This window comes from Mauremys reevesii, linkage group 1 (assembly GCF_016161935.1).
Source record: "Mauremys reevesii isolate NIE-2019 linkage group 1, ASM1616193v1, whole genome shotgun sequence".
NCBI classification, from domain to species: Eukaryota; Metazoa; Chordata; order Testudines; family Geoemydidae; genus Mauremys; species Mauremys reevesii.
The window spans coordinates 267,536,662-267,786,172 of NC_052623.1; the positions used below are offsets into that span (position 1 = coordinate 267,536,662).

Genomic DNA, 249,511 nt, shown 5'->3' on the forward strand with positions numbered 1-249,511 from the left:
GGAGTTAGCATGGAGAGATGGGTTCTAGTCACAGCTGCTTGCTGTCCATGGACCAGCAGGACCTGCATGCACTGCAGAGGGCAGGCCTGGTGTTATGGGGGTAGTGCTGTCCTATGAAGGAGACCCAGATTCAGTGGCCACTCCTGGTCTTTCACTCTCTAGAGCTAGTGGGGACTGGGAATAGTCCAGGGGTTACCTGGGGATGGTGTGTACTGGATACATTGCAGGGGTTGGGGGATTTATACTTTGTGGCCATGCAGAAAACATGAGCTTGATTCCATCTCCTGGGCTCTCATGCCCCCAAGGTGGGACTGACACATGCATGCCAGTGAGGTGTCAGGAGTGTTTTGTGTCTCACCCATGCTGCTGATAACCCAATAATGTATCCATTCAGGATTCCCTCTGCAAAGTTGTCAAAACCAGGAACCAGCTTTCCCATATCCTCCAATGGTACCAACTAGACCAGTACAGAACTCTTGGCGTGGAGTCCGAAGTAGAATGTCAGCTTGGACATGTTTCTGTGCCAGGCGAGGAATCACAGAGTGAAGAAAGGATGAGTTGTGGTGAGACTCGGGGAAATAATTCCATCAAAGGAGTTCTAAGGACATTATGAACCCCTGGAGCAGAGCTTGACTCACTAGAAGGCCCAGTGATGGAATGACAGAGTAAATAATGGCTGGGCCCACCCAGAGAGACAGGGAAATAATGCCACGGACAGGTGGTGAGCATTTGAGCTACAGTTCCCAGAATGAACCTGGAACTGACAACTAGGATTGTGTTATCTGATTGACAGAGTATGACCATTTTCCCTCCATAATTCTCAATGGTTTCTTTCACCTCATGCATCTCAGTGTGGTGAGGGCTGGAGCCACAACATGGCACCAAGGACAGCTGCATTAGAGCCCAAAGGAGAAGTCTATGTTGGAAGCTTAATGAAGCCAGGTTAGGGGATGACAGGGATGGGGCTCCCTGGTGCTGATGGCAAGCACAGGATCACTGGCACCAAATACTTAGCACGCATGTAGTATTCAATGCGCCAAAGGGCAGCTTTCTGGGGAGGGCTTGGCACCAAATAACCCCCTACAAGGGGACTGACTTTAACTCTCCCTCCTTCCTCCAGCACCGTCTGTCTGTCCATGTGACAAAAGGCCAAGGCAAGGGTCTGATGGTTCTCTCCTGCCCAAGAAACACAAGGACTCATGGCACCTATCCTAGTACTGTCCCATCTTCCCTGGGAAGGTGAGGTGTGTAAGCTCCACCCTCTCTCTTTCTCACACACACTTCCCAATGGAAATCTCAGGGGAGAAATCTCAGGCTCTGATTCCTAGATTAAAATGGTGTAAGTGCTGGTGAGGTGAGTCCTCCCAGGTGTTATCACACAAGTGTGTTCCCCTATTGGGAAGAAATCCTATGTCTGTATTCCCAGCAGAGATTCTGGTGGCTCCCACTGGTCTTGCAAGGGTTGTTTGGCATTTTTAGCCTCTCTCCATTGGGATTTTCGTGACCTGCTAAAACTGCCCCCGTAAAGGGAAAAGAACTGGGGCAGGTAACCCCTTCCCAAGAGCCATACTAATAGGCACATGCAAGATGCAGTGTCACTGTATCACACAGATTTTGCTGAACTGAGCATGTCTTCTTTAGTCTGTGAGGTTCATCATTAGGCTGACAAGAGCTTGTGTGAGGGATACAGGAATCTCCATGGAGAAGAGGAACAGCCTGAGGGAGGGGGAAGGGGTCGTCTCCTGGTCCCACTGGGAGGTAGCCACGGCTGAGAAACACTGGCCTGATTGTTCCCCTGTCTGCGGCTAATACCAACCTGGGATGGGGGAAGGGCAAAGCAGGATACAATAAGATGGGGCATTCGTTTTCCATCCCTCCAGGTGCAGGTTCCTGCTGACCTCGGGAGACAGAGAGAATGGGGAAGGGATGTTTTTTCCCAGGAGTGGGATTACAGGGTCCTGGTGGCCAAGTGGTAGGGAATAGGGCATCCGAGGATTGAAGCGCCTGCTCTAAGAGAAGCCCACTTCAATCTGGGGGGAAAGTGGGACTGGCGAACCCACCTCTTCAATGCATATGTGTCCCCAGGGATTTGAGGGTGGAGAGCGTACGCTGACCTTTCCTAGTGTTGGGACAAAGAGACAAAATCAGAATGAAGCAGTTCTTTTAAAGCATGAGGTTGTGGACCATCACTTGTTTGTTTGTTTATGTTGCAGTAGCACATAGGGGCCCCTGTCACAGACCAGGACTCCAATATGCCAGGTGCTGTACAAACACATGAGAAAAAGCCAGTTCCTGCCCCCTTATGTTGTGGTAGTGCCTAGGGGCCTCAGTCAAGGATCAGGGCACAATTACGCTAGTCACTGTACAAACACATCCCCAAAAGCTGGTCCCTGCCCAGGAGAGTTTACCATCTAGGTAGTTTCTGCTGAAATGACATGTCAGTGGCACCTCCTATTAAACTGGGAAAGGAATTTTTCTTCTTTCTTCCTCTCTCCATTCCTCTCCTTTTTCTCTTTCTTTGCCCCATCTCTCTTGGTCCCGTCTTCTTTTTCTTTACCTCTCTGTCTTGATTTCCCCTCTCTTCTTTTTCCTTCTGCTCTTGGGATTGGTTTCCAGTTCCCGCCGTGTTCCTCAAATACTGGAGGGCAGCACAGGTTTTGCAGCCTAATTTCCTGTCCTGGTAACTTTTCCTGTTGCACAAAGGCAGCATGGTGGGAAGTAGCCAAGGGAATTTTCTCTCGGTCATTGTGGCTGACGGTGGGGCACCATTTCTCCAGTTGAGATGAGAGGACGCAGAGTGAGAGAAGAACAGTGACAGTCTCTCTGCAAGGAGTTGTGGGTGGCACTTTTCTATCTACAGATGAAAGTTGTTGCCTCCGTGATGTAAGGGTATGTCTAGACTGCAGCTGCAAGGTGTAATTTCCAGCGGGAGCAGAGATACTCACTTTAACTCTGATTGAACAGAAGTGTAGCTGCTACAGTGCGAGCAGCGGGATGGGCTGTCAGCCCTGACTATGATCCCATCCAAGACCATATGTAACGACTAACCCCTCCGACCATTTACATTGCCATGGTGACACTTCTATTTTTAGCACTCTAGCTTGATCAGGTTTCTATTCAAACTGGAAATGACACCTTTGAGCTCCTGTGGAGACCTACTGTGTGGCTGAGAAGCCTCCTACCATATCCAATGTATTTCAGCACTGATCGTCTTTCTAAGGATAAGAGTCCCTTGGGTCCTGCACTGGGTACTATGGTACTCCGGAAACAATCTCTTTAAGGCTTCCATCTTTTTTCCCCAGTTAAATTATATTTTTTTCATTATCTCTGTAAAGCTATGATCTCCGGGTCCCAACCTCTGGTTTTAGACTAGAAAGTATAGTCCAATGGTTAGGACACTAGCCTGGGACTCAGGGAACCTGCTGTGCCACACACTTCCCATGTAACCTTGGGTAAGTCACTTAGTCTCTCTGTGCCTCAGTTTCCCATCTGCAAAATGAGGATAATAGCACTTCCCTGCCTCACAGAGGTGCTGTGAGGATGAATACATTAAGACTGTGAGGGACTCAAGTACTACAGTACTAGGGGCCATATAAGTACTTTAGATAGATCCCAACTGAGAGGGTTTTCAAATCCTCCCATATAAAGACATATAAAGCCAGTGGTTCCTCTGCCATAATCTTTTAAGTGTGAGGTCCCCCAGAGCCAGTACTGGGCACCCATCCAGTTATACCTCTTTAATAATATCTCAACACACACATCCCATTGTGGGCTGTTTGTTCGGGGCACCTCTTGATAACCTCCAGTAGGGTGCAGCTCTGACAGCTTGACAACTCTAGGACCTAAACCTGTGACAGTCAATGACACCCTCACTCTGTGACCTGGGCTGATTGTGTGTTTCATGCTCCTTACTATTACATACAATTCTCTAAATAATGTTGGACTCGTCTGTCTAGGGGACCTTCAACCACTATATGTCCCATTGCTGCATTTAGGATTGTCAAGGTAGGAATTACTGGCTGACCTGCAGTACAATCTCAAAGAGGGAGACAGGCAGGCAGGCAAATGTCTCTCAAGGGCCCATGGCTTTGGATTGCTCTCCCATGGGCTATGATTCTGTCTATTATTTTAAAGTGCTCCTTCGCTCCTCTTCTTTTCATCCTGCCAAGCTCTCTGTGCAGGAGGAGGCTCCATGGGTGAATTGCCTAGCACTCCAAGCTCCTATTACGTTCCATTCCCACTGCAAGGGGATAAGGTTAGGCACCAACATGGGATCCTGCTTTTAGCCAACCATTAAGGGTCAAGACAGGAAGAATGAGTGAGCCACCAGCAAGCCGGCAGGAAGGATGAACCTTCCTAGGAGCAGTCTGCAGGTAGGATCCAAGCTCAGCGTGACTCTGAAGAGTTACTGTGCAGTAGTACTTCAGTGGGATACCAAGAGGCCAATTCATCTCTGGGACAACTCCATGGAAGTCACTAGGGATTAATTTGGCCCAAAGGAGGAAGAGTCTGTCTGAAGGAGGGGATGGGAAGGAAGAGTCTCCTTGCAGAAAGGAGGTGAGGAGAAGAAGCACAAGAAGTCTGGGGATGCCTCTGTTTTGAAGAAAGCTTTGGGTGCCCCAGGGCCGCACTTATTCTTAACCAACCTCTCATTTGAGCTCCATAGCGAACTTGTGCGTGTGATACGTACCACAAATACCTGAGCTGCTTCACCCCAGCAGCAATCTGGGTAAGACAGACAGCGGCTGCTTTTGTGCCATGTCCCTTCTCGGGGGCACAGGACTGGTATTGTCCTGGGACCGCATGGGAAAATGGGAGGGGCTCACAATGAAATCTTTCCATACAGTAAAACAGCGTCAGAGTGGGGAGAACAGACACTGGAAAAAACAGACACACAACAGTCAAACAATAACGCCAGTGTGCCGAGGGAAAGGGAGACCCATGAATTGGAAGTTTGATAAGGGTTCTCTCTCTCTCTCTCAACAACCCCTTCAGTTTCCCTCTACACCCCCCTCCCTCCCTTGCCTGCTTTCTTGTTTGGGCCTTTAACAGTGCGCTGTCTTTGTTTGAGATACAGGTGAATGACAATCATGTGATTAACACACACACACACACATAAAAAGCTTTTTAAAGGCGTCCAGCTTGCCTCAGACCCGAACAGGAGAGAGGAGACAGGGCTAGCCGGAGCAGAGAGAGCAACAGCTGGACTGCAGGGCAGGGCAGGGCTCTCTTGCTGGGAACCAACTCCTCTTTGAAATGGCAAGACCCGGTCCTGCAGCCAGCCATCGTTGGTGCATTCCCTCAGGGATTAAGGATACATGCTGCTTTTATGCGAAAGAGGTGGGGAAGCAGGAAGAAGAGTTGGAGAATGTAGGGTGGGCTGGGTTTTTATTTTGGACGGGGTATCTTGCTGGGTCCCTCTCCTGTTATTTTTGTTCTCCTTCCCCCATGCTACCCTCCCTCACGTCCCATTGGCAGGGGCGGTGGATTGGCATGGATTTCGGCTGGCTGCCTCTCTCTCCAGTGATATCAGGAAGCCGCGATGGAACTAAAATGAGGGACCTTCCCAGTGCCGTATTGGGGGGGATAGCAGAGACAGCTGAAGGTTTGTCCTTTCCTTATGTTGCTAATTTGGTTGAGGGGGACCTGGGGAAATGGAGATGGTAAGGGCTCCCCACCTTGCCTCTCAGGGGGCAGCAGCGCCTCCCTCCTGTTTCACGCTTTGCCAATCCAAGCTCCAGTAATGCTCATGACCTGCCCCAGGTGCCACCGCACACATCAGCTCTGCCCTCACAGGTGTGCGATGTGCCACCTTCTGACATGACAGAAGCGGGTGTAGAGAATTCCACCTCTTCCAAGGTGCCAGGTATATGAGGAGGAGGGGGGGAATCATTTTCACTAGAAAGAGGGGAGCGTGGAGGGGATGTGAGCCCAGTGATCATGGGTGGGAGGAGGACTGAGAGGTAGATTCCTTCTGTCTTGTGCCCCACTGGGGAGAGAGCAAGGGCTGGATGGCTGGAGGGAAGATCCTAGACAGAGGGGACGTCAGACATACCCTGGATATCCCATTGCCTCAGGCAGAAACAGGGTATCCAATATACACAGTGAGAAGTGAGAACTGTGTCTCCCTTCCGATGTGAAGATGTCACAGGGCAGTGCCGTGACATCACCCCGCATCATTGTGGAAATGGCTGTGAAGTCAACTACACTGCTCTGTGACATCACTGGAGGAAAAGGAGGCCAGGGAGAGGAGTGTAGAAAGAGAGCCAGAAAGGTTTCAGTGACACACAAATATCTGCATAATCATGAAGGCAGTCAAAGGGGAATGCCAGGAAGGAACCCAACGGATTAGCAGGGTCTCAGCAAAATATGCTCTTTGTTTAAAGCTGGTCTGAGTGTGACAGTCAGAGAGAGGGAGGGAGAGAGGAGGAAAAGAGTCTCTTCTTTATTATTCTTGTAAAACGACACTGTAAAATCTATGGATCTGATTCTGCTCTCACACCAGTTTGACACCAGTGTAACTCTATTGACTTCAGTGAAGTTACTCTCGATTTACACCCGTGTGAGATCAGAATCAGGCCCTATCCATTTATAGAGCCCATCACCACAGTATCTAAAAACAGCCTCTTGCTACTGCCCCACCACCATCTTCTTCCTAGATCCCTCCCTGAGCAAAGGCCACAACCCCTCATAACATTCACACACTGGTTCTGATTTTCAAAAGTCTTTTCCAATCACAGCAGAATTTATAGCGTCCCCATGTTTATGTTGGGCTCCAGGATGATGCAAACATTGCCGTGTTGTGAGGTGACTCTTCTGTTCCAATGGACAGTTCCAGAGTGGTAGCCAGCCTGGAGTCTGATCAACCTCAGTTTGTGACAGAATCAAAGATATTTTTCACCTGACATTGGGGTCCCTGCAGATGCAAGGCAGCTGTAAAAGTGACAGACAAATTCTGGTTTGTTTCATTCCACATAATTTTTGGCAGAACCCACTGGTGCCAGTCCCAGAGCTTCTCAAAGGCACCATTCAGTTCTCCCTCAGCCACTGGCCAAGCATCAGTAGTCTCAGAGGATTCACCACAGGAGAGTCACCCAAGCAGGCAACAGTGGAGGGGAAAAAACAAAATCCTTGACCTGGCCACAACCACTCACTCTATAACAATTTCTGGTTGTTGGCTCTATGTGGCTGAACTGTAGCTGTCTGTGGCGTTCCCTCAAGGGAATTGCTGTAACTGTTGTCATGGGGAATCAGGGGCAAATTAAAGGCATCTTAGGCATGGAGGTTGTTTACCATGTAATGAGTTAGTTATTTCCTTCTATTAGAAAGAGTCCCCTTCGAGCGGCAGGCCCAGTGGCTGAGGGAGAACCAGATTGCATTCCCCATTTGAGTCTCTCACTTTCTGAAGCACCACAGGGTCTGGGAGGTCAGTGGTTCCTGGGCCCAGTTAGCAGTTTGTACTGCCCCACTGATCAATCAGGTTCAGGCCCCAGTCCCATTCTCTCACTAACCTGAGGCAGGCTGGTACTGGGAATGCTATGGAGTCTTTTCCCCATGGACTCATGAGGATTGAACCTTTTACCTTTAGGTTACTGATTCCAGTCTAGCCCCGGGTTATTAGAAACTGAGAAATGTTTATCATTTCGGATTGTTCACTCAACTGTGTGGAATGAATAGGGGAGGAAAGCGGCAGGGGTGTTTAGCTCAGTTACTACCAGGACAGGTGTCCCCATCACCAAAGCATCGTGTCCAGTGACACTAGTTGTTCTCTTTGTTACAAGTCCCACCAGACCAGCCAAAGATGGAATGGGCCACAAAGACAAACCGCCCTCCTAAGCAGGGCTGAGGGACATTGGGGGGGCAGGATGTGCAGGAAGCTGGCACGACTGCTGCCAGTGCTGTACCTGCTGCTTTGGGATAAACAGAGGACTTGATTCTCCAGTGCTTGCAAACTGAAGGGGTGGGTTGCTGAGCAAAATACTTCAGAGAGGAGCTGTAGGGGACCCCGCTAGAATGGGAAACAAAAATCGATGTGGGGATCACCATAAAGACCCCAGGTTCTATATCCATCACCTTGGTTATTCTAACATTGTTTTGTGGGTTGGTGGAGGTTTTACAATTGCTAAATAGGACAATTTTCCTGCATTACTAGGGTCTGGGAAGATCAAAGAGGGAGCCAGGCAGAGCATGTCTGTCTGCTACCTGCTTTGACAGGTGGCTCCTCCGCCTTTCATTCCCTTGCTATTAACCCCCTCATGTCCTAAAACAGAGATATGGTTTCCAGGTATTTGTCAAAATGAAGCATTACAAGGGTGGGGACTGGGGGGAGAATCCCCGATTTTGCTGTTGCACTAGCTGCAGTTGGGTTTTCTGTATTCAATCTGTTGTACCAGAGAGAACTTTGGGGTTCTTGGAGGTGATATTTCTGTGAAACACAGGAATTCTTGGAAGGTGGAAGAAAGGGGTTATCTGGTAATGGATATAACATAGACAGTGGTACCCTCCTGTCTGAGCCTCTTGTTGCAGTATCTTTTGGTGAGCACAGGGGGTTCTATTGAAGGAGGATGATGGGGTGCTGGGGTGATCTCCCTCCCACTCTCTGATTTCTCTGCTGGCCCTCTGGCTGTAGGGAGACTCCTAGGAAGTCAGGGGAAGGGTTAAGTCGAGAACTCTTCAATCTGCTGCCTTGGCCCCTGTAATTCCTCAAGGAGAGTAGGAATGGAAGAACAAGGAGCCCATTCTGTACACAGGAATTAATAGCGAAGAGTCATCTGGGGTGTCATTCAAGCACTGATCAGCTCCCGGAGGAATGTGAGGGAGAGAGCGAGGGAGAGAGCAAGGCCTGAGGCTGAGACGTCAAAGCAAGGGCAGAAACGGTTCTATTGGTAACCAGAGCTACCAACTGGCATTCAGACAGTGCGACATTCCTCCCTTTAACCCCCAACCTTCAGAGTCCCCTCTGCCCACAGGGCTATTTCCAGTCCTTTTGCCCAAAGCATCACCACACCAGAAGGGGGCTGTTTACATACTGTAAGTCCCCAGTTTTCTGTCTGTTTCATGCGAGGAGGGGGATGTCTCCATACCATGAATCCAGACTCTCCTTTGCCTTAGGCTGGGAGGGGCTGTGTGTCTCAGTGCGATACCAAAGGGGATCTTAATACACACCAGAATCTCTTCTGTCCCTTCTCTTTACTTGAACCACAGTACGGTGCCAAAGGGGATCTCATATACAAGTCATCTCCTATAACCCCAAACTCAAGCATCCAGTTGGAAGGTTGGGCTTGTTTCTTTCACCCCAGACTCACATGAGAGACTGAAGAAGGATTTAAATTCAAGTTTGTTAATGGAGAAGGTCCTCTAGAATTCAATCCTCAATTATATTCATCAGAAGTATATCCAGCCTGGGAAATGGGATAGCTATGGGAACTGAGAATGCAATACAGAGTCTTTCACCTCTTGGGCATTGGTTCCAAACTGACATCGGGCAAAGGCCAGGCTTGCTACCCAGCTGATTTTTTCGGGATAATCTCAGTTTTGAGGCAACTGTTCCACATCCTACAGGATCCTCTTAAAAGATGATTAAAAGGTCAAGAACAAAAATTCAGGCCAGCAAATCAATGTATCAGGTCTTCACAATACTGCACCAGAACCTCACGAGATGGCCTTGTGATGTTGCATTGGGATACAACAAGCTTTGGCTGAAGTGGTACACATAACCGATGAAAGAGCGAAAGAGATACTGAATCAGAGAATCATAGCACTGTAAGGCTGGAAGGGATTTTGAGAGGTCATCAAGACCAGCCCTTTGTGCTGTGGCAGGACCAAATAAACCTGACAGCTCTTTGTCCAACATGTTCTTAAAAACATCCAGAGATGGAGAGTCCACAATGTCCCTTGGAAGCCTGTTTCAGAGCTCAACTATCCTTATAGTTAGAAAGTTTTTCTAATATCTAACCTCAATCTCCCTTGCTGCAGATGAAGCTGATTACTCCTTGTCCTACCTTCAGTGGACATGGAATACATTGATCACCATCCTTATAACAGCCCTTAGCATATTTGTAGATCGTTATCAGGTCTCCCCTCAGTCATCTTTTCTCAAGACTAAACATGCCCAGTGTTTTTTAACCCTTCTTCACATAGATCAGGTTTTCTAAACCTTTTAATGATTTTGTTGTTCTCCTCTGGACTCTCTCCAGTTTGTCCACATCTTTGCTAAAGTGTGGTGACCAGAAATGGACATGATACTCCAGCTGAGGCCTCAGCAGTGCTAAGTAGAGTGGGACAATTACCTCAGGTGTCTTACATGCAACATTCCTATTAATACACACCAGAATGATTTTAGCCTTTTTGCAACTGCATCATGTTGTTGATTCATATTCAATTTTGATTCACTATAACCCCTAGATCCTTTTCAGCATATTACCACCTAGCCAGTTATTACCCATTTTGGAGTTGTGCATTTGATTTTTCCTTTATAAATGTAGTACTTTGTATTTGTCTTTATTGAATTTCATGTTGTTGATTTCAGACCAATTTTCCAATTTGTCAAAGTTGGTTTGGATTTGAATCCTATCCTCCAAAGTGCTTGCAACCCCTCTCAGCTTGGTGTCATCTGCAGATTTTATAAGTGTACTCTCCACTCCATTATCCAAAACATTAATGAAAATATTGAATAGTACTGAACCCAGGACAGACCCATGCAGGACCTCATTAGATATGTCCTCCCAGTTTAGCAGCAAACTGTTGACTACTACTATTTGAGTATGGCCTTTCAACCAGTTTTCCCCCCACCTTATAGTAATTTCATTTAGACCACATTTTCTTTGTTTGCTTATAAAAATGTTGTATTGGACTGTGTCAAAAGCCTTATTGAAATCAACATATATCATTGCAGTAACTTACTGATAGGCCTAACTTCCATTAATATCTGAGTTGTGCTCCAAGGTAACATTTTAGCTTTTGTAGTTTTGGATGGCCTGCTTTGCTTTGGAAGTTTCTAGTAGTTTCTAGAAGAGAAACAGACTGGTATATTTGCATTTGTATAGGTTTTGAAAGATAGTTAAGTGGAATTATATTTCTTGTGTTGGAATTAGGTATGATGTGTTATACTGGCTGTATAAATAATCTACCATTTGTATCTCTATTACAAAATGTCAGTTGAGTAGAGGTGAGGTCCAAATTAGAAGATCATTTTGGAATGTGTATCTATGTCCGCTCTACTTCATAAAACGGAGGTATTGCGATATTCAGTTATTCCTTTAACCTCACAAGGTTCTTTAGTAATATCTGTGGAACCATTAAAATGTTCTAATAGTAGCAGATAAATATTCTGAAGACTGCTGTGCATTACATATCAACCACACTTCAAAACTGCTATTAATTTTTTTATTTTTATATGAAAAGCCTGCAGGTGTACTATGTGTGTTCAAGTCCCCTCTCCTCCTTAGTCCTGTTGATATGCAGCTGCAATCTTGTTGCAGAAGTAAAACTAACTTGAATGATGGAATTATTGTAACTGTTTCAACGGAATGTGTAGTCAAAAGGTTTACCCATATAATTTATCAATGAAAACTGTCATTTATTTTGGAGCTGGATCTTGGTCTATAAAGCTAGCAACTAACTTTTCTTGCAGTTGAATAAATTCAGTTCATGGTTCCTTGGTATTGTTGTAGGAATCCTATAAGTAATTTTGTATACCCTGTACATTTTACACTTTACAACATGAATTTTTTAGTTGTACAGATGAGTCCTAGCACAGAATGAAAGTCATTGATCTTTCTCAGTAGTGCCGCATAGGGAGCTGGTCTGACCTGGGGATTTGCCCAGAGAATCCTCCCAATTTTCATCTCTTTTTCAAGTACAAATAGAGCAGGTGGGTGACATTGAAGGACCACTTCTTGTATATTGGGAGGTTGGGAGACAATGAAATCTAAAATTCAAAAAGCTGTCAAGGTTATTGTTCCTAAAAGACAAAGTATGGTGTTGATAGAAAAACACAGAACAGAACAATGTGCATCAAGATTGAGAGATAGCTCAGTGGTTTGAGCATTGGCCTGCTAAACCCAGGGTTGTGAGTTCAATCCTTGAGGGGGCTATTTAGAGGTCTGGGGCAAAAATCTGTCTGGGGATTGGTCCTGCTTTGAGTAGGGGGTTGGACTAGATGACCTTCTGAGGTCCCTTCCAACCTTGATATTCTATGTCCACGTCTTCCCCCCTCTCAACTAGGTTAGTAACCCTGTCAAAGAAGGAAATTGGGTTCGTTTGGCATGATTTGTTCTTGACAAATCCCGGTTGGCTATTACTAATAACCCTATTATCTCCTAGGTGCTTACAAATTGATTATTTAATAATTTGTTCCAATTTCTTTCCAGGTATCAAAGTTAAGATGACTGGTCTATAATTCCCTGGGTTCTCTTTATTCCCCTTTTTAAATATAGGTACTATATTCTCCTTTCACCTCTAGCTCACTGGTTCCACTCTATCCCAGGCTGATAGTAAACAAAAGTTCCATCTAATAGTTGGTGGATCTAATCTTCAGTGGCCTGTGTGAAGTGAGATTATTTAATCTATCTACTATCTAGGTATTCCTAATTCATAGATTTCAAGGCCAGAAGGGACCATTGTGATAATCTAATCTGATCTGCTGCATAACACAGGCCAAAGAATTTTACCCAGTAATTCCTGCATCAAGTCCATACCTTGTGGCGAGGCTCAGCACTGCAGTATATAATGCAATCATCATAACTTAGTATCTGGGCACCAATAACCAGTCTGATACCCAACACAGTTCCTAGCGGATGTCCACATCACAAAAATACCATCAAAAATGGCTACTAATTGGCCTCCTTATTGGCAGTCTCAGCAGAAAGGGCAAGAATTGATTGAGGAATGAAGACCAAATTTCACTCTCACCATTAGAGGAGCTCCATTAAAGTTCCCCTGAAAGCACATTGGCAGGACAGTGTTAGAGAAAGCTCACTCATTGCCTTTGCTAGTGCTGCACTGGTTCTATGACCAAACTGTAGTCTCCAGGGCTATTTATCTGGCACCTTCACCAGCACCAAATTCACTTAAAACTACAGCTTATCATCAGTTAATATTGACTATCAACACGTGTTCGAGTGAAGAGAGAAGTCTACAATGTAATGTGTATATTCCATCTCTCAAAGCAAATACTGTGTAAACCCAACACTGCCACCATGATAAGGGTCCATTGTCAAGGAAGGGTTAATAAATGATGCAAGGAAGGAGCCCTTTAAGAGAGGATGAACTTTGACCTTTCATAAATCACACTGGCTGGGTTGTGAGTGTGTGGGGGGCTATATGCAGCTGCGCGCGACGTTGACATTGTTCCCACCATCTCTAAGTGCAACAAATCTCTCTATTGTGTTCCTGGTTTATCTGGTTCCTCTTGTTTATTAGCAGAGGTTGTTTGGCACTGGTTCCAGCCCTGGGCGGGTGGAAAGAGTGCTGGCACGCACCAAAGGAGGGCGGGGGGACGGGGGACGAGAGGAGTGCATCAATGGCTTTATTGTCCCCTCTTTTTTGTTTCTCCTGTAATGATATGTTCAAAAAAGGGTATTAAAAAAGAGAGTGAGAGAGAAAGAAAACTGCGCAGCGGACTTGGTAAGAATTGTTGTCTGGGCCCGAAGCGGATGCTGCTGCAGCTGGGAGGATGGGCTAGGACAGAGCCGCGACGGGGCTGCAATGCGCCTTTATGCTGCTCATTCAGGTTCTGATCTGTTAGCCCAGTTACAGAGGCTGGAATCCACAGGTGCCAGAGCTATTCATGGGTGGGTGGGTAGGTTTGCACATATGCAAGGGGGGGAGGGAGCAGTGGTTTTCTATCCTGACCTTCATCTAGTCTGAACCTGAGATTGTGAGAGGAACGGCTTCTCCTCAAAGCACTAGGGGCTCTTTAATTCATTGTGAACCCCCTCATGAGCAGTATTGGGGGTTCCCTCTCAAATTAGTGAGGCCTTTTACACCTAAGCCATGTCTACGCTAGGATTTTTGCCCCTAAATTTCCCACCATTTCTTACACTGGTGCAGCTCCACTGGTGTTACCAATGGTGGGAGTGGTAATGTAAGCAAAGTGCTGGTAGCCACTGGCATTTTTACCACCATCTTGGCTAGCCCTGTTGTGTGCAGTGTTAGACAACAATGTGGTAGAAACTCCAGTGGCCACAGGAGCCTTGTCTACATTAGTGCTCCCACCATTACTACCACTGGAGCAGCTGAACCAGTGGGAGCAATGGTAAGAAATATTCAGCCAAAAACCTAGTATAGACACAGCCATAGCAAAGTACTGAGGAGTTCCTTCTCAGACTACCAGGGCACTTCTACCTAATCGGAAACCCTCCTCAATTACCCCTGTGAATCATGAGAGGTACCAGTGTAATATAAAGAGTGGAACTGGAGAAAGAGGGTCAGGTTTCAGGAGGCACCTCGTTCAGCCTGACACCTGGGGACTCAGGAATGCAAGATGAGTCCAAACTTCTAACTCTCAAACTCTAGAGCCCCTGCATATAACACTGGCCACTCAGTCTCATCTTACTTAATAAAGATTTCTTTCCTGCAACTCTGCCTGAGGCCTCTCTGCCACATCATTTATTGCTAGTGACGATTTCCAGATATTCTAGCACCCAGGCTAAAACCATCTCTCATTGCTTGCTCTCCTGCACCTTAGTAGGATATACACAAAATACTGGAGTCTCATATGTGAAGTCTGATTCCACCTTAATCCCACCTTGCCATGAGTAGTATCAGGGGTTCGTTCTCAAACTACTGGAGGCTCTTTCATCAGTGTATCCCACCCAGACCCCAAAACTATTGGGAGTGGAGCTTAGCTCTGACATCATACCAGCCCTGGTACAGTAGAATTTCGAGTAAAGATAATGTAACTCTGCCTCATGCATTCATGGGGCTGTTTCTTGGGGAGCATGTGAAGAGTTTTGGTACTGGGGCTTGTACCATTGTGATGCTATAGGGGATTCAGGGTTATAGGGGACCCCTTCACACACACACGTTATTATAAAGCTCTGGAATATGAAATAAGTAATATCTAATAGATGTTTCTGATTCCCTGATTCTGGGATTGGAACATTCAGGTCAGCCCCATGACCCACCTCTCCCACCCTACACTGGCTGCTTTTGTCACAATACTTGTCTGTTCTGCTTCTCCCCATTAGGAGACTCCACCTGAATATGACACTGGCTTCCTCCTGCAGTGAGTTCTGTGTGTTCAGCTGGCCCTCTCTCATCAGCTTGACCTCACAGACATGAGGGAGGTTTGGATGGGCAGGGAGTGAACAACTCATGTCTCCTACCCCTATGCTGCCTTCTCATATAGACATCCAAGGGAAATTGCCCTTGGCTTACCGATCTCCAACTCAGTGACAGAAGGTTAATGGGGGATTTCAGAGTTCTGATTCTGGGGAGTTATGGTGTTTTCCAAGGAAGTATCTGGTTTTGTAGGGAATTTAACAGCAACCTTGAGATGGAGTGGGATTTGAATGGGTGGAGCAGCAAAGGGAGGTGTTGGTTGGATAAGCTGGAACCAATGAAAATCCCTTATTACAAATCAATCAATAACCAAAGAGGAAAATTAACACTCAATATGCACATGAAGGCGAAACACCTTTCTCTGCCCAGATAAAATGTGAAAGACCCTCTCTCAGTCCCCTGGCTCGCAAGATTATTTGGGATGGGTTCAACTCTAACCTTTCCTACTATAATCTTTTGGCGCAGAAGCAGGGTTGAAGATGACTCCAGGAACTTCCTGATGGAGAGATATTTAACCTCTCTGTTTGGCCGAGTTTTCTGTCTCTGTGGTGATGTTTCCTCTGCTTTTCAAAGTGTTTGTCCCGCGCCACAAGTTCCTGTTACTCACAAAAGAGAAAATCAACAGAAGGTTCCTTCTAGTGCTCAGGAATTCACCAATGAACCACCATTTGAGCACCAAACTCAACAGGTTCTAGCACCTACGGTGAGTAATCATTGGTAGGTGCTCCCTGGGGAATGCTTTGTCGAACCATGCTGTTTATGAATTTTTCCAGAGCCTATGGCACTGACACAACTTCGACAGCTTTCAAGTGTCCCACTCCTATCACTATGTTTTGCTCTCTGAATCTAAGGGAAGTTCACTTGGTTGCCAGCACTGATCTGGCAGTCCTTAAATCACTATTGGCACCAGGCTGTAAATTCTTAACCAGAGACTGCCTGAGCATTCCTAGTCACTGATCACACCATCCTGGACATTTTAAATCAAAGAAAGCACTGGCCTTGAAGCTCTTTCCTGGGGACAGTGCAGACTTCAGAGTTCTTAACCAGAGACCACATCGGCATCAAGAGAACGCATGACTAATGGTGATTAACCCCTAAAGCTGTTTAACTAGAGGAAGTTTTCAGGGGAGTCAGCCATTGTCACTCAAAAAGATACTTGGTCCTCATGCTTGTTACACACAGGGACTAGAAGACCAAAGAGAATTTCAAGGATTTCACTGGTGGTGGGTAGCTCCCACTTGAGAAACTCAGCTTGAATGGTACAACTGGACTGACCCATTTCAGGTGCAGGACTCCAAGCAGAGGAGGCAACGGGCTGCTATTGAACTACATTCCTTCGAGGTCTATAGGAAGAATATCTCAGTATTAAGTTTGTTTTGTGCTCCCCATCATCTGTCCCCACAGGGGCCACCCGGCATTCATGATTGTATGGTCACCCTACAGGCCCAAAGACAGGGGTCCTATCACCCAATCCCCCTTTTCATCATCTGTTCACTTTCATTTTGAATGGACACATGAACATTTCCTTCTTTCACACAATCCACTCTCTCCCCCCACCCTCAGCAAAATCTCCCTCCCTCCCCCTCTTCTCTCTCTGGAACTTCCCTGCAGCTGCAGAGCTGGCCAGACAATCGGGTGTTTTAGAGAAATACATTTTTGGGCTAATTTGCCATGCATAAGTGTTTCTCTTACCCTTTAAAGGCAGGGAACAAAGAGCACATTCTCCAGGCGCTCTGCCCTGTTGTGAGCAGCCCTGCAGCTGTACAGCGCTGTGCTACCCTCCGCTCTCCTGCTCCATTCTCTGCCAGCTTTGTAAGGAGACGGGGCACTGCTTTTACCAGTCCCACCAAAGACCATGCCATCTCCTACCCGCCGTTATGTATTTATTTTTGTTTGGAAAGCCAAACAGAGCAGGTGGGGAAGGAAGGAGTGTGGTAGCATCATCTGCCCGCATAGGGTGACCACATAAGCCTTTATTTTAAAGCGAAATCCCTTATTTTAAGAGACATCCTTTATTTGAAGGCATATCCCTTACTGGTGTCTAATGTCCCACATCCTGTACCAGGTTAATATTAAATACATTTTGCCTCATATATGTCAACAACAATCATGCAAAGGATCATATATAGTCATACAAATGGACGATATTATGCTGCGTATGATTTTGTATCATCAGTCAGTCATAGTGAGGTACTGACCATTAAAAATAACCTTTGTCTTATATTTATCAGTATTGCCCTTTATTTCCTTAAAATGCAGGTAGGCGGTCACCCTACCCCCACCTTGTTAGTCTGCAGGGGAGGGGAATTTTCTTCTTCATGTTAGGATGCTGAGTGGTGATAGGAATTGATCCAGCAGATTGGCATATGCAGAGGAAGAACAAGTTCTGGTTTGAGTGCCTCACGATTGGCTTAGCCCACAGGTGGGGAAAGGGAGAAAGTTTGGATTAGTTGGGATCTGCAGGACCAAATTCTAGATCCAAACCTATTGTCAATATTTTGGGGGTTCATTTCAGAACTTCATATCCTTAGAGAGCGGCTTCTGACAAATGCACTCTGACCCAACTGGGCTGGTTTGATATGAGCCAAAGAGCCCCACTTTCCCCCACATACAGCCAATCCAGCGCAATCCAGTTCAACCTCACTGTCCCCAATCCAACTGTGATCCATTCCAGCCCATTCCAGTCCAACCTACATGCACTCAATCCAACCCAAGCCAGTGCCAATTTCAATTCAATCCAAGCTGACCCAGTCCAACCCAGTTTAACCCACCCTGACCAAACTATGCCCAATGCAAGCTGCTCTGATTCCTTCTAAAGGCCTCATCCAAAGCCCATTGAAGTTAAATTATACCCAAGTCAACTAGATCAAACCCAGGTCTAATCCAGTCCAAAGCAACTGTGCCTAAAGAATTCCAACACAGCTCATTGATCCTACCTAGTGTAATGCATTCCAACCCCATCCTGTCCAACCAAGTCCAACTCAGAAGTCCAATCCAATAAAAGTATGAACTGTGGTGATTGCCCTGGTTGAAGGACTAAAGCCAAGACTGGTTCAAACTCAGAGATGTTTTAATGTATGTTTATTTATTAAAGTAAACACTTCCATCAGAACCAGGATCTGTCTGCAGGACTGGATCAGCACGACCGTTACAACACCAGAGCTCTAGAGGCGTTCCTCTCTCCCTGTTATGTTCAAACACAGCAATATGGATCCTCCAACCCCTGCTGGTTACTGCGCTGATACAGCACCCACCACTCCATCTGCAATCCTCTCTGATACATTGGCACTATTATTTTTTTATGGTTTGCAGAAGAGCTCATTGACTCAAATCAGGAGCAGGGCCACATTGTGCTGGGCATCATACAAACATATAGGAAAATGTGGCCCTTGCTCCAGAAAGTTTACAAACTAATTTAAGAGACGAGGCAAGCAGTGAGTGACAGAAACAAACAGAATGAATGGGGGAGGGATGACAAAGGTAACAGCAATAAAACCAGGGATCTACATAGGCTGGCAATCTGCACAACTTGGTCTTTTGTAATTATTTAAAAGGATCAGGGATTTGAGGAGTTGGAGGAAGGAGGGGAGTTGAGTGGTTTTATTTTGCCCCAGTCAAGCCATGGTTAATTGAGAGGTTTCAGGTTGGCATTACAGCAGAAGTGGGTCTTGAGATATCTGGCATTGGAAAGGGTAGTGGGTTTATGGAGTAGATCAGAGAGGGTGTGCCATGCATAAGGGGCAGCATGGAAAACAGCACAGAGACAGCTGGACAAATGGACAGTCAAGACTGGCATCAGTAGCAGAGCAGTAAGTGTGCAGGACAATACAATAAGAGACACAAGCGCAATAGGTTGTCAATTCCTCTGTGATAGTCTTGGGCAGAGTACCTTGGAGCCTGCCAAGCTCTCCCCAACCGGCTGTGTCACAATTCCACAGATAGGGTGACCAGATGTCCCAATTTTATAGGGACAGTCCCAATATTCAAGGCTTTGTCTTATATAGGCTCCTATTAACCCCCACCCGCTGTCCCAGTTTTTCACACTTGCTGTCTAGTCACCCTAGCCCCAGAGCTCGCTGATCCTTCTCATATCATGTCTCACATAGTCTCACAGAGCCCTTCTGGCCACTGCCATCAACAATGGCCAAGGGCCCACCAATCACTCTGGATCTGAACTATGGCATTGGCCAATTTCTCTGTGATCATCTCTGATATAATGCTACGGACCTTGCTAATCCTTCTGATCAGCTCCAGCATGGCGACAGGGAGCCTGAGGCACTTTCCCTGACTGGTATAATGGAGCTTACCAATCCCTCCCCCATCACTTCTGGCACAGCAATGTGAGGCCTGACCATCCTCCCTGATTATTTCTTGTATAATACCATGGTTTCCACCATGTTCTCCTTGATTGGTTCTGGCGCAGCATCACAGAGCTTTCCCGTTTCCTTCCTATTAGTCTTGGTACATCACAAAGGATCTGTCAATCCCTCTCTGATAGCCTTTAGCACAGAGCCCATCTACCTCTCCCCGATCAGTTGTGGTACACAGCCACAAAGCCCACCAATCCTCCCCAGTTGGTACTGTTACAGTGTAAGGCATCTCATCAATTCCTTCCCTAATGACTCTAGCCTACCCTCATGTCTCGTGCTGTAGACATTAACCCTTTACATTATATTTGTATTTGGAAGAGAGCTTTTTTTTAACATAGTTAATAAATGGGAGGTAATCACTTAGCTGCCTCCAGTTTTATAGTGCATATGGCCTAACTGAGAGTCTGAGGGGGGAGTATCTGAATCAGAGGGATCTTTCAGGGGATCTGTCACTGGATTGCAGCCCAGAAGGTTCATCTGGGTTCAGTTCCCACTCTTCCTCCTCACCCACTGGATGGCTGTATCTGGGCAGCCAGCACTGAATTAAGTCTGTGTGAGACTTTGATCCACCCGAATCTCAGAGTCATGACTTATTCCAATTCCCACCCCATCAGACTCCCTTCTAGGCCCCCTGCTCCAGAGGGATCCCTCCGCACTGTTCTGTCTGTTAGAAAGTGGTGGATGAATACTGCTCTCCTCTTTCTGGCTGCAGGAGAGGTGAATGGGATAATAACCTGGTCCCCTGTCATGCAACCTGTGTAACCGTGACTCAAGTCATGTGACTGGGACCAGGAAATAAAGTTCAGCAGCTCCCGTGTGTGTGTCAGACCTTTCCCTCATCTCCAGAGTTCCTTCTGTTCTTCATCTTCTCTTACCCACCTGGTCTCAGTGGCTCCTTATTCTCCCCTCTCCCATCTGACTGTGCCTAATTTCTAGCAGAGGAAGCCAAGTATTGACATACTCTGTCACTGACACAGACAGACCCATGCGTGAGTTGTTGAGGCTGGTAGTGGATCTCGAGAGTTCAATGCTGTGTGTGTAGTTCCCAATTCTGACACCTCTGAACTCAGTGGGGTTGCCTGGCCCCATTTCCTAGTGGTATCTCAGTGGAGACAGGGCTTAAAGTCAGGTGGAATTTTCTCAGTCTTCTGAGTGACCCCTGTACATGAAGGGAGCACCATTGTGGGCTTGTCCTGGAACACAGGATCTGGATTTTAGTGATCTGAGGATCCTGCCTTAATCTGCCACTGTGAATGGATTTGATGAGGGGTCTTTGGGCTGCTGGAGATGCACTGGGCCATGACATTTCTTCGTTTCCTAGCCTGGATCCCAGAAGACTGGTGGCACAAAGAGTGGAATTTAGTGGCCTTGTAAGTGAGTCAACTAAATGCCAGTCAGGTGTAAACAGGCAGTGCAAAGAGAAGGCTGATTTCTGCAAGGGTCATAGAGGCAATCCCCATCAAACAAAGATTTATCAAATTCAGCATCCAAGATGGGGTACAGTGGACAGGAGCACCTTACATCACTCTCTGACTCACCAGAGCATCATGGATTTCAAAGAGTCATTGAACAGTGTCCTCTTTGTGGTTGTGTTGACAAGTTGACAAGTTCTGAAAGGGAAATTCTGCCTCATTCTCCTAGGGACAGCAGCCAGGAGGCATAACGTAAAATTGTAGGATGGGAGATTTTCAGGGCTTCAACGAGGTTTCCAAGGTGGGAGTGGGGAAGGAAACAATGCAGCCCAGGTGATCAGAGTGGCACAGGTAGGGCTGATGCCAGCTGAGATGTGCCAACAAAAACACCCCAAGGCCCAGTACTAAGTTAATAAGAGCAGAATGCCATTTCAGCCTTTGTGGTTAGAGTCACAGAAAAAAAAGAGAGCGACAAAGCAGATCAAGGGTAGGGCAGGGAGAGGGAGCCTGCATATTTATGTTTCCACATGATTTCCTTGGCTGTTTTCAAAGTGTTACTGTAACACGCGCATACAAACACACCAGTCCCATGTGATCTCTCATTTACGAAAGCAAAGTCGTAATGTAGTGCGCAGTCTGCATCCTCTCATCATCCCACCTGACCAACATGTTTCAGGGACACAGACTGCAATGCTACAGTCGACTCTGCTGAGGTTCCCTGCCTGGCCTGTTGCTCTTCTAGGACTGGCAGGGCATAGAGGTTCTGGTAGACAGGAAGCTATAGCTCTGCACTGTCATGTGGGAAATGAGGTTTTCTTTCTTATCTGGTTGTCTCACTTCCTGTAAGGCACAGACAGCCGGCAGTCAGGCTTACCCAGGCTTTCTGAGGGTGCAGTGCTCAGCAGTGTCACATGACCCAGGTTCCTTTCCCTCTCACTCTCCGGGGCTGGGAGTGCTCTTTCTGGCCCTGTGCTCATGGTCCCAAACACGTCACCCAGTGTCCACATGTGGGCTATCAATACGACTTCAGCTTACTCTGATTTGTTCTTTGGATTGTAGGTCTCTTCTCTAGAACAGCATGTGATCAATAACACCTAATGAAAGAGGAAGCTTTGTTGGAAAGGGGTATTGTGGGGTTAATCCACTAGCCTCTCACTTCTGAAGATCTGGGCCTACCAGGGAGTCACTGGTGAAATAAGTGGTTTTGGTTTTCAGTTTTGTTCCAATTTATGCATATCACAAACCCACAACACTTGTGAAATTGGTCATCTCAGCTAACTAGAGGCCCAGGACATGCATAGCAGAAGGTGCTCTGTGTCAGAACTGAGGTGTGTTAGCAGAACTGTCTGGGAGCCTAGGACTGGAATAATGGAGATTGGAATGGGACAGATTATCATAGAAATGTAGGATTAGAAGGGACCTTGATAAGTCATCTAGAACTAGCACAATCCCCTGCACTGAGGCAGGACTAAATATTATATAGACCAGTGGTTCTCAAACTTGGGCCGCCACTTGTTCAGGGAAAGCCCCTGGTGGGCTGGGCCGATTTGTTTACTTGCCACGTCCGCAGGTTCGGCTGATCACAGCTCCCACTGGCCACGGTTTGCCGCTTCAGGCCAATGGGGGCTGCAGGAAGTGGCGCGGGCTGAGGGATGTGCTTCCGTTAGGAAGTTTTTCCTTATGTCTAACCTAAATCTCCCTTGCTGCAGTTTAAGCCCATTGCTTCTTGTCCTGTCCTCAGTGGTTAAGGAGCACAATTTATCACCCTACTCTTTATAACAACCTTTTACGTACTTGAAGATTGTTATCATGTCCCCTCTCACTCTTCTCTTCTCCAGACTAAACAAATCCAATCTTTTCCATGTTTCTTCACAGGTCATGTTTTCTAGACCTTTAATCATTTTTGTTGCTCTTCTTCGGACTTCCTCCAATTTGTCCACATCTTTTGTTTCATTGGCAGAACTGTTTTTCTCTGAGAAGGCCAGGACTCCATCATCCCCAGAAAGAATATCCCAAGGAGGGAAAGCTGAGACACTACCCACACTGCCAAGATGTCTCCAGTCACCTTGCCAAGATTTCAGATGGAAACTTTCCTAAAGAGAATGGCTAGCTCACATTTTTAATCTTCTTGTGGTCAAACGACCCAACCTCCTCCCCACCTCCCTTTCTGAGATAACGAATCCTGTCTTTAAAGTGCTGAAAAAATAGCACTGCTGCCATCCTTAAAATTCTCCTCCCTCTTCAATGCCTGTCCTGCACCCTCAGTGAGCCACCTTCATGAAGGGTTAATTCAGCCAGGGCCTTTCGCTCCAAGTTGTTTTCCAAGAGGCTGAGATAATAGTTCTCTTGTTACAAACATGGCTTCTGGGCATTTGGTGATGCTTTCCCTTTTTTCTCTCTAAACCACAAAGGAATCTTTTGTTCCTTTCTGAGTCTCTCTTACTCCCCCAACCCTGCTCCCGCCTTTTCCCCCATTGGCTGCCAAGTGACTAAGGAATGGCAAAAAATGACCATAGCGTGGTCATGGAGAATATTTTTCCAGCTCTGATTTGATTGGGACATTAAAGGGCTCCGTGAAGGGCCCTACACCTTCCATTAGGCTTCTTCTAGTGATGAGAGTAGGGCAAAAACCTCAGACACACCAAGGTAAGCGATAGATTGAGTCAGTCCAACATGCTTTCAGGAATTTCAGATATAGAGTCATGATGCCTGTCTCAGAAGAATCAAACAACAGGGACTAAGAACTGGCAGGAGTCCAGTAGTGGCCACATAGAGTCCAGATTTCTACAGGAACTTTGCATTTATTAAAACACACTGAATGCACAGAAAAGTCACTTTCTTTGCTCCATACTTATTGTTCAGCTGCTTGGAAACAGGAGCTGCCACTCTTTGTTAAATGGATTTAAATGTCATCTAGTTCTCTCAGAACTCCCATTGGCATCTTTGAATCCCTGGTTGCAAAGCTATTGTGTACAAGAAGTCCCTACAGTGAAACCCTCAGTGACTCCCCACAGATATATCTTCCTCCTGCCTCAGGGTTAGCCCTTCCATGGCTTCTTATAGATATAGCACCACCCCCAAGTTGATAATCCCTCAGTGACTTCCCAAAGTTATCCTTCCGCCTCCCACATCAATAATACCTCAGTAACTCATCATGGAGATCTCTTCGCCTCCCACAGTGATAATGCCTCAGTGACTCCCAAGATATATCCCTTCACATCCGATGGCAATCTCAGTGATTCCGCACAGATATTCCTCCATCTTCCACAGTGATAACACCTCAGTCATTCCTTAGTTATATTCTTCCCCTTCCCTTGGAGACAGTGACTCTCCATATATATTGTTCCACCTCACATCTTCGTTACTCCCCACAGACATCCATCTGCCTCCCACAAAGATAACACCGAAGGGTATGTCCACACTACGGAGTCTATGCTGGCAAAGCTGCCTAGTGTAAACACAGCTACATTGACAGAAGTCGTTTTTCTGTTGGTGTAGAAACCCCACCTCTCTGTGCAGACAGAAGCACTCTCCTGTTGACACAGGGCTTGGCTACACTTAAAAGGCTGCACTGATGAAGCTGTGTCACTGTAGAGCGTCAGTGAAGATGCTACAGGTAGGTAAACCATCACCCCAAGAGGCGGTAGCTATGTCGGTGAGAGAAGGACTGTCAACATAACATTGTCTATCCCGGGAGTCAGGTCGGTGTCACTGCATAGCGCAGAGGTGTGGATTTTCAACACCCCTGAGTGATGTACTTATAGCAACATAAGTTGCTAGTGTAGACCAAGCCATAGCGGTTGCATTTTGTTGGCATAGTTATGTTGGTCAGGGAATGTTTTTTTCCCTTCACTGTTATTGTCTCCCATATGAAACCCAAATTCCTCATTCTTACCCTAAACTACTTTGCTCCTTTCTACCACACTGCTCTTGTTGCCTTTCCCTCCCCCAGTCGCCCTCTTCACTCAACTGACTCCCTTTTCTCTCATGCCTTCCTCTGTGCCTTCTGTCAGGTAGTTAAATCAGTACCAAAATCTGCATGTCACATCCCTTATTGTAAAGCACCATGCCCCTCTCTATAAGTAATTAATAATGAATAAATAATCATCCTCATCCTTGATCTGCCTTGATACTGTCTGAGTGAATGGCTTCCCAGATAGAGCTAGAACTCTTTGCATTACGGGGATGCCTCAAGGACCCAGCCCAGCGTGCTGGATGCTGGACGAACACAAACCAAGAGGCAGTCCTTGCCAAGAGCATATCAGCTAAACAGATAAAGGCGTATTCGCTCCGTTTTATGGATGGGGAAGAGAGGCACACAAAGATGAAGTCATTTGCCTGAGGTCACACAGGGACCCTGGGGCAAACCCAGCTCTCCTGAGTACCAGTCTAGTGCCGTAACCGTAAGACCATCCGTCCTCTCTAAACTATGCCCTTCATCTCCACTGCTTGATTCCTCATTGAATCTTCTGAGCTCTCCCTCTGTCTAGGGATGGTGAAGCAAGGAGAGTATTTTCTCCCTGGTCTAATTCTCCTCTCACTTACACTGGTGTAAACCAGGGGTGACTCAGTGAGAGGCTAATTAGGCCGTCTGTTCAGTGGCAGAAGCATGCTGGAGCGCCAGGGCTGTGCTCTGTAAGGCTGCTCTCTGCTCCTCATGGAGACCGATAGGTAGGACTGTTCAAGTCACTTTCAGAAGATAATCTGCCATCATTTCATTTCCAGAGGAGGTGGATTATTGATTCCTATTTAGATAATTTTAGATGAATCAAGAAAGGTGGGGGACTGAGGGGGCTAAATAAAGCCAATGAGATCACATGTTCCGTCTTTTTATTTGCTGTTCTTATTCCGCTTTCGGATAACAAGGCCTCCTTTCATACAGAACGGGAAGGGGGTGGGGCGGGCGGGGAGAGGGGGTGTCACAGTCACCCCAATGGCCCCCGGTCACTTCTCCATGCTCCTTAATGTGATGTTCCCACTGTTGGAGAGAGAGAAAGAGAGAGAGAAAAAAAACAGTGATCTCATGATTCCAAAACTGACTCATGCAAACAACACCAGGGGGATGGGATGAGGGATACAGGAAAGGAGCATCATGGGGGTTGAGGGGATGAGTATGCAGGGAAAGGGGCAAAGGGGATAGACGTATAGAGGTGAGAGGGTTGGGGGAGGGAAAGGGCAGAGGTGATGGGGGACAGAGGCAAAGAGACTGGAAGGAGCTAGGATGGGGCAGGAGAGACAGGAGGAAGGGGCTGGGAGGACTGGAGTGGATGTGGTTTGAGAAAGGGGATCAGAAGATGAGGGAGAAGGTATGGAAGGACGGTGGGGACAGGGTAAGGCAGAAGAAACTGGGGGCTGGAGGCAGGGCAGATGAGGCAGACTTACTGTGGGACAGGGTTAGAAATGTCATGTAGAGAAGTGGAGGGCAGGGACAAAGATAAGGAATTGAGTGGTTAGGGATGGAGGGAAGAAGGTGTGGGGATGTGGGAGGCACAGAAACAAAGGGTAGGAGGAGATAGGGTACTGGGATGAGGCATGGCTGAGGTGAGGTGAAGTAGATGTGGGACAGGAGCAGAGGGGTAGATGAATGCAGGCGGTTATTTCTTTCTCTCCATTAGCACTACAGCATGTAATTAAAATCCGCAAGAAAACAAATTTGCCTCATTCCCTCAGGGCTGGTGAAGCCTGGGAACATTATGAAGACCAGGACTTATTATTACCTTAGGGGACTTCACATTGTCCTGTGGGGGGCAGGGGTTCTGGATTCCATTCCCACTTACACATCTTGGTCTGGCTGGAGGGAATGGTTTGAGCCTTCATTAGGCACAGACAAGAACTGTGGTGTGTAGGGCCCCCCAACCCTCCCACAACTGTCTTCCTTGCTTTTGCAGAGAGAAAATGGTGAAATGGAGCTGGCTAGAGTCAGCAAGAGATGCCCTGGCTCCAGTACTTACTGTTGCCTTTGCCAGTTCCCATCTGGGAATCTGCCACCCAGCAGAGCTCATCCTGCGCACTGAGCGATCACAGCAGGGCCTGTGCGTTTCATCCCATATTGCGGGGTCAGTGCCTAATGATGCCACATCACAAGGCCCATTTGGGGGACTGTTTTTTTGTCCCCAGAGCTGAGACTGGCTGCACACAGGAATCCAGCCATGAAAACCTGAGAACATCCTACGGATCGTGGGACAGAGGTGAGCTCAGCTCAGCAGGGAACAATGGCTGAAAGAAAACAAGGTCCTCCTGAGCCTTTGGATCCTGGCATGTCCAGGAAGAGCATCCCCACCTGAGTCTGAACTGGTGGGGAGCACATACACAGGCACCCCACCCGTCGAAGTCGTAGCTGGCCAGGCCTTGGACAGCTTCATCTCTGTCAAGGACAGAGGTGAAGGGGTGAGGAATTACTCCTCAAAAATGAAACTCCCATCAGGGAGGAAGTCCCTGAGCCTTCCCAGTCGTGCCTTATTAAGGGAATTCATTACACTGCAGCCCTCCACCCCCGCAAGGCAGCTAATAGGTGACCCACTGACAGTCTCTGTCCATCACTCATTTCTGTGCACAATGGGGGTAATTAAACCCTGACCCTTTGCTCTTTTTATCCGCTTCCTCTGTATGGAGGGGGCTCTGCTAAACCCTCCATCTGTAATGAGGATGTAAAGCTCAGGAAGGAATTGCTTTAAAACAAGAAAGCAAGGAGGAGAGACTCAGAGCATTGACTGGAATGAGGCAGAGAACAGGCTTCCCAAGCACACAGCTCTGCCGGGGCACCCCAAGCCCAGCCCTTAACACTCCCTGCTACCCCAGCCCTGGGCTGCCCACCTGCACCTCTGCCGACGCGTCTCAATCCTGGGCCACCAGCACCACTGGTTAGTCTAGTCTTAGTTCCTCCCACCCCCATGCAGTTCTGCCAATGTAGATGATTCTTGGCTAGGCACATTGCACAGCTCTGGCAATGAACCTGGATCCGGACCTCAAGGACCCCTTTTTCTGCCTCATGAAACCTGGAAAGAGACAGAGAAGGAGGGAGCGATGAGAGTTCCCTGCTGGGACCTGTGCGGCCATTTTGACTTGTCTCCACTGGGAAGCTTTGGGTGGTTGGGGTGGCGGGAGGAAGAGGTTCACATTCTGAAGCCCGGTTGGGTGAGGATGTCATCTCGGCCATAAGTGATGCATGAGATGACAGGAAGTGAGGATTTGGGCCACCCCCTGAAATCACTAGAAATGTACTAGAAACCTCCACAGCTCGACAAATGGGCTGAAATGACATGGAAATAAAAGAGACTGGTTTCCTTCCTATCCTGAGTGGAGAAGCCACCTCCCTCCCACGCACGAGCCAGAGGGGCTGGGGCCACCAAGAGAAGGGCATGATGGGTAGAGCAATGCCCCTGAACAATTGAGCACTGTCCCCAAGCACTGCACACTCCAGCCCTCTGAACAAAAGGCTCACACACAAGAGACCTGACTGTGAAGCTTCCATCCGCTTTCATCACTGACCCCCGGGGCAGCCAGGTCATGGGGTCAACCCACTTAAACGCCAAACTCAGCCAGAAATAGAGGCGGGAAGTGGGCAGGGGTGGCCAAGTGCAGGGGTCCCAGGCATTTGTGGGGTTCTTTGACTAAGCCATTTAATTTGCTTTTTGTCAAAGACACATTTCCTCTGTAATAAAAATGGAGGGGAGGTCGCGGTGAATTACGACCCACACTCAACAAGAGTCTTTTACAGTCTGGAGGTGAAAAGGGTTGGAGTAATCAGACAAGTTAGAACCAGACATAAGGAGGGCAAGCACTCTGCCTGCTTCCCACCACCCCCAGCTCTGCCAGGGTATGAGTCATCACCTGGAATACCCCTCACTATTCCAGTTCTGGGATTGACAGACAACTCTGCCAGTGCAGTTCATCCCTGTCCCACAGCACTCCCTGCTATCCCAGTCCTGGACTCCCACACAGCTTTGCCAATGCACCTCCATCTTGATCAGCAAATATTCCAGTCCTGAGCCTTCTCCTGAGCCATGCCATACAGTGCAGTGGTTTTGTGAGCTACACACATGGACTGGCTATGTTGACAATCACCAAATTACTTTTGTGACTCAAGCCAGGGCCTGGATTTTCCACCTGCAGGATTTGAGTAACTCCAATTGCATTTGGGCCCCTGGTTTCTCAAGGCGATGGGTCAATGTACTAACTTGCTTCATCACGCCTATCCCTACTATACCACGTTTTCCTTCTCCCCTGTGCCAAAAAATCCCCCAAATACCACCAGAACAATTTGTAATACATAAATCCTTGCCATTCAGGAGAGAGACAAGTGCTCTAGATGTGAAGGAAAAGACCAGTGGTTTGGTATGATCATTTAGGTAGCTTCCTCGTTGGTAGATGAGTGTATAAATCAGGGGTCGGCAACCTTTCAGAAGTGGTGTGCCGAGTCTTTATTCATTCACGCTAATTTAAGGTTTTGCATGCCAGTAATACATTTTAAGGTTCTTAGACGGTATCTTTCTATAAGTCTATAATATATAACTAAACTGTTCTTGTATGTAAAGTAAATAAGGTTTTTTAAATGTTTAAGAAGCTTCATTTAAAATTAAATAAAATGCAGAGTCCCCTGGACCAGTGGCCAGGACCCAGGCAGTGTGAGTGCCACTGAAAATCAGCTCGCGTGCCGCCTTCGCCACCCGTGCCATAGGTTGCCTACCCTGGTATAGATATCTGTATCTATCTACAGTACTTATGTAGATTTGCTATCCATGTGATAAACTGCAGACATGTAGATAAAATACATCTATCATGCATCCACTTCACCTCCACTCTGCCCATTAAACCATCTCCTCTGGAAAAGCTTCTGACATTCAAAACCCCAGACAGCTTCAGCGAGATGAAACTTAAAACAACAAAAGATCATACTTCCACCAAAATACACACTTCTCCCTGACAAATGTGAAGTTTGTTTCCCCTCCCCCCACCCCAAAAATTACACTGGTCTGAAGCCCAGGACAGCAATATTAAGTTCTGATTGATCTTGTGACTACAGAGGGCTAGAAATGGGAGCATCACATGGTTGGAAAGGAGGAATTCCTAGCTTGCAAATGGGACACACAGAACTTGCTTCTAACCTTGGGAGGTCTTGAGATAGTCTTTGAAGTCATAAGATGTATATGTTTAGGGAAGATTGTTTAGATTATTTTTAGAGGCGGTTTAAATGTATTTATTTTATTTGTTTTTCTGCTTTCTGAGGTGGACTCGTAAGCCTACATTATACACCCATGAGGGCTCCCCTCCATGTGCCACATTCTGCACTGAACAGGTCAATGTCACCTTGTCACTGGCTGATTCTTTTCTACACCCTATTGAGGCTTCTCCATGCATCTGGGGCACACTGGTGGGGCGATGCAGATACTGGGCTGGAGGAATGGGTGGGTTAGGGCCAGAGAGGATGCTCATCGTCCCCTCTCCAGCCCCAGAGAAAATCCCCCAAGAGGATAATACAGCCTCAGAGTTGAGAATTTAGGTGCATAAGTGAGCTCACATTTGGCCAGGCTGACTTTGAGCTAACAGACTCAAAGACTGAGATATTAGAAAGGCAAAAAGAAATGTGAGACCCAACAGAGAGGGATGGGTTCACTGCAGAGAGAGAGATTTGGGGGGCATCAGGCTAACTAGTCTAAGGACGTGATTTGCTTGCAGAACCTTTATTACTGGTGATTAAGTGCAAGCAGAAAAGAAGCCAGCTTGCCTCTCAGAACCCAGTGTGAGTTTGCAGAGCTGACAGCATGGGAGTGTGTGGAAACTGCTTTACTTGTAACCTAACGTGAGCCCGTTTGGTCTGGAAGCTATTGAGAGACAATAAAAATGGAGCAGAGCTGCATTTTAAGTCTCTGTCCCTACAGTTAATAATCAGGCCCAGCCTTAAGCACAAACAAAGCAAATGGTCACTTGTTGGGACTCATTATCCCATGCAAATTCTGCAACTTGTCTTCTCTCTTAGTAGCAAGACAGTGGAGGAGGGAACCCCACACTGCTACCTTTCTGACCCCCTAGTCTAGCAGTGAAACCAGGGTGGGAGGGAATTTGTGTTCTGATCTCCCCTTCTGTCAGTTTAGTGCCCTGCCAGTCATAAGGCCTGCTGTGCTAAATATCCAGAAATGCCTCACAAAATGATTTTCACCAATGCATTGTGCAAGAGATATTATTCCTCTTGCAATATAATAACAGTCACATACCCACAATCAGCAAACCGTATTTCTTTGATATTGCACGCTCATTTGTCTTCATGGCACTGGGAGTTCTCAGCAGTGTCCACAAGATGGAACTGTTCCCATAGAAATGAAACACCAACCCCGTCAGTCACCTTTTTCTCTCTGTTATTTGGCTACGTTTCATGGAGCAAGAAGCAACAGGGATCTTTGTATGTAATATAACTTCCCAGTTCACTTCTCTGTAAACCAGGAAGTGTCAAGAAAAGTTCTGAACCATCTCTCTGAATGCATACTTTTTTTCTTTTTGCAAAGGGTGCAATTCAGATCCCCTCCAGCCTTCCTTGTAGCCCTAAATTTACCTCTAGCCTTCAGATGCCAAAAATGTTCCCCGCAGTGGGCTTATTGACTAAAGAAAATGGCCTTTAGAAAATGGGTTTGCATTACTAAGAACATAAGAACATAAGAAAAGCCGTACCGGGTCAGACCAAAGGTCCATCTAGCCCAGTATCTGTCTACCGACAGTGGCCAATGCCAGGTGCCCCTGAGGGAGTGAACCTAACAGGCAATGATCAAGTGATCTCTCTCCTGCCATCCATCTCCATCCTCTGACGAACAGAGGCTAGGGACACCATTCTTACCCATCCTGGCTAATAGCCATTTATGGACTTAGCCACCATGAAATTATCCAGTCCCCTTTTAAACATTGTTATAGTCCTAGCCTTCACAACCTCCTCAGGCAAGGAGTTCCACAAGTTGACTGTGCGCTGCGTGAAGAAGAACTTCCTTTTATTTGTTTTAAACCTGCTGCCTATTAATTTCATTTGGTGACCCCTAGTTCTTGTATTATGGGAATAAGTAAATAACTTTTCCTTATCCACTTTCTCAACATCACTCATGATTTTATATACCTCTATCATGTCCCCCCTTAGTCTCCTCTTTTCCAAACTGAAGAGTCCTAGCCTCTTTAATCTTTCCTCATATGGGACCCTCTCTAAACCCCTAATCATTTTAGTTGCTCTTTTCTGAACCTTTTCTAGTGCTAGAATATCTTTTTTGAGGTGAGGAGACCACATCTGTACACAGCATTCGAGATGTGGGCGTACCATGGATTTATATAAGGGCAATAATATATTCTCAGTCTTATTCTCTATCCCCTTTTTAATGATTCCTAACATCCTGTTTGCTTTTTTGACCGCCTCTGCACACTGCGTGGACATCTTCAGAGAACTATCCACGATAACTCCAAGATCTTTTTCCTGACTTGTTGTAGCTAAATTAGCCCCCATCATGTTGTATGTATAGTTGGGGTTATTTTTTCCAATGTGCATTACTTTACATTTATCCACATTAAATTTCATTTGCCATTTTGTTGCCCAATCACTTAGTTTTGTGAGATCGTTTTGAAGTTCTTCACAATCTGCTTTGGTCTTAACTATCTTGAGTAGTTTAGTATCATCTGCAAACTTTGCCACTTCACTGTTTACCCCTTTCTCCAGATCATTTATGAATAAATTGAATAGGATTGGTCCTAGGACTGACCCTTGGGGAACACCACTAGTTCCCCCTCTCCATTCTGAGAATTTACCATTAATTCCTACCCTTTGTTCCCTGTCCTTTAACCAGTTCTCAATCCATGAAAGGACCTTTCCTTTTATCCCATGACAGCTTAATTTACGTAAGAGCCTTTGGTGAGGACCTTGTCAAAGGCTTTCTGGAAATCTAAGTACACTATGTCCACTGGATCCCCCTTGTCCACATGTTTTTTGACTCCTTCAAAGAACTCTTATAGATTATTAAGACACGATTTCCCTTTACAGAAACCATGTTGACTATTGCTCAAGAGTTTATGTTTTTCTATGTGTCTGACAATTTTATTCTTTACTATTGTTTCAACTAATTTGCCCGGTACTGACGTTAGACTTACCGGTCTGTAATTGCCAGGATCACCCCTAGAGCCCTGCAGAGAGACCAACCAGAGGAGGCAGCCAGTGGGCGGCAGCCCACCCAGCCGGGGCGGAGCCACCGCCGCAGGAGCCGGGCCGGGACAGGAGGCGGGATAAAGCCCTCAGTCGGCCGAGAGCCCAGCTCACCCAGAGCAGCGCCGCGGCGGGTTCAGACGGGGCGCGCTCCTGAGCGAAACCTGGGACTGGCGAGCGCGCCCAGGCAAGAGCCGCAACGAGCGGACGAAGCCTCCTGGCCGCGGCTCGAGCCGAGCCCTCTCCCGGTGAGCTCCCCGCCTGCCCTGCCCCCGCAATTGGCCCCCGGCCGCCCCGCTCGAGCACCCCGAGGCTGCCGAGGAGCAGCCCGATGGACAGCAGAGCGGCCAGACAGAGAGCGAGCCAGCGCCCGAGGTAGGCCGAGCGGCGAGCCCGCGCCGGTGCGCAGGCAGGAGGAGGGATGCAGATGGAGGGGCAGATGGGGGTAGCTCGGGGGCCCTGACTGGCACTGCGGTGTGCAGTGTGCAGTGTGGTGGCCCCGGCTGGGACACAGAGGAGTGGGTGGGCTCAGGGCCTCCCGGGCTCTGGCAGGGGGGGCTGGGACACACAGTCCTGTGGGCCCCTGTCCCCCCCTGGCACCCACCCCTAGCAGCCCCTCCTCACCTCGTTTCCTGCAGAGAACTGGGCTGGGCTTCCCTGCCTGCTGCCCTGCTGCCCTGCCTGTTCCCTGGCCCGCCTGGGCTGAGAGGCTGTTTGTTGCCCTGCCTGGCTGCCTGCCTGAGGGCCCTCCTGAGACTGATGCCGCTGCCTTGCTCCTGCCTGAACTACCTGAGCCTTGAACTATACCTGCTATTGCCCCACCTACTCCTTGCACTCCTGCTGCTGCTACAAGGACCTGACAAGGACCTGAGCCTTGAACTATAGTTTATTGCCACCTACTGACTTGCCTTGCTTGCTGCTCTGCTGACCTCACCCCAGCCTGCCCCACCCTGACCCCCTTGGACTGGGCACCTTAGCTGGGGCTTTGCTGCTCTGTTGCTCTGTGAGGAGCTTGAGAGAGCTGTGTTGCTGCCCCGCCCTGTGCTGGGCTTGGGGACTGAGGGCTTGGGCTGTTGCTAGTGACTTTGTGTGCTCAGCTGAGGCTTCTGAGCTGAACTGCTGCCTGTGTGTGCTGCCCCGCCCTGGCTTAGGGCTTGGGCCTGCACTCAGCCTGCTGCCTGGCTTCCCTGTCCCCTGGGCCCTGCTGGATTCTGGTGTGCCCTGACCACCTGGGGCTTGGCTTGGGACTTGACTCACTGCTCTGCAGCTGCTGCAGGACCGAGCCTAGACCTAGTGTCTGCTGTCCCGCCCTGACTGAGGGCTGGGACTCAGGCAGGAACTGTGTGCCTTTCTGTGTTCTGCCTGGGGCAGAACCCCAAAAAAACTTCAAAACCTTCAGGAGAGAGGATAGGGTAGTGAGTGGGGGGTGCTGGCCCGACGGCCCCCCTGGACGGCGGGCCCCTACTCGACTATATTACGCCCTTTTAAATATTGGCGTTACATTAGCTAACTTCCAGTCATTGGGTTCGAAGCCGATTTAAAGGACAGGTTACAAACCTTGGTTAATAGTTCCGCACTTCACATTTGAGTTCTTTCAGAACTCTTGGGTGAATGCCATCTGGTCCCGTGACTTGTTAATGTTGAGTTTATCAATTAATTCCAAAACCTCCTCTAGTGACACTTCAATCTGTGACAGTTCCTCAGATTTGTCACCTACAAAAGCCAGCTCAGGTTTGGGAATCTCCCTAACATCCTCAGCCGTGAAGACAGAAGCAAAGAATCCATTTAGTTTCTCATAATGACTTTATCATCTTTAAGCGCTCCTTTGTATTTTCATCGTCAAGGGGCCCCACTGGTTGTTTAGCAGGCTTCCTGCTTCTGATGTACTTAAAAAACATTTTGTTATTACCTTTGCAGTTTTTGGCTAGCCGTTCTTCAAACTCCTCTTTGGCTTTTCTTATTACACTCTTGCACTTAAGTTGGCAGTGTTTGTGCTCCTTTCTATTTGCCTCACTGGGATTTGACTTCCACTTTTAAAGGAAGTCTTTTATCTCTCACTGCTTCTTTTACATGGTTGTTAAGCCATGGTGGCTCTTTTTTAGTTCTTTTACTGTTTTTCTTAATTTGGGGTATACATTGAAGTTGGGCCTCTATTATGGTGTCTTTAAAAAGGGCCCACGCAACTTGCAGGGATTTCACTTTAGTCACTGTACCTTTTAACTTTTGTCTAACTAACCCCCTCATTTTTGTATAGTTCCCCCTTTTGAAATTAAAGGCCACAGTGTTGGGCAGTTGAGATGTTCTTCCCACCACAGGGATGTTGAATGCTATTGTATTATGGTCACTGTTTCCAAGCGGTCCTGCTATAGTTATCTCTTGGACCAGCTCCTGCGCTCCACTCAGGATTAAATCTAGAGTCGCCTCTCCCCTTGTGGGTTCCCGTACCAGCTGCTCCATGAAGCAGTCATTTAAAGTATCGAGAAATTTTATCTCTGCATTTCGTCCTGAAGTGAAATGTTCCCAGTCAATATGGGGATAATTGAAATCCCCCACTATTATTGGGTTCTTAATTTTGATAGCCTCTCTAATTTCCCTTAGCATTTCATCATCACTATTACTGTCCTGGTCAGGTGGTCGATAATAGATCCCTACTGTTATATTTTTACTAGAGCATGAAATTTCTATCCATAGAGACTCTATGGAACCTGTGGATTCGCTTAAGATTTTTACTTCATTTGAATCTACACTTTCTTTAACATATAGTGCCACTCCTCCCCCTGCACGGCCTGTTCTGTCCTTCCGATATATTACTAGAAGCTTACCCCACACCCTTGCAAGCTGAGTTCTCTATTATTTTATTATTAAGAAAAATTCAACTTTGCATTTCTATAGCTCGTTCTATCTCAAAGCACTTTACAAACATGATTGAATTAACCCTGCCAATGCCCCCATGAGGTAAGGAAGTACTGTTTGCCCCATTGTACAGAAGTGAAAAGAAACAGACAAGGAGGTGAAGTGACTTGCTTGGTCATTGATCTAAGATTGAACAGCAATTCGGTGACAGAGCTGCTAATAGTATCCGGCTCTCTTGACTGTTGTAACAGGTGTGATCATACCTACTACTAGGCAGTCACTGCCCTGGGAAGAGAATGATTCAGTGCTTCCGAGGGGGACTGGAAACTACGTGATTCTAATGGTATTGTTGCCAGCACAGAATGCTCGAGGACAGCAACAGTGGGGGTTCATTGCCCGGTGTGCGTCGCACTAATTAACACACCAGGGTGGAGAAGCAAACCAAGTTTATTTGAGCTCAAAAAGGTGCCAGGGAGAAAAAGCATTCTCAAATCCTGCACACAGATACAAGCGGTTTTTCTCTCTTTATACATAACTTCAGCTAAGCATTCCCATTACCCCCACACTCCTCCCCCTTACCCCCTCTCCCCCTTATGTTCCCATGTAGCAGGCACACTATACAGCTAGTAATCACATTAAGCAGTTAAGTCATACTTGGCAACAACCACTTTAGCTCGTCAGTAACTCTTCTGTGAACAGTTATCTTGTTTTATTTCTTTGATCTGTTATTTTGCCCCTTAACCAGGAGCAAGCAGGCCTCATTATAGCAGGCTTCATTATTACCTTCTGGTGCAGGTGTTGTAACTGATAACCATTTTCTGTTGCCGGCCTGTTAGGTCGATTAAAGTTCAAACATAAACATGGAAGCACTTTGGTCAGACATGGAGTGACTTTAGTTCATTCAGGCCTACTACAGGAAGGCTTTATTGACACTTATGGTTTTCCACCCTCCTGAGTTACCTAGAGTCATGCCTAGTGACACCAACAGTATCATGAAATAAAGCAGGGGCCAATGGATTGGGCACTGGATTGGGACTCAGGAGATCTGGATTCTATTCCTGTCTCTGCCAATGGCTTGCTATGTGACCTTGCACCTGTCATTTTGCCCCTCTTTTTCCCATTCTCCTGTCTATTTGACTGTAAACTCTTTGGGGTCATTAGGTGGTGTCCCTTCTCATTTATTGCTGCAGTGCCCAGCCAGTGAAACTCGCAAATGGGATCTCTCTTTGTTATATAAATAACTACAATAACACAATTAGCTCCACTGGTTTTTACTGGGTAGGGTGACCAGATGTCCTGGTTTTATAGGGACAGTCCTGATTTTGGGGGCTTTTTCTTATATAGGCACCTATTACCCCCACCCCAATTTTTTACACTTGCTTTCTGGTCACTCTATTACTGGGGTTACTTTCAAGTTAAAAAAAAATCAAGTACATTGTTAAACTTCATTAAACGTGATCAGTTATTTTAACCTAAGAACTGAAAGGAATTTGAGTGGTGAGATTTTAATAAGAAAATGCTTTCCTAAGTAGAATAGATTCCTCTCATAGGGCCATAGTTTCAGCTGGAGAGCATTGAAATCCATGGAGCTATGCAGCTTATTATCAGTTGAGCATTTCACCTTTAGACTCTAGGGGTGAAATCTTGGACTCATTTAAGTCAATGGTAAAATACCCATTGATTTCAGTAGGATCAGGATTTCACTCTAGTTATTTCTGAGAGGAGAGGATGTTCTGGTCAGAAGTGTTGAGCATCTGCTCATTCTGGTTAACTTGGAAACCAAATCACTTCTCTTACACCCAGGACAGCAAACTCATTCTTAACCTCCAGCTATTGTCACAAATTTACTGCAGCAGTGTGAATGGCTTCACCTTCAGGTGTTTTGATCAGTATGGTTACCAGGCTCAAGTAACTGCAAGAAAGACATTATACACTCAGGGAGAGAGAGGTAATTGTTATCAAGTCCTTGTTCCTGGTCAGAGAGGAATTTTCAGATCAAAGACTGTTTCTTCTTTGCTGTGTGTCACAAAGTCAGGCTTGGTGTCAGAGTCATTTAGTTCTTCAGAAGTTGATCAATGGCTGGAAGAAATGACATATGATGCAACAAGCCATTGTATTCTACAAAATCAAAGAATTCTTTCAATTACTGAATCCTCTCTGCAGAGATAGATAACTCATTGAAACATTTGACGGTTAACTCCTTTTGCATCCTAGAGAAGAACCTTGTATGAAAGTTTGACAATTGCCATTCTACACATGACAGTTGTAATAATTTTGCATACAGCTGTGCTGACTGGCTTTCAAAACGTTTCTCTCCATAGGTCACTGCTGCACTGTCAGCAGCAGACACCATTGTATTAACCAGTTTCAAAGACGTCTCTCCCAGTTTTGACTGACTCTGTAGGGAGATGGCATCTGCACTTTCATCTGCAGCATCAATCCAGATTTTTTTCACAATCACGATCATCATCTGAAAAGTACCTCCCTGTTAAAGCTTTATCTGACATGCCTTGCAAGTGAAAATGGCTTGTTCTCTAGCTATTAAAGACCACATCAGAAGTATGGGAAATCCTTTGCCACAATGTTCTCACACACTGCGTAGCCCCAATGAATTTCCTTATTGATTTTGGATTCCACAGACACTTTGGTGAAAGTGCAGTCCATTGATAAATAACTGTGTTGAGCAGAAAGAGGCCAGTCCCAGTTCTGCCATAGTCACTCCTTAGTGGAAGGAGAAGGGCAAGGGTGGAACCAGTTTAAGGATGGGCTTAATCACCACCTCTTCCCTTCTTCCAATGGGGAGCAGCAAGGAGGTTAGAGGTGGTAGCTAGCTTCCTTGAGCTCTCAGCAGCCATGCTTGCAGGCTCTGCAGTTGCATTGAGGTTAAGCCCTTGAGTGTTACCTGTGCTGTGTGAGAAAAGATGGCAGAATAGGGCCGACTGGCCAAATCCACCCAGATCAATCTGTCACTGACATACTTGGAAGTATATTTTACTGCATGCAGAAACATAACATACTTGATGTTAATTTTGTTAGATTTTAAAGGAGCAGGAAGTGACAGAAGTAACTTCTCATGCACAAGGGATATTTTGACATCCCACCAAGATCAGTCAGGGACAAGGGACATTGCCCTAGAATTTGAGACAATGACAATCCTGCAAAATGTGCAATGGTTGGTAACTCTAGTCTGTATAAAATACAAGGACGTCGTTCCTTCAACTAACTGGCATAGCTAAGACAGTCATAGGGAGGACTTGTGTTGTGTAGCTGAACTTGTTTCACTTATTAGACCAGTACTTCCCAAACTTCTGAAAGTTGTCCCTCCTTCAGGAAAGAGAAAACCCCACTCCACTCTGCAATCCTGACCTCTATTGTTAAAAAGCCCACATATCTTAATTTATACATTTTCTGTCCCACTGCAGCTAATCTTTTGTTCTCCCACTCCATACACATGCTTTGGAAAATGCTAATGTAGAGCTTTATGATATTACTTCGTCTTTCATACATGCTTTGCTGAGCAGTGGAACAGGGTGGAATGTGATTTAAATCACAAAGTGAAAAATCTTGATTTAAATCATGGATTTCAATCAACTTTTCCATTTGTACTTCAATTATTTTCTAAAGAAAGGTGCATTCTCATTGGTTGATATAACCATCAAAACATGTTGATTTACAACTAAATAGACTCTTTACACTAGAGTTGGTACATCTTTTTGCTATTTAGGAGGGTGCACTATAACTATATACATTTATTTAAGCAATTTTATGGCCTAATATTTTCAGATTCTTAATAATTGTACATTTTTAGTATGCTAGAAAATGGTGAATGATACATTGCTTATTTACTAGATACTTAACTTTTTGCTCATGATTTGGGTCAAGCTGCATTATGAGTGTAACTGGAATGTAATTAAACACACAACAGCATATAAAATGTATTTTTATTAAATAAAACACCCTTATATGTTTTAGATACATAAACTTCTCTGATCAAAGCAGATTCACATTTACAGCTAAATGATTTATTAAAGCAACAGAGGTATTAGCTGTAGACTGTGAATTAAACTGATCATTTCAGGTCAGCCTGGGAAAAATTTCAAAAATCCCTAAGTGAAAGTGACTGGAGCTTACGTTCCTACTCGCCTGAGGCAATGGCTGCACTAGAGTTTACAACAGCGCAGCTGCATCGATGCAGCTGTGTCGCTGTAAGCTCTCTAAAGTAGCCACTCTAAGACGATGAGAGGGTTCTCCCGTCGGCTTAACTACTCCAGCTCTCACAAGCGGCAGTAGCTATGTCAGCAGGAGAAGATATCCTGCTGACACAGTGCTGTCCACACCAGCACTTATGTAAATGTAATTTATGTCACTTGGGGGCGGCTTATTCACACCCGAGTGACATAAGTTATGCCGATATAAACTGCAGTGTAGACATAACCTTAGTCTCTTGCAAACGAGACAAGAGTCTCTCCTAAGATACTGAGGCTGTCCTTCAGACTCTAACAACTAATAGATCCCATCCCTTCCGTCCTCATTTTTATACATACGAGAAAGACAAGTTTTCCTGCTTTTTCAACTCTCAATTGACTTCTCAAATTTGAATGATTTATTACAAATGTAAAAAATATTCTCTTTGTGCTGGCAGAAGAGGCTACTGATGTCAAAAGCTGGTTTAGCACTTCAACACCCTCTGGTTCCAGGTGCTTAGCTAGTGCCTTCCACCAATTCAGTGGTGGGACTTTCTTTAAGATATCATCAGCAAACAAGTACTGATTGAATGGTTCACTTCCAGCCCTGACATTTATTATGTTTGTCTTGACTGATGCGTGATTATTAGTCATAGCAGCATCTTCTTCAGCAGTTGGACATCTACCTTGGTACTTTGGGTTGAGAACACTGACAAGAAAATGAGGTAAATAACATAAGAACATAAGAACATAAGAAAGGCTGTACCGGGTCAGACCAAAGGTCCATCTAGCCCAGTATCTGTCTACCGACAGTGGCCAATGCCAGGTGCCCCTGAGGGAGTGAACCTAACAGGCAATGATCAAGTGATCTCTCTCCTGCCATCCATCTCCATCCTCTGACGAACAGAGGCTAGGGACACCATTCTTACCCATCCTGGCTAATAGCCATTTATGGACTTAGCCACCATGAATTTATCCAGTCCCCTTTTAAACATTGTTATAGTCCTAGCCTTCACAACCTCCTCAGGTAAGGAGTTCCACAAGTTGACTGTGCGCTGCGTGAAGAAGAACTTCCTTTTATTTGTTTTAAACCTGCTGCCTATTAATTTCATTTGGTGACCCCTAGTTCTTGTATTATGGGAATAAGTAAATAACTTTTCCTTATCCACTTTCTCAACATCACTCATGATTTTATATACCTCTATCATGTCCCCCCTTAGTCTTCTCTTTTCCAAGCTGAAGAGTCCTAGCCTCTTTAATCTTTCCTCGTATGGGACCCTCTCTAAACCCCTAATCATTTTAGTTGCTCTTTTCTGAACCTTTTCTAGTGCTAGAATATCTTTTTTGAGGTGAGGAGACCACATTTGTACACAGTATTCGAGATGTGGGCCTACCATGGATTTATATAAGGGCAATAATATATTCTCAGTCTTATTCTCTATCCCCTTTTTAATGATTCCTATGCTTGAATCCATCTGATTATTCACTGCCTGCAGTTTAACTTTGTTGCTGGGTATTTCTTTCTTCGATGTCTTGACATTCTTTCCAAATTTCAACAGCGCTAACAAAATAGCAGCAATTTTTCTGCAGTTTGTCCAAGGCTATGGAGCTAGGTTTCAGTATATCCAGCATATCTTCTACAGTTCTCTTTAGTCCAGTGTTGACTACTTTATCATTTATTAGCACAGTAAAATATGGCAGGCAGTCTATAAGAATAGTGCAAAAATAAATGTACTAACCAGCTGATCCAGATTGTTCAGACATGTCCACATCATCATCTTCAAAGTCATTTACCTTCTGAGGAGTATTTTTCATAATGTTGTTTCATTTCAACAGCCAGCCCTTGTAAACCATGCAACAAAGAGATACAGGATTTGGCACAAGTTTCTTTTTTACCCAGAGGTACAGGAATTTATTGAAAATATTCCCAGGTAGGGTCTTTTTTATGACCTGCAGCCATGGCAGGTTTTTTTTCCAGAGCCCAGGTGTTGAAATCAACATGAGAGGCTTCACTTTGAAGAATACTGATCCCTTCTTCACACAGTGTCCTGTGTTGATTCCAGCATTGCTTTCTGGTTGCACATGCCGCTCCTTCTCCCTTGTTCCATAACTCCCCACCCCTACACCTAGAAAAACAAGAGCCATTTGCACTGCACTGTGTTATTTGTTTAGAGAGAGAGAGGGAAGGAGGCAGTTGAGAAATTAATGGATTTCTCTTTTTGTATCTTGTCTGTGTACACATGCAAGGAAACAGAGTGAGGCCATTTACTTGAAGTGCTCACAACCATTGAGAAGCAAGGACTGGTAGATACTGGGTAGATCAGTGTTTTTTCCATGAACTACAGAGTAAATTTCCATGGTGGTGGGGTCATAAATATTCATAATTGGAGAACTGAGCCAAAGAGAGCTCAGGCACAGAGAAGCTATAAAACAGGAGTATGAGACCACCCAGGAGGCTCAGTGGATGATCCTGATGAGATATATCAGTTGTTCCCAAACTTTTTTCCACCAAGGACCCCATTGCCACCTAAGTGTCCCAGAGCACTTTCATTTTCTGTACATAAATTTCCTGTTGTTGTTGTTGTTATAGGGCCTATACACTTTACTTTATCTGTAGTTCTTTCCCCCCTAAATGAAGGTACTACTTTCCTACCTTGTAGAAGTGTTGTAAGTCTTGACATATGTGGCAGAAAAAGTACTTCTAAACCTTCACAGGGAGGGTGTAGTCCTGAATGGGCAAGCACTGGTACTAAGAGAACACTCCCACCAGTGTGGGAACCATGACCTCTCATTGGTGCATGACCTCTCATTGGTGCATGAGGTCATGCTGTATAGAGGACGTCATTTTGAGAACAGCAACAAAGAGCCCTGTGGCACCTTATAGACTAAGGCCTGGTCTACACTAGGACTTTAATTCGAATTTATCAGTGTTAATTCGAACTAACCGCTCAACCGTCCACACCAGGAACGACATGGCTGCTCGAATTGGGCTTGGTGTGGATGCTAAACACTGCACCACTCTGTTGGCGCCTGGACAGCAGTCGAGCTTGGATTCTCTGGCCAGCCACACGAGGAAATGCCGCACCTGCGATGCAGGAGCTCTCAGCAGAGAGTCCGGGCAATCCCAGAATAGAAAGAGGTCCCCAGCATGGACTGACAGGAAGTCATGGATCTGATCGCTGTGGGGGCGAGGAGTCTGTGCTCTCGAGCTGCGCTCCAGCAAGGCACTGCATGCCATTCTAGGTGGTCTGCCACCACTGCCCCACCAGTGACGGTGGACTCCGAGGACGGAATATGACAGCCAGGATCTCTTCATCACCCTCACAGAGATCCGTAAGTGCTACAAACAGGGAAACATTTATTTTTAAGAAACAGGTATATAAAAATAGAAATACTATATAAAAATTTTTAAATATCAAACTATACAAAAAGTAGGTCTACACATATAGGAATCGAGCAATAATCCTCTGGGGACAGTTCAAAAAGCTGGAAAAGCCTCAGCAGGAGGTTCTTTGGGAGAGGTGCAACAGAGTTTTACTTTGCATAAGAATGACAACAGCCACGTGTTGGAGGCCACAGAGGAAAAGCATACAGTGATCTTTCCGTGCACTGGCGGGAGGGGCTGCAAAGGCTCATCCTTTCTGCTTTGCACATTGCCTTTAGCAGGAGAGCACAGCTAACCACTAACTGATAAGCAGTATGTACTGTAAGGCTTACCAGGACTTTGTGCAAGAGGATGCAGCTGTCTCTCCTCTCGCATGCGCTATCAGTGCAATGGCGCGCCAATTTAGAGCGTATTCGAAATCTCAGACTAGTTCTGAGATCTCCTGACTAGACTGTGTTTACTGTTGGCAAACATCTTCCCGGACTGCCCCAGCATCCCCTGCAGAGCTGGCTGAGATTTAGGCGCGAAAGAAAAAGACTAGGGACGACATGTTCCAGGAACTGATGGCCAGCTCGCAGAGACAGTGGAGGAGACCCTGTGTCAGCAGCATCGCACACACACATGGGGGGGAGGATAGGTGGGCAGGGCAAGACAGCAGGGCGACTCAAGCGCTGCTTGGTCTAATGAGGCAAGCGGACACGCTCCGGCGCCTTGTAGATGTTCTGCAAGACCGCAGGCAGGAGGAGAGCCCCCTGCAGTGCATCTGCAACCCCCTCCCACGCCAAGAAGTCTGTCCCCCTCACCCAAAGTTACAAGAAGGAGGCGGGGGGCCGTGAACTGTCCCCCTGCGCCAGCAGACCCGATAATGTTCGCGGCGTGGAGAACTGTCCCTGCACCGCAGCAGACCCGATAATGTTCGAGACAACTCTCGCTGTAAATTTGTACAAGCTCTTTCCTTACAGCATCAACCAGTCGTGTCAGAAGACTTTCTGTGGGTGTGTGTGTGGGGAATTGTAATTGCAGTGCATAGCCCACAGTGCCATGGTACAGACTTGGGTGCAGGGTCAACTGCAGGGCACACACAGACTGCAGTCACTAGGCACCAGGGACAGTCTGTGTGGTGTAATGCTTGTCCAGGGTCCTGGTGCCCATCCCCCGATGTAAAGGCAGGCTTCCCTTCACATGCACTTGGACCGTAGCCACGATCCTCCCGGTGCCCTGAGCCCCAAAGAGCCCTCATCCAGGTTCCTGCAAACCCACCCATTCCTGCAACCTCCCCTACATGCACAACCACCGTAAACCGCCCCCACCCCACAGACCTATGTAGGAGCAGGAGGCTGTCCGTCCTCTTTTGGACAAGCGGTCTGTACATCAGTGCACACCTTACCCAGCACAGAATGCTTCCATGTTTCAACCAAGAAACAGAAATGCAAAGTCAACGAAAGATTTATTATTAATTACTGAAACATGTCCTTAGTTTTAAAACGTCCTTGGAAGTGGGGAAACTTGGTTTGTGATCAGGCTCTCTTAAAATCAAGTGGACAGTCACATGATGCTGGCGCTTCCCGCTGGGATATTCTTGTCTGGCTGATCGTAAACAGCAGCCAGGCGATTTGCCTCAACCTCCCTTGCTCTCACAGATTGTGGAGCACACAGCAAGCAGCATAACTACGGGGGATATTTTTTCGCTGATGTCTGCTCCACCACCATTCTGCACTTGCTCAGCCGGTAGTTGAAGAGTTCCTTCTCACTGTCCAAGGCGCCTGGAGGATCACTGTAGGCATCTGCACATCCCCAACCGTTATTTTGTGGTCCGGGAAGAAAGTACCTGCCTGGGCGTCTAAACAGACCAGAGTTCCTGAACACCGTTGATGTTGGTAAAAAACCCCCCTATGGTCCCACCAGCTTGCAGCACCATTGAAAAAGTAGCCTTCGGTTAATGTACTCGCTGGCCTGGTGGGCTGGTGCCAGGATAGGGATGAGTCCCATCTATAGCCCCACCGCAGTTTGGGAATCCCATGCCATCTATGATGACCTGGACATTTCCGAGTCACTACCTTTGAGAGCAGTTGCTCAACGATTGCGTGGGCTACTTGAATGACAGCAATCCCAAGTTTCAGAGAGGGCTGGCCACTCGCTTCTGCACACTCAGGGCTGCTCGCATCCTTGTGTCCTGGCGCTTCAGGGCAGGGGACAGCAAGTCACAGAGTTCAGAAAAGTGTGCCTACGCGCGTCCTGAAGTTTCGCAGCCACTCTGTGTCATCCCAGACCTGCAGCACTATGCGGTCCCACCAGTCTGTGCTTGTTACCATGATCTCCACTGCCGCCTGGTTTCTCAGCAGCTGACTGTGGAAGAGTGGTGAATAGTAAGGTGCGAGGAGTTGACAACCGCCAAGCAGCGATGATCGCAGCGTGGGCTCATGCTGCGCAGTGCTGTGGCGTCCGCGCGCTGTAACCGACCAGACAGGGCGCGAACAGATTTCGGAAGAGAGGAGGCGTGATTGGGTTTCAAATGCGACACTAACCAAAAAAACCACACGACATTTTTTCCCCCCATGCATTTGGGGAAATCGTGAATGTGGACTCAGAAGTTCGAATTTGTGTATTTAGTATGGATACACAAATTCGACTTCATAAGGTCGAATCCACAAATTCGACTTAAGTAGATTCGAAATAGTCCTGTAGTGTAGACAAGGCCTAACAGATGTATTGAGGCATAAGCTTTTGTGAGTGAATATCCACAAATGGGTGTCCATCATACAGCAAAAGTGCAGGAAAGCTGTTCCAGCATGTTCCGGTCCTGCCTTAAGGGATGGACCCCGGCACAAATATCCCACATTGGAAACCACTGAGATACATGGTGGTGTCTGCTGGAGTCCGAGGCTGGGTCCCAATGCTTGTGATCACTTTGCCAGTTTCTTGCACTCAGTAGCACAGGCTCTGGGTAACCCACAGAATCAAGCCCTTAATATAGTACATGTGCCATATTTATAAAGCTTGACCTCAAAAGTTGGTATCAGGGGGAGAACATCTTTCTTTACATAGAAAAGCAGCCTTTAACTCAACTTTTTTTAGTAGAGGCTCATGGATTCAGCATATTTTTTATTGAAAAGTTTTGAGATAGGTTTTGTATAAATTTGGATTTCATTTTAAACAGGTTTATTTTTCAAAAGAAAAAATATAATTTAAACAAAAAAATAAAAAAACTGATTAAAAACATTTTTTTTAAATCATCAGTTTTTATCCACCCTGCAGTGAAATAATCAACAATGTTGAAATTAACAGTATAATCACTGGCATCTGAGTTAGCAACATTGAAATGGTTCACACTTCAAAGCTATTGTTTCATGATCTCTGAAAACTGCATCCCACTTTGAAGGTTTTCTTTGCAAATATAACAGCTAGAGCAGAAGTTCTCAAACTGTGGTCCATGGACACCCTGTGGTCCGCGAGCTCTATTCAGGTGGTCCGCAGACAGTTCCCTCTATGGTGCGTGCCTGGGTAGCTGCACACGAGACAATGAAGGGCCACCCACCTAATCAGTAGAGTTGCGCAGGTGTGGCTCCACTAATTAGGTGCCTGGACCCTGGAGAAGGTGCACATTTAAGGTGAGGTGGTGGCTTTGGGGGAATAGGTGGGAGGGGGCAGTGGGATGAGAAGAGGGGGTGGGGGGAATTTGGGACATGCAGGGCTGTGGCAGCCAGAGAAAGAGGCGACTTCCGACAGCTCCAGGGCTGCAGCTGCTGGGGAGAGATGGTCCTCCTTCCCAGCCCAAGCTTGGGGACTGCTGAAGCAGGGGAGAGACCCCCCTCCTTCCCAGCCCCAGCTCGGGGGCTGCCATGGTGGGGGAGAGAGGGCATATCCATCACATTAGAAAGGTAAAACTACTAACATTAAAATGAGTTGTGTGCTTTTATTTGTAGAACAAAAAAAGATTATTATTATTAAGGTTTTTTTTAATATAGCGCTTTTATCCAAAGTGCTTTACAATAGTTAGCTAACAGTACAAACCACATTTGGAAAAAACAAGGAGTCCAGTGGCATCTTAAAGACTAACAGATTTATTTGGGCATAAGCTTTCGTAGGTAAAAAAACCACTTCTTCAGATGAATGGAGTGAAAGTTACAGCTGCAGGCATTATATAATGACACATGAAGAGAAGGGAGTTATCTCACAAGTGGAGAACCAGTGTTGACAGGGCCAATTCGATCAGGGTGGATGTGGTCCACTCCCAATAATAGATGAGGAGGTGTCAATTCCAGGGGAGGCAAAGCTGCTTTTGTAAATAAATCTGTTAGTCTTTAAGGTGCCACCGGACTCCTTGTTGTTTTTGTGGATACAGACTAACACAGCTATCCCCCGATACTTGACACATTTGGAATGATCATTAAGTGGTCTGCTGAGACCCTCAGCAAATTTCAAGTGGTCCACAAAAAAAGTTTGAAAACCATTGAGCTAGAGACTTACTTTTTTTTAAAAAAACTGAAAGCTGAGATTCTAGAAACCTGTCTGTACCCTCTGCCATAGCAGATAGTCCTTTGCACACTGCACATTTTGGGAAAACACTGCATTAGACTAAAAGCACAAAATGTTCCTAGAACAAGACAGTAAGGCCCAGACTGCCAATGGTATTTAGGTGACCAACTTCCATTGATTTCAATGGCAGTTAGGATCCTAAATACCTTTGAGGATTTAGGCCTAAATGTCCATCTAACTTTCAACATAACCTCAAGCGAATGTTCTGGGTCTCATTAGCCTGAGCAGGTCCACTTTGGCAATTGATCAAAACTCATATAGCACCATAAAATGCATCCAATTGGGGAATGCTGTAGTCTACCTTCAGTGTAGAATGGGGTTCACCAAAGTATAGAAAGAGGAGGTTTTGCCTTCTGCCAGAGGGGACAGTTTTGGAAATAGCTCCTCTTTTCCTGAGTTTTGTTGAAGAGTCGTTTATGTCATCAACATGAGTAAAGCACTCCACCTGAAAGTTTACCAAGGACCAGCAAACCCACATGGCCATGAAGTCTTTGGCAATCCAATAGGAAACTATGTCAACAAGAAAATACCAATGATTTCAGCAAAAGCAGTAGACTGGGAGGAAAATCAAACCAAACCATGAACAGCAACACAGTCTACTGTGCACGGCCCCCCACCCCATAGTCCAGGACTGAGATTCAGGCCAAAGGTTCTTTATTTTACATAAGCCAAGCTACCACATTAGGGAGATTGTCTATTTTAGACACTTCTGATGAGGCTGAGTGTGGATCCTGCTTCAGGAAAGGGCTATGTTTTCTGTTGTCACCACTACCAATCCCATGCTTAATTTAAGATGCTGTTGGCTGGCTCGGCCAACCTCAATCTTTGCTATTTAATTGTAGCACTTCTATGGTTGTCATCAGTGTGGGAGCCGAGAGCCTTGCAACCTAGCTTCACAACCAGGCATGGAGAGGTGGGGAACCCCCCGCCCCGTCACAGCTGGAGAACCGGGGCACAGGGCAGACGGAATGACTTGCCCATGACAGCGCAGGCCGCCCAGGGTTGAGTGACTTGCCCCTGGTTGCACGGCCGGTGGCAGAGCTGGGAAACGAGCCCAGGCCTCCCAAGGCGCCGCCATCCCGCCCTTCCTCTCACCACTGCAGAGGAGAGAGGGGCGCGCTGCGGCCCCGGCCGCTCTAGACGGGCTGGGAGCCGAACCCCCGAGGCTGCTGCCCCGGCCGCGCACCCCCGTCCCGCTGCAGGGCGCAGGCAGAGTACGTGACGCGGGCGGGCGGGCGCCCCTGGGCGCTTCTCGCTGCCAGGGGATGCGGGGTTTCGGCAGAGGCTCCCAAGCGGCCCCGCTGCGGGGCGGGACAAGGCGCCGCAGCCGTGGCCCTCCTGTCCCTTCCCCCGACCAGAGACCGCGGCTCCCCCGAACAGGGCGCGGCAGGGGGCGAGCCAGAGCTAGGCCCCGCCCCTTCCTCCATCGGTTGGCTCGAGAGCCGCCGAGCGCTCTCCGTCTCCATGGCAACCCGCTCTCCTTTTCCCCCTCTGTCTCCGGGATCCGGCCCGTCTTATCGCGAGAGGAGAGCGTGGGGGTAGAGGGCGGGTCTCTAGACACCTGGTTCCCCCGGCAGGCGAAGCGGGGGTGGGGGGAGGTTAGGTAGGAGGCTTCCGGCCCGGAAGTGACGTGAAGGAGCGGTGTTCTGACAGGTAGAGGCGGCAGGTGGATGCAGGTACCCAGCTCGAGCCAGCCGTTTCCGGTGAGTGATTAACCCCTCCCCCATATCAGCTTTGCCAGCCCCCGGGGGGGGGGCGCCTGAGGGGTCCCCATTAGCCCCTGCCCCCCCCCCCGATTCCCGGGCATAGCTTGGGTCCGCTCTCCCCCCTCCCCCGGAGCTGTTCCCTCCAGAGCCCCCCCCCCCCCGTGCCCGCCTGGCCCCTGCGCCTCGCCTGCTGTGTCACCTCACCCCGAGCAGCAGAGAGGGATCCCCCAGTGGTTGGCAGCCATCCCACCCCCATGTCGAGCCGCCACCGACCCCGCTGGGCCCCTCGGCAGCGCAGAACCTGGCCGGTCGCCGCACAGCACGGGCACCTTCTCACAGACCCACCCCGGCGCGCAGGCAGGCTCCCCGTATCCAGTGCCAGCCACCCCAACGGCGGGACGGAAACGGGGAGACTCCGAACATGGTGCGAACCCAGAGAAGAACCGCTGCGCGGTTACTGTGACAGAGGAGAGGGCGAAGCAGAGAGACGTTTGCTACACTCCTGTCTGAAATCTGAGGGAGCTGGAGAAAGATACTTCCCCAAACTGTCAGTAATTAGAAGAATTCCTGTGAAAAAGCAGTGAGGGGAAACTGTGTGTAGCCCCCGCAGGAAGGAGGCAGAGAAGAGTGTGATACGTATTGACTTGCCTCAGAATCCAGAAGAAACTGAAATAGTAAGTGGATGAAGGGGATAAGACTCCAGATACCACTTAAAAGTATTGTGCAAGCAGATACAACACACAAAGAATCATCTTCCAAAATGGACTGTGTTCTGTCCTAAGCATTGCCAGTACTTGTATAGCTTGTGAAACAATAAAAATCAGCACTATTATCCCCATCCCCAACCGAGAGTGAAGAATCAGAAATATCTTTCTTCCCCAAGGCAGGAGAGGGACAGACAGCTCCATCCCCCACTGGAAGAGAGAGAGAAAGGGGCTGACAGAGGGCACAGTTTGAGTCTTCTGTTTTAGCTGCTGAGCGCAGATGAATTCAGATAACTATGTTTACTGGGTTTTGTTCTTTTTTTCTCTTCCCAGGCACTTTGGTGTAAACGGAATCTCAGGTCAAAAGACTCCAGCCAGCCAGAGCAATGTTTGGAGACTTGGACTATGACATTGAGGAGGATAAACTGTGAGTGCTTCACTTCCCTTTCCCAACAACTGACTATCACTAAGAATATGTCTACACTATAATGGGACAGCTGCAGTGCTGCTGCTATGCTGTGGTAGTGTAGACACATATTACAGCTATGGCAGGGTTTTTTCATCACTGTAGTAAATCATCTCCTTTAAGAGGCAGTAGATAAGGTTGATGGAAGAATTCTTCAGTCAACCTAACTCTGTCTACAGTGGGGATTAGGTTGACCTGACTGTATTGCATGGGACTTGAAATTTTTCATAGCCCTGAGCAATAAAGCTAGGTCAACCTAAGTTTTAAGTGTAGATGATGCCTAAAGAGCTGCAACCAGGACCTGCTCAAAGCAGGCAGAGTTGTTCACTCCTGGTGATGTGTGTTGGAGATTTAGGTTAATTGTTCAGTCTTGATCTCTTACTCCCCATGGCTAGGGGAAATGGAGCCTTGCAGTGGTGGTGAGCAGAGGGAAAAGCTTTCTATTGCTCTACAATAACTCTTCCTAATTTGCTGATTGCACAGCAGTGTTAATACGTTCTAAAGGGGCGCACTCTGCTGGAATGGTAGGGAAGGAAGTATGAAGTAGGAAGAAATGGCAGGAGAATGTATTATCCTTAAGGCTTCGAGTTTGTTACGGAGATCAGGGAAGTCACAGATTCCATGACTTTTGCAGCATCCGGTGTGCGTGGGTGCCCCTGTGCCAGGCGCATCGGTTGCTGCTGGGATAATCACAGGCCCCCGTGCACCCCCGGCAGCAGAGTTTGGGTATGGGAGGGGTAGGGGGTTGGGGCACTGGACAGGGTGAGGTGGGCTCTGGGCAGTGCTTACCTGGGGGGCTCCTTGGAAGCGGGGACATCCCCCTTGCTCAGTTGATAAGCAGAGGTGTGGCCAGGTAGCTCTGTGGGCTGCCTCCGCCCAGAGCGCTGGCTTCGCAGCTCCCATTGGCCAAGAGCTGCGGGGGTGGTGCCTGCAAGCAGAAGTAGCAAGCAGAGCTGCCTGGCCATGCCTCCGCGTAGCAGCTGAGTGAGGGGGATGTCCCCGCTTCTGGGGAGCCTCCCAGCTAAGAGCCGCCCAAAGCCCACCTCACCCTGTCCAGTGCCCCAACCTCCCTACCCCTCCCACACCCAAGTTTGATTCACTGGTATTTTTAGTAAAAGTCATGGACAGGTCATGGGCCATGAATTTTTGTTTACTGCTCGTGACCTGTCCGCGACTTTTACTAAATATACCTGTGACTAAAATGTAATAATATAATAATCCATAGATCTATGACAGTCATGTGGACCTCCCACAGCATGACATCACTAGAATTTTATTTGGAAATAAAGGGGTTTTTGCGGAGTAAATAGAGGGACTCTGTTTTGAGAGTAGTCCTCACTGTCAGTCCTATTTCATCCCCACATATTTGTGTTGTGCATTTATTCACCTAAGTCTTGCACAGAGATTTGAAAAAAATAGCCACCAAAATATTTGAGGGTCTTAAGTATGCTTCACAGTGTGTCATGGAGTGTGTTTTCTATCTCTATTCCTCACATACACTCTGAAAAAGATATATTGGGAGTTCTCCCTCTCCATTCCCAGTGACAGAAGACAGGGGCCTGGTTTTGACTGCAGCACTGGATTTGCTCACTAGACTGCTTCCATTATCACATATGTAATTATTAGCCTCTTGTTCAACTTAGTGATTTCAAATAAACATATGTAAGTCATGTTTTGGGCAAGGTCCTTCCAATCTGGGCTGTAAGGCTAAACAGCAGCAGTAAGATGATTAGTTCAGATGAGAAGCATCTGGTATATTTTCAGATTACACATTTTAGCTCTTGCACGCAGATACTGCTATACCAATCTGTGTCAGTGATTATTTCTCTCTCTATATATTGTTCTAGTGGGATCCCCACCGTTCCTGGGACAGTAACCTTGAAGAAGGATGCTCAGAATCTGATTGGCATCAGCATTGGGGGAGGAGCACAGTACTGTCCCTGTCTCTATATTGTTCAGGTGGGCACTCATGGAAGAGGAGAGTATTATGATTGTCCTTGTGAAGCAATGTTAAACTTGACAGATGGAAGCTGAGGGGGGACATGGAGAACCTTATATTTTCTGCTTTTGTCAGAGTGCGAAGCGTCCTCTTTCTTTGCCAGCAAACGGAAGTTTCTCACCATAGCTGGGAATAGTTCTGGAAGGATAGGGTTAAGACTCCTGAATTCACACATCCACCTGAGAATCAGCAGAGTGCAGGAAGCATATTAAAATTCAAAGGGATCTGAGCAGGGAATGCCATATGTGATGTACTAGATCAGTGGTTCTCAACCAGGGGTACATGTACCTCTGGGGGTACTTAGAGGCCTTCCAGGGGGTACATCAACTCATCTAGCTATTTGCCTACTTTTACAACAGGCTACATACAAAGCACTAGTGAAGTCAATACAAACTAAAATTTCACACAGACAATGACTTGTTTATATTGCTTTATATGCTATACACTGAAATGTAAGTACAACATTTATATTCCAATTGATTTATTTTATAATTATATGGTGAAAATGAGAACGTAAGCAATTTTTCAGTAATAGTGGCTGTGACACTTTTGTATTATGTCTGATTTTTGTAAGCAAGTAGTTTTTAAATGAGGTGAAACTTGGGGGTACACTAGGCAAATCAGACTCTTGAAAGGGGCACAGTAGTCTGGAAAGTTGAGAACCACTGTATTAGACTTCAAGAAATCCTGCTGTAGATGATGCACAAAGTAGAGATAACAAGCCCCAGAAGGAACTGTGTGCTGAACTCTCCTCGGAGAGTTGGGGGTGTCTAAATGTTATGGGTTGGGAAGGGAAGCGAAATAGAGGCTGGCCCATAAGTAAGACTAATTGCACTCCTTTTTGGCTCCATATTTCCTCTACTGTTCCTCTTGTCTCCTAGGTATTTGATAACACTCCGGCAGCCCTAGATGGAACTGTGGCAGCTGGCGATGAAATCACAGGAGTGAATGGGAAGTCAGTAAAAGGGAAAACCAAAGTCGAGGTAGCCAAAATGATACAGGTGGTAAAGGTAAGGAGTAGGAACAGTCCAATGGAACAGGCTGGGTCACAGTTTATAAACTCTTGTCCTTCAGTAGAGGAGGCCCCTGCTGCTCAGTTCCAGAACAACAGCTCTGGCTTTGCTATTCCATCCAGGGAGAAGTGACGATTCACTACAACAAACTCCAAGCCGACCCAAAGCAGGGCAAGTCCTTAGATATCGGTAAGACGTGCTGGTTTCTCTCTCTCCCTTTATATGCCGGGTAGGAGGAGGGTGGTGAGGAGATCCCAGGCAAAATCAAAATCAGATTTTGTTTCAGTATTTGCTGTTATTTTATCTCCTTTAAATGGACACAAGTAAAACTTGAGTTGTTGGTTTTTTTAAAGTCCTTCTCTGTGTTACTAATAATACCTGACTATTTAAAATTAATTTAATTTTATCAGTTTTGCTGTTATTGCTTTCTGCATTGTGTTCAGTTTGGACAGTGAAACTCGAGAAGTCAGTTTCACATGCTGTCTTTCATTCAGTCTGCCCTTGCTGGTGTTTTTGGATTTCTGACAGTGCATGGAAAGATTCCAGTCCAAAACTCCTGTCTTCAGTTAATCTTATTTTAGATAATCATTAGGACATTTCTCTCCATATTGGGTTTTGTAAACATTTTTTTAAACAAAAGCTACATTTTGAGTTTAACCTACCTGAGTGTCCTCTTTAAACGTGACCACGTTCCCGGCACTCTGGAAAAGCTGAACAGGGCATATAGTAAAGGGCAGCCCCTCTTATTTATTTCTTTGGATTTTCTTTTGTTTTCATTCTCCCCTGTCAGTGAAGATGCTGACAAACTAAAGGAAACTCAGACAAGAGCAGCCAAAAATGCACAGGGGCTGGGAAATGGATTTCTGAGAAAAAATAAGAGCAAAGGGCCTGATTTATCAGAGGTGCCAAGTATCCACAACTTCAGCTGGCATCACTGGGAGCTGCAGGCACTCAGCACTTCTGAAAAATCATGCCCTAAATACATTTATAGTAGTCATAGGATTACAAAAAGGGCATAAATATCTTCAGGAATCTGAAAGGAATGATCACCAAACAAGGGGAGGAAATGTTAAGGATGGTACAAAGACTTTTAACTAAGGGTACGTCTACAGTATGAAATTAATTCGAACTTATTCTATTCGAATTTTTGGAAGCGATTTTATACATTCGGTGTTGTGTATCCCTGCTAAAGCGCGTGAATTTGGCGGAGTGTGTCCATAGTACCGAGGCAGTCCCCGCCACCCATTGCAATTGTGGGTTAAGCTCCCAGTGCATGATGGGGCAAAAACATTCTCGCAGGTGTTTCTGGGTGTGTGCCGTCACTTGATCCTCCCTCCGTGAAAGCTATGGCAGACGCCATACTGCCAGCAGGTGGTGCAGTACGGTGCACCGCCTCTCTCCTGGTACTATGAAATCCACCTCTCATATCCTTTTGTCTTTCTATCTACTCTTTTATCTAACCATTTCCCGCCTTTTTTCGGCTACCGTGAACTGAGCAGCACAGCTTCTGCCACAAGCTCTGCTCTTCCACTCTTGCATCGCTAGCTAATTTTTCCATGTTGTCTATCCTGGGCTCGCGTGCAAACTACAGAAGGCAACAATTCCCTGCTGTTTTTCAGCCATTGTGAACCGAGCCGCACAGCTTCCGCCGCACACTCTGCTCACGCTTTCACCACAAACTCTGCTCTCCCGCACTTGCAGCTCTAGTGAGCTTCCCGACTCCATGCACCTCACAGTAGAAGTGGAACGTATGCGGCTGTGACTCAGACCGCTCATTCGCCTCCCTGGCTTTTTGGTACGCTTGCCTGAGCTCCTTGATTTTTTGTACGACGCTGCTCTGTGTCCTTGGAGTAGCCTCTTTCCGTTATGGCCCTGGAGACTTTAGCATACGTATTTGCGTTCCTTTTTTTTGGAACATAGTTCTGCCATAACAGACTCGTCTTCTCAACATGCAATGAGATCCAGTACCTCCCATTCGGACCATGCTGGAGCTCGTCTGCGAATCTGGGACTGCGTGATCTGTGATGGTAGACTCTGCATGGTCGCCTGGGATGGTGGACTGTGCGGATGGTCACCTGTGCTGATGGTGACTAAACAGGAAATGAAATTCAAAAGTTCCCAGGGCTTTTCCTGCTCACCTGGTTAGTGCATTGGAGTTGAGAGTGTTGTCCAGAGCAGTCACGGGAGAATTCTGGGATAGCTCCCGGAGGCCAATAACGTCAAATTGTGTCAACAATGCCTTTAACCCGGGATTGCGATCTCGATTTAAGCGCTTCTCCACTTGCTGAGGTGGAGTACAGAAATCGGATTAAAGAGCCCTTTAAATTGAAAAAAACAGGTTTGGTCATGTGGACGGAATTTTTTTTTTTTTTTAATTAACTCGGCTAATTCCAAAATAACAGACCAGTGTAGACCAGGCCTAAGAGTCATGAGATAAAATTAAGCAAAGGGAAAATTTTGGCTGAGTACTAAATCCTACTTGCCTTACTGTCACACTGTTCTGTTAACTTAATTGGAATTAATCAGCTGAGTAAAGTAAGCAAGATGTGGTCTTGAATGTCAAGACATATTTCCTATGGTGAGATCTATTAGGCTGTGTCTTCCAAAGGAAGTTGTGGAAGCCCCATTGCCTGGGGTATATAGGACTTGAATAGAGAACATATTGTAGGGAACATGCCTGCATTGGCCCAGGTTCAGATCTTCCCTGCATCTAATTTCTGTGGCAGTCTCTTTCTGTTCAGTTTCCTCTGAGCTCTGCTAAGGTAGGCTCAATCTAGCCAGTTTGGTACCTGAAACCTGAGTTTTGTTAACTGTGTTCTTTGTCACTCTGGAAATTACCCTGATCCTGAGTTTTGACACTTTTTTGCTGGGTGTAGTGTTGAAGAAAGTGAAGCACCGATTGGTGGAGAACATGAGCTCGGGTACAGCAGATGCCTTGGGACTAAGCCGAGCCATCCTCTGCAACGGTAAGCATACAGAAAGGCACCTTCCTGTTTGGCTACTGGCAATGTCAGTTAAGCTGGTATCCAATAATGCCATGGTGGGTAGTGTTTGTTAAGCTGGTGCCCAGTAGTACTATGGGGCAAGGGGTCTGACTAAGGCAGGCACCTCTCCTGATACTTGCATGAGACACAGTCTCATGTACTTAGATTACAGGACAGTGAGAGATTCCTGCATGTTTTTTGTTGTGCAGCATTGCAGTGTTATGACTGCATGGTAATGCAACCTCGCAGCGTTTTGATTCTGTGGCACAACAGTCATTTTGCAAGATCAAAATAATTATACCAACAAGCAACAGCCCTCATATCTGCTAGTGTCTTGTCTATCATTTCTTTAACTGTATTCCAACTACAGGCATTTGTTTCAGTTTTGTTGTGTCACGTCACACCTTATAGTAACCCTGTGTGAAATATGCTGCCTGCAAGTGTCCCATGTGCATAATAAACCTGGGTTCAAAAAAGTCTCCCTGGCCGAATGGATATGTCCCTCATAATGGTGTCAGTCACACCTAAGAAATGCAAACCTGAAATTCCCTCTGCAGTCCCAAATGGATATGGAAGTTCTGTACTTCTGTGCTGTTATACAGCTGCCACCTTCCAGTCTGGATGTAGCTGCATTTCAGTGGTGAATGAAGTGATTCTCCATTAACCTTTTCAAGTGTGTTAAGAATGCCTAAATTATTGTGAGATTGGGGCTATAGGTCAAATTTTAAACCTGGTTCCAAGTGTAGGGAAAACAACTTTGCCAATTACTTGTGGTCCAGACTTCAACTTCTAATAGTCAAGGAGTTCATGACTGTCCATATGTTCAAGCCCCAAATAATAAATGAATATGTCAGGCACTGTGGGATGTCTGGATAAAAGATGTTGTATTAATGGTTGTCAGGCATTTCTTCATGTGCAACCTCTTCTGTCTTAGTATAGCGGTAGGTTATGCATGAACCTGGGCATTTCTTGTGATATTCATTCAGCTTTCTCCTCTGAGGGGTGCAGTAATTATCTAGCAGTTACCCCGTCCCTCCTTCTAATTTGTCTTATTTAAACACAAGCTCTGCTTTCTTCCCTCAGGATTGTGCCTTCTTGTCATTTATTACTGTTGTAAATAGGGCTGCCCACCTTTTGTGGGAAATACGCTGTGTCACTGTATATCATGATTGCATCTACAGCCCTTGACATAATGTTGCTGGGGCTCCTTAACTGGTAGCTGGATTGACAGGACACAACAGAACAGTGAAAATCAGGGACCTGTCCAGTGAATTTCAAATAGGTGGTGAGCCGAATTATACAACTCTGAATCCTGTTTGGATTAATTTTTTAAGTTTTACCTGTTGGGTAAGGAGCCATACTTTTGAGGAGGTGGAAATGTTTTCAACCATTCATATAAAATAAATGCCTTCTCCTTTCAGCCACTCACATCCCTATGTTCCCCTGGACTTCAGCATCATAACCACCTGTTCTCTGGTTCTTTGCTCCCCTCTAGATGGATTGGTGAAGAGGCTGGAGGAGCTGGAGAAAACTGCAGAGCTGTATAAAGGTAAATTGCCCTCTTCTGTCAGACATCTCGATTGGATTGGAGGAGGGAGGATACTGTGTCAGTGGGATGATTTGTATGTTCTCTCTCTCTTCTCCCACCACAGGCATGACAGAGCACACCAAGAGTCTCCTTAGAGCTTTCTTTGAACTCTCCCAGACACACAGAGGTAAATACACTGGAAGGAATTCAGTCCTCAAACTTGTAGCAGGCTGACCACCCTAGGATGGGGGAGTGGATGTCTATGATATTATCAGATCTCAGAAGCATCAGGCCTAATCAGTACTTGAACCATGACCCCAAATGAAAACTAGATACTGTAGAAATGAGTGAGGAAGTGGTGTACTTCCTTCTGAGTCAGTTCAGAAACAATTCCCTAGCATGGTGTTAATGGGCACTGTGCTGCCATAGGTACCATCTTTCGCATGAGACATAAAAGTGAGTTGCTGACTATTTGTGGTCTTTAAGGAACCTCTGGCATTCTGCGAGAATAGGATTGTTACACTGCTCCTGGCCAAATTCTAGCTTGTGGGAATGGTTTTTAATATCAGACATGGAGGCTTCTCTCCAGATAAGCCCCTTCTTCTTTTGTATGTATTTTTTTAATTTGCTCAGCATTTGGAGATGTTTTCTCGGTCATTGGTGTACGGGAACCACAGCCAGCTGCCAGTGAAGCCTTTGTGAAATTTGCAGATGCCCATCGCAGCATCGAGAAATTTGGGATCCGCCTACTGAAAACTATCAAACCGGTAAAGAATCAAAGCACAGGAGAGGGGATTGGCATCAGCCTACAGGAGAAAGGGGGGGAATGGTGAGAGAGGAGACCAGAAATGGAGGAGTCTGTCTTTGAGGGTATGGTCTTAAAAATTGTGATGGGAAGAATTAGAAATAACACTTCAGAAACTTTCTTTAAAGGAACTGTGTAGACAGTTAAGACAGAGTAGACGTTGTAAATGTATCTGTGGTTTGCAGAGTTATTTGAACATGGTTGTTCAAACTTCCCCCTTTGGCCATCCGCCAACTAGACCGTCACACTTGCACGCTCACTCTCCAGTATGCCTGTCCTCCTCTTGGAGGCTCCACATCTGTTGATAATGTACTTACATCTACATAGTCCCTTTCGTCCTTGAGCTCTCTGCTAAGACTGTCAACAAAAGGGAACAATTAGTACCAATCATGCTGTGACATGGACACCTGCCCCGCTGTGAACGAGACTGAGGGTGCCCTAGCTCATTGCAGCAGGCCATCAAGTCCTTTTAGCTCCCTTGTAATGCTCCTTTTCCTCCTTAGCGCTGTAACTTTACTAACATGATTTCTCTGCAGATGCTGACTGACCTGAACACGTACCTCAACAAAGCCATTCCTGACACAAGACTGACCATCAAAAAATACCTGGATGTCAAGTTTGAGTACTTGGTGAGCTGTTCTCTCTCTTTTAACATCTGGGAGAGATTCGGTTTCATAGAATCATAGCACATGAGCACAGAGAAGACCTATTCATTCACATGTACTCCATTTCCCGGTCAAGAGTATTCCATACCTTATCTTCTCTAGCACTTTCTCCAGTCTCCAGGACCCAAGAAACATGCTTCAGCTACTTCCCTTGAGAGACTATTCTGCAGCCTAATAGACCTCACAATTAAGATATATTTCCTGATATCTACATGACATATTGCTTAGTTAAATTTAATATCCTTATTTGTAAGGGAGCTCCTACACGATTTACCGTCTTGGAATCTCCTAAACACTTCCTCTCTCTCCCCGGCATTAATACCCTTTAGATACTTATAGTTGGCCATTATTTAGCCAAGCTAGACAATTGAAAATCTTTCCTCTTAAATCAATCCTTTCAGCCCTTTAATCGTTTCATTGCTTTCGTCTTTATTCCTGGTGACTTTTTGCTATGGTAGTGCCCCAAACCATACACAGCACAGAGCTTTTTAGTAGCTTGTAAGTTCTTTAGGGAGGGACAGAATCTTCCTGTATGTCTATCCAGGGTCCAGGACGTTTTGGGTGCTACTGTAGTATAAATAACAAGCCCCTTCCTCTTCCTAGGAGGGGCATGCTTACCCTCCCCCTTTCTCGAAACGGGATTCATTCTCCTTCTGAGATATTGCATCTGGTTCAGCCCCCTACATGTCTGATTGCCTGGAAACTCGGTTACACCGTACTTTGTGTGCAGGTGATGGGGTTTTTTTTAACCCTTGGTGTTTTCTGTTCTTTAATCCTTCCTTTGTAGTCTTACTGCCTGAAAGTGAAGGAGATGGATGATGAGGAATACAGCTGCATTGTGAGTACAGATTGCAGGTTGTATTTCTATAGCATTTTGTCCTCCCTCACATGCAACCCACAGAAACACACATGTGCCTGCATACAGCGATACATTAGCCCTGCTAATAATACATTAAAATTGTTAGTGTTCAAACATAAAGGTCTTTGAGTGCTACGCAGAAAATATAACTGATACCGTTTATGAAACACATCCCATGATCACAAACCATTGGGACCAGTCATCGTCTCTATTGCATGCTCACTGAATTGTCTCTCCTACTCTTCTAGTAATACTAGTATGTGTTAAGGATTACTATACAGTGTTATCCTAATGGATTTCACTTGAGTATAATGTGCAGTTTATCTAAAGTCCTGTATTAGATACTCTGCATCCCACACTAATGCAAATTTGTTTGTAAATTGCATTTGTAGTTGTTTAAGGAAAATTGATTTCAGGAGAATCTCTCCTAGTGACAATGTACTTAAACAAATATTCATAATTATAATTGGAAGACTTCCAAAAATCCAGTAAAATCCTCAAATTGGCATGGAAAATAATTCCTAGCATTGAATATAGCCTTATGAATCTTCAAAGTGCTGTACAAATCTTAATCCTTACCAACAACTTGTAAGGTAAATAAAGATGCCCTGTGGATGCCCCGTTTCCCCAACTATAAAAGGGGGATGTGGACTTGTCCAAGGTCAGAGATGGACTCAGTATCAGAGCTGAGATTAGAACTCTGCATTCCTTGGTGCCCAGTTCTTTGCTCAAGAGGACCAGACAGTGGTGCCTTCTTAGCAACTAGTAAAACTTGAGTAACCCAACGCCTGATGATGATATACATCCTGCTAAATGGGAGAAGAAAATCTCTCCCTCTGGCCCAGCAGGGTGCCATTGTTGGGCTTTGGCACACATGAATTACGGGTACATTCCAGACCCACAGGCAGAAGCAAATATGTGTGTAGGGAAGAAGCACTATCTACTGTGCCCTGTGCTGACAGACCCCATCGCTTTTCTCTCAAATATGTGCTGTTGGACAATCGGTAGTTCCACCCTTACTGACTTCCAGTGCCATGACTAGAGGTAGGCAACACACGGATGCCTGGATAGACTTGCCCTATATATTCAACAGGGCTTTGGAGCTGTGCTCCGGCTCTGCTCAACTCCAGGCAAAAACTTGCAGCTCCACTGCTCTGGGAGGGATAGCTCAGTGGTTTGAGCATTGGCTTGCTAAACCCAGGGTTGTGAGTTCGATCCTTGAGGGGGCTATTTACGGATCTGAGCATTGGTCCTGCTTTGAGCAGGGGATTGGACTAGATGACCTCCTGAGGTCCCTTCCAACCCTGATATTCTATGTACAATAGTTAGGCCTCTGGCACCAGTCTTGTTGGGTGCTGGTGCCTCTCTCAATAACTCAGCTAAGAACTCCAGTACCGGCTGGCCATCTGTTCTCACCTTTCCAGGTTGAAAGGGATATAAGTCCCATTCCCTTGTGTCACGGTAATGCTCATTTCTTCATCCCTGCTATTATGTGTTTGGCCTTTGAAGTGGCCGTTTTAACAGTAGATTTGGATGCCCAGAGCTCTGGGCTCCAGCTCGTAGCTTGCCTAGGACTAGCTCCATGTTCCTAGTCATCAGTGGTTCCTGTGCTGTGTTTCAATGGTCCCAAGAGGGCTGCAGCAGGATCCCATGGTGTCCTGAGGTTCATGAGTTCACATCAGTAAGCCTCTGGCACTGTGAACTTTTTGGGAGTCTCTAAAATGGTGTGGTGTTCTTGGCAGGCACTGGGTGAGCCCCTCTACAGGGTCAGCACTGGGAACTATGAGTATCGCTTAGTCCTACGCTGCCGCCAGGAGGCACGCACGCGCTTTGCCAGGATGAGGAAGGATGTGCTGGAGAAGATTGAACTGCTGGACCAGAAACATGGTGAGTGTCACTGCCCTCCTTCATGGCCCCTATGGGCTTCATCCAGACAGGGGTTCTTTGCCCTTGTGGTCCCTCCTCATCTTAGCCCAGAAACACTTGCTGCCAGCATCTCACTGACCTCATCCAGTCTGGGTCTCTGGTCCTCATGGACCCTTCTGTTACAGTGCTTGGGAGACAGCTGTGCACAGAGCATGGATGTGACTGCTGCATAGGAATATTTGGCTAATCTCAGGGAGGGAGACTTGGACACAGGCTTGAGGGTGAGGGGAGAGATACTCCTGTGGGTTCTGAAAACCCTGGGGAACAGATTAGTTGCAATTAGCTTAATCACATTCTGGGGTACACACACCCCTCAAATCCAGGATAACGGGGTGTGGACATGGTGGTTGGTCACTGAAAAAGCAAGAGTGCATGTGAGAGGGAGAACACTATCTGCAATATTCCCCACTGACACACTTCCAACCCATCCCCTCTGCAGTGCAGGACATCGTGTTCCAGCTCCAGCGCTTTGTCTCCACCATGTCCAAGTACAATGACGACTGCTACGCCGTGCTCCGGGACGCAGATGTGTTTCCCATCGAAGTGGATCTAGCACGCACCACCCTGAGCTATGGTCAGAAGGACGTCTTCTCAGATGGGGCAGAGGAGGAAGAGGAAGCAGGAGAGCGAGAGGCCAGGAGGAAGGAGGAAGCAAATGGTGAAAAGCTTATTGATGATGCCTGAATATGCTGACACAGTGGGCAGGAAAGACATTAGAGACTGATAAAATCTGTTTCACATGGTGATTCGTCCTCAGTGATTTTCTGTATAAGCTCAGCAAGGGATTCCTCTTCTGCTTCAGATGGGAGCAGTTGGGATGACTTGGGCGCAAAGTCTACACTCTTTCCAGCCTCCACTTTTTCCTTCCCTCTCTCTTTGCCTGGATGATTTTCCCCAGCGTTCCATTGCCCAACTCAGAGGCTGAGGTAGGGGGTTACTGTGGGAAACCCTTTGAGGAATTCCCTCCCTGCACCATATGATTCCACCTGCGGAGGAGACCCTTCTGAGTGTGAAGGGTACATCCCTCCTCTTCTGCTGCCTGTGTCTGCTAAAAATAGCAACTGAAGAGGGATGACTATGGACAGCAAGAACAGCTCCTCCTGATCTGCCCTCACTAGATGGAAGTCAGCAGGATCACTCGCTCCACTGCTGACTACCCTGGGACCAGAGGGTTTTGCCTCTCTACTCTCCCACTTCAGATGTTGTTTACAATTCGACTGCCCCTGCTGGCTCTAGGTAGGTGTGAGGATGCTAGAGGAATCTGCCCCCTCTCCACCTGCTTTGGCTGCTGTTTCCTATGGAAGAGAAAGAGAACCCAGGCAAGCTGAGGCATAGAACTAGTGGTAGATGTAAACAGGTCATCAACCAACAAGGGACTGATGAAATCCTGCAAGGAAAGGGCTGCCTGGAGCCCTTCCCATGTGTAGCATCACCCTCCCCAAAGAAAGAGAAGGGAACTGGCCTTTATCAGAGAGAAACCATCTTCAGCAGTACATGGGCAAAAGTGAACCTTCTACTAGTCAAAAGGAGGAGGTTTGTGAAATTCACACTGGCTCAGGGGACTCTGGTCCATGTGTTTCTTTGGTCATTTCCCCTCTCACATTTTGCTCCTGGTTGGCCTTAACCAGATTTGCTCCTTGAGGATGCACAGCTTATCACGTGCACCCCTCCCTGTGCATAGGTGCCAAGATGTGTGATCATTATAAAACTTGGGAGGAGGTTCTACAGCCTTCTATCAGAGAACGTGTTGAACAGCACACAGTCTTATGGGGAGGGGAAAACAGTGCCTGCAGATGGAGATTATTTTAGACATGTGATGTAAGGAGCATGGAGTATTAAATCACCCACCCCCACCCTACAGTTCGCCCTGTTGCTACATGACCATTCAGTTCCCCATTTTGTGCTGCCTTCGGGCTGGAAAGCCCAGCTGGAACTCATAGCTAAGGCTCCTCACCCCCAACACAAGGCAAGGGGAAAAAGAAAAATCAGGGGAAGAAAGGATTCCTCCCAACCCCCCTTCCCTTTCTCTCTCCTTTTTGGAGTCCCAGTTCCACAGAGTGGCTTTCTGTTTGTGGCAGTGATCTGTTGGGGGTGAAGGTTTTGACTTCTCCCCACTCCCTAAGGATGACATGTACCAGCTGGCAGCGAGCAAGGGTATTAAGCGCATTAATTTATGATTTATATGTTTTTTACTTGTTTTGTTTCTGGACTCTGTAGTCATCTTCTCTGTGGGTGGCTCAAGAAGGTCAGCTAGGGGTAGGCTCCTCCGGAAGACTTGAATGGGCTTTAATATGCTGATGGATGCCTCCTAATAAAGAAAAACATAACATTTCTATTTTCCTTCCCCTTTTCACTGGCTTTTTCGTGATCTGTTTGCTTCTCCTCATCCCTCTGGGACCTGAGGTGGGACATGAAGGTTGTGCATAAGGCTATGTCCCTTTTGTCTTAAGGGGGATATTAACTCCTTGAACAGAATTATGGTGGACATCACTGCACCTTGCTTTGTGATGTACATGCTACATAAGGCTATATACACAGGGTGTCCTATGTTTCTAGGTGTGCTATGGCTTGGCTTAGAGGGCGAACACATCCTTGCAGAACACAGTAGTCCACCTCAATCGTGTCCTGCAGCATCCCTTGCTATTCCAGTGGTAGGTTCTAACCACAGACTCAGCTGCCACACCTCAAGCCTGAGCTGGCAGTAAGTCCTGACCTTGTGAGCAGAGGCTGCCAGCTGTGTCAGAGGTAGCTTATAGGAATGGAAAATGTCACTGATGGAGCTCCAGCAAACCACATTTCACCAGCTCTGGCCACACACACTCTCCCTAAGCTCTGAATTCTGACTGGCAGAGATCACAGGGCAGGCTTCTTAGCATCCCATTTGGAGTGTTACAGTGCAATATGATGGCACCAACTTTTCTTTTAAAAAGCACTCCTCATGCTTTGTCCTCTGAGGGGTTCTAGCGGCCAGAGTGACACTGTTTGAATGGGAGTTGGACAAGAGCAACCACAGTAATCAAGGATCTTGAGGGACCAAATGTATATAGGAAAACGCTGTTGGAGAAGGAGTATTGAGTGCATCCAGGTCCTGAGCTATGATAAGCCATATTCAGTGCATCTTGGAAGGGAATGTGGCAGAGGTAGCTTTATACCATCTTCATGGCCCCTGCGGGGTCGGGGAAACTGCTCTGCTCCTGGGACTTAGAGTAGCCTGAAGGCTGTTGTAAGTTACAACAAGCTGCCCATATCCCCCTGGAGATGCTCTAGTGGCAACCTTTTTCTCTGGCCAGGCCCCTATGCTGAGGCCAGTGTGGAGTAGCTCTCCCTCCTGCTGAGTTCCCGTTACAAAAGAGGCCTGCCCAGCTACAGCTTTGTGCTGCCTATGTTGGGAGACAGACTCTGAGCACAGCCTTGTATAACTAGACTTCATGAGATGAAACTGAATAAAGGAAAATGTTGCCTGGATAGTTGGAATCCTTTGCTACCAGTGAGGTCCATGTAGACTGGATTAGTTTCCCAGAAGATGTGGTGGAGGCTCCTTCTCTTGAGTTACTTAAAAGTACAAGATTGAACAAAGCCACAGAGACTATACTCTAAGGAACTAACTAATCTTGATGCTCCAAAAATGGTCAGATTTATTTGGGAGTTCAGATAAATTTTAATGTGAATACAGTGCTGGTTGCAAGTTACAAGCAGAGCCTCCTACACAGACAGAGGGGGGTAGCTACAGTGCTCTTTGCTCCCCCACCTCCACCCCCTCTGTCTCAGCTGAGTCCTGGATGGAGGGGCCACATCTTGGTTGCAAGCCCCCTGGCTCATTGAGGTCTTGTCTCACTTTGAAAACTATCCTTATTGCAGCAAATCAATACCACTTGTGTAGTAGCAACTGGAGTGTGACCCTCTCTCTCTCTCCCCCCACCAAATTCAGTTTAGCTGGGCTATCAGTAATGTCTCTTATGACTACTCCCTAGTTCATATTCAAGCCAGTGACCTGAAGTGAAATGCCTGTTCTGCAGCCCTTGCGATCCCTGCCGTACAGCCCTCTGGCTTCTGATCCCTTGGTGTTGTAATAGGTCCCTTGAGGTGTTGGCACGGGGTGTTCGAGGTGAAGTAATTCAGGAAACTGGAAGGAAGGGCTTTGGCTAGGAGTGTCATAGTAGACCAGTTCTAAAGCAGATTAAGTGTGGTTTAAGCATGCGAGGGAAGGTTGTTCTCTTAGAATCCAGAAATCCATCTCTTAAGCCTGATTTACTACGTGCTCAAACCCCCTCATTCATTGCATCCTCTGGCTGCTGCTTGTTCTTCTGCCTGAACATTGATTCCTTTACATAAGGGGTTTTCTTTTAGTGCGCACGCGCGCGCGCGCACACCCCCCCACCCCCAACCCCCATTGCTTGTACCATTGCTGCCACATGGATAATCCCTCGGGACATGGCATGTCTTTTACCTGGGCCCTAAAGAGAAACTCTTCCTGCTCAGCGTTGTTCCCCTCACATGTCATCTATTCTCGCCTTGCAGATTCAGCCTGCGGGGAAGGGGCCTTGCTAGTATTCCTATCTGTAAGACTTAGTGTCAGGGCAGTTGTTAGCTAATGGCAGTTAGTTGGACTGTTTCCTTGCTTTGTGCCCTTAACTAGAGCTTTCCCCCCAATTCCTCCTTCTTGCCCATGAAGCATCACAACCACCTTGCTTTTGGCCTGCCACCCCCTCAGATAATCTCAAGCTGGGGTCAGACTGAAGTCCCTTCCCCTCATTTTTAGTATTGCCTAGGAAGGGGAAGGCCCTACCTTTCTCTAAGGCATTGGTTGTGGTTGGAGGCCAGGTCAGAGAGATTGACATGAAATATGGCAATTCCTGTAGCTGCCCTCTAGCTGTTTTTTCCCTACAACATCAGCTGCTTCCATGACAGCCTAAACCAACCTCCCTCCAGCCAGGTTCATAGTGTGGCCTCTTCTGCAGTCTATGAAGTGGGGTCTGTCCTGACAGCCGTGGCAGATTAGGAAAGGCATTGAAGACTGAGTAAATAGTAGCAGATATGATCATAGAGAGCCCCTAACTCTCTCTTAGGGTGATAGTGCAGAGGTAAAAGTAAAGTTCTCTGGCTGCCTCTGCTGCTGTTTAAAAATATTTCCCAGGGACAGTTTGTAGGGGAGGCTGGTTTTCAGTGTCTTTGGGCCTGTGTTGAATACATCAGTGTACTTGCAGTATACCGTTACACAGACATTATATATAGAAAAATTCCTTGCAGCTCCCCCCGCACCCACCCACCCAACAGCTTCTTCCCCAGCACACTCTCCCCCTTCAACCCATATTCCCTCCCCTATATACTTGTCTCCAAACCAGGCCAGTCACACACTTTAGCACTGGCTCTTAGTCCTGGCTTTTCACTTGCTAAAATCTCTCTCTCTCCACTGTCTGGCCAGAGTTGCATTCACCTGGGACTGGCACTGCCCCCTCATCCGCAGGCTGCTCAACCCCATCTGCACTATGGTCCTCTGCTACGTGGTTCACCACATCACTGGTCATGACGACAGCAGTGTTGGTGCTGTGGGACAGGTGGTGGTTGTCAGCAGCGTGATCCTCCACTTCCTGCACATCTGACTCTGCCTCTTCGGTATCACTGCCACCCCCTACCGAAGGGGTCTTCTCTGGCTGGGGTGTCTTCTTCTTCTGATTCAGGCAGCAGTAGGTGGCCATGGCCAGGAAGAGAGAGGAGAGTACAACCTCTGAGCCAGCTAGGTAGAAGATGATTGCATAGTTCTTGAATGCATCCACCAAGCGTCCTGATAGTCAAATGAGAAATAATTAGTGTTAGACTATCAGCAAGTCTTTTCCAATGACATGGAAGTTGCTGAGATCAGCACCTCAATGAGCTCTCTGTGGCTAGGGAATAATTTCCTAAGGAAAGAGACTGAACCAGCCTTATTGGGATATTCAAAATTACACTTGACAAAACCCTGGACAATATACAACAGAAAGCCATTCTGTGTTGGCTGAGAAAAACAAATGGGATGTGATCCAAGAGGTGAGTCTGTGACACTGCTTGTAGCTACTAATTTGCCTTTGTTCTGTAAGTGTTAAGTAATCGTGACAGCATGCTGATGTGGTCTGACACAGCTCCAGTCCATTTTCCCAACATCACAGTATGACAACTCAGAAGAGGCAATGGAATCACATGCAATGCTGTGGCATAATGCTTGAAACCAATATTGGGGGGGTCTTTGAATTGTCCCACCAGTTAGGGCTCATGGGATAACTCTGCAAAAGTCAGGATTGTCCTTTGTGCGTGGTTGGACCCTATATGTGACTGCAGGCTGGGTAAAGAGTAGGGAATAGTAGGGAGCAAATCTTAACACACAGCAAGCCCTCTCATCCTCTCGAACCTGCAGACCAAGCAGCGGCTAAGTAGGGTTATGCCAAGCAAAGTGACGCTGTTACTTTCTTCCCACTCAGCTTCTGCTCCTTTGAGTCAGATCAATTACGTTTACCAACAGACTCAAGCTTCCCCCACCATCAGGCCCCTACAGCTGCCAGGCACCATGGGCTAGATTCTGTTCTGCTTGGCATAGGCTGAACACATAAGCTTAGCCACAGTTCCATTCTGCCAAGGTTACGGTGACAGCTATTCCCTGGTTATCCTATTTTACAAACAAACTGCTCTCAACGTATAAAGATGGTCCCAGCTTCATTACTGCAGTATCCCAGGTCCCTCTCTCATGCCTCTATTGTCCTTGTCCCTCTCCATCGTTCTGTATTGACTTACCCAAATAACCGTAACCCTCTTCGAATCACAACTGGATGCCTTTCTGGAAGATGTGTTTGACTAAAGCATATGTTATTGGTCGCAGTGCAGGGGTAACTGGGTGAGGATCTCAGGCCAGTGTTATACAGGTCAGATTAGACCTGTCCCTTCTGGCCTTAAACTCTGTGCATAAATGGAGAGGAGACAAAGCATCTCTACCTCTCCAGGCTGTTCAGATCCCCTCATGGTCTCCTCCTTCCCTTTTCTTTCTGTTGCCATTTCTCCCATGTTCCTGCCTTGAAAGGAGCTGCTCCGGTGCTGCACACAATATTCAATAAAGGCCTATTTCTCCCCCCTTTGCGTTTTTGGCTGTCATGGCACCAAGCTCTGGATGCTGACAGACCCACCAGCAATGCTGAGCTAATGTCCCCTTCCCCTGCCACCACAGCTGCTTCATTAAGCCCCATGAATCATTACCTCTGTCACACAATCTATTTCAGAACTGTCCCTGAAGTGGGCCAGTGTCCGCCTGCTTGGGCCTGCTACTCCCCCTGGGAAGGGAACTAAGCATGTTCCTGTTTGGATCAGAGAAGAGGAGCCAGGTACTGTTGTTGTTAGTGAGGGTTCTCACAGTGACCCAACTTAAGCCATAGGTCTGGTCCTCTCCTCCCCACAATCATAGTGTAGGACTGGAGGGAACCGCAAGAGGTTATCTAGTCCAGTCCCCTGCTCTGAGGCAGGACTAAGTATTATCTAGACCATCCCTGACAGGTGTTTGTCCAACCTGCTCTTAAAAACCTCCAGTGACAGATTCCACAGCCGCCCTAGGTAATTTGATCCAGTGCTTAACCTTCCTGACAGAAAGATTTTCCTAATGTCTAACCTAAATCTCCCTTGCTTTTGCCTTCAGAGGCTGTAGTGCAGTGGTTCCCAAACGACCGCTTTGGCATCTTACTAAGTGTCCCTGACCCCAATCAGTCTGGTGTGACTGGAACAGCCCGGCCAGTTTGAGCTCTCATGCATGGTGGGTGAGAGGTCACGCTGTGCGGAGGATGCCATCTGGAGAACAAAATGATGTCCTCCATGCAGCAAAAATGCGGGAATGCTGTTCTGGCATATTCTGACCCTGGCTCAAGGGATGGATTCCCCAAGGGCTGGGGACCCCATTTTGGGAGCCTATGTGCTAGTGGAGGGTTTACTATGGACAAGAAGCTGGATATGAGTCAGCAGTGTGCCCTTGTTGCCAAGAAAGCCAATGGCATATATTAGTAGGATCATTGCCAGCAGATTGAGGGAAGTTACTATTCCCCTCTATTCGTTACTGGTGAGGCCACACCGCGAGTATTGCATCCAGTTTTGGTTCCCCCACTACAGACGGGATGTGGACAAATTGGAGAGAGTCCAGCGGGGGCCAGTGGAAATGATTAGGGGGCTGGGGCACATGACTTGTGAGGAGAGGCTGAGGGAACTGGGCTTATTTAGTCCGCAGAAGAGAAGAGAAGAGTGAGGAGGGAAAAGCAGCCTTCAACTACCTGAACGGGGATTCTAAAGAGGCTGGAGCTTGGCTGTTTTCAGTGGTGGCAGATGACAGAACAAGGAGCAATGGTCTCAAGTTGCAGTGTGGGAGGTCTAGGTTGGATATAAGGAAACACTATTTTATGAGAAGGGCGGTGAAGCACCGGAATGGGTTACCTAGGGAGGTGGTGGAATCTCCATCCTTACAGGTTTTTAAGGCCCGGCTTGACAAAGCCCTGTGGCTGGGATGCTTTAGTTGGTGTTGGTCCTGCTTTGAGCAGGGGATTGGACTAGATGACCTCCTGAGGTCTCCTCCAAACCTAATCTTCTATGATTCAGCATGGAAATGGGATGGTTGGCACAGCATGGAGAGGAGCTCATTCACGCTGTGTTTCATGCACTGCCATGTCATGGCTGGAGATATGGGTTCAAATTTTGGCTTAAGGAAAGGAGCAAAGGGGGTGTCAGTCTGAGCCCTGGTAGGCATTTACCTACAATACACCAGAGACACTTCAGCAAATAAATTATTTAGTAAATTTGCCCTTGTTTTCCTGTTTGCATGTTATCCACTAATTGACAAGAACTGGTCATGTTCTTCAGACACTTTATGCAAGCTACTCCCTCCCAAGGGAACAAACTATTCACTATTAGTTACATATTATTGCCACTTCATAGATGCTGGAACTAGGGGTGCTGCCCTACCTGCTGGCTTGAAGTGGTTTCTACCATAACCAGGGTTTACTGTTTGGTTCAATGGCTCTCCGCACCCCCACTGTACAAATTGTTCCAACACCCCTTCTCCACTCCCTTATTGAATGAAAGACTTTGAATCTGCTCTCTAAAAAAGATTTGGAGATAGCCCTGTGCACAGTTCTGGCAGGGATGTATTGCTCCAAACGTTCATGAGACTTGTGCTTTCTGCAAGCAAAAATAGTCACGCTCATGAATATGCACAGCAACACAGCAGACGGGCTGTGAATACTAATGAGAAGCTGCTGGTTTTAGTCACATTAATGTTCACAAATGCTTTTTGCAGTTTTTGCCAGGCTTTAACAACAACATAACCTTCTCTTCTTACCCATGCAAAGCAATAGCAGGGGGTGCTGTTGGTCAGGATAAAGGGTCGCTGGGGGCAGATCCCACTATAGGTAGCACTAACTAAATGCTCATAGCTGCTAATTTTTTATGAGCAAAACTACTAGAATTCACAAAAAGAATCTCTCAGCACACCGGTTATATCAGTTTTGTTGTGTATTGGGTTGGACTCAGATTTTTTTACAGGGACAATTGAAATGAAAAACCAGCTCAGTGTTTTGTATATTTTGTGAAAAACTGATTTAAAAAAAAGAGAGAGAGAGCGAAGTGTATATACCCGCACACACATAATAAAGCAGGGGTACCTTTTCCCCCCCACTTGTGCAAACAGAAGCAAGGAAATAGTCCCTCATTCATTCCTCTCTAAAAATAGGAGTTGAACTGTTCAACTCCCTTCAGTTCTTCAGTAATCTGCTTAGATGTCCTCTCCCTCAAGGAATTAAAGAGGTGCAGCCTCATGAACCCTTCAGATGCCAGGTACTGATGCCACCTCGCCCCGCCCTGATATCTAGGATGCCATTAGATGACTATGGATACCATTCCACCAATCAAAGGTTAGAGCTAGAAATATGCAGTTAAAATGTCTGGATGCCTCCAAATTCTTGAGAGGACTTAACCATTAGTGTTACCCTGTTGGTCAAGAGTCCCAATGTCAGGCCGGAAGGGCAGCTGGGTGACCGACAGCTCTCTCAAGCACAAACATACCTGCTGAGGGTGGCCCAATGAGCACAGCAATGGCTTCAATGAGCAGGACCAGCCCAATGGCACTGGAGAACTTCTGGGATCCAACAATGGCCATGAGCACCTCAAACTGCAGTGCACCCACCATGCCATAGGAGACGCCAAAGAAGACACAGAAGATGACCAGTGCCGTGTAGGTGTTAGCCCTGGCACTGCAGATGTCTGTCAGGCCATTGAAGAGCATAGCAAAGCTTAATAAGTAGGCAACATGGGGACGCATCCACTTCAGCCCGGCTAGCATCCCACAGGAAGGGCGGGCAAAGATGTCTATGAAGCCAATGATGGACAGCAGGAAGGCAGCTTCTGTGTCTGGCACTCCTATGTCTTTGGCATAGTTGACCAGCAATATGGGGGGCACAAAGAGACCCAAGACCATGATGAACTTAGCAATGGAGTAAATGACAAATCCCCGGTTGGAGAAGATAGAAAAATCCAATAGCTTCTTCCCTTTCCTGGGCTGCTGCTGCTTCTTGGTTTTCTTTGACTTTTTGGCTCCATCAGTGGTGCTTATGGCCTCCTCTGCCCCTTCCCCAATGGGCAGCATCTCCTTGGCTTCATATTTGTCCTGAACTCTCTCCATCTTCCGCTTCATGCCTGCCTCGAGAGGTCTCATGACTGCTCCACAGGTGCAGCAATTGAGCAGCAAACCCCCCATGATGAGGAATCCCCCTCGCCAGCCAAACTTCTCGAGCAAGACCTGACCCAGCGGAGAGAGGGTAGAGAGGAAAACAGGGCTCCCAGCTGCAGCAAGCCCATTGGCCAGAGGTCTACGTTTGTCAAAGTAGGTGCCCAGCATGATCAGGGAGGGCTGGAAGTTCAGAGCCATACCTAGACCTGTGGGCAGGGGTAGGGGAAGGAGGAGATGGAGACAGTAATGGGTGTGAGACAACAGAGACAAGAGGACCACAACAAATGCAAACCTCTCAGATATTCTGCACGCACACACCTAGCCCACAGACCCCATCATGTAGTTCAATTCTCTTCCTGAGTCTTAGACTCTCCCACACGAGTTACTGTATGAAACTCATAGGCAGAGGCAGGGACAAGTCCCAAAGAGCTTACATTGCACTGGGACCCGCCCACTTTCACCTGCCTTTGGCTACCCCATTCTAACTGGCAGGCCTCTCCTGAGAGTCTGTATCAGGACTGCTCCACTATCACCTTCCTTGTGCTATTACCCTTTAAACTCTTGATCAGTCCCACTGTGACCCCCACCTCAGGCTGTTCCATTGTCAGATTGCATCCCAAAGAGAAAATATTAACTGGACCAGGGTTTTTTTTCTGTTACTATGGGTTCTTCTTTCTCCTAGTGCATGTGTCTCTTCCCACGTGCCCCCTCAGAGCTCAGTGGTTCCCCCCCACCTCATGCCCCACTGACTCTGCCTCTGTATGAAGACGGCTGGGTGGAGTTCCCTCTCTAGCCCATCCAATCTTGCTAAATCAATTGATGAGCCAGACCTTAAGCTGTTTCTCCTGCCAGCCACTGAGTTCTGAGCAGATCGTCCTCACAGTGCTCTCAGCCTTTGCCAGCCAGAGAACAAGGGTCCTGGACACTGAGGTCCCTGGGCCAGCTCTGATTCCATCTATGCAGCTCCAGATGGAGGCAGGCAGAAGTCTCAGTCACCGCCCAGACCCCTCCTCTTTCCTCCTCCGGCCTCAAGAGCCAGTGCCATAAAGCTGCTGCCATGGCAGGCTGTCCTCCCAACAGCCACGTCAGCTCCCTGAGCACATCCACAGTAAAGAGAAAATCCTCTTCCCTTAGCATCCAAACTCTGTTTCTCCAGAGCAAAGGAGGGTGTTGGGGGGGAAACCATGTCATGAAGTTGTGTGTTTCTCACTCAGTCTCCACTTCTCTCCCCTATGGCCATGTAATCCTTCCATGGACTTAGACCCCTTTATTTCTCCATCATCCCTACCAGTGTGCCTCACAACTCCTGGCTCTGCCTTGTTTCCCTCAGGTAGCAGCTTGCAAGCCTGAACTGCATTTAAGCATGTGTCTTGCTCACACAGATCCAGTGGAAGCACAGACAAGGCCTCTCTATACCCCACCACCACTCTCTCCCTCCCCTATCTGTCTTCATATATAGTAGTTAGACATCATCTATGTCCCTTCTGTCTCTATCTCTGCCTATGTCATCCACCCCCGGCCTCAAGCTGCTGGGATCCGACAGGCGCACTCCCACAGCTGCAGCGCTTTCCTCTCCGTAGGGCTCTCACCTGTCAGCACGCCAGCCGTCAGGTACAGCTCAATAATGTTGGTGGTGAAGGAGGCTAGGATCATACCGGAAGATGCCAGGAGCCCACCGACAAGCATCACAGGCCGGCACCCAAACTGGTTCACCATGATGCTGCTCACAGGCCCTGAATGGAAGCCGAGCAGCCAGAGTGAGAACCAGAGAAAAGAAGGCGTTAGGGCAGCTACAACCGAGAGACTTCTCCACACGCCTGCAGCACGTGAATGCAGAATGCTGAGGCCAAAGGAAAGCTCCCTCCCTCACCATCGGCTCTGCGCTGGAGGTCGAGCGTCAGCTCTAGGGTCCAGCAGAGTAGCTCTGTCTCCACACTGCCACAAGGGAGACCTGGTTTTGATTTCTTCTTTCCATGGGGCAAGAAGAGACTCGGTGTAACATGGCGACAGCTACACTCCGTTTCAGTGAGGGCAGCAAAAGGGCAGAGTGGGACCCCCCCCCCTCTGGCTGACCAAGGAATGGAGCTGATGAGCAGGCAAAGAGCTCTTCAGGGTGCCAGCGGAGACATAGGGGGTGTCCGAGGCATGGCGGACATGGGGGCATAAATCAGCAACATTACATGCGCATCCCCCTTCTGGGAGGGGTGCTGGGGACAGAGGTCACTCTGCCCCAACTTCCCATTTGGTTTTAGTGCAGAGGAGGATTGGGAAGCATAAAGAGACAGTTAAAGACCAAAGGAAGCGTCCACTCTGTGCTGGGTATGTGTTTGAGCGGGGGAGGGCTAAGGTGGGGGATTGTTGGAAGGGGGCCAGGCTCACACTAGCATTCTCACCCATGCCATACAGCATGGCCAGCATGATGGACGAGATCCAAGCTGTGTCGCTGTAGCCCACGTGGAAGTCGTGCATGAGCTCCTTGAAGTAGACGCTCACTGCCTTCGGAAAGGCGTAGGAGAAGCCAGTGATCACAAAGCAGCCCAGCAGCACTATCCAGCCCCAGCCACCATCTGGGGGCTTCACCGAAGCCGGCGACTGGCCCTCCTCTGGCTCAGACCTCCCCATTTCCTAATTTGGGGGAGGGGACCCAATGCCAAGCGGGAGTTGGGGGCGGGGGAGAGCGTGCAGTAGACACAGATCTCCAAGAGCTGCAGGAGGAGAAGAGCATACAGGACACATGGTTACAATGGCAGCTCCAGCCTTCCGCCCGGCGCTCCACTATTGCCTGTTGAAGTTCACTTGTGCCAGTATTTACTCCCACCGTCTCTGACCTCTGCCCCCTCGTCACACGGAGCTGCAGCATGGGCTAGTAGCTAAGGCACTGGAGTGGGAGGCAGGAGACCTGGAGCTATTCCAAGCTCTTTGCCACTGACCTGCTGGGTGACCTTGGGCCTGTCCCTTCACCTCTCCTCTGTGCCTGGTTCCCCTCCCATTCATTGGCTGCCTTGTCTAGTTAGGCTGAAGCTCTTCAGGGTCTGTCTCTCAAGCTGTGTTTCCACAGTGCCTAGCACAACAGGGCTCTGGTTTGGGTTGGAGCCTAGACATGCTATATAACACCATGCATGCTCTCTGCAAGCACACTGCAGACACGCACCACCACCCCCCGCCACGCACCCTCTTTTTGAGCTGGCGAGGAGACAGATTTTTTGAAGGGGTGTGTGCAAGCTAGAGCTGTAGGGTATTTGCATGCCAGAGAGATTAGGGCTCTGTACCTATATGGTGTGGCCAGAACAAAGGCAGGGGGAGTTAGGGAGGGGGCAGGGGCTGTCTTGTGAGTTTCTCTCAAAAGCCTTAAGCTGGCCAAGAATTTTGCTCCCACTGGCCCGTCTGGCTTTGTTTTTCTCACTTCTGCAGTCTGTGCCAGGGCGCCCATCGGGCCCTTCTCAATGCTGAGCATGGTGGACCCCGGGAGCACGTAACATCAGCACAGGGAGGCCACAGCCTCTCTCTTGGTCACCCCATGTCTCTGCAGGAACACACTCTATGCTTTGGCTATAACTGCTAACAGCACTCTCTCACTCCTGGCCAGGGCGTGGACAGCACATGGTATGACAGGTTCCAGGGAACAGGTGGATTTCCCCAGGCTTAGCTCACAGCTTGCCATGCTGCTTTCCTCTCCTGGCAATGCAGGTTTCCCCTCCCAAAATGCCTCTCCCCACTCCAGTGCCACTGGCTGCAGTACATTGGATGGACAGTTCACTCTGTGATGATGTCTCCATTCCCTGCCTCAGCCAGTCCTGGGAAGTCCCAGCCTTCATTGTGATCTGGGAGTGCCATATGAGCCAAGGAGGTTCTCACTGACAAGGCACAGGACGGGGAAGTAGGAGATCTAAGCTCTATCCCCAGCTCTGGTGCAGACTGTATGTGGGTGACCTTGAGCTAGTCATCTCCCCTCTCCGTGCATAACAGAGAGTCTCTTTCAGCCCCTTTATCACAAGGGTGTTATGAGCGATCATATTTGTAAGGTGCTTCAAGAGCCTCCGGTGGAAGTACAGAATGACATTATTCAGGGTAAACCACCTTCACTGGATAAGAGTCCAATTTGGAGAGCAGCCCCGTCTTCCCCTGCTCCAGCTCCAACCAGCCTCAGTAGTTTTGTGAGGTTACTAATTCCCCACAGGGGGTGAGGAGCTGGTGTTACACAACTAAATAGGTTATGGTGTAGGCTGTCAGCAGGTCAATATGGCACAACTAAAAATAAAAATAGGGCTGGGTGTCTGCAATCACCACTTGAGTAAGGACTATGTAGCATCGCACCAGCCGAAATGGCGAGATTGCCTGTGGGCCTATAGTAAGGGACACTGCTATACCCACAATGCACTGTAAGCCAGATTTGCATGAGAAGGCACCACTGGCTTTGGGCCAATAGTCACTAATCAAGTTTCTGAGCCAGGCTCAGCACATACAGGGCTGGTGACCCCAGATGCCCTCAGCAGAGTTTCCCTTCCCCCACCAGGAGGACCCTTGTTCTGGGAAAGCGTGGTCAGTTGTCCTACCACAACACACTGCTGTTGGCAAGTGCCTTGAGCCAAGCTCTGTTGAAGCAAAGCTGGAAAGGCTATTTCTGGCACCTCTCCCACAAGGTCTAGCCCAGTGCTCCCTAGTCAACAGTTGTTGGGAACCTGTCGCACAGGAAATTAATGGACAGTGGGATCTTGCTGTGAGGGTGGTTTTAAGCAGCATCTTCTTTGGACGGTTCTAGCCAAATGCTCCTCGTGCGCAGAATCAGCGTGTGCTGTGAGCTTCCGAAAACGGGCAGGCAAGGGGCCAGCGAGCTCTGCCTGGTGTTGTAACCCATTTATAGAAGGCTCCAGCTCCCCCACACCGGCTCTAGCATTCTCTACCTGCAGCCAAGCAGCACTGAGAAACTCATTCCAGACATAAGACTTGGAGCTCATACAGCACCTTAAGCGTTCAAAGTGCTGCATGTACGTTAGCCCATTAATATTCATCCCCATACACACACACACGTGTGTTACAGATGGGAAAACTCAGGCACAGAGATGATAAATTACTCGCCCAAGGCCACCCAGTGAGCCAGCGGCAGAGTCAGGATTAGAACTCAGGAGCTGTGACTCCCCCAGTGCTGTGTTTATTTATCTAGACCATACTGCCAAAAAGAATCTGAGCCTTACAACCAAGTCTCCCTGACTCAGTGCAAATGAGTGACAGACAGCAGTAGGAACGGGCAGTTGGAAAGGCATTTCCACGCTAAGTATTCACCGCCCGGGGTGAGGGTTCTACTGTCAACCACCAACAGTTCTAACCTTTTACTGCTCCAAATGATCACTTCAAACAGTGGCACCACGGCAGGTTGATTTAGTGACACTCCAGTCTCCGCTCCGCCCACAACCTGTCTCCAACTTACTAGCAAGCAAGTTACTATTGTATTACAGGGCATGTGCTCTAATGGAACTAAGATTCCCAGATCAGTCTTGGACCTGGACCACTGGCATCATCTGATGCATGCAGCTGTGTTGGAAGAGTGTCTGCTGCCAAACGCACGCACCCGCATGGACATCTGCCCCAGATTGCTGCTGTTAATTTCCTCAGCTCACCCTTACGTTTCTCAATCTTGTTGAAACCTCTGTGCTCTAGCACCATGATCTGGGGTTTATTGGGAAGCAGACAGGCAGTGTTCATAAACAACACGTCTCCTCGCTCTAAATGTTCAATAGCTTCTAGGCAAGGGCATCGATTTGGCCCTCTGGCACACAACAGCTCATTTGCAAAACATGGTCTGATGTGCCATTTACTCCAGGGTCTGAGACCGGTGTGGGGGCGTGTAGGTTTCCCGCTCGGAAGTTCACAACGAATACACTGGCTGTTCTGATCATTGCTACGGGGGTTGTATGCACTGATGTACACTGTGTCTGGGCCTTGCACACCACTGCTCACTACTATTTTCTCCAGTGCCGGGGAGGTTTGTTTGGATATTTTAAATACTCAATTCCCAGTTCAAACACACACTACAGTAGATGGATCATTGGCAGGCAGAGACTCCGCCCCAAACGCTAATGCCCAACGCATCACACCTGCATTCTCAGGTGTCCCCAGAGCACCCGTCACCTTTGTAGCTCAGTGCTGATGTCTCAGTTATGCCAGGGTGAGATTCACCACCAGTGCTAGAAAAACCACGTGCAAGGACAGTGCACTAATGGTGAGAGTCACACCCTCAGTCTTTGTGTGCGGGGTGGGCTCCCCCCGGGGCTAGCACTGAGAATTGCCCTCCACGCACAGCAGGATCCCACCACTAGGGAGCTGTCCCAGACCCAACCTCTGAACAAAGTGGGATCCACAACTCGAGCACGCTGGCACTGGGAGTCAATGGGATCCACACACTAGTGCCAGCATTCTCCTCTAGTGTCCCAGCTCAGTGGGGTCCCTGCTCCAGGTGGTGGTGCCAGGGTTCACCCTTCCAGCCTCCAAGAGCGGCAGATCCACGTCACAGAGGGAGAGAGGGTGCATGGGGAGAGCATCCAGAAGAGAATTAGATAAGCTTTCCCTGGCACAGGCTGACCTATTAATAGGCTATACCCCGAGACCAGCATTAGCCTGAGCATCAACCAGGAGAACATCCTGCACATACCACTAACCTACCAAATGAATCAACGCTCGTCAAAGTGCATCTGGATACAAACCTTGCAGGATGGCGGCTGCCTGTTCACCCTCCGAGTTCCAGGGGGCTGATCTGTGTGGTGCTGTTTGGCTCCTGGAGGGGCACGCTAGCTTAGATGGTGTTTTTCGGGGTTAGCTCCATGACAGATGCCTGGCAGCAGCCTGCTTTCTTTTCCTGGACAGCAAAGTCTCCCCTCCAATCTGGATTGCAGAAAATCCTGCACAGCTTCCTGTCCTCTCCTGAACCACCTGATGCTGGTGGGGTCATGCAGTGATCCCCAGCTGCTGCAGAGACCCCCCCTGCTCAAGTCCTCTCCGCTGGGAGTCCCTGGGTGCAGCGCAGTTTGCAGCTTGAGCCCCAAGGTGTTTACACTGTGGATGTGGGTCAGCAGCTGCTTATGTTTTAAAGTCGGCAAAGCATCAGAGGTGCTGATCTAGCAGAAACCACCTCTCCATTTTTAAGAAGCTTTCCCAGCCAATGGGAAGGAGCAGCCTGCATGCCTGGGCCAGAATGCCCTGGTAATCCCACGGCTCAGCATAGAGAGACGGCTGGGAGCCTGCCCAAAGATTCCTTATGGCTTCCCCTCTGCACTCACTTTCCTTTGCAGGGAGTCTCTTAACATTTGTCTCTTGGCTCATCAGGATGGAGCAGCCTAGGCAACAACGTCAAGGAGCTTTACAAAGTCAGAGCGTGAAGGCGCAGTGCAATCAGTGGGATGCACTGAAGTGGCGGGGCAGGGAAGGTGCAGTCCTGGAGCAGGGGGAGCAGAAGGATGGGGCAGGGGGTGCAGTGGTTAAGGAGGGGGATTGGGTGTGGTGACGAAGCAGGGGATGCAGTGATAGGATGCAGGAGGAGTGGGTGTTTGCAGTGAACAGTGCAGAGGATGCAGGGACAGAGCAGGGCATTGTGCGGGGGTGGGGGTGGGGTGCAGTGACAGGACAAGGGTGCCATGCTGGAGTGTGGAGGTGCTGCGGTGGAGACAGGGTGCAACGATGGAGCAAAGGAAGCAGAGCAGAGAGTGGGCCATGCAGGGAATGCTCTGAAGTAGCAAGCAGGTGCTTGGATTCAATGCTGATGAGAGCCACATATACTGGTAGATAGACAGGGGAGGAACATGGAGGCCTTCCTGAACAGCCTCCTTACCACCTGCCTGGGGTAAATTCTCCCTTTAAGGAGTGTGGAAAATCTCATGAGTTATTCCCGTCTCCTCGTGGCATACAGCTGGAGGGCTGGTTTGGCCAGGGCTCCCTTCTGTTGCAGACTCCAGAAAAAAGCCAAGTGAATGCAGGGCAGGGCTGGCCGTCTAGCACACTCCAAACAGCATTCACCCAGAGCAGGCAGAGCCATTGGCATTAGGATGCTGGGGCCACGCTGGGGAGATCGGTGCGCGTAGCGCGCCAGGAGGAATGCTACAGTCACCAACCATTAAAAAAAGCAAAGCCCCCAGGAGGGCAGAATTCAGGCAGCCTTTGCAGCTGATTGGAGGGGGCGTGGGGCTGCTGGGGTGGGAGTGAGGGAGGGTTAAGCCACCATAATAAAATCAGATGTCTGCTTTCTACCTGAAATCACTGCTGAGACTGGCAAGACTCATTCCAGGTGTGGCCAAGGGATTGAAGACACGCACACCCTGGTCCCCAGAAGTGAAAGGCCTACGGTTTAATCCACTAAGCTTCTTAGCTTCCTTCCCCTTCCTCCATCTCTAAATTCCTGCAGGGGGGGCTGGGGTAACAGAGTAGGAGGGAGGAGAGCAGGAGGGGCTTTGGGGAGCTGGGGGGGTGGTTTAATGTCTAATAATAAGGCTAATTGGCTAAAGCAGCCACAGCAGGTCTCTCCACCACCCCGGGAGAGCTCAAAACAACAATGCTGTGTTTGTGTGCAGGCCTCGTGAAGCACTGAGCGCGGGGAAGGACCCCCCCCCCCTACACACTACAGTGACCCAGCCGGAGACAGGGAGGCCAGGCATATTTTCATTAAAGCAGGTTTAAAAGGTGACTCTCAAACTCAACACCTGAGCAAGGGGCTGGCGCCACTGATTCTCCCAGGGGAACCAAACTCTGTGCAGGGGTAACGGGGGGAAGCGAGGGGGGTGCCACATTCCAGTGCAGAGAGGTGGATGGGGAGAGGGTTAGTGGGACCCCCATTCCTTCAGATCTAGATACCCCCCGGTGCCAATGGTCTGTACTGGGAGAGCTCACCCCCCTCCCCCTCCCTGCCATTCTCTGGGCACCACTCACTCCACTCTCCAGCCACATCACCCTCCTCAGTAGTACTGTGACTGGCTTCCCTAGGAACCCCCACCACCCTGCCTCCCAGAGACCCCCAGGCCTTCTCTCAGCAGGGCGGCGCCCTGTGCTCAGCTAGGGGAAGGGAGCACAGAACTTTGCTGCCCCCTAGTGGCAGGAAATTACAGGTGCTCAGTGTGAGGTTAGGAGCTCACCCACCTCTTACTCTGCTCTTGAGGGCCTGCGTGCACAGGAGGAGCAGAATAGCCAAGGTGAATGGGCAAGGAGGATGTACAAGTTAAAAACACAGCTCTAGCAGCTGCAGGCCTGTCTCTCTCTCTCTCTCTCACACACACACACACACACACACACACACACACACACACACACACACACACACACACACACACACACACACACACACACACACACACACACACACACACACGCTTTCCTCCGGGCAGTGGCTTTCACAAGAACTCCGGCTCAAAACATGCCACAGCGTTCGGTGCTGCTGTGAAGCTGAATTCAAACGAAGGAAAGGAGACTTGAGTGAGGTTGCAGCACGGGAGAAGAGAGATTTTAAATGAGATGGAGAGTTGGTGAGGCCAAGCGAAACAGGCAAGTGGCTCCAGGTAGCAAGAGCTTTGGAGACCTTTTCCACCATTTTACCCAGCACCAAGGGCCAGAGCAAGGCTGAGGAGCAAACTCCCGGTCCCTTAGGTGGGTGGAGGCAGCAGACTCGGAGATTTGTCTAGGTGGTTCAGCCACTAGAGCCACACGTATTAGCCAGGCTCAGGCACCATAAGGTAGGTCTACACAGCCTGCAGCAGCGAGTCTCAGAGCCCAGGTCAACAGCCTTGGGCTCTTGCCACGGCGCTAAAAGTAGCTGGGTTGCTATTGCGCCTCGGGCTCTGAAGCCGACAGCTATTTCTAGAGCCGTACTGCAAGCCCCACAAGCCCAAGTCTGTAGATGCAGGTTCTGAGACTGCCGCAGGCTGCCACTTACTGTGTAGACCTACCCTAGGCTAAGCTTTCCCAGGTCTTAGTTTCCTTGGTGGACACCTGCCCCTGGCATCCCCCCGGGGAGGCAGACAGGAAGGACGGTCAGAGGAACCAGGACACACAAGGAAATTGTGTTTTCCATTTTATTTTAAATATATATTATTGTTATGTACAGAACCAAACACAAGGCTGCACAGCTGGGTTTCCCATCCCATCTTAATCCAACCCTGGGGCTACCAAACAAGGGGGTGGAGGAGAGGGCACTGCGAACGGGCAGGCATCCTCCCCACAAAGCGCTTTGAAACTCAGTGGCCAGTTGCCAAAGGCTCTGGGGCGAGGAGCTGAAAGGAGAAGACCCCTGCTGTGCAGTTACCTGCTGACCCATCATGCAGGGACTTAACCCCAAACGTAGGTCAGGAATCTGCTCAGTGGCCAAATAACCCTCAGTACTTTACAACAGAGAGTAGGGGCTGGGTAGGGTTCTCCTTTTCCCCTGCCAATATCACCCCATGCGGCGCAGGTGCACAGACCAATGAGGGACGTGCCTTCCTCCAGCTCCCAGTGCTTAGGCATAAGCAACCCCCTGCCCATGCTACCAGCACCAGTATCCTGGAGACGCCTTCCGCTCAGCGTGACCAGCATCACACACGCCAAAGAAAACCAGGGAATCTATTTACTGCTGGAGTGTGCCAGACACAGGGAGTAAGACTGAGGCGCGCCCTGAGAAACTGCACTAGGTTAGTGCCAACCGAGGTCACAGTGGCCCAGGAATGGGAAGGGACTGTGCGTTTCTACCACCTCTGCTGCTGTCAACCCCCGCAGAATCCGCTGCTCTCCACGGCCCCCTTTCACCGGATGATGGGTGCTGACCGGTCGTTGGTGACGGTGGGGCGCAGCTTTACCGTGGCAAACGGGTTGGTGCCGCTGGAAGGAGAAAGGCAAGAGGAGAAAGAAAGGCTCAGGAAAGGCTGTTTCAGTACCGCCTGGCCGTAGGGCCCTGGCAGAGGCCCCGTCACAGTGAATGTTGAGGGGACGCGCCAAAGGGACAGTAGAAAGCTTCCCTGCTGACAGCGGGAAACGTTCTCATTCGGATGGGGGCCACCAGATGCAAGTTATCAATGCAGTTAATTATAATACATCCCCGTACTCTCTCCTGGTAACCCTCCTCCTGCCCCCTGACAGGGCCACTCCCCTTTCCTCCCTGCATGGGATCCCCCCCCCCCCCCGGGAGGGACCCTCCTCTTCATCCCATCCTGGTAGAGCCACTCCCCACCCTCTCCCTGGACAGGAGCCCCTCCTCCACTCTAGCATGGCCATTCCCCCCTAGCCTTGGCACAGTTCACAAGATGAGCAATTAGCCAGTGATGGAGGAGGAGTTGTGGGAGGGAGGGCGGTGGCAAGGGTTCGAATAAGAGAGAACAGGGAGGTGGCTTGGGCATGCGGCTCCTCCTCTCCCCCTGCCCTTTGGCTTGGGCTGCAAGAGCCCCCCTCACCCCCCGCTCTTTCAATCCGCCTTGACCATTGGGCAGTGTTTCCAAGAGTCGCCTCCTGCCCTACCAGTCGCCCATCCCATCCCCCACTAGAGAGCTCGCCCCACTTTGTATTCTCTGAAAGGTTCAGAGACGGAGAGGAGCTGGCGAAAGCCTGTCGGATCCGCCTTGTCATCTCCCTGGGGCTGGTGCAGCTTGCTCGCTAGGATACATTTGCTAGAACCTGTCCAGAATAGTTTGTGTCCCCCTCATGATGAGGCTTCCTTGGGAAACTAATTGACAGTCCAGCAGCTCTCACTGGCCTGACTTTCCTGTCCTAATTTGCTCTTAGTTACACCCTCCCTTTGGACCCTTCCAAATGGGCAGTTCTGAGGGACCCAATTCATCATCTCCTCAACCTGGGAGCTCTTACTCCAGTTCCTCCAGGAGAGGCCAGAGAGGGGCCTGGGGGCCTTGCTAGAGACTGAGTGTTTTTTCCCTCCTCTCATTCATTGTTCTGTTCCCCAGTTCTCCAGGACTTTCCAAACAATAAGATAAAACCACCAGTGATCCCAGACTTCACTTACCGGGGGAAGAGTTCTGGGGGCTGCTCCTGCACAGCTGACTTCTGCAACGAAACAAGACAAAGGGTCAAAAGCTGAGAGCAGGCACATTGTGCAGGTTAGAGAGAGGCACAAAGAGAGGAGGAGGGAAAGACACACACACACACACACACAGATTTTCAAAAGCACCTAAACAATTAAAGAGCCCAAGTCCCACTAGCGGGATGATAGACTCCATATCCCATTCTCCAATCCCCATTAATTGGACTTGGGCTCCTAAATAACTTAGGTGCTTTTGCAAAATCCCACTAAAGCAGAATTGCAGAGAACAAATATCCCCCTTTCTGTGCAGGGGGAAGAGGGGATTTTGTCCCTCCCCCCACAGGCTCCCAGGCCCCCCTCTCTTTCTCAGGGAGGAGGGTGCATTTCTGATCATGGGAGTTTAGGATCTGCAGAGCACAGCAAAGAGCAAACAAACAAAACTGGCATTAGAATTCACAGGCTAGCATGGCCAGAGATGCCCCCTCTGATCACAGGAGGGCCTGGGATACCATCTCCCGCCCCCTGCATGCTTCCTACACCCTCATATATAGGGGCCTACTAAATTCACAGCCGTGAAAAACGCGTCACAGACTGTGAAATCTGGTCCCCCCCACCTGTGAAATCTGGTCTTCTGTGTGCTTTTACCCTGTACTGTACAGATTTCACAAGGGAGACCAGCGTCTCTCAAATTGGGGGTCCCAACCCAAAAAAAGAGTTGCAGGGGGGTCATGATATTGCCACCCTCACTTCTGCGCTGCCTTCCGAGCCGGGCGGCCAGAGAGCAGTGGCTGTTGGCTGGGTGCCCAGCTCTGAAGGCAGCGCCCTGCCAACAGTAGCACAGAAGTAAGGGTGGCAACACCATACCATGCCACCCCTACTTCTGTGCTGCTGCCTTCAGAGAATGGCGGCTGCTGACTGAGGGCCCAGCTCTGCAGGCAGCAGGGCAGAAGTAAGGGTGTCAATACCATACCAGGCCATTCTTACTTCTGCGCTGCTGCTGGTGGCGGCTCTGCCTTCAGAGCTGGGTTCCTGGCCAGCAGCCACCACTCTCCAGATGCGCAGCTCAGAAGGCAGCACCACCATCAGCAGCAGCACAGAAGTAGGAGTAGCAGCATTGCAACCCACCCCCACCCAATAACCTTGTGACCCCCCACAACTCCTTTTTGGATCAGGACCCCTACAATTACAACACCTGAAATGTCAGATTTAAATAGCTGAAATCATGAAAAATGAGAATTTTAAAATCCTATGACTGTGAAATTGACCAAAATGGACCATGAATTTGGTAGGCCCCTACTCATATAATATACAGATACAACTTTACAGCAAGATCCCAACATACGCTGCCCCAGATTGTGCTTCTGGGCTGCCCTGGAGGGACCAACCCTGGGAGGAGAGAAGAGTTCAGTTGCTACAGCCCATTTCATCCTGGTATCTGCCGAGCCTCCAATGGGAGTGATAACTGGTGATGGTGGGGCTTGTGATGCAAATATCTGCCCCACTAGGTACTGGATTAAGACCCCAACTCATTTCACACAGCTCGCTCCACAGCCATCAGCTGGGAATGACTTTCATTGACTGCTGACCTATGGTTGGGTCAGAGCCACTCCCACTCCTCGATCCCCTGAGGTGTCCAGTTTCCCAGCCTGGGGCTGGATTGGAACTAGTGACTTTTAGGGGATAGGTTACATGTCCGCATCCCAGTCCCCTGAGCCAGGCAGACTGGGGCTTCACCAGAACCGCCGACCCAGAGGTGAAAAGCTACATATTCCATTTCTCAATCCCTTGAACCATCCAGAGCCCTCCAGCCTGGGACTGGAACCAATCACCTAGAGAGGACAGACTCCGTATCCCATCCCCCAATCCCATTTGGTATCCAAACACACTTCTGCCCTTCACCCTGCCTTCCTACCCCATTCTGGGTCCAAACTGGAACCTAAGATCTCAAGTGAAAGCCTCTATTCCCCACCTTGCTGAGACCCGAGTGCAGGCCCTCTGCTCCCAGGCTTTTATTCACCCTTCCCCATCCTCAGCTGCCTTTAGCAGAGGCACCCAAAAGAGCATCTCTAGCCCTTCCAGGGAGAGAAGGATGGCATCTCTGTCAGCTGGTCCCCAGCCCAGCTCCATCACTCGTGGTCCTACTTTTAGCAGAAAGAGCTGCTGCCCCGGAGCCACCAGAAATCAGGCTGGGATGTCATGGAGAAGAGGAGTAAACTGAAGGGCCCCTGCTGGGTAATAAAGGGAAGAAGTGAGAGGAGCACGGGGGCCAGGACTCTCCCACGGGATAGGGCACAGAGTGCTAGGGACGGGTGGACAGGAGCTGTGCTGAAAATAACTTCATCCTGCAGGGAGGTTCAAAGGGAAGGAGGGGAGCAGCTGTAAAGTAGCCCATGCCCAGCAGAGTAGCTGAGATCAGCTAGGGTGGATTCATAGATGGCCAGGAGCAGCACTAAAGAGGCCCAGCAGCATGGGCGAGATGGATGAAATCTGTGATGCAGTGAGGTCAGAATGACCCTTCCCTTCCCACTAAGCCTGGCTGGAGTGGGTGTGTATCATGGCATCACAGAAATGTAGGGCTGGAAGGGACCTCGAGAGGTCGCCAAGTCCAGCTCCCTGCGCTGAGGCACCGACTAAACCTAGACCATCCCTGACAGGTGTTTGTCCAGCCTGTTCTTAAAAACCTCCAGTGACGGAGATTCCACAACCTCCCTTGGCAACCTGTTAACTATCCTCAATTAGAAAGGATGTGAAAGCGAAGGTCAGTGTTGGTTGAGGGACACACCCTAGCCCACAGATCCCCTCTCACTGCCTTAGCTCAGGTTAGAATAGCGCTGTGCCCACTCACCTTGGAATCTGAAGGAGCGGCAGTGCTAGCCAAGCTGCTCCGGCGGCTGCCAGCACCAAGTGAGGCTGGAGAAGGGCTTGGTGAAGGGAGCGAGGCAGCGTTGTGTCGGTAATTTCCTGCTGATGGGACACTGGGGCAATCCAGGCCATCCATGCTGTGACTGCTACGCAGCGGGAAGGACCTGAGCAAGAGGGGAAAGAAGAGATTCCAAGAAGAAAAGACCCGAATCCAGCTCTGGGGAAGAGTGCTCTGGGATCTCTCCATATAGCACATGTGGTCTGGAACCTCTCCCTCCCAGGCTCTCTCCAGAGGGAATGTGTCCCCTGGGAATCCCTTCCAAGAGGTTGCCATAGGGCAGGGGTTCTCAAACGGGGGGTCGGGAGGGACCCCCTCAGGAGGTCGCTAGGTTATTACATGGGGGGGGGGGGTTGCGAGCTGTCAGCCTCCGCCCCAAACCCCGCTTTGCCTCCAGCATTTATAATGGTGTTAAATATATAAAATTGTGGTTTTAATTTATAAGGGTGGGGGGTCACACTCAGAAGCTTGCTGTGTGAAAGGGGTCACCAGTACAAAAGTTTGAGAACCACTGGCCACAGGGAATATGTACCCCTAGGATTTACCTAACTAGAGATTTAAAGGCCCCTGGAAATATTGTGCCATAATGGGAGCAACATGTCACAGTTTCATTAAGAAAAGCCATGTCCAAGGGTGCCAATGGCCCTCAGACAAGTTCTTGAGCATGCCCAAGAGCCATAACCTTGATGGGCAGCTCCACACAGGACAGTGCATCACACAGGCACACGCTTGCGTGAATGACATACAAACATGCACTTCAGCAGGTCCCATTACCTGGTGGGTGGTTCCTTCGGGTCTCTTGCTCCCCCCAGGGGCTTTATGAAAGCTTCGGGGAACCAGCCACTCCTAAGGCCCCAGAGACAGAGAGGACAATGAGCCTTTGCAGCAACACGTTTCTTACCATTCCGTTACCCATCGTGGAATCTGGCCAGGGCACTGGGGCGAACACGCTCATTGCATGGAGGGCCGTGATGAGATCTTAAAATGGCCACCAGGCACCGAGCCCTTTGCCTTGTGTCTGAGCTGAAAGAACAGCACTTCCAGCAGCACGTGGACTCCCCCTAGCACCAGGCCAGGGCCTTCGTTCAGGGACGACTTGGAGGAAAGAGCACCATTTATTAAGCCACCGGCACCTGGGTTTTCCTGGGAGAGCTCCCCCCGCACCATTGGGAGTGGGCTCATATTGGACACTTTTTTGGACAGAGACAAGGCCGACCCCAGAAAGCGAAGACAGTTTTGGAGAATCCCCTGTGACTCTCTCCTGGAAACTCCCCTGCTGCAAAGGTAGACACAGCTGGGACTAATGAACCTCAAATAGAAAGGCAGCATCTGAGTAAGAACTATATGGCAAGCAGGCACCCCACAAATTCCAACCCACACCCTGCCCCACATTGCCAGTAACCCATGCCCCACTTTGGATACCAGGCCAGGGATGGCACCAGTTGTGCCATTCGGTAACGGTTCCCTGTGGTGCCAAGCACTGTGCCATAGCAGTAGCTGCTGCCCGTGTAAGTGAGAAACCCCTCGGCTAGACTGAGACTGGCACTGCTCTTTTAAGCAGGAAGGCTTGAGGGCAGGGCATTAACCCTCGGAACCCAACTCTTCACAGCTGGCTTGCTGCCTTCACCAAGATCCCCCCTCCAGCCCAGCACCACAGAGACAGGCTGAGCGCACTTACGTGGATGATCCCTCTAGCTTGCCGTACAGCCAGCCGTTCTGCGCCTCTGGGATCAGCACCGTGATGATGTCCCCAAAGTTGAACCCTAGCAAGGTGCGGTTGGTGCCAGCAGAGTGGGGCACGATTGCCTGGACTCTCAACACGCTGCTGCCTCCTCCCACGTCTCCTCCTGCCCGCTCCCCGAAGGAGCTGGAGCGTGAGAGCTGGCCGGCGGAGGGCGAGCCTGCCAGGAGCAGCCAAGGCGTGAGAGGATTCAGAGGGCTTCTTTCAACCGTAGACTCCCCTAGGGACCCACCACTGGTGGAGTGAGAAACCTCCATTGTCCATTCAGACCTGGGCTTCCCTATCCCACTCACACAGTTTCCCTAATGGGGCCCTGACCCTGCCTGTTTGGCTCCCTGTTCATTCACTCGTGGGCTTCACCTCCACCCTCCATGTACCCTGCCCTCTCGCCCTTGCATAGAACAGGTGCCCAAGTGCACCCTGGGACAAATGCATTATGGGCAGCTTTGTCCCTCCCAAATCCAGCCTGTACCTGCTCACATGAAGTACAACCAGTCCCACACCACTGCCCCTATCTACCCAAACTTACCAGCAGATGAAGTCTTCGGCAAGCCTCTCCTGGTTGGCTCTGGCTGAGGAGAGGGTCTAAGAAGTTCTGCAGGCTCCTGGGGGAAGTGGCTTGAATTACGTCCAGTCATGGCTGAGCCAAAATCTCCCAGAGGCCTCTGAGGCTGTTGGAAGGAAACGAAGGTGAGCATGAGCACCACACAGAGGAGATCCCTCTTCAAGAGAAGCCTGGTCCCTAAAGAAATGTATCCCTCCCCACCCCCAGCACTCCTACACACACACAACCTCTCCCCTCCTGCCTCCCACACCTTGTCTTGGATAGCTAATGCCACCAAGGGAGGACAATCAGGTGAGGCCCTGGAGGTACAGACTAATGGGGTACACATGGGATTGCCTCCCACCCCCAAAAAATAACAGACCCTGGGAAAAAGCTGGGCTGACCCTCTGTTCTGGGATCTCTGCCCTGGGAGGGGGCATCCCAGGCACCCCCCTGTTACTGGAGAGATCATTTGTTGGCATTTTTCTCACCATGTCAAGGTGGCTGGGGGTCAGGCGGCCTGACGGATACCCCTGGCCATGGGAGGCATTGAGCAGGCTTGGGGAGTGTCTGCTGCTTGGATTGCGGATGGCCTCCAATTGCTCCTTCCACTTTGGCACCTTGCTCTGGATGATGCCCCAGGCCTGGGGAGAGATAGAGAGGAGAGATCAGGGGGAGAATGGGAGCAGATCAGCTGTGAGGGGGAAAGCTACAACCTGTATCCAAGTGCACTGTCCTCATTGCCACCAGCAGGGTAAGGCAGGTGAGACACCCTCGCCACTCTACGAGCCCCTCAATGCTGATTGGCAGAGGACCAACTGTTCTGTAACTCCCAGCAGGCCTGACACACTCACTACCCCTAACACACTGCCATCACAGCATTTATCGGTGACGAATGTTGTGTGAAGTATCAGTGGAAAGCTGGCGACACACCAGTCATGAATATCATTGAGTGATGGACGGTGTGTAAAGAGCTATGTACGTGCGCCAGAAATATGTTTTGGGGGCAGACCTCATAAACAAGTTTGTCCTAGACAAAGGAATGCTGATTTGCCTCTTTGCCTGGGTCTATGGTGTCAATTGAGCATAATGATGCCAGAGACAGTTTGCCTCTGAGGTAAACACCAGTTATCAGGAGGATGAGGAAATAGCTTGGCGTCGGCACACCGCAGGATACCACAGTCTGAACCCCGGCGGGTCGTCCTAACTCTTAAGAAAAAGACAATGAACTTTGAAGGGTATAAAGAGAAGCAAAAGGGTCCCTTATGAACCATCACTTAGTGGACAAAGAGGCAGTGCTCTCTGTATCTTCGAATGGTGAATCCCGGAAAAGCTGCTTTAGGTAAGAAATTTTTCTGAGACAAGGATTGTAAGGTACACATCCCCACATAGAATCATTGAATCGTAGGACTGGAAGGGACCTTGAGAGGTCTTCTAGTCCAGTCCCCTGCACTCGTGGCAGGACTAAGTGACTATGGCTATGTCCCTCCTGCCAACCTCAGGCCACACCCCCTCCTTACCCTGCTATAGACCTGAAGGAAAGTGCTGGAGAGCAGCTGGTGCTTTTCAGCCAGGAAGCGGTAGCGGCGCTTCTCCTCCAGCTCAGCAGCCCTCTGGCTCTCAGAGACAAATGCCTGCATCTCCGTGTGCAAGCGCCTCACCTTCTCCTGGGTGGACAAGAGGAGGAGGGATTGATATAAATGCAGCACCCCGAGTCTGCCCAGAGCAGTATTTGGGGGAATAAACCCAGGGTTCCTCTCAGCTGGCTGCATCATCAGCCTTTATAACCCTGTTGCTATGCTGAAGCAGCACACAACATTTATAGGGATCTGGCCCCAAATCTTATTTTAGTCTTTCCACGCAGTTTGCCTCAGAAACATCCTGCAGGAGGGAGTTCCACAGATTAACGGTACCCTGTGTGGAAAAGTATGTCTCCTATCTGTGTGTCAACTTGCTGCCTTTTGCAATCCAAGGAACAACCCCTTGTGTTCTAAGTAAGGGAGAGACAAGCTATAAACTATCTTGGGCTCTGGAGGCATCATCAGCATCAGCTTGTGATGACCATTCTCCTCATTCCAGACTCTCCCGCGTCTCAGGGCCATCCTTGCCTCCACTTCATTTCCCACCTTCATTTCCCAGACGTTTTTGTCTCGAGTCCTCTCCATCCTCCACAGCTCCGACATGCACTTCTCCAGGTTGGCAGCCCTGTGCCGGTACTCCAGTTCGTAGCGCTGATGGCTGTCCTGCCGGGAGCACAGAAGGAGACCAGAGACTATGAGGAACGTTTTCTAAAGCACGGAGGGAACTTAGGAGCCTAAATCTCATTGAAAGTTAATGGGCCTAAATCCTTTTTGAAAATGGGACTTAGGAGCCCAGTGAATCCTAGCTACCACAAAGGAGAGCTGGCCAAGTCAGCCCATGAGGACATGGCAGCTAGGCAGAAGGAGTCTCTTTCTCCAGTTGGCGAGAGACACTTCCCAACCCCTGCCCCAGGGAAAGCCTGGAATATCCTTGGAAACGCCTCAGGGATGAAACAATGATTTTAACCATCGAGAGGGTGAAAGTCTGAGTTGCGCTAAGAGACTCAAAGGAGGGAGGGGCACAGCAAGGGTGTGGGGAGAGAGGTCCAGCACCCTGCTTAGGGGTTGGGGAGAGGGAAGCCTGCAAAGAGCTCAGGAGGGACAGGGAAGGGCTGGGGCTCACGCTGATGAACTGCATGTCCAGCTTGGTGTTTTTCTCCATGTGCTGCAGCAGGTCTCCGTGGAATGTCTGAGCCTAGATGAGGCAGAGAAGTCGTTAGAAACCGCCCCGAGCAGCTGGTATTACTGGGCACTGCTGACAGCTGGGAGATGAGGGGACCCGAAAAGGGAGAATTAGGGAGTGCCCAGGAGAAACCCCCCAGTCCTGACTCCTGATGGACGTGCTTGGCCAGGCATCTGCAGACAGAGCCGATACTGCTTTTCCTCCCACCCTTTGTCTTGTCTAATCAGACGGAAAGCTCTCTGGGGCGAAGGCTGTCTCTCCATGTTGGGGGCGAAGGCTGTCTCTCCATGTCGGGGGCGAAGGCTGTTTCTCCTCTAGACACTGCTGTCATATCAATAACAACCGCACAGCCAGGAAAGGGTTAACATCCTTGTTTTTCACTAGTCCTCCCCTTCTCTACCCCACTCCCAACAGCACTACGTGGGGGTGGGGAATGGAAATATTGGCACGTCATAACTGGATGCTGCTTATATCACACACCCCTCCTAGGGTTGCCAGGTGTCCAGTTTTCGACCGGCACGCCCGGTCGAAAAGGGACCCTGGCAGCTCCGGTCAGCACTGCTGACCAGGCCGTTAAAAGTCTGGTCAGCAGCGCAGGGGAGCTAAGGCAGGCTCCCTACCTGCTGTGGCTCCACGTGGCTCCTGGAAGCAGTGGCATGTCTCCCCTCCAGCTCCTATGCGCCGGCTCTGCAGCGCCCATTGTCTGCGAACCACAGCCAATGGGAGCAGCACTTGCAGACTGGGCTGCCCCTCCACGTAGGAGCTGGAGAGGGGACATGATGCTGCTTCTGGGAGCTGCTTGAGGTAAGTGCCACCCAGAGCCTGCACCCCTGAGCCTCTCCCGTGTCCCAACCCCCTGCCCCAGCCCTGATCCTCCTCCTGCCCCCCAAACCTCTCATCCACAGCCCCACCCCAGAGCCCACACTCCCAGCCGCAGCCTGCACCCCCTCTCACACCCCAACCCCCTGGAGCTCCCTCCCGTCCTCCAAACCCCTCAATCCCAATCTGGAGCACCCCGCTGCACCCCAAATCCCTCAACCCCAGCCCCACACCAGAGCTCGCACCCTCAGCCGGAGCCCTCACACCCCCGCCCCGCACCCAACCCCCTGCCCCAGCCCGGTGAAAATAAGCAAGTGAGGGTGGGGAGAGTGAGTGATGGGGGGGAGGGGGCGGAAAAGGGGCAGGGCCTCAAAGGAGGGGCAAGGCAAGAGTGTTCAGTTTTGTGCAAGTAGAAAGTTGGCAACCCTAACCCCTCCCCCAGTTCTGCTCACCACAAACTAGGAGCCACCCACCCCAAACTCTTGGTATGGAGACAACAGATGGCATCTAGCCACTGCAGCTCCATTAGGTCCAGCATACAGCTACGGGCTGCTCCCAGTAGAGATGGGCCACGGCAAGATACTCACCACTACTTCCAGGTCAGAGTTCATATGCCTGTGCGTGTCAGACATCTGCATCAAAATTTGACCTTCAAGAAAAGAGATCAAAGTATCATAGTCCTCCTTGCGTTTATCATTCTCCCGCAGCGAGTTAAAACAAAGGGGCCATGAGCACTAATCGCCACTGTTACATGACCGGCACAGCGTTATCTTGGTGCAAAAGTCCAACTACTATCGCTATGCATTAGCAGTCTGCTGGGGCTGGGTCCAAGGTGTGAGGAGAAGGTTTCAGCCAATCTGCTTCGTTCTATAACAGCTGCTCAATCCCTTTCTATAGTTTCACTGATTATCATCTGAATATGCATGTTATAAACCACACCTGAGGGGTAGTGGCTTAGAACACCATGGGAAACTGTGGTACCAGCTCCCAGTCTCTTGCATAGTGCAGTTAGCAAGGGGTTGGAAGGCTGGGATGTATGCCCCAGGGCAAGACATTGTGTACATTGACTGTCTGCCCCAAGGACCCTGGATTCTGCATGACACTGCGGCAGCAGGCCGAAAATTTGGTGACAGCTTTATCTACATTAAATATCCTGTTTTTAAAGAATGCAGAATTAAATCATCCTGCGCACTTAGAGGTGCCCGCCCTATGTGGCTTTTTGTGATACTACATTCCATTTAGTTTACACTGTCCCCATGTTCCCGTTTGAGATGTGCCACAGATTTTTGTATGAATACGTTGTGATGGATGGGGGTAGTTAGAGTGACGGGCTGCTGAGTAGGAAGCAACTGGGGATCTGAGGAAGGCCTGGGAGGCAGTTGGGGAGATAAGCACGTTAGCTGGATCTTTTTGCTAACATGATCAGCAGTGAAATAGTTAAATTGCCATCTTTAGGTTTCAGAGCTAACCTATGTAGGTGAATGGGGGCTGCCTCCCGTCTCTCTGAGTTCTCAATTTAGGCTGGCTGCAGACTCACGAAGGCAGCACAGCATCCGTTACGGTTGGTTCAGATGTTCAGAGTTTCCCTCACTGCTGTGACGACACGGAACATCGTTTGTGTGAAATGAAAGCCGGGACGCTTGGATCAGAATTCTGCAGCCAGGGCTGGATTCCATGGCAAAGCCCCTAGCTATGCGATCCCCTAGGCTCCGTGCTCTGCTCTACCACGTACAGCAAGAGGCCTGGGCGTCTGTCTCTGAGGCGGGTGGGACACGGGGAGGCTGAGCCTAGTGCTCTGTGGGGGTTAGTGGTCTGCAAAGCCAAGTACGAAGCCTGGCTTTCAGGCCTTGGGATCAGTGGGGGCTGGGCCTAGCGCATCTGGGGGTTAGCGACAGGCGTTGTCATGCAGGAGACTCAGGCTCCTTTCCCAGTGCAGTCCTTTGTTCCTCATGCCTCTTGGTGCGATGTGAGCACTGGGGCAGGGAAGGGCTGGGCTGGGCTGGGCTGGAGAGGAGGTCAACATTTCAAATTGACCCACCTCCCAGAGACAGTCAGTAGGAGAAACTTACCCAGCATTTGTGAGGTGGAGCTCTGCAGTGCTTGCTCCCCAATCTTCTGTATTGCCTTAAAATAGACTTCAGCTGCCTCAGACAGTGCTGCAGAAATACAAGGAGAGAGGGCAGCTGGATTAAAGCTTCCCTAAATGACCCTGCTCCATCCTTGTCCTCTGCCCCCTTTTTCTTCAACTCCTCCCTTCTTTGCCACCTCCCATCCTCATCACCTATTCTTCTGCCTACCCACAAGCTCAGAACAGCCCCAGGAGCACAGACTGACGCCCTCCACCTGCCAATCAAGGGCGATGCCCACGGACACAATCCAAGCTGTCCCCCCATTAAGCACAGGCGGAGTCGAGACAGCACTCACCATGGAAAGCGCGTACGTAGTTATTGCCCAGGTAGACCAGGTTCTCCAGGGCAGGGTTAAACTGCTCCAAGATGCTCTGTCATCCATCCAAGTCGGGGAGAGGGGTGAAAGAACACAACAGGTTAATGCGATCCTCCTCCATGCCCCGGGGCCTGGGATGAGACCTGTGCCCTACTTATGTGATTCATCTGACAGAGCTGCGGCCTACCCATCCCACCAGTCTCTGGTTTCAGGCTCAGGCACCCTTCTCATTGGGGAAGTCCAGTTCTTGCATCTTCTCTTCCAGCAGAGAGCAAACATTGGGGTGAAGTGATCAGGAGATCACCCTTCCCTCTGAACTTCCCCAAGTAGCTACTACCCTCACCCAGAACCTAGTAGGTTTCTTTCCACCCTCAGGGGTGGGCATCACTTCCTGGCAACCATGTCATGAGCATCAGGGCCCCATAGGTTGATAGAGTCAAGTTATGGCACAGTCTTAACTCAGCCTCATATGTCTATTTACTGTATTAACCGAAGGTGGGCAGTGTGCACAGCACCCCTTATTACACGCCACCCAGGGGCAGCAGTCTGGAAATTCAGACGTGGGAGCTAAGCACTGCACCAAAGTAAGGAGATGGGCCCAGCACAGAAAGGAAGTGCCCTCACTTGCACACTCCAGCCCAGCTGGGCATGGTTGTGCGCAGGATTCTTTTAGAAAGAGCTCCAATCCGGGCAGCGTCTTTACCAAAAAGGTGCATTGTATAATGTGATCTGTACATCAGAGACCAGAGAGATCGGTCTGGTCACTTGGACAAGGAGCTGCACAGCCATTAATCTACCCTCAACTTGCGAGAGAAACTAGTGTCTGGGCATGTTTGATTCGCCTGAGAGTTTTAACACTTGTCTACATTCACTGGAACTGTCTGCTGTTGAAAGGGTTTTTTTTTCTTCCCCCAAAATTCACTATAAGATGCCAATTATAAGCAGGTCTCATGCTGTGTGTGCACGGGCAGATGTACACCTGTAACTAGAAAAACACCTGTAACAACTTGCATTCATGGAGAGACACGGTAATTGGCCTGGACACATAGCAGCACTCACTAATCCTTGGTGTCTCTTCAGACATACACAGATTTTCACACCAGTCATGCAGAGCACACACAGGGGAGCTCTCACATGCCTCCCCTGGACACCTTCAATACAGGTTCCCCCTCCACCCCCAAAATATAGGTGTTAAGAGATGGGCTTTTCCTATTAGGTAACACGTACTTCACCCCTCCATTACCAAGGCAGAATTACTCCCCCACAGTGTATTCTCCAGGGCTTTGATCAGTCTAGTTTTACAGGTTCCAAGCAATGGGGCTTCCACCATTTCCCTGGGAGAATATTCCACAGGCCAGTAGATCCTCACTGTCTGAAAGGATTCCTAAGATCTGTCAAAATGCTGCTCAGTTTCAGCCTGTTTCTTTCCTGCTTTACCCTCTTGGCTCACTCCCTCCGTCATTTCTGGGACAGCCCCCCAGATGAGCCTCTCTAGCTCTCCCATAGCAGGGATTCACTGGGAAAGTTGCTCTGCCTTAATGCACCAGAATGCCCAGAGGTTAGCCCCAGCACTGCCGGGTTCTGCGTTGAATTACACCACGTACCCCTTCGGCCATCAGTCTGTTCTCACACCAGACCAGGATTCATACAGCCTTGGAACTACACCACTTTACACCAGCTGAGGATATGGCCCACAGATTTTCAAAGCAAATTAAATCAATTAATTCATCTTAATTTAATCTCCCCCCTAGAACACTCCATTTCTCTTGTGCTTTTAAATCCTTTATGAAGGATCCCCCAACCCCATGCGTCTCCCCAAGTGGGAACAGCCCTTTCACTCCACAGTCAGCAGGGAGGTAACAGCTCACCTTATAGATGGAGATTGTGGATCTGTAGGACTGCTCCATCTCACCAGCCTTTTGCAGGGAGGTGAGGGGTTCCCAGAGATCGAGAAGTTGGCAGGGAGAGGACGAGTTGTCCTCAAAACTCTCCTGAGAATCCAATTGCGAGGACCTAGATGGGTTGAGACACTCTCTACCTGGCACAGCAGGACACCAGGAAGAAACATGTCCAGTGTGAAGGGATGAGAACGCCACAAGGAGGTTTAATAATTCACCAGTCAGTATGCTAGAACTTGATCCTTGAACGTAACCAGACACCAAGGAGAGAGGAACCCTGTGACAGCCATGAGGGTCATGTGACCTTCTCCTTTATTTATTTATTGCAGGTTTCGGTATACAGCTCACCCCCCCACCCCCGTACTATCATGTGCTGGTCCAGCCATCTTCACCGTGCCTCATCACAGTGACGCAGATGCCAATTGGCGCCAATGAGGAAAGAGTTCACTGTTCTTTACAACCACCTCCTGTCTCAGACCTTACAAACTCACTACACCCAAAACACCGCTTTCATGGTCATTATCCACAAAGGGTAGCGTGTGAGGTCTCCACTGAAAGCTTGTAACTTATCAATACTCATAATCATTGAGAGATGTGTGTACTAGGGACATTTAAGGAATAATGTAGCTATATTGAAAATCACGCCCTTTTGGCCTTGGAGTGAAAGTGAATCACCAGGAAATAATGTGTCTCAGTGATGGCCCATTCAAGTGGGAGGAAGTTGTCACCCTGTATTGCTCAGTTGTCTCCCTTTGCACCAACCCAGAAAAGTCAATGAAAAACCAGCAACGTATAAACACTGAAACCACTTGGCATTGGCAGTGGAAAGGATGGCAGGACAGCCAAGGAATCGCTCTGTCTGTGAATAAGGACAAAAGACTGATTGAGGATATCACAGGGTGGAGAGACACACTCTGCACCCATTCACTGAGGAGGTACCTTGATGAGCGGGGGTGCTTCGTGAAAGACAGGATCCTAGCTCTTTGGGGGCAGCAAATGCCTGAAGGATTTTGTTTTGTATGGAGCCACTTGTTTCCATCACAAACTTGTTTCTATTTAATCTCTATTTGTTCTTAAATAAATGTCCTTGTTTTACTATAATTGAACACAAGTGCTGTGTGATAGGGGAGCAATGAGCTAAGGTAAAACTGCTAAACTGGGGTACACTCTTCCCTTGGGAACGGAGAGCCTGGGATTTCTGGGGGTATCCAGTGATAAGGGGCTGGACACCACCACAGGAGGACACTCTGAAGGCTAGAGGCTGGGTTGCCTTTATAGTCAACCTGCAGGGCAAAGGCAGGGCCCATACAGCCCAGAGGAGAGCGCCTGAGTGGCTGCCCGGCTGGTTGTGTTAGGGAACTAACACCTAGCTGGCACAGGCAAAGACTCCCCACATAGGAAGCTACTGGCAACAGCCCTGCGTGCCCCAAGAAGAGTCACAACCACATCCCTTCCCAACTCTTAGGGAAACAGAATTTGCTCAACCTGCATCACCAAGCCCCACTAGTGGGCTTCTTTTAACTCCCTCATGCATGCAACCTGGTCTGGTTGGCATCCCTACTCCAGGACACCACACCTCTGCCCACAACATATCAAACAGGCCCCAGGCCAGCACAGTTCTCCAAGGTGGGGGAAGCCCCTCTCTTTACAGGTGCTAATCTTTTGGATGAGATGCAACAGAATAAACACCCTGATGCCTCATGATCATTAGATTCCAATGCACTTTGGTGTATCCTCTGTTCTCCTGACCCAGTTCCAACTGGGTTGTTACAGACTGCTTGCCCAAAACACCCGCACAGCTGTCTGATGTTGCTGTGCATTGTTAAACAGCCATTACATTCCACCCGAGAAGAGGCTGCACTTCACTTGTGACTGATCCCTTCATGCAGATAGAGGGCAGGATTCTGCTCATACACACATTGGTGTAAATCAAGAATGACTTCACTGCAATCGGTGGAATTACACTGGTGTACGTGGGATTAGAATCAGACCCAAAGCCCTTTGGGATCTTGCAGGATAGAAGACACTACAGAAATACAAAGATTATGATGATCAAATGGACTTCAAACCTCCCTTTATTTCACACCTTGTAAGTTTCACACTGAACCCTCTCTTTGCAACACCACCACACTTGGTTAGTTTGTTTTGAGGCAAAAATGTTGTGAGATTTAAAAAACAGAGCGCAGGAAAGTGGGAAATGACTTGACGAACCGTGAACTCCAAACAGTTCCCACAGGCAAATAAATTCGCCTCTATCGAAAACTAAACAAAATGCAGAACCAGTGAGTGCCTTTTAAGAGTGCACTGGAATTCCCACCACAGGAGGAAGAGCTGGGGAGGGGGAGAATGAAATAGCGGAAATCCATCTAATCCCAGGGGTCGGATTCCTCAGTGGGAAATGATCACAGAGAATACAGCATTTAAATCATAGTTATCTTTTTATTCTGTGTTATCAGCCAATAAATGGCCCCCAATAAATTTGGTTTAATCTTTGTTCCATGGCTGAAGCAAGAATTTTGCTCCTCATCACGTGACCCCAGGGGAGGGAGGGGGAGGGGCTTCCACTTCTCAGCCCATGAGTGAGGACTATCAGCACAGGCCAGGCAGCAGGAAACATTCATGGGAAACCCGGAAGCCTCATCCCCTTCCCCCCAGGTCTGCTTACACCACCCTAGTGGCCAGAAGCTGTTGGGAACTGGGAGGGACACTGGAAGGAGAGATGGGAAGAGCCACTGAGTGGGGAAAAAAGGGCACTGAAGCAATAGAAAGGGGAGCAGTCACAGGCTATAACAGATCAAGGGAAGATCTTCCCGCATCCCTCACTCCAAGGCTGATAATGGATCACAAAAGAACAATCACAATACTTTGGATCCAAAACTACTGCAGGGACTTTACCCTCTTCCTGGCCCCTTCTCCGCCCAGACCACATGGGGTATCAACTCCAGTTCCCCGCACACACGCTAGCAAGAGTGGATAAACTAGTCCTCAAAAGTTTCTCTTTGCCTCACTTTCAATGTGCTATCCAGGGTGGGAAGGGCCAGCACCACAGATATTCTAGGGGAAGGGAGATCTGTTCCCAAGGTTACCTTACAGAAGGTCTGGCTCAGGCGGTGGGAAGCAGTGTGAGGTCTGCCCTTGCTCTGTCAGAGAGATTCAGGGCAGGGTGATTTAGGGAACACGCCCATAACTGGGGGAGTACCAGAGACTGCTCTCTGAGTACAGGGGACTCAGGCCTCCATACCAGTTGTAAATTCCCAGCTGCCACCACATGTGTGTGTGGGGGAGGGGGGGGGAAATACTGCTTCATATTAAGTATCTCTGATCCCTGAATTCTTCTCCCCAACGTCTCGGTCTGACGGCAAGGACAACCCCTAGTCCAGCCCTTCTACAAAGGCTGTTGCTCGTTGCCCACTTCCTAAGTCACTACTGTCGGGATTGGGCACTGGTGCCTTCGAGTCTTCCAGAGAGTCATCGGGTGAGGAGCTCCTGCACCAGCTGCTTGAACTGCTCCTGCTGTTGGCAGATGTAGAGCTGAGTATCCCAGAGTGCGTTCACTAGGATCGCATCATTCACCTCATCCAGCATCACGTCAGAGTGCAGCTGTGGGCTGAACCTGTGGATATCGAGATGTCACCAGATGGGACTGGGGAAGACGGGGGCAGCAACACAAGAAGGGACAGGCAGGGATGGAGACAAGCATCAAATGCAGCACCACATGATGCCTGGGGATGGGGACACATGCCACACTCCGGTCTTGAGAGAGGGGGAGAACACTGGGAAGAGAGAAGACCAAACAGATGGCCCAACCCCGAGAGAGGGGAAGGGCACCAGCCAAGAAAAGCTCATACCGGAAATAGTGGGTGTCTGTCATCTCACACCAAGCCCTGGCACGGTCCACGGCCGGGCCATCCGCATCAGTGCACTGCAGGGGGAAACATGCCCACTCTTAGGTCACAAAATCAACCTAAACGCTTGTAACCCTCTGCTTGTAAAGTCAGGCTCCCTTGGCACTGAGTCCCACTGAACAGGCCTCCAAGGGAGAGAAAACTACATTTTGGAAACTTACCCACCAAATGATGTAGGGGAGCTTTTCTACTGGCCCTGCTGCAGCTCCCCATGGGGCTGAGCTCACTCTTTTAATCCTTTTGGTGTCCCAGGCCTCCACAGTTTTGTGTGCAGACAAAAGTGCAAAAAAGGGGCCTTGGCGGTGATTCTAGTTTGGGGCTCTGGGTTCTGAGCCGTGAAATCTCTCGGATTCTGTTTATAACCTGGCTTCTGCTCCAGGAACACGATGCCAGCAGGGGATGCATTCACTACGAGCCCTGTGAGTTATGCTGGGGCAGCTTTCAAATGAGACCTGAATGCAGAGCTCATGGCAAATACAAACTCCATGGAGGTTTTCTGGTCTGTAGGTATAAGGCTGAGAAGAGCCAAGGACGGGTCAAAGTTAAGGTTATTTGGGGAACCTTAACTCCAAATTTTCCTTTCAAGAATTGTTTTTGTGAACAAAAATATTCCGAGCTTCTTTTTGTTTAAAGTGTGTGTGTGTGTGTGTGTGTGTGTGTGAGTGAGAGAGTGAGTGAGAGACATATCCAATCTTCTCTCTACTATAATAGTTTTTATTCAGGAATTTCCTTAATTTGTTTATGTTGATGAATGATCATGATGGAAATACAGAAGATTTTTCTAAAAGCAAAATACCCCGTTTTTCAGGGCTTAGTTTTTAAACCAGGCCTCCAATTCTCCACCTGGAATTTTGCACCCATAAGTAAATTGTACCCATTTTTGCATGCGCAAAATTGTGGAGCCCAATTTGAAAATTAGGTCCTCTGTGTCCCATCACTTGGAGAGGCTAACCTGGTGAACCACAAACTTTCTAACACAAGATCACCTCTGCCAAGAGACAGTACATATAAAATTTCTGGCAGAAAGCAGCTTGTTTGACAAGGTTATGGTGGCTGGTGTCAAAAAAATCAGGTTTATAAAGGAGTGTTTTATACTCTCTCAGCTATAGTGTCATTAACACAGCTCCATAACCCATCACACAAACGCACCTCAGGATTAATTGAGACTGTGTTTGATACTTACACTATTCTGCCCCCTGCTGGTTATCCTGCCTTCTCATTCGCTCCCAGAGATAATCCACCTAATCCCTTTGCAAATCTACATGTATTTGAAGGATACAAGTGCCAAATAGGAAGAAGAATTCTTTAGGCTGGGCCACCTCAGACCATCTCACCCCTAACATTCCGGCTTTCCTGTGACCCCCCTCAATGCCAACTGACAGGGGAGCACCCATACTGTAACTCCCATAAGGCCTGACATACTCATTGCCCCAGCACACTGTGATAATATGTATGTAAAAGGTGTCATGAAAGGTATCATATGTAAACTGGTGACAAGCAGGTCCCGAAAGTCACCACATGATGTATGTATGGGGTGTAAAAGAGTTTAGACACGTGCTGGAAATATTAGCTTGAAATGTGTTTGGGCAGCAGTGTATAAACTCGGCCTGCCTTAGACACCGGAATATGCATTTACCCACGTTACAAGCTCGGTTACAGGCAGAAGACAATGCAAGTATCTTTACATATAAGGTAAACAAAGCCATCAAGCTAAACAAGTGAGGAGAAGATCATTTAACAATCACGGTAGGGGACAGAAACCCCAGGAAGCCTTCCTGGCTCTCAAGGCAGAGACAATAGACTTTGGGTAATATAAGGGGAGCAAAGAGACCTTTTCAGTGATCCATCTCTGAGGGGACCTAGGGTACAGCACCCTTCGAAGCTGTAAAAGTTGGGTCCCATAGTGTGGAGGGTGAGGGAAGCTGGAAGCTTGATGTAAGAAAGAAAATGGCGTAGGCAAAGATTGCAACTTGCATGGGGTTTTTTTTGTTTGGAACCACCCATCTCTTTCTTTTGCTTTGTATCACTTCTTGTTTTATTAAAAAAACATCTCAGCGCTGTGTGTATTAAAGAGAGTTGTGAGTCTTCAGCTAATCTAACAGGCCGATGTGTGCTCTGTCCCCATGGAAGGAGCGAATTTAGTAATGCCTGAGAGTGTCCAGTGAGAGGGGCTGGACACTGCAGGGAGATGGCTCTGGGGAACTCGGGTTCACTGACTGTTAACTGTAAAGCAAGGCTTTGACTGAGAGAGTTTAAATGAGTTTGCTGGTCAGGCAGGTGTGTCAGGGAGCTGACGCACACAGGGCTAAGCAGCAGCAAAGCTCTCGCTCTTGCTAAGGCAGAGGGGTAACGCAGTGGCTCACAGCTCTGGGTACCACGGGCACGGTGTAACAATTCCCATGTCACTACTCAACCCACTTTCTAAAGCATGAGAGAAGTTTTTGCTGCAGCAATTTGGATTCTCCAAAGTTTAGAGAACCAGGGATTTAAGGAGGCTCTAAGAGGAGGAATGATGGCAGCTGGGATAGGAAGTGATTGTAGACACCTTGCTAGGGAGTAAGACCCTCGTTATTGAGCTCTGTAGGTTGGGGAGTGGTTCATGGAACTCTCTGAATAGATGTCACAGGTGATCCCCATATCCTCGCTGGACTTTAAAGGGTAACAGCCTGGGGTAAGTCCCAACTGAGCATCTTTAGCGATTTAGCATAAAAAACCACCTCAGGTGTCCCCCTCTGCGCCACTCCACAGCTTCATCCCATCCAGCCCACCCCCCATTACTCACACAATCCACCACCATCTTGCCCAGCTCTTTGGCCCCAAAGACAGTCTTGGCCAGCTCCCAGGGGTTGGAGGGGCGGAAGACATCCACGGAGCTCACCGGGACCTGCGGAGGCCTCCCCGTCCCAAGGGAGACCACCATTCCCAATTTCCGCACCTGCTGGCTCTGCCCCTTTGGAGGATGGAGAAACAACATTTTGTTAGCGTGAATCCACAGTATTACCCCCGAAAAATACACAAACAGGATGTGGGGGAAGGGGGGATTCATAAGTTGTCTGCATTTCATTGCCCAGATCCTTGAGCTGATAATACTGGGGACCTGTATGGCTCAAGAGATTGAGGATTACATAAAATCACCCCACATTCCCCACCCTCCTGCCCAGTAACTTAGATACATGCCTCGCCCATCCTGAACCAGAACCTTTCATTTCCCCTCCCCCCGACCCAAGTCTTCACTGCCAATCCAGCCCCATGTCAGAAGTGACTGACAGTCATCAACCTCTTTTGAACGTCCCATGTGGCAATAACTGGGGGGAATCTGGGCTTTGTGACTAGAGCCCAGCCGTCAGCATCACACAAAAAGCCATCGCCACATTAGCATGAACTGGCCCTATCTGTTGCTTCCTACGAGAGGCTAACAACTGAAGGAGCCACAGACAGAATGAGCTGATCCTCCTCCAACAGCCAGGTTGGAGCATTCTGCTGGGGAGATCCGGGGAGCTTTCAGTGCCGTTGTTTAGGATGCACTACCTGGTTGGTGGCCACCAGTAAGCCCCCTTCCCAGGGAGGAGTCATTTACAACCAAACCCCATTGTAACATCATGCCAGAGAAATCCTCCAGGTAGTAATTAAAGCCCTAGGATTTACCCTCACCTTCTGGCTTAGGGACTTGTTGTACTCATGGATCTCTGTCATGGCATCCAGGGTGGGGTTATTGGCCAGCAGCCCACCATCCAAGAAACGCCCGATTGGTCGGAAGTATGTTGGGGCGGCACCACTGCAGCGGGCAGCCCGCCACACAAGCTGGTCTGTGAAAACATGAGACAGTGCATAGGACTGACTGACTTCTTGTGTCACCGTGGACAGACAGACACACTGCTGAATGGTGAGGCAAGACAGCAGATTTTGGGAGGAGGGGAAAGGGGAGAGATCTGTAATTTCAGAGGCCCCCTCCGCCAGCTAGCTCTGCCCTTTTTCTTTATAACACTGTGTGCTTTGGCTGGATTCACTGGAGAATAATTGCTTATGTAAATCAGTGGTCTCCAAAGTGGGGTGCGCGCATCCCAGAGGGTGCGCAAGAGGATCCTTGGGGGTGCATGGCAGGAGGAGGGGTCCGAGCGGCTTTGTTTTCTTTTCTTTTTTTTTTTTTACTTCGGCAGTTCGGGCAGGAGTCTGAGGGTTGTTTTTTTTTGCTTCAGTGCAGCAGTGGGTGCGTGCTCAAAATTTTTTTTTACTGATAAGGGTGTGCGATCAAAAAAGTTTGGAGACCACTGGTGTAAATGATGGCCCTGAAATATCCTCCCACCCATCTCACCCCCCCACCACCAGCACTCAAGCCTCCTTTAAAGATACTGGGCCAAATTCATCCCTGCTGGGACTCCGTTGAAGCCAGCAGAGTTACGTCAGGGATGAGTTTGCCCATGGTATGTAATAGATCCATTCAGTAGCCCAGGAGGGAGGGAGACATCCCTTTGGAACCCATCCCCATAGACAGAGGCAACGCATAACTGGGGTGGGCCACAACTGAAAGGTTCTGGTGGGGGGAAGCACATGACCGCCCCACGCAGCACCTCTGGATCTACAAGCTGTTTCTAAACGGAAGGCAGGGCAAGCCCCACTGCTGTGCGAGGGGTGCAGTTTCCCCTGGGCAGAGCCCTGCTATAAGAGCTGGAGAGTGGCCTCTGCCCTGGGAACAGGCCTGGAGCGTTCGGCACAGGGCAGTCTGCAAAGCAGGCATGGGGAAGCGCTGGGACTCCAGTGGCAAGGAGGGAGAAACAGCCTCATGTAGTGGGGGAGGGGGGGGGGCAGGGAGGAAGGAGAGGCTCAGCCCACAGTCACACACTCTGCTGCTTCCTCCCTCCCTGCGCAGCACAAACATATGGTGAGTGTTGCCACCAGGGGAGTCTTTGCCTCCGCCCTGCTGGGTGTTCCCAAGAGACATGGGGCAGAGTCTGCAGCAGCCCCTCTGGATGTTGCTAAATGGAAGACAGAAATCTGGGGGGGGGGGGCACATGACCCCGCGTGCCCCCACCCCCACACATCGCCTCCGTACATAGATGCAGGAAGGTATGTTGTCTTGACCCCTTTCCAAAAATCTGGTGGCCCTTTTGCACCACTCTTCTCCCGCAGAGCCAGGGAGAGTGGCTGCTGAATTTGCAAAGTGGCAGAACATGTCCCCAGGTGGCTAGGCCAGCGTGCTACAGCTTATTGCTGCAGGAAAGCAGGAACAGTCAAGGCAGGACAGGTGAGAGGGGAGACTAAGAAACTTCCACTAGGACCAAGCTCTAAGGATTGTTAAAGTAGAGAATAACCCACTGCCGGGACATACCATTCTGCTCTTATGATGGGTAATCCACTATTGGGATGTACCATTCTTCACAGAGAAAGGGGAGGAGGGGCAAGAATCTTTCTCTCGCTGATAAGGTCCTCTTCTCTGCCAGTCACTTGGACCAGTGGACTCTGGTGCGTGAAAGCATTTACCTTCTGGCTTGGTGAGTGGTTTGAAGGGGTCTGTTGTCTTGACCTCAGGCTTGTTTTTCGTCGCTGGCGCTTTGTAATTCCGGAAGAGGTGGAGCTCAGCAGGTTGCCGGTCACACAGGGTCCCTGTTACTATGACCCTGTGGGAAATGAAATAAGAAACAAAGATTAGTGTTGAAACAAATCTGGTTAGGCATCATCAGCCTCTGAATCAACCTCTGCTTCCTGATCTGGTCCATGGCCTGGCTGAACGCCTCACCACGGAGCCTGCCAAAAAGAGGGGAGGGAACAATCTCAGCAAGTGCAGCCCCAGCTGTGACCCACTTGGGTTTCTGGACGTCTGTCATTTTGGTGTGCTCTCCAAATTCCCTCTTCAGGAACTCATCCAGGGGCTCTGACTCGTATGGTCGTGACCCTCGGAACACCTCATTCTTCATGCGGAAGTACAGGCAGCGCATGTAGTCCACCGGCTTCCCTGAGACACAGAACGGCATTAGCTGTAACCAGCAGTGGGAGGCAGACGGAAAAGCAGAACCAGCCAGACCCAGGGGATCAGAGCTCTAATTCCCCAGGGCATCACACAGCCCCTGCAGCGTCTACCTGGAGCGGGAGCCATGTGCCTAATCCTCTGCAGTAGGCTCAGTGTATGGGAAAGCCTCTGAGGGAGGAGGGCAAGTTCAGAGCTGACTCCTCAGGATTCTCCAGACAATAACAAAGAGCTAATGAATCTGGTCATAGACCCTTGGTGGGGAGAAGACCAGGAACACCTGGTTGCCAAAACATTGCCTGTTTGCTGTGTGATTTCCCAAATTCCAAACAGCAGGTCAGACCATTTCCCAGAGGAGCAAACACCGATCAGAGTTCTGGCGTTTGTTTGTTAATAAATCCCATTTCCCTTTCAGCTGGTAGCAACCTCCCAAAGTGATGGGCTCACAGAGCTGCACCCCCTGCCTTTCCTGCCTGCCCTGCTCTCCACACACTGAGGAACCATTCTGACCCAGGCTTAGCAATGGCAGTGCCTGTGGCTCAGTGCTGCCACCCCCGTCGTCCCTTACCATGTACAATAGCCAGTGCCAGGATCCCTCCTGTGCTGGTCCCTGCGATCCAGTCAAAGAGCTCCCTGATTGGCCGTCCAGCAGCCTTCTCAATAGCAATGAGAAGCTGGATGAGCACCAGGCCTCGGATCCCCCCTCCATCCAGACACAGGAGGCGATCGTACCTAGAGAGGCACCAAGAGAACAGGAAGATGGCGGCTAGGTTATGCATTAGAACATACGTATGCTCAGTGCAGCAGACAGGATTGACATTCCTCTATAAACTGGCCTCCTCAAGCACCCTGAACCCCCTCCCTGATGCCCCAACCTCTCTCCCAGTACCTCCCTGCAGCCCCTCAAGTGTCCCAGCTCTCCTCTCAATTGCTAAACCCTCCTGCAACCCCAAAAGCACCCAACTGATTTCTCAGCGGCCAAACCATCCTTAAACATCCTCTTTTCCCCTTCAGGTTCTAAAGCAGCCATCCACCACTATGACCAGCTCCCAGACCTCACCTATCACCAGTTTCCTGAACACTCTCTCTTCAGATACCGTCCACTGGGAAATCAGGGGGAGTTGCCCAGGCTAAACAAGGTCTTTCCACAAGGTGTGGGATATTGGATCTGAGATCAGCAGCCTCACATAGACAAAAGAAACAACACTGTGGAGAGCCGCCTTCCTGTCTCCAGATGTAGCACTGTCTTATATCCCAAAAGAACGCATCACTGCCCTGTCAACATTGTGAACAATTTCACGGCTGATCATTTTAGCAGAAACACCCAGCTAATGTGCCTTCCCCACAAACTCAAACATCTCTCAGGCACTAAAATCTCCATCTATCCCAGCCACCAAAACCTCTACCTTCCCCCTGAAACATCCCCCACAATGCAGTTACATGTTGCCATGACAAAGAAAAGACAGCAGCACCTTGGTAGAGAAAGGACTGATCTCCAGATGGTGTAAACTGGTGTCACCCCACCCACTTCAATGATCAGCAGTTATGTGCTGTTAGGGACAACAGTGCATTCTTGTAGGGCATGGGATGTCATCCTCTTCAATGGACCTATGCTGATTTACACCAGCTGAGAACCTGGCCCTTTACATTTAGATGCATTGTAAAATAGAGGGAATTTAATATTCAAATGAATTACACTGGGGGCCCAGCGTCTTAATCCCATTCCTATTTAATTCAACAATCCCTCCCCACCTCACACACTTACCAGAAGCTACCACACAATTCCCAGTCTGCCGCCCCAGAGTGCCATGGAAACCAGGGGCTTTGCTACAGAATTTAGGGCCAGCTCAATGCCAGAGTCCACGCACATCTCATAAGAACCAGGAGGAGGAGAAGGCCTTCAGCCCCTCAAGAATGACAGGGATCTGCTCCTCTCCTCTGAGAGGACTGGGCATGCAGTGTAACTTCTCCCGATGCCCTGAGTTATGGCTCCCAAGTTGGGCAGGGCACTGGTATAACCCATCCTCTTGGTGGGAGCTATTTCCCTTGAAGATAGGGATTCATTGATGAAGTCCTTCCTGCCGTGTGTGTTTAGTACAGGTTTTGGAACAAATGGGTATAGCTCCCAAGCCTTCCATTGCCCTTCCACCAGGCCCCACCGCAGCTGTGACTGTCGCCAGCCATTCAGATTCCTTCTCACCAGTACAGCTTGTTTTAATACAATATTCCTTTTGAAACAACAAAGCATATGCAGGACTGGACACTCCTTTGATTTGCTGAGGACAGTTTCCTTATTTCCCTCCCCCGCCCAGGACCCTGCTGCTTGCCCTCCAATCACACACCTTCCCCACCCCGGTGCACTGCAGCAAGAGTTTGTTCCACCAATACTCCCCCTGCACTCCATGCCATCTTTGTGCCTCCCCTCCTTACCCCACACAAGATGGATGCATAACATGCATCATGATGCTGCCAAACCGGTGCAGCAATTGGCACAGAGCTTTGCAGCCATCAAGTCGGTGTGTCAGGCTGAGCTAAAGCCTGCACTAGCTGCTCAACAGCATTAAATGGGTGATGGTGGGGGCAGAGGTGGCAGATTTTAATCGCCCAGGTTGGGTTCCATTAGGGGTGTAGGCCAATGTATGACTCTGGGCACTAGCATGGGGAGAGGGGTCACACATGGGTGTGCCGCACATGGGACTTTAGTCAATGATAACGACAGCAGAGAACCTCACACACGCATGCGCCCCCGCATGGAACTCTGGCTTGTTCCAGGAATGAGGGCGCCATGCATCATGGGAGGAGGAAAAAGTCACTCCCCCCGTCCCCGTATTCGAGCTGTGTAGTTGTCTCATGAGCTCCGCTCCTTGCTTACGTTCTCTTTGCATCGCTGGCAGAGTCCACAACATCCGGCGTCTTCAGCAAGTGGCCAAGTGCTGTGGAAATATGGATGATGCTCTCATAACCTAGAGAGGCACAGACAGACAGTGGGAGAGAGACACACATTTAGCGTCATAGACGGAGGAGAGGAAGATGCATGAACAGGGCCTTCACTTCACCTGGGGTGTGAATATTTCCTGTGGGGTCTCCTGCATCCCTAGAGCTCCCCCACTGCCCTCTAATCTTCTACCCTAACCCTCTAGTTCCCTTTCCCACCCTTCTGTCCCTTATCTCAAAGAGCTTGGTGGCAGAAAAGACCTTTCATGTCTGTCCCTTCCCTGCCAGGGCAGACCTGCTCCCTGCAGTACAATCTCCAGTGCTTCAACGTCCCAAACAATGAAGCTTCCACCACTTCCCTTGGGAGATTATTTTGCACTTACACAGACCTCACCATCAGGAAATACTTCATAACAGCCAGCCAAAGTTTTGCTGTTTTATCCAAGCGACATCTCCCTGCTATTTAGACCCTTCTAGCACTCCTGAGGGACAGATACTTGTCACATCGCCTCAAGTCACTATTTAGCAAAGTTATAGTTAGTGGGCTCTCTACTGCAACAAGCCAAGTCCTTACTCATCACTCTGCCTTCTCTATCCTGTCCCCCGGTAGCTGGTTACTGACACGGACACATTCCACCCCTCCAACAAAGGCCTTGCACCGTGTTATATCAACACTAAGAACTTCAAGTTCCCACCTCTATCAAACAAGTTCTTTGCCCCTCCTCCCTTGAGCAGACAAGCCACTGCATGCAGTGCCACCAATTCACCCCTTCCTTAGACTCCATGCCAAATAGGATCAGAAATCAAATCCTGGAGAGCAGGCAGCCAGAAAGCTTTCAAATAAAGATGCAGGGGAGCAGATGGACCACCAGAGTAAGACAGAGAGGAGGCAGGTCCCAGCAGCCGCAGGAAATGAGAAAGAAACCTAGATTTAATCCTGGGAGATAACCACACATGGAGGTCTGGGAGCCTCCTCATTACCCATCTGCAGCTGTATCCCAGGCCATAACCTGGGAGGGGACGGGGGGGCAATATGGCCCAGATGAGGTGCCAGCCTGTGAAACCAAACGGAAAACAGGGGAGGAGAAAAAAATACATTATTGCCAGCGGCTAGGAGGACGCAGTGGATCTTTGGAGGAATCTCCGCACTGGATGAGGTTTCTCAGCACACACTCAGGTCCCTGATAAAAACAGCCCTGTTCTGTCAATATATCAGAAGACTAATCCTGGAAGGACACACCCAGACCTCCACCACTCCTGAGAGAAGAGGGGAATTCAGCCCTGGATCTCCTTCCTTGTACTACTCCAGCAGTGGAACTCCTGGAGGTACGGACACACCTGCTGGGGTGACATGAATCTATTTTCTCTAGAGACACCATATAAGAATGGTGCTAAGCTTGGAGTGAGACTCCAAGGTGGCCATTTCTTCAGAGCAGCAGAATTACAGGTAAGTAATTCCTCCTTTTTTGTCCTTCTACCCACCCATTGCTCCATCCTACCAATGAGACCCTATCACTGGCTTAGAGAGAAGCCCCTCTGCTGGGGTGAGAAGGGAATTCATTTTCCACATTCATCTATACCTAGGCCTCAGCCTTTCCCTCCACTAGCTTTCAGCCTTCAGGATTTGGGCCCCAGACACACCCATGTCTCATTCGTCCCCACCTCTCCCCCACAGCCAGGATGCCCATCACCAAAGAATGAAAAACTCAAGACAAATTTCAGCTAAGCTTTCTTTTCTGCCTCTCCAGCTGAATGGAGGTGGGTGTCACAGCATATGGGGACGGACGGACATAGGTCCCAGATTTATTCCAAGGGTGTGTGGCCAGTCACCCAAAAATACTCCTCCTCGGGCTGGTGCACTACAGGAATGTATCCAAGAATCCAAACAGATCTATAGATGTTTTCCTGGGGGCAAATAAGAGAAGGGTAAACCTGATCCTGGGAAGAACGGGAGCAGGCTGACAGCTACTAAAGGCAATGAGAGCTGGGAGAGGGGACGGAGCCACAAAAGTGCAGGACAATCCAGAGAGAAGCGCTCAGAGAAGACTGTGAAGAGAGAGAAGGAGAGAGTGAGAGACAGGGCCAGGGAGGGCTTTACCTAAACTGTGGCCGTTGTTCCGTGGGAGCGGTGGTCTTTCCGGGGAGGTGGACAGCGGTGGTGATGCTGCGGATGCCATGTGGGGGGATTCGGGGCTAGGTGGGTGGCAGCGTTCCGTCCCTACCATTTGCAGCAGGCCTAAGAGCACCTTCCGGTTAGCACCTTGCGAGGTGCGGGAGTCGCACATATTAAAAAGAAAATCAATACACAAATCACAGGGCCATTCCATACACCCTAGCAAGTCAGTCCTGTGCGTACAGTAACTGAGGGATGAGAAGTGAGGTAGGGATCATACTTAGTGCATCCTTCCACAACCAGACTTTAGGGCTTGTGCTGTGTTGGGATCCCTCACCCTGCATTTCACAGCTGCTTTACAGGGCAGACGCTGCACACTCAGTGTGCTCGAGGACGGGGGGACTGCACTTTGGTGGTTCAGTTGCCCTGCCTCTCCCCATCGTGCCCCTGCAGCATCTGACAGCATGGCTTGGAGAGGGACAGTATCAGGCTTTCCACTTCTACCTCCTGCTCCCTTCTTCCCCTCTTCTGCGCAGGGCTTACCTTTGCTAGTCCTGGCGGCCACCAGCCCTGGGGTCTCTCCAAACTCATTGGGGATCTCAACATCTGCTCCAAACACAATGAGGGCCTTGATTGTCTCCAGGTGATCTTGCTGTAAGAGGGGAGAAATCTCTTGTCATAGGCAACACTCCCTTTATCCGCCTGCCACTGCCTACTTTGCTGGGCCCTTCGCTCTCACCCTTGGGTGCTCCTGCTAATTAAGAATATCCAGATGAATTCATCTCCTTCACATCACTTGAGGGCCAGGGCCTGTGATGTTCCTGGTGTGGGCACCAGCACAGCTGAACCGATTGAACCCAGCTAGAGGCATGGAGGAGTAGTTGTGCATACTAACCCCTCTCTCATAAAAAAGAATGGTGGGGCCTGCTCCAGGGTGTTCTTTTCATGCCCTGGCCTGGAAGAAAAGTTCTCCATCAAATCCCCTTGGAAGTGCAGAACCTGCAGCCTGGGAGAAACTCACCTTCATGGCCAGGTGCAGCGGGGTGTTGCCATCCTGCCCCTTAGCATTAGCGAGAGCCCCATGCGTCAGCAGCACCATGGCGCTGTCAAAGCGCCCCCGCTTGACCATGATGTGCAAAGCCATGTCTGCCGTCTTGCTGACAGAATTCACGTCACAGCCATACTCAATCAGCATCCGGGTCATCTGTGCCCCAAAGCCATAGGGAGAGAGGGAGAGAAGGCAACAAGGAAGCGTGATAGCTTCAGAGCAACAGCGTGGGTGGGCAAACTACCCTGTTCTTCCTTAGGTAGAACATGCCAGGCAGTGAGTGCTGGAGCAGCTGATGATAGCAGTGGGGAGAAGAAACAAAGACTAGCTTAGACAAGGCCTAACAGTTAAGTGTCAGCTACAAAGCCCTGGACATCTGTATTATGACAAGGAGGATCTTGTGAGGTTTCTCTAACACTTGATACTAAAACAGCTCTTCACTTTAATGACATGCTTCTGAGTGTCTCGCTTGTGTCTTACAACGAAACACAGGAATGGCGCCAAGCAGAGTCAGAGCTAAATGAAAAACGTGATCCCATTTGGGCTAAAATCCTTGGCACATCTGAGGGAAGATTCTGTGCAGATTTTGGCAAAATCCCCCTGTTCATTTCCACTGTCCCACCTTATGAGCCAGGCAGTTTCAAGCCTGTTTAGTACTTGACTGGGAGACATCTAAAGAGAACCTAGATGCTGGAGGAAGGAGTGCTGGTAATTCAACAAGAGGCACTCTCCTCACTAAATTATGCCTGAATCAGTGCCCTGGTATGGCATCAGGGGGGCATTATGCCAGCTTGCCTGGCATTTTTCACAAAAATTCAGGGTATTAGGCCAATTTCCTCTCTGGGTGATTATAACATGCCTAGCTAAAATTCCCCTGCAGTGAGAAGTTATTCTTCTGTTTCCTGCCTTAGAAACTGCTATATAATGTTGATGGCACAGAATGGCTGCCATGTTCCACCCCAGAGGTGGCCTTGTTTTAGAGGCAGCACTAGTACTCCATCAGAAAGACAGCGAAGGAGAGCAAGCTGGCAGTCCAATAACCATGGGTACCCAGTACCAGGATCTGCCCACTCCACTGTGAGGGTCCTCAACTCTCTCCCCGCACAGTGGATGACACTGATTCTCTCAACCAGTACCATGTGAAGCGGCCTGGGGAAAGAGGCTGCTCTACCTGAGAATCTGAGTTGTGGGTGACCAGCGACTGTCTTTTGGGTGGCCTGCTGGGTTACTGTTCTCTAAACGGAATCACACACGCAGCAACATGCAGGAAGGTGAATGTCTTCAGCTGGAGGAATTAACGGGGGGAACAGGGGAGCAGGATTTCAAATGAGAAGAAGTGATCCAGTGTGACTGCATGGCGCGCTGGCATGCCTCTCAGTTTGCCCCTCTGCCGGGCATCAGCTCTGCTTACCTCAGCGTTTTTGGCCCAGTGGAGCACAGCTGCTCCGTAGCGGGGGTCCTTGAACTGAACTTGATTGACATCCACTTCAAGAAGGGCCCGCACACACCTTCGGGAGGAAATGAGATGGAGGCATGGAAAAGGAACAGTCATGGATGGGGACAAAGACCCCAGCCTGCCAACAACACGCAGGTGTCGGCACATCCTTGAGAGCTCATGCTGGGGAACTGTGGGTTAACAGCCCTCTCTCCCTCCACCCCACCTGGGATGCTCTGTGACCTGGGCAGGCCCCTGAACAGCAAAGCATCCAGTGCTCCCTGCTCTTAGACAGAGGAGGGGCTAAGAGTCAACATGCTACTAGGGCCACACTAGCAGAGAGGACAGCAGGCACCGGGAGATGATACCTGGAATCCAGGCCATTGGATCATGCCCTGCTAGTGAGGCAAATGGACACTGGGAGGGAACAGAGCATTAGTGCTAGTGGGTGACATTCTAGGGCTGGCCCACCCCCAAAGGCAAACCCACAATGGTAGTGGGCACACAGGATCTGAGCATGTGGTGTCTTAAGCAGGGGCGGCTCTAGGCACCAGCGGGCCAAGCGCCGAGGCGGGGGCCTGGGGGGGTCATCCTTGGGGGTGGAGGCTGCCCGCCGGCAGCCCGTGCGGCGGCAGCCGGGCGGCCCGCGCGCGCGACCTGTCGCGCCCGCGCGCGCGCGCCCGGTCCGCGCCCCCCTCCGCTGCTGAGCCCCGGCGCGGCGGCGCAGCGCCGGTCCGCGCCGGCCCCGACCCTCGCCGGGGGCTGCGCGGAGCAGCTCGGCGGAAGCCCCGCCGCGCCCCCCCGCCCCGGCCGGAGCCGGAGAAGAGGGGACCGCGGGGGACTGGGGGGGGGGCGGCGGCGCCTGCTGCTGCTGGGGCAGCCTACTTTGTAGAGCCGCCCCTGGTCTTAAGAGTGCCTATTCTCAGAGAGGCAAGTGAGCACTAGGCAGGGGCATGCTAGCCAGGCATCAACCACGGAGTTCCATTCCAAGCAAGGCGAATGGGTACTAGGCGGAGTCTCAGCCAGCGAGCACGATCCTGCTGTCACTCCTATCCCAGCAAGATAGGCAAGCACTGGGAAAGGGCAGGCGAGTCTATGCTAGTCAGTGATGCCCTGACATGGTTCTCAGCAGGATAAGCAGGTACCCAGGGAGGAGCACATGGGCTCCAAGCCTGCAGGTGGGGCCCTTCCAGTGCTCCATTTCCAACAAGACAGGTGAACACTTACCCCTTCTGGGAGTACTTCACGGCAGTGTGAATGGGGTAGCCCAGCGTCCCCATGACATTGCACTTGGCATGGCATTTCAGTAGAGCCAGAACCACATCCTCTTTCCCCAGCTGGCAGGCTAGGTGCAGAGGCGTCTGCCCCTGATTGCTCAGATGGTTCAAGCCAACAGATGGCTTTTTGCCCAGGAGCTGAAAAGAAATTGAACAGCAAAATCTCTCTCTCTCCAGGCTCTGAGGACTGCTCCTGGGGACAGTATGTGACTCATCATAAATGGCATAGCTTGTCCCCATCCCCTTCCCTAGGACCACCCCACAAGTCCATCCTGGTGGTTATTTAAACTCTCCTTGTATGTCCAACTGGGAAGTTTATTACTCCACCTTGCGCTCTCCCCTTTGGCTCAAGCTTAGGTTAGAGCCTGAATCCAGATCCTGCTTAAAGTATAAATAAAATAGAAATGTTTTCAAGACTTTGGTTTTGGTAATGTCAAACAAAACAGTGTTGTCGGTTTGTTTGTTAAACTGACACACACGCACACACCCGCCACACACACACTCCGCAGGAAACCCAAACCCATCAGAGAGGCAGAAAGTGAATCTGGACAGTTTAATTTCCCTGTTCTTGCTGAATCAAAGAGTAAACAGCATCCTGGGGGAGGTCAATCCAGTTTCAAATCTCAGGGCAAACCCATTAAGCTGCTATTATAGTAACACGGAGAGGCTGCCCCGTTAAATCAGGATTGTTTTTAGGGCCCCTTAAAGGTCCAACACCCTAGATGTGGCAAGGCCTCCTCATCCCACCTTCCTTGTCACAAGTCAAGAAAACCCCCATGGTCTGTCCCAAAACTCTCTTGGACTCCTCCAAAGTCCAAGACCGACATCTAGAAAACTACCCAATCCAAAAGCCAAGAAGTAGGAGAAATGGTGAAGTGTTGCAAGGCTATCTGGCAATGGCCATAGAAATACCAACCCTGAAGCACCTTCTCTCACCCCACACAGATCACCATTGACCTGCCACAGAAAGAGAAAGCCAGGAGGAAGAAAACTCAGGTGGTGCTGGTCAGATCAGACCAGATGCGATCAGATACAGCCGGACTTGGCCCTGAGGAATTTCTACAAACCAAGGTCAGGGCTGTGAAGGAGGCAGAACTCTTCCCTCTCCTCTGTGACAGAGGCAGCAAAGTCAAGCCCAGCAGAACTTTCTGGACTGCAAATCGCACTGAGAACTCAGTCTGCCCCCACTCGACTCCAGAACCTCTTCTTGCAAAGAATCAGCCTCTTTTCCCAAAACCCACCGCAAAGTAACCACAGACCAGAAACACACACACCTCCACCCAAGGGTTTGGCCACCTATCACTCTGAACCCTGCCCTTCCTGGATGGTATAAGAATAGAGAACAGCCAGCAAAAAAAAGTCTCCAATGCCACCTGTCAGCTGGCAGTGTCCAGTCTCCTTCCCCATCAAGATTCAGGCCCGGGCACAATGCAGAGACAGCACTTGTCTATGGACAGCAGGCAGTCATCCCACAGAGCAACAACGGAAGCGCATCTGTAGCCCACAGGTCTATACTCAGACCAAATCCAGAGGGTAGTTATGGGCACCACCAAAACCTCAGGACCACAATCCTTAATCTTAGCCTGTGTAGACGCATTTTACTCACTAACCCTTCAGACCAGCAGGAAGGAACCACATTGACTCAGTCCATAAGGATCTAGATTGTCAAGCCTATCTGGCCAACGTACCATAGTAACTAAACAAGGACCCAGAGGAATCGTGGTTTGGTCTGACTCTGTCCACACACAGCTCTGACTGTCATGTCACCTGACTCAAGGGGAGGCAGGTTTAAGGACGGACTCCGCAGACTCTGAAGAATGAGGGGAATTGGTCAAGCTAGCCTTTGACTCTCAGTCACAATGAAAGGCCTTGAGAAACTTGGTTTGGTCTTCCCTTGCTATAGGCGCCACAGAAGCAAGAAAGGGAACTCTTGGCCTAAGGCCAGAAGTAGATGCAAATAAATATAGGTTTTTTTGATGCACTCGTTTTGCACCTCATCCTGTTTTACTCCTGTCCCAGAGCACTCTGGGCTTTAGAGTTCAGTCCTGGAGAACTCTGCAGTCACACAGACAGCAAAGTCCCTAAAGAGGGAGGAAATGGGGGGGGGGGGGCCCTGAGATCAAGCCAAAAATTTGCACCCTCCTGTCCTCCTGCAGCAGCAGATCTATTTGGCTTTTTCTCCTCCAAGTACAGAAAGCCTTGCGTCTATCTCCTCCAGACGTAGAGCACTGGGTTCTTTTCTTTCACCCCCACCCTGCAGTAGGAAGGGTACCCAGCAGCCAGCTGTAAAGCCCGCTGCTTCCCCCTCACCTTTATGATCTCAGGGTTACTCCCTCGGACAGCATAGTGAAAGACTGTCTCCCCGTTTTTGTCGGTGACATCCAGCCGGGCATGGCACTCCACCAGCTCACACAGACACTCCATGTTTCCCTTCCGGCAGGCGAGCTGCAGTGGGGTACAGCCATCCTCGCACTCTGTGCTGTTCACACAGCTGCAACACAAGAGAGTAAACAGGAGGGTCCCTGCCCTGAGAGAGGACACTCAGTACAACACTCTCCCAGAGGTTTGCGTCAGATTCCCATAATTACTGTGTTAGAACTAATTGTTTCATGTACTTGGTGTTTATGAAAGCAAGGGACAGAGCATGGGGAAGTGCTGTGCAAGCTTCCTCCACTCACATCCCTGCCAAAGCACTCATTCCTGCCATCCAGTGCCTCCTGCTATTCCAGTACTGGAATCACCACCTAGCACTGCTAACATTCCTTGCTCCTGATGTGCAGCATCCTCTGCTAGATTGTACCCAATGACCAAGAGGAGAAAGCTCCTGCATTAACCCCTCAGTCCCTGAGCTATCCAGGTCTTAATTCCCCTTGCCCACACTGAATGTTTTCCCAGATAAATGCTGAAAGGGAATGGAGCATCTAGGCCAAAGTGATTTCCAGCCCTTTATTATCCAGAAAGAGAATTCCTCTCTCTTCTTGTTGCTTATGTAACATGCCTGCACAGTGTACCACAACCTCCTCTAGTGGCTGGTCCACATAGATTATATAAAAGCCTTACTACTGCTACCAGCTAGTAGATTTACTCCTTCAGCTCAAATGCAGGAGGTTGGTGCTGAAGGTAATGAGCTCAAAGCTCACTAGCAATTCCCAAGGTGAGTGTTAGATTTATACCCTTCAATAATGGGCGAGCAGGTTTAAAACAAACAAAAGGAAGTATTTCTTCACATAACGCAGAGTCAACCTGTGGAACTCTTTCCCAGAGGATGTTGTGAAGGCCAAGACTATAACAGGGTTCAAAAAAGAACTAGATAAGTTCATGGAGGATAGGTCTATCAATGGCTGTTAGCCAAGATGGGCTGGGATGGTGTCCCTAACCTCTGTTTGCCAGAAGCTGGGAATGGGCAACAGGGGATAGATCACTTGATAAACCTGCTCTATTAATTCCCTCTGTGGCATCTGGCATTGGCCACTGTTGGAAGACAGGATACTGATCTAGATGGACCTTTGGTCTGACCCAGTATGGCTGTTCTTACGTAAGCAGTTATCACACCCATCATTTGACCAAGCTAGGCATTTAGGCCACTATCTGCCAATGTGAGGTCAACGGAAGTTGCAGGAGCCAAGCTCTTCCAACAAGCAACCTACTTTTATTTATTTAGGGGCTGGAATATGGATTTAGGTGCTTGACCTTGAAAGCATGGGCCTGAAGTGCACTCCTGCCCTGAGCTAACTCCTAGTGGTACTCCTTCAAGAGAGCTCCTCAGCCCTTGCCTTAGGATGCGATTGTGTTGGAAACTCCCCGGAAGCTCTGTCTCCACTGCCACATGCGCCAGGGACCAGTGGGGGTGGTTACGGAAACAGTCACTCAGTTGCTGGAGGACCTCCAGCTGCAGGGGTTGTGGCGAGCTCTCGTAGAAGGGGCGCAGCCGCCTGGCATACTGCTCAAAGCGCTCAATGGCATCCGTCTCATTGTCTAACTGGAAGAGCCTGGAGAAGAGTAAAGGGAATGAGAATGCAGCCCAGCTCCCCTCCATAGAGGCCAAAAGCCAACCCTCCCTAGCACCAGGAGACATATTGATTCTCCACACCCTAGTGCTAGGCATTTCTCCTCCTGCTTGCATTCACTCTTAAGGACTCCTCACCCAGTTGGGCATCCTGTCCCCAGTGACAGCACCTGCAGCCAGAAAGACGTTTCCATTCCCCATGCTGCCACTCTCCCTGTTCTCAGAAAATCTCCACTCCGGCTCCAGAACATAACCCGAAGAGGAAAGGGTCGTCTGTCACTCACCGAAAGGCGACCAGATGACTCTGGGGGTTCACCAGCAAGCAGTCCCAGGAGCGAGCGTTTTTGTTCTTGTATAGGATCACCCTATCATCCTCTCTCAGGCGTGTGAGAGCCACATACTCTGCCAGTGGCACCTCCTTCACCCGGTAAGGGTTTGAAAACAGATTGCTGTAACTGTTGATGGTGTTTACAAGTCGGCCAAAAAACTGCATCTTTTGGGGAAATCAACTGTCCGCTTCCCCTCACCCTGGAAGAAATCAGAGTCCAAATTTAGCCTAGGTCAGTACCTAAACCCACTGCCCACATCTGGCAAAGCCAAGAGACTTCCATTCAGTGACCTTAACCCCCAGCTTCCCACTCCCTACCCTCAACGCATTGCCTCAATACAAGTCCATTGATTCTTCATGTATTCCATGAGACAAGATATGCCATCCCTATCCTCCCTCAGAAAGGTGTGCAATGCGGGGTGAAGAGCTGGTCCCCACATATCAGCTGAACAGATTTCTAGCAGGCACTGCCTGGCCCTGAAATTTCAGCCTCAGTCAGGGTCAGGGTCCAATTGTGTTGGGTGCTGTACTGTGAGATGGGCCTTGCTCCAAAGAGCTTACCATCTACACAGACAAGGAGTGGGAGAAAGGCCAGGCCTATTACCTCCATTTTACAGATGGGGAACTGAGCTGCAGACAAGTTAAAGTGACTTGCCCAAGGTCACACAGGGTGTCTGCGTCAGAGCCAGGAATCAAATCCAGATCTCCTGAGTCCCAATCCAGTTCCTTAGACATAATACAACCATAAAAGGAGTTGAAGCTCTTAGCTAAGTCCTCAGCCATCCCTTGCAAACTACAGCCATGATTTTGCCTTATTCACATTACCTCACTGACATCACTTGTCACCTCCCTCAACCTCCATACTAAGACCTCAATCCTGAAAACATAAGGGCTTAACTTTACTACCAGTGGAACTAGTCATGGCAGTAAAGTGTTTGCTATCAGAGCCTAAACATTACCTTGGACCACATAGAGTGGTATGAAACAGATGTTTGGAGTACAAAATTAGTGTTGTGTGGAAGTAGATGGCCATGGGCATGGCCTAGATTTGAAGTTGACGGTTATGTTGAAGTGTGTCCTGTTGTATGATTGTTAATGAAGAGAATTATTTGTTTTTTTAAGTGCAAGCTGTTTGTACAGCGTTCATCATTTTGGGAAGTTATTGTCTGACGCCTGTAGTAGACTTACTTTAGGTGACGAAATGAGGAAGCCTGTCTGCTAATGTGTTGTAACAGCTGCTTGTGGATGGAGCTAAACGTTGCATATTTTGCGCAGAGGAGGAAGTTGGAAGAGGCAAATACATCATATTGAGGGTAAGGCAGAGGAGAGAAGCTGAAATCATGGCTGTAGGTCACATGAGATGGCTGAAGACTTAACTAGGGATTGGCTGGCTTTTTTATGGTTATATTTGTGGAAATCACTTGAACAACCTTAACTGTTTTTTAAGGAAGTTGCCAGGTTTTTAAAGTCTACATGAATGCTGATTGTCCTACAGACAGCTGTCCACCTTGATACATCCCCTTCCAGAGCTCTGATGCCCACGAACCATCCTGAGTCAGTTGCCCCGGTGGCCCCCACAGCTGCAGTCCACCATAACCATGTTCCCCATTCTCTCCACGCATGGCCCAGCTACTCTCCCTGCTATACCTAGCCTTGCTCCTCTGCCCACAGCCCTGATTATAAAACATCCTTGGTCCCCACCAAGCTCCCCACTCTTCCACCACATGCCGCTTTGAAATATTGGTATGTACTGACATGGGCACATAGTGTCTGTTAAATCTTTAATTTAAATCTCTGCAGTCGGGAGGAGAAAGAGTAAGTATGGATCTATTAAGACAGTACATTACGTGGACAAAAGTTTCTTCTGTAAGTAAACTTAGGCCAGGTCTACATTACAGATCTGTGTCTAACAACTTCGCTCAGGGATGCAAAAAATCCACAGCCCCGAGCGACACTATACCAACCTAACCCCCCCGTGTAGACAGAGCTGTATCAGCAGGGGAGATTGTCCCACCAACATAGCTACTGCCTCTCAGGGAGCTGGATTAACGCCACTGAGATAAGCTCTCCCAGAGCATCTTCACTAAAGCACTGCAGCTGCACTGCTGTAGATGAAGATGAGCCCTTATTTTTTTCTTTCCAGATCCTGCTTCCTCACACATCCACTTGAAGAGAACTGAGGCGTGCTCCTTACTGAAGGGAGACTGAAACACTCCTCTCCTGTGTGCAGCATTCAATCTGATCACAAATCGGTATCAGGAATATAGCACTTAGAAGAGGTATGAGTCAGGCTCTAAGTAGCAGCCTTCCAGCTCAACCAATGGTCTGCATGTGAGGAACAGATGCTGCAGTAGCTGCTAGACTCCAGCAGAAGGGGTGTTAAGTCCTTCAGGAATTCAGCAAGGACATAGCCTAAGAACTGAATCTGGTCTGCTTAGATTGCCTCTAAACTGAAAGGAATGGCCGGCCGGCCACCCACCCACCCTCAATCTTGAGGATTTCCTAAAAGACTTTGCCCTGACAATGAAACAATGGCCTCTCTTCACATCCACTGTGTGCAGCCAAGCTAAACCCAGAAGGTCACAGGGTTTAGGAATAATATTGGCATAGAAACTACCTGATTTAAATAAAAATCAGACCACACCACAAGAGTTTGGGAGGCTGGTTTAGGACTACTTCATCCTTCTGAAAATTTGTATAAGGATGCCATCAAAGCCTGCAGTTCTGTAACTGTCACAGATATTATAGCCATACAATGATAGATGCAAGAAAAATCAGTTTCTGTGAGGCTCTAAAAGGACCTTAGAAGGATAGAGTTCAATCTCATGAATTTTCAAGTTATGATCTGAACATGCAGATTCATCAACTCTTTAATATACTGTTCCCTAAAGGATGACAAGGGACCAAGACGGGTTGCACTGGCATGTGGAAAGCAGAGAAAACAGCCAAGTGAATTTTGTTTACATCCCAGGAGAACCTTAAATCAATCCAGGGCAAAACCAGTTCTAAAATAATTGGCAAAGGGACAAGATTGGAGTTTCACAGGCCCCTTCTTCTCAGACAAAAAGCATTCTGGATCAGAGGAGGCCTTATCTCTCTTGCATTATACAAACTGTAGCTATCCACTGCGTAATTTGTCAGGGAACCCTGACATCTTCCTCCATCTACCAAAGCAGAGAGATGGCTCAGACACAGGTTTGATACAGGAGTGGGTGGGTGACATTCTGTGGCCTGCATTGTGCAGGAGGTCAGACTAGATGATCATAATGGTCCCTTCTGACCTTAAAGTCTATGATTCTAACTGAATGGTCAGAAAAAATCCAAACCTAAAAGCAAGAAAAAAGACCAACTAGTTTCTACTATGTATATAATTTAGACTAAAAACATCTTAGCCCCAATACTAATGCCAGCTCAGGGAGAAGACTGGGTCCCACAACCTCACAAGATGGCAGAACAGCTGAAGGGAGTGATGGAGGATTTTATGCCCTTGGTTGGAGAATGTCCAGAGCAGGTGGAATTGATAGAGTGCTTACAGCAGGGTAGCCCATCTACACTAGGGTTTCTAACATGGATGGAGCTGAACTGGTGTTAGCAATGAAGGGACATATTTAAAAACTTTCTTAGTGTAGGCAGGGCCCCAGATGTCTGCTGTAACCATTAGACAATGGTCATCCCTTTCCAGCAAGAGGGGGAAGTTAGCCAGGTGAGTTCAGATACTGAACAGCTCCTATGCACATAACTTTTTGTGGAAACCTAACAGCCTAAAAACAGGATCTACAAAACAAATAGCAGGACAAGGGAAATTTGACACAGGGTATCTAACAGAGCATTTCACCACACTCTCAAAAGAAATCTCAGACAAACCCCAGCCACTTCCAAGCTAGGGGAAAACCAGAGACAGAGGGGAAGCAGGGGAATTTCTGCTAGTTAGAGATCTCTTTTTTGGATTCACTTCTAGAAAAGAGAGGAAAAAAGCTGATTGGAGAGAAGGAAACAGAGCATAAGCACAAGATAAACAACCTGCACAAGTATCAGAGGGAGAGGGGTAGCCGTGTTAGTCTGGATCTGTAAAAGCAACAAAGAATCCTGTGGCACCTTATAGACTAACAGACGTTTTGCAGCATGAGCTTTCGTGGGTGAATACCCACTTCTTCGGATATTTCTTGCATCCGAAGAAGTGGGTATTCACCCACGAAAGCTCATGCTGCAAAACGTCTGTTAGTCTATAAGGAGCCACCGGAACCAGCACAAGGTGGTCTATCTTTTATCCCCACCCATCCAAAAAAAGAGATAGGAAATGAATTATATGCAAAAAGAGGAACAGAAAACCAGTTCAACACACACACACCAAAGAGGAAAGCAAACATGAAGCTGGGGCTCTTTTGTTCCTTTACTAACAGCTGACTTCCCTCTAGTCTCTGTCATTCATTTCCAGGAAGGGCATGTGGGGTTTTCGCTGTGCCCCAAAGACACCCACTGGCCTCGCTGCAGTTTGATCCCTTGTGTCGAGGCCCTGCACCATCCCTCCAGCCGAGGCTGAAAATCCCCCTTCCCAGGGCCACTCGGCCCCACGCCTGCCCCGGGCGGAGCGGGCTCAGCGCTTCATTCCCCTCCGCCGGGCAGGGAAGGAAGGTGGCAGCACCACGCGGGGCTCTGTGGGGTCGTGCCACGGGCTGGGGTGGGGAGCCGCCCGCCTGGCCGTGCCGGCCCCGGAGCACCAGCGCCCGGGGGGTGCAGTGGGAACGGGGCGGGGGCGCTGAGCCCAGCTCCCTGCACGGCAGCACTGACTGGGCGCCCCCGCTCCCGGCAGGGTCTGGCGGGCGCGCGCCCCCCGCCCGCGGAACCGACGGACCTCGAGCCCGGACCGCCCGCGTGCTCGGGCGGCTGCTGCGGCCGCCACCACCCACCCCACTGCACCCCGGGCCCCCACAATCCTTAGCGGGAAGCCCAGGTCCAGGCCCGTGCCCCTCCCCCAGGTTCACTTATCGCCCGAGTCACTCACCCACTGCTCGCCGCTACCAAAAAGGACTGCAACGTCACGTGATCCCCTCTTCGCCAACCACAGCGCTCGCTCCTTCACTCTCCTGCCCCGCCCCGCCCCCTGGCCAATCACAGGCGCCTTCCGATCTGGGCGGGTGAGAGGGCAGGACCTGGAGCCCGGATGACTTTTGTTTTTGAACGCCCTGTCAGAGTAGTGTAGTTCCGCCGGCGGCCATGTTTGAGCGGGGCGGAAGTAAAGGCAAAGACTGATGGTAGCGTGACTGGCATCTTTGTGAGGGGCAAAGGACTTCCTCTCACACACACACACCATTAAAGAGACAGTGACCTGAAAACGTTTCCCCATTTCCACTGAGCCGTCATGACTCTCCCGTTCAGTGGCAGGGGGAGGGCTCTAGATTCTGTGCTGTGGGGAGACCAACCTCCTGCTCCAGGCCACACATGATTTCTCTGATGGAACAAGAGTCGCTGCATGGCTCTGGGGGTTGCACAGCACCCCCGGCCCTGCACCTCATTTGCAAAACATCCTGGACAAAATTAAAATTTCCCTTTCCCGTTCCAGCCCAGCTCAAAGCATGAGACCAGCCTCGTGGCCGGTCTCATGCTTCGAGCTGGGCGGGGACGGAAAAGGACGTTCTCCCCGGGACGTTCTGCAAATCTGATTTTTATTTCCCTACATTTTTCTGTGAAAATGTTTCAGTTTTGGGTAAAAAAAGTCCAGTGTCAGAAAATGTTTCCATCTTAAAACACCCAGAACCTGAAAAACGAACCTTCCTACCACAGACAGACCTTTTTACTGAACGTCTTTCAGGTTTTGTATTTTGTCAACCACAATTAAAATGCTCGTGCTGAGCCAAAAGCCCCTGCTCTTTAAAAAAAAAAAGGTGTGGGGGGGTAACTAAAATATTTCAATTACATTTCCTAAAGTCATAGATTTTAAGGCCAAAAGAGGGGTCATTAGATCATCCAGTCCAGGGGTCCCCAATGTGGTGCCTGCGGGCTACTGGCTGGAGGACGAGCATCTGCCGAAATGCTGCTGACAAGCTGCGTCATCCAGAGGTGTCGCTGCTGAAATGCTGCCGATTTTTGGCGGTATTTTGGTGGCAATGCCTCTGGATGATGCTGCTAGTGGGGAGCATTTCGGTGGCGACGCCTATTGATGTTGCCACTTGTTGGCAGAATTTTGGCGGATGCTCATCTGCCGCCACGGTCCTCTGTGGCTCGTTGTCTGGTGCCCGCCAGACAAAAAAGGTTGGGTACCACTGCTCTAGTCTGACCTCTTGTAGATCATAAGCCATAAAATGCCACCCAGTCACCCCTGTACTGAGCCTAGTAACAGGTGTCTGACTAACATATATCTTCCAGAGAGGCATCCAGTCTTGATCTGAAAATAACAAGAGATGAAGAGCTCTAGTCACTGTGCATGATGTCCAGGCTGAAGTAAAAAAGACCCTTTTTACAGTGTTGCCAACTCTCATGATTTTGTCATGAGTCTTATGATAATTACTGTTTTCCTTAATGCCTCAGATCCTGGAGTCACATGGATACGTGATGATTTCAGCCTTCATTCTGAAAGAAAAAGTAAATTTCTAGCCCTCATGGCTGTGGAGAAAGCTTCAAAATGTGACTCCATTGCCTGCTAAAGCAGTGGTTCTCAACCAGTGATACGGGTACCCCTGGGGATGCACAGACGTCTTCCAGAGGTACATCAACTTATCTAGATAGTTGCCTAGTTTTACAACAGGCTACATAAAAATCACTAATGAAGTCAGTACAAACTAAAATTTCATACAGTGACTTGTATATACTGCTCTGTATCCTATACACTGAAATGTAAGTACAATATTTATATTCCAATTGATTTATTCTATAATTATATGGTAAAAATGAGAAAATCAGCACTTTTTCAGTAATAGTGGCTGTGACACTTTTGTATTTTTATATCTGATTTTGTAAGCAAGTAGCTTTTAAGAGAGGTGAAACTTGGGGGTGCGCAAGACAAATCAGAACCCACTTCAGGAGTACAGTAGTCTAGAGAGATTGAGAGCCACTGCCCTAAAGTCTCAAAAAGCGGAAGGCAAATAAAAATAACACCAAATCTATTATTTTTACATAATCTCATGATTTTAAAACCAATCTCGTGATTTTTGGTGAGCCTGACTTGTGATTTTTGAACATTTGGAGTTGGCAAAAGTGGACCCATGAACGGCAGGACTATCCTCTCTACTTTTAATATATACTCATCCAACATTTTAAAAGAAGCTATTTAAAATTCATTCCTAATCATGAGTGCTTTGAAGTCCTCAGATGCAAGACACTATTAATAACACAGTAATAATACTGCCCACAGCGACAATGCTTTCCACCCAAGGATATCAATGCACTTTGCACAGGTTAATTAATTTAGCCTTACAAGAAGTCTGGGTGGGAGGGGAATGATCAATATCCCCAGTTCACAAAGGGAAAATATGAGAGACTAAATGGTTTGCCCAAGTGTGACCAGATGGGTGAGGTAAATAATGCTGTTAAGTTTTGCTTTCTTTTTCTTCATGTCGTGGAGTTGCCATTTCGGATGGTAACATTCCATATCTTCCATTGTTGTATGCGGTGCAGTTGCAGCCCTGCTGGTCCCAGGATATTAGAGAAACAAGGTAGGTGAGGTAATATTGCCCAAGTGACGAAGCCAGGACTACCACCTACACCTTCTGATTCCCAGTGCTATGCTTTAACAACAACAAAATCATCTCTCCCTATAAAAGTACACATATCATTATTAATGATTAATGCCAAGAGTCACAATGGTTATTAACACATACAAGAACAAACGTACTTGGCCCTTTAAGATTAATGCCCAGCACCAAGATGGCAGCTTCCTGTCGCTTCCAACGCCTGTGCTGTGCCCTTTGCTAAGATGGGGAGCGAGGGAGGGGAAACAATGATGTCATCGCATGACTGTGTTTTTATGAATGAAAAGAATCCTGTGCGTGAGTAATTCCAGGAAACTCATATTACAACTCAGCAGATCTCAGCCCAGAGCCCAGCTTCTCTCCAGACAACAACTTCAAACAAGCAGGTTACAGAGAAAAAACATTAAGAAAAAGGTTCTCCAAGGGGATAAAGAAAGGAGGAGAGTAGCAACAAAGACTCGAACCAAGGAACACAGCGCAGTAAGTGAGAACTCTACTTAGCTCTTTCCCACCCCTCCATAGGAGGGCTGTTTACAGACTTCAGAGAGCTTGGGGTGGTGTGTTTATGTTGCTGTGTGTGTGTGTGTCTCCAACCAATATAGGCTTTTTGTTTTCCTTGTGCCCTCCCTACCCAGAGAAGGATAAAAAGGCTGAATGATACAGCTCTTCTCTGTGGCGTGTTTATTTTAGGAGTGCGTGTGTACAGCTAAAGGGAGGGTTGATGTCAGCTGAAATCAAGGCGGGCGAGAGTGTGTCTGGTGATGGACATGGTTTTATCAGTTTTGGATATTATAAGGGGTTTATCTTCAGAGAAGCGTGTGGGGCGAGGAGCAATGGAGAGGATCAAGTGTTCAAAAGCACGGAGTGTCTCTGTGAGTGTGCATTCATGTCTGTTTTATACACACCCATTGCTGAGCTTAGACAGCTGTGAAGGCAGGAAATCTCTCAATAACAGAGAAGTTACTCATGGCGCAAATTAACTGTGTGTGGGGCATGTGTGTATGTGAGTGAAAGAGAGGTACAACTGAGGCCCTGATCTATTGAGAATCCACTGGCACATTTAATAACACTAGAGATGTTAGTCCTTCTATCCTGGCCAAATCTAGGATTGACGTTTGTCCAGATTTTCTCAGGGTGATCCCTTTTTTAAGGTAGTTGTCCTGGGAAATCTGTATGGGTGCTCAGTACACACTGCCAGCTGCCCAGTTTTATGGGCTCAGGATCATCCCAGATATCGCATTTTTTTGTACCTCAGAGGTACACAATCACAGCCAAATGCCACCTGGGGTAAACTATGAGGACCCCATCTTGTGTTCTTTGCTTCATCTTGAGCTCCCATTGACTTCAGTGGTAGCGTTAGCGATGCAACAGTTGCAAAATTTAGCCCCTAAATTCCCTCTGAGGTTTCGGTTGGATAAATATTCTTCTTCCTTTACCTTCTGTCCTGAATTATTGTGTAGTATTGCTGTGCACCGTTGAGCAGCTGCTGAGTTTCAGCCCAGAGGTGACTGCATTTCAGTGGCAGATGAAGTGATCCCTGTGTAAACAGCATCGCTTGGAAATGATTTTACAGAGCACTTTGAGTTCTAGGGATAAAAGGCGCTAGTTACATTTGCCAGCAGATGCCATACAAGTACCAGGCTTATTTCTTATTCTAAGGGTATCTAGTGGGGGGAAATGACACGGTCACACATGTCAACATGTGATGACTTGTGGGCAAATGCTGAATTTTTAATGACTACCACTGAGTATACATTAAGCATAGATGATACTTGTGAGGAGACGTGTGTACTGTTTCTTTAAATCTATAGCAGGAAGCCAGGCAGGAAGGGCAGGGGAAAGTTCGAGGCAGAAACTCTATAGGAAAGCAGAGAGAGTAGCTTAGGGTTAATACTTTCTTCACATTCAACGTTAGAATTAAGCGACTCATTATCACATGACAACTGTTATATCAGATCCCACACAAATACTTGGAGGTAAGGTTGCTAGGCTGTGAATCCTGCTAATGCAAGCCATAAAAAGCAAGGAAATAGCAGTTAAGGCATTCACACCCTCCCACTTCACGACACTCATTAGTTCCTCTTCTGAACCTCACATACCCCCTCTACCACCCACAGGTCATACACTGGTATCTCCACCCTCCTCCAGTGTTTGGGACGCTGCTTAATGCCCAACATAATCAGCATTGCTGGGATCTGCCTCTACTGAGCTAGGTTGCGGAGGGATTCCCTTTGGACTTCTCCCTCTCCCACAACACTGAATGGAGGTTTCTCCAGGAAGATGCCTCCCTTCAGGTGCAGCTATTGCTCACCCTTCAAAACCTGGTGCAGAGGGAGAGGAAAAGGTCCAGTTTTCCCCTACTGGGACAGCCTAACGCACTGTCCCAGTGAGGAATTACTGCTAGAATTAGATGCTACTAGCAATAGTTTTACCCCATCCGCACACACTTGTGACCATTGCCACCTCCTCCCACTCAGTGTCAACCAGCGTATCTACCTACTTCTAGCACACCCATCACAATGGTATCGACAGGGCCGGCTCCAGGCACCAGCGAAGGAAGCAGGTGCCTGGGGCGGCCAATAGAAAGGGGCAGCACTTCGTCCGTTATTGGGGTGGCAAGTCCGGGTCTTTGGCGGCAATTAGGCGGCGGGTCCTTCACTCCCTCTCTTCCTCTTTGGCGGCAGCTCAATCAGGTTTTTTTTTTTCTTCGCCACTTGGGGTGGCAAAAAAGCTGGAGCTGGCCCTGGGTATTGAGGCACCTTTAGCTGCCAGGCCAGCTCGCTTCTCTCCCGCATCAAATCACAGAATTACAAACCTCTTGCCACCTCCAAATGGTGGTAAGGGAAGAGAAGAAGCTGCTTCTCTTCCTCTATTGGGGGAGGGAACCTTTTTTTTTTTTTTTCCCCTCTTCCTTAATCTAAGTCTAATGGAGCTACATGCTACAATGCTGGGCATGAATCAATACAGTGAGCCCAATCCTGTTCCCAGTGGAGTCAATGAAAGTTTTGCCCCTGAGTTCAATAGGAGCAGGGTCCAGCTAAGTGGGGTTGCTGTTGGAACCACAAACATTGAAGCATGGGAGTTTGGCAGCTAAGTACCTTGGAGGACTAGGCCTGAATTCCCTGTCCCTTGTGTGTGTTAAATCACACTCCTAAAGCAGTGAGGACTGGAGGTAGTTTATAGTCATTCCAACATGTGGGAAAAAACAGGGACTGAAAAACACTGATCAGCTAAACATGGTGTTTAATGTTCTGTGTTAGCGTGTGAGGCACAATGTAGCTGAGTTAATGCCACTGGGGGACCCAGATAATTGAATTTCCTGACATTTGTGCATGAGGTATCTTAGCTGTAACATCTCACCCATGCTTCTTAAAGTAGCAGAAGATTGACTCTGCACAGACTCTGGTAACCAGAGGTGGGGGCCTGCTCCCTGTCTCTGATTCCATCTTTGCCAGATCAGAGAAGTCCTACCCCACTTTCCAACTCCACAGTCTCCTGTCTCTGACAGTGGGCATCTCAAGCAGTGTGTCTCAAGTGACTATTCTTGTGAAGTTGAACTAAAGTCCTTTCACCTATAACAATGGCAGACGGAGTCTGGACTAGTGTTTCTGTACTCAGCTGACATGAGGATCTGATTTTTTTGTCTTAGTTACTGTAACCTCTTAGAGCCATAGAATATCAAGGTTGGAAGAGACCTCAGGAGGTCATCTAGTCCAACCCCCTGCTCAAAGCAGGACCAATCCCCAGACAGATTTTTACCCCAGTTCCCTAAATGGCCCCCCTCAAGGATTGAACTCACAACCCTGGGTTTAGCAGGCTAATGCTCAAATCACTGAGCTATCCCTCCCCCCAGTTTGGCCTCTCTGCTCTAACAGCCCCCGCCCCCTCCAGCCAATCAAATATTGAACTGTTCAGGTCATCCACCTCTCCCATTGCTCTGACCATGTCACTCCATCCATGACCCCCATTTTTAGTCTCTCTCTTATTGTATCCGATGCCAGCTCCTCACCCACACTAACAGGGCCCTGCATATTCCACCCCATTTCCAACTCTGCTCTCATTTCCTTCTCCTTCACTCCCTATACTTCTCCCAACCCTCTCTTCCCTAGGGCTCTTTCTCATGCTCTTGTATCTCCACCTTCCCTTGTTCTGCTCCCTGCAGTTGGAGCAGTCTGCCTCTTCTCAACCATCAGGCAGCATCTCTCTGCCTTCAAGGCCACCTCTTCCAACACCTCCTCCTCTTTCTCTTATCACTAGCCCTCACGCCCTCCCTTACCTGGTCTGTCACCCCTGTCCTGTCTTGCTTACATTGGAAGCTCATTGGGACAGAGAACGTGTCTTGCTGGGTGAATTCACAGCACTTTATGGCTGCTGTTCCATGATAATCATGGTCACATTTCAGCCTTGCAACCCTTCCCCTCCCTGCCACCCTGCTGCAGTGGGAGAATTAACGAGAAGGGGGCATGTATAGCCTTGGTGACCTTGCTGCTCTCTGTGCTGAATCACAGTGAGATGGCTTTTCTCCCTCCCACACTCCTGCTGCTTCCCTCACTCCTGCTCCTCCTCCTCTGGGACTCTCCAGACATTTGATTCACTCAGCCACAGAGCAGAGGAGTCTGCCACCTGCCTGTTCTGTGTCAGCCCCCAGCATGGGAGAGTGGGGCAGAAAGCATGAGGTGTCCATGAAGTGAGGTGACTCCTGGCACTGACATTGTTTTGTTTCTTTTGGTGCGTGTTTGAATGGGCTTTGTCAGAGCCCCTGGCTTCATGGCTCTGCTCACGTTTCACAGGCAGGGCAGGTAGCAAACTTGTGCATGGTTGTGCAGGTATATCTGGGCACATCCTTGTTGTGTATTAGACCCATGTGCATGTAGGTGGGACAAAAAAAAGTGTCCGTATTTCTAGTGCCTTCTATCCCAATTGGCTTTCCAGACAGTGATCGCTCTGCCCCCCCATGAGATGGAAGGTGGCTGCTCTGCGGCAGTTTAGGGCAGGTAACGAGAACGATACCACTCAGCCAGGTGGAAGTCTGGGTGGTGTTTCTGCATGCAGGCCTACGTGAGCGCGTTGGCAGGAGTCGCCTGTATTTGTATCCTCACAGGGGGCGTGTGGAGATGGATGGCAGGAGAGAGATCACTTGATCATTGCCTGTTAAGTTCACTCCCTCTGGGGCACCTGGCATTGGCCACTGTCGGTAGACAGATACTGGGCTAGATGGACCTTTGGTCTGACCCAGTACGGCCGTTCTTATGTTCTTATGGGGGGGTGGGTCACAGACTCACTCTGGTCCCCAGAAGAGGGCCCGGCCTGCCACAGGGCAGTCAGGTCAGCCCATGAGGGAGCTGCGTCATTCCCGATTTGCCCTGGCAGTTATTCCTAGCTCAGACCTGCCTCCTCCATCCCCTGTGGCATCTACATGAACCCCTGAGGTGACGTCCTGTTTGCTACCAGGGCTCTGGTTGGGGTTCAGGAGTGAAAGAGACGTGCCTCAGTCCCCTTCCACCTCCAGTGCTGGGCCCTTGTGGAGTGTGTTCTCCGTGAGCCTGGCTTGCCCCAGCTTGTGGGTTCAGTCGGATATCATGTCTGGGCACGTCTCAGCAGAGCAAAGCGAGTGACTCCTTCCCTCTGCTGCTGGCCTGTCCGTCCCACATCCCGAGGGAAAGACTCATGGCTCAGCTCTGCCAGCTGAGCCCTGGGGGGCTTTGGGTGAAGAGACGGCTCAGACAGACACGTGCACCCTAAATGGCTTTTGAGAGGGGCAGGGGAGGCCGAAGGAGCCCTTTGCACTGCTTGTGACAGGGACTCCTCTCAAATCCTCTAACTCTAGGGCACAGGACTGGGGTATTTCAGCCAAGTTTGTAAGTTTTGAATGGCCACCTGCTCTCCCCCACTCCTCCTGGCCAGGCTCAGACATTGATTTTTGGTCCCTGGCTTGAGCCCCCTTGTACTTGACCTTTCAGTGGGGCTGGGCCTCGGCAGCTCCCATTGACTTCAGTGAAATCTCCTTTCCCCACCCCTCTAGCCCTGGGCGCCCATCTGTGGTCCCCAGAGAGAGTGGGGGAGGGGGAGCACATCCCCCTGCACATGCAGATGCCCCAGCGGCGTCAGTGCTGAACCCTGCTCCCCTCCCTGCTCTTCGGTTTTGTGGGGGCCTGTGCCACAGCAACACGCGCAGCTCCCCCAGTGGATCCCTTCTCTTATGCCTGCCCCCTCTCCCCCCAAATCCTGCCTGCATCCATCTGCCTCTTGCCCCCAGCCCTCCCTCTCCTCCGCTCTGTAATCTGTCAACAAAGCTCTGCTTCCCAACCCAAGATCAAGGGAGGGAGTTTAATCTCTGCCGCCCACTGAACCAGACAGGGCAGACCAGGTGCCTGCAGGTGAGAGGGGGGCCTGGAAGAGCAGAGCCCCTGGGCAGTTTCCTGGGTCACGCCGCAGCCCTACCAGCCAAACACCCCTTTCCCTGTCTTCCCTGCTGGTCTCTGGTCCTGCTGCTGCCTGTGTTGGTTTTACTTTCCCTTTAGCCGTCCTTTCCAGGCACGGACATTTCAGTGACACACACACCAGCGGCCTCCCCACCATGTTTCCTCTCAGTCAGGAAAGTTCTTGCCCTCCTGCAGTTCCTGGTGAAGGCAGGGGCTGGGCCCATCTATTTCAGGAGGGACGGTGTGGGGCAGTGGGGAACCTGTCTATAACCTGCATTGGGGGACAGGTGGGGGGCTCTCAGAGGGAGCCCTAGGTTCTGGCTGCTGCTGGTCATTTGGGGGAAATAAGGGAGGGGAAGGAATTTTGGAATGTTTTGCTTTTAAAATGAAATGACTCATTCGTTCAGTGCTGGGTCTCCGCGCTCCCCTGACCCCCATCTCTCTAGCAGGACAGAGGGTGCACCCACACCCCCATGAACGTGTCCTTCTCGGGGAAGAGACCAAGTGATTTATGTTCCAGGCTTATGGGGCTGGGGCAAGAAATACTGGGGAGCAAAGAAAGGATGTGGGGGGGAATTTATAGGGCCAGGCTGTCTTTCCCCCCTCCCCCCACTAACGGAGCCAGAGGTGTGAAATGAACAGGGATGGAGAGGAGTGACATGTTGCCTCTGGCTTTTTTGCAGGGTCCTCGTTTGGGGAGCACGACTGCAGGAGACAATGTCTGCAGACAGCTTATCGAGCAAGGCCCTGAAGGTACGAGTGAGTTCACATCAAAGAACACAGCCAGCATCACCTCCTCTCTCCCTGCTGCCCCATCCTGCTCTTCCCCATTCCTCTCTCCCACCCTCAGGAGTGGCGGAAGTGCCCTTAAAGTGGGGGCGCCACTGGCCCCTGAACCATGGCCCCACCCCTCACACCACCCCTTCTTCCCGAGGCCCCGCCCTCGTGCCACTCCTTCTCCTCCAGACCCCAACCTTACGTCGTCCCTCTTCCCTGAAGCCGTCCCCACACTGCGACTTCCCCCAAGGCCTCACTCCTGCACTGCCTCTCTTCCCCCCAAGATCCCGGCCTCCCATCGCTCACCCTTACAGCCAGTAAAAAGCAGGAGGGCATAGCCCTCCCACTTTTAAAAGTGATGGGACTATGGTCCTCTGGTCCCCCCCGTTCCGGCACCCCTGCCCACCTTGTACTCTCTTTTGTTCCCCCACCCCCCTTCCTCCTCTCTCCAACGCACTCTTTGCTCACCCACTGTCCTCTCTTGGCCAGATCAAGCGTGAGTTGGGGGAGAACACGCCCCACCTGTCGGACGAGGAGCTGATGGGGCTGTCAGTGCGGGAACTGAATCACCACCTGCGGGGCCTCTCCAAGGAGGAGGTGGCGCGGCTGAAGCAGCGCCGGCGCACGCTGAAGAACCGTGGCTATGCAGCCAGCTGCCGGGTCAAGCGGGTGTGCCAGAAGGAGGAGCTGCAGAAGCAGAAGACGGAGCTGGAGCGGGAGGTGGACAAGCTGGCCCGAGAGAATGCTGCCATGCGCCTGGAGCTGGACGCCCTGCGGGGCAAGTACGAGGCGCTGCAGGGCTTTGCCCGTACAGTCGCTGCCCATGGCTCTGCCACCAAGGTGGCCACCGCCAGCGTCATCACCATCGTCAAATCCGGCACCAACCAGGCCACATACTCCTAGTGCCTGCCCAATCCCCCACAAACTGCGTCCTCCCTCCATGGCTGGGCCCAGCTCTTTACCCAGAATGGACAGCGGCTGCCCTGGCTTCTCCCACAACCCCTGCAGGAGACAGAATTGACTTGAAGACCTTAAAACAAGTGGTCCCTCGATTTCTCCCCACCTTGAACGAAGCGTGGTTCAGCCCTCTATCCACCCCACCCCCGCAACTTGTCAAGCTGGGTGAAAATGTTCCAACAGGAATCTCTTAGCTGAAATATTCCCTCCCCGACCAATTGTGTACTGTTATAAAAAGTTTCCTCTTAGATTCTCCTGCCCATCGGTGCCCCTCCCCCCATATTGGTAGGGGTACAGCTCCACTGACGCCAAGATCCGTGAGATAAGGGTGGTGGGGGGGAGAAGAGAATCAGGAGCCAGGCCAAGGACTTGTTCTGCTTTGTCAAGCACAGAGCAGGGGATGGGATACCTGTCCAGAGAATAGCCAGGAGTTGCCAAAACCTTGCTGCCCTCTCTCCCTAACTCTGGCCTCTCTATTCCAGATTTTCTGTTGTGGCCTCCCCCGAGGCAGATAAACTGCAACCCTCCCTGCCCCCTTGTCAGTTGCATTTCGGGGGTTTTCACTTCCCCCAGCTGCCACACCTTTTCAGGAAGGCCCCGAAACAACTGCTATTGAGAGCAAATGGCAGAGGCTCTGCTAGCTAAGTTAAGCCTGTCTTCCAGGGATTGGGCATTAAGGGGAGCCAGGGTAGTGCTGAGGGAAAGAGGTTGCAGTTTAATGGAGATGGGGAGGAAAAAAAGAGGACAAGTGTGTGAATGATGGAGAGACGACAGGCTCTCTGTTGCACGTGTCAGGACTGACTCAGCTCCTGGCCATTATAACGCAGATCTGGGCTAGACATCAGGATGATGAGCACACTAGAAATACAACGACTCAGCTGCAGGGGTGAATTTAAATTTAGCAACGGGGCTACATTTCGAAGATCTCCTGCCTGGCAGGGAATTGGTTTTGAGAGAGTGACCAGGATGAGAAAAGAAGAGGGAGAGAGAGAGAAGGAAAGAGAGGGAGAATAGAGACACTAGAAAGAGGAACAGAGCAAGTGAGGCAGTTGGATAGAGAAGTAGCAGCAGGACTATGTTTGAAATACTGGAGGGAGGAGAGACTGTTTCAATCACGTTTTGTGACCACAGAATTTAGAAGCTCTGAAAAGAACAAAGGAGGCACAGCACGTTTCGGTGCGGCCCTGGTTGCGTAACTGGGAGCTGGCACAATTGCCAAATGAGCTGCAGAGATAAGCCACGCAGAAGGAAGTTGTAGTATCAATCTGGTTTTTGCTGGGCTGGATCCATTCATACAAAAACCAGCACAGCCTGAAAAGTAACCAGCTGAAATGGGTTGGACGCTCATGTTTGATTCTTTAGCTTTAAAGATGGAATTTTATTTGGGGGGGGGGCAGGGGGAGCAGGGAGAAGAGAGCAGTGTCCTTTTATCTCTACTTACACACATGCTCACACCCTTTCCTTCCAATGGTGACATTTCCTCCATGGCATGGTGGGACTCTTCAAAAGGCCAGCAGGAAGGAAATAAACACAGCTGTAGTAGAGATAAAATTACTAGTTACATGACAGTAGCACCTGGACATCCCCACCGAGACTGGCACCCTGTTGTGCTAGGCACTGTACAAAGAGAGGGAGAGCGGGGCATACCTTCTGGGGGGAGGGGGGAGAGAGGGAGAAGCAGAGGCACACAGGTGAAGTGACTAACTCAAGGTTGCCCAGCAGGTTGGGGGCGCAGCTGGGAATTGACAAGCCAGGTCTCCTGACTCCCAGTTCAGTGCCCTTTCCCCTGAACTAGGCTGGCTCAACCCACTAGCTGAAGGAAAGCGGGAAGGTGGAGAGCCCAGATGGTGGCTCAGGGAGCCAGGGATAGTTCCCTGCTTCCTACCAGTCACAGGCACCTTTTCTAGTATCATTGAAATAGGAGGTTGGGCACAGGAAGGAGGCGGATCCATAAATAAATACAGACAGCGTAGGGGTCAGTAAAGGTAATACTGGGCAGTCACCATTAGGCATCTGTTAGGTTAGAGAAGTAACCCCTTCATTTCCCTCACATCTGGTTGGTTGTCCCTGCAGCTTGCCCTGCCACCCACCTTAGTGCCACAGCCAGCTCCAGAGCGGCGCGGCCAAACTTTCCGCTCCCCCCTCAGTGTACTTTGTGGGAGGTTCCATGGTTAGCCTCTCCCTTCCCCTTCCCCACCTTTGGTTTATTTATTGCACGAATGTAAGTTATTTTCACGTCCTCTTTGCCATTCCGCCTCTCGGCACAGCCAGGATGTTGGTACAGAGCCGTACTTTATATTTTATATATGCAAATCACATTTTATCTTATACTTATATAGAGCAAAAAAAGGTATTTATTTTCTGACGTACAGTAAGTGATCTACCCAACTCCTCTGTATTTTGTAACTTTGCAAATAAAGCAAGTTTTTTTCCACAGAGAGGGTGTGTTTATTAAGTTGTAAAACAGATCTCTGGGCTTATCAAACTGAATAAGTATTGCCAACTCTTGTGGTGCTCTCAGTTGGCTATTTTTCTCAAAGTCCCACTTGTTGGAGTCAAGAGCTTGGGTGGAAAATATAATTTTAATTAAAGAAGTTACTAGCTCCGCCAGTTGGCCAGAAAAGGCTCAGTAAATGAACCAGCTGCACCCGAAGTGCTCAGAACCTGGAAGTTGAATAAAAAGAACTTGTGTTCTGTGCAGTCACATGATTTGGGGGTTTGAGGTCTTTTAAAACACTTGGGGTTGTAGATACTAGTGATTACGGATCCTAGTGGCAGTGGCAGAGTGATAGGCCTCAAGGTGGACTTCACTTTTATACACAGGACAGGTCCAACATGGGAGGCAGCAGCACAAATGCGTACAGTGCCTAGACAAGATGTCTCAGCCCTCAGGTTACCACCTGGCTGGTATTTAACCAGCCTGGCCATTTTTTTTTTTTAATGGATTTGCCATTTCCCAGAAAAATAATTTAATCTGTCTTTTTTTTTTTTATTTTTAAATGTGGGTCTACAGATTTGCATTATCGTCACAATACACTGGGATAGCTAATGTTTAAAGTTTGTGTGTCTGGCTAAAGATGATGCAGTGTTCCCACTTCTGCAGTTTAAGTCATAACAGTTCAGTACTGGTGAAACTACAGCAGCTGTCTGCCCATTTAACCTTTGCCTATAAGTTAAGCTCTTTGTGATTTTTTTTTCCTGTACTTAATAGGATAAATAAACTCTTCTGCTGTTAAAGTTTAAAAAAAAAAAAACACGCAAGCACACTGCATGTGTGTGCGACAGAGTGTTTGAGTCATGCGAGAGTGAGGAGACGTATGTTATCAATCTCTCTAGACCAGCAGTTCTCAACCTGCGACCCCCATGCGGCTCAATTAGCACAAAGCTGCGGCCCAGCTGCGCACTAAAGGCCACCAGGCCGTGTGGCAGGTGCGGGTTCCCAGCTGCCTGACCGCCCAGCGTGGCAGGGGTCCGGGGCTGCCGGCCAGCCCTGTGGGGTCCAAGGTCCAGGGCTGCTGCCTAGCCCTGTACAGTTTGGGGTCCAGAGCTGCCAGCCAGCCCCACTGGGTCAGAGGGCTGCCCCAGAGCGTTGGAGCTGTTGGCTGGCCCTGTGGGGTCAAGACCCAGGCTGCCACCCAGCCCTGCACAGAGGCTCTGGGTCCCTGCTGCCGTGCCCAGGGCTCCACGCCTGGCCCCACTCTGTGGAGGGGTCTCTGGGCGGGAGGCGCTGGACACAGGGGTCCATCTGTGGGGGGAGGGGTGCGCTGTGGTTCTCAACCTGCGGCCCAGTGGCCCACAATGATAAACAGGTTGAGAACCACTGCTCTACACACTGTACATGGCAGTTGAAGTGGGGCGTGGGGGGGGCGTGTTGCAGAGTTGCCTTGGGGACTGAGGTTGGGGCAGGCTTGATGTGGGTGGGTGGGTGGAGGGGGGATGCCTTTTTTTTTTTTTGGCCTTTCAAAGGTGGTAATCCTACTCAGCCCTGCCCTGCAGCAGCCACCCCTAGGGGCAAGATGACAATCTGGTCACCCACTAATTGGTGAAGGGGGCAATTAGTGCCAAGGGCTGCCAGGGTTCTGGAGCTGGAATGGGCTGGAGCCTGAGTGCAGCTAGATGGCCTCTGGAAAATACAATCAGGTTGTAACAACTTTCAGTGCTTTTTGAGGTGGAAGGATCTGGATACTGAGACCGTTGGCTGGTGTACATAGAGTCCTGGGGGCTGCAGGGATGGAAACACTGTGGGTCCATTCTGCTGCCTACACAGGAGCCTTGGAGCCAGGAGACCACATCACCTTACTAATTGACTAAAGGGTCGGGAGGGGGAAGAAGGAGAGGGACCTTCCTGATGGGGAACCTACAAGGAACCAGGAGGCCTCTGTGGCAGGAATGCAGAGTGCAGCAGGAAAAGCAGGTGTACGATGGAATTCCAGGAATGTTACCTAGAGGTCAATGACTGCTTGTTAGTTGGTCCCACCCGCTCCACATTCCACAGAGCGGACATCACCACAGGAAAACAAGGATCCTTTTAACCTACATGGACAAACGTGAAGACTTCTGCTGCCAGAGCCCGGGTGGGAGGGATTACCACAGAGCTTTGCAATGTGCACAGGTAAGTTCCCAGCCGCCGGGCAATGTTGAATCCACAGACCTGTTCTGCATTTGACATCCAGTCTCCATCTGCTTCCCACTGCAGCAGCCTCTAGTGCACTCCTGCCAGAATTCATGTTCTCAGCCTCCACCAGCCTACCAGGATCCCTCCTCTAGCGTAGTCTCACTATTGGTTGGGGGTGGGGGGGAGAAAGGGGCTCCTCCAATAAGTAGGATCTTGTTTCTTTGGGGATGCGTCCATACAAAGTAGAGAGAGGGTCCCTGTAACACAACTACCACATTTATCACCAATTTCATGCTAGCTAGAAGCGCATGGCAAAAATACAACAGAAGCCTATAACCAGAGTGCACTTGGTGTTTTAAACGAAACTCAGTTACCCTATTGTAATACTTTGTAATTATATTTCCCTTTTCCCATAAACAGATAATCTCAAAGCATTTAGCATTATCATACCATTGTACCAACAGGGAAATGGAGGCATAGAAAGGTTATGGCCTACTTTTCTACATAGAAGTGTAGGACTGGAAGGAACCTCACGAGGTCATCTAATCCAGTCCCCTGAACTCATGGCAGGACTAAAAGTATTATCTAGACCTTCCCTGACAGGCATTTGTCTAACCTGCTCTTAAAAATCTCCAATGACAGAGATTTCACAATCTCCCTAGGCAATTTATTCCAGTGCTTAACCACCCTGACAGTTAGGAAGTTTTTCCTATGTCCAACCTAAACCTCACTTGCTGCAGGTTAAACCCATTGCTTCTTGTCCTAACCTCAGAGATTAAGGAGAACAATTTTTCACCCTCCTCCTTGTAACAACCTTTTATGTGCTTGAAAACTGTTATCACGTCCCCTCAGTCTTCTCTTCTCCAGACTAAACAAACTCAGTTTTTTCAATTTTCTCTCATAGGTCATGTTTTTCTTTAATCATTTTTCTTGCTCTTCTCTGGACTTTCTCCAGAGAAAGGGCTTCTCCAGGACTTTCCTTGGACACAATACTCCAGCTGAAGCCCAATCAGTGTGGAGTAGAGCAGAAGAATTACTTCTCGTGTCTTGCTTACAAGACTCCTGCTAATACATCCCAGAATGATGTTTACTTTTTTTTGCAATAGTGTTACACTGTTCACTCATATTTAGCTTGTGATCCACTATGGCCCCCAGATCCCTTTCCTAGTACTCCTTCCTAGGCAGTCATTTCCCATTTTGTATGTGTGCAGTTGATTGTTCCTTCCTAAATGGAGTATGCTGCATTTGTCCTTATTGAATTTCAACCTATTTACTTCAGATCATTTCTCCAGTTGGTCCAGATCAATTTGAATTTTAATCCTATCCTCCAAAACACTTGCAACCCCTCCCAGCTTGGTATTGTCTGCAAACTTTTTAAGTGTACTCTCTCTATGCCACTATCTAAATCATTGAAGATATTGAACAGAACCGGACCCAGGACCGATCCCTGCGGGACCCCACTTGATATGCCCTTCCAGCTTGACTGTGAACCACTGATAACTACTTCCTGGGAATGGTTGTTCAATCAGTTATGTACCCACCTTATAGTAGCTCCATCTAGGTTGTATTTCCCTTAGTTTATGAGAAGGTCATGCGAGACTGTACCAAAAGCCTTACTAAAAATCAAGATATACCACATCTACCACTTCCTCCCTATCCACAAGGTTCGTTACCCTGTCAAAGAAAGCTATTAGGTTGGTTTAACAGGATTTGTTCTTGACAAATCCATGCTGACACGTCCACTAATTTTGGGTGACAGGCCCTAGCAGCACGATTCTCAGAAGGGCTGACCTCCTGCAGCCCCCAATGCCTTAAATAGGACTTGTGGGTGCTCAGGATCTCTGAAAATCAGATTCCAGCTGTCTCACATTGGGCACCCAAAATTAGGGTCCATTTCTGTTCCAAACAATTTGCCCAAGGAACCACCAGTCTCAGTGGCAGAACCAGGAATAGAAAGCAGGTCTTCTGCCATCCAGCCCTGTGCTTAGCTTGCTGAGGTACCACTACTCTTCAGCGCTTGTGTTTAGACACATACACATCGCCATCACATCTGAGTGCTGCCAAGAGGAAGCGGAGATGGATGGATACAGACAGTAGTGAAGAGCTTTTGTCTTGCAAAGGAGACTGACAGAATAGGAACTACTGACTGAGGCCATGTCTACATCAGAGAGCTTACAGCTGTACCGATGCAGCTGCGCCGCTCTAAGATCGCTTGTGTAGCCACTCTATGCCGGCGGGAGAGAGCTCTCCTGTCAACATAATAAAACTGCCTCTGAGTGGCGGTAGCTATGTCAGTGGGAGCAGCTCTCCTGTCGCCATAGCGCTGTCCACACCGGTGCATCTATCAGTGTAACTTATGTCGCTCGGTGTGTGTTTTTTTCACAACCCCAGAGCGACAAGTTATACCAACAAAAGCAGTAGCGTAGACATGGCCTGAGGGGCTTGATCAAAAAGAGGTCACAAGATCAGGCCAGGGAATGAAGCGGGGATGGGGGGGACCCCACACACCATGAGGCAGAGGCAGTTTAAGTACAATCTATATTATCTATATATTTTTATTTGTCATTGTATTTGCTTGTTTCTGCAGAGTATTATAACATCACAAAGACCAAAATAGAGAGCGGCTTGTTGCTGAGCTCACATCAGTTATACACGATAAGTACAAAACTAGGTGACTCTGTCTTATTTATCATACATTTTTTTCCAGTCATTTATATACAAAGAACTACTCTATATGGAAAAATAATAAAACAAATTCCATGGGTATGTTACATGGTAAAAAAGGGAAGGGGAGAGAGAGAGCAGGAGAGGGAGAGGACAGCATTGACGGCCTACTGGTGGGACTGGCCTGGATGCTAGGGTTCTGGGCTACCATTAGCTAGGTACATGTGATCACTGGGCCAATTAGCCTAAACCTCCAGCACTGAGTTTTACTGTTTGTTTCTTATTAGCCAGCCAGTCATCGTCACCTTCCGGCACTTGCCCGTCCTGAAGGAGAGCAGCAAGCTTTGCAGAGAGGTTTTCGTATGGTGCTAAAAACAGGTATATGGCAGCTGGGTGTGACGCGGCTCTAGTGTCTACCATATTTCTTTGTTTTTCCAAAGGCGGCTAGTGCCAAAAGGGTTATACTTTAAACCACTAAGCACAGGAAACTTCAAGAATATCCAGATCCTACACACAGCATATGCAGCATCCGCTTTAAAATAAAACACCACCCGTCCCCAAAGCTGGAACATCTCAGGGTCAAGGGCACTGCCCCAGGCCACTCCAAACTTCAGCCATCTCCCTTGACCCAAGGGAGGGACATCAAGAGACTCCCCACAAATAAATTAAAATGGGATGGGGGGTTGGGGACACGTGGCAGCTGGAAATACTGGGACTGGACAGCCCCGCAGAAACAGAGGAGGGGACGTGTGCACCCAAAAAAAAGAGTTAATATAAAATAAGTAACGAGAGAGAAGAGGGGTGGTTGTGAAACAAAGGTCGGTGGAAGGAAGGCCCACGTGAACTTCAGCCCTGCGTCACAGTAGGATTGCAGGTGGAGAAAGGCCTGATAATTAGTGGGTGTTTTGTTTCAGTTTAGCAATGACTGATTTAAAAAAAAAAAAAAAAAAAGCAGCACACTATATTGCATGAGACTAGAGGGTGAGGGGAACCCAGTAGTTACAGAAGCCCATTTGCTTTTAGACGTCCTGCTCCCATCTCCCACCCCACATTGTCCCCAGGCCCTTTGGCAGCTTTGAGGTAGGGGAGCAGGTGGTGTTGCACTGAATGGACTCACCTCTCCTCTAGCATATTCTCAATAGCAAAAAGTGAAGCGCAAAACACCCCGCACTGACATCCCAAGGAGAAATGGGCTCACCTCTAGCCACCATCCATCCTCCCCCAACCAGACAGGCCTCTGAATAGGTAATTTCTGAGGGTGCTGCTGGGATCTTTGCTTGTGAAAATTAAGGCACAGACGAGAAAGGGAAGCCACATGCAAAAGAAGTCAAGCCCTAGCTCCTCCCATCAGGCCTCTCCAGCTGAGGGGCTAGACACACTGTGACAGAGCGGGTGCTTGCTGACCCCAACTAGCCAAGGGGCCTTAAGCCATAATAGCAGCTTAGAACTGGTCCTAGTGATGGGGGAAGGAATGAACAGAGGCCCAGCTGGGCAGAAAGCAGCAGCTTAATATCAACCTCCTGGTTTCAGTTCCCTTTTGGTGGCACATGTAACCACAGCAGCAGGGAAGTCCAATAAGATGCATTTCTTGGTGCCTGGCAAGATTTTTGGCTCTTCCGGGGGATTTTTTATCCTCACTCTGCTGGGCCTCTAAGGCCAGATTCACAGCCCACTGAAGTTAATGGAAAGAATCTCATTGACTTCAGTGTCCTTTGGCTCAAGACTTTACTGCATCAGTTACGACAGGGATTATAGCATGTGCAGTGGCAGCTCCACCCTGGGGGGGGGATCATGGGACATGACAGACTGGCTGCAATGTGTAAACAACTCCAACCAGCCCAGTTAAGCCCTGAACAACAAAGAGGAAGATGAGGAGGGAGTATTTAACATCCCATCCTAGCAGCAACATGCCTTCAATTCACAAGGCAGATCAATGGACAAGATTGGCAGAAGGCTATCTGTAAGAAGAGCGGGGAAGGTGCATGTTCTGAAATGTAACTGGAAGATACCCCATCTCTCCCTTCCAGAGCTGTATCTAAGAGAGAGACTGTTCAGAGTTAAAATGTCCCCACTGCACAGAAATCCAAGAGGAGGAAATGAAGGGCCAGAATTCTGCAAATGAATATATATTAACTTCTAACCACAAGTATTTAACTTCACTAGTAGGGACAGCCAGACACTCCAAGGAGGAATCCTGCTTCTATAATGCAGGAGAGAGATGGGAAGCTGACCATCCATGTGATCGTAAAACCCCTCACCCACAAAGAGAAAAAATGGTTCAAATCAGCCCACCCTGCAGGACTTTACTCGATCACCAGCGGGGGTCAGGAGGAAATCTCTCTCTCTCCACCCACACCTCTAAAAGTACAATATTGCATAATCAGGTGCACTAGGGGATGGGAGGGGTTCCCTTCTCAGGCCTCCAACTGTGGCCACAGAGAACAGAGAAGCAGATAGGACTGATGGTCTGATACGGTCATCAGGAATTCGTACAAGTGTGTCTCTATCGCACTGCCCAAAGGGTACAGAGAAATTAATATTGAGGAGCTGGTAGAGAGGGGAACAAAGGGGGCAGGTTGTGTCCTCATCAACTACTACGGAAAATGGAGCACAAAGTAATTTAGTTGTTCAGCTAGAATGCAAGCTTTTTTGGCCACTTCTTATTCCAGCCAATCATGTTTCATAAAACTTGCCCGGTGGTGGGAGGATATGACCTCACACCCCTCCCACAACTCCACAAAAAAGAAAACGAAAACAGGGTCCACTCTTTCCTAGGGCTCTGCTTCCCCTTCACCACGTGTGTTTGATGCTTTTTAAACGTCTATTTGTGAAGGGGAAAAAACCTGGTCCAGTTGATCTTTGCTTTAGAAAATGGTTTGAGAGAATGAAATCCCAGCCAACTCCCCCACCCCCGAGTCATGACACTCACACCCACAAAAGCTACTGGGAAGTGCCCAATTCTGCACAGAGCACCATTCAGGAAGTGACATGACTTCTGATTCAATAAATAAAAGGAAGGTTCCAGGCTGCGCTGGGGTTGTTCCAGCCAGTGGCCTCAGGGAGAAACTCTGGGGAGGGGGCCTCTATTAGAACTCGTCGTCGGAGCTCAGCAGGAGGGTCTTCTCATTGTCCCGGGCACCCGAGCAGCTGTGGGAGCGCGAAATGATGTGGCTGCCGTTGCGCCAGGGCGGGCCATGCTCCAGCGTTGACTGCTGGGTGTACTGCTGGTAGGCGGGGGAGAAGTTGTGGATAGCGTCTTGGACAATGTCATGAGGGTTCATGGTCTCCTTGAGGCTGCTGGAGATGCTCTTCATGGGGGCGCAGCGACCTGCCGGGCAAGATGGGAGAGCGCATTGAGAAAGACAAAGCCTTAAAAATCAGAGAAGGGAATGTTCACACAGTGACCCACAGCCCGGACACCCTAGCACCTTTTGCACAGGCTGCCTTCAAGTGGCTTCAAAAGAAGTGCCGTAAAAATGGTACAAGCTTTCAGGGGCACGCTCCCAGCATTTGGAAGAGGATTGGTCACAACTGGTCGAGCAATTGCACTTCAAAACAGCAGACTGGAGACATGCAGTAGGAATGGGACGCACACAAATTGCTGACAATCCCACCCTGCATCCTCACCCTGGTTAGTAGGGGGGCGTGATCGCAAGGCACAGATTAAGAAGCATTTCTGTAAGGGATTTGGAGAAGGCACAAAAGAGCAAGAGGAAGGTTCTAGGAATTTGGGGAAAATACGGGGCTTGCATTCATTAGGATGGACAGTGGCTGCAGACAGGACTGAGGGGTTCACCACTGTGATGGGGGGCAGAAAACATTTACAAAGAGAAGGGAGATGGGAAGCTAGGAAGGGAGGGAGGGACAAAGCAACAGAAAAGGGCGCTCTGCATGGGGCTAGGGATGTGTGTGTCTCACAGAGCAGCAATGAGGGAAGCTGCAGCTGGGCCAACTCCATATGGGAGTCAGTCAGGCCTGAGGGATGTGGGGAAATTACAGGGTGCAAGACAGAGAGGTACAGAGTTAAGGTGGCTGCCTCCTATCTTGGAATGCTACGAATCCCATTCCTCTCTGAACTTCCAGGGGCATCAGTACCCACATGAGCTTCTGAATTTGCTCCCTGCCCCAAAGGATGAACTCCCCAAACCATCAAAGCATGCTGCTTATTTTTGGGGATAAAAAGGGGGACTGTCTCACAGGTGAGGCTGATTGCTTCAATATACACGGCCCCACTCCCACCCTTAGACCTGTGAACAACGCCACGCGCTCTGAACACAAAACCCCGTGGTTTTAGCTAGAATTAAAACAATTAAGTGTTTCGACGCGACTGATAAGACTCTCAACCTGCTAGCCCCACCAAAGGTACTCCAGGCTATGAAGTTATGCCACTGCCCTGTTAGGTGACCTACGATACAGGAACTCTCAAGAAGCTGCATTGAGGAAGGCAAGTTCCACACACGGGATGGCAGCTGGAATCTGCCAGCTAGTGCTTCATAGGGAAGGGTTAGGATATTGGTGGAGAGGGGTGGGAAACCAGTCCGAGCAGTACTCGTTTAAGAGCAACTGAAGAATACACAGAGAACACAGCACCTACCGTATGGCCCATACGATGGAACGGCTGCGTCAGAAACCAGTAGCCAAAGCAAGGGAGACAAAGAGAGAAAGGAAAAAGAGAGAGAGAGAGAGAGAGATAGAAAGATGGGAAATAACAGGCTGAACAAGCAAGTTATTCTCAGACCCGCCACCAAAACATCCCCGGCAGTGCTGGGTAACAATTTAACCATCCATTTAACACATGCAGACTCTATGGCTGAGGGTGGGCAGGATCCCTCTAATTTCCACCCCAAAGCCCCCTATTGTTGGAGTGACCTGTCCTTCCAGAGCCTCTAGGCTTGCTGGGATGGAGTGGTCATGCCATGACCTTCGCATGCCATCTGTGCATGATGCACATCCCATCTCTAAAGGGAAGGAAGCCACACCCCTTTATTTAGGGAAGGAGGGAAAAACACCATGACAAACTGGTACAGTGGTGGGCACAAGAACATCCTCTCTTCACTGGCCAGCTTCCAAGTCCCTCTTCTGATGCTCTTCCTTTTCTCAAGAGCAGGGTCTCTGACCCCTCTGTCCTCAGAATGCCTCTGCAGGAAGATCCCCCTCCCTCATGCCAAGGGCACACACTTCCATCTCCCTCAGTTTGAGGAAAACAGGAGCTTCCTCAGACCTCTCCCCCGACTCCCTTGTGTCTGCTGCCCAATCTGAACATGTGGTGTTCCCCCACAGAAGAACACAGGAAAGAGGCCATTATGTCATCCTCTGACAGGAGACTAATTCTTACAGGCCTGAAGTCTGTAGCGAGCTGTTCTGGGTGGAGTACTGGGGAATTGAAAAGGAAACATTGAAAATCAAACTGTGTTCTGCTCTGTAGGGCCCTTGCACACCGTGCCTGTGCAAACGTAACTGGAGAGAGAACGCTTTCCTGAGTATCCAGATTGGGAGCCTAGGACCCAATAAACCAGCTACACCAAAGTGTACGCATGCCCTCCCAGGGAAGCTGGCTCCTTTACCTTGTGCGTCAAGACGCTTGTCTGCATAGACCTTATAGGTGAAGGCATGGCGCAGGGCGAGGGCTGCGAAGAACATCTCCACGCAGATGATGAAGTCCTGGTAGCCAGCGGCCACAGTACCTTCACCCACAGACACGTTGGCCGAATGGATCTTGGGAATGGCACCACACTTCTCAAGAATAGCCAACAGCATCCCTGAGCAGGGCAACAGATTCAAAACACAAGTGAGGGGGGAAAAAAGGCTGACCTCACAACTCCCCACAGAATGAGCATGGCCAATTGTCTGTGCACATGTCCAGGCAAACTCGTTTAACAAAATGACTGCTACAGGAAGTTAGCTGGATGCTCCCATTCATCCTGTTTTGTAGTGCAAGGGAAAAGCAGCACCGTGTGAAATTAAATAGCAACAAATTTCAGCACAGATAGCACTTAAATGGGAACATTTTTCTAATCACAATGTATAAATGAATCGCACAAGTATTGCGCAAGTACATGAAGTGAGTTTTCTACTCTCTCTGTAGCATGTGACAACGTTGCTAATGCCATAGCAATATAGTGGACTATGCAGACAATTAGTTTGTTCTGATGGAGTAGCTCCTTATTTATATGTATCTTGCCCTGATCCATTGCGGGTTCTGCAGTTACATGACACGTGTTTCAGTTGATGTGTCATTTAGCAAAAAAGGTATATGCACTTGTGACTGAAGATTTGCTCATAATCTTTAAAAGAGACCCATGATTTCAGGTTTGTCACTTTAAACAATACAATTGCAGTATGCAAATAAACTCATGCCAGCTGCATCTTGCCACTGGCGGAGCTGCCCAAGGCCACCATGAAACAAGCAGCTGGTTTGTGAGGCAGGTGTGTGTCAAAGACAGTGGGGGAGGAACAAAGATGACAAAGGGGGCGAGAGCTTCTCCTGGGACGAACAACCACATACTAAAGGATCACAAGAGAGAGACTTGGTGGCTACTCAACAACACTTGTTCCATCAGCTTTTACTTCCCCGGAGCCTCTCTAAGGAGATCTGCAGGCTAGGGAGAGGAGGCGCCTCACCTTGCCAGAAGGACAGGAAGATGACGGACTTGACCATGAAGAACTTGAGAACGGGGCTGTAGGGGCTGAGCAGCTCGCGTGTGGCAAAGTAGAAGAGGAAGAGGGCGTAGAGCGCCAGGCTGACTGAAATATTGTAGATGATCGTCACATAGAGGTAGCCGCGGGTGACACTGAAATGAGAGGAAACACAAACCCTTTGCAGCTCACAAATAACCTCCATCCCTCACCTCTTCGAGACAAGGGTACAGTGTTTCTTTCCCCCCTGGCACCCCCACTCAACCCCTTCCCCGAGGTAACATGAAACCCATCGGCTCCGCTCTCACATGCCTCCTTTCCCCACCACGCCACCCTCCCTCTTCTCATGCGCAGCCCAAGAGCCCCCTTTCTCCACACACGCCCTCTCCCCATCAGGGCCCTGTGCAGTCACTCAGACCCCAGGCAGCCAGAGTCTTTCCTTCACAAATGCATGGAACGTCAGGCCTGTGAGAGGCTTGCCTGCTGGAGAAATCCCATGATGCTAAACAGTTTGCTTACTCGAAGTCACCGTCCCGGTACTTGCCAAAGGCCTGGAGGATGACTGTGCTGATTGCCATAAGGGGCTTCACCACACAGAACTGCAGGGTGGCCTAAGGGAAAGAGGGAAAAGGAATGAGATGGAGAAGGAGAGAGAACAAGTGCCATATACATACACACAGGCTTTGATCCAGAGGCAACCAATACCATGCATCAGTCACCATCAGAGCAGTTCAACAGCATAGTGTGGTTCCAGTCCTAACAATTACACTGGTCCCACTGTTCTTTAACTGCAGTTCTCTGGGAGTAGAAGATGAGAAAGATTCAGATCATGTGTGTCCATGTGGCTGCCCCTCCTCCACCACGAGAGGCGAAGCCCACTCCTGAGCTGGAGGTTGCAAGAGACTGCTCACTGACAGAGTCGGTTCAGAGGCTGGGGTGCAGTAGAGGTAGGGAGACCACCCATCCTGTATTTTAAGTGAAGGTCTTTAACTGGGGCCTAATGTTCTGTGTCCAAGTCCAGTGAGGAGCTACTGAGAAACGTTTGATCAGATAAAATGCACGTTTCCAGGCGATAACCACACATGATCCTACCCTGGGGCATGGTACACACACAGACACAATTCTGTATAATGAACAAAACGTTATGAAATGGTGTCCTGGGATACGGGCGAGGAGGGGAAGAAAGGACTCTGGGCCATATTTTTCATCACCATATTCTCGGTCTGCTTGCAATGCAGGTGGTCACCTTACATGGGAGAAAAGAGGAAACAACTCCAGACTCTTCTTAGAAAGGGATATCTTGGCAAATGAAACCGTGTAAGCTGGTTTCAGATACCACAGTGATGAGTGCTGTCTAAATGCCTAGCTAGGTTAGAGCCGTTCTGCTTTCACTTGCACAAGCTTAGAGTCCGTCTGGAAGGGAGAATCGCCCTGGAGGCTCTCTAGGACTTGAGAGCAGTTCTGTCTGCTCCATCAAGTGTCCCAGCACTGAGCATGGCCTCTGACCTCCACCCCCTCACGATTCCCTCCCACCCTAAACCTCAGCAGTAAGAAACATTTAACTTCCGGGAGAGAGAAGAAGCTGAACTTCATAAAGGTCAGAGGGTGGGGAAGACCCTAAAATTGTCACTGGAGTCTCCCTAAAGCAGATGAGGTAAGAGTTTTGCAAGGTGCTGAGGGGGGTAGAAGGAAGGTAAAACCAAAGGGAAGGATGCTGTTGGTAAGACACAATTTGCTAGTGGTCATAAGATTTCAAGGCGATAAAAAAACCCAACACAAGCCAGTGGGTGAGTCACCAAGATGAGAATTGAATAAGGTCAAGTTAATTGGTAAACAACAACTCTGAGCTTCCTCCCCCTCCAGTCCAGGGATTGTCTAACTATCTCCCTGCAATCCAAACCACACACTTTTGTTTTTAAGCACTTCCTGGGGAAGAAAGCATAAGACATATGGGAAATGCACTGAGGGTGCATGACCCAGACATCATGAAGGTCACTGGGCACAAGTCGGGAAAGAACCTCTGCGTAATACCCTGCTGTGGAGATAAGTGCCTGCCCAGGCTTTTAGACCACACCCGCCGCTGTGGCCTCTGAGGAGATCTACAATGCAACAGAAAATCCACAGCATCAAGTCTCAGAGGCCAGGTCTATTGACTTAGACTAACAGGACTCAGGCTGCGGCGCTAAAAACTGCAGTGTAGACATTTGGGCTCAGGCTGGAGCCCAGGCTCTGAAACTCCACAAGGGGGGTGGGTCTCAGAGCTTGGGCTCCAGCCCAAATGACTACACTGCAGTTTTTAGCCCCACAGCCCAAGCCCCATGAACCCGAGTCAGCCGCATCTGTGCCACGGGTCTTTTATTGCAGTGTAGATGTACCCTGAGTGCCCAAGCTACACATGGCCAATACAGATGGATACAGCAAACGCCTGTCTGAGAACAGCCCAGTTCAAGAGAGGAGAGGGGAAGGATAGTTGTGTGCTGAAGAGGTCTTCAGCACTAACAAGGCTGACGAGACCCGACAGGGTGACACCACTACCAGACAGGCTCAGAGGGGGGCGAAGAATGGCCAAGGTGTTCCTTTTGGGTTTCCCTCAGTGGGTCATCATGGGGATCAACTGGGCAGTCAGGTGGCCCTGGAAGTTTTTGTGCTCCCCAGTGCTGAAATCCCAAGGAGGTCCCAGAGGCTGGGCTTGGTGTCACAGATTGCCCATTGAACTGCTGTCAGCCCAACTTCCATGGAGTGAGAGGGAAGTGCCTCACGTCCCTCTGGCAGGCTAGAAAGCGGTGCTAGCAGTTTGCAAAGGGCAGTCACATCTGGAAGAACTGCTACCACGATGTAGGGAAGCAAGGGGTCTAGAAAAAATATCCATCTAAGACAGAGTTGTCAAAGCCTCAGCCCGCTTGATTGATTTGTGGAACCTGCACAACATACTCAGAGTTCGCAGAATTTCAGCTTTCATTAAACAAAACAAAAAAGTTGCTAGTCCTCCTGGTTGAGATGAAAACCTTCCAAATATGAACCGAGTGTTACCCACGTAGTGATGTCGGCCTAAGTCTGCAGATGGTCTGAAACAACAGCGCTGAGAGGGGTGATCTACCATATGCCCTATTAATCTCATTGGGGTGTTACTTGAAAGCCAACTGACGATACTTTAAATGTCAACATTAGCTATTTCATTGCTCATAACTGTAATGGGGGGGAATGGAGAACGGGGTGGGAGTGAAGCCCAGGTGAGGAAGGAATTAGGGAAGGAAAAAACAGAGGGAAGAATAGAAATACATAAAGGCAGGAAAGAGGGAGAGAAACAAATAAAGGAGGATAAGGAAGGATGAAATAGTCACAGTCCTAAAGGTCACTATGCTTCCCAGGGAGTAATGCTGAATGCGATAATCAGGCTGTTTTCACTCTTGATCTTAATGCAAACTTTTCATTGAGCTCAGCTGGAGCTCTGGTGCGGAGTAAGGGCAGCAAATGGGCCTAAATTCATAGCAAGACCCAAAGACTATAATTAAAAATGGAATTCGGCCCTTTTTCAGAGAATGAAAGCAACGCCCCAATCTAACCAAACCTGTTTCAGTCACTATCGACAGAGAGATCCTGCATGTCACTCTCAGCAGCTTAGCAAATCTCTACCTTTACTGCTACCTTGTGGCAGCCAGCAGCGACAGCCTCCTGGACCCCATGACTGAACACATGACGGATTTGTCGTCATTTAGATTTCTCTCTCTTCCTGACATACCCTCTTCATCATGCACACCCCCTGGAGTGAGCAATAGCTGGAGAAGTTCCTCCTGCAAAGTGGTGTGTCACGATGATCAGACTCCATACTCCCACTCCTAACCACACTGGCAAAGCTGGGAACGCAAGAGACATTTACACAACTACTGCGAGTGTCTGGGACCCAAGAAGGCACCAAGTTCTCATAGGGGATCTGGGACCTGCCTATCCCAGAAGGGGAAGAGGAAACAAACATCAGTTCTTAGGGACTCCTGGGGCTTGGGGTAGATCCTGTAGAGAAGACATCTCATTTCCCTTGCTAACCGCCTTTCTTGTTTTTGGGTGGGCAGAGCAACATGGTATATCTGCCTCAGCGCTATTATAACACGATAACAGATTTATTCTCGCCCACCAAGCTACGTGCCTTTCTCAGCTCAATCTCATAAATCCACTGAACAGAGGTTGGTCCAAAGGAGCCCTCATCTCAGAAACTCCATGGGCCAGGCATTACTGCCTCCTCTCCTGCTTCTTGCACACAAACCAGCTTTCTTCAGCTCATACCTGTTTGCAGAACCTCAGGAATCCAATGGAATACGTCTTCCCCCACAGGCAGCAAGTCCCATACATGCAACTGGACCTGAAAACGCAACACAGCAGGACAGCCAGAGAAAGAGGAGTCAGAGGGTAGAGCTCAGGATATGGCAAGCAGTGAGATGCAGGCCCTTGCCTGCTCATCTCCTCCCAATGAAAATATAAGATTCTTGCTTTCACCAGGCCTAATTAGTCATCACCATAGCGACAGCCTTAGTCTCCTTCAGAGATGGAGACACGAACAGAGGTGTGGTCTTGCACTCCTATCTCTACCCCCCAAAACCGATTTTTGGCAGGGAAGTTGTTGGCTAGCATGGTATAGCACTAGAAAGGAGGGCAGGCAGCCACAACCAGCATGGGCTAGGGAAAGGAAACACATACTGGGGGGAGGGGAGAAGAAACTACAGGGGAGCCAGGTGAACATGAAAGCTCTACGTAGGTAGGCTCCGTTCACACGTGATGATCCGAATGGCCTCATCCAGTGTGACTGGATGCTTGTAAATCCGTTTGAGTCCTGTGTGTAATGAGCTAGGTGGTATCATCCGATCCAGTTCCAGGGTACACTTATTGCACCACACAGTTCCCAGTGGCAGGGGTTAGAGCAAATCCTGTGATACAGAAGTCCCCAGGGAAGGATGGGCGAGAGTGCTGTGAATAGACTTGGAGTACTCACTCGATGGATTTCCCTCTGATCTCAGACATGATGGAGCTCTCCCCCCCGAGATACTCATAGCAGAGGCTGAGGAAGTTGTAGATTACAAAGGCTGCAAAGACAGATTAACCAGATCAAAATCAGGACACCCACTGCACAGGGACAAGCAGCTGGGGTGCAGGGGAGAAGCAAAACCAGCAGCAATGACAATCTGTGCAGCGCCTTTCATTCTGAGAATCCCAGACTGTTTTTACAGGGTGCACTCCTCCTCCTGCTGCTTCAGCTGTTACATGGCAATCTGCATTGAAACCCGGCCAGGGCACCAAGGCTAATACCTCTACTCTTCCCAACAGTGCCATGCAACGTTTAGCTACCACCACTTTGGTCAAGGCCTCTGTTTTACATCTCCTCTGTAAGATGCCCTTCCCAGACTCACAGCGCTCCCTAGCACTATTCTGGGGCATTAGCCTAGTACTCACTCACCTGGAAAAGCATCCCTAATGAATCATCCATCTCACTTCTTTCCGCACCCTCTATTCACCTTTGAGGTCTCTAAACCAAGGCTACGATTTTGTTACAGAAGTCATGGAAATCACGGAATCTGTGACTTCCAAAGCTCTTCATGACTTCAGCCCCCAGTGGCTGGGGGGATCTCCACAGCTTCCTGCCACCGTGGGCGGCAGGGGGACCCTGGAGCTCTGAGCCCCCATAAGTGGTGGGGGCCCCCAGAGATCCCAGCCTGCCTCCACAGCTGCCCAGCGGCTTCCCATTTTGTCATGGATATTTTTTAGTACAAGTCAGGGACAAGTCACAGGCTCCCTGAATTTTTTTTTTATTACACATGACCGATCTGTGATTTTTACTAAAATATCCATGACAAAATCTTAGCCTTACAAATGAGGCCCTACCCTGCTTAGCTTAGGACAGCTGATGAGCAAACAAACAGTCTCTCCTATGTGATCTGACTGTGGGCACTCCCCCCCGCTCCCCACAAGGAGACCCAAAGAAATGGAGGGGTGATCCGGTGACTGAAACTTTGTTTCACAGTTTATGGCAATCATTACAACCTGCAGCCTGCCTATTATTCTCCACAGAAAGTTGTAATATTTTTCACTAACTGGGGAGATGAGTAAGGGCTTTACATCACCCACCAGGATGCATCCCCCATGCAGTGCATTTGCTCCTTCTTCTGGATCACCCCTTACATGAGGAATGCTCTCCCCTCTTCAAGACTCGCCTCCACTGACACCTACAGTATATTGCCAAGTGAATGGCGGGGGCAGTGCCAGCCTCTTCCTTGCCATGAGGTTCCGCCTCTCTCTGTGGCTCCGCCCCTTCCCCCCCCCCCAGCCAGACCAGAAGCCAGAGCTGGGCAGTCTGCAGTGCAGGCTGTTTGCAGGTGGCAAGAGCCTCCCAGGTAGGGGGACCAGCTCTGGGGCTGACAGAGCCCTCTGGCATTTGGGGAGCAGCAACTGTGGGGGGCAGTGCCCCTGGAGCCTGGACCAGTGCAGGAGGTCAGACTAGACGATCATAATGGTCCCTTCTGACCTTAAAGTCTATGAGTCTTGGATTGGCTGGAGCTCCCCACAGCAGCCATCTGCCCTGGGTGGCACCCCTGGCGGGTGGGGACACGGGCTGGGGGCTGCTCTCAGGCAACCCTGCCCCACCCCCTCCGGCTTACTTCTCCACTGCTGCTAGAACTGGGTGCCCAGCCAGCAGCCGCCAGTCTCTCTGCTCTGCCTTCAGAGCTGGGCAGCCAGAGAGCAGCAGCTGATACGGGGTGGCTACGGCAAATTTTGGGGTGGCTATAGACCCCTCAGCACCACCCCATGAATGGCTGGTAGGGACTTTCATTTATCATAGATCATGTAATAAATAAATTAATAAATGATGAGCATTTAGCAATGCACATGGCTAGCTTATGTTAACCTGCTCTCATTGCTGTTTCCCTTATTCTAGTCCGCCCACCTCTCTCCTACTGTTACAGCCACTCTTGTATCCTGATTTAAATAAGACTGTGAGCTCCCTGGGGCAGGGTCTGTCCTACTCTGTTTGTACAGCACCTAACACAACGGGGCCCAGATCCCGATTGTATTACGGTAATATCAACATACCTTGAGGAAATAATAAACTCAAGGGAGAGACCCCGTACCCAGGGAATTTCAAGATAAGAACAAAACAAAATCAAATACATAAGGCCAAGAATCTGTCCTCAGCAAGGAGCTGGATACCAGACATCAAAGAGGTTAACCCACTTGGAAAAAAGATATCTATGATTGGAGACAGCTCATGGACTTTCACCTCCTCTGGGCCCTTGTAATCACCCAACTATGCCCTTACACAAAAGGGACACAGATCCCATGAAGAAATACCTCCCAAAAATCTAACAACAGGATTAGACACAACGTAAGCACTTCCAGACATTTTTAGCACAACAGAATAGTACAGTGCATAAATGGCCATGGTCTACCTGCTTCTATTTATACAATAAGGCAAACTTGTATTCCACCTGTAATCCTGGTTATTGAACAGGCCCATTGACTATATTTCTGTAATGATTTGGGATACTGGTATTGATGAAATAATTAATTAAAAAGACAACATAGAAAACATTTATTTAAAAAACCTGTGGTAAATTACCTGGTCTGTAAACTTCCTGCATCTCCCTTAACTTTAGGCCTATGAAGGCAACTCTCGGCTGCTGGGGGAGGAGAAGCTTAGCTTCTCATATTGTTCTCCAGTGGTGCCCTCCACTACTCTCCGAAGTGGTCACTGCAACACCAGCTGCCCATCCAAAAGCGTTGGGAAGGAGGTGAAATCAGAGGGAGAAGAATGGGGACATTTGCCCCCACTCTCCCTCTACAGTCCCCAAAAGAAACAAGTGCTAATTATTAAAGATGGCTGTGCTAGAAGAACAGCGCTTCCCCTCCTAGCCCATATTTGTCTTTGTCATCAAAATTACTTATCATCACAAAAGAACACAAGCTCTTATGTCACAGACTGAAGCCCCAGGGTTTCATGTGTGTAGAGGCAGGATAAAAGAGCAGGACCAAAAAAGTACACCCCACCCGCCAAAAGACACACCACAGAGAACGACCCATGATTGGTACAACATAGATTCCAAGTTTAGTGATGGATTTTTTTAATTCATTACTATTTTTATTGTTTTCAAGTGGAGCTATTCCCCAAGAGTAAAAATCTCCACTGAACACGAGAAAGATATCCCTCCCACCCTCTCCAATCTCCTGCTTTTCCTGAGCATAGTTTTGAAACTGTTCAGAGAATACACAGGGGCAGGGGACGCACCTCCACACAGCACAACAGGCGGGACAAGCGGGTGAACTTTAGAACGCAGGCCCACCCCTTGAGCAGATGTTGCGATGTTTGCAAACTCCCTAGGCAAGGCGGAGGGGATAATAGCCGTTGCTAGGAGAGGACTTTCTCAGAGTAGCAGGCTTCCTGCTAGGCCTTTACACACAAACACAGGGAGAGCAGGGGAGAGAAAAAATGGCCTCTGGATTGTGTTCATGAGTTTGCCATCTGCTATTGCATCTCAGTGCATTGTCACTGGTCCCTTGAGCAGATTAACTTGTTGACACACCAAGGGGCCTCTCTCCTTGCAACACAGATCTCACCAACAACAAACCCTACAAACAAGGTGAAATTTAGTCAGGACAGACACACACACAATAATAGTGGTCCAACAGGATATTCTGCCACAGAGTACAGCCTCTCCCAGGATGCTGTTGGGGGGGGGAAGAGAGGCTCCTTTTTTGAAAGGTGGGAGGGGGTAGATTTTAGGAGAAGTGTTTATTTCAGAGACTGACCATTTCCTTCTCATATGCCTCAAGGGTGAGTTTTCCTTTCCTAGCTGGGTGGGTCACATTCTTCGAAAAGTGCAATAAGTAACCGATATTGATCCTCACACCTTTCTGCCCAAAGCACGTTACAGCTCTCTCACACACACCACTGAACCACAGTGGCTACTGTAGTGGAATGCAGCAGCCATTCTGTGCTGGGGAAACGATGCAAACAGTTACAGGATGGGAAGAGAGTAACAGTGCCAACAGAAACTGTAATGGGGATTTAGGGGCCATGCGAGGAGGGGCAGAATACAATTGCTCAGGTGTTTGGGAGACCTTTGGGATCTTTAACATCGATGGGCGTTCAGACCTTCAGTTTTACACCTCCTCTGAAAGAATGAATACAAGTCTGCCATGTGAGAAAATCTCTTCAGAAGCTTTGTGTCTTTCTAAAACGTATCCTAGGGGAATCCCAATATACCCTGCCACTCCTACAGCAGCCAGGAGGACAGAAGACATTGTTCCCCAGTCGCTAAGCCAGGCTTCAAACCATGGTTCTAGTTCGATATCAGTACAAATCATAGCCATAGGACAGAAGTACGCTCCCTCCACTACACTTCCTGACCACATGCAGGCCCAGTCCCTGCGCTCCAGCCTGTAATAGAAAGCCCCCATGCTCCGCCATCCCCGCCTTACCTTCATAGCAGTCCCGCACAGTGCCAAAGTAAACATAGTACTGGTCATTGGTGAAGAAAAGGAGGCTGAGCCATGAGTCGAAGGCGTAAATGGGCACAATGAAGAGGATCCGGACAATGTAGCGCTGCTCATTGGGGCAGCTGTAACAGCGCAGATGCATGTAGATCTGAATGGGGGAAGATGGAGAACAGGATCAGTGACAATCAAACAGAGGAAAGGGTGGGACTGGATGGCCATGGGGGACCGAGAATGGAACACAGAACTCCTCACTGGCGCAGGTGATCTAACACGGCCTTAAGACGGCAGGGATTTAAAAAAACTGTTACTTTCTTATGGCTACTTGCAGTGGCCTGTGTGAAGTGAATTGGGGGCTGCAGTCCAGTTTCTAATGAGATTCATTTTTATTATTTTTTGCTCATTATCATCAAGTGTGGCCTCACGTTCTCTTGTTCGTATTTAATTCCCAGATAGTCCATCCCAAGACCCTGCTATCTCCTTTCAGGCACTTAAGATTTCCAACCCTGCAGCCTCCTCTTTTCCTCAGCCGTATAGGACTGAGCACATCAGGCTGTCACCATGGTTAAAGCCCTCTTTACCTTTGAGCAGTTTTATACACTTCCCCATGACGTTTCCATGAAAGAACCCCAGAAAATTCCTTCATATGTTTTAAGTAGATGGATAAGCCCCAAACCCCACTGCCTGCTGGCAAGAGTCATACTACTGCTTTAACATAAAGCCATAAAATGCCAGCCTCTTGCCCTCCTACCAGAGCAGTACAATTCACAGCTCTGAAATTGGACTCTCTACAGCGCAATAAAGTCATAAAACTTGTGCAGCCTGATAACCAATAGAACTGCAAATTCTCTAGTCAACCAGGAACATGGGTTAAGACAACTATGATGTCAATCCTACCCACTCCCTCCAAAAATCAGGGGGTTCATTAATCATCAAAATTAAACTGTCACACCCTTAAAAAAATTCTCCCCCAGAATATCCATCTTCTAACAAAGTTCACCTTTACCAAAAAATATACACCCAGTATGGCAACACTGAATTTGTCAACTTGAAACATACAATCAACCTTCCTTAATGGCCAGGACAAGTAAAGGACTCCAGGCAAAAGCCTGCGTAAAGAAAAAGGTCTGACAGCATGTCCTGATGGTCAATAGACACAGGTTTGGTTGAACCAGCAGGGAACATGTTCTTCAGAGGCAAAGTCTTTTACATGTAGTTTTAATTTAAACAACAAAAACCAGAACACACACAACCAACTGGCGTGATTTTTTCTTCTTACAATCCAGTTACACTCCTTCAAATTCCTCTCCTCCCATTCCATATCACACCCTTTCCAACGTGGCTCTCACCTCTTGCACTCAACTGAAACTGATTTCACCGAAGTCTTTAAAGATCTCTTCCTAGCCAAAGCTCAAAACCAGTACAGCATCCTCATTCTCCTTGACCTGTCAGGCATCTTCAACAGTCAACCACTCTCTTCTTGAAATTGTGTCCCTTCCTTGCCCCCCCCCCCCCCCCGTTCTCCTGCTACCTCTCTAATTGCTCCTTCAGTGTCTCCTCCTCCTTCTTCCAGCTTTCTGTGAGGATTCCACAGGACTCTGTCCTTGGTTCCCATATCTTCTCCCTTTACACCTTGTCTATAAGCAATCTCACTTGCAAACTCAAACTGAACTAACACCTTCATGCAGATGATTCATACATCTACTTCTCTACTCCAGACCTATCTCCTTCTGTCCAGTCTAGAATCTCAGCTTCCTCTCCGACCTCACCTCATGGATGTCTAACTGCCAGTTCAAACTCAACAGGGCTAAAAGAGTTCTTCATCTTCACCCGCAATCCCTCCTTGCTACCTCCTTACAACTACAGACACCACTACCATGCTGCCCATCACTTGGGCCCATAACTTGGGTGTCCGTCATCTTTGACTCAGACCAACGTCCTCACATCCAGGCTAGGTCTAAATCATGCAGATTCTTTCTGCATAACATCTCAGATACAGCCTTTCTTATCTGTCCACATGGCTAAAACTCCTCCACGTTCTCATCATCTCATATCTCAATTACTACAACATCCTTTCCTCTGGCCTTGACAAATGCAATCTTCCCCTGTTCATCCATTCAGAATGCTGCTGCAAAGATCGTTTTCCTAGCTCGTCACTTGGACCACGTCACCCCTCTCCCTGAATCCCTCCACTGGCTCCCTCTTTTCTACCATATCAAACATAAGCTATTTGTATTCACTCTCGAGGCTCTTTATGACCTATTCCGCCCTCCCATCCCCCATCTACCTCTCAAAAGGTCAGCTCTCGCCTGCTGCCAGCCCATGCCGCCAGCCTCCATCCCCCCCTTGTTAAATTCTGAAACAAGCACCTTTGTGCACCTCACACTTGGCAGAAGCTGCCCGTGAACATTCACCAAGCTATCTTGTTATCCACCTTCAAATTCTTCCTCAAAACTCTCCTCTGCTATGATACCTATAAAATACTTGATGGTGAGGCAGCTGGTGTGCTAAGACCACAGCCTGTCATACTGACCAACATGGTCTCATTGTTTCTTGTACTACCGTCTCACATCTTATACTTAGATTGTAAGCTCCTTGGGGCAGGGACCATCTTTTTGTGCTGTGTTTGCACAGCACCTGGCACAGTGGGGTCCTGGTCCAGGGCTGGGGCTCCTAGGCACTATGATCATACAAATAATACATAATACCCACCCACGCCCAGGGATACTGAGCGTCACAGTTCAAGTGACTCCAGGTTTCCCTCTCAGAGTTACAGGGATGTCACTAGAGCCTGTCACTGTGTGCAAGATCACAAGAGCATGTCAGGCAGGAAATGCTAAATGTCAGAGGCAGGGGAATGGGTTAAATGTGTCATTGGTCTGTCATATGGCAACACTGGATTCTGAAGAGCAGCGTTTCTCAAACTGGGGTCCCTGAAGGTACCCCAGGGGGTCCACGGGCCTCACTGATCAACTCCTTCCCCTCCCTCCACTCCTCCCCCTCCCTCCCAGTGCCTCCTGCATACTAAAAGTCCGGTGGTGCAACGGGGCTACAGCAGGCTCCCTACCTACCCCAGCTCCGCAATACTCCTGGAAGCAGCTGGCACATTCCTCCGGGGCAAGGGGTCTCTGCGCACTGCCCCTGCCCCAAGTGCCAACTCTGCAGTTCCCATTGGCCAGGAACTGCAGCCAATGGGAGCCGCGGGGGCAGTGCTTGGGGGCAGGGGCAGTGCATGGAGACCCTCTGCCCCCGCACCTACCTAGGAGCCGCTGCCAGAGAGTTGTCCTGGTCTCTTTCAGGAGAGTCGCCCGAGGTAAGTGCCGCCTCACACCCCTCACCCCCTCCTGCACCCCAAACCCCTTTCTCAGACTAGAGCCCACACCCAAACTCCTGCCCAGAGCCTGCACCCCGAGCCTCCTCCAGCACCCAAACTCCCTCCCAGAGCCTGCACCCCGCACCCCCTCCTGCATCCAAACTCCCTCCTAGAGCCCACACCCCCTCCTGTACCCCAACTCCCTGCCCCAACATGGTGAAAGTGAGTGACGGTAGGGGAGAGCAAACGAGTGATGGAAGGAGGGGGGATGGAGTGAGCGGGGGCAGGACCCTGAAGAAGGGGTGGGGCCTCAGGAAAGGGGGCATGGCAAGGGCTGAGTGGGGAGGCGGGGTCCACAAAAATGTTTATATCAAAATGGGGTTCCTTGGGTTGCTAAAGTTTGAGAACTGCTGCAGTAGAGAACACCAGAAAACCCTAGCTGTACCAGGGGAAGAATTTTTCCCTACTCCCAGCAAGTGATCAATGTGCACCCTGAAGCAGGAGGATGATAGCACTTATTGTTACCTAAGCTAGTGGCACTACAGGTGTTACTCTTATTCATCAGTGACTAATCTCTTTTCAAACCTCCCTACACTATTTGCCTCTGCAATACACTGTCATTTTCCAACTCTTACTCAGCTCTCTGGAATCCAACAACACAGAGGGACGGAACACAGGTTGATACATTTCAGGGCATGTATTTCCCACCATGTTACAGTCCACATGACGACTACATTAGAGAAGAGGATGTTGGATTGGACTTGTGCTGGCACCCAGAGAATACTGGATCAGATAAGGTAGCCAGGCGTTGCCCCAGAAAGAAAAGGAGAAAAAGCAAAACAAACATTTCCTGCTACTCCTTTCCGTAGCAGAATTCAGCTAGTGGAATTCACTGGCACGGAAGGTCGTCAAGGCACACACTGCTGGCTGGATGACTTAAAAACAATAAACGGCTGATCATCTAATGAACTAACAGCTGACATAACTACAAAATGGCCAGTTAAGAACAGAGGGTAATTAAGCCTCATAAATCATGGCACAATCTCATCACCTACATATCCTGCCCTGTGATGGGATGTGCACCCCACACAGGCCCTGCAAGAGCCAAGTTGGACCAGATGGGCCCAATCAGCTAATTAGGCAAAGGAGGGGGGAGCTTTAGGCTGGAGGCAGCTAATTAGAGAGAAGCTCACCTGCGAGAGACAGGCAGGGTTCCTACAAAAGACAAGAAAATGAAGTCAAAAGAGGCAGCAGGCTGCATTCACTCCCTGGGAAGAGGTGTTTGAGTAGCTGCAGAAATGAGTTGCCCACAGCTACTCCCTGGGAGGAGGAAGTGAAGAGACTAGCAAACCCAGAGGAGTGGGGAGGGCAAAGAGGTATGGAAGTGGCTCAGGGAACGGACCTTGGCTGCTGGGTAGAGGGTCCCTGGGCAGGAACCTGGAGTAGAGGGTTGGCTGGGGTTCTCTGCCAGCCATTGCAGTAGTGGCACTGTGAGGCAGTGAAGCAGAAGACTGCCTAAGCCTGCTGGACAGCAGGAACCTTGATACACTTCCCCTGTGGAGGGGAAACACAATAGTGACCTGACTGGAGGGCTGAGGCCAGCTGTGGTTCCTTGGAGCAAGAGAGGAGCTGCAGAGGAGAAATGGATGGGGGGTAATTGCTGGAAGGGTGTGACTGAACTAATCTCCAGAGATGCCAGGAGGTGGCACTATTCAGTGGTGAGTAGAGCCCCCTATCACATGCCCCCACCTCCACTTATAGCACTACTCAACAGGCCAACTGTATTATTGAAGGGAAGGTGGGTATTCACGTTCCTCTAAAAGAACAGGTGTGATGGATTTGGAGCAGCTCTGTAATAACTTTTATAAAGACCATATGCTGGTCTGGTAATTGGGGTGTTTTCTGTATGATTATATTGGTTTAACACAATAGAGGCTGTCAGGAAAACAGCAGCTCAGGATAAGCCACCTCTCTGCAAACACTGGAGAGGTGTTAAGAGACAATGCCAGGACTACTTGCTTTGAAGATTTTGGCTCCTCTCCAGATAACCATACAAAACAGGCTTGAACCAGGAGAGGAAAAGGCCTGCAAAACACTGAAGATTGACAGGACTCTGGCAGGTTTTAAAAGGTACACTCTCTCAAGAAAGGGGAGGAGTTTTTCAGGGGAAACAGACTAAGATGCCTGACAAACTGCTGTAGGGGTCTGAAGAAGTTAGGCCTGCCTGGATGGCCCTCAGGGGGTGGCAGGCCAGCAGGTAAGAGATGTATGTAGACTGTTAGTGTTTAAATCCTTGTTCTCTAATTTAGTTGTTAAAACAAACAGTAACTCTGCTGTAAGAAGCTGACTGGTCACAGACTCCCCAAGTGAAGAACTGCAGGTGCCAGAACTCCATCAGACCTGCTAGGCAATAATGGTAGGGAGAACTGACCTAAGAGTAGGAACAGGGCAAGCTTTAGGACGTGGGGGGCCCAATTATAAAGAGCTGCCACCGAAATGCCGCCAAAGACAGCGGCAGCAATTGAGCTGCTGCCGAAGATAGCAGTGACAATTCAGCGGCAGCTCAATCAGTTGATGCTGTTTCCGGCGGCACTTCAGCAGAGGGTGCAGGGCCCGATTCCCGGGCAGCAGGGGAATCGCCCTAAAGCCGGCCTTGAGTAGGAAAGCTGCAGAATTCCTCCCCAGGAGAAGTGAGGCACAAGGCCTAAGACCTGAAAGGGTGCACTCAGAGACCAGAAAGGGGACAGATTTGCAGCTAGCCCAGTAACTGTGACAACGGGTATTAGTTGCTGCTAAAAGCAGGATACCAGACTGAATGGGCTAATGGCCTTACCTGGTATGGCTATCCCCTTGTGCCTCTGCTAATGAGAACCAGGCAGAAAGGTGTTTGATCCTCCACATCCTTTATAATACCCTCCCTTTCCTCACCTGCCAGTGACCTGGGGCTCCTTGCTAGGCAAAGTTTGATTATCATAAGCCTGAAGACAAAGGGAAAGATGAGACATTGTATAGGCAGCTACCTGGCCACTACATGCTTAGTTACAGAATGGTGCCTTCTGCACCAAGCCTCAGACACGCATGTTTTTCTTCCCCAAACACACACAAACACTGCTCCTCTCCAGGGAGGTGGAGTTCTGTTTCTCTTGCTGCTTCGTCCCTATATATTCGCATACTCTCAGGGAACAGAGCTCATCATTAAGCAATGCAGAGTAGATATCTCCACAACTCATACAGTCCTTCTACCAAACCTCTGGATCCACCTGAAGCAAAAGAACCCCTCTCAAACATTCCCTTGGTAGAGTTTTGTGCAGTACTGAGCACAGTTACCTTTACTGAGTTATAAGTAGGGAATAACTTACTAGCCTAGTCCCCTCGCCACGATGCAAGATTAGCTCACACAGTGACTCTTCAAAGAGTCATAAGCTGAGCTAGTGACAGCAGCAGGAATGATTCTAACAAACCCCCACAGCTGGCAGAGACACCCCTCACACCATGTGTATTCACCCAGTTTGGGGGGGGGGGCAGACAGTTACAGGGATCAAACACCAAGAGATTCTTACCTGATGGCAGGTGATGAGCAAAGCTGTCCACACAAAGAAACCTGAAATGGCCTGAGCAGCAGTGGTCATTAGGAATATCGGCTGCTCCATAGCAGTGGGGCTGCCGTCAGACGACATCCAGGAGAAGTTTGGGGCTGCAACTGGGGTGGTGGCAGTGGAACCCAGCTCGGGCGCTGACATGACTCCAGTCACCACTATCATTGTGTCTTTTGGGAAGTGGTTCCACCAGGGTTAATACAGAGCCGCCTCCAAGTTGAGCCCTGTCAAACCCAAAGGGGAGATACGAAAAGGCAGAGATTAATCTCAACTGAATGGATGCAAAAGGTAAGAACATTCTGCATTTATAACATGCTTTTCACATGGGATCTTAGAATACTGTCCAAATGGAACTCAGTGAAGCATTCATAGTACCCTGTGAGATGGTTAGGTAAGGACATATGAGGATCGCTCACACCCACCTGTGAAACAGCCAGCTCTAGGGTGAAACCCAGCAGCTATTTAACAGCACAAACACCACCACTCTCCTCCTACAAAACGGTTTAGGCAGGAAGTGAAGAATATTGTATCCATCTGGCACTACAGAGGAATTCAGGTAGGCAGAATTTAAACTACCCAGACTGGAATGTGGCCAAGACACCCCAGTAAACATCCCCAACTCTTTAGAGATGTGTCTGAGTCCTTTTACACTCAATGGCCAGAGCCTTAGACTTGCATCTCATCTGAAACAGCACCACAAGCAGCCCAACACGTGGTAATACAGAGGGGGAACTTGTTCAGCACCAACTCCAAAGGCAAGTGTCCTTCATTAATTACCAGCACCCTTGGGGGGGGGGGGTGTACACATATGCCAATTGCACATACTCCTCGGGTCACATTGCTAAGGCCACACTGCTTCCAAATCAGAGGCTTGCATGTGTGACCAATAATGTTCCTGATGTTACCTATGGAAATAATTTATTTCTACCTGCTTTCTTCTCACTTTTCAAGGAGAAGGAAAACAAAAGGTAAGTTGGGGGAAAAGAGCTGGGGGTTCCTTTTTAACTAGTTTATTCATGAATATAGGTCACCAAAATTTGAAGGAACTTTAATTTATTAATCTTGCTAATGAAATACACTGAACACTGGCTGAGAAGAAAACGTAGTACATGGATCTGCAGAAGGATTGGAATTTTTTTTTCCTTCTTCCAGTTGCTGCACTTTTTCTGAAACATTCCCCTTTCAGGCTGAAATTTTCTATGCTTGGTCTCTACCCAAGGGTGATTTTAAATAAATAAAATAAAATATTGTATGAGGACAACAGTTCAGCTATTTTTAGCATGAGAACACACTTTTCCCATTATATACAAAAAAATCCTTGTGACTTTTTATTCAAACAACCCTGCAGGAAAAAATGGCTGAAGGTCTGAACACAAACTTGGATAGAAGCTGTCCTCATTAAGCAGCAGGACCTTCGATTCTGGAGGAAACTGGTTTTGATTTGAGAGCAATCTAAGCCTTTGAGAAGCCCATATTAAGACAAGCAATAGATATTTCTACAAAGCTCATAAGGTGGCTGTCTAGAAAGGGTTCATGGCAGTTGCATCCACGGTTAACTCCATGAAAAGTCCTGTCAGCCATGATATTACAAAGCTGTAGGGACAGAGGGGGCTCATAAGAAGTACTTCTGCAGATCTTGTAACATGCAAAGGGGTTGAAAGAGGGCTCCTGCACACCAGCGCAGTCTACGCTAAGAAACTTTTACCACAAAATTCCCACCCGAGCTAGCACTGCAGCTGCACCAGTACTAGCAACACTGGGAATCTTAGTACAGATAGGGTTTTAATTGTGCCCCCCCCCCCGCTTTATTTATTTATTTTTAAGTCCCATGTCCCCTGCAGGGATCAAGTTTAACCAAAATGGTGCTAAAAACCACATTGGCAGCCTTAACCACATCCATTCTAGGGATTCCAGCAGTGCTAATGCCGACCCAGCTGAGCTTGTGTTAGCCACAGTGTGGAAGTTCAGACATTCACCTAGTGTAAAAGGACAATGGCAAAATGAACTAGGACCACAATACGAACCGCTGCCACCCCTGCAGACCTTGTAAGCCATGCAAGTGTCAAGGGAGGGTCTGTGGACTTCATTAGCTGTAAAGTAGGGATCCTTGCTCCAATGCGCTTCAGGGACTCTGCAAATGAGGAAGATGCTAAGCACCTTTCCAAACTACAGTGCTCCTAAAGAGCACAGGACTGGCTCTCTATTGTGGACCTTGTGCGGCATGCAGGATTGGGGGCAGGGGTTTCTATTATCTAACCAAACTGTATAAATTCTGTGATCAGCAACACGTCTTACAATTCTTTGCAAGCCAGCAGAATTTCAAAGGCCTAATAAGTGAAAATTCTCCTCCTCCTCCCCCCCATAAAGGGGGGGAAGTCTGCCCCCCCGTAAATTTCCTATTATAACAGAATATAAAGGTTGTATAGTTAAGCACTCAAAAATCAGGAAAGTGCTCAAGTTGAGGCTGTATGTGCAATCTTAATACTGCCCCCTTGTGATTATACATTACTGCACAGTCTAATTATAGGATTAGTTACCATTTTTCAAACTGTATTTTGTAATATTCTTTTTTCCTACAACCTTAAACACGTGTAACATTTTGGAGTAGTGTGTTCTACTGTGTATACCAGAATCCAGAAAAGTCATTTATATGAAAAGTGTGCAGTAAATCTGAGAACTGACTACAGATTAAGAAATAAAAAAAAAAAATAGTGCAGTGTTGCTAGCCTATATAGGTCACCAAAATTTGCAGGTAAATTAGCTTCACAGCTAACTTTCTCTCTACTGAAAAGCACCAAAGGAAGGCTGTGCTGCTGGTTGAGAAGAAAACATAGCATACGGCTTTTGCGAAAGTAACAGAATACATAATTTAGAGAAAAGAAGTTTACTAAGTTAGACAGGATAAACGTATAGAGCAGGGGCGGGCAAATTTTTTGGCCTGAGGGCTGCATCGAGTTTCATAAATTGTATGGAGGGCTGGTCAGGGGAGGGGGTCGTGCCCCCCCCCAGAACTCCTGCCCATCCAACCCTGCTCCCTGTCCCCTGACTGCCCCCGTACCCCCGCTGCACCATCCAACCCCTCCTCTCATTTCTGATGCCCCCCCGAGATCCCTGCCCCATCCAATCATACCTTCTCCCTGTCCCCTGACTGCCCCCTGCCTTCCCATCCAACCCCCCTCCTTCCTGACTGCCCCCCCGACCCCTGCTCCCATTCAACCCCCTGTTCCTGCCCCAACCCCTATCCACACCCCTGACCACCCCCCCGAACTCCCCTGCCCTCTATCCAACCCCCCTGCTCCCTGCCCCCTTACTGCACTGCCTGGAGCACCGGTGGCTGGCGGAGCTGGAGCCGGGCTACACCGCCACCACGCAGCACAGAGACTGGGTCAGGCGCTGCCCCAGGAGCTCACAGCCCCACCGCCCAGAGCATTGTGTCTGCGGCGAAGCGAGTGAGCGGAGGTTGCGGGGGAAGGGGAACAGCAAGGGAGGGCTGGGGGCTAGCCTCCTGGGCCAGGAGCTCGGGGGTCAGGCAGGACAGTCTCGTGGGCTGTAGTTTGCCCCTCTCTGGTATAGAGAATTGTTACAATGACATTAGCGTGAATAGAAAAAAGAATGAGAAAACCACTATCAGTCTGACACAAATCTTTGCTTGCAGCAAGAATTGTTTATTATATTGTGTTATTTGAGAAATAGGAGGTGATGATGTAATTCAAGACTTAATTGTAATATATACACACGAGGGGGCAATCTTAACTTTGGAACTATTCCCTAAGTCTGCTCAGTCTTGCCTTCTCTTCTCTGCCCATCCTTCTGTAACTCTCCCTCACTCTGACGGTAAAGGGGAGCAGATTTGCTCTCTCCAGAATTCTCCCCCATTTCCTGCCTCCGAGTCACTTCTCCTCTTTAAATCTCACCTTAAAACCTTCTCCATTTTCAATTCACAACTACACTCTCCCTTGAAAGGGTCTTTGCAATACAGTGTGTGAAGAACACTATAGAAAAACATGTACATTTCCTGGTGAATGGAAAGTCACATTTCTTTAACAAAAATTCATCGAGGTGGGTGCATAGGCCTCTGTCTGAAAGGGATGTACCGTAATCTACAATTCCTAACCCTCATACAGGATTCTTCAGACAACTGTTCTGAGTCTCTCTGCCACATAACTGTATCCAGGGGACATCAAAAGCAGCATAAGGGAGAGGGGGAAGGAGTAGGACGTTCTCTTCTGGACATCATTGCCCTCTACCCACTAAGTTATTCTTTACAATGGGATAGGAACCATTTCACTTCTCAGGCACTGGTTTAGATACAAACCGTAGTGGTTGAAGTTATCATCCAACATCCACATGAAGTCAGTTTGGGAATATCTGGCTATGCCTTTACTACAGAAAAAAGTGGGTTTTCAATCACTCTCTCACTGTAAAATCCTACTGGAAACAATGCAGTGTAGTTTAACTTGCATACAGCTAACCAAGGTAAATCCCGTGTGTGCGTGTGTAAATATAGGGGTAGAAGGGATCTTGAGAGGTGATCAAATTCAGTCCCCTGTGCTCAGGTAGAACCAAGTAAACCTAGACCATCCCTGTCAGGTGTTTGTCCAACCTGTTCTTAAAAACCTCCAGTAATGGCAGTTCCACAACCTCCCTTGGAAGCATGTTCCAAAGCTTACCTGCCTTTATAATAAGTTTTTCCTAATATCTAACCTAAAGCTTTCTTGCTGCAGATTAAGCCCATTAATTCTGCCTTCAGTAGACAGAGAACAATTTATCCCCATGGTATTTATAATATCCCTTAACGTAGTTGAAGACTCATCAGGTGTGTCCCCCTCCAGTCTTCTTTTCTCAAGACTACACATGCCCAGTTTTGTTTTGTTTTTTTTAAATAGATCTGTTTTTTTTAAACCTTTTACCATTTTTCTTGCTCAAGGGTTGACTTTGGCTAACTACACTGAGGTAAAACTACCTGTCCCCGACTACACTAGGATTTTACATCACGATAACGTGTCAGGGCTTAGGAACATGTACACTTTGCTACTGTCAATCCCATACCACTTCTGGAAACGGGGGCCTTCACTCCAACACCATCAAACCAGCATCTTTCACCAAAAGCAAATTTAGAATTCAAAGCAGTTAACTAAAAGGGGTATCTGCATGTATCACACTGCATTCATTACACAAAGCACACTTCCGGTGCAGCAGCCTAGCAAAACAAGTGCAACAGGAAAGAGGAATCTGAGCTCAGACACACGTCACCCGGCAGACTTCCTCAAACCAACCAGGCATGCACAGGGTCCTGCAGAACTTAACTCTGTCCTCCTATCTATGTCCCATTTGCCCTGCTCTGAACTGGACCCAGTTTGTACCAAGAGTAGCTGGATTCTGGTCACCATGGAGAGCTAGCTTTGCCCCTGAAGTCATTAGGAAAAAGGGAACAGGGAATTATATGTGGCTCTTTGCCATCTGCAAATGCAATCTGTGTTTTTAAAATAGATCATCTCAGCTGAGGTTAAAGCATTTCCCCTCAAAGAGCGGAGGGAGCAAGGAGCGCTACTCAAAGCTAGCCTGAGAAGGGAATCGTACCAGCTAAGCCTCCTTCCGGCAACTGAAACTTGATCTAACAAGATACTCCCACCCCATCAATATTATTATCCTGGAAACCCCGTACGGGATTCCTTGTGGGTCAAATTCCACATTTCAATCTTGCCCATATTATAAATTTGGGCATGTCTGCATATATACACACACAAGCACACATGGTGATGTCCATGGGACAAACAGAACCTCTCATGCACTTGTCTCACCTGTCCTCTGCCCACTAATCCATCTCCACTGCATTCCAACCTTCTAAGCAGCTTCAAACCACCATCACATTTAATTTTTGTTTAAATTAACCAGCCACAAAAAAAGTGTGTCCTTCCCCTGCTAGTGGGATTTCTTCCTAAAATTATCCTGGTCAGAGGCCCAGGAGAGACAATACTCAGTCCACCACCAGCAACCAGCCTAGGGTCTGAATTCTTGCAATTAGAAAGCTCTCAGTTTTAGGCTATCACTGGAAAAGGGCGCTTTACAGCTTCCCAATGAGCAGGGTGGATTGATTTACATCAGGGTGATTTAAATCACTGATTTAAAAATTACCAAGTGGAAAGCCTTGACTTAAATCATCAATTTTAATCAACTTTTCCATTTGTACTTCATTACTTTAAAAGGTGCATTCTTATTAGTTGATATAACCATTAAAGCATGTTGATTTACAGTTAAATACAGCTTTTACCTAAGAGATAGTACACCTTTCTGCTAGGAGGATACATTAACTATATACATTTGAGCAATTATATAGCTTAATATTTTCAGATTCTAACATACTAAAATGTGCAATTAATAAGAAAATGGTGAATGATACATTGCTTATTTACTAGATCATTTTTGCTCGTGATTTGTGTCAAGCTGCATTAGGAAGGTAGCTAGAATTTAAACACACAACAGCATACAAAAAATTTTATTAAACAAAATGAGCCCTTAATACATAGCTTGACCTACTGTGCCAAATTTATAAAGCTTGACCTCAAAAGTTAGTTGCATCCCTCCCCCGATTCTTTCTTTATACAGAAAAACAGCTTTTACCTCAGTTTTTGATGAAGGCTTATGGATTCAACCTTTTTTTTATTTAAATGTTTCAAGAGATTAAGTTTAGCCTTAATGTATTTTATATTAAATACATTAAATACAATGAAATCAGATTTCATTTTTAAAAAAGAAAACAATTAAAAAAAATTTTTTTTTTAAATCTACCCTGCCAGTGGGTCTCACAAATCCACTTTTACCTCCGGATGATCCTCTGAATTTGGACTTTAAAAAGATTATTTTTATATAAATAACTTCTAAAAGTTACCTAAAATAGTTTTTATTTTCATTATAGCAGTGCCTACAGTTGCCCACGAGTATCAGGGCCTCATTGTGCTATGTATTGTACAAATACATAGTAAATGGCAGCCTTTGGCCCAAACAGCTTACACTTTAAAAAGATATAAGAACATAAGAACGGCCGTACCGGGTCAGACCAAAGGTCCATCTAGCCCAGTATCCTGTCTACCGACAGTGGCCAATGCCAGGTGCCCCAGAGGGAGTGAACCTAATAGGCAATGATCAAGTGATCTCTCTCCTGCCATCCATCTCCATCCTCTGACAAACAGAGGCTAGGGACACCATTCCTTACCCATCCTGGCTAATAGCCACCTATGGACTTCACCACCATGAATTTATCCAGTTCTCTTTTAAATGCTGTTATAGTCCTAGCCTTCACAACCTCCTCAGGTAAGGAGTTCCACAAGTTGACTGTGCGCTGCGTGAAGAAGAACTTCCTTTTATTTGTTTTAAACCTGCTGCCTATTAATTTCATCTGGCGACCCCTAGTTCTTGTATTATTGGAATAAGTAAATAAATTTTCCTTATCCACTTTCTCCACATCACTCATGATTTTATATACCTCTATCATGTCCCCCCTTAGTCTCCTCTTTTCCAAACTGAAGAGTCCTAGCCTCTTTAATCTTTCCTCATATGGGACCCTCTCTAAACCCCTAATCATTTTAGTTGCCCTTTTCTGAACCTCTTCAAGTGCCAGTATATCTTTTTTGAGATGAGGAGACCACATCTGTATGCAGTATTCGAGGTGTGGGCGTACCATGGATTTATATAAGGGCAATAATATATTCTCAGTCTTATTCTCTATCCCCTTTTTAATTATTCCTAACATCCTGTTTGCTTTTTTGATTACCTCTGCACACTGCGTGGACATCTTCAGAGAACTATCCATGATGACTCCAAGATCTTTTTCCTGACTCATTGTAGCTAAATTAGCCCCCATCGTATTGCATGTATAGTTGGGGTTATTTTTTCCAATGTGCATTACAAGACATAAATCAGTGGATCAGACAAATGAGCAGACCGGAACAAGGGAGGATAATGTAACAACAAGAGGATGTTTTCATACAAACTAGCTGTGTGTACATTTCATAGGCGGAGGCCTTGTCTACATGGCAAGTTCCTGTGTTGCTAGCCAAGGTGTGAATATACCTGCTTGCCACACAGTAACGTCCGGGACTTTCACTATGCTGTAGCGGTGTCCACATGGGATGTTCACTGCAAGGCAAGCTGGTGGATTATAGATTCACCCTCGTAGACTTCAAGGTCAGAAGGGACCATCATGATCATCTAGTCCAGTGGTTCTCAAACTTTTTTTACTGGTGCCCCCTTTCACATAGCAAGCCTTTGAGTGCAACCCCCCCTTATAAAAGTTTAAAACACTTTTTTATATATCTAACACTATTATAAATGCTGGAGGCAAAGCGGGGTTTAGGGTGGAGGTTGACAGCTCACAACCCCCCATGTAATAACCTTGCGACCCCCAGTTTGAGAACCCCTGTCTGACCTCCTGCATGTTGCAGGCCATAGAACTGCACCCTCTCACTTCTGTAATAGACCTAGGCTGAGAAGTTGTCCCATATAGACAAGCCCAGAGTCAGCCAAATAGGTAGCAGCAATCAAAGAAATCAAAGCAGCAAAGAGTCCTGTGGCACCTTATAGACTAACAGAAGTTTTGGAGCATGAGCTTTCGTGGGTGAATACCCACTTCGTCGGATGCATGTGTATTCACCCACGAAAGCTCATGCTCCAAAACTTCTGTTAGTCTATAAGATGCCACAGGACTCTTTGCTGCTTTTACAGATCCAGACTAACATGGCTACTCCTCTGATACAAAGAAATCAAGAGAGTTTTAAACTTATTACTAGTTTTAATTTTTCTCCCTCCGAGTCCTGTACAAAATTGGACTCACAAAAGCACCTGGTTTTATAAGTGGTGAGATATAAGACAGTCTCAATAATATTATTTAAAACTCTCTAAAGCAGTGTCAGTTAAATATATGGTCTATGCAGACTACTTGATCGCATGGTACAAAAGTTTGATTGGGATGATCCATGTAACTCACTCACTGATTAACCACTCACAAGAAATAAAGCCATCCTAACCTCAGGCCAATAAAAGAGTCATACCACATCATCTATTTCACATACTTAGGAATTCACAAGTGTTCGAACATTCACACACACACACACACTGAACTGCATCCAAGCAGATGTACTTAAATACATAACTTGCATAAACATGCAAGAATTCTGTGGTTCCTAACTGCATAACAAATAGCTGTCCAAATGTGGCTTTTTACATTGTTATCCCTCTGGAGGACTGAACAGTCTGAATTCTCATGAGATTCTGTCCATTCATCATTTCCTTTCTAAACAGCTATCAGTACATGCAGTAAAACAAAAGACAGAAAAAACATGGTTGGAACATGACCATTTTTTCTGTAAGGGTGAGACGAATGAGCAAAACAACCTTAGCAGAGAGAACATACAACCGTTCAGTCTAAGTGCACGTTCAGGGGATGATCCCATGACTATGCACGTAAACAGAGTTCATTGTACCCAAACAATTTAATTTTCCACAGAGTGACAATTTCTTTCCTGATTCCAATTAATCAAACTCAGAAAAAGAAAATCCTACCTCCCTCCACCTAACACATCAAAGTCCTCTCTCCTTTGCCCATCCTATTGGTTGTACCTCAATTATCCTTTCTGCTATTAATCTCCCCCTACTTCTTACTAATCAAATACACAAAGTCATGCTGAAAAAGAGCTCCCACTACCCCCACCTCAGAAACTCAGGATCGACAATAAATCCCTTTTACCCAAAGCCGCACTCTCATCCTCCCACAGAGTTTTTTCTGCTCTATTAATTTCTGTTGTCTGTCTCCTGCTTTTTTTTTTTGGTGGACTGACCCACATTATAATAGGTCAGCATCCCACAACCAGTCCCTTTTTTGGAAGGAGACAGGAAACAAGAGAGGAGGAGGAGGAGGGGGGGGTATCCCCCCAGCCTTCCAGTCCCTTTTCAAACGGGATAAAAACCACATTTGTGTGGTGGGGATATCCTCCCAACCCACATATACACTCCAGTCCTGTCTCCCCCCCTCAAGGAGACAACAAAGTAAAGGTTCCGTGATAGCAGGTGGGAAGACTGAATTCAAGAGGGTGGTGTTTGAAATGAGTACTTACAAAACATCACAGGAGGTTTCTGTTCAATTTTCCAAATTCTCACAAACAAAAGATGTGACAGGAACTTAATCCAGATTCCCTTTCACTTGTATCATATCCCCTTCCACATTGCTCCCATTCATTTCTGAGAAGCAAGATGAAGGGACTGTGGAGAGGGTTGAATAAAACGGTCAACAGCATTTAAACAGGCCAGTGTGCTATCAAAAGTGAAACCGTTCAGTAGCATGCAAGTAGTGGCAGCCACACACCAAGTTGCACAAGGCAGTAACTTTTTCATACTGGAGCAGGTGTTTACTCCAATTGCCACACTGGATCTGCCGTACGAGATCCAGCCGTCATTTTATCAAACAGCTTCCAATGCCTCAGAACAAGCTAGACACCTCATTATGCACCTAGTCAACTGTGTAGTGATGTACATGGAGGACAGCAGGGGCAGGAACACCCCTTCTGACTTCTGTGGCATGAGATTCCCTGATGCAAAGGTGCTCAGATCCTACAGTGATATGCGCTATAAACATCCCTATAAATAAATTCAAATGCCCTTTTCTTAGCACATACAGCTACAAATGTTATTACTGATCATAAAATCATCTTGTTCTTCTTATTTTTAATGCAGCATTTGAGATAGTTGTTCCTGAGGACTTTAGGACAATAGGGCTCAGAGTACATGCCCTCGGTAATTCCCGGGAACACTGGGCTCCACCAATTTCTTCAGTCCTGTCTCTCCCTCACTTGATCAAGAACAATGAAAAAGATCAAATTGTATTATAATAGATGTTAGTTTCTAATAGCAAGATCAGGACTTCCTGGGCTCTTGGACGGGGAATTCTTTCCCCTTAAAGATGAACAAGACTAGATGTGTCTGTGTCCCACTTTAGCTAGTTAAAAGATAAGCCAGAGGCCCGTCACTGTAGGATGTCATCTTTTAAATACTTAAGTTTAGACGTTCAAAATCAGAACGCAACTCTTGAAGGCAGAAACTATTCTCACATCTCAACAAGGATAACAGAGAAAGACAGCACCAGTGGGCCAATCACAGCCAAACATTCAACAAAAAGTCCTAGGCCCAACCCCTTGTTCTTCCCAGGGCAACTTGCGCTGTCTGAGTGGCTAGAAGCAATTTAATCTTTCCTGCCAGCCACAGCACGGCAGACTAGAGAGGTTGCAGATCTGTGAAAAATTCAAATATATTGTTTTTCAAGCTGACAGACACCAATAGATATAGTGATATATTCCAAAGCAATTCTACATCCCCCACTATGCCAGACTTAAACAATAATAATCCATTTGCTAGCCTCAGAAACTATATGCTGGGAAAGGGGGGGGAGTGGGAGACATTTAAAAAAAATATTAAGTTCAACATTTTCAAACATGGATGCCTGATCAGACCCCCTTTGATGTATGCACCTAAACAGGAATTTAAGTGACTAACTTTAGGCAGTCAGATTTGAAAATTCCAGCCTAAAATGCCATATAAAGTTATTGCCATTTATAGTCTAAGCGAATGTAGCAGGGCAGGTGGCCACAAGTCTAAACAACTCTCACAATTAGCATTAACTGATACCCTTGTTGACAAAGGCATATAGAGTCAACAAGGACTGGATAAGCCATGGAGTCAGAAACACCTGCCTCATCTGTCATAGGAGATGGTTCATCCAGAGCCACCTGAGAAACACAGGCTGAGGGCAACATGGGCGCAGCTTACATTATCCAAAGAACAGGCAGCAGTAAACAGACAACTGCTACTTAGACTCTTTAGCAATCAACTCAGCAGCTTCCAATAGTGCTAATTTCATGTTTTTAAAACCCCACAAGTGGCGTGGGGGGCATCAGCCCTTAGGATGTTGGTCAGCCCCTTCTCCTTCTTAAGGCTTTACTGCAACTCTAGACAACACACTGCAATTATTCATTCGTTCCTAAACTGTGGAGACTGCCCTTTGCCACCAAATCCAGGTGGGGATGCTAGAATCACAACATCCCCAGGAGGAGGTGAGTCTCTTTAGGTTGGAATCAGGAAGGCGAGACAATGACACCATCACTCCCTGCTCTTGGTCACTCTCTTTTATACAGCAGTTCCTACTGGCTGATCATAGAAAGGGACCCTGAGAGGTCATCTACTCCACCTTCCCCCATCTCACCACCACATGCTGAGACAGGACCAAGTAAACCTAGACCAGGGGTCGGCAACCTTTCAGAAGTGCTGTGCCCAGTCTTCATCTATTCACTCTGATTTAAGGTTTCATGTGCCAGTCATACATTTTAACGTTTTTAGAAGGTCTCTTTCTATAAGTCTGTAATATATAACTAAACTATTGCTGTATGTAAAGTACACAAGGTTTTTTAAATGTTTAAGAAGCTTCATTTAAAATTAAATTAAAATGCAGAGCCTCTCGGACCGGTGGCCAGGACCCAGGCAGTCTGAGTGCCACTGAAAATCAGCTCGTGTGCCGCCTTTGGCACACGTGCCATAGGTTGCCTACCCCTGACCTGGACCATCCCTGACAGGTGTTTGTCTAACCTGTTTTTAAAAACCTCCAGTGACGAAGATTCCACAACCTCCCTTGGTAACCTCTTTCAGTACTTACCTATCCTTATAGTTGGAAAGTTTTTCCTAATATTTAACCTACCTCTCCCTTATTGCCAGGGTGGATTGATTTAAATCACCAAGAGGTAAGCCTTAAGTTAAAGTCAATTCTAATAAACTTTTCCATTTGTACTAATTTTCTAAGAAAAGTGCATTCTCACTGGTTGATATAACCATTAAAACGTTTGATTTACACTAAATAAAGCCTTTTAACTAGATTTTGTAGATCTGTTTGCTATCTCAAAGGGTTAACTATATATAATTGCTTAAATAAATGTCAAGTATCAGAGGGGTAGCCGTGTTAGTCTGGTTCTGTAGAAGCAGCAAAAAATCCTGTGGCACCTTATAGACTAACAGAAGTTTTGCAGCATGAGCTTTCGTGGGTGAATACCCACTTCTTCGGATGCAAGCATTGCATCCGAAGAAGTGGGTATTCACCCACGAAAGCTCATGCTGCAAAACTTCTGTTAGTCTATAAGGTGCCACAGGATTTTTTGCTGCTTAAATAAATGTGTAGCTTAATATTTTCAGATTCTTAATGGTACATTTTAGTATGTTAGAAATTAGTGAATGATATATTGCTTATTTACTAGATAACTTTTGCTCATGATTTGTGTCAAGCTGCATTAGGAAGGTAACTGGAATTTAAATAGTATGTTACAGTATTTAATTTGTTTATTTTTATTAAATGAAACAACCTTAAATGTTTTGGATACATACACTTCTCTTATCAAAACATGTTCCACATTTACAAATAAATGATTTATTAAAGGAAGAGAGGGATTAACTGTAGTCTGTGAATTAAACTGATTATTCCAGGTCATCATGGGAGAATTTTCATAGAAACTGACTGGAGTTTAAGTTCCTACTTGCCTATGTCTCTTGAAAATGAGACAGTCTCCTAAATTACTTAGGCTATTCTTCAAACTTTTATAACTAATAGATCTCATTCCCTCCCTCCTCATTTTTATTCATTTTAAACAGGTCTACTTTTAAAACAGAAAAAAAAATATAATTTAAACAATAAAAAAATCTGATTTAAATAAAGAGATTGATTTTCATCCATTCTGATGAATATTAAGCCAACTGCTTCTAGTAATACCTTCTGTGGATATGAAGAACAACTTATCCTGTCCTCTTTATAACAGCTCTTAACATATTTGAAGACTTATCAGGTCCCCCCCTCCCTTCTTTTCAAGACTAAATGTGTCCATTTTTTTAACCTTTCCTCATAGGTCAGGTTTTCTAAACCTTTTATCATTTTTGTTGCTCTCCTCTGGATTCTCTGCCATTTGCTCACATCTTTCCTAAAGTGTGGCGTTCAGAACTGGGCACAGTACTCCACTGAGGCCTTACCAGTGCCAAGCAGAGTGGGACAACTACCTCCCATGTCTTACATACCACACTCCTGATCCCTCAAATATTGCTACTGTCACTGCTCAGTGACAACCTTGAGTGGGAGGATGGGGGGAAGAAGGGAGAATAAAAATCCAACACCACCCATTGTGTGGTTTAAAGAACATTTGATGCTGCAGGCAGAATGTGTTAGTTATTCCCCCTTTCAAGTTTCCTGTAAATTATGCACCTCAGGGGTTTTAAAGGCATTGTCATGCCCAGCTGCAGTGAGGTTCTCAGGGACTTGTCCGCACAATGCATCATCCCTGGATACAGGTTGCTCCGTTGCCTACTCAGCCACTTCACTTGTACTATAACAACAAACAAAAACACCCTGTTGGTTTTAAATTGTGAGAGACCAAACAAGATCTTCTCCTTGAACCTCATTCCAACTGATACTGGTGGGTGTTCTGAAACACTGCTCACTTTTCAGAAGTCCCACTATCATTGCTTAAACTGACTGAGTTCATGTTGCAATGACCTTCAGGGGGTGGAACATGCAGCATCTAGATATAGTCTAAAAATTGGGAGGGAGAGACTGAGGCCCATAACTGGAAAAGCTTTACTAAGTGATGGTTTTTAGTCACAACTGCTGTTATGTTTTAATGGCTATTTTAGCTAAATATTTTGTTTAAACTATGTTAAGACCATAATCAGTTTTAGATTACTTTAACCAAGTCCCAAATGCTCTGGCAGGAAGCTGCTCTTCTAGCACAGGGGTCATGAGAGAAGAAAGAGGGATGAGATATGGCACCTAAAGTCAACAGAAAAGGTAAAACGGATGGGTGGGCAAAACAGCAGAACACCGTTCCCTAGAACACCCAGACCTTCAAGAGGCCGATATCAGAGTGCAGTTACTATAGCCCTCAAAAGGCAAAGAGGCTTTAGATTTCTAAACACACAGAAGCTTCGTTTCAAGAGTAGTCAGTAGTGTTCACATGCACGAGGAAGGTTCTATAGCGGGGTGGCCAAACTGTGGATCCCAAGACACATGCGACTCTTTTACCATTGAAGTGTAGCTCACAGAGCTCCCCATGTCCCCCACATTCTCCACCTACCAGATAGGGGAGGGGCAGCTTGGGACCTCTGCCTTGCAGCAGGGTGGTGGGTAGGGGCCTCTGCCCACCAGGGAGGGGGGGGGTCTCAGGTCTTCTGCCCCACAGGGTGCACCTGCCAGGGATTGGGGCTTCAGCAGAAGCAGAGTTGAAGCCCGGAGCCCCATCAAGCGCCTCCCATGGGGCTGAAGCTCCAAGCCCCAGCAGATGCACCCTGGGTTTCAAACTTCTGAAGACTGTTGCATGCAGCTCGAAGGCTCAGTAAGTTTGGCCACCCCTATTCTATAGCACAGCAGCAAAGTACAATTACTCAATGAGGTGATGCTATATAATCCATATTGCACAGACCCACCTGAAGCCTCAGACAAGAGAAATATGTAGTGCTTCATAGCCTCAGGTTCCTCAATGCTATGGAACATTCATAGAACAGTCAGAAAAGAGGGTGGCAGGAGTGGAAAAGCAGCATTCACATTTCACCTTTTTTAAAAGGTCGTCTTCTTCATGCTGCTTTTCCTGGTGAGGGTCATGGCAACAGCCTGGAGAGTAGGAAGGAAAAGACCTCCCTTACATCTGCAACAGGTTCCAGCTCCTCCTGGGGGATTCCCAAGCGTCCCCAGGCCAGCTGGGAGATATAATCCCTCTAGCGTGTCCTGGGTCAGCCTTGGGGCCTTCTCCCAGTGGGACATGTCTGGTAGATTTCCAAAGGAAGCCTCCTTATCAGGTGCCTGAACCACCTCAGCTGGCTCCTCTCAATTTGGAGGAGTACCGGCTCTACTCCAGGCTCTCCCGAATAGCCGAGCCCCTCATCCTGTCTCCGAGAATAAGCCCAGCCACCCTGTGGAGAAACCTCATTTCCACTGTTTGTACCTGCAATCTCATCCTTTTGGTCATTACCCAAAGTTCATGACCATAGGTGAGGATGGGGACATAGATTGGCCTGTAAACAGAGAGCTTTGTCCGAGAGCTCCCACTTCACCACCACAGATCGGTACAGCGCCTGCATCATTGCTGCCACCGCACCAATCTGCCAGCCAATCTCCCACTCCCTCGTGAACGAGACACCTAGATACTTGAACTCTTCCACTATGGGCACCTGCTCCCCACTCACTTGGAGAGAACAGTGCACTTTCTTACAGGAGAGGATCAAGACCTCTGACTTGGAGGTACTGATTCTCATTCCAGCAGCTTCGCACTCAGCAGTTAAATGTCCTAACTTTAAGTGAAATAGATTCCTTAAAAATCACAGGAAAAGGCCTATTGTCAGTAGGCCACATTTTACTCCCCCATGCACACACACATCTAATTGTTCCTTGCAGCACATTCTCTAGTGCTCAGTCTAGTCTTAATGACTTGAAAGACATTTGAAAAGCAGCCACAGTAGATTCCTGCACGATTGACACATGTGATAACGCTTGTCTTACCTGACTTCAATATATAACCATTACTAGGATAGGGTTGTGGGTTAAGGCACTGACCAGGGACTTGGGACACCCGAGTTTAATTCTCTGCTCTGCCACAGACTCCCTGTGTGATCCTGGGCAAGTCACTTAGGGCTTCTCTATACAAAGAATTAGTGTGCAGCAAGCTGGGGTATAAATCTACCTCACACTAGTCTGTGTGGACCTTGCCACACCACGCACTAAAGGCTCTGGAGTACGCTTTGCTCAACGCCACTTTGAAACGTGCACAAGCAGAGCGTGGCTACGGCTAGAGGAGGCTCAGCCCTCCACAATCAATCTCTGCCTTGTCATTTTCTGAGCCACCCAGGTTGGCAGATTAAGTCCCACATCTGGTGATGCCAGAGCCAGGAAGGGGGCAGAGTGGGATGGAGCAGTGGTTCTCAACTAGATGTCTGGGGCCCCCGGGGGGCTGCAAGCAAGGTTCAGGGGGCCCATCAAGCAGGGTCAGCATCAGACTCACTGGGGCTCCAGGGCAGAAAGCCGAAGCCCCACTGCATGGAGCTAAAGCCCGAGGCCCTGAGCCCTACCACCTGGGACTGAAGACGAAGCCTGAGCAGCTTAGCTTCATGGGGCTCCCTGTGGTATGGGACCCCAAGCAATCTCCCTGTTTGCTACCCCCTAACGCCTGCCCTAGCTTTTATATACAGAAAATTAGTTGTTGTGACACAGGTGGGCCTTGGAGGTTTTATAGCATGCTGGGGGATGGGCGGGGCTCAGAAAGAAAAAGGCTGAGAACCTCAGGGATGGAGCATTGCGAAGGGAGGGCCCTGCCTGTGGGCTGGATTGCCAGCTGGTGCAGCTAGATACCTCAGTCCCAACAGGGGGTATTGGCTCCTGGCTCTCAGCAGCACTTCCCTGGAAGGCTGAAGTTTCAAGAGTGCCATTTGCAGAAGGCTCTGCCAGGCAGGGAAGCTCAGGAGCAGTGTCTGGAGCAGACCATGGGAAAGAGGAACTGTGGCGTCTGGGAAGCAGCAGCAGGCGAGCCAGAGAGACCTGTCCAATGGGGCTCCTGGGGGGGAGGGGTTTCCAAAGAAGAGGAATTGGGGTTGGCATGGAGTAGAATCTCCCTGTTGAGGATTGGGATGAGGTTTGCTGGGACGAGGCAAGAGTGGTGTGTGTGTAGGGGGGATTGGTCCTGCCCACATGCAAATTGCATGTCAAGTGACACTGTGTTAGGCTCTTTCAAAACTTGCGAGCAGTGAGAGCCAATGGGTTGAAACAGGGAGCTGGACCCAGCCCTGTGGGACAGGAGTTGCTACAGTGGGTGAGTGCAGGCAGGAAGCCTCCGCCAAAAAATATTTTCACAAGCTGCCTATGGAAACTGGAGTAGATCAAAGCGTACTAGAGAACTTTTAGTGTTCAGCAGCAGGGTTCATACAGTCAGTCAGTGCTTGGCAGGCCAGCATGAGGTAGATTTACACCCCAGCTTGCCATGCACTAACTCTTCATATAGACAAGCCCTTACCTTGCTGTACGTTAGTTCCCCATCTGTAAAATGGGGATACTCACTCTCACCAGTCTTGTTTATTTAGACTGTATTCTCTTCTGAGCAGGGACACTCTCTCTCTTGCTATGTGTTTGTGCAGCACCTAGCACAGTGGGATCCTGAACTAAGCTAGTGCTAAATAGCAATAAAAATGCTAAATAAAATTCATTTCTCCTACCAGCCATTTCTGTAACTAGCAAGAGCTTTGTGACTTCCTTTGAACTGCGGGAAATAGAAACAGACACTTCTACTAAGAGGAGCATGCAGGTAAAGAAAGGGGCCCATCTCCATATCCATCAGTGCAAATATAAACTATTTAAAATGAGGACATGAAATGAAAGAATAAGACCCCAATCACAGAACTCAAAAGGCCTTTGGTTTAAGACGAGCATAGCTAGTAAAGTGCTTTACTAAACCAACAACGAAGAACTGGGTAGAGAAAGGTAATTCCATTTCACAGGGGACTGGTATCTTGAAATTTGATTTCATTCTGCTTAGGAACCAAAAATTTCAAAATTCTCTGCAAAAAGGGAAAGAAGTCCCAGCCCTGTAGCAGTCTGTGTGGCAGGCAGCTCCAGCGCCACAGACCCTGGAAAGCCCAGGCTCCCCACACTCCTAGGCAGGTTGCGGAGTAGCTGGACAGGCCGACTGGCAGAAAATTTGGTGAAACTGAACCGTCTCCACAGAGTGTTTTGATTTTTCCAGCCAGCTCCACACACATCATTTGCATTGCTCCTCTCTGAGCCCCTTCTATTTTTACTGTGTCCTTTTGTTAGTATTCCATATGATCACATACATGGATTTATATCAGCACTACATTTTCAATCTTTTCCTTAGTTATCCCAGCTACCCTTCTTCCCACACCTGTTTTGCTGCATACAGACTAGAAGTTTTTATGGAGCTGTCCACAATGCTCAGCTCCTTTTCCTGAGTTACAGTTAACCCATGAGTTTTTCAAATTATTCCTTCCAAAGTACATCACCTTGCATCTGCCAGCACTGAATTTCATCTTACATAGCAACCGAAGTCCTAAGAACACAGTAGTGCTCCTCTAGATTGGTTAATTTAAACAGGCAATATGAGTACCATTACCATAGGTCCATACTACTGTTTCTCTGGCTGCATGCTATACATCGGACAGCACACATACAATGCATTCTACAGTGTCTGTCACATTGTATATCACCCCCATATACCACAAGCACACATCACACTGTTACATACATACACGCTGCACATACACAGCCTTCTTATTGTTCTAAATACACACCTTCTAAATCTACAACTCATAGATAAACATACACCTGACTAATAACACAGTTTACATCGTGTTCCACACACCAGTCAGCATTATCATGTCACACTGCCCCGTACCTCTATATACCACTCAGTGCAATTCAGAACCAAGCTGTGCCACAGAGCACCATGCTATGTAATTCAGTGTCACCCCGCACCACGCCATGGGTCACCCGACCCCATGAGCCAATCGCTACCACTCAGGGCCAACCCAGTACCACACACTGTGCCAGCCAGCCAGCATCCCTAGCATTCAGCATCACATTTTGCAACTCAGCACCCTGCGCCATACCGATCAGTACCACACTGTACCCCCCAGCACCACATCACACCGCCAAGCCCCTTAGTGTCCAGCATCACATCATGCCACACAGCACATCACACATACCATTCTGTACCATGCCCTCCTGCACCGTGCTATCGAGCATCACATCATGCCACTCAGCACCAAGCCAGTCAGTACTATACAGCACCACACCATGCTATGCCACCCAGCACCACTGCACTGTGCCAATCAGTGCCCACTGTACTACCCAGCAGCTTACTAGCCAATACCATATTGTGCCACTCAACACCGTGCCAATAAGTACCATGCCACAGAACCCAGCACCACACCGTGCCATCCAGCACCACACCAATCAGTACTATACTATACCACGCAGCACCATGCCACAGCGTAGCGCCCAGCCAGCACCATGCTATCCAGTGCCATATCGTGCCAGCCAGCAACACCCTGCACTGGGCTGTTCAGTGCCAGCCAGCACCACTACACCATGCTAACCACTACCACCGCTCTGTGCCAGCCAGCACTAGCGTACCATAGCAGCCAGTGCCATCATGCTGTGCCAGCACCTCTGTGCCATACCAGCCAGCACCATGCTATCCAGTGCCATATACCAGCCAGTGCCATCATGCTGTGCCAGCACCTCTGTGCCATACCAGCCAGCACCACCATGCCATACCAGCCAGCACCATGCTATCCAGTGCCATATCGTGCCAGCCAGCACCACTGCGTCGTGCCAACCACTACCACTGCTCTGTGCCATACCAGCAAGTGCCATATCGTGCCAGCCAGCACCACTCTGCACTGGGCCGTTCAGTGCCAGCCAGCACCACTGCGCCAGCCAGCACCAGCGTAGTGCCACTGTGCCATACCAGCCAGTGCCATTGTGATGTGCCAGCGCCTCTGTACCATACCAACCAGTGCCACCATGCCATACCAGCCAGCACCATGCCAGCCAGCACCACTGCGTCGTGCCAACCACTACCACTGCTCTGTGCCATACCAGCAAGTGCCATATCGTGCCAGCCAGCACCACTCTGCACTGGGCCGTTCAGTGCCAGCCAGCACCACTGCACCGTGCTAGCCACTACCACCGCTCTGTGCCAGCCAGCACCAGCGTGCCATAGTAGTGCCACTGTGCCATACCAGCCAGTGCCATTGTGATGTGCCAGCGCCTCTGTACCATACCAACCAGTGCCACCATGCCATACCAGCCAGCACCATGCTATCCAGTGCCATATCGTGCCAGCCAGCACCACTGTGCTGTGCCAACCACTACCACTGCTCTGTGCCAGCCAGCGCCACCGTGCCATACCTGCCAGTGCCATATCGTGCCAGCCAGCACCACTGCGCCGTGCCAGCGCCTCTGTGCCAGCCCCGTGCCCGCCCGCAGCGCCCAGTCTCACCGTGCGGCGGGGCCGGGCTCCCCGCGGGGCTGCTCTGTCCCGCTCGCTCAGGGGAGGGGCGGGGCGGGGCCCTCACGAGCCCATGCCGCGGTCGCGCGCCCCCAGCGGGTCCCCGGCAGCCCCTGGCGCTGCCCGTGTCCGTGCCTGTGTCTGCGCCGCGATCCGGGAACGGTGGGAGCCGGGTCTCTCGGGGAGTCAACGCGGCGCAAGCGCAGAGAGAGCGCGAGGCCCCGCCCAGCCCGGGAGGAGGAGCGACAGGATGACATAACCGCCGCGCTCTTAAAGGGGCAGCGCCTCTTTCCCTCGCTCTCTTCTCCCCCCGCCCTACCCCAGAGCTCTTAAAGGGGTAGCGCCCCCTTCCCCTGCACGCCCCCCCTCGCAGTACCCAGCTGGCGGCAGCAGCAGCTGTGTGAAGTTGGGGTGCCAGCCCCTGGTCCCGTATAAACGGGGCCCCTGCCTTCCCCCCCTGGGGGTGGTGAAACGGAGGCAGGAAGGGGTTGTAGTCACATTCACAGGACTCCACCTTTATTTATTGCAGCGTTCAACCCAGACCCATGAGCAGCTGGGCCAGGTCACCCCTAGCCTGCCCCCCAGGGGAGCCTCACCAGGCTTTGCTGCTGGAGCTCCCACCAGGGCTCCTCCCAACCAGGCTGCAGCTCACAGCCTGAGCCTCCAGATACAGCCACAGCGCTGGCCGGGCTAGGGCTGCCAACTTTCTAATTCCAGAAAACCAAACACCTTTGCCCTGCCCACTGCCCCACCCCTGTCTGAGCCCCTCCCCCAAATTCCCCCTCCCGCTGTTGCTTGCTCTCCCCCACCCTCTAGCAGGCACTCATTTTCAGCAAGGGATATTTATTGTTTTGACAGATAGATTATGCTAAGTTTAGGTTTTATTTGTTACAAGACACCAGAGCTGTCAGCAAAATAGTCAAAAAGGGTAATTTAAAAAAAATAAATTTTCACAAAGGTTTTGATTATTCTTTCCCTCCCCTCTTCCCATTTTTCATAACCAGCGCCATGGTTTTTGTTCACTAAAGTTATTGTAGTTTTATGTGTGGAATTAGGACTACACATTATCACGGCTGCGAGGGGCCTGTTAAAGACCCACTGCCACAGCCCAAAGACAAACCCACAGAGCACAGCTACAGCATTACACACTTGTTCACATACCTCTCAAAATAAAGCTGTGGAACTGACTCCCACACCTACATGCACTAACACATATACTTCCACATTATTTATTATTACAGGTGTTGTTTAGTGCCTAGAGACCCCCAGCTAAGATAAAGGCACCACATCAAAAGAGAGAGTTTGCAACAAAGAGTTTATAATGTGGCTAGACAAAGGTGGGAAGAAATGTAGGCTACATTGGCTCTTCTGCAATTACTAGTCAGCAACATTCACTTTTTAAGAAATAATACTTTTTTTTTAATAGCGTTCCCTTCTCTTTTAAAAATTTGTTATGAAAGGAACACACATTTTATGTCATCAATTTTTTGTGGGCAAGCCAGCAAAAGGAATAAAATTCAGAGTTAGGCTGCAAATTTTATTCACACAGGTATACACACATACACCTCCCTACACAAAGAGAGAGAGTCTCTTACCAGGGCCGTCCCTAGCCATTTGGGTGCCCTATGCAGCCCCAGTCTGGGAGACAGGTGCTATGGGGGGCACTTTTGGGGGCCCCACAGGCCCAGAGGATTAGTGGGGGTCCAGGAGCAGCCCGCTCTGCTTCCCTCACCCCAGTCCCAGCCATGTCACTCCGGGAAGGGAGCTTGGGGTAAAGAATCTCCCCCACTCACCGGCAGTGGCAGGAAGCAGAGCAGCCTGGCCCCAGCCCGCTCTACTCCATCAGCTCCCAGCCATGGCGCTCTGCTTCCCGCCACCGGTGAGAGCCGGGGGCGGACCTTTCCTCAACCCGAGCAACATGGCTGGGGCCGGGGCAAGGGAAATGGAGCAGACTGGGGCTGCGTCTCTCCACTTCCTGCCACCGGGGAATGCGGGGAGCGATTCTTTCCCCGCACACACTGGCGTAGGGAAGCAGAGCTCCGGGGCTGGGAGCTGGTGGAGTAAAGCGGGCTGGGGCCTAGTTGCTCCGCTTCCCGCCACTGCTGGTGAGTGCGGGGTCACTGGGGAAGAGCTGGAATTGGGGCGGGCCAAGGGCAGAAGGGTAAGATGCAGAGCTGAGGGAGTTGTCCAGGGACCCACACCCCGCTAGGGATAGCCCTGCCCCTTGCGGGGGGGGGGGGCGGCCGAGGGATAGGGCTGGTCACCGGGGCTGGAGCTGCTGCGTATGCAGCATGGCGCCCTACGCAGCTGCGTATGTTGCATATGCCTAAGGATGGCCCTGTCTCTTACACACATACAATACATGTATGCACACACTTGCCTGAACACACCTTTTCATATACTTTTTCAAGGGGCTGCCTACACCACCCAGCCAGGAAGGGAGGAGAGGTGGTCTGGAGGGGAGAGGATGGGGAGGAAGAGAAGCCAAGGACAAGAGCAGGGTGAGGGTGAGGGGGGTAAATGAGGATGCTGGGGGAGGCAAAAAGGCTACAGGTGCATGAGAATGTGGGTTGGCACAGGGGTGTATAGGGACATAATGCGAGTGCAGCAGTGTATGGAGGTGAATGGGGTGCAGAGGATGTGTGGGGGAGTGCTGTAAGGGGTACAGGGCTGGGATTGGTAGGTGTGGGGGGCAGGATGGGATGGATGCAATGATGGGGGATGGAAGGGCAGGGGGTGGGACAGCAAGGGATGCAGTGAGGGGGATGGAGGAGCGGGGGGGTTAGGACAGGGAGAGATGCAATGACGGGAGGATGGAAGTGCATGGGGGGGGGTTGGGACAGGGAGGGATGCAGTGAGGGGGGATGGGGTGCAGCCCCATTACCAGCACTCGGAGACGGGGATACACATACCTCCAACTCCTGGGTACCGGCCATGGAGCAACAGACTGCGGTTCACAGCAAGGCGCGCCCCGCAGCTCGAGTCCAGCCATGCACACGAGGAGCATGAGAAGAGGGCTGGGCAGCAGTGGGAGATGCACATTCCACGCGACTTCTCAACAGCCGCCTGCTGTGTGCTCGCAAGTGGCGCTAGTTCTTCCCTTGCCCTGACCCAGACAATGGGAGCTGCGCCTGAGGGCAAGGCAACATGCGGCCCTCCAGCAGTCCCTAAGGCTAGGAGCCAGATATGCCAGCTGCTTCCGGACCTGGGAGCCATGGCACGGCCCTAGCAGGGAGCCTGCCAGTCCCGTTGTGGCGCCACAAATTGGACATTCAATGGCCTGGTCAGTGGTGCTGACCAGAGCTGTCAGGATTCCTTTTCAACCGGGTGTTCTAGTCCAACACCAGACACCTGGTCACCCTAGGTCCAGCAGCCCTGATCCCAGCAGCCTATACTGGTTTCCAGTCACCTTGGTTGCAGGGTTATTTCAATGTACTCCCACTACTGGATTTTCCCCAGCCCTCTCCTGGACAGTCTGGATATATTAGATCTGTTATCCCTAACGGAGTCAATATACAACAACAGTCTGCTACTCTAAATGGAGTTACCCACACAGTTCACAACACTGGATTAATTTTGATTAAAGACGAAAACACGTATATTTATCTACAAAGAAATAGATTTTAAGTGAATACAAATATAAGGACTTAAGAGAAAAAGAGAGTTAAGTGCTAAAAACTTAAACTAGACTTTTTCAAGATAAAATTCCTACCACAGATTTCCAGCGATATTACTGACCAAGTTTCAGCTCCCATAGCCCATACTCTTCTTAGGTAAAGAAAAGAGAGAGATGGCTAGAGAGACATAACTGGGGGTGTTTTACCCCTCATTTAACTTCAGTCAGCCTTTGAAAGGCATTTTTCTGAGGGTTACCCCTAGATAAAGTTCATTCTTGCTGTGGGGCTAGAGACCAGGAGTCAGGCGATGAAAGATTCCATGCTGCTGTTTGCGAAGATGCAGATGTTTGTTGCTGCCCCCCTTCCTTGCCAACGACTGACCATTTGATAGGTGATTGCACATCAGTTTCAATGACAACTGGCTAGAGGCACCAGCTTGTCGTTTGTCTCTGCAAAACAGGTTTACCCCCTCTCCAGACTTGTCTGGTAAACTGAAATCACGACTGAAGTGTGTTTATATCCATAACTTTACATATAGTGCTGCCACATACATTTCACCATGATATTATTAACCAGCAAGTTATTAGTCTTCAGATGATACCTCTAACAGTATATTTTCTACAACGATTACAATGGTGCATAGAGTGTGAATATAGGGGTGAATCGGCTCACATTTAGGAAAATAATGAGTGTAGGAGATGGGCTGGGCTGTTTTTTCCTGGAGCACCTGTGGACATTCCCCCCAAAATGTGCTGTAAGACCCCTCACTCCATCCCAGAGGGGCTGAGCCTTTGACAGCTTCCTTCCCTCACACTGTTAGTTATTACCATTAAATGAGTTAAAAAAAACAAACCAAAACTTTACTGAGATCTCCTGGTAATGCTTCACACATAATGGCAAAGAGGCCTTCCTCAGCCATTGCATGTCCAGCTGCACAGGATGCAGAGAGAGGAAACATTAGAACTGAGAATCCATTTACCATACCTTGGTTTTCTTTGCTGCTACCCATTGGCTGCCTCTATCAACAGATACTGCTGGCTACTTATTATTTACAATGTCACCTGAAAGTGAGAACAGGTGTTCGCATGGCACTGTTGTACCCAGCGTCGCAAGATATTTACATGCCAGATGTGCTAAAGAGTCATGTGTCCCTTCATGCTTCAATCACCATTCCAGAGGACATATCCATGCTGATAATGGTCCAAAGTAGTGCAGACCGATGCACGTTCATTTTCATCATCTGAGTCAGATGCCACCAGCAGAAGGTTGGTTTAGTTTTTTGGTGGTCTGGGTTCTGTAGTTTCCACATCTGAGTGTTGTTCTGTTAAGACTTCGGAAAGCATGCTCCATACCTAGTCCCTCTCAGATTTTAGACAGCACTTCAAATTCTTAAACCTTGGGTGGAGTGCTGTAGCTATTTTTAGATGTCTCATATTGGTACCCTCTTTGTGTTTTGTCAAATCTGCAGTGAAAGTGTTCTTAAAATGAACGAGATGTTCTGGGTCATCATCTGAGATTGCTAGAACATTAAACATATGGCAGAACGTGGGTAAAACAGAGCAGGAGACATACAATTCTCCCCCAAGATGTTCAGTCACAAATTCAATTCACTCATTTTTTAACGAGGATCATCAGCATGAAAGAGTGTCCTCTGGAATGGTGGCTGAAGCATGAAGGGGCATATGAATGTTTAGCATATCTGGCACATAAATACCTTGAAATGCCAGCTACAAAAGTGCCATGTGAACGCCTGTTCTCACTTTCAGGTGACATTGTAAACAAGTGGGCAGCATTATCTCCTGCAAATGTAAACAAACTTGTTTGTCTGAGTGATTGGCTGAACAAGAAGTAGGACTGAGTGGACTTGTAGGCTCTAAAGTTTTACATTGTTTTGGTTTTGAGTGCAGTTATTTTTTGTACATAATTCTACATTTGTAAATTCAACTTTCATGACAGAGATTGCACTACAAGTAATACTTTTGGTTTTTTTATAGTGCAAATATTTGTAATAAAAATAAATATAAAGTGAGCACTGTACACTTTGTATTCTGTGTTGTAACTGAAATCGATACATTTGAAAATGTAGAAAACATCCAAAAATATTTAAATGGTATTCTATCATTAACAGCACGATTAATCGAGATGATTTTTTTTAAAGTTGCTTGAGAGCCCTAATTTAGATACATGTTAATACAAAAATGCCAAGAATTTCAAGCAGTCTGACTAAGATTCCCTACCTCTCATCATAGCTGTTTTAACTCCTAAGATATCATTGCACTACTTCTGTCAAGTTAATGGTCCAGCCTAACCAGGACCTGAATTTCGAATATAAAACAAGCAATCGATAAATTAAAAACCCTTCTAATGTCTATATTTCATAAAGTACAAGCCCAAGTTTTTGTATGTTTTATCTTTAAAAAGGCAGTGCCCCCTCATGCCTGGGCATCCAGATGATCACCACTGCTGCTTAAGAGGGACATCCCCCTAATTACCCCCTTGCATCCAGATGTCACCAGTGGCTTCACTATAAAAGGAAGTTATCCCAATAACACTCTCTCTCCAGAATCAACCAAGCTATTATTTGACTACACCTTGGTACCTCTCTTCTTGCAAAAACAGGCAGGCACTACTTAAAGAGACAGTCCACCGCTTCCTATTTTAAAAGGTACCATTCATAATCCATTCAGCAGTAAACAGGCGCTTCTTAAAAGGATAGAGCTATTTTATCCAAACTTGTCCAGATATAGCCACCATCCTCCACCTGCTGAAAACATGTTTGGTCCCTTGTCTATTTCTGTTCATATCTCTCCCTTTGACAAAGTATTTTGAGATACTCGAACTCCTTACGATTTTTTTTATTATATATATATATAAACAGCTGTTTCTCACTAGACAATAGGTTCCCCACTAACCAAATACTCCCCCCAATCCATTCACATATAAATAGCTGATCTTTAAGAAGACAGTACACACACATATATAAAAATTTTCATATTCACCAACCAGAGAAGGAATGTACAAGGAATACCTAAGAGAAACTCAGCTATGCTGAACACAGAGCAAGAATGCAGCAGTCTCCCAAACAGTACATCATCACAGGCAGAGGGAACAAGCAGAGCACAAGATGCTGGGCCTGCAGATTTTGGGAGAGGACTATTTAGCTTCATGGTCTGAAATCAGCATTAGTTATAGCATGTGCAACTGAATGAAGCATCACCTAGATGACGGATTCTTTTGAGATGTGTGTGTTTTAATGTCTAGAAAGTGTGTAAAGTGTTTTGGGATTCTGAAAAAAAAAAAAAAAAAAAAAAGAGACTGGATTTCCAATACCTCATGCCCAAGCTCTTAGCATATAGATCCTCTTGTTTCCCTTCCCACCCTGTCTGATAAAGATTAACTTCCAGAATAATCCACCTGGATTACTGGGATAGCACAGGCATCAAAATACACATACACGAAGGATGTGACTGTGTATACAATTTCTATAAAGGATGTAAATGGTGTGTGTGTGTGTGTGTGTGTGTGTGTGTGTGCGCGCGCGCATGCACACGCATGTGCATACACTTCAGATGCTCTTTACACATACCATCATCAAGTAATAGAATTACTTCATGGAACTTCTTAGTAGCCTATAATAAACCTGTGGAACTCACCACCACATGAAATTATTGAAGTAAGATTCTAACAAGGATTAGTTGTTTCTTTGACTAAGAATAGCACTGGCAAGGACACGTGCCAGGATAGCAATTACAAAGGCTATTAATCCACTCATTCCATGGCATACACTGATGAGTAGCTGATGTCATGAAGACACTCACCTCCTTCACTTCAGTGATACAACATTGCCCTTTTAGATGTGTTGAAACTGGAAGTAATTTTCCTCTGAAGCAGTCTGCATTGTCATAGTCAGAGACAGGCCAGTGGACTAGAAAGACCATTGGTTTGGTCTCATGTGGTGTTCCCTATGTTCCTAAAATTTAAAAACTTATCAAAGCTAATGTTTAAAATCAAGTTTACACAAGTTAAGAAGGAAGGTACTATACATCTGGGGTCAGGCATGAGCTATAAGAGATTACAAGTATCGGTTACAAGGTTCACAAGATACATACATAGTATATAACCAGCATAGACCCAGCTTGGGAGTGCGGAAGTTTTTTTACTACACAAATTGGAGACAATTTGCCTGTCTCGCCATCTTAGCCTTCCCCTGCCACCTTCAATTGTTTTTACCCTTTATTCTTTTTCTTTATTATGTATTAAGGCTGCCTCACCACTCAGCCCCGCTCTTCCTGATTTCCCTGCACACATGAATTTTTAGTTAGAAATAGCAGGTCTTCCCTTCTTGTTTGCTGGAGGACCTTGGGGATATTATTGGGAGGCCCTAGATTGTGACGAGGCTGCAACGCAAACCACAGCTCTCTCGCACTACAACCAAAGACTCAGCATCCGCTCTGCCCTCAGCTAGGAGACTGGCAGCTCCACTCCAGGGGCAGCCTTGGGCCAAACCACTATTCTTGTCCTCCAAGGATCTGACCAAGGTCCTTCCAGCAAAGAGAGGGATACAAGAACCCCACTGTGGAATCCTACATCTTTACAGAAAGAGTAAGAGGAAACATTTGTTTCTTTGCACGTCACCTTTAACACTTTCAGCAAGTTCCACTAAAAGAGAGAGCCAGAGAACCAAACCCAGCCCAGCTGTTCCCTTCCACCAAACGATAGGACAAGAGCCAAAGCTGATTAGCTGTGCTTTATTGCTGGTGAGAGCAAACAAACCCATTTCTAACCTATTCCTCTAACAAGGATGATAGATCCCTAAGCAAATACTGTGGCTGCATTTATTTGTGATTTTAAATTGGTACACAATTCAGGGCAGCAGCTGGCCTGCAGCTCCTGTCACAGAGCTCTCTCAGCTCTTTTGTACAGTGGGTGACTACTAGGGACATCTAGGTAATTTTAATTAAACATCTGTAAAATGTACTAGCACTTATTACACTGCTCTAAACTTCAGTTACATTAAAAACTGCAACCTCCGAGTGAGACATTTCCATTTGTGTCAGATTAATTCCTCCCATGAGCAGGTGGGAGTGGGCAAATCTGAAAGACAAAGCTACAAGAGAACAGTAGAAAAAGAGGATCCTCCGCCCAAGCGATAAAGTATAAACAGATTTTGATCCATCTCTGTGGGGACAAAAAAAAAAAAAAAAAAAAAAAAGTATTGCTGGGCCCCAGGACTGGACTGGCAGGAAGCGCACCATGTCAGGACAGAGGTGCAGTGACAGTGCTTTCTGCTGTTGATGCTGCTTTTAGAGACTGGTCCTTGTCACCAGCAAGGCAGAGGTGAACTTTACAGATATAGTCTTATTATCCAAATAATTATCTGAAAATTTGAAGTGCCCCCCAGAATGGGAATTGTGATTATCCAAGCTGTGGCACTGCCCTCTAAGCCATTCAGACAAGATGTACCACCACCACAAGTCTAGATAATGCTTTTCATCCATAGATCAAGGGACTTCACTGAGGGAGACAAGTATCTTTATCCCCACACATCCCGAGTTTACAGGAATAGAGAACATGCAGAAAGGCAGCAGTGTGGGGCTAAGTTACCTCTGAGCCCCCACCGGGCCTTCCACAGGAAACAAACGTTAGAAAAGGAAGGAGTCAAGTTTCACTCCATTACCTTAGAAAGCCCAGGGAGGGGCGCTACGGAGGTTCCAAACACACTTGTGAGTCTCCTGATTTTAGGGATGGGTTCTAACGCTCCATGGCTACCACGCACAGACGCTGTCAGAGTAAGCTACTAAAATGGCCCAACAAATTATAGGCTTCTAAGTTGAAGGTGCAGCTGTCTTCACATAGCTAACTGATGGAAGCTGGAAGGATTCATGAGTTGACAGTCATTTAGTCCCAGGTTTGTGGGTTTTTTTTTTTAAATCAATTTTAAAAGTTTGATGACTATCAGGAAATTGAACTCTCATCTGGTTGTTTATTCAGAATGGGGTAACTGTAGGAGTCAGTACTTAGAAATAAAATATTTCAAAATTAAAATTGACTCCTGGGCAGGCGAGACAGCGAGATCTCCACAGGGACCAGATGCAGACATGGAAGAATGAACTTCAAGAGCAGTCAGTCCCGCTTACACCAGGTCCAAATTTGGATCTCAGTTGTCTGGAACTACAACCTGGACTTTCCCCTTCCCCGTACAGTACGTTTATATTCATGACAACATTTTTCAGGCTGGAGGGAGAAACTGAGATTATCTACAGCAGGATTTGATTTTGATCAATCAAAACCTTGACAGAGACAAATCATGTTTAATAGGGGACAACAGCGTGTACATAAATTCACAAGGTGGAAACCTCACTATCATTCTTTCCTGGAGTCTAACACACACACACTAAACTTCTCCAGTCCAGGTATCAAAAGACCCCCAAATCATATTTCTCACAGCTCTCCCCCCACCAAGGCCACAGCGCTGACTGCACCATGACTTTGAAGACCAAATCAGCTTTATTTTTAGGTGCTCTGGCCATGTGCTTTTTTTCCAGTAATTCTAATCAAACATGTTCCTGGAATTTGGGAACATAACCGGCAGCAAGATGACACTTCCTGCCTGTATATCACATCACCAGAACAGCGGTGGGGAGGAGAGAAGAAAGGACAGATACTTGCGTCACTTTATCATTTTCTACTTTATTACTTCAAATTAACAACCACGATAAAGCTCAAAAAAGTCCAATATTTACACAGGAAAAAAGTACAAAATCCCCCCCCACCCCCAAAGTTCTTCAGGTTTTTTTTTTTCAGTTTTTTTAAATTACAAAGTAATAAAAAGTTTTGCTCTTTAATTAAAAAAAATGAGAGTAAGGGGGTAAATAAATTAGGGAAAAAAAACCAGTGTTAAATAGAAAGGAATAAAACCAAAACCGAACCCCCTCCCTCCCCCACCCACACCCACTGGCTCCACACTAGTGTCAATGCGCCAGCTAGAGGCCATATGTCACAGCGGTGATCATTGCATTTTAAAACCCAAGAACCATGTGGTGTCTTGAGCATTCCTAAAATACATTTAAAACAACTAAAGTGGGAGAAGAAGGAGGCAGTCAGGGATTGTGCATATGCACCGGGATATCTGATCTTTTATTTGGGGTGGGGTGGGGTGGGAGGGAGCTGGAAGAGGAAAACCATCCCCCAAGTTTCTGCACACCCCTCTCTTCTCCTCAGATCCCACTCTTTTCCCTCAGTAATTAAAACAAAACAAAAACAAAACCTAACATCACATGCAGCCTGATGTAAAAGACCCCACCCCCGGCATGGGAAGCGGGTTACAATCTCCCTGTCCTTCAGCTTCACTTTCACCTCCTCCACTGAACCACTCACCCCCTCTGGAAAGAAACCCTTGGCATGCCAGGACCGTTTGTCTTATTTATACATGCCTGGTGCTTCCGCTTACTCCCCACATGGTGCGGAGGTGCCACTGGGGGAAAAGGATCCCTGAATAAGTGGCAGGCCTTTCCTGTGACTCCTCTCACAGCTTGCCATCCATTTCTTTTAATGCTTGTAAACACAGTTTCTACCATCAGCCATGGCTGGAATCAGAGATTTTCTACCTGCCCAGGAGATTCCTGCAAAACGAGTGCAACCGCTCCCTCAAAAAATTAAAAAAATTGCATTAGGAACCACTTGATCTTAAAATCAACCAAAATTAAAAAAAAAAGACAGGAAGTTGTTTTAAAAAGAAAACAAAAGAGCAGAGTCAAGGGAGGGCAGGGTGCAGTCAGCTGGGAAGACGGTGCGCTGAGGTGGGGCTGGGGGGAAAGCTGCACAAAGGCAGCAGAGGCATTTCTGCAGGGCTCCCGTGTCGTCGGCTTCTCGGAGGCGCTCATGTTGGGGAACACAGGCGGCGAGCTCAGAAATGTTTCATGCCAGCACGGGGGGGGGCAGCTCATCTCCTCAGTGTTGGCAAAAAACAAACAAACAAAAACTGTTTTGTGGGGATTTAAGTTTTTTTTGTTGTTGTTTTTGGGGTTTTTTTGTTTTTGTTTTTTTAAAAGAAAAATACAGTGAAGACACTAAAAGAAAAAGAGGGGAAGAGTGTTAGAGAAAGGAGGGTTCCCCTGGCCATCTCCTATGATGAGAGCTTGGTACCCCAAATTACCCATTTCTTTTTCCCTCTCCCCACCCCACAGAGAAGCCCTCAGAACTACCCTGTGAGCATCTACTTCCCATTCAAAGATATATGCACTGGTTTAAAAAAGGCTACAAACATATCTTGCCTCTTCTGGTGCATACCCTTCCCACATCCCCACTCAAGCCCAAACCTTCCTCCTCAGCACTATCACACTGCCTCAAAGATGAATCAGGAGAGCACGAACTGGAAAGCAACAAAATGGCTTTCTGGTCTTAACGCCCCCCTAGGCATGGGGAAGTGGTGTCTACAGCATTCCCACCCCTCAGGAGCAATGGAATGAACTTCCAAAACACACACCACCACCAAGCGTTACTGCTGAACCAGCCATATGGATCGGTTTCTCCACGGAGCACCACAGTGCTGCTCTCCATCCCCAGCTAATGAAGCTCAAGCATCCCATTCCAAGACCAAAGGGCATCCTCCCAAGATAAGAGAGGGAAGGGAAGTGCACTGACCCACCACAGCGGCTCTCAGGCTTCAGGCCAACAGCTGGCACCAGAGTCTTGGGGCACCAGGGAGAGCACTCACCTAAGCAAACACTGGTCCGGGGGCATCTTCTCCTCACTTCCCAAGGTGATCAAATGGCACGCTCGTCTGGGAATAAGCGAGAGTGTGTGTGAGTGGACAGAGGAGGCGGAACCAGAGAGAGGGTTGAGGAGAAAGCAGGAGACAAACCACAGTGCTCTGTACATTCCTCTACCGCAATGGGTTTGTTGATCCCCCACCTCCCCCGAAACCGTTATTTCCCGGGAGCCATCCAGCTCAACAGTTCAGCCAGCAGCTCCTGTGGCCATTTTGGTGTCACCAGAACTGCAGGTGATCTGGGGCACGGTGCAGACAGGCCGAGGCCACGTGCAACAGGCAGGGACTCACCTGTGACGCTGAAATCCGTGACACCTCTTGCCGCCCTGTGAGGTCGGAGGAAGAGACGTTGGCAGGAGCTCCCCTGTGTAACCTCATGCTGACCTTCCGCTCCCTGTCCACCCGTGAGATTGCCCTGGGGGACGTGTTTCCTGTCCGAGGGAAGGAAGTAGAAAGTGAGAGAAATGCATTCAGCACCCTCAGCTTCCAGTCACTCCCAACACACCCTGGGTTCACACGGGCCTCGGCTCCCCTCACCGGACTGCTGGATTCGGGACGCGGGTGTGGAAGCCATGGGCTCTGCAACGTTGCGAAGGCGGTTGGCTGTGGCTCCAGCAGGGGGGCCGGGTGGCAGCGCTCGTGTGGCAGAACCCCGGAGTTGCCCCATCCTCTCTTCTCGCTCGTGCTCTCGCCGCTCCCGATCCATGTCCTCAGGGTTTCGGGCTGCTCCCTGAAAGACAGATATCGCCCCCGCAAATCGCAACAGGCTCAGCCTTCAGAACAAGCCAGAAAACCCTGTGCCCACCCATGCCAAGAAACAAGTCTGGCCCAAGGACTAGGCAAAGAAACAGGGGGGATCCCATCTCTAGAACCTTCCATCCCATGAGGAGGAGGCTCTGATCTCCTCCCCCTCGCTCGTTTCCTCATGGAGGTGTGTGTTATTGTTTAGACTGCAGTAGCAGCTACAAGGTGCTAGGTCAAGGGTGGGCAAACTACAGGCCGTGGGCTGCATCTGGCCCGCCAGCTGTTTTAAGCCGGCCCTCAAGCTCCTGCTGGGGAGTGGGGTCTGGGGCTTGCCCTGCTCCGTCACGCCAGCTGGGGCGCAAAGTCAGGGGCTGTTCCAGAAGCCGCATCTTGGCCCCACTCCGGCTCCTATGCATGCTAATGGCTCCACTCCAGCGCTCCAATGGGAGCTGCAGGGGCAATGCCTGCAGAGCCGCCTGGACGAGCCTCCACGTAGGAGCCAGAGAAGGGACATGACACTGCTTCCAGGAGCTGCTTGAGGTAAGCGCTGCCTGGAGCCTGCACCCCTGAGTTTTTCCCCGCTCCCCAACCCCCTGCCTCAGCCCTGTTCCCCCTCCCGCCCTCTGAACCCCTCAATCCCAGCCCAGAGCACCCTCCTGCACCCCAAGCTCCTCATCCCCAGCCCCACCCCAGAGCCTGCACCCCAGCTGGAGCCTACACCCCAACTCCCTGCCCCAGCCCTGATCCCCCTCCTGCCCTCCGAACCCCTCAGTCCCAGCCCAGAGCACCCTCCTGCACCCCCAACCCCTCACCCCAGCCACACCCCAGAGACTGCACCCCAGCCAGAGCGCTCACCCCACACCCCATTCCCCTGCCCCAGCCTGGAGCCCCCTCCCACACCCTGAGCTCCTCATTTCTGACCCCACCCTGGAGCCTGCACCACAACCCCAATTTTTTGAGCATTCATGGCCTGCCATACAATTTCTATTCCCTCAGGCCAAAAAGTTTGCCCACCCCTGTGCTAGGTACTTGCCAGACACAGACTGAGCCAGAGTCCCAGACCTCAAGAACATACAAGGCTGCAATGGGAGAGTCAGACCCGATGCTCCAGGGGATAGTGATTCCCAATTAATGCTGCTGAGTGCCGCTCCCGCTACCCATGCTGCACGCCTGTCCCGCTTACTGCTCACTAGGGCCGAGCACCTAACGTGCTTTCAGTGAGCGCGGTCACAGCTTCCGCCCCCTGCCCTCCCCAGGGAGTACCATGCCCCTCGCAGAGGCCTGCACCACTCACAAATTTGAGCATGTTCCAGTCGAAGACATAGTCGTAGGAGAAGCCCTGGCGGTGGAAGAGGTTACGGAAGAGCTGCCGCAGGTACGAGTAGTCGGGTTTGTCATCAAACCGCAGTGAGCGGCAGAAATTGAGGTATGTGGAAAACTCAGCTGGAGAGAGGCAGAGATAATGGCTGATCGTTAAATACAACTCCACCCTGACGAGGCACCTCCATTCCCCCACTCCACTCTCCCTGCAGCGAGCCTCAGGTACAGCCACAGGACTAGGGCCCCACCCCCGAGACGCATTGCTTCAGACCAGAGGGGCAGCACTGCAGAGCCAGACAATATGTGCCTTCTCCACTAAGGAACGCTCTGCTTTGGGCACTGAGGACAGCCACCCAATTCCTCTGGGGGAAATCCTTGCTCGCCTCCCCTCTTTGGCTGCTTTTCAAGCCAGGGACAGCATGCAGGTTGCATGGGATCCCCAGAGTGGAGAACATATCATTAACAAAATAGGCAGAACGGAGATTTGGGAAGCAGGGTCCCATGTGGGGAGAAAGTGGCCACAGCAGTCCAGAGCAGCATGAGCTGCAAGCTGGCATCAGTATCCCCCACAGATCCAGACACCTCAGCATCATTAGACATCAGCAGCATGAGCCCTGAAACAACTTCTCATCGCAGCCTGCCTCTAAACTGGGTCACCTCAAAAATACCGAGACCACCCAAAACCAGCTCCCTAGGGATTTCTAAGGGGTCGCACTTCTGTGCCAGGACTGCAGTGCCATGGTTCTCTCATCCCTTCTAACTGTTGCCATTAGCAATGCGCCGGGTTCCTTCCCCACCACCCCTCTGTACTGCGGTGACATGTGCCATGCCCCCCGCTGCTAGCAGGGGTCAGATTCTGTAGGGTACCAGCATGAGAGAGGGAGTGTACATGCACGTGTGTATTACGAAGGTACCCGTCAGGAGCGCACAGCACTTACAAGGGTACCCTTTGCAGAGCACCTCAATGGGGGTTGACATCTTCTTCTCACTGATACGCTCATACTTTTGGCGCTTGGTGGCAGCCTTGAGGCCCTGCCAGGGCAGCGAACCCAGGTTGAAGTACATGAGCACGTAGCCCAAGCTCTCCAGGTCGTCACGGCGACTTTGTTCTGGAGGAGGAGGAGAGAGTTACACATGGGCAGGGAGTGAGTTGTGACTGGAGTTGCTTAATTGGTCTCTGTGGTTAGGGACAAGCAAGAGGAAACAAGAGACCATCTCTTTTTTGCTCCCAATACACAACCAACTGCCCACTTGCTTCAGGCTCAATTTTTCTGGAAAGTTTAACCAAAAATGGTTCTGTCACTTCAGAGAAGGAGCTTAGGGCAAAACACCACATTTTTAATGTGTATTTTTAAAAACAAGAGCAAAACAATCTTCCAAGCGCTTTTTCTGAGAAGCTCAAGAGCCTCCATAATTCAGAGCAGGGACTTGAAATTTGGTATTGGAGGGGGATGTTCACCCTGGCGTTGGGATGTGCCTCTTGCCATCCCATGACAATCTGCCCAAGTTTTCCAAGTTATAAGCCTCCGAATAACTGCAGTTTGCACATGATCAGTAGAGAAGTGGTAGAGTTTGGCAGCTAAATTCTATGAAGATTCTCTGCAGTGAGCAGGTTCCTACTCCTGGGCTGCTGGGGCGTAGCAGGACTTTCCCTTCAATGGCTCCTCTTGGCAGCTGGGGATCACTGTGGAATCAGGCACAGGAACTGAAAGTGGGAAGACCACCTCTCCTAGGTTCTCATTGCTCTCGCTGCCGGCACCGAGAGCAATGAGGAAGATAAGGCGAAAGCAGGCCAACTAGAACGTGGTGAGGTGAGGAATGGAGGGGTGGGTGGAGAGGGAAACGGGGAACAGAGTCATGCTAGGAGCAGAAGCATCTGTAATCACTGAAGCACACTCCCCCACAGAACCCGCAATCGAACCCTGGAATCCTCAGACTCTACATTGATCTGCTGTCGGGAAGTAGCGGTGAATCTCACTGGCAGAGTGAGTCTCATTCCCCACTAGTGGATGGCCCACACAGAGGATAAGAACCTACTACTGCTACCATTTACTCTGTGAGTTCAAGTGGCAGAGGTCTGTGTTGTGGATCTAAACCCTGCTGATGAGCCAAGCTGGGGGTCAATATGGTTTCATGTGATGGAATTCCTGGTTTTTCAGTTTAAAACAAAACATGTTAAAAAGATCTAAAATAGAAGAACATTAAGGTTGCAAAGTCAAGCTCTCAGGCATTAAGAAATGTCAGAATTAAGGTGGCCTTTAATTTGGCCCTCTTTGGGTATGCATAAGGAGACCATCTTTAATGACATGATCACATACTACTTTTTGCACAGGACCCCTGCCCAATTCAATATTTATTTTTCATCCTCCACATTTAACATGCAGCCCAGGCCTTGCAGAACACAGCATTCAAAACCTTACACTGAATACAAAAAGCGACAGAGTCCTGTGGCACCTTATAGACTAACAGAAGTATTCGAGCATAAGCTTTCGTGAGTGAATACCTACTTCATTAGACGCATGTGGTCTGACGAAGTGGGTATTCACTCACGAAAGCTCATGCTCCAATACTTCTGTTAGTCTATCAGGTGCCACAGGACTCTGTCGCTTTTTACAGATCCAGACGAACACGGCTACCCCTCTGATACTGAATACAAAGCTATTCGTTTCCTTATGGGCACTTCTGTGGTGTTCTCTCCATAGTATCTGAGTATTTCTCAAACATTAATTTATTTATCTTCAAAACACTCCTGTGAGATTAGATGGTATTATGCCATTTTTGTAGTGGGAAACTGAGACGGAGAAAGAATAAGGCCAAAACTTTTTCAGAGTGCTTCACACTTTATGTTTGAAACACAGCTCCCATTGATTTTGCAGGAGTGAAGAGTGCTCACAGCTACAAGTGAAATCAGGCCTCAGCTATCTTTGGTTGGGCACTCAGAAAATGAACACACAATTTGTGACCACCTGTGAAAAATTTGGTTTAACAATCACTTTCCCAGTATCTCATAGAAACTGTGTGTCAGAGGCAGAACTAATTTTCCCAGGGTAGCAGTCAACTGCCTAGCCCATGATTGCATCCTCTCTCTTCCTGAAATCCCCAGCTTAGTTTACTGCACACCTTCCAACTTCAGCAACAAATTAAGCAGGTGAACTACTGACCAAGCCTCCCTCACTACAATCCTGATTCCTCCTCAGAGCAGATCTACCCTGTGCACTGAATGAGATGGGAGGTGGAGGGGGTCCTCAGGAAAAATGAATATGTCATCATATAATTAGAGACTGTATTATAATGCAGACACACCAGGGACTGAATTAAGGTTGCACAGGTAATCTTAATACCGGAAATTCTCAACTTTTGAGTGCTTGACTTTGCAACTTTCACATTTAAAAAAAAAAAAAAGTAGCTTTTTTGTTGTTGGGTTTTTTCTTAAATGGCCAGGGGAAGTGAGGCCTATGCTCAGCCTGATGGCATTTAACTTTTCTTCAGATGCAATGTTCAAGTCCAAAATTTCAGGGAATGTTCTAAGCATCACTGGACATAATCTTGTTGGTTTTGGTGACGGGATGGGGTGAGGGGAAAAAAATCAGAAAAACTAAAAGGGTGAAATGGAGAACACCTGGAGACCCTGGCACCTGACAGCTTCAACCACCTCTGAAATTGTCTATAGCTCCAATAGATTGATGGCTGCCATTAAAACACCTTCCACCACATTGGTACCTCCTCCCACCAACCCAGTGTCTCGGCTATGCCCGTACAGTTTAAAATGTTGACCTCCTGAATTACTTAAATAGTAATGGGGAGGGGATAAGTGAGAGTTCACAGAGCCCCTGGCATGGGGGCAGAGAATGGGCTACATAAAGCCCTGGCATAAGAGAAAGGGGTAGAGAATTGCAGGGAGTCCCTGAAATAGGAGGACAGGAGAGAGTGGTAAGAAGTCCCCAGTGAGTGCAATGAGCTAGGGCTATAGAAGCAAGGAAGTGTGCAAATCTCTAGTATCTATTATACAGATGCACACATTCCCTCAACCCTGCCCTGAAGTGACACCATGATTGGAGGAAGTGGGGGGAAGGCAATATGAGAGTCTGATTTGTCTTTTAAAAAAAATCAGTTTAATTTAATTTCGATCCATAAACACTAAAACCACCTTAATCATAGTGGTGGGTTGTTGTTTTTTGTGGTGTCACCAGAGGGCAGATGGACAAATTTTCAGTTATGAAGAACAATGGGGAAGTGACCATTAATCCTTAAAAGTACATCTATACAACTTTAAACATAGCCTGTGCACACTATTTCAGTGAGTTTTAAATTCCATGGGAAATCTGAAGAGCCCAACAGGCAGGCCCCAGATTGTTTTGGTGCCCTGACCACATTTCAGTAACTTCACATGTTTAGATTTCTTTTAAGTGTAACTTTAACTGTGAGCTTCCTGGGTTTATAACTCTTGGTTGTGGGATAATTACAACAGCTCTATAATGTATATCACCCTAAACTGACAAGTACTCTCAACTTTCACTCCATTTTAACAGTTTCTGCCTGGGAATATATATTAAAAGAAAAAATAAAATATAAATAAGATTGAACAGTACATCAATCTGACAACACAAGACAGCTTCAACCTTTGCAATATCCACATTCATCCTAAAAGACTGAGGACATGTACACTCAGGAACATTTCTTTGCATGCACACTTTTAGTGTTTACAAGAGTCACTTTAGCCTCACATGATCCCTGAGAGGTAAGAAAATCACATCTCCATTTTATAGGCAGGAAGCAGGGGAAGAGAAGGATTTACTCATGGTCTCAGAGTCAGTCAGTGTCAGAGCTGGGATTAGAACTCAGAAGTTCCTGGTTCCCAGTCCTGTGTTTAGTCTACTACATCACACTTTGTCTTTGTCTTTTACTCATCTTCAGCGCCTCAGTCTTCCCTTGGACACCTGGAACAGCATCCACACATTCTCCAACCTACTGATCCTCTTCTTCTCTACAAAATAACCTCTGACCCACACCTCTGGAAAGCCCCCAAAGCCAATCTGTACCTTGCAATGAAATATTCTTTCCGTTTCCATTGCTAAGACGGCTATCCTACTTCCATGCCAATTTCCTCCCTCTCACAGACACAGGCTCCTAGTCACTCCTTCCTTCCCCCAAGATGGTGCCCAGACAAAGGCTGGGTCAGCAACTGACAGCAGGGAGGCAAACTGCATGGGGACCAGATGCCTGAGCAGAGGGAGGCTATTTAGGACTTGCACTGGACAAGATTCATGAGCTGACCTGCTTCCCTGCAGCCACAGAGGCTCCCCGATTCCCAGCACGCTGCTACCCGCCTGACCCTTCCAAAAGCCATGCTATTTCCATGTGTCTGTGACTGGGATAATCCTTGGGAAGGGAGCCAGACTCCCCCAAACCCTGTTCATTCCTCACCAAATTATGTTCTTCTGATTACACATTCATATCAGATTTTGTGAACTCGGAGGTTGCACAGCCCAGAACTAGTGTCTTTAATAGCACATGAAACTGGAAATAGTGCCAGGGGAAGGACCAGCAGAAAAACAGGGCCCATTCTGATGTCATCTATAAAAGGAATTTAGGGTGGTGGCGGGAAGAGTTATTACCCTCATGCTTCCCATACTCACTATTCAGACAGAATATGCTAGGCCCCTTCTGTATCAGTCTCCTGGGCACCCCGGGTGTCTATTTCAGACTTTACATGCTCTGACGGGCACAGGGGATTCTCACCCCCAGAGCATGTGAAAATTGATTGGAATGTATGAACCAAGGGCCACATAGTCAAATGACTCCCCTGGTAACCATGGAAAACCTCCCAGATCTCCCCACCCAGTCTCTGGGAAGGGGGGGAAAAACTGCACTCCTTCCAGACTCTGGAATGTACAATCCTTAGCTTGCAGAGTCAAATATAAGGCTCTCATTTGATTGCTATTCCACCTCACGGGTTCCTCCCTTGCTTCTCAACTGCACGAAGGCAATGGTAACACCAAGTATTTAGTAACTGAAAGTCAAAATTCAGAGAGAAGGTTCTCTGTTAACTCAAACACGTCAGTTGTCCAGTGGAGAGGTCTCATGGCCTGGGCACAGCACTGGGAGCCAGGAAGCGCAGAGTTTTGATTGTCGTTCTGACACCAACTTCCCAGGCAGCCTTGGGCACATCACTTACCCTCTCTGCAACTCCACTTGTTAAATGGACAGTGATTCTGGGAGCTGTTGCAAGGATTAATGGTTTTCAGCTTCAACACTTTGTGCAGAGTGCTGTGTGAGAGTTACAAGTTTATAGCATATGCAATCTGCTCTCTGAAGAGCAAACAAGATCTAAAAATTCAGCCTGATAGGCAGGCTAGACTCCAGAATCAAAGGCTAAAGATTTAAGACCATGGTGGAAAATTAAACAAGCAAAACAGACATATTAGCCCTTCACTCACTCAGGTCTGACAGAGCAGCCCAAAACCCAGTCCCTGATAGACACAGTAGATGAAGCATGCATGAAGTAATCCCAATGTGGCAGTTACCCTGGTTATGGGAACCCTGAGTAAGCAGCAAACTGAACTTCAATTTGTATGTATGTATACACACACACACACACACACGTAGGGGTGGCCAAAATATGGTCCATAGGGTTCTACCAGGCTGGCTGTATTTTTAATACAGAGCAGAGACCAGGAGAGACCATCCCACTCCCAGCTATGACAGTGCTCCCTGTTTTGATACACAGCCTCCATAGGCTGCAGCTACATATTATTAAAGAGGAAGGCAATCCAAATCTGCTCTATTGCTGCAGAATAGGTCCAGACTCTGTGGCTTCTAGAAAATCATCATTGCCAGTGGAGAGGGGAAAGTTTTCCCGGGTGACTTTGGGGGCCCAAGCCACCAGTTTCTGGAGGATTTAAGTTCTTAGCCCATAAGAATCTGGAGAAAACCTTCCAAATGTGAATCAAATGTAGCCAACAGCTGCCTTCCCGAGCCTGCAGACAGATAGCTTCAAAGCTTCTGTTGCTCACAGCTTTGCCAAGCAGCAGCATAGTTATCAAGGGTCTGATCATTTTTATTGTGGGTATTCAGAATTCCATGGGCAGCTGTGAAACTGTCAGAGAATCAGATAAATTTCACTCTGCTATTGACTGACAAAGTTATGACTAAGGCTGAGAGTCTGTCATGGAGGTGACAGAAGTTAGATTCCATGACTTTCCATGACTCCGTGATATCTGCGTCGGACGGTGCAGCTTGCCCGGAGGCCACCTGCACAGCTTGGGCAGCCCCCAGGGCCAGCCGCACCAACCCCTGCTGTAGCACTCTTGATCCACCGCACCCCTCTCCCACCACCAGCAGCAGGAGTTTGGGCTGAGGCAGGGGGTCGGGGTGTGAGGGCTCTGGGTGGTGCTTATCTCAGCGGGGCTCCCCGGAAGCGGCAACATGTCTGTTGGCTCCTAGGCAAAGGTTTGGCAAGGCGGCTCAGTGCGCTGTCTCTGCCCGCAGGCACCGCCCCCGCAGCTCCCACTGGCTGCAGTTTTTGGCCAGTGGGAGCTGCGGAGCCGGTGCTCGGGCAGCGCATGGAGCCCCCATGGCCATGCCTCTGCTTAGGGGCTGCAGGGACTTGCTGGCCACTTCCGGGAGCCACACGGAGCTGGGTAGAGAGACTTCCAGCCCCCCTCCCCCCCCCCCCAAACAGGGGTCCCAGGTCGCACACCACCACCCAACCCCAACCCCACCCCAGCAGCAGCAGGGGTCCTGTGCCCCCAAGTTTTAGTCAGGGGTATATAGTACAAGTCATGGACAGGTCACGGGTGGTGAATTTTTTTTACTCCCCTGACCTGTCCATGACTTTTAGTCATGGGTATTTTTAGTAAAATGTAGCCTTAGTTACGAGCAACTGAAATCCAGGGATTAGGAAGGAAACCACTATACAACCTTCACTATGGCACCTGCTGCCCCTCCCATGATATTGCAATCTACAGCACATGATACACGAACAGACATGCAGAATCCACACAGACACGCACACATGCCATAGTAGGCTCACCAATTCCCAAGTGGGTGTTGATGGAGGCATAGCGGGCTGTGCCAGTCAGGTTCTTGTTTTCCCGGTATGGGATGTGCTGGTGGGTCCGGGCGTCTCGGTACTTCTTGGCCAGGCCAAAGTCGATGATGTACACCAGGTTGCCCTTCTTGCCAAGCCCCATGAGGAAGTTGTCTGGCTTCACATCCCGGTGGATGAAGTTCTTGGAATGAATGTACTCTATACGGCTGATCTGGAGGGGGAGGGTGAACACCGCAGGAGAAGTGGGAAGGAAGCTTGTTATGGCTGTAGGCGTTACAACCCCCACCCTTAAAAGAGAGCATGGGCAGATGGGCCTGGCAAGTATCAGTCATGGGAGTGGGCTTGAACTGCTAGCTTTCTGGCGCTCTGCAATGAGGGTCACAGCCCAAGAAAGGACTCTTCTCCCCAACTCGTGGGAACTGAGAAGCAGATGAACAGGAAACACATCCATTCCCACCAACGCTCCCCCTCTTCCTCAGAGGGGAAGTCACCGTTAACACTCCAGGGAGGGAAGGGAAGAGAGTTTGGCAGGGATATTAAGCTTCAGGGCGTTGAGCCAATCTTTAACTATTCAAGACCAGGATGAGCCCTAACTGGGTGGGGAGGGGCACAGATTATCCCATATCTGCCTATTTGGGGGTCTTAACCTTCCTCTGGGACTTCTGGCGATGACCACTGTCAGAGGCAGGATGCTCAGCTACATGGACCTTGGGTTTGATCCAGTCTGGCAACTCCTGTGAGTGGGTAGCCTGGCTCCCCAGCCTCTTCAAGAGCAAACACCCTGGAAGCCACTTGAGGTCCCCCTCCATCTTCACTCAGACAAATAGCCTGGGCTACAGCAGCTCAGAACTGCTATTGAGTGGAAGGGGTGGGAAAAGCCAAAAGTAAGGTATGGGGATGGAGCTGAGGTGCTGACAGCTTTAGAAGAAACTCACCATCTGGTCTGCCAGGAGCAGAACAGTCTTGAGACTGAACTTGCGGGAGCAGAAATTGAAGAGATCTTCCAGGCTGGGTCCCAGGAGCTCCATCACCATCACATTATAGTCACCCTCTGCCCCACACCACTTAATGGAGGGAATACCAACTGCAGAAAGAGACCAACCCCACGAATGAGAGGTAGACAAGAGACATCCACAGTGACTCCCCACTACCCAGAGTATTCCTTGCTGAGAAGGGCATATCCAACACTAAGGTACCCAGCAGTAATTTCTCTCCCTCCTCCCCAAAATGCCCTGGAACAATTTCTACTTTTACTCTCACTAGGTATGGCAACCTCCCTGAACTCACCTCCTCCCTGCATCATCTTGTAGAACTTGCTCTCGATGTGGAGCTGGGGGTGCTTGGTTTTGACACATTCCAATTTGATGGCAACTTCTTCCCCAGTGGCAATATTGGCACCTGGCACAGGAAAAGAGGGCAAAATGATGATTAGAAACATGATTGGAATTAAGTGAGACACCCATGATGAGGTTTATGCAAATCCCATGCTGCCACTGCAGAATTTGTCCTGGAATCTACCCTTTGACACAGAATTGTGAACCACAATTTAAACTTTCATTTTAAAAATCACACATGCAGTGTCTAGCTCTTATGTTTGCAAAGAAAATCTTGAGGTGGCAAAATAAACGGAAGCCAGTGCAGACTCTGCAGACAGCCTGAAACAACAGTTCTAAGAAGTGCAAACTGCCTCACTGTATCACCAGGTTAAGTCTACAGTGACAATTCATAGGTCAACATGGCTTAAAAAAAAAAAAAAGACACTGAAATAGTTAAACATCCAACTAATGTGCATATCCCAATGTTCCAAACTGCCCACCAGGTGACAAAACACACACAGTGCAATTATTGTTCACCAATCCAATTTTGGATATGCCAAAGACTTTCATAAGTGTCAAGAAATAAACAGAATGCAATAGTAAAATAAACCACACAGGGACTCCTATACTCAGGGTATTTCTAGATCTCTAATGTAAATAATTAAAAAAAAAAACTATATTTTTAAAACTGAATCTAGCTGCCACAGAATAGAGGAATCTTGCCGAGGAGTACACAGGGCCATCAGTTGAGATGGATTTTCTGTTGGCTGTGGAAGGAGGACTGAAGGGGAGAGGGAGGAGGGACATTCCATCCCTTCCACATATTAACAGAAATGGGGTTCCATTTGTTTCCTGCCATCCTAAAAGGGCAAGAACTGAAAGATCTGTGCATAGGCCACAAGAATGACACCCCAGACCTCTCTCTAACCCCAGCCCACCCCTGCGCTGGAATTAGGGACTATTAAAGTTCACACAGACTAACTGCCTGTTGCACAGGTGACTGGCAGTCAAAACCAATCACCCTAGAACACATGTACTAACCAGAAGATGGAGTGGGAAGGAAAGAAATGGTAGGAGGAATTTAATCAGCCATAGGAATAGAAGAGACATGGACAAGATAGCAAAAAACAAACAACAACAAAACCCAAACAAACCCCTGGCCTTAAAGCTAGTCTTGGCAGGTAAAATTAATTCTTGCCTTCCACTCCAGGCTTTAGGAAATACAGAGTCCCTGGTGAGGGACACAGAAAGAGCACCTTCTATCTATCCATCCACCCGTTGCCACCCCTCATCCAAAACTGGGACCAAGTAGGGGAAAAATGGTCAAAAGAGGAAAAAAAAGCACCACTTGATTTCTTCTCCCATCCTAGAGCCACAAGATAAAGCAAATGCCTCCAGAGTCCACTCCCTTTGGGGCAGTTCTGCAGAACACCGATTAGTCTGAGGCAGCCTGTTAGAAGAAAGGTGTCGCTGAGACACCACAGTATCAGGGCTGAGACAGACAAGTTGGTAGGAATTTGTGAGAGAGACAAATGTTATTAGGGGCCTGGAGGGACAGATTTATGAAGAACAATTAAAAAGAGCTAAATACACATCTCTTGTCCAAGAGACAACTAAGCAGGGTGGGGAGGGAGTATGGGGCATGACAACAGCCTGCAAATATCTCAAGGATGTAAACACCAAGGAGAGCGAGGGATTATTTATGGTGCTTTGAGGGAGTGGAAATAGGATCAACAGGATGAAATTAAGAAATATTTTTACTCAGTATCTGGGGTTGGGGGGGTTGGAGGACAGGCCTTTTTGAAACTCATTCGGCCAAGGGTCATTTTTGGACACAGACAAATTCCATGTTTAAATTATGGTCTGCGAGCCAAATGTAAATTTAGGACCACGTACTCCCTACCCTTTAATATATATACCTCTACCCTGATATAATATGAATTTGGATATAATGCAGTAAAGCTGTGCTCTGGGAGGGTGGGGCTGTGCACTCCAGTGGATCAAAGCAAGTTTGATACAATGTGGTTTCACCTATAATGCAGCAAGATCTTTTGGCTCCTGAGGACAATGTTATATTGGGGTAGAGGTGTATATGGAGATATACCTATCTCATAGACCTGGAAGGGACCCTGAAAGCCCCCTGTCTTCACTAGCAGGACCAAGTACTGGTTTTGCCCCAGATCCTTAAGTGGCCCCCTCAAGGATTGAACTCACAACCCTGGGTTTGAGCAGGCCAATGCTCAAACCACTGAGCTATCCCTCCCCCCTTCACAACAGAACCCCTCCTACTAATATCAGTGGGGCGTCTGCTCAAAGATCAAGATTACAGCATAGCCCTTGCATAGTCACTAAGGCCTTGTCTACCCTTAAAACACTGCAGCAGTGCAGCTGTAGCCCTGCAGCGCTTCAGTGAAGACATTACCTACACTGATGAGGGGGATCATCCCATGGGGTAGGTACTCCACCTCCCTGAGAGGCAGTAGGTAGGTCAACAGAAGAATTCTCCCATCAACCTAGCACTGTCTAGGGGGTTAGGTGGGTGTACCTGCATCACTCAGGGTGTGCATGTTTCACAACCCTGGGCTATGTAGTTATACCAACCTAATTTCCTAGTGTAGACCAGGCTTAAGCTTTTAGTTAGTCATTGCTTGTTCAGTCACTTAGTGGCAGGTTCATTATTACCCAATGGGAAACACTCAGGGCTATTTCCAATTTGTCTCTCTCTGCCTTCACTTCGACTCTCTTCTTTTCATTCCTTTCCATTTCATTCCCTGCAGCAACTCCCTGTGCCCTCCCAACTCCACCCACTAACACAATGAGCCATGAAAGTTAATGCTGACATTAAAAAAAACAAAAAAACAAAAAAAACGATAGCTTAGATTCTGCAAAACCTGGATATGCCAGATAGGTAAACATCTCAAGAGGGCCAAACCTAGCCTTCGGGGCCAGTGTTTTCCAAAGACTTTTCCACAGGTGTCAGTCTCCCATGGGAAGTAGAAGCAGCCTCACTGCTTGGGGCACTTTAGAACTAGACGGGACAAAACATTGGAAAACATAAAGCAGGGAATAATCCTTTACTGATCAGGGTGACTGATTAAACACTTTTCACTCAGAGCCCTGTACATCTTCATAGCACTCTGTGGGCATCAGCTGATAATCCTCACTGCCACGCTGCTGAAGTAGGTGCATATCCTTTCACAGACGTAGACATGGAGAGGCTACACGACTTGCCCACCGCTAGAGAGGGAGTCAGTGATAGACCCAGGAGAAGAATTCAAGAGTTCCTGGCCCTTTGCTCCATGCATTAACCATGCACCCTCTTTTACTATCTGATAGACTTGTCTGCTGTCTGCAACTTCCACATCTCCGATTCTCCTCCTTCCCCAGAGGTTGCTCCTAGATCTCAGAGTCTGAGAAGATTGTGTTTCAGACACAAATGTGCTGTGTATACTTCTCGCTTCAGCCATTGGAGAGATTTAGGAATTATCCACAGTCCTACGTAACATCCATCCCCAGTCTTGCTCAGCTGTAGGGGCTGTCTGAATTCAGAATTCATTCGTCTTGAGCTTTTTAAATGGGGCAGGGAGGGGGTAGACATCACTTGCAGAACAAGGAGACATTCTCCACAAGGGGTCCTTTTAGAGAAGTAACAGATGTAAAGAACTAACACACAATACACACGGAGGATGGTGTTTATTAGCCACGTTCTTCCCTCTCCCCACATCCTTCCCCTTCCACCACCTTCTTTCTTGACAGCTTAGTGAGGGAAGAAAGGATGGCCGCTGAACAGATGGGAGAAGTCAGCTAGGGCAAGAGAGAGTTAACAGGCTGGGAAACAAAGGGAACTCCCTCCATGAGGGGGAGGGGCATGCAACCAGGAACTGTCCAAGCATACACCACCAACATCCCAGCATGCTTTGCCTGACAGTCAATCCTCAGCTCATATTCCTTTCTGTGGTTCCTCTCTGAAGCAATCCAGTCCCTTCACCACCACAATCAGCTTTGCCAATACATCTCACAGCTTACTTGCAATAGCTCCCGTATTCCAGTCCTGGGCCCCCCACCCCAGTTCTGCTAATGCATCTCACTTCTACTCATCCAGTCAAAACCACTTCCTCACCAAGCCCATTATAAAGCAAACTGCACATTCCGCACAAATGTTTACACCTCCACTGACTTACAGAACCATGGAAAATAGTTACGGCCTACTGGATCGTCGGGGCCATCTTCAGCCAATGTGGTGCTGTTCCCCACATCCTCAAGATGGGAGAGGGGGCACCACCGTTTGAAATCACTCCATTTAAGATATATGTATGTGCATGTGCAAGAGAGGGGAAAAAAAATATTTCCCCTCTTCCAAAAAACGATCCATGACGTGTATTTCCCACAGCACCATTGCTCAGGGGAAAACACATTGCTGTACGCATTGTCAGGTGAAAGGGGAGAGGTCAGAAGTTTAGCTGTACAAACCCAGATTCCTCATCTCACACCGAGACAAAGTTTATTTGTTTCAGTTCATTCCCTCTATCTCCAGGCCACAAAAGAGAAATATTAAGCAAATCTTGTGCAGCACTGACAGATCTGTGAACAAAGAGATTCACTAGGGAGAGAGAGGGGCTGGGTAAGCTTCCTCCACCCATACCACTCTACACTACAGCATGCCTGACCCCAACTGGAGGGACCACCTAGGCACCAACATAGCCAGCTAACATGGCTTCGTGTTAAGCAACTTGATTGAGTGAAAAACAATTAAAAAACCATACCCCTTTTGCCTATCAAGACAGGGCATCACAGCCTCCACTGCTTAGCAGTTACCACTCAGGACAGAGATCTTGGAGTATTGTTTTCAGTGAACTATTCACTTCTGCTCAATGTGCAGCAGCAGTCCAAAAAATAAATAAATAAATCTAACAAGATGTTAGGAACCATTATGAAAGGGACAGATAATAAGACAAAGTATCATAATGCCAATATTTCAATCCATGATATACCCACACCTTGTATACTACATGCAGTTCTGGTCACCCATTCTCAAAAAAAGATATTAGAAATGGAAAAAGTTCAGAGAAGGGTACAAAAATGATTAAGGCAATGGAACAGCTTCCATATGTGGAGAGATTAAAAAGACTGGGACTGTCCAGCTTGGAAAAAAGAGACACCTAAGGGGGTATTACAGAGGTTTATAAAAAATCATGAATGGTGTAGGTCAGCAGTTCTCAAACTGTGGGTAGGGACTCTAAAGTGGGTCACGACCCCATTTTAAGGGGTTCGCCAGGGCTGGTGTTAAGACTTGCTGGGGCCCAGGGCCGAAGTCGAAGACTGAGTCCCACTGCCCAGGGCCGAAGCCCATGGGCTTCAGCCCTGTATGGCAATGCTCAGGCATCAGCTTCAGCCCTGGACCATGGGACTCCGGTTACAGCCCTGAATCCCCAGGACTAAAGTCCTCGGGGTTCAGCTTTGGCCCCCCGGCCCGAGGCAGCACGGCTTGGGTGGACTCAGGCTTCAGTCCCCCATCTTGGGGTCTTGTAGTAATTTTTGTTGTCAGAAGGGGGTCGTGGCACAATGAAGTTTGAGAACCCCTGGTGTAGAGAAAGTGAATAGGGAAGTGTTATTTATCCCGTCACATAACACAAGAACCAAGAGTTACCCAACAAAATGAACAGGCGGCGGGTTTAAAACAAACAAAGGAGGTACTTCACAAAATGCACAGTCAAGCTGTGGAACTTGTTGCCAGGGATACTGTGAAGGCCAAAGTATAACGGGGCTCAAAAGAATTAGGTAAGTTCATGGAGGAAAGGACCATCAATGGCTATTAGCCAAGATGGTCAAGGAGGCAACCCCATACTCTGGGTGTCCCTAAGCCTCTGACTGCCAGAAACTGAGAGGGGACAACAGGGGATAGATCACTCAATTGCCCTGTTCTGTTCATTCCCTCTGATGCATCTGGCACTGGTGGAAGACAGGAAACTGGGCTAGATGGACCATTGGTCTGACCCAGTATGGCTGTTCTTATGTTAGTCACTTCCACTTTGCAAAGTGGGTGTGCAACAATTCCAGAATGTTTTACACTCACTTTGCACAGGTGCAGATGACTACACGAACTCCAAGGGAGTGAAGGATCAGAACCATTACCTCTCTGTATCGCTATTCTCCTCACCCACATACACACACGCTCCTGAGCTACTGCAAGAGGTACTTACCTACCTCAAAAGGGAGGCTTAGACTGTGTAACATGTTTGAAGGCAAAAGGTATTATTGCCCCTTGTTCCCTGCTTCACTTGGTTACAAACACTGTCACCTGAGTTGGCAGCTAACGAGAGGACCATAAACAAATGACATACAGCCATATATTGAAGTGGAGGTAGTGTCCAGGGGGATACAGCAGGGAACCTCACTCTGCTTTTACCCATCATCTTTATTAGAGACCTGGGCAAAGGCAGTAAATAGCCATTCATGACATTCACAAGACACTAAACACGGAGGAGTTGCAAACACCCATGAGGACAGAGCAATAATAAAAAATGGGACTAGAAACATGGGCAGAAAATAAAAACAGATTCATCTTGGAGAAAGAATCTGAAAGCAATGTTCAACAGGAGGAACTGAGGAGCAGTAAAGCTGAGAGAGATCCTGTGGTGATAGCTGACAGCAAGTTAGAGAGGAGTTTGCAATGTGATACAGTAGTGGTGGTGGGGAAGCCAAGGAAGCCCTCTATGCAGAGACATCACATTACAGAGCACTCAGGAGGAGAGCCCTTTGCGTGACCACATCTAGAATACTGCACTGGCTTCCGGGCATCTCAGCAGGTCAACAAAATGGAGGGAATTCACAAAAGAGCAACAATAACAATGAGTGGCTGGGTGGACTGATTTATGAGGAAAGCTGGAAAGAGCTAAACATGTATCACCTGGCAACATGACAATCATGGAAGTGTATGATAATCACTTACAAGTATCCGAAGGGTGTAAATATCAAGAGCGAGGGGAATTGTTCAGGGTGGTCTCTTAAGAGTTTGTAACTAGAAGTAATGAGGGAAAAACTTAGCGAAGGGTAAATTATGGAAGTTCTCAAGAAGTTATTTCTTTATCAGAGGGGCTTTATTAGACTGGAATAGACTCGCAAGCAAATCCCTATTGTTTGGGCCACTAAAAACAGAAGTGGACTAGGGGGCAGGATACGAGTTTGGGAGAGGAATAGACAAGATGTACCAAGATGAAGAGAGACCCTCCAATACTAGCTTACCCCTCCCTGACTTTGTCCCTGAGCGATGCAAGAGCGGGAATCATACCACTGCTTGGAGGTCTTCCCCACGGCCCTGAACAGCTCTGTGCTCAGACACCCCATCAGGCCACTGGGGTTATAAGTATCTTTCTACTCAACATGGAACAGCAAACCTCCACTAAAGAGATTTTAGCAGGACAGCCTCTCTGTCCTGTGGTAACAGACTGTCCCTTTGCCAAAACACCACTTCCACAACCAATAATCCCCACAGGTTAACACACACAAGCTTGCGAGAGAAGCAGACAGGGTGGGAGTCTGAAACACGATCGCTACAGTCCACTTCTTAACCAGTTTGGCCAGAGACCCAGTTCCTTTCACCATTCCCTGACCAGAACTGGATCTTGGCACATCTCAGCATCCTCACTTAAGGAGACTGCCAGCAGCAGAGAAGGCCAAAGAAGCAGCCAGCATCCACAGCATAATCCTTGAGGATCACCCTTAGAATCCTTCCCTTCACAAGCCAGCTTTGACCCATTAGCGGGGAAGAAACATCAGAGTTTAGAAGATACATCCTGACGGCTAGAAGGGCCAACATAGAGACTCACCCAGATAAATGTCTCCAAAGGAACCACTGCCAATCTTTCGGCCCAGCCGATACTTGTTCCCCACTCGGAGCTCCATGGTTCAGTCGCACTGGGGAGGAAGCAAAGGAAATGCAGAGTCAGAACAGAAACAGGAACTTAAAGAGTATCCCACATGCGACTGCACAGGAGATCTGGAGTTTACTGGCAGGTCCCTTTCCCCAGGGCTGCAAGTTCTGCAGGGGGTCAGGCTTGGTGTCCTAGGCTTTAGTCTTCTGCATTGCCACGTAGGAAAACTGGGATCCATTTCCTGTCCTAGCCCATTGGCTGTCCAAGGCCAGCAGAGCCAGGAATGCTGCAGGGACAAGACCCAAACCCATTCACTTTAGCGATCTGCACAGCCATGTGGGAGAATCTGAGTGAATCCTTGCTCCATCATTTCTTCAGAGATGTGAAAGAGGTGGAGGGGGAGGACCACTGGAGGGTTTAATGGTGTGGAGAGAAGCCCCAGAGGAGCAGCATTAGCCCCAGGACCAGCCTCACACATGGCAGCCTAAAGTAACCTGAACCTGGAAGAGTTCTGGTCTCCAGCATCAGAGACCAAGCTGGCTAGGTACGAATCCCATAGCAAGGAGTCCAAGCTGTGCAAGGAATGGGACCAGCACCCCTGTGGCAGGTGTACTTTGGAACCTACAGCTCCACGAGACCGACCCACTGTCACTAGCAAGCTGTTCCACAGGGGGCTGGGGAAGGAGGAAAAATAAATAAATGAAATGAAATGTTCTACTAAAATGAAGTCAATCTATGCATTACTTTCCTATTTCAGTGCATTTCTACGACAGACTGCAGCCTCCATTGCTCTATTGGGTCCCTCTGTCTGCACTACGATACACCATAGTGGGTGTCCTTTACTGCTCCCTCTCCCCCCACCCCCCACCTTGGCATGGTCCAGGAACAGAAGGCTCTTACCTGCTACCCCTATAAAAGCACAGCAGGACACCAGAATCAACCTAGTCACTTTCCTTATACTTTGCTCTGGGTGGAAGGCCCACAACCATGGCACTCATTCCCACCAGAGATCCAGCCTGAGCCTTACCACCTTTAGGGTGCACTGCAGGACCCATCTCTTTGCGCAGGCCTTCGCCAAATGGAGTTCTGGAGGCTCCCCGGCAATGTCACCCTGGATGGCCACCACCTCGAGCTTTCCCCTGTTCAAGTAATGTGGCTCTGTCTAAAGGAGGGGAGGAGAGAACGTGGCTCCTTTTAGAGGATTCTGCTGTACAGTTAGTTGATGTAATGCCATATTATTAGTGTACAGAACGCAGACTGGGTGTACTGGGGATGGGCACCTTGGAAAGGGAGGCAATGAGTCAGATGTTCAGAACAAGGTAAGAGGAACTTTCCCTCACTGGGGCGCAGTGTATGGGAAGTATCTTCGAGAGGGGAATGTCTCCTTCTCTGGCAGAGGCAAAAATAATGCCAGTGACAGGGGTTCTGGGCACACCATAAACCCCAACCCAGAGCTGTTTCTCCCACCCCAGGAGATGGGATTACAGAAAGAGGAACAGACTGGCTGCATAGACACACAGGACAAATTATCTCACCAAGGCATTCAGGAGGCGTCACAAAACCTGAAAGCAGAGTGTGGCCACTAGAAGCCACATGCAAACACCAAGAGGTGGAGTCCCCTTGCCTGATATTTACCTATGTGCCTGGGCTTCTTTATGCTTAGAGACTACAAAGCCCCATTACTATTGAAAACTTCTGCAGGATGAGAAATAGGCACAGCCCTGGGAACAGACCTGTGAGGCAGGTGTGCCTGCACAAGGGCACAGCACCAGCCTTGGTTTTATCCGCTGCCTGCTATTCTGAGACTACAACCACATGTACGTACACCTGACTCACCCTCCTGCTCCAGTATAGGAGCAAAGGCACAAGCTGCATTAAGGACACTCACACTCTGAACCCAGCATCCATTGAGGCTGAGCTCGGCCAGGCCTGGGGCCACTAAAGGGCGAATGCTCAGCTCAGGTTCTGGTCCCAGCACTGGTCAGCAGGCCCTATGAACACTGCAGAGGCTGGGCCTCATGTCTTAGGTAGTGCTCCACACTGCTATGCAGGAGACCCAGGCTCAGACACCAGCAGCACACCAAAGACTGTGCCCAGGGGTTGTGCCAATGCCCTATTGTGGTACCTCACTTCCTGGGACAGACAGGGGCAAAGTTCAGGGACTATCTCACACAGGTGTGCAGCAACCTCCTTGCTGACTGTTGACCTTGTTCCTTAGTCTCTAAAGGGGAATCCAAGAAGGGAGAATGGAGACCCCCATAGGGGCTGGGGGGGGAGGTGTAGGGAGAGCAAAGAAGGATGGACATTTCCTCCTGTAAACGTGTCTCCCCCCCCCGCCCAACTGCAGTATTGGAAACAGAGCCTTGCACGGAGGGTACACTGCAGTTGGGAACATAGACGGTAGCAGGATGAACACATGTCAAGGGCCAACACATACACTCACCCCCTGGAATTGCTCCAGGGGTTAGAAGACGATTTACCAGCTCACCCCCACAGACCCTACAGTTTCCGCTTTCCTTCCTGGTCTGGCCTCCAGATCCGTCATAAAAAGACACTTTTGCACCCTTCCCCCCACCCTGCCAGTACTTTCCAATCAAAGCAGTATTCCCTGGGGCCAGAGGACAACCATTTAGGTCTCCATAAGGAATTCACAGCCCCTTCCCCATGAAACCTTAAAACAAGAATGCACTCTGCATGAGTGAATGTGTAGAATATATTAATATCCTCATTACACACATACACCTACAGTACACTACACAACCCTAGAAATACTATATTCCCATCAGTGTTGCATACCCACAGATAGGTTCCAATCCTATTTTATAATACACATGTACATACACACAGGACATTATGTAAACACATGATACGCACACACAAGCTGCAGACCCCCCCTTCCCCCTCCACTTACATGTCAGCACAGACTCTACCAGGAAGCACACAAACAAAACAGATACATAAAAATGACACTACCCCTACCCCATCTGAATAGCTAGGAGACCCGAATGTACCCAGGGATACCACAGGCCAGAGAATATTAAACACACAGTGAGAGTTGACCGCTACATAATGGAGGCTGCTAGGCTGAATCTGGCATTAAGGGGAAACTGAAGGGGGGGGGGGGGGAAAGCTGCCTAGTACACAGACCATAAAGGCTTTACATAGCTTTTTCTTAAACGGGAGGGGGGATAAGGAGAGAGGCAAAGAGAAAATAGAATTTAAATAGGAAAAAATATGACATTTTTCTTTGCATAAAAAATATCAAATAGAAATACAGGTCCCTCCGGCCTCTGTCCCCCTTTCACAGTTACAAAAAGAAGAGAGAGGGAGATAGAAGAAAACAACAAATACAGGCATTAAAATAAAGGGAGAAAGAAATAAACAAGGTAGAAAAATTCCTTGTCACCCCATGGTTCTCCACAAGCAAAATACTAAATTAAGTCAGATTCTAACACCAGATTTATTTTTTTTAAATGCACCAGCCAATTAAAAATGACACAGAAGTTCTATTTTCTATCCATTCCTAGCTATGCTCATTTTAGAAGATGAAATAATGCCAGATAAACAGTTTCTCTCCCCTCCCTCCCCCACCAATCTTTTCAGTGCACAAAAGGAAATACTGATTTTCCCAGCTGATTCTCAACACCATCCCCCCCACCTCAAAAACACACCCTGTTTGTCAGAGATAATACTTTATAAATATACAATGCAGGGGCTGCCACTATGGTTTATGGCCACCCCTAAAATAAATAACATCCAGAAAAGCGAGAAAGGAGTATCAGTTACTCAGGGCAAAATGTTTTAAAATTATGGAAAGATGTTATTAAAAAAGCAGAAATTAGCAGATTCCCTTGCCCCCTTCCCCAAATACAACAGTCTAGTTACATACGCAGATCTAATCCCCCCACCAAAATATAATAAATTAGAGCCACTTCAACATGCAGAGAGCAAAAAAAAAAAAAATTCACAGCTCTGAAAGGGGGAGATCGGGGCCCCTAAAATGCCCTTGCAAAAGTGGGGAGCAGGGGGACTCTGTTGGGTGTCCCCCCGGCTTTGTCTCCGTAAAAAAGCTTTTGTCCTCCTTTCTTCCAGTTTGTCTTATTTGCCTGTGTCACATTCCCCCAGCCCTGTCTCCCTCCCCTCCCCCAGCCTCCTCCTCCTCCTCTCTCAGCAAAAACAAAGAGCCAGAGGGGCTGCCTTTCCCCCCGGATTTGCACCCCAAGATAGATCCAGATGCGTGCAATATTTACCCTGTCTGGAAGGGGTCTGTGTCCGGCTGCTGCTCCGGTGGCTGTCAGGAAGGAAGGTGGCTGGGATGGGAAGGATGAAGGAGGATTGGGACAGGGTGTTCGCGGCGGTACCCAGCCCTGAGCTCCCTCCTTGTCTCTCTGCTCTGCCTGCTGAGTGCCTGCCTCCCTCCCTCTCGCCTGCCCCTTCAGTCTCTGAGCGCTCGCTTCTCTCACTGAGTTTCCATTGAGTCTCGGGGCCAAACCCACTGATGTCATCCTGCGAAGCTCGGGCCCGCCCTGTGAGATTTAAAGGGGCAACACGGTGTTTTTCCGGCTGTGTCCGTTTCCGGCACAAAGTAACACACGCCACTAGACAAAAGCACATACACACACACAATACTGTAGACGGATTCCTATGTACAAACACAACTGACACACACATTCAAATAAATACGCACATCTTTCTACACACCAACATCTACAGCGCTCAGATACACAATAACACAACACTTTTCAGCTATAGCTCTCGCGGAGTGCTTAGCAGAGGTGGGTAAGTAGCATTATCATGCCCATTGGGCACAAAAGGGAAACTGAGGCACTGCGCGGTCAAGCGACTTGCAAGAGAATAACATAGCTGGACCTGAGACTTGCCCCCAGGCTGCCTAGGCCTGATTCTCCATGGCTCTGCAATTGGAGTCATTCACCCCAATGCAAAGCATCTGTCAAACTTAATGGTAGCATTTTACAGACTCTGTGCACTTGTGCTGGTGTGCATGACTACACGAGGCACACAGTAATGAAGAAACAGACTTCCTGTGTCCTGGTCCTGTGGCCTATGTACTGCACCCACTGTCTTTCAGGTTTCAGAGTAGCAGCCCTGTTAGTCTGTATCCGCAAAACACCTTAGAGACTAACAAATTTATTTGAGCATAAGCTTTCGTGGGCTACAGCCCACTTCATCGGATGCATGGAATGGAACATATAGTAAGAAGATATATATACACCTCTACCCCGATATAACACGAATTCGGATATAATGCAGTAAAGCCAGGGGCGGCTCTAGGCACCAGCGGGCCAAGCGCCCGCTTGGGGCGGCATCCTGGGGAGGGCGGCATTTGGCTCCGGTGGAGCTCCCGCGGGCATGCCTGCGGCAGGTCCACCGGAGCCCGGGACAAGCGGACCTGCCGCAGTCATGCCTGCGGCGGGTCCCGTCTTCCCGCGGCTCCGGTTGAGCTCCCGCAGGCATGACTGCGGCAGGTCCGCTCGTCCCGGGCTCCGGTGGACCTGCCGCAGGCATGCCCGCGGGAGCTCCACCGGAGCCAAATGCCGCCCTCCCCAGGAAGCCGGAGCCGCGGGAAGAGGGGACCCGCCGCGGGACTGGGGAAGGGCGGCGCAGCGCTCCGCGCTGCTTGGGGCAGCCTACTTTGTAGAGCCGCCCCTGAGTAAAGCAGTGCTCCGGGGAGGCGGGGCTGCACACTCCAGGGGATCAAAGCAAGTTTAATGTAACGCGATTTCACCTATAATGCAGTAAGATTTTTTGGCTCCCGAGGACCGCGTTATATTGGGGTAGAGGTGTACATACAGAGAACATGAAAAGGTGGAAGTTGCCATACCAACTCGAAGAGGCTAATTAATTAAGATGAGCTATTATCAGCAGGAGAAAAAAAAGTTTTTAGTGATTATCAAGATGGCCCATTCCAGACAGTTGACAAGAAGGTGTGAGGATACTTAACATGGGGAAATAGATTCAATTTGTGTATTTACTACTGGTTTTCATAACACATACACACAAATCCAAAAAATATATAAAACTGCACAAAAATTGACCCAAATATACAAATAAATACATATATACAAGCATATACATGCATTCAAAGAAACACAAACCCACCAACATAAACACAAATAAAAGTACACAAATAAACACATATACAAGCTCACACAACCATACACACATAGATGCTAATAGAGACAATCTCTTTAGTGGTAGGAGTCTGCTTTTTGGAATCAGAGGATCTATGTCAGAGGTGGGCAAACTATGGTAGCCCGTGGGACCCTCCTGCCCAGCCCTTGAGCTTCCGGCCCCTCCCCTGCTGTCCTCCCTCCCCTGCAGCCACACCATCGTGCAGGCAGCGCTCTGAGCCGCGGGGTTGCACGCTCCTGCTGAGCAGAGCGGCAGCATGTCTAGCTCCGGCTGCACGGTGCGGCTGCCAGACGTGCTGATCTGAGCAGCATGGTAAGGGGGCCGGGGCTTGGGGGTTGGATAAGGGGCAGGGGGTCCCAGGAGGCAGTCAGGAGACAGGGAGCAGGGGGGGTTGGATAAGGGGCAGGGAGCAGGGGGCCGTTGGATGGGGCAGAGGTTCGGGGGCCTCAAAGGACGGGAATGGGGGTTGGATTGGCATGGGGTGCCGGGAAGCCTGTCAGGGGCTGGGGGTCTGGATAGAGATCAGGGCAGTCAAGGGACTGGGACCAGGCAGGTTGGATGGGGGCGGTTAGGGTCGGGGTCTCGGGAGGGGCGGTCAGGGGACACGGAGCGGGGTGGGTTGGATAGGTCGGGAGTTCTGAGGGGGGCAGTCAGGGGCAGGAAGTGGGAGGGGGCAGAGAGGGGGTGGGGGCCAGGCTGTTTGGGGAGGCACAGCCTTCTCTACTCGGCCCTCCATACAGTTTTGCAACCCCAATGTGGCCCTCGGGCCAAAAAGTTTGCCCATCCCTGATCTAAGTCCTATCCTTGCTGCTGCAACGCTCCCTCCAACACACCATGGCATGCAGAGCAGTGACAGATGTGAAGTCCTGCCAAGGCTATGGATTTACAAGATAGTTACAAATATTTACTCTTAGTCATAAACATTAAACATTAGGGCTGTCAAGCGATTAAAAAAATTAATCATGATTAATCGCGCGATTAATCACACTGTTAAACAATAATAGAATACCATTTATTTAAATATTTTTAGATGTTCTCTACATTTTCAAATACATTGATTTCAATTAGAACACAGAATACAAAGTCATAGACTCATAGACTCATAGATTTTAAGGTCAGAAGGGACCATTATGATCATCTAGTCTGACCTCCTGCACAATGCAGGCCACAGAATCTCACCTCACCCTACAGTGCTCATTTTATATTTATTTTTTATTACAACCTAATACAAGTATTGCAGTGCAATCTCTTTATAATGAAAGTTGAACTTACAAATGTAGACTTATGTACAAAAAATAACTGCATTCAAAAATAAAACTATGTAAAACTTTAGAAGCTAGAAGTCCACTCAGTCCTACTTCAGCCAATCGCTCAGATAAACAAGTTTGGTTACAATTTGCAGGAGATAATGCTGCCCACATCTTGTTTACAATGTCACCTGAAAGTGAGAAAAGGCATTCACATGGCACTGTTGTAGCCGGCATCGCAAGATATTTACATGCCAGATGCGCTAAAGATTCATGTGTCCCTTCATGCCTCAATCAGCATTCCAGAGGACATGCATCCATGCTGATGACGGGTTCTGCTCGATAATGATCCAATGCCGTGCAGACCGATGCATGTTCATGTTCATCATCTGAGTCAGATGCCACCAGCATAAGGTGTATTTTCTTTTTTGGTGGTTCGGGTTCTGTAGTTTCTGCATCGGAGTGTGGCTCTTTAAAAACATATGAAAGCATGCTCCACACCTCGTCCCTCTCAGATTTTGGAAGGCACTTCAGATTCTTAAACCTTGGGTCGAGTGCTGTAGCTATCCTTAGAAATCTCACATTGGTACCTTCTTTGCGTTTTGTCAAATCTGCTGTGAAAGTGTTCTTAAAACGAACATATGCTGGGTCATCATCCGAGACTGCTATAACATGAAATACATGGCAGAATGTGGGTAAAACAGAACAGGAGACACACAATTCTCCCTAAGGGAGTTCAGTCACAAATTTAATTAACACATTTTTTTTAATGAGCATCATCAGCATGGAAGCATGTCCTCTGGAATGGTGTCCGAAGCATGAAGGGGCATATGAATGTTTAGCATATCTGGCACATAAATACCTTGCAATGCTGGCTACAAAATTGCCATGCAAACGCCTGTTCTCACTTTCAGGAGACATTGTATATAAGAAGCAGTCAGCAGTATCTCCCATAAATCTAAACAAACTTGTTTGTCTTGGCAATCAGCTGAACAAGAAGTAGGACTGAGTGGACTTGTAGGCTCTGAAGTTTTACATTTTTTTGTTTTTGAGTGCAGTTATGTAACAAAAAAAATTCTACATTTGTAAATTACACTTTCAGGATAAAGAGGTTGCACTACAGTACTTGTATGAGGTGAACTGAAAAATAGTATTTCTTTTGTTTATCATTTTTACAGTGCAAATATTTGTAATAAAAATAATAATATAAAGTAAGCACTGTATTCTTTCAAATATATTTGAAAATGTAGAAAAACATCCAAAAATATGTACTATGTTTCAATTAGTATTCTATTGTTTAACAGTGCAATTAATCACGATTAATTTTTCAATCACAATTAATTTTTTTTAGTTAATCACAGGGGCGGCTCCAGGCCCCAGCACGCCAAGTGCGTGCTTGGGGCAGCATGCTGCGGGGGGCGCTCTGCCGGTCGCCAGGAGGGCGGCAGGCAGGCAGCCTTCGGCGGCATGTCTGCAGAGGGTCTGCTGGTCCTGCGGCTTCACCTGTGGGAGGTCCACCGAAGCCGCGGGACCAGCGGACCCTCCGCAGGCACGGGACCGACGACCGGCAGAGCGCCCCCCGCAGCATGCTGCCGTGCTTGGGGCGGCGAAATGTCTAGAGCCACCCCTGGTTAATCGTGTGTGTTAACTGCGATTGACAGTCCTAATAAACATACAAAAAAACTCACATAAATACACAGAAATATATTCCCACAAACATGTCACAATAACATTTTACAAAGCACAAAGAAACGTACTCAAATGCAATCCTTCTCTCCTGTTTTACTTTATTTACTTGGTATCCAAGCCCTGTAATCACAAAAATCATCCAGAATACCTCCTCCCACTGCAAAAGGGAACCCAGAGGTATTCTGTGAAGGGTGGAGGGTAGCTGTAGGACAGGAATACCAGGAGGAGCTATGTGCTAGAACTGAGCAGTGCTGGAAGAGCTGAGCATGAATTTCACGATTGTGATAGCAGAGGCTGGAGAAGGAGACTCCTGAGGTGGCTTAGAAGAACTACTGTGTAGGGGCCACAGAAATGGAAGGCCAGGGGTATTTCAGATCAACATTGGATTGCAATAACAGAACTGTGTGGGCTATTCTAGGGCTAGAATAGAAGGGATTGTACAGATAAAACTTTGCATTGGCAGAGAAGTGTGGGGGTTGTCAAGACTGGAAAATGGCAAGGAGTATGACTGCAGGGAAGGACTGAAGTGCAATGGTAGATTGGTGTGGGGAGGCAGGACTAGACTAAGAAGGGGTGTTGCAGACAAGGACTGAGGTATTTCGCTAGAGCTCTGAGATTTGAGGCCAGGAATATTAAGCCAAATGAGGAGCCAGGTGCTTTGGCAGAGTGACCTAATAGTTGCATGAGTGGAAGAACATGGGAGCAGCAGAACAGGGCTGAGGTGTGTTGAGTACCAATACAGTGCTTACTTGGATTTTCTTAACAAGGTGTAACTTCTATTAAACACAACAAGAAAGACTCCCAAGGAATTTTAAAGAATAAAGAGCAGCCTCTGTTACCAGCACTTCCTGCACCTTTGCATGCAGCCTATCCCAGACTCAGACTAAATTACTTGTACACACAACTGTGGACTAGGACATGTTGTAACACCACACTGTGTTACCCTGGAGTATTCCCAACCCCCTGTCACCAACAGGAACACAGCAACTCACACGAACTCTGCAACTCATTTAACCCTTTCATTATTGGACTAAAGCATTGTGCAAAATACCTGTCTGACGAGGTGCGTCACTAGAGCGATGCGGCTGTGCCAGGAGTGATAGATGCAGTGTTGCAGGTCCGGATGGAGGCGCATTATCAAGGCGTGAGTCAGCAGGACTGGTATGGCAAGGGGCGATGTAGATAAGAATTCAGGTGCACAGGCAGAATGGTGTGAGGTCCCAGTGTTCTGGTTTTGAAAGGTCAGATTGAGGTATATTTATAGAGGTGGTCAGAGGGCCCAGGAAGGGAATAGCACTGTGTTCTGCAAAAGAACTGAGGTGCATCAGTGGAAGTACAGGAGGGTGCAGTGGGTCACCAAAGAGATGTATTAGCAAAGGTGGGGGGAGGGCTGGAGTAGAAGTGCTGCAGATCAGGTTTGAGATGCATCAACCGGTGCAGATGGCTAGGGGCCTTTGAACAGCATGTTCAAGTTAGGATTGAGCTGCATCAGCAGAACTACTTGGTAAGCAGCAGACTGGAATTGTGGGGAGGGTCAGATTTTAGGGTGACTGGGCCAGGGCCTACTGCTTTCAGGTTAATTTAATCTCAGAAATTTTCCTCCGCTCTTAGACGTTAAACATGTTTTGTTTTTATATTGAGGGCAGTTTTTAAATAGCTTTATTGAATTTTGACAGTTTTATTGCTAATGTAACAGTAAACGGATGGAAATGCAACTTATAAAATGTATAGCTCCATGCAAAAGCCTGGGGGCTCAATTCAACCCAGCCTATTCCCTAGTTTGACGTTCCTGGCAGAAGAAAGTTAGCCAGGGATGAAGCTGCAGCAGCTTAAAATAGCTACAACTGCCCCTTTGCTGGGAAGCTTGAAGGCCAGCACAGACAAAAAAAAAAGTGGGTGGTATGGAGTAGAAAGGGGGTGGGGCCAGGGAATGATTCATATCCCAGCAGATTCTAAAGCTGCCCATGCAGGAAAGCAATCAGTGCCAGTATCATTATGGAATTCTCCCACCTGTGCGGCTCCATCGGTGCCAGTGGTAGTCGGAGTGCTGGTGTTGCTCTCAGGTTTAGACAACTCTGTTGCATGGGTGGTCTTAGGGTGACCAGACAGCAAATGTGAAAAATCGGGATGAGGGTCAGGGGTAATAGGAGCCTATATAAGAAAAAGACCCAAAAATCGACACTGTTCCTATAAAATCAGGACATCTGGTCACCCTAGGTGCTCTGAGCAGGGTTGGAGGACACTGCAGCTAACTTGCCTACACTCTGTCTACATTAGCACTTCCACTGTCACTAGCACTGGTGGAGCGGAGGCAGTGCTAGAGCAACCGGGGGAGAATATGAAGAAATCCTGAGTGTAGATGCAGCCCATTGGGGAGAATCCCCCTCCAACACTGTGAACCAGCGGGGTGTGATTTACCCTGTGTCAAGTTCAGTGAATCCTAAGTCTTTCACATTAATTAAAGATAATGCAATCCGTGTGTGTGTGTGTGTGTGTGTGGACTCTTCTGTGCTTTTCTCTTAAATGATTTAAAGGTTTAAAACAAATGCTTTATTTTTTTTAAATCCTTTCACTGAGTCATAATCAAGCTGTTGACACTAACACTGTGATCTGATCACTGCTGCCCTCATTCTCCCACCCCTGCTCTCTCCTATGTATTTGTTTGCTACACCCATTTGTTGCATCCTGACTTAGACTTAGATTGCAGTGTTAGTTCCTCTGGGCAGGGACCATACCTTGATTTGTACTTGTCCCACACCCAGTACAATGGGGACCCTCTCTTGAATGGAGCTTCAACTGCTACAGTAATATACATAATAATAATAATAATAATAATTAATAATAATTAATAATTAATGGCTGCCCCAGTGTCTAAAATACAGAGGCACCTGAATAAAGGCAGCTGTCTCAAGCTGAACCCACGTTAGATGGGCATGATAGTTATAGGGAAAGGGAAGCATTTAAAAGAACTGGCAGAATCCATGACCAAATCTTCTAGCAGGGGCATCTCCACTCCCCCCAAGTTGTCAAACTGGGGCTCAGTCTTGTAGACCTATTTCACTCATCACTAAAGAAAGGCACTTAAAGACTAATAGTGACCAGAAATGTATTTTGCTATCTACACAACCCTCCAAGGATACCTGGATCCCCAAGGACACCATGACAGATGGCACAGGTTTAAAACAAACAAAAGGAAGTATTTTTTCACACAACGCACAATCAACCGGTGGAACTTCTTGCCAGAGGATGTTGTGAAGGCCAAGACTATAACAGGGTTCAAAAAAGAACTAGATAAGTTCATGGAGGATAGGTCCATTAATGGCTATTAGCCAGGATGGGCTGCGATGGTGTCCCTAGTCTCTGTTTGCCAGAAGCTGGGAATGGGCGACAGGGAATGGATCACTTGATTGTTACCTGTTCTGTTCATTCCCTCTGAAGCACCTGGTATTGTCCACTATCGGAAGACAGGATACTGGGCTAGATGGACCTTTGGTCTGACCCAGTATGGCTGTTCTTGTGATCTTATGCCCAAAGTGCATCTCTTATCTGCTTGGGGAAGGATCTGGGATATACAGGAAGTCAGTCAAGATGATCCGGTGGTCCCTTCTGGACTTAAACTCTATGACATTTTTGGAAGAGGTTCCCCAGGTATGGAACCCTCTACCACCTGAGATCAGGATGATTCCATGCCTCTCCTCTGTTAGGCCTTGTCCAAAGCCCATTGAAATAATTGAAAAGACTCTCATTGCCTACAATATGCTGTGGATCAGGCAGTCAGAACAAAATGCAAGACACACCTTTCCTTCTCCGGAGGAGTCAGCACACACACACACTCAATTCTGTTCCCTCCCTCTAGATACTGACACTCACAAGATGCCATAGATGTTCCATATATTCTCTCCATCCTATGGGAACAGCAGAGTTAATGGCCTGTTTGCAGACTAGCAACTACCAATTCTTTATAATTACTTTTTAATTGTGGCTGTCTTATTTATGCAGAGTAGCATGTTACTCCACCCGTGGCCCCACTGGAGCCAGCGAGACCACCTGTGGAGTAAGGCGCTATTCAGAATTCAAGGAATCTGGTCCTGTAACAGATGCCAAGATACTATGATGAAGGGCACATTAAAAGTCCTAAAATAGATAGAGTGTTGAATGCAGCTAGCGGGAGGATGGGAGGAAAGAGGTCTGTGCGGGGTGGATGTGTTGATTGGCTTCTTATTTTCATGGGACTGTCTTCAGAAAGAGACCAGTATTTATACTCTGAGGGTTGTAGATTAAATCTATGATGGTGAATCTACCTGGACCGGACCAGGTGAAAATCTACTTAAATGGAACATTCTTATGAAATGAGAACAGCTAGACCTCCTCTTTTAGAATGGAGTTAAATGATGTATGAAGGGCAGGGACAACTAATTTTCTTTTAAAATTTTCTCCTTCTGGGATAAAATGAGTTTCTTAGAGAAAGCCAATGCTGTTGGAAGAATATTAGATCATTCACAGGAATTATTTAGACCTCTCACATTCCAAAAGACAAATTCAGAGAGATCCATCAGGTAGTGAAATTAAGAAGCCTAACTGGGTTGTCTCAGTTTAATTTTGGAGGCACGATTGCATAAGAAGAAGCTAGACGACGATCAAGCACAGGCTGGGCTTAGATTGCACTGGTACATGGCAGTACAGCATGTAAAATATGGCTGCTATCTTGTTCGCCACAATCTCAGCTTTCATTTTTAAAAACAGTAAGGCTCTAGGTGTTAAACCTCAACAACCTGAATCAATGCGGAGGTGTCTAGCTGAGTAGCGAGCCTGGAACAATAGCTCTGAGAAGTGTGAGCAGCCCTACTCATCTCTTTGAGGTGTTAACTCATATGCCCAGTGAATCATTCTTCATGTAAGAAAGGAGAGAGAAGCTCACAGATCTGCACAAGTTACTGTCAGTGCCACAAGTTAGTGGCATTTGGGAGATATCAATTATCTTTTTTCCCCAATCAAGAAGGAACTAAGCCCAAGAAGCCTAGCAGAGCCGATGAATATATTCAGGCCCCAATGAGGGTTAGCCAAGCTTAAGGTGCTCGATATTAGTACAATCAGCAGGGGTGAAAGTGAGCCAGTACAGGCCAGTACTCTGTACCGGTAAGAACCCGCACCGGCCCATACCCAGCCCACATTAAAGTGCTGCCACGGCAACACTTTAATGTTCCTGCCCCTTTTGCCTCCCCTGTTGGGGGCCCTGCCAGTAGGGTCTGCACTGGCAGAGCCGCCAATGGGGGGGGGGAGAGGGGCAGCAACGTTAAAATGATCCTTTGCTGCGGCAGCGCTTTAACGTTGCTGCGCCCCCTCCCACCCCCCATTGGTGGGGCCACCGATGGAGGGGAGGGTTGGGACCCAGCAATGTTAAAGCGCTGCTGCAGCAAAGGACCTTGCAGTGTTTTAACGTCCCTACTCCTTTTGTGTCCCCACCCCCGGCTGCTGATGGGCGGTGGGGGGCGGGCAAAGGGAGCAGCTGCCCTGGGGCCGATGATTTAAAAGGGCCCAGGGCTCTGGATGCTGCTGCCTCTACCGCCACAGCAGCGTCCGGAGCTCCGGGCCCTTTAAATCAACACAGGAGCCCCGGGGGGTGCAGGCCAAAGGCTGGCTGGGGGATGTTGACCCCTAGCCCTGTACCGGTAAGTGTCCTCAGTTACTTTCACCCCTGAAAATCAGAGTTCTGCAAAATCATATTTTGAACAGTTGCACAATCTACAACGAGCAGCATCCCATTTCATCCACTCTCTTGGGAACTTGGAAGAGTAGCACCACCTGTTCCCCGCCCCCTCCCACCCCCCAATTTGACCCCTGAGTGAAGGAGAATTCAGTGTAGAAAGTATGAGAAATAGAGTGGAAAACTTCAGAATATGTTGTGAGAGACTGATAAAGAGTAGATTTAAGTGATAAGGATGTTAAGTGAGATGAAATAGACATGTCAGAGTGAATTCAAGAAGAGAGGTTCCCAAAGAGGAACAACAGCCTAGACCTCTCCCACCAAGGGTTACAGAGCAAAAGAAACATTTAGGAATGACAGAAGAGGTGACTGAAGTCAAGCCTGTGGATTTTCACTTATGTATGCCTGCTCAGGATCTGGCTCTGAGTCAATGTCATCAGCAGTATATCGGATTACAATCTTGGATCAGACTCCCATCACAAACTTTGTAGAAATGGTGTTGTCCACTCAAAAACCAGCATTGGGAGATTTAATTTATCCCTACTTAAGGACACAACATTCATACAAACAATTTCAAAGAGCATCTCAGACTACACATAATTCATCAAAGGCTCTCCTGGGAAGCCTTCAAAGCCAATTTCAGAGGGATGGCAACTTCCACCTTTTCATGTTCTCTGTATGTACACCTCTACCCCGATATAACGCTGTCCTCGGGAGCCAAAAAATCTTACCACGTTATAGGTGAAACCGCGGTATATCAAACTTGCTTTGATCCACCTGAGTGTGCAGCCCCGCCCCTTCGGAGCGCTGCTTTTCCGCATTATATTTGAATTCGTGTTATATCGGGTCGCGTTATATCGGGATAGAGGTGTACATTAGTTCAGTGCACACAGTACCAGAAAGAAGCAAACCAGTCTTCTCCAACAGACAAACTTGGGGAATGAGATTAAATCTGTGGAGACCCAGATAACGACTAACTCCAAAGCAGTTTCGTAAAACTGAACTATGATTTAAACTCCCTTTTATCACCCAAAAGCGAGCTCTATATAAAAATGATATAACAAAGCTATTCACTGACGGGGAAAGAGCATGCAAACAGGATTGAAAAGCAGCAGACTGTTTCCATGATTACTTCAATCCTCACTCATCAAAGGCCTTAAAAGACATTGCCAAAGCCTTTGGAAACGATTTACTGGTCATGAGATGAAATGCTTACCTGCTGTCCATTGACAACAAGAAGGCGTTTCATGGAGTCAGGAGGTTGTGCCTACTTATTACACTAAAGGAGTTTGGATTTGGTCAGACCTTTTTCAAATAGGTTTCAGTAATCTAGAACTACCAGCTAAGACACTGTTTCTCAAAGGGAGGTGAATGCCCTCCCTCCGCTCCCCCACCCGGGAGTGGGGTAGTGCCAGACAAAGCTCCATTGTCCTCTAGAATCTCAGCTTTCATTTAAAAAAAAGTCTCTAGCTGTTATGGTTGTGAAGAAAACCTTCCACACACAAAGCAAGATGTCTGGCTTAGTTTGCAGAGCACCTGAGACTATAGCTCTGAGATGTAAACTGCCCTAGTCATTTCAATGGATATTAACTCAGATGTCTGCTCCTCATCTAACATCCCACCTTAGAATAACATGGCAAACGGATGCTACTCCAACTTAACTACACTAATTCATAATATACATTACTTAAGGGACATGTTTACAAAAAACAAACTCTTGAGCTCACGCAAGTGAACAAAAAATATCAGCTCCATGACTCACATCTCCTGTTTGTCACGTATTACAGCCATTTATAGAATCAAATCTTGGAAATCAGCTCATCTTTAGAAGACATGGTTGCCAGTCTTGGGGACTCGGTCTACTCATTTTGTTGACAATTTCTACCTTTGGCTCAATAATTACAGTATATGAACTCGCCCCAATCCAGAGAAAAATGGGATGCAAAATTTAGCCTTACTGTGCCAGAAGATTGGGCTAAGATATCATGAAAGACTCTCACTCTCTCTCTCTCCTTATTCCAAAACTAAATTGTAGAAAGATATTGTCAGATTTCAGCAAGTTTCTCTTGCTGTCAGCTTAACTAATAATCTATGCAGACTGTTAGAGATAACAGCACTCCCTATCACCTCATTTATAGGGTGGCCAGGTGTCTGGTTTTCGACCAGAAAGTCCAGTTGAAAAGGGGACCCGAAGGTGTCCAGTCAGATCTACTGACTAGACACCCAAAGTCCGGTTACTGTGGGCAGGGGAGGCGCCAAGTCATCACCTGCACCAGCCCCTATTCAGCCAGGGTCACCTCCTACCTAGGTCGTGCAGCTGCAGCTCCCAGCCCTGGCTCTGCTGGCGAGTTCCTCCTGACCCAGGCCGTGGGGGGGGGGGGGAGAGGAGGGACTAGGGGGCGGATCCTCATGGGGAAGAGGCAGGGCAGGGGGAAGGGGAGGTTCCAGCACTCCTGCTGGAGTGTCCAGTTTTTAAATATTACAAAGTTGGAAACCCTACTTGTTCACTGTGTAACCGACAAAGATAGGGTGACCAGACGTCCTGATTTTATAGGGACAGTCCCGATTTTGGGGGCTTTTTCTTATATAGGCTCCTATTACCCAGGGCCAGCTCTGGATTTTTTGCCACCCCAAGCAAAAAAAAAAAAAAAAAAAAACCCTGCAGGGCAGCCAGAGCGCCAGAGCAAAAAAAACCGTGCAGGGCGGCCAGAGTGCGAATGCAGGGGGACTCCTGGCGCTGCAGACGTGCCCCGGGCAGCGGGGTGGAGAGAAGGGGAGCGGTCAGGGCTTCCGCCGCGCCGCCTGCCGGGAGGGCTCCGCGTTACTCCGGTCAGCGGGGAGGGGAGGACGTGGGCTGCCCTGCCGGGCTGCCTACAGACCTGGCACCAGCTGGGCAGACGGAGGGTGCAGCCAGCTCCCAGCAGGGTGCTCCCCTCCTCCGCACCGCCACCCTCTACAAGGCAGCCAGAGCGGAGAACCAAAAAGAAAAAAACCTGCAGGGGGGCCAAAGTGGTGAAGCAAAAAAAAAGGATTCGAGGGAATGCCGCCCCTTAGAATCTGCCGCCCCAAGCACGAGCTTGCTCGGCTGGTGCCTGGAGCTGGCCCTGCTATTACCCCCTACTACCCTCGGTCCTGATTTTTTACACTTGCTATCTGGTCACCCTAGACACAGATATCTCTGGGATATATAAGAGAGTTGATCTGATGCATCCTCAGAAGAGCTCCATCCTGAATGTGGTTTATTTACCTTATTCTTGCCCTTTGTGCTCTGCACACGGGGCTTAGGGATTGTGTCTGGCCCTTACAGTTTGGGAGATTGCCAAATAGAAAGCAGTCAACACTGAAAGATAAGTTTTCGAGGTGGAGCCAGGGAGGCCAGATCTACAGTATCAGAGGCCGAGGCCTCATCCAGCAGACAAAATTGCTCACTTCTCGCATGAAATCTGTAACCTTACATCTCAAGAGCTAAACTCTCCCACCACAGCCCATGCTGTTGGAGGTCTAAGTGCAGACATCCCTACTCCACAATAGGGGTTTTCACCCTTTTTCAGAATGTGGATTACCTCATAAAAAACAGCTTGCGATGTTCTGCTCCTCCATGAAGTCCTTCATTTAGGAAGATCCAGCATCTCACCTCATAAGCGGCTTAAGTCCCACTGGTAACTCCTGGCACTTCTCCTGCTGGTGGACATTGACTTATCTTCCCAATCCTTCTTTTAGGGCTAGTCTATGCTTGAAACACTACCGTAGCACTTCAGTGTAGCCACCACTACAGCGAAAGGAGGGGTTTTCCCATCGGCATAGGCAATCCACCTCCCTGAGCGGCGGTAGCTAGGTCGATGCAAGAATTCTTCCACTGTCTACACGCTGGGGGTTAGGTTGACTTAACTGCATCATTCAGGGATGTGGATTTTTCATACCCCTGCATGAGCTAGCTGAATTGACTTAACTTTTGAGTGTAGACTTGGCTTTAGTTGCCCTTAGCGCCTCCTCATTCTTAACAGCTGCTTCTACAGCCAACCAAACTCTGTGGCCAAAATTTTCAAAAGTAGCCTCAGATTTGGGTTGCCTCCCTTTTGAGTGCTCAGCTTGAGACACTTTGTGCCTGTTTTTCTGAGGCCCTGAGCACCCACAGCGCCCATTGATTTCAGGCAGAGCTGCAGGTGCCCGTTGCATCCGAAAATCTGGTCTCAGCTGGGAACCAAACCACTAAGACCCCCAGAACTAGTGGCCTTGATGAAGTGAATATAGAATTCTATATTCTATGATTCTAAGTGCCTGGATGCTTGCAGGGGCAGCTGTAAGAGGTGGAGTCTCCTCCACACGCTCAGACGGGCACTCTGCCAGTGTGGGTTACACAAGTGCTTCACAGACCGGCAGTGGCCTGTGGACCAGAGTTAGAACCACTGCCTTAGAAAACCAGCCTTAAACCCTCCTATGCCACTGGAAAAACAAGATCCTCCCTTTTTATGTGAATGGGAGTAAGTCCTCACCTCAACATTCATCATGAAGAAGATTATGTTTTCAGAGACCAATCTGGATTAATTTTTCTTCTCAGAGTGCGTGTCATGTGCACATATGGTACATTTGTGAGGAATGTGTCTTGTAAGTTTGTAGTGAGTGTGTCATTTGTACATGTGGCATATTTGTGAGGACTAGGTGTAGTAAGTTTGCAGTGAGTGTGTATACATGTGGTATATTGGTGAGGAGTGTGCTTGTCCTGAGTACGTGTGGTATATTGGTGAGGAATGGGTGTGTGTTATATATGTGTAGTATATTGGTGAGGAGTGTGTGTGTAGTGTGTACATGTGGTATATTGGTGAGACGTGTGCATATCGTGTGTACATATGTGTGGTATATTGGTGGTGAATGTGCTTGTGAGTTTGCAGTGAATATGTGTGTCGTGTGAGTTCTGTGTGACCATGTGGGCACGGTGACTAAATATGTGTGCCGTGTGCAGGTACTGTGGGGGGGTGCTGCTGTACATGTCGTGTGTGCTGTTTGCTTGAGCTTGATTTTCACACCATGCTCAATGCGGTTGGCCTTGATCCTGGAAAGACTTCAGTGTGTGTGCTGCCCCCATGCGGACTGAGGAGGATAGGCGGTTATGAAACCAGCTTGCTCCGTTAGGATAATTCACATACTGTACCTCCTCCGTGGGAGGGGCAGGAGCGATAAACAACACGTGGAAAGAAGGGAGGGCAGAGAGAAGGGCTTTAATATACGGCTTCCCAGCATGCCCCAGTGGATTAGTTTAGCATCTCAACCCAGCTTCACTTTAATACTTATGCAAGGGTCTTCTCCGGCAGGGACAGCTTGTCCTGGCCAGCCAAATGCCAGGCACAGGGCACCGATTAACAAAGGGCATCTCAACAGCCTGCTCACGCAGCACAGGGCGGGAGATGGGAGGGAATTACTTCCTGCAGTAGCTCAGGAGGGAGGGTTTTTTTGCTCAGCTAACCCGCCTTTCGGATTACCAGTTCCCACAATAGAAACACAGGGAGGCCTTCCCCTAGTTGTGCCCAATAGCCCCTGGACAACTCCAGGACTAACCTTGGATTAATGCAGTCCTCTCTACAGGGCCCTACGCTTGGCCACTCAGAAGCCAGTGTAGATTGCAGCTGCCTCCTTGCATTGTGCTATCAATCAGGAAGCATACCCCACCTCCTATTGGGCCACAGTGGCCTCCTATTCACTTCTAGATATAATTCAAGGTGTTGATTTTTATCTGTAAAGTCCTATATGGCCAGATGGCTGATGGAAACCTCCTCTCTTCTCAAGAGCAGCTGAGGTATTTTAGCTAACAGTCCCTGGATCTGAATGTCTGCAGGCAGGGCACTCTCAGCACAGAGTCTCAGCCTCTGGAATATGCGCCTCACCTTTGGTTCATCAAAGCTCATTTACTTATCTAATTGGGAGCTAAAATACTATGATGTAAGGCTCTTCTCTTCCCTGAAGCTTTTGATTGACAGGAGGGCCGAAAACTTTTGGGTTTTTTTTTGGCGGGGGGGGGGGGCACTTAATCAGTATTCATGAGTTATTATTTTATATTTCTTGACATGTGTATAGAGTTTGTTGGATAAACTCAAGTGGACTGAGACTCAGGAGACCTGGGTTCAGTTCCTGGCTTTACCACTGACCTGCAGCAAGTCACTTCACTTCTCTGTGCCTGTTTCCCTTCACATCCTTTGTCCATCTTGTCTATTTAGATTGTAAGTTCTTTGGGGCAGGGACTGTCGCTGATTATGTGATTGTACAATAGCTAGCACAACGGAGCCCCAGTTATGGGTGCTATCATAACATACATTCATAATAATAATTAATTGTATAAATGAATTAACAAACATAGGAGCCTGGGAAATTCTGTGGGTGGCACAGACTTGTTCCTTCTTTTTTAGAAAGTGCTATGCATTTAGAACTTCAGTGTGATAATGTCAATGCTGCAGAATAGGCAGAATCTGAAACAGAGCGGACCAGGACCATGCATTTCCTCCCTTGCACCACACAATCCTGCCAATGCCCCTCACTCCTGACCTGCAGCAATCTCAGCTATTGTAGCCCAGGGAACCTCTAATAGCTCTACCAACATGCCTCAATCAAGGATTAAAAAAATCTCACTGGGTTAGCATTCCCAGACTTGCTATTTTAAGTCCTGGGATGGAGCCAGAATAGTCCTGCTAGTTCAAGGGGCCAGTGACTATTTTAACATCCAATGTCTCACAACTATTCCAGTAGAGCATTCATTTCCATCCGGGATTTCATCACAAAGTACAGGGCATTGAACTCACGTCATTCCAGTTAGCAATGTGCCTTGCCTCCTCCTTGGATTTTGCCCTGATTTTACTAGCTGCTATCCTGACATCTGTTTGATTGAGAGTCAAGACTGTACCTTCTCAAAGCTTGCAAGCTGATATCTCAAAGAATATATAGCCCTCTAGAGGTATTGAGACTATTTGTTGCTATAATAATGTAGAAATTAAAGTATGGGCATGAAGCAAAACTGTAATCAGAACGACTTGACTTTAAACCCTGTGTTTCTCCATTTACTTCATTGGTCTCCTCTTGAATGTGGAAACATTCAAGCATGGGGCTGAAACTGCTTCTCAGACTCACCTGAGCGAAGGAACCAAGTGGAAGTACAAATATTAACTTGTTAAAAGTTACTTTGACTTTGCTAGTGAAATTTTGCTTATGGTTTTTACAATTGATATTCAATAGCTCTGAAAAAATGCTGAAACCAAATTATTAAATTCTGTAATGCTCAGGTTTTAAGATCCTATACAAACTGCCCTGGCTAGAAAAACACTGGCAGGTCAGTTCATTTGTTTTCAGAGCCAATAAAGTTTCCAAGCACTGCACCTGGACGTGTGATCAGGAAGGAAACATTCTGATCCCTGACCTCCGTCCTGAACTACAATACTTCCTGCTGTGCTAGTCCTAAGTCCTACACTCAATTCTGCCAATGTACCTCAATTCTTCCTTGCAGTCCCCCTCCCCCCAGTTATTTCAGACCTAAGCCCCACATATGCAGCTCTGTCAGTGTACGTCAGTCCAGGTCCAGGTCTGCAGCCTCCTCAGCTGTTCCATGCAGATGAGTGGGGGATTGCTCCAAGTGGGTGCAAAACTGGTTGGAAAACCGTTCCCAGAGAGCAGTTATCAGTGGTTCACAGTCATGCTGGAAGGACATAATGAGTGGGGTCCCGCAGGGATCAGTTCTGGGTCCGGTTCTGTTCAATATCTTCATCAGTGATTTAGCTAATGGCATAGAGAGTTCACTTATAAAGTTTGCAGACGATAGCAAGCTGGGAGTGGTTGCAAATGCTTTGGAGGATAGGATTAAAATTCAAAATGATCTGGACAAATTGGAGAAATGGTTTGAAGTAAAGAGGATGAAATTAAGTGAGGATAAATGCAAAGTACTCCACTTAGGAAGGAACAATCAGCTGCAGACATACTAGGAAGGAGTACTGTGGAAAGGGATCGGGGGGGTCATAGTGGCCCACAAGCTAAATAGGAGTCAACAGTGTAACGCTGTTGCAAAAAAAAATTAAACATTCTGGGATGTATTAGCAGGAGTGTTGTCAGCAAGACATGAGAAATAATTCTTCTGCTCTACTCTGCACTGAGGAGGCCTCAGCTGGAGTATTGTATCCAGTTCTGGGCACCACATTTCAGGAAAGATGTGGATAAATTGGAGAGAGTCCAGAGAAGATCAACAAAAATAATAAAAGATCTAGAAAACATGACCTATAAGGGAAAATTGAAACAATTGGGTTTGTTTAGTCTGGAAAAGAGAAGACTGAGAGGGGACATGATAACAGTTTTCAAGTACGTAAAAGGTTATGAGGGAAGGGAGAAAATTTGTTTTTCTTAACCTCTGAGGATAGGACAAGAAGCAACGGGCTTAAATTGCAGCAAGGAAGATTTAGGTTGGACATTAGCAAAAACTTCCTAACTATCAGGGTGGTTAAGCACTGGAATAAATTGCTTAGGGAGGTTGTGGAATCTCCATCATTGGAGATTTTTAAGAGTAAGTTAGACAAACGCCTGTCAGGGATGGTCTAGGTAATACTTAGTCCTGCCATGAGTGCAGGGGACTGCACTAGATGACCTCTCAAGGTCTCTTCCAGTCCTATGATTCTATGATTTTGAGCTGCAATCTACCTTTTGGTTCCTAGGTGGTGCTCTTAGGACAGACAATGGGCTAGGTTTCTTCAATAAAGTCTTCCAATCAAACCTCATTGTGGTTTCTCTCCCCTCAGGGTGTGATTTATCCTCCTGGGAGTGGGGAAGCAAGAAGCAGCATCTAATTGTAAGGGTGATTTCTGCCTTGTTAACCCAATTTGGCAACTATGTGAGCAGGGATAGAAATTTAGGTTGGAATGGGGAGGGTAATGGGCTGAGTGAGCAGCCCGTTGCTGAGGTTGTCAATAGTAAAAGCCAGGATATAATGTTCACCCCTCTATATCCAGGGTTCTTCCCACCTCCTGCTTATTTCCATTTCCTTAATGGAATTTTTAGAAACACCCATTGGCACTGGGAGATCACTGCATAGATCTCTGGCTCTAAAAGGGTTCCTTCCCCCAAAGCATCCTCCCTACTTGGCGTTTTCTTCTCTCCTCCCACCACGTCCATCAGTAGCAACACGGACTGGAGCCCTTTGCAATGCTGTAACAGTCTGACCCAGGCCATTTCCATGCCTGAATGAAGAATTCAACTCCCCAATGCCAGATTCCTCCCTAGCTTAATCCCCCCTCCACAGTCTGGAATAGTTAATCCCAACTTCACATATTTAGCGCACAGTTGGTGCCCTGTGGGTTTTTCCGATGCTGTCACTATTAGTGGCAGTCCATTAGGGCCTAATTCTGCTCTTCTCGAAGTCAATGGCAAAACTCCCATTGATTTTAATGGGAGCAGAAGCAAGCCCTTAATAGCTTGTGAAGGCAGGTTTGCTCTTTTCCTGGCCCCTATAATCATGGCCACCTAGTATTTCACATGGGCAAGCAATGAGAGGACTCAAGACCTCTGCTGCAAAAAGACAGGATCTCTGGAAGACCTGATGTCTCCCTGTAGAAGGCAGCAGCCTGTACCTGTACAGTGTGTTACAGCCCTCGCCCAGACATGACCCAATCGGGCTGGTTGACAAAATAGTACATTTGCTTTTCAGTGTGAAAGATTTCAAATTTGTTTCCATTTGTCAGAATTCAAATTGGACCCATTTTTTTCACTCTTTTGAGCTTTCTTGCGAAAAAAGTTTTTTAGTCAACACTTTTTGTTTGCCGGGCTTTTGGTAAATTGCAAAATGTCGAGAGTGGTTTCAATAAAAAATGTCACCAAAAAAAAAAAAAAAAAGACAGTTTTTTTTTCATTTTGGGGGGGGAAAGACCATTGTCAAAAATGAAAAAATGTTCCTTCAACAAATGTAAGCAAAGGTGGCAGTGCAGCTGTTACAGCAATTTGCCATCATCTGTGGGGCTGGGCCCTGATCTTGATCCTGAGGTTAAAGGTAGGATGAATCCCTTTGTTTGCTACCTGGGACCAGTATGGAGGGGCTTAACAGTAAGTTAAAAGAGGATGGGTGAGGTACCCACAGAATCGGGGGGGGGTGCAAGCGAAGAGAGGGAGAAAGTCTCCAGAGCACTGGTCCTGTAGGAGAGAGGAAGTCCAATACTGTGCCCTGGCCAGTAGTAGGACCAATCTGCTTTAGTCAAAGCTGGGGTAAGGTGGTATGGAGTCTGTTGTAGAGAAGCAGGTTTAGTACTCTGAATGTCACATACATAGCACCGTAGTGAAAACTCCATGTGTGCTGAGTATAGCTATGCAGTTTGACTAGGTGTGATGGACATTTGTGGTGTGTGGGTACATCTGTGATGGGAGTGCGCATGTGTTAGGAGTTTGTGGTGTGTGTGGGGACACTGTGTTGTTTATGTATTCGTGGTGGGCGTGTGTATGCTAGGAGGCTATGAAAGGGTAGTTTGTGTTTATATATCTAATTTATATATCTGATGGGTGTTGTATGTATGGTAGTGTGTACTATTAGTAGTACTGGAGTTGGGCACCAGTCCCTTTAGCTAAAGGGACGGAATCACTGAGTCCAGGCTACTAGTGATTACAGGGGCCAACAAAAGAGAAAACAGGAGCAGAAGTGGAGTCAAAGGTTAATAACGAGGGATCCTGAGCAGGATACTGAGCAGAGATGCTCAGACGACATCCACTGCTACTCAAAGGCATCTAAGCAGTCAGTGGACACCATCCAGAGGAACTCTGCCCAGAGACATGATGTGAGAAGGGAACAGAAATAGGCTCCACCGTCACAAAGCGCCCCACCCCAACCAGCTTCTTCCTGCTGGTATGATGGATAGCTGAGTTGGCCAGCGCCAGGAAGCGGTTGCTAAGGAGGTCTCACGACTTTGTGGGGCCACAGATGGGGTGTACGTAGAGCAGGAGGTGTGGGGAGAAGTGCAGCGGAACCTCAGTAGGAGGTTCTGAAGCAGCTGGAGGAGGGGCTGCAACCTGATGCACTCGACATAGATGTGTGCCAGGGTCTCCCTCTCACCGCCAAAGGGACAAGTGTTTGTGAACCACACCAGATACACGCCCATGCTCATGGCTCCGTGAAGGACCAGAGTGGAATACAGGCTGGCCTGCCAAGGTTCCTCACCCTCCTCAGGTGGCAGCAGGTCCCACCACCTGGTGTCAGGGCAGGACACAAGGGCAAGGAAGTGGATGGTGTGAAGCACAAGCATATACAGATGTTTCTTGGGTGCAGTTCAGAGGCAGACCATCTGTTTATTGTGTAGACAATTTAGGTTGCATGTAAGGAGCAGCTGGGAAGGCTCGCAAGACAGGGGCCCCATGACAAGGTCTGGAGGGCAAGGGATGAGAGGCGGGTGGGAAACCCCTTCCTGCAGGACCCGCTTCAGGAAAGCAAGTGTCCTGGTGAGTGGATTTGTTCTAGGTAATTATACGTGGTGTGAGTGATGTGTCTTTGTGGAGCTTACGGTGAAATTATGTTTGTGGGAGGAGGTTGTAGTGTGCCTGGGATGTATTAGTGTGTGTGTAGAGTAAGTGAGCGTGGTGTATGTTATCTGTGTTTGTGTGTGAGACAGTATGTTCCCACCAGGCTTTGGCTTGTCCTCTCCTTCTTCACCTGTGGCTTTGATGCTAGGTGCCTGGGGAAGGCTGGTGCGAAGACTTGGCTGGAGAGCTGGGGAAGAGCTTCAAAGGGAGTCCTCTTTGTGGAGGGGAAGGGAGTGGGTAGCAATGTGTGACAGGTATGTTGGGGGGGAATACATGGTTCCTAAAGTGCACACGCTCTCAGCCACACCAGCCTGTCCTGAATATCACCCACTCCGGCGGCCAGTCTGCAGGGGTTACACAAATCACCACTAGACAGTTTTTGTACAAGCAACAGGGACAAGCAGTGTAAGCAACTCCAAGCATGGAAGTAGCATGAGTCAGGCCCCCACAACATCTGGAGATTTTAAAAAATAATAAATGTTGGAGATCTTTTTATTTGCCATCTCATTTCTGAGTCTCTAGTGTTCAAGCTTTTCTTTGCAACCATGAGAGATAGAAACATACTGTACTTTGTTTTTAAGATTCTCAGGTATTCACAAGACTCCAGGAGCTGGGGCTTTAAGAAATACAACAAATTGTGAGAGTTGGCTGCAACCCTGAGTGACCAGGGCAAGGCCTGGAAACAGGCACCCTCCTCATTTTTAGGGACACGTGGGAGCCCTTCTTGAGTGTCATGCCCTGGTCTAAGAGTTCTCCAGGGAAATAATAATAACTCAGTAAGGTTTTGGTTTCCATGGCAACACAATAGGCCAGACTGTATGGTTTCCATATATTTACCAGGCCACAGGACTCCAATAAGGCCATTTTCACTGGCTTTGGACTCCCAGAGTTGGGGTTGAGTTGTGACTGTGATTGTGGTGTTTGGGGGTTAGGGAGTAGCAGATCTCAGGTCTGTCTTAACTCCATATCACTCCACAGGAGAGGGCACTCATCTCACCATTTGGCATTCAGTTTCCCCTTTTCCCCCTGAGAGAGGCACTCCCTCAGGTGGTGCAATGGAGGGGTTGGAGCAAAGCAGGGTGTCATGTGAAAGCAGAGGGAAAGAGAGGAAGAATTAGGAGCGCATTCTCTTCCTTTCCTCTCTCTTCTCCGTTTTCTCTTCACCATTCCTTCCATCTGTCTCCATCAGCTTTCTCTTCTGTTCTTTCTGTATATGTAGCAGTGTTGCCAGCTCTCACAGTTTGGTCGCGAGTCTCTCAATATTTTGGTGTTTTTTTTCCTTAAAGCCCCAGATGCTAGGATCATGTGATTCAATGAGACTCTCAGCTTTCATTTTTTAAAAAGTATATTTCTAGTCCTCCTGGTTACAGAGGAAATATAAAAATAGAAACCAGAAGACAAATAAAATGAGCCCCGAACCTACTATTTTTTAAAAGTCTCACGATTTGTAGCCAATTTTATGATTTTTTTGAGGCCATACTCCCAATACCTGAATGCTATGAGTTGTCAGTTCTGGTGTAGAGCCTTGTTCACCACCCCCATCTCTATGTGTTTGCATGTACAGAGCCTTGTACACACCTCTGCATGCTTGCACATTTATTGCATTGTACACACTTGATCTTTACACATCAGAGTATTGCTCACTTTCCCCGTCTCTACATGTTTGAACATATAGACCTTTGTGCGCATGCCTTCTCTGTATGTGTGCACATGGATAGTTGTGTGCACAGGCCCAAACCAATGTTTGCACAAGTTGAGTCCTGTGCAAAGAGAACAGGGCCCCATATGGGTGTATTTGCCCACATAGACCATGCACATTCCCCTAAGGCTGCATGTCTGCATGTATTGAGCATTGTACACACACTCATGTCACCATGTTTGCATGTGTACGTATTTGTGCACATCCTTATGTCTGCATGTACAGAGTCTTTAGCCTCTTCACATGATTGCATTTTTGCACATGACAATCTTGTGCACATCCTGTGTCTGCACACTCACTGCCTTATCTCTGGTGTACACTGCTACATGGCAGACAGGTGCACATCTGTGTGGGTTCCTCTCCCTGTGTACACCTCCGCACTCTGTGGATGTGTGTCCTGGATTCCTGTGTCCTCACACAGGGAGTCCTTCCTTCTCGGTCCATTAGTTGTTTCCAATACAGTGCCCCAGCGACAGGCACAAGCCTCTGAAAGCTATATTAAAAGCCAGGTCAATACTGAGCCTTGTTTATGCCCTCAAGGGGGAAAAAAACCTTCATTAATTAGCAGCTGGGAGAGAAGAGAGGAGAAGTAGGGACAGGGACACACATGGATCAGCAAGTGGTACATGAGGGTGCATGTCATGCTAGCAATGGGAAAATCCATTAGAGGCACAATAATCTATGTGGCTCCTGCGCACATTTACTAATATGTACCTTCCAATAGGGGAGGTATGAATGAATCATTGCTGACCTATTTAGGGAGGTGGGTGAAGGACCATTTACACATCTACCCTCGTTCCTTCTCCTCCTCCTCACTCCTGGCGGCTCTCACCTACTCCCCCTTCCTTCCTCCTCCTCCTCCTATTTGCTCTCCCTTACCTATTCCCTGATCCCCTCACAACCTCTCTCCT

The 249,511-nt window shown here is 48.4% G+C and overlaps 7 protein-coding genes across 14 annotated transcripts; 2 read left to right on the forward strand and 5 right to left on the reverse strand.

The window, feature by feature from the left end:
• Positions 1-49,709: 49,709 nt before the first annotated feature.
• Positions 49,710-65,508, forward strand: PICK1 (protein interacting with PRKCA 1). Of its 2 annotated transcripts, none has more exons than XM_039487723.1 (13): positions 49,710-49,891; positions 50,932-51,025; positions 52,912-53,023; positions 53,945-54,073; positions 54,199-54,265; positions 56,953-57,042; positions 58,556-58,609; positions 58,713-58,775; positions 59,222-59,355; positions 59,930-60,022; positions 60,846-60,896; positions 62,660-62,804; positions 63,283-65,508. In XM_039487723.1, exons 2-13 carry the CDS (start codon positions 50,985-50,987, stop codon positions 63,525-63,527), a joined length of 1,224 nt encoding a protein of 407 aa, XP_039343657.1. In that variant the 5' UTR covers positions 49,710-49,891; positions 50,932-50,984; the 3' UTR covers positions 63,528-65,508. The 2 variants fall into 2 exon arrangements, with proteins under 2 accessions (XP_039343657.1, XP_039343667.1); XM_039487733.1 differs by lacking the exon at positions 49,710-49,891 and adding an exon at positions 50,074-50,568.
• A 2,725-nt stretch (positions 65,509-68,233) lies between these two features.
• On the reverse strand, positions 68,234-80,595 carry SLC16A8 (solute carrier family 16 member 8). Its single transcript, XM_039487708.1, has 5 exons — positions 80,262-80,595; positions 75,957-76,268; positions 75,153-75,296; positions 72,900-73,769; positions 68,234-68,625 (listed from the first exon to the last, which is right to left on the reverse strand). The coding sequence occupies exons 2-5, from the start codon at positions 76,183-76,185 to the stop codon at positions 68,234-68,236; spliced, it is 1,635 nt and encodes a 544-aa protein (XP_039343642.1). The 5' UTR covers positions 76,186-76,268; positions 80,262-80,595.
• A 3,087-nt stretch (positions 80,596-83,682) lies between these two features.
• On the reverse strand, positions 83,683-99,214 carry BAIAP2L2 (BAR/IMD domain containing adaptor protein 2 like 2). Of its 2 annotated transcripts, XM_039521785.1 has the most exons (14): positions 98,641-99,214; positions 96,752-96,827; positions 96,397-96,483; positions 94,915-94,976; positions 93,449-93,520; positions 92,872-92,988; positions 92,266-92,412; positions 91,237-91,389; positions 90,731-90,872; positions 90,139-90,361; positions 89,235-89,306; positions 88,386-88,566; positions 85,523-85,563; positions 83,683-84,390 (listed from the first exon to the last, which is right to left on the reverse strand). In XM_039521785.1, the coding sequence occupies exons 1-14, from the start codon at positions 98,677-98,679 to the stop codon at positions 84,315-84,317; spliced, it is 1,488 nt and encodes a 495-aa protein (XP_039377719.1). In that variant the 5' UTR covers positions 98,680-99,214; the 3' UTR covers positions 83,683-84,314. The 2 variants fall into 2 exon arrangements, with proteins under 2 accessions (XP_039377719.1, XP_039377725.1); XM_039521791.1 differs by lacking the exons at positions 83,683-84,390; positions 85,523-85,563 and adding an exon at positions 87,171-87,765.
• A 1,875-nt stretch (positions 99,215-101,089) lies between these two features.
• PLA2G6 (phospholipase A2 group VI) lies at positions 101,090-126,884 on the reverse strand. Of its 2 annotated transcripts, none has more exons than XM_039503082.1 (17): positions 126,681-126,884; positions 121,635-121,878; positions 121,118-121,333; positions 119,655-119,835; positions 117,295-117,482; positions 116,044-116,140; positions 114,606-114,788; positions 114,128-114,236; positions 113,570-113,731; positions 111,410-111,500; positions 109,106-109,269; positions 108,375-108,525; positions 108,054-108,190; positions 106,227-106,381; positions 105,358-105,525; positions 102,519-102,592; positions 101,090-102,283 (listed from the first exon to the last, which is right to left on the reverse strand). In XM_039503082.1, the coding sequence occupies exons 2-17, from the start codon at positions 121,841-121,843 to the stop codon at positions 102,139-102,141; spliced, it is 2,430 nt and encodes an 809-aa protein (XP_039359016.1). In that variant the 5' UTR covers positions 121,844-121,878; positions 126,681-126,884; the 3' UTR covers positions 101,090-102,138. The 2 variants fall into 2 exon arrangements, with proteins under 2 accessions (XP_039359016.1, XP_039359023.1); XM_039503089.1 differs by lacking the exon at positions 126,681-126,884 and adding an exon at positions 126,027-126,154.
• Positions 126,885-129,539: 2,655 nt separating this feature from the next.
• MAFF (MAF bZIP transcription factor F) lies at positions 129,540-139,955 on the forward strand. Of its 2 annotated transcripts, none has more exons than XM_039525572.1 (3): positions 129,540-129,843; positions 136,469-136,544; positions 137,052-139,955. In XM_039525572.1, the coding sequence occupies exons 2-3, from the start codon at positions 136,503-136,505 to the stop codon at positions 137,463-137,465; spliced, it is 456 nt and encodes a 151-aa protein (XP_039381506.1). In that variant the 5' UTR covers positions 129,540-129,843; positions 136,469-136,502; the 3' UTR covers positions 137,466-139,955. The 2 variants fall into 2 exon arrangements, with proteins under 2 accessions (XP_039381506.1, XP_039381583.1); XM_039525649.1 differs by having other exon boundaries at positions 136,469-136,538.
• Positions 139,956-144,664: 4,709 nt separating this feature from the next.
• Positions 144,665-189,561, reverse strand: TMEM184B (transmembrane protein 184B). 4 transcript variants are annotated; one of them, XM_039519564.1, is made up of 9 exons: positions 189,497-189,561; positions 167,782-168,041; positions 160,894-161,059; positions 156,416-156,506; positions 155,713-155,788; positions 151,954-152,045; positions 151,420-151,589; positions 150,363-150,557; positions 144,665-148,126 (listed from the first exon to the last, which is right to left on the reverse strand). In XM_039519564.1, exons 2-9 carry the CDS (start codon positions 167,980-167,982, stop codon positions 147,885-147,887), a joined length of 1,233 nt encoding a protein of 410 aa, XP_039375498.1. In that variant the 5' UTR covers positions 167,983-168,041; positions 189,497-189,561; the 3' UTR covers positions 144,665-147,884. The 4 variants fall into 4 exon arrangements, with proteins under 4 accessions (XP_039375498.1, XP_039375497.1, XP_039375500.1 ...); XM_039519563.1 differs by lacking the exon at positions 189,497-189,561 and adding an exon at positions 188,892-189,120; XM_039519566.1 differs by lacking the exon at positions 189,497-189,561 and adding an exon at positions 189,036-189,051.
• Positions 189,562-199,657: 10,096 nt separating this feature from the next.
• Positions 199,658-225,083, reverse strand: LOC120371682 (casein kinase I). Its single transcript, XM_039487745.1, has 11 exons — positions 224,839-225,083; positions 220,544-220,631; positions 212,689-212,799; positions 212,337-212,485; positions 211,384-211,612; positions 204,290-204,460; positions 203,326-203,474; positions 201,825-202,017; positions 201,579-201,718; positions 201,234-201,299; positions 199,658-200,586 (listed from the first exon to the last, which is right to left on the reverse strand). Exons 2-10 carry the CDS (start codon positions 220,617-220,619, stop codon positions 201,267-201,269), a joined length of 1,251 nt encoding a protein of 416 aa, XP_039343679.1. The 5' UTR covers positions 220,620-220,631; positions 224,839-225,083; the 3' UTR covers positions 199,658-200,586; positions 201,234-201,266.
• Between the last annotated feature and the right edge of the window lie 24,428 nt (positions 225,084-249,511).

What these genes read in the sequence shown, in the direction of transcription:
- PLA2G6 (XM_039503082.1), bottom strand. Translation starts at nt 121,843, where the DNA reads ATGCAGTTTTTTGGCCGACTTGTAAACACCATCAACAGTTACAGCAAT. An exon ending in AGTCATCTGGTCGCCTTTCG is followed by an intron (nt 121,334 to 121,634) that starts GTGAGTGACAGA and finishes ACTCTTCTCCAG; the next exon opens with GCTCTTCCAGTTAGACAATG. An exon ending in ACTGGGCCAAAAACGCTGAG is followed by an intron (nt 114,789 to 116,043) that starts GTAAGCAGAGCT and finishes TTTGGGGCACAG; the next exon opens with ATGACCCGGATGCTGATTGA.
- SLC16A8 (XM_039487708.1), bottom strand. Translation starts at nt 76,185, where the DNA reads ATGGGGAGGTCTGAGCCAGAGGAGGGCCAGTCGCCGGCTTCGGTGAAG. An exon ending in GGCCATGCTGTATGGCATGG is followed by an intron (nt 75,297 to 75,956) that starts GTGAGAATGCTA and finishes GCTTCCATTCAG; the next exon opens with GGCCTGTGAGCAGCATCATG. An exon ending in CATTGGGCCACCCTCAGCAG is followed by an intron (nt 68,626 to 72,899) that starts GTATGTTTGTGC and finishes TTTGACTATCAG; the next exon opens with GACGCTTGGTGGATGCATTC.
- BAIAP2L2 (XM_039521785.1), bottom strand. Translation starts at nt 98,679, where the DNA reads ATGGAGCAGTCCTACAGATCCACAATCTCCATCTATAAG. An exon ending in GCCGAAGACTTCATCTGCTG is followed by an intron (nt 90,362 to 90,730) that starts GTAAGTTTGGGT and finishes TGCTCCTGGCAG; the next exon opens with GCTCGCCCTCCGCCGGCCAG. An exon ending in CCGCTCCTTCAGATTCCAAG is followed by an intron (nt 85,564 to 88,385) that starts GTGAGTGGGCAC and finishes GTTTCGTTGCAG; the next exon opens with AAGTCAGCTGTGCAGGAGCA.
- MAFF (XM_039525572.1), top strand. Translation starts at nt 136,503, where the DNA reads ATGTCTGCAGACAGCTTATCGAGCAAGGCCCTGAAGGTACGA. An exon ending in GCAAGGCCCTGAAGGTACGA is followed by an intron (nt 136,545 to 137,051) that starts GTGAGTTCACAT and finishes TCTCTTGGCCAG; the next exon opens with ATCAAGCGTGAGTTGGGGGA.
- TMEM184B (XM_039519564.1), bottom strand. Translation starts at nt 167,982, where the DNA reads ATGATAGTGGTGACTGGAGTCATGTCAGCGCCCGAGCTGGGTTCCACT. An exon ending in TGTGCGGGACTGCTATGAAG is followed by an intron (nt 156,507 to 160,893) that starts GTAAGGCGGGGA and finishes CTGTCTTTGCAG; the next exon opens with CCTTTGTAATCTACAACTTC. An exon ending in TACCGGGACGGTGACTTCGA is followed by an intron (nt 151,590 to 151,953) that starts GTAAGCAAACTG and finishes CTCTCATTTCAG; the next exon opens with TGTCACCCGCGGCTACCTCT.
- LOC120371682 (XM_039487745.1), bottom strand. Translation starts at nt 220,619, where the DNA reads ATGGAGCTCCGAGTGGGGAACAAGTATCGGCTGGGCCGAAAGATTGGC. An exon ending in TGCTCCTGGCAGACCAGATG is followed by an intron (nt 211,613 to 212,336) that starts GTGAGTTTCTTC and finishes CTCCCCCTCCAG; the next exon opens with ATCAGCCGTATAGAGTACAT. An exon ending in ACTGGAACATGCTCAAATTT is followed by an intron (nt 202,018 to 203,325) that starts GTGAGTGGTGCA and finishes TCTGTCTTTCAG; the next exon opens with GGAGCAGCCCGAAACCCTGA.
- PICK1 (XM_039487723.1), top strand. Translation starts at nt 50,985, where the DNA reads ATGTTTGGAGACTTGGACTATGACATTGAGGAGGATAAACT. An exon ending in ACTCTCCCAGACACACAGAG is followed by an intron (nt 58,776 to 59,221) that starts GTAAATACACTG and finishes TAATTTGCTCAG; the next exon opens with CATTTGGAGATGTTTTCTCG. An exon ending in ATGAGGAATACAGCTGCATT is followed by an intron (nt 60,897 to 62,659) that starts GTGAGTACAGAT and finishes TGTTCTTGGCAG; the next exon opens with GCACTGGGTGAGCCCCTCTA.